General features: G+C 44.7%; 11 protein-coding genes, 1 long non-coding RNA gene, 1 other non-coding gene and 2 pseudogenes across 45 annotated transcripts in view; 10 read left to right on the forward strand and 5 right to left on the reverse strand.

The window, feature by feature from the left end:
* The first annotated feature begins 7268 nt into the window (after positions 1-7268).
* On the forward strand, positions 7269-16440 carry SLC11A1 (solute carrier family 11 member 1). Of its 2 annotated transcripts, XM_004262722.4 has the most exons (15): positions 7276-7540; positions 8053-8186; positions 8969-9091; positions 9386-9505; positions 10438-10544; positions 10988-11058; positions 11398-11465; positions 11646-11801; positions 12400-12558; positions 13949-14038; positions 14166-14285; positions 14705-14854; positions 15297-15370; positions 15784-15937; positions 16078-16440. In XM_004262722.4, exons 1-15 carry the CDS (start codon positions 7534-7536, stop codon positions 16183-16185), a joined length of 1641 nt encoding a protein of 546 aa, XP_004262770.1. In that variant the 5' UTR covers positions 7276-7533; the 3' UTR covers positions 16186-16440. The 2 variants fall into 2 exon arrangements, with proteins under 2 accessions (XP_049568600.1, XP_004262770.1); XM_049712643.1 differs by lacking the exon at positions 15784-15937 and having other exon boundaries at positions 7269-7540.
* Positions 16441-20912: 4472 nt separating this feature from the next.
* CTDSP1 (CTD small phosphatase 1) lies at positions 20913-26710 on the forward strand. Of its 2 annotated transcripts, none has more exons than XM_004262721.4 (7): positions 20913-21170; positions 22571-22719; positions 23206-23307; positions 23423-23479; positions 24109-24201; positions 24329-24514; positions 24990-26710. In XM_004262721.4, the coding sequence occupies exons 1-7, from the start codon at positions 21104-21106 to the stop codon at positions 25116-25118; spliced, it is 783 nt and encodes a 260-aa protein (XP_004262769.1). In that variant the 5' UTR covers positions 20913-21103; the 3' UTR covers positions 25119-26710. The 2 variants fall into 2 exon arrangements, with proteins under 2 accessions (XP_004262769.1, XP_012387748.1); XM_012532294.3 differs by having other exon boundaries at positions 20914-21170; positions 23203-23307.
* Positions 26711-32617: 5907 nt separating this feature from the next.
* Positions 32618-59623, forward strand: VIL1 (villin 1). Its single transcript, XM_004262720.3, has 20 exons — positions 32618-33375; positions 38251-38336; positions 38669-38743; positions 39681-39877; positions 41277-41385; positions 41559-41669; positions 43465-43667; positions 43782-43860; positions 44083-44181; positions 44928-45081; positions 45649-45749; positions 45841-45978; positions 46579-46737; positions 47743-47922; positions 48508-48653; positions 49311-49455; positions 49887-50075; positions 51631-51699; positions 53169-53309; positions 58553-59623. The coding sequence occupies exons 2-20, from the start codon at positions 38262-38264 to the stop codon at positions 58664-58666; spliced, it is 2484 nt and encodes an 827-aa protein (XP_004262768.1). The 5' UTR covers positions 32618-33375; positions 38251-38261; the 3' UTR covers positions 58667-59623.
* USP37 (ubiquitin specific peptidase 37) lies at positions 59587-149859 on the reverse strand. 7 transcript variants are annotated; one of them, XM_049712209.1, is made up of 26 exons: positions 149679-149859; positions 145574-145669; positions 142985-143058; positions 141115-141338; positions 136097-136268; positions 131414-131514; positions 128573-128751; positions 128153-128230; positions 119681-119778; positions 118072-118156; positions 112413-112574; positions 107667-107798; positions 107384-107507; positions 101551-101741; positions 92742-92859; positions 91379-91458; positions 89803-89967; positions 88091-88156; positions 85179-85320; positions 84087-84342; positions 76112-76278; positions 73460-73520; positions 67214-67329; positions 65520-65589; positions 64656-64794; positions 59587-64142 (listed from the first exon to the last, which is right to left on the reverse strand). In XM_049712209.1, the coding sequence occupies exons 4-26, from the start codon at positions 141268-141270 to the stop codon at positions 64055-64057; spliced, it is 2946 nt and encodes a 981-aa protein (XP_049568166.1). In that variant the 5' UTR covers positions 141271-141338; positions 142985-143058; positions 145574-145669; positions 149679-149859; the 3' UTR covers positions 59587-64054. The 7 variants fall into 7 exon arrangements, with proteins under 7 accessions (XP_049568166.1, XP_049568170.1, XP_049568164.1 ...); XM_049712213.1 differs by having other exon boundaries at positions 67214-67302; positions 145529-145669; XM_049712207.1 differs by having other exon boundaries at positions 145529-145669.
* On the forward strand, positions 71678-72529 carry LOC105747827 (ornithine aminotransferase, mitochondrial-like; annotated as a pseudogene).
* On the reverse strand, positions 118626-118698 carry TRNAK-UUU (transfer RNA lysine (anticodon UUU)). The gene has a single exon. It is a non-coding gene; the product is annotated as a tRNA-Lys (tRNA).
* Positions 149860-150075: 216 nt separating the features above from the next.
* CNOT9 (CCR4-NOT transcription complex subunit 9) lies at positions 150076-178405 on the forward strand. The gene is made up of 8 exons (XM_004262719.3): positions 150076-150464; positions 160100-160279; positions 162114-162229; positions 164142-164251; positions 168917-169026; positions 174243-174341; positions 174557-174648; positions 176074-178405. Exons 1-8 carry the CDS (start codon positions 150441-150443, stop codon positions 176240-176242), a joined length of 900 nt encoding a protein of 299 aa, XP_004262767.1. The 5' UTR covers positions 150076-150440; the 3' UTR covers positions 176243-178405.
* Positions 178406-182871: 4466 nt separating this feature from the next.
* PLCD4 (phospholipase C delta 4) lies at positions 182872-205591 on the forward strand. The gene is made up of 15 exons (XM_049712605.1): positions 182872-189855; positions 189993-190151; positions 191360-191588; positions 192718-192853; positions 193435-193666; positions 197201-197402; positions 198354-198498; positions 199131-199283; positions 200976-201149; positions 202626-202782; positions 203116-203232; positions 203465-203637; positions 204189-204324; positions 204658-204807; positions 204888-205591. Exons 1-15 carry the CDS (start codon positions 189834-189836, stop codon positions 204992-204994), a joined length of 2292 nt encoding a protein of 763 aa, XP_049568562.1. The 5' UTR covers positions 182872-189833; the 3' UTR covers positions 204995-205591.
* On the reverse strand, positions 202200-224362 carry ZNF142 (zinc finger protein 142). Of its 8 annotated transcripts, none has more exons than XM_033427584.2 (10): positions 224222-224362; positions 223770-223925; positions 221909-223658; positions 218539-219138; positions 217291-217455; positions 215548-216372; positions 213210-213387; positions 209554-212467; positions 208816-208921; positions 202200-207192 (listed from the first exon to the last, which is right to left on the reverse strand). In XM_033427584.2, exons 3-10 carry the CDS (start codon positions 222186-222188, stop codon positions 206687-206689), a joined length of 5574 nt encoding a protein of 1857 aa, XP_033283475.1. In that variant the 5' UTR covers positions 222189-223658; positions 223770-223925; positions 224222-224362; the 3' UTR covers positions 202200-206686. The 8 variants fall into 8 exon arrangements, with proteins under 8 accessions (XP_033283475.1, XP_033283498.1, XP_033283485.1 ...); XM_033427607.2 differs by having other exon boundaries at positions 223770-223917; positions 224222-224344; XM_033427594.2 differs by having other exon boundaries at positions 223770-223956; positions 224222-224341.
* Positions 219432-220420, reverse strand: LOC125965054 (uncharacterized). Its single transcript, XR_007478534.1, has 2 exons — positions 220243-220420; positions 219432-219935 (listed from the first exon to the last, which is right to left on the reverse strand). It is a non-coding gene; the product is annotated as an uncharacterized LOC125965054 (long non-coding RNA).
* Positions 224316-229063, forward strand: LOC101289848 (mitochondrial chaperone BCS1). 5 transcript variants are annotated; one of them, XM_049712604.1, is made up of 8 exons: positions 224316-224454; positions 226021-226389; positions 226491-226630; positions 227081-227275; positions 227580-227643; positions 227882-228051; positions 228269-228386; positions 228751-229063. In XM_049712604.1, exons 2-8 carry the CDS (start codon positions 226070-226072, stop codon positions 229001-229003), a joined length of 1260 nt encoding a protein of 419 aa, XP_049568561.1. In that variant the 5' UTR covers positions 224316-224454; positions 226021-226069; the 3' UTR covers positions 229004-229063. The 5 variants fall into 5 exon arrangements, with proteins under 5 accessions (XP_049568561.1, XP_004262764.2, XP_033283550.2 ...); XM_004262716.4 differs by having other exon boundaries at positions 224431-224564; XM_033427653.2 differs by lacking the exon at positions 224316-224454 and adding an exon at positions 224585-225022.
* A 674-nt stretch (positions 229064-229737) lies between these two features.
* RNF25 (ring finger protein 25) lies at positions 229738-236455 on the reverse strand. Of its 3 annotated transcripts, none has more exons than XM_004262715.4 (10): positions 236335-236454; positions 233553-233627; positions 233209-233311; positions 233049-233116; positions 232886-232955; positions 231635-231706; positions 231403-231546; positions 230973-231065; positions 230565-230699; positions 229738-230361 (listed from the first exon to the last, which is right to left on the reverse strand). In XM_004262715.4, the coding sequence occupies exons 1-10, from the start codon at positions 236373-236375 to the stop codon at positions 229783-229785; spliced, it is 1380 nt and encodes a 459-aa protein (XP_004262763.1). In that variant the 5' UTR covers positions 236376-236454; the 3' UTR covers positions 229738-229782. The 3 variants fall into 3 exon arrangements, with proteins under 3 accessions (XP_004262763.1, XP_012387931.1, XP_033283465.1); XM_012532477.2 differs by having other exon boundaries at positions 230973-231062; positions 236335-236441; XM_033427574.2 differs by lacking the exon at positions 231403-231546 and having other exon boundaries at positions 236335-236455.
* A 43-nt stretch (positions 236456-236498) lies between these two features.
* STK36 (serine/threonine kinase 36) lies at positions 236499-263995 on the forward strand. 11 transcript variants are annotated; one of them, XM_033427527.2, is made up of 27 exons: positions 236499-236634; positions 237225-237395; positions 238088-238228; positions 238336-238413; positions 243546-243676; positions 244129-244378; positions 245800-245893; positions 246187-246356; positions 246516-246703; positions 247229-247331; positions 248717-248863; positions 252226-252408; positions 253584-253681; positions 254126-254231; positions 255929-256079; positions 256266-256393; positions 256924-257028; positions 257385-257483; positions 257570-257658; positions 257826-257889; positions 258081-258191; positions 259618-259692; positions 260118-260292; positions 260551-260698; positions 260930-261077; positions 261640-262386; positions 263619-263995. In XM_033427527.2, exons 2-27 carry the CDS (start codon positions 237234-237236, stop codon positions 263760-263762), a joined length of 4035 nt encoding a protein of 1344 aa, XP_033283418.1. In that variant the 5' UTR covers positions 236499-236634; positions 237225-237233; the 3' UTR covers positions 263763-263995. The 11 variants fall into 11 exon arrangements, with proteins under 11 accessions (XP_033283418.1, XP_033283417.1, XP_049568553.1 ...); XM_033427526.2 differs by lacking the exon at positions 236499-236634 and adding an exon at positions 236660-236788; XM_049712596.1 differs by lacking the exon at positions 236499-236634 and having other exon boundaries at positions 237041-237395.
* A 7144-nt stretch (positions 263996-271139) lies between these two features.
* Positions 271140-283448, forward strand: part of TTLL4 (tubulin tyrosine ligase like 4) — a 38031-nt gene continuing 25722 nt past the window's right edge. The window contains exon 1 of one of the 2 annotated variants that reach the window (XM_049712599.1): positions 271140-271420. The gene's annotated coding sequence lies outside the window, so the exon portion shown is untranslated. The remainder of the gene's footprint in view (positions 271421-283448) is intronic. The other variant, XM_004262713.4, reaches the window with a different exon arrangement.
* On the forward strand, positions 271443-273781 carry LOC117201103 (UDP-N-acetylglucosamine transferase subunit ALG14 homolog; annotated as a pseudogene).

Raw genomic sequence — 283448 nt, forward strand, 5'->3', positions numbered from 1 at the left:
ATGAATGCCTGCCTGTTTCTGCGCTTTTTCTTCCCACCAGAAGCCATAATACAAGCAAATAAACTAAGAGCAATGCTATAGATCAATGGAGCCCTAAAAAGAGAGTCTTACATTTTGACATTTGACAACAAAATTAAAAAACAGGGCTGATAATGCCCTTGGAAGGTGCAGATTTGACCTTCTGAATCTCTGTCGTGCTCCTCCCTTCTTTTGGTTAAATCTGCTGTTTCCCCAACACCAGCATTCCCGCTAAAACTCATTCTTGGGGGCTTCCCTGGTGGCGCAGTGGTTAAGAATCCTCCTGCCAATGCAGGGGACACGGGTTTGAGCCCTGATCAAGGAAGATCCCACATGCCACGGAGCAACTAAGTCTGTGCGCCACAGCTACTGAGTTTGTGTTCTAGAGCCTGTGAGCCACAACTACTGAGCCCGCGTACCACAACTACTGAAGCCCGCACACCTAGAGCCTGTGCTCCACAACAAGAGAAACCACCGCAATGAGAAGTCTGCACGCCACAACCAAGAGTAGCCCCCGCTCGACACAACTGGAGAAAGCCTGTGCACAGCAACGAAGACCTAACGCCGCCATAAATAAATAAAATAAATAATTTTTTTAAAAAAACCATTCTTGTTTAGTTTGATCATTTCCCCATTTTGTTTTAAGATATATTGCATCAGAATTGTCCTTTGTTATTTTTTTAAATAAATTTATTTATTTTACTTATTTATTTTTGGCTGCATTGAGTCTTCGTTGCTGCATGCGAGCTTTCTCTAGTTGCAGTGAGCCGGGGCTACTCTTCATTGCAGTGGCTTCTCTTGTTGCAAAGCACGGGCTCTAAGCGCATGGGCTTCAGTAGTCGTGGCTCGCGGGCTCTAGAGCACAGGCTCAGTAGTTGTGGTACACAGGCTTTGTTGCTCCATGGCATGTGGGATCTTCCTGGACCAGGGCTTGAACCCGTGTCACCTGCATTGGCAGGCGGATTCTTAACCACTGTGCCACCAGGGAAGCCCTATCCTTTGTTATCTAGTCATCACAAATGCCCCATGTTTGAGCTACACTGCATCCAAAGCCTCTGGTGGATGAGACTGAGAATTAAACCACCATGTGCATCAATGTTTTTAACAGAAAATGTATTTGGAGTTCTGAAGAACTGACAGTGACCAATGACATTTTGGAACCCAATTTACAAAAGCAACTACCTGCGCCGTGCTAGGCGCATTTCTTGGGCCTCACACAAATGTTTCGGGGTATTTTCATCGCCCCTACTTCACAGGTGAGGACACGGAGGGCCTAAGAAACTTGCCCAAGTCATCGAGCTAGTAAGAAAGATTCACACCCAGGCCATTTGATTCCAGAGACTCTGACTCTGGTGGATTTTTTTTTTCTTTTGGCCACGCCACATGGTTTGTGGGATCTTAGTTCCCCGACCAGAGATTGAACCTAGGCCCTCAGCAGTGAAAGCCCTGAGTCCTAACAACTGGACCACCAGGGAATTTCCCTGGTGGATTTTTTTTAAATCAATTTTATTAAAGTATAATATTCATTCAATAAGACTTTTCCTTCACTTTAAAAATTGAGATAATTGCAGATTCACACGTAGTTGTAGGAAATAATTCAGAGAGATCTCATGTACGTTTTACCCACTTTGTCCCATTGGTAACATCTTGAAAAATGTTAATATAATATAATATTACAGGGACTTCCCTGGTGGCACGGTGGATAAGAATCTGCCTGCAAATGCAGGGGACATGGGTTCGATCCCTGGTCCAGGAAGATCCCACATGCCACGGAGCAACTAAGCCCGGGCGCCACAACTACTGAGCTTGTGCTCTAGAGCCTACGAGCCACTACTACTGAGCCCGCATGCCACATCTACTGAAGCCCATGTGCCTAGAGCCCATGCTCTGCAGCAAGAGAAGCCACTACAATGAAGACCCAATGCAGCCAAAAATAAATAGAATTAAATATTTTTTAAAAATTCAATATTAAAACCAGGATTTTTTCCACTTTTTTCGGTGGTAAAATATACATAAAATGTACCCTTTTAACCACAATTCTGCAACATTAAGTACATTCACATTATTGTACAACCAACAACCATCACCACCATCTGTTTCTGGAACATTTTTATCATCCCAGACAAAAACTCTGTACCCATTAAATAATAACTCCCCTTTCCCCCCCTCATCCCCTGGTCCCTGGTAATTATCATTCTACTTTCTGTCTCTATAAATTTGCCTCATATAAGTGGAATCACACAAAATTTGTCCTTTTGTGACTGCTTATTTCAGCTAGCATAATGTTTTCAAGGTTCATCCATATGATAGCAATATATCAGAATTTCATTTCTTTTTAAGGCTGAATAATATTCCATTGTATGGATATACCACATTCATTTATTCATCTGTTGATGGACATTTAAGTGGTTTCCTCCTTTTGGCTATTGTGAAAAGTGTTGGTCTGAACACAGGTGTACAAGTATCTGTTTGAGTCTCCACTTTCAACACAACCAGGATAGAACTTCCCTGGTGGCTCAGTGGTTAAGAATCCACCTGCCAATGCAGGGGACACGGATTCGATCCCCAGACCGGGAAGATCCCACATGCCACAGAGCAACTAAGCCCATGCGTCACAACTACTGAGCCTGTGCTCTAGAACCCATGAGCCACAACTACTGAGCCCACATCCTGTGACTACTGAAGCCCGCACGCCTAGAGCCCGTATTCTGCAACAAGAGAAGCCACCGCAATGAGAAGCCTATGCACCACAACGAAGAGTAGCCCCTGCTCGCCGCAACTAGAGAAAGCCCACACGCAGCAACGAAGACCCAATGCAGCCAAAAATTTAAAAAAATAAAAAAGAATACAGCCAACATATTGACCTTAACAAAATGCACTGCTCTTTTTCAGATATCCCCAGTTTTACTTGTACTCATGTGTGTGTATTAAGTTCTGTACAGTTTGTCATATGTGTAGGTTTGTGTATCCTCCACCAAGGTCAAGGTACAGAACAGTTCCAATACCACAAGGATCCTTCAAGTTATCTTTTCAGAATCACACCTACATCCCTCTCCACCCCCGACCTCACCCATCTCTACTGGCTGCGACTTAGTAGCAAAAGGATAAAAGTAGTAAATCTGACCTTCATTTCCAAAATTTTGTCATTGCAAAAATGTTATATAATGTAATAGTAAAACGTAAACTTTTCAGATTGACTTTTTTCACGTAGCATGATTTCCTGGAGATTCATCCAAGTTACTGTGGTATCAGTAGTTTGTTCCTTTCACTGCTAAGTAGTAATCCGTGGTTTGTACCGCAGTTAGTTTTACCATTGTCCTGTTGAATGACATCTAGACTAATTCTAGTTTTTGGCTATTAGACATAAAGCTGCTATAAACATTCATATACAGGTTTTTGTATGAACACAAGTTTTAATTTCTCTGGGATAAATGTATACCATAGTATATGGTATGAGTACCATAGTATATTCTATGGTATGGATGTCCCGTAGTTTGGTTAACCATTCACCCGTTGAAGGATGGTATGGGGTTGTTTCCAGTTTGAGCTATTATGAATAAAACTGCTCTAAATATTTGTGTACAGATTTTTGTGTGAACATGAGTCATCATTTCTCTGGGGGAAAAAAAAAAGCCCAGGCGTGCAGTTGCTGAATCCTATGGTAGTTGCAGGTTTAATTTTATTTTTTTAAGATTTTTTTGATGTAGACCATTTTTAAAGTCTTTATTGAATTTGTACAATATTGCTTCTGCTTTATGGGGTTTTTTATGTTTGTTTGTTGTTTTGGCCGTGAGGCATGTGAGATCCCAGCTCCCCGACCAGGGATCAAACCCACACCCCCTGCATTGGAAGGCGAAGTCTTAACCACTGGACCGCCAGGGAAGATCCTGCATCTTTAATTTTTAAAGAAATTTCCAAACTATCTCCAGAGTGGCTGTACCATTTTACATTCCCACCAGCAACATATCAGTGATCGACCTAGTTTCTCCACATCCTCACCAACATTTGGTATTGGGACTATTTTTTATCTTAGCTATTCTGCTAGTCGTGTAGTGATATCTCATTATGATTTAATTTGCATTTTCCTAATGGCTAATGACGCTGAACATCTTTTCATATATTTGTTTGCTATCTGTACATCCTGTTTGGTGAAATGTGTGTTCATGACTTTTGCCCATTTCTTTTTTGTTTGGTGTTTTGTTTTGGATTGGTTTTTTTGACCACGCCGCGAGGCTTGTGGGATCTCAGTTCCCCTACCAAGGATTGAACCCAGGCCACAGCAGTGAAAGCACTGAATCCTAACCACTACACCACCAGGGAACTCCCTGCCCATTTCTAATTGGATTGTTTGTGTTTTCACTCTTGAGTTTTAAGAGATTTCCCTATTTCTGGATACTGGCTTAGTTGCTCCATGGCAACTTGAACCCGTGTCACCTGCATTGGCAGGCGGATTCTTAACCACTGTGCCACCAGGGAAGCCCTATCCTTTGTTATCTAATCATCATCGTCAGATATGTGGTTTGCAAATATTTTCTCTGAACCTTTAGCTTGTCTCTTCATTCTCTTAACAGGGTCCTTCACAGAGCAAAAGTTTTTAATTTTGATGAGGACCAATTCATCATTTTTCCCTTTATAAATCATGCTTTTGTAAGTGTCAAGTCTAATGAATCTTTGTCTGGTTCTAGATCCTGAAGATTTTCTCCAATTTTTTTTTTTTTTTTTTTTGGCCTCGCCAAGTGGCTTGCGGACCTTCGTTCCCCAACCAGGAATGGAACCCAAGCCACGGCAGTGAAAGCGCTGAGTCCTAGCCACTGGACCACCAGGGAATTCCCTCTCCTACTTTTTGTCTAAAAGCTTTAGTGTTAAATTTACATTTGAGTCTGTGATCCATTTTGAGCAGATTGGCCTTCATGCAATTTCACTGCACGCATGCAGGGTTTAATATTCAGCAACAATTCCAGATCCGAGGGGACGACTATGCAGATTTCTGGAGCTCTGGCTCATGTAGACACTCTGCCCAGAGACCTCTGCTCTTAACCGTTACACACACTGCCTCCTCTGTAAGGTAGAGGTTGTGGAGGGTATCGATCAGTCATTAATCAGTTATACTCACCGAGTTCCTAACTATAGGGAAGGCCCCACAAAAGATGCAAAGAGGAAGACAGGATGCTGTCTTAGTCAGGTTTCTCCAGAGAAACAGAACCAATGAAAATATAGATGATAGATATAGATAGACAGATAGATGATAGATAGATAGATAATAAGGAATGGGGTCATGTGAGGATAGAGGCCAAGAATCTCTAGATTTGCAAGCTGGAGAGCCAATGGCATATATAATCCCAGTCCGAGTCTGAAGGCCTGAGAAACAGGTGGGCCGGTGGTGTAAGTTCTAGTCCAACCCAAGTCTGAAGACAGGAGAAGACCAGTGTCCCAGTTCAAAAGCAGTCCTCAGGGAGAGAGAATTCTCCCTTACTCAGCCTTTTGTTCTCTTCGGGTCTTCAACTGGTTGGATGATACACCATTAGGGAGGGAAATCAGACTTACTTAGTCTACTAATTAAAAAATATATATGTATATTTTTTTTGCGGTACACGGGCCTCTCACTGTTGTGGCCTCTCCCGCTGCGGAGCACAGGCTCCGGACGCGCAGGCCCAGCGGCCATGGCTCACGGGCCCAGCCGCTCCGCGGCATGTGCGATCTTCCCGGACCGGGGCACAAACCCGTGTCCCCTGCATCGGCAGGCGGACTCTCAACCACTGCGCCACCAGGGAAGCCCTGATTAAAATATTAATCTCCTCCAAAAACACCCTCACAGACATACCCAGAATGTTTGACCAAATTACTGGGCACCCCATGGCCCAGTCAAACTGACACAAAAAACGAAACCATCACAGCATCCTACCCCAGCCCCACCCCACAGCCACCACCACGTGAGTCCAAGATAGCGACTGCAAACCTGTGTAAACCCTAGAGGTCAAGGATGGTGACCATACCTCGAGCAACAGGACTGCACAGCGAGCGACAAACCCCAGTGCAGTTCCCTCCTCTCTGACACGCCATTCACCCCCCTACCCGCACCCACATCTCTCCTGTCCCTCCAGCCTCTTCAATCAACGAGGAGCCAGGAGATTGGCTGCCTCCCCCCATCCTGGTTTCCTAAGCTTTGGCTCAAGTTTTTGACTCAACGTGGGGATACGTCATATCCCAGATCAGGTCTGGATGTGAGAACCTGCCCCAATTTTCTCTGAGTCCTGAAGTTGCAGACTTTGGAGTTGGAAACCCCATGACAATTCAAGGTCTGAATCTTCTTGGCAGAAAAGAAAGGCTGCAGGGCATGGCAGGGAGAAGACTCTGAAGGAGGTAAGTGGGGGGATAAAGGAGCTGGCAGCTGGCAAGGAGAAGAGACTGGGAGCTGGAACGGTCTAGAGGTAATAGATTGGTCACCCTCAAATGGAATCCAGCCCATAGAAATGTATGTTTAGATTACACAATATTTTCAAAAAATTTTAGCCTAGTATTTAAAAAGCATATGTTGCATACATTTTCCAGCATCCTTGACAAGTCAGAGGACATGATGACAGTGGACCCACATTTCCACATGACAGTTGTCTGGAACTCTGTAAGCACTGCCCTCTTCAGACAGAGTTTATGACCTTTGTTTTGCTACAGTCCACCACTCCCTATTACCGTACCCCCACCCCCCACCCCAGCGGAGGCTTGGCATCTTTTGTCATTCAGTCCTGAGCTGGCACTATTTTTCTCATTCCCAACCTGTCTCATAGTTCATCTTACCTGCCTGGCCTCCTTGGACACCTAAACTTTTAACCACTTAGCTAGTCTGAGCCCTTCCTTTAACAGAAGAAACAAGATCAGAGACAGGACATGATCTGGTGACAATGTCAAGTGGATCGCTGGCAGAACAAGGACCAGAATTCCAGTGCCCCTTTCTTCTGAGGATCTCTTTGGCCTGAATCTTCAATGCATGTCCCTGTAGCAGTGCCTGGAAGGTCTTTCCCTCTGAGGCACTCAGTGGGAAACTGAGGTCAAGGTAGGCATCAGAACTCCCTTCCTCCCATTAGGCTAACCACTGGCCATGGGACTCAAGAATGAAAAGGAGAAGGGTCTGATTGTGCAGGGTGAGAGAAGGTGGAGGCAGGGGGCAGTCACGTGATCTAGACATGAATGCCCAAGTGGCAGGAAGTGTCTGAAATCAGAGCTAACTTGGGAGGCACAGAACTCGGGGTGCCTGGAAGGGAGCCAGAGGAGTTGTGGGACTCAGGCCAGGAGGGGAGCAAATGGCCATACCGTGGTCACCCAGACCCTTGCACCAGAGCTGGCCACTTCTGCCCTTGGAAAGTGTTTCACAAGGCTCCGTGCGTGTGAGAACAGCCCAGCTCAGCTGAGGATGGGTAAGAGGGTGTGGACTCACACACTCAGCAGCACCCAGAGAGGAAGCGTAGCCAGAAGGGCTGCCCAGCACATCACTTGTGCAGAGTGCCTGAGTCTGCGGTCCTCATGACAGGTGAGCGGCCCCCTCCGGGGACAGAGTCTGAATGGGGGTGGGGGGGGAGTCAGGGGGGCAAGGACACCGGCCTGAGGCTGGGTTCTTCACATCCCCGAGGGCAGAGTGCCCCCTTGCCTCATCTCTGTGGGTCTGGAACCCCTGGGGCCTCCTTGGCTGCTGGAGGTGGCAGGGATGAGGCCAAGGGGCACACACGGTGGGGCCAGCTTTCCCTCCTCAGAGCCCACGTCCCTCTCCACATCCTCCGTGACGAGAGAGATCTGGGTCTGGGAATCTCTGCACTCACACGGAAGGAGGGTAATCATGAAGGCCCCGCTTCTCACACATCTTCTGTAATGTTTGGTCCGGGGTGGAGGCGGTGGACCCAAGATGGGAGTCAAGGCCTCCTGTTCAGTTGGGCCTTCATTTCTCCACTTTGCCAAGAGGAGGTGTGGGAAGAGGACAGATGGCTTTAATCCTGGGCCACCAGAAAGAGGCGCGTCACTCACCAAGGCTCATGGGGCCGCTTGCAGGTGACACAGGCCCCCCAAAGCTCAGCAGGACCAGATATGGTTCCATCTCTAGCCCACCCAACCCGGGGTTACAGCAAGAACCTCCCGGAGGGACCTACCTGAGCAAGAAGATCCCCATCCCAGATGCAGAACCGGTGAGGATGCTGGAAACTTCCTGGGGTCTTTCGGGATGGACAAGACCACATGGGATCTCACAGGGGACGGGGGTCCCTTCCAGCTCTGAGCAGCCTTGATGGACAATGGCAACCGCTGCCTCCCTGCTTCTGTCCCCAGTGCTTAGCTGGGGCACTTAATATTTGTCTAAAAATTATCAAGTGGCTTTCTAGATGAATCTCAGCTTTCCTAGGAAGGGAAAGGGACCTGGGGTGAATTCCGGTTGGAGCCTCAAGGATTTGTTGTAACATTTAAGGAAAGGACGCAGACAAGGGCATCGGGAGACGTGGAGCCTGCCGGCTGGCTTCTAAGAGACTATCACCCTGCATTCCCAGAATCTTTAGCAGATGCCCAGGCTGCTAGGCCAACCCCCGGAATGGGGGTGGGGAGACCCTAGGCTCAGTGGACTCCAGAGAGGAGGCCCTGTGGTCTGAGAAGGGACTGGGCAGGGAGGCCTGACCCAGGAAAGCTCCCCTCTGGGCTCTGAGGATCTGCTGACTCAGGGCCTGCTCGAGGCAGGCTAGTCAAGTGTAGACCACAGAACCTGACCGATCCAGAAAGCTGATCTGCCGTGACTCAGCAAATCCTGAGTTCCTCTCACCCCCTGTGCTCCACTACCCCCCACCCCAGGGTGGCAGCTCCAGGAATGGGGAATGGAGGCCAGGGCTGGCCAGCCTGCCCAGAGGGGCTCACCTGGGGGCTGGCCATGGCCAGCGGCCCCCAAGCCTGTGTCCAAGACCCCTCACTCCACTTCCCTCCACAGGGCACGTTCAGCCTGCGGAAGTTGTGGGCCTTCACGGGGCCCGGTTTCCTTATGAGCATTGCTTTCCTGGACCCAGGAAACATCGAGTCGGATCTTCAGGCCGGGGCTGTGGCTGGATTCAAAGTGATTGAGTCGGGGCACGGTGGGGAGGGGGTGACCAGGCTAAGTGGGTGGAGACCCCCAGCTTGCCACGTTTCCCCAGAGTGGCCTTCATGGCCAGTGTTCCTGGGAACAGGTGTTAAGTTCAAATGGACCACAAAAGGGTCCCCAAAGCAGCCCTGCGGGAGTGGGGGGTGTCTTCTAGCTCCATCTCCCCAACTCACTCCCCAGAGGGTGTCCTTGGCTAGAGGGTCCCAGCAGCTCAGGGCTTATCAGACTGGTCCCTCTGGCTGACGGCCTCTCCCTGGCTTCTCACAGCTGCTCTGGGTACTGCTGTGGGCCACCGTGTTGGGCTTGCTCTGCCAGCGACTTGCTGCCCGGCTGGGCGTGGTGACAGGCAAGGACTTGGGCGAAGTCTGTCATCTCTACTACCCTAAGGTGAGCTTGGTGCCCCTGGACAGGAAGCACCTGAAGAGGTGACTTGCCCAAGGTGAAAAACAGGTGGGCATTGGCTCGGGATAATCATTGGCTGGGGTGGGCACCGGGGACTTGGCCGTCAGTGTCCACGCAGGCCAACAGAAATCACGCTGCTAGATATTTCAAAGGTATCTAAGGCGGGATGCAGTCACAAAGGTGTTGAAAGAGCTGGAGGAGAAAGGGAAGGAGGTGTTACCCAGAGATCAGAAAGCTGCTGGACAGGAGCCCAGGGGCCATCATTCGCACCCAAGCTTCTAGAGGCCTTGCCGCCACTGCTGACTGGAGCCCATGTTGCCTTGTGCCCTTGCTGGTGCGAGCTCCAGAAGGGGGGGGTAAAAATGATGTCTCCCTGCCTTTCCATTTCCTTTAACTATTTCCTACTGTTGACCTAAAACAAATAGACTGCTAGATACTTCTCCAACAAAGATGGGTTGAGAATCATAACTGGGGAGAGAATCATAACTGGGGAGTCTGAAGCCATGGGGAGCCACGTGCAAGTCTCCGCACAGCAAAGGAAGGAGAACCCTTTTATGGAGGGGAAAGGGAATTTGGGAGGCCGATAGTCAACAAAGAGTCCATGGCTTTTCAGTGGCTGAGTCCTTGCCGGGAATGAAGAGGAGTCTTTCTTCTTCCTGTTGGACTCTGCTATCTTTGCAGGGCGTGGGAGCTTCCCCTTCTCATCTCCTGACTCTATTTAATTGAGGCTTCTGTTGATTAATTTTACACCATGAAAACCTAACTGGAAGCCCGCTGGCAAGGCAGACTTGCAAATGTAGTTTGCAGGCTTCCAGCCCAGGAGTATAGAGCCGGGTACAGAAAGGTCAGTCAGTGTAGGTCTGAGACAACAGACAAATAATTGGTCCAGCCTTAATGACGGGATTACCTCCCCCTAGGTGCCCCGCACCCTTCTCTGGCTGACCATCGAGCTAGCCATCGTGGGCTCAGACATGCAGGAAGTCATTGGCACAGCTATTGCATTCAATCTGCTCTCAGCTGGACGGTACTCTGGAGGGGCCCCAGCTCTTCAGTCCAGGGCTGGGAACAGCGGCTTCTTCCTCCCCAGGCCTTCTATTTCCCTGTGTCCATTTCATCCTCCAGTCACCTCTGACTCAGAGTTATTGCCCAATTTGCCGGATGGGGAAGTGGAGACCCAGATATGTAAAGTGACTTTTCTCAAATCACACAGATGTCGGTCACCATGCAGCCTTCAGGACTGCAGCCCCAAGCTCCCTACCACGCTGGTCCTCCACACAGCTTGGCCCTTCCTGGCGTGTATGTGGCATTTTCCCGTCTCTAGCACACTCCCACTCCCCTCTCCCTTAGCTGTCTGGGGCCATTTGAGTGCCTGCTCCCAGGAAGCCACATTCTACAGTCTCCAGCCCTGAGGAGGGAGTTCCAGACTCCTGGACCGGGCGGGGCTGACGCAGGCCACTCTGGTTTCAGAATCCCACTCTGGGGTGGTGTCCTCATCACCATCGTGGACACATTCTTCTTCCTCTTCCTCGATAACTACGGTGCGTGTGCCTCTCATCCCATAGGGGACTTGGCGAGGGGGGGGACTGGCAATGAATGTAGGAGCTGATGCTCTGCTGAATTGGGAGAAGTGCTCCTAGCAGCCTCACTCTGACTGTATGGCCTTGAGCAAGTTACTTAGACTTCTGTTTCTTCATCTATAACACGTGGATAGTAGCACAGAGGCCACAGGGCTGTGGTGGGGCTTCACTGAGCGCTATATGTTAAGCACTTGGCACAGTGCCTGGAACAAAGTGCTCAAGATACCGGCCGTTAATAATTGTTTATGTTATAATTTTGGTTGTTTGGTTTTTCGGTTCTGCCCCTTTGTTCTCCCCCAGGGTTGCGGAAGCTGGAAGCCTTTTTTGGATTTCTTATTACCATTATGGCCTTGACCTTTGGCTATGAGGTGGGAAGCCGTACCAGTACCACGTCCCCACACCAAGGCCACCCCACTCCGCCCCATGCAGAGCCTGAGGGGAGCGGGGAGCGGACCTTAGCCATGCTCCCTAGTGGCCAGGGTTGGGGTGGAGGGTGAGAATGGCTGCTCAGGGGTGGGGTGGAGCCTGACCAAGGCTCCTCTCCACAGTATGTGGTGGCACGTCCTGCTCAGGGAGCACTTCTTCGGGACCTGTTCCTGCCCTCGTGCCCTGGCTGCGGCCAGCCCGAGCTGCTGCAGGCCGTGGGCATCATTGGCGCCATCATCATGCCCCACAACATCTACCTGCACTCAGCCCTGGTCAAGGTGAGCAGACTGGAGGGGAGGGAGACATGCTCTCTCCCTAAGGGCCACACCGGCTCCGCCCCCAAGGCTGGAGCCCCTCCCCTTTGCCTCCCAACTCTGTGAATTTAGGAGGGAAGTGAATCACTCTTTATTCAATATGTAATAATAGAGGGTCTACTGTGTGCTGGGAGCTGGGGGTCAGTGATGAAGAGACAGATAAGTCCTCTGCCTTCTTAGAGCATGCATTCTAGCAGGAGAGACAGACCATGGGCAAGTAAACAATAAAGGAAAGAAATGGATTGTGAAAGGTGCTCTGAAGGAAACAAAACAGAGAAGTATGATGGAGAATGACTGAGGAGGGGGCTCCTTTAGAAAAGGAGTCAGCAAAGGCCTTTGAAACATGAAGGATGGGAAGGAAAACCAGGGGAGAAGAGATTCTAAGCAGAGGGACTGGCAAGTGCAAAGGCCCTGAGGCAGAAACAAAGGCCTATCCCAGACGGCCATGTAGGGGGCTTTAGAAAGAACTGGGGTTTGGGGGGAACACAGGTAGAGGTGTGAGGGTTGAGAATGTTGGGATGACTCAGGGACTTCGGTGCTTCCCTCCCTTTGACTTTCATAGTCTCGAGAGATAGACCGGACCCGCAGGGCAGACATCCGAGAAGCCAACATGTACTTCCTGATTGAAGCCACCATCGCACTGTCTGTCTCCTTCTTCATCAACCTCTTTGTTGTGGCTGTCTTTGGGCAAGCCTTCTACCAGCAAACCAACCAGGCTGCGGTGAGGCACACCCCATGCCCACATGCCCTTCAGGCTTTGCTGGGGACTCCAAAGAGTGCAGCTAAGCCCTTCGAGTCTCTGTCCTGTACTCCAGGCACTGGTAGGGGAGGGAGTCTGCGACCCTGGCCTCTGGCTGGGAGCCCCTTCCCCACCCCACTGGGGAGACATGCATGTAGGCTTGCACGCGGTCAGCCCCACGCCAGGGGCTACAAGGCACAGACGTCCAGGGGAGGTGACTGGCGGGAGGAGCTGAGTCTTGGAGGATCCAGCATTCCAGCTGCACCTTGAAGGATGGGCAGGATTTGCCCAGCAAACTGCAGGGAGGGCATTCTGGGAGGGGGCTGCCTGCCTAAGCACGAGCGTGGGGTCAGGAATATGCAGGCAGGCAATTTCTTTCCTTGAGTTTCTAGTGATGATCTTCATTATTAGTAGATAAACTGTCATTCATTCAGCAAAGATTTATTGAGCATTTGTTATGTATCAGCCAGTGTCTTAGGCCCTAGGGATACAGCAGCCAATGATAGAGACCTTGCCCTCTTGCAGATGAAATTCGGAGGCAGTGAGCAAACAGGAAACAAATCAACCAATCAGTTGATCGGTTTCAAAGGAAAATATGAACGATGTTGTGAAGGAAATAAAGGGGGTGATGAAACATAATTGGGGGTGTGGTGAGGGAGGGACTACTACATTAGGCCAGGTGGTCAGGAGAGGCCTCTTGGAGGAGGTGACATTTGAGCGGGCTCTGAAGGCGAAGGAGCCGGCCAGCTCCTCCCTGGCTCTCTGGGATCTGGGCCTCTGCCTGTCTCAGTTTTTGAGTGAGTCTCTGTCCCAAGGCTCTAACAACTGCTAGCCAGTGTTGGGCGCTTACTGAACGCTGACGGGGTGGGGTGGGGATGGGACAGACTGGCCAAGCCTCCGGGGACATGGGCACTGCCACTGCCTTGCTGTGTGACCTTGTGAGGTCATAGCCCTCCCTGGGTCTCTGCTCCTTAGCATAAGGAGAGAGGTCTAAATAGGACGGCAAACCATAGTCACACATTGCCTTCGAGACCAGCCGAGTCACAGAGCTGTGGGAAGGGGGTCCCAGGTAAGGGAGAAGGGCCTGTGGGGCAGCCTGAGTCCCCGCCGGCCAATTGTCTCTCTGTGGTAATGCCAGCTCTTACAATCCAAGAGCAGCTGGAAACCAGGGTCTCATGTTAAATCTTCTCAATTGTAAATGTCAACCAATTCACACTAAAGAAAAAAAAAATTTGTTAGTCACACAAAGTATGTCTGGCTGGATTCAGCCCGCGGGCCACTAGTTTTCAATCCTTGGTCAAGGCTTGGAGGTCTGATTTTCCAACATTGAGTGTGCGCTTCACATCTCCTTCCTACTGCCCGGTGCCCGCAGTTCAACGTCTGTGCTAACAGCAGCCTCCACGACTACGCCAAGATCTTCCCCATGAACAACCTTACAGTGGCGGTGGACATTTACCAAGGAGTAAGCGCGAGGCAGGGCGGGTATGGAAGGGCTCGATCCAGCTGGGCTCCTCGTCACGCCCACCTCAGAGGTAGCGTCTGCGCGAGAAGGGGCGGACCCATGGCTCTGACCACACCCCTCCCTCCAGGGCGTGATCCTGGGCTGCCTCTTTGGCCCCGCAGCCCTCTACATCTGGGCGGTGGGTCTGCTGGCCGCCGGGCAGAGCTCCACCATGACCGGCACCTACGCGGGACAGTTTGTGATGGAGGTGGGGCTGCGGCGGGCCGGGGCGGGCAGGGGACTGAGGGCAAGGCACACTACTCGGGGCTCGGACATCAGCTTCCTTGATCCTTAAGGCAGCCCAACGGGTGCCCTTATAAGCCCCATTTTACAGATGAGAAAACTGAGATTCAGCGAGATGAGGCCCGAAACTGCAAACCCAGAACTAATAGAAGCCTTTTCTCCAACACGGTTTAGTCTTCAGCAATCAGCTGTGGGAGGGGAACCCCCCCTAATTTCCCCCCATCTATCCCCTCACCACCAACTATGGACAGAGCTGCCCCCATTTCAAAGATGGAGAAACAGAGTGTTCCTCCAGGCATGAGATGGGCTGAGGGAGGATAGAGGGTCCCTCCCTTGGAACACAGTCCTGCACCCCGCCACCAAGGTGCCCACCCCACCCCCCAGGGCTTCCTGAAGCTGCGGTGGTCACGCTTCGCCCGAGTCCTGCTCACTCGCTCCTGTGCCATCCTGCCCACCGTGCTCGTGGCAGTCTTCAGGGACCTGCGGGACCTGTCAGGCCTCAACGACCTGCTCAACGTGCTGCAGAGCCTGCTGGTAAGCCTGCGGGCCCTATCACCTCCTTCCCGCTGTGGAGCCAAACAGGAACCACAGCAATCCCCCTACAGAGCCTCCCCTGCGTCCCAGGCGCTATTCTAAACACACCTTATCTACAAGCCTCATGTACTCTCCACAGCCACCCCAGGGGGTAGGAACCACCACTATCCCCATTTTGCAGATGGGAAAACTGATGCGTGCAGTTAAGTGACCAGTGGCACAGCTGGGATACAAGCTCAGGCAGCCTGGGGCCAGAGCCCCCAAACACCCCTACAACCTTGGAAGGCAGAGAGGTGGAGAAATTGAGGCCCAGAGTGGTTAGGAGACTTTCCCAAGGGTGCACAGTGAGGCAGAGGGTGACTGGAGCCCCGGCCTGCTCCTCCCCTCCTTACTGTATTCTAAGGGCAGGGTCCCTCAGCCCCCTCCTCCCGCTTCTCCCCAGCTTCCCTTCGCTGTGCTGCCCATCCTCACGTTCACCAGCATGCCCGCCCTGATGCAGGAGTTTACCAATGGCCTGTGAGTACTCCCCAACCCCAGCACTGGACTTACATTACCACACTTGATCCTCACAACCACCAAGAGGTAGGAAGTCCCATTATTCCCACTACCCAGATAAGGTCAGAGAGGTTAAGAAACTTGCCGAAGGTCACACAGCTAGCTAGCAAGTGGAGGAGCCAGGACTGGAATCCTGGGCCAGGGGCTGTTTCTAGAGCTTGAGCTCCTCCCCCTCACCTCAGACTCTGCTTTTGCCAAATCCTGCCAGTGTGGTGCCTGGAGGGCCCAGGAGGCAGAAGTTGGCCAGGGGTCTGCCCCAGGGCCCACAGCCCTGGGAAGCTGGCTTTGTGTATCCACCCCCCACCTTAGCTCCAGGCTGGCTGTGGGCACTGGAGGAGATGCAGCCAATCCTGAGCCTCCCTCTCGTCCCCAAGGGTGAGCAAGGCCTTCACTTCTTCCATCATGGTGCTCATCTGTGCCATTAACCTCTACTTTGTGGTCAGCTACTTGCCCAGCCTACCCCACCCTGCCTACTTCAGCCTTGTGGCACTGCTGGCCGCAGTCTACCTGGGCCTCACCACCTACCTGGTACTGTTGGGTCCGCGGGCGCCTTGGGGATGGGGGAGGCAAGGAGAAGAGACAACAGATGGAGGGCTTAGTGGGGGGATGCACTGGGGCTTCCCCAAAGGTCTTGTCCTCTCCCCTACTCATGGTCACCCCTCCTCCAGACCTGGACCTGTCTCATCACCCATGGAGCCACCCTTCTGGCCCACGGTTCCCACCAACACTTTCTGTATGGGCTTCCTGAAGAGGATCAGGAGAAGACCTCTGGATGAGCTCCCACCCAGGGCATGGCCGAGGGTGTAACGAGTGGGGCAGACTGGCCTGCTGGACCAGTGGGGGTCGGGGGTGGTGTGTGGAGGCAGCAAGATGGAGTTCTGGAAGCAGGCCAACCCTGGTTCCCCTGGTTCCGTAGGGACCTGCTGTCTCCTAGTTTGGACAAGTGATTAACCTCCGGATCTCAGTGTTCTCAACTATAAAATGGGGACACCAACCTTGCAGCGGAGGTAAATAAAGTACTTTAACACAGAGCCTGGCACTTGAGACTTAAAAAAAAAAAATCATTCCTAAAGTATTTATTGAGCACCTATAGGAGTAACCTGACAGACCAACCCAATTGGGGGTGGGACACAGGCTCCAAACTGGTACTTTAAAAATAGAGTCTGAAAACGATAAATAAATGCTAATTCACTTCTTATCCAAAAGAGCAGGGAAATGGAAACAGGAAAGCACAAAATCCCTGAACCATCCAGAATAGTCCCCCTACCCGAAGGTCTGCCTCGCTCCCACTCTCGCTGGAGTGGCCTCAGCCTTTCTGTTCCACCTGAAACCCCTTTTCCAGGCAGGAAAACAGAAGCGCGGTTCTCCCCTCTTAGGGCGCCAAGTCCTAAGGAACCCAAGAGTCGGTGCCTCTCAGGCCCAATTCCTTTGCCATCTCCCCAGGGGACCAGGCGACCGGGACTCCCAAGCCGCGCAGTTAACGCTCCCTGGGCGTTGACTCCCAGCTCCCCCTAGGGACAGGGACGATCCCGAGCGCCGGTACTCCCCGCCTCCAAAGAGGAGGAGGCTGTCACTCGGGCTTCGCGCCCGGGGGCCTCGGAATCCGCCCAGGCGGGAAGGTGGGGTGAGCTTTGTGGGCGGGGAACCCCCTCGGCCGCAGGGAGCGGCCCGGCGCCCTTTCGCCCCTTGAAGGGGCTGCACTTTACAGACGCTCCCTGGGCTGTTTCTAGGCTCCCCCAAGTCCCTCCTGCCTCTTCCCGTCCCTTCGACCCCAGCCCCTGAGCTGTGGCGAGCGTCGGCGATGAGGGGCCGCCAGCCCTTTCCCCTAGATTGAGCTTGGAGTGGGCGCTGTGCCTGGAAGCACCCCCGATTTCCCGGGGATGCGGCGGGGCAGGCAGCTGGGCTCCGCGCTCCGGTTGAGGCGCTTGTTTATGAGAAGAATTTCCTCTTTCTTAAAAGGGCAACGAAACAAGTGGGGCCCTCTAAGAGGGACGGGATGGGACAGGTCTGGCTCACCCGAGCAACGGTGGAGAGGTACCTGGGCTAGAACGCCGCCCAACCTCCTTCTCCCGGCTTGTCCCTGGAGAAGATGGGGCCCCTGCGAACTGAAAGAGAGGATGAATGGGGGCCAGGTAGCGGAGAAACGGGAGACCCCTTTTTTGCTTCCCTGAGGTGCCCCCAGCTGTACCCCCTGCCCACCCCTCTGGTCAATTCTGTAGGCATTAGTTGGGCGCCAGCCCTGTGCTAGACCTGGGGAAGGGAGGCACAGTCTCGAATTAAAGATGTCAGCTCTCTAGGAGCTCACACTGGGTTGGGGGGAACCTAAGTGAATGACAACAGAACACTGACGATCCGAAGTGTGCGTCAGGCACACCTGCAACCGATGAGGCAAGGCCCACAGAAGATAAACTCCGGGACAATATTTTTAAAGCTGAATAGACATAGGGAGAGCAATCAAGGGAGAGATGAGCATGCCGGGAGTTGGGGTGGGGGGGTCAGTGTATGCAAAAGCTAGAGACTTGCAACCTTGTTGGGAGTTCCCCAGAAGAACGGGCGGGCTGGTCATACCAATAGGCAAGTCTGGAGCTTAGAACTTGGGGTAAAGGAAGGTGAGGAGGGGAGGGGACCAAAGGGCCAGCTAAGGGTTGCTCTGGGCCTGGGTAAGGCGTTAGCGATGAAGTCAGGCCAAGGTCAGTCATATCCAGACAGGGACGCCTCCAAAAGGGCTGCTCCCTCCCCAGTAGCTCTGGTCCTCCCAGCCCCCAGGTTCAGATCTAACTAGATGCTTCATCAGCCCCTCAGGCTGGGAGTGGCCTGACACCTTTACTCTCCCCAGAAGCTTCCACCCACAACTCCATCCCCACAGACACCCCAGACCCGGCACTGCACAGGCGTCCTGACTCACTCCGCATCCACCCCGCTCTGTCGGAATGTGCACCACGGTGTGTCTCGGAGCCTGGGAGGAGGGCATCCGGCCTTTCTGCTCGGCATTCCCCCTACCCACTTGCCTGGGTTGGACCCTTACCAACCCTATTTGGCAGAGAAGGAAGCTGAGGTGCTGGATGAACAAGACACTTGTCCATAATTGCCAGACCGACCCCGGCTGAGTCCTAGTGTTTCTCGACTCACAGTCCCCATGACTTTATCCGTCCTGGGGCGCAAACCTATGAAACAGATAAAAATAAACTATGCGGGTACGGCGACCCCCCCACCTGCTGTAGTAGAGAGGGTAGAGGGAGAGCAGCTGGGTGTGGACTCCCCTCCTTCCTGAGGAAACCCAAAGAACCCGCCCCACCTTACTGTCCCCACAGACCCCAGACCCCCGCACTGCACGGGCGTCTGGGCTCACTCCGCATCCACTCCGCCCCGGCGGAAAGTGCACCGCTGAGCGTGAAAAGAGGGCAGGTCTCGCTGGGAGGAGACCCGTACCAGCGAAGGCTCGGAGGAGACGATGGAGGGTGAGGGGGGGTAGGAGTAGGAGGTGAAGGGAATAGCGACGGGAGGGGGGCAGCAGTGCTGCCCAGTGCCCTGTGCCCTATCCCCGCGTTAGCTCCCCTGACCCTCAGTGGCACAGTCGGCCAGGTTCCAGCCTTCACAGAGGGAAAGACGAAGAGAGTGGAAAGCGAGCCGCCCTGCTCAGGCCAGGGGCGAGGCCCGGGGTTCACTCAGCCCTCCGCCGCACATTTCCTTTTGGGGTCGGCGCCAGCTGAGCATCCGGAGAGAATGCCGAGGCCCCGCCCCGGGGCCGTACCGAAGGGGAGGGGCTTCGGCGCGGCGACAGGAATCCAACCTCTGCCCCCGCCGGAGGGCTGGTCGAGTCGCTAGCTCGTCGGGACTCAGTTTCTTTATCTGTAAAATGGGTTAAAAAACGGATTGTTCTGAGAAGTAAATGAGATGAGAGGCGCAGCCAAAGCGGGACCCAGACTAAGCGCTCGCCGCAAGTTGGCGATTATCGTGATTAAATGCAATGATGGCAGCCGGCCGGCGGCGTAGTAAGATGTTACGGAAAAACCCGAACAAACTTTTTGGCTAACCCAATAGCAGAAGGGGGGGTCGTGGAGTCCACAGGATTCACAGCCTCTGACCACCTCCTCCTCGCCCTGCTGCCCAGCCCCGAAGCTGGCGCGCCTTTGGGCGAGCGCCGCTCCCCTCGCTGGGCCTCTCGCTCCCCGGCTCCCCCCTCCGCCCGGCCTGGAGGACGTGCGCCGCGTAAGCACCCAGCGGCCGGACGGGACTGGACGCGCCAGCCCCGCCCCGCCCCGCCCGGCGGGGGAAGGAAATGCTGAGGCGTGTTTGTCAAGGCTTGGCGTTATGAATATTTTTAAAACGTGAACACAAAATAGTAACGGCAAATGGAAGGAACTTAATAAACAGGAAAAAAAAAAAAAACCACCCGCAAACCTCACCGTGCATCACACGGGAGTTTCCCTCGTGAAGAATCTGCGTGGAAACGCGGGCCCCGCGCCCGCCGGTGTGTCTGCACAGACCCGGGTGGAGCGGGTGTTCAAGGTCCTCCAGTTGACGGTGTGGTCCCCACGGTTGGGCATTGAGCCCAAAGGGATGGGGGCCCCACTGTGTGTAGCCGCTGCTTGATTTTCCCCCCTGCCCAACAGTCACATCGTGGCCGGCGTAGGGAGTAGGGGAGGGGCCTAGAAAAGCCTCTTGGAGGGGGTGTCATTTCTTCGAGGTCGGTGGGATTTGGCTGTGAGAAGTCGAAGGAGGCGCATTCCAGGCCGGGAGAACAGCAGGTACAAAGGCCCTGAGGCGTGGAGGCGCTAGGCTTCTGGCGAGAAAGCCAGGTGGCTGGAGTGGACGTGGCCGGGCGCCAGGTGAGGCGGTTGGGAGAGGTCGGCAGGGGGCATCCCGGGGCAGACAGTTGGAATTTCCACGCCCTACAACTCCGGGTTTAGGGGAAGGGGCCCGAGACTGCGGTAGGTGGTGACAGTCTTGGTCCGGTTAAGAGCCTAATTATGTGGATCTGCACAGACGTTTGAAGGTAGCAAAGAGTCTTTGCACGCTCACGACTTCCCTGCGAGATGGCCCCTAGACCGCCGGAGAGACCCATTTTACAGACTAGACGGTGTTACCCTATTTTCCAGATGAGGAAACCGAGAAGCTGCCAGCCCCCGACCCTCGGAATGTGCAGAGGTGGAGCCGCGCCGCCCTCGGGGCACTCCCGGGCGTGGGCGCTCCGGGCGGGCCCTGTCCCCTGGCCGCCCAGCGCCGGAGAATGGTGGGCCGGGTGCCGGCCCTGCCACGCAGCCGCAGAGGCTCGGCCCCGCAGGCGGGCGGGCGGCAGGAAGGGAGGCGACGCCCCCTGGAGTGCGGCAGGAACCCGGCCGGGCCCGCCTCCTAGCCCGCCAAGCCGCGCCGGCCCCAGAAGTGATGAAAGCCCGGGCCAAGTCCAGGTCACGCCGAAACCGTTGCCCTTTTAAGGGGGAGCCTTGAAACGGCGCCCGGGTTCCATGTTTGCATCCGCCTCGCGGGGAGGAAACTCCATGTTGTAACAAAGTTTCCTCCGCGCCCCCTCCCTCCCCCTCCCCCTAAGAACCTGGCTCCCCTCCCCTCCGAAGCTCGCGGGGATCCCTCCCTCCCACCCCTCCCCTCCCCCCCGCGCCCCGATTCCGGCCCGAGCCGGGGGGGAGGCCGGGCGCCCGGGCCAGAGTCCGGCCGGAGCGGAGCGCGCCCGGCCCCATGGACAGCTCGGCCGTCATTACTCAGATCAGCAAGGAGGAAGCGCGGAGCCCGCTACGGAGCAAAGGTATTGGGGCGCGCGGAGGGACCCGCAATCCGGGCGCTGCGGGGAGGAAGAGGGGGCCGCGACCCTCCCCAGGGCAGCCGTCGCTGCCGCCCCAGGCTCCCGACTCGGCGGGGCCCGAAGCTTCCAACCGGAGGGGGAGCTGGTTGAGAGTTTGAACTCGCAGAGGCTCAGAGACGCGGGGCGGGGCCTGCCCCCTTTTGGGCGCTCCTGTCTGCTCGAGGTGGGGAAACTGAGGCAGGGGTAGAGAAGGGGCGCCCTCCGGGTTTCCCGGACTGGCTGTGCGCGATGCCCGGGAGTCGCCCCCTCCCCCCCATTGGCGCCAGTGGGGCTGGGAGATGGGGGGGTTGAAGAGGGCGCCTTCAGGCCACCAGCTGAGACTCCGCCCCCTCTGGGCCGCGGTCTGGTCGGGTCGAGGGAGGGGGCGCAGAGGTGACAGCGGGCTGGGGAGGGTTGGAAGGATCTCCCGCTACCACACAGCCACGTTCTTCACAAACTTTCGCGTCACATGTGGAGGCGCCGAGCCTCTCGGAGACGCAGAGAGGGACAACCACTTTTAAGGATCGCCAGCGCGCCCGCGGGGAGACCCGCGTCGGACCGGGTACTCGGAGCCCCGGCTGCAGGCCGGTGGGCGCCGGGTCTGTGCGCACACGCACCGACTCGAGATGCCGCCGGCCTCGGCCGGGCACCCCGGGGCTTGACGGGTCTGGGCAGGGGGTCTGCCCTTCCTTGTCCCGGTGTTGACTTAAGAGGCTAGGAAGTCCCTCCAGGTCTTCGCACCTGTGGCCCGGGCCTAGCTCTGCCCGGGCCGGGTGGAGGGGATGTTGGAGGGCGGGCCGTCTATCAGCGGGACCTAAGTTGGAGGTCCGGGCGGGGGCGGAGGAGGAGGGGCCAGCAGATGGCGGCAGGACACTGGCCCCAGGCACCCACCCCCTGTCTCTGGGCCCAGCCTCAGGGAGGACTTTGCACCTCTGGAGGCGGAGAGGATGGAAGGAGGGGAAGGAGAGCAGGAGTGGGCCCCAGGGCCCCAGGCCTCAACCCTCTCTGGCAGGGGCCCTACTGAATAGGGGCTGCTCAGGTACAGGGTGTGCCAGGAGGTGCCCCCAGTGGGCTGATCCCCCAGCAGCGATGGAGGCTGTTAGGAAGAGAAAACACCTTCAGTCCCCGCCTCCAGCCAGCCCACTCCCTAATGTGGGTAACTTTGTACCCACACTAGAAGGACTTGTGGGGAGCGGAGGGGTGGCCTGGAGCCAAGACTGTCTGGATGCCACTTTCGTGTGTCTCCCTCAATGAAGGCTCCACGGCCAGAGCCTCTCAGCCCAGGGGTTCGTGCCTGGGCACACGTGCCCACCTCTGCAGGCCAGTCAGCATGCCTTCCCCCACCTTGGGCCTCCCTGCTTCAGGTGACCAGAAGTCTGCGGCTTCTCAGAAGCCCCGGAGTCGGGGCCTCCTCCACTCACTGTTCTGCTGCGTCTGCCGGGATGATGGGGAGGCCCTGCCTGCCCACAGTGGGGCGCCCCTGCTCGTGGAGGAGAACGGTGCTGTCCCCAAGGTGTGTGATGGCCAGGAGGGCGCTGCAGGGGCACCTGGGCTCAGCCCTCAGGGGGTTTAGGGGGAGGGGGCTCTTCATGACCTGCTCGTAGACCCTGGAAGGAGAGTGGAGCCCCCCTGTCCCCCCACCAAGCCCTCCACCCTCCCAGGCCTTCCCAGCCCTGAATGCCCCAAGACTGCCTCCCAGGGGAGGGCCCCCCAACCACGGGAATTCTGAATTTCCCCTTCAGAAGTGGAAGCTTTCCTCTGCCTTGGTTTCCCAGGTCAGGAAGTGAAGCCCAGAGAGCCAGGCGGCCTACCGCAGGCTCCAGAGTTGGCAGGGGCAAAGCTGGGAAGGGGTTGGTCTCTCCCACTGTCCTTGTGGCTCGCCAGGTAGAGGGCTGGGGGAGGGCTACCTTCAAACTAGGGCTCCACATGTCTATGTGGAGGAGAAATGACTGGGGCTTGAGAGAGGTGCCGCAGCCAGCCCCGCCCGTCCCCACAGCAGACCCCAGTCCAGTACCTGCTCCCCGAGGCCAAGGCCCAGGACTCGAACAAGATCTGCGTAGTCATCGACCTGGACGAGACCCTGGTGCACAGCTCCTTCAAGGTGGGCCCTGCCCAGCAGCCCTCAGCCCCGGGTCTCTAAGGGAGTCTGCCCTGGCCTGGGAGGCGGTCTCGGCGGGCCTCGCCCCAGCTCCAGCAGCTCTTTTCCCCCCTCACAGCCAGTGAACAATGCCGACTTCATCATCCCTGTGGAGATTGATGGGGTGGTCCACCAGGTGAGGGGCCGGGTGTGGGGGGAGGTGGTAGGCTTGGCATCTGTCTTCCAGACCCCAGGCTCTTCCCACAAATCCTGAGAGTCCCAGATGGGACTCTGATAGATGTGGAATGTCAGAGGCCCAGAGAGGGTGTGAGACTTGCCTAAGGTCACACGGACCCTCAGGGACTTGGCCCGACTCCAAGGCCTGCAGGGAGTCGGGGTCCTCTTCGGTGCCCCCTCGCCCCACCCTGCCCGGGACCCAGTTCAAGTAATTCAGGATAGGTTGTGTGCTGTCCAGCCTGTTCTCCATTACTTGGCTCGGGGGCCGGTGCTCTGCAGCTCTGGGGTGAGGGGGTTGCCCCCAGGCCCCTACATCTGGCTGAGGCCATGGTGGAGGAAGGGGCTAGGAATTAGTGATGCCCTTTGAGGCAGGGCCCGAAACCAGGAGTTGGAGGTTCATTTTGATACTCTTCTGGATGGGTGGGTGTCTTCCCCAGTGGTGGTTGCACCGGCTGGCTGAGTGGAGCCCGCAGGCCATGGGACCAGCCTCCCTCCTGTGCCTCCTCCACCCACTCCCTCCCAGCCCCCGGCCGCCCCGCCCCACCCAGGCCTCTGGGCCAGCAGTCCCCTCACTGGCCCACCCCCCAGGTCTATGTGCTGAAGCGGCCCCACGTCGACGAGTTCCTGCAGCGGATGGGTGAGCTGTTCGAATGTGTGCTGTTCACCGCCAGCCTTGCCAAGGTGAGCCCTCCACGCTCCGAAGGCCTCCTGGGGCATCTCTGCTTCCTATCTGCCTCCAGCGCACGACCTCTGGGCAGTGACCTCTGGGTCGCTCTTGGCCCTGGATGACCCACCTCCTGCCCCCCAGTACGCAGACCCAGTAGCTGACCTGCTGGACAAGTGGGGGGCCTTCCGGGCGCGGCTGTTTCGTGAGTCATGTGTCTTCCACCGGGGGAACTACGTGAAGGACCTGAGCCGGCTGGGCCGAGACCTTCGGCGGGTGCTCATCCTGGACAACTCACCCGCCTCCTATGTCTTCCATCCAGATAACGCCGTAAGTGCCGGGCAGGGTGGGGATGGGGGCCCCTGCTGGGGTCTGGTGCCCTCCCATTCCTCCCTCTTTCCTCAGTGACCCATGCCTGCTGCCCACCCACCTGGTCCACTCACTGCTGCTCCCTGTTCTGTGTTAGTCACTCAGCCCATTCTGCCTGCAGATACAGGGCACCTGCCATGGGCTCGGGTCCCTGCTGGACACTGGAGCAGTTTCCATTTTTCATACCGCCAGTCGTGAGCTGTTAGTGGAACACAGAAATAATTTAGTGGGTCTTAGTTGGGATTCTTTTAAAAAATGAAATAGAACTGAAAATATCAGAGTGCTTAGCACATGGTAAGGTTAAGTATGGTCCCGTGGAACCTCTGCTCTGACCTGTGTGTAAATGTGACTCACTGGGGCTGCCGTCAGAATGTCTGAGGACTGGGTAAGGGGCTTCCAGGAGGTGGCCCTCACCGCCCTACACCCATCTGCTCAGGTACCGGTGGCCTCGTGGTTTGACAACATGAGTGACACGGAGCTCCACGACCTCCTGCCCTTCTTCGAGCAGCTCAGCCGTGTGGATGACGTGTACTCAGTGCTCAGGCAGCCTCGGCCCGGCAGCTAGTGAGGCGCCACGGGGCCAGGACCTGCCCCCGACCTCACCCTCACCCCTCACACGCGGACTCTTCCTAAAGAAAACTCAGCGCCACGGGGAAGTGGGCGTCTCCCCCGCCAGCCCGGCCAGGCTGTGCAGGGGGCGGCAGGCTGCACCGAGGGCACCGAGTCCCCGGGTCCCTGTGTCAGTGCCTTAGAACCTCCTCCTTCTTGGGGGGACCTGGGGGGCCCTGCGTGCCGCCTCCCTCCTTTCTCTCTCTCTCTCTCTCTCTCTCTCTCTCTCTCTGCATGGCCATGTTTCTTTGCTGCCAAATTGGGTCCCTCGGGCCCTTCCAGTTCTGCCTGGGGGAGGGGCAGAGTTTTGCTGCCCCACGCCTTGGGCCCCCAGCCTGGGAACAGTGGACACCAAGTGCCTTGCATAGAGCCCTCTTCTCGGCCCAATTTTCCCAGGGCCACGATCCGGGTCAGCTCTGCCTGGAACAGCCATCAGGTTGCAGCAATCTAGGCTGGTGGGGGAGGACCCAGTCTCCCCACCTCCTACCTTGGGACTGCTATAGCCTCCACCAATCTCTGCCTAGGAGGGCGGGGAGGATAGAAGATCTGTTACCACTTGTAAAGGGAGCAGGGGTCTGTCCTTCAAGACCCTAGAATCCAGCTTCTCTGGGCTCATCAGCACCTGAGGGCTGCTTCCCACACGGCCCAAGCTGCAACCTCTCACCTTTGCCTTGACCACCCCGAGGCCCTGGGGTTTGGTGCCCCAGCTCCGAGTGTGGAGGCATAGGCAGGATCCCTTTGCGGTGCCGTATAAATATGTATATGTGTATATAGATTTTTAGGGGAAGGGGAGAGGGAAGGGTTGGGGTGGAGACACCCTTCCCTCACCCCTTTCCTGGACCCATAAACTGGGGGGGAGGAGGGAAAGGATTTCTACATTTTTTAAACTGCTATTTTCTGAATGAAACAGGCTGGGCCAAAGGGCCCCAGGCCCTGTCCTTTGTCCCTCACACCCTTTTCAGCTCCGTTTATTCATACATTCAAAACACATTTGTTGACCACCTTCTCTGTGCCCAGCGCTATGCTAGGCCCACCACGGCGTGTGCGTGTGTGGGTCTCTACACCGCCTAAGGGGTGCCTCCCCTACCCACCCCATACTTCACCGGTGCCTTTAGGGGATCTGTAGGAGGTGGGACCCTTCTTGCGGAGTTTGGGGGGCTCCAGGAAGCCTGGCCAAGCTGTCCCCCTCCCCTGTGCCAACCCACCCCTGCAGCCCTCTGCCTCGCACCCTGCTGGCTGGGGGCAGCTCCCAGGACATGCTGCCTTCCAGCTCTGAGTCCTTTGTCTGGAACCCCTCCCCCAAATGCTGGGTCTGGAGGTCAAGGCCTTGGGCTCTCCCCAGGGCCTGTCGGTTAAGGGGACCCACATACCAGTGCCAAGGGGGATGTCAGGTGGAGATGTCGTTACCCTTCCCCCCCACCCCAGAGAGCTGGGGGTGGGAGGGAGGACAAGGTTGGTCTGAATCAGGTGACCTTCCCATCTAAGTGCCTTCTCTGTAACGGAGAGCCCCAAAGTGATGAGAACTAAAGAGAAAGCCAGACCCCCCTATCCTGACTCTGTGGTTATTGCGGGGGGGGCGTTGATGTGCGGGGAGTCCCATGAAGCCACACCTCGCTTCAGCAAACCCTTAGGAGAGACGGCAGTAGTAGTGGAGGGAAGGGCTGCCCTAAGCCCCCTGGGGCTTCAATGAAAGTGCGAAATTTGAATGGATCTGAGTGCATCCGGCTGTGCCATTTAATTCTACCTCTTGGCCTCAGTTATCTAATCTGCAGAATGGAGACAGGCCCTCTACAGAATTGATTAAACGCCTGCACAGGGAGGACTCAATATTATTAGCCCTAAAGCAAGCTGAAATGCGTCCCTAGGAGAGGCCCCTGGAAGGTATTCGGAGACGGGAGGGGTGTGGTCTCCGCTCTGGAGCGGTGGGGAAGGGCTCATGAGGCCCCAGAGTGGGGAGGTGGGGTGCGGGACGAGTTAGAGGGAAGCCAAGTTCAGCTCCAAACGGAAGAACTTAGAACGCGGTTGATCCAGGCCGCGTGCGGGCGGCCGAGGCGTCGCGGGCTGAGCCGCGCCGCCAGACGTGCTGGCAGGCTGAGGCGTCTGGGGCTCTGGGGAGGATGGGTGGGATCGCGGGCTCGGTCTCCTTCACCTCCGCACCCACTCCGACCGCGGCCTCTCACTACCCGCCGGCCGCACCCTCGCACGAGCCTCTGGCCCACTTCCTGCCTCCGCCCCTCCGGCCCTGGCAGCACTTCCTTTGCAAAACTGGGCAGCCCCAGGCCCTGGCAGGAAGTGCCTTCCCGGCCCTCCCTCTCCTGCTTCCCACGGTGGCCGCTAGAGGCCTCTCTCCTCGCGGACGCCCGGGGTCCCCAGCCCCGGGCCTCCGCTGCCCGCCCTCTGGGCGCACACACCCAGCCCTCTCCCCCACCCCGCCCGTGGCTGGAAAGATGAGGGCAGGCTTCATTCCCCCCTCTACCGGGAGTGGGTAGCTTCTGGCTCCATCCCGCCCGCCCGAACAAACCCACTGCGGGGAAGGAAGGTCTGCCCCTCCCAAAGGTTGATCCCTGTTCCCGCAGCTCCACCTCCCCTACCCCTCACACCCCCTCACACCCTTACCTTGTGGATCCAGCCTCAAGGCTGCCTGCTGGTGCCTCAGATGCTGATCTGCCCCCCAAGTCTCTGAGGGGATCTGCAGTGTGATACTGCCCGCTCCCCGCTGCTTTTCCCTGGCAGGAAAGTGTCACGAAGCATCCACCTGGGAAGAGAAGCCGCAGTACCCTCGCTCAGTGCCATCAGCTCCAGTTCCAGTCTGAGCCCCGGAGCCCTTGGCAGGGTGAATACAGAGTCCTCCCTGCCTCTGCCCTGACCCTGCTTGGGGTCCTGCACTATTTCCTGCTCTCCATGCAAACACTAGTCCCTCCAGATTTGCATCCCACCAGAGAGTCGCCACAGCTTCCAACTCTGAACGAGACCACAGCCAGCCTTCCCCCGTCCCGCACCCCACACACTTCACCCACAGAGTTCAACACAGCCGCGTGTATCAGAGCTTACTTTGTAGCAGGCACAGTGCCAGGACCGGGGGACATGCCATCACTAGGCTGTGCCGCCGCTCTCAAGGAACTCACACCTTAGTGTGGAGAAAGACACCTGAACGGCCTGTCCAACCCTGAAAGGCTGCAAATGCAGTGCAAGAGATAACACGGAGGGCAGGGGGCACAGGGGACACCTAGCCCCTCTGCGGCGGCCATGGGGGGGGACTGGAAATCCTTCCCGCGGGAGTGAGGCTCAGAGGATTTGGGAAGGAGAGAGGTTCGGGTGAAGGTGGTCTGTGAGTGGAGGTACACCAGGAAAGGAAGCCAGAGCTTCAGGTGGGCCACAGTAGGGAGAGTGGGAAGTGACAATTTTGGAATTGCACACAGTGGGGGGAAGGATGGGAAATGACGCCGCAGAAAGCGGGAGCGAGGTATCGAAGATCTGTAGGCAGACCGAGGGAGTGGCCTTTGCATTGCGGGCCTTGGGTGCCATTGAGGGACACTGGGGGACACTGAACAAGAGAGGGGCCGACTCAAACCTGGCAGCTGCGCGTTGAAAGCTAAATCAGGGGTATGGGGACAGGAGACTCTCCCTGAGGGGAGACCACAGCCGTGGTTCTGAAGACAGACGATGAAGACCAGAACTGAAGCTGAGGCAGAATGAAGAGAGAAGGACGAAGCGATGGATGTGACACAGGAGATGAACTTGGCAGGAAGCTGTGGCTGGTTGGCTCTGGGAGCATGGGTGGAGGGGAGGGAGGAAGGCAACCTGACTTCTGGCTTTGGAAACTTCAGCTGTGAGAATGTCTCTCACTGAGCCTGATGTGGGGCTCAGTTATTCACTATTTGCTTGTTATGCACACAGAGAACAGAAGGAACAGGCAGCATTTTTTGCACTTTTAGGAATTTATGTGGTAGATAAAATGTATATGCATATAACTTTGTATGCATATGTGTATTAATTTCATCCTTGTTGGTAATAGCAAAGCACTTGAAATAACTTCAGTGTCCAAGAATAAGGGACTAGTTAAATAAATGCCGCTGTATCTATACCAGAGAATACTATATAGTGATGAAAAACAATGAGGTGAAACTATCCAAGCAGATACAGAATGATCGCCAAGGTAAACCAGTCAATGAAACAAAACAAGATTCATAGCAATGGTGATGGTGTTTTCCCACTAAAGAGAAATATAAAAGTAGACACAAATATACGTATATAATTTTGTATACTTCCATAGGGTACACAAGAAATGGGAATTGTGGCTAATTGTGGGGAGCAGAGCTGGGGGACTGGGTGGGAGTCATTTAAGATGAGAGGGACACGTTTTATTATATATCTTTATATTTTGAATTATTTTACCAGGTACATTTATTAGTTTTTAAAAATAAAAATCGATTTAAATTAAAAACAGCTTTCTAAATATATTATCAAAGATAGAAATCACAAATTCCATTTCTTTCCTTCAAACAGTCATTGCATGCCTGCTCTGTACCAGGCACTAGGGTACAGCAGTGAGCAAAACAGACACTGTGGGAAAAACAGACATTAACAAAGTAATTACAAAATAATATTACAAAAGGAGAGGTAGAAAGTGGTAAATAATCTGAAACTTTTGTTCCGCCAGTGCCTGGAGATGACTTCTAATTGCCCCAAGATTACCCTAATATGACCTCTAATTGTAAGGAGGAAATGTGCCTTTAAGGTGGCAATATCTGGCAATTACCACCGTAATCAAGGGATCAGACTTCGCCATCACTCATATGCTGAGACAACTTGACATTATATACCTGCTGATGCCAGACAGTGTGAAGTACACAGCAACACTTTTGACCACGCTGCTCAAAGTGTGGTCCACCGAATGGAACATCAGCACCATCTGGGAGCTTGATAGTAATGCAGAGTCTCAGGCCCCACTCCAGACCTATAGAATCAGAATCTGCACTTCAAATAGATTCCCCAGTGATTCTTAAGATATTACAGTTGGAGAAACACTGTCCTTTTTCACATATTCTTGAAAAACTTGTTTAACCAGGACCTACCAAGCCTTTAGAGGTACTTGCAGTTTGTGGGAAATACAGGAGGAAGAGAAACAAATTTAAAAATACACAAAGAGGGGCTTCCCTGATGGCGCAGCGGTTGAGGATCCGCCTGCCAATGCAGGGGACATGGGTTCGAGCCCTGGTCTGGGAAGATCCCACATGCCACGGAGCAACTAAGCCCGTGCGCCACAACTACTGAGCCCACATGCCACAACTACTGAAGTCTGCGCACCTAGAGCCCATGCTCCGCAACAAGAGAAGCCCGCGCACCGCAATGAAGACCCAACACAGCCAAAAATAAATAAATTAATTAAATAAATTTAAAAAAAATACACAAAGAAAGACAAATCCCGGTGTGAACACTACAAGACACTGCCCTTGACTCAGGTAAGCCCATGTCATAGAAAAAAGTAGCAGGACTCTTCTAGATTAAAAGATACTGAAGAGACATAACAATCAAAGGAAATGCATGATCTTGGTTTGATCAAGAATCAATGAAACCAGGTGTTACAGTCCTCCTGTGGACAACTGGAGAAATCTGATTATGTATTTCACGGAAGATGATATTAGAAATAATTGTTAATGTTCTCAGTTGCAAAAATCGTATTACAGTTATGAAGGAGATTGTTCTACTTCTTAAGAGATGTATGACAAATATTTTGAGCTGAAGTATAATAATATCTGCAACTTCCAAATATATATATATAGCAAATGTTAATTCTTGAGTCCATGGGTGTTTATTATTATACTACCATACTATTATTTTTCCTTTTCTATATGTTTGACATTTATCAAAATTAAGAAATTGGAAATAATTTTTAAAAACATATGTTCTCCTGACTTCCCTTGTGGTCCAGTGGTTGAGATTCCATGCCTGCACTGCAGGGAGTGGAGTTCAATCCCTGGTTCAATCCTTGGTCGGGGAACTAAGATCCCACATGCCAAAAAAAAAAAGTTCTACCCCAAAATTCTAAGGCTAAGTTAAAAGGCAAGCAATAAATTAGAGAAAACTATACCATAAATTGCAAGCAGGTTACCAACCTTAATACATTAAATATATAAACAACTCCAACAAATCAGTTAAAAATTCACAGAAGACATAGCCTGTATTTACATATTTAAGCTGTATCACTCGGCCTGCAGGATCTTAGTTCCCTGACCAGGGATTGAACCCGGCCCCAGCAGTGAAATCACCAAGTCCCAACCACTGGACCGCCGGGGAGTTCCCCAATAAATATATTTTTTAATGGTCTAGCTCACTGGTAATCAAAGAAATATAAATCGACACAAAGACAATTTTCTTTTGGACATTCAAACTGACAGAAATTTTCTTAAAAGCTGGAGTCCAGTACCGGGCAAACAGGCAAATGCCTGTAGTGCTGGTGCGACTATAAATTAATGCGATTTTTCTGGAAGGCAACTGGCCTATTCACATCTTCGACCCAGCAATCCCACTTTTAGGAGTTTATCCTAAATAAATAATAATGGATACAATCTATTGGCAAAGATTTAGCAATAAGAATACTTATCACAGCATTCTTAGTAGTATCAAGTAATTGGATATAATTCGAAAGTCCAATAATGAGCTATTGCTTACATAAGCTATGCTATCTATCTAATGGGTTATCATGAGACAATTAAAATGACACTGCCAATTAGCATGTAACATGTCACAGTAAAAAGGATATATATGAAGACTGATAGATGATAGATATTATATACATATAGTACGCACACAGCATATGTACTGGGCAATAACTTGAAAGAAATACTCCAAAATAAATTACCTAGACTTATCTCTGTAGTGGAATTATAAATGAGTTTTTCCTTTCTTTTTTGCCTGTCTGTATAATTGAGTGAACATATACTTTTTATTCACACAAAAATGTGTTTTGTTTTGTTTTTCTGCGGTACCCGGGCCTCTCACTGTTGTGGCCTCTCCCGTTCCGGAGCACAGGCTCCTCTCTGGACGCGCGGAGCACAGCCTCCGGACGCGCAGGCTCAGCGGTCGTGGCTCACGGGTCCAGCCGCTTCGCGGCTTGTGGGATCTTCCCGGACCGGGGCACGAACCCGTGTCCCCTGCATTGGCAGGTGGACTCTCAACCACTGCGTCACCAGGGAAGCCCTGTTTTTTTAGAAACAAAATAGCACCTGCGGTGTGTTTATTCCTCTTATCAAACTGTGCGTGAGCTCACACACACACCTGCATGCACACGCACACGTGTGCACACAAATGTACATTTGGTCTCTAGAACTCTTGGGAAGGTGTGGTCAGAAGAAGCAGCTGCCCTCACCCAGCCCACTTCCGCGCATGCTCCTAAGGACCACAGTTCAGAGGCGACAGGAGAACTTCTGCAGCAGTGGAGGTCGGAGGCAGCTGCCCAGGGTGCTGAGTCTGTGGCAACGCCGACCTCTGAGTGAGACCTGCTTCCTGAGGGGGCTGCTCTCCTTTCCCCTTCTGAGTGAGAAGCCCCCCAGGATCAGGTTCAGAAATGGAAGTTGTGGCTCCTGGGAGAGAGCAGCAGAGCAGAGTCCAAAGGCAACGGTTTATGGCGGCTCATAAAAACTCCGGGTGGAGCCAGCGCGTCTGAAGAGGGAGGCAAGAAGAGCGCGGTGCCCCTCTGAGTGCGCGACCTCTAGGGGAGCCAGTGTCCCATATGTCCTGGAAGGGCCCTAAGTCTGAACACCTGATCCTGAATCCCTGGGTCCAGGGCTCCCCCACCCCAGGGCCGCTCCCCCAGGGAAGGAGGGAGGACGGCAGTGCCGGCTCCTCTGGGTGGAAGGGAGGAAGTGTCCAGGTGCCCCTATCTTTCCTGACAGATGCTGTCCACCTGCATCCCATCCTGCCTGGGCCCTGGGCAGAAACGCATCCCATCCCTGGGCAACTGCTCGGGAGCCAAGGGTGGGGCACCTTGGCTCTGGGCGTCAGGCGGTCGCTGGGCTCCTGGCTCCCAGGGACCTGGCGGGCACCTGCCTCCCCACCCCCTCACCCATCCTCTCTCTCTCTCTCTGTCTTCCCTTATATGGTGAAGGCAGTTCCTGGGGTGTGGGGGGGGAAGGGACAAAGGTCGCTCTCCTCCAGCCAGCCTGCCACAGCTCCCTGAGATCTCCCAGGTGGCAGCTGCGTCCTCCAGACAGGTAAGGCCACCCTGTGGGGACACACGGGACCACAGCTGGTGGGAGAGGACAGAACGGGGTCCCCTGCTCCTGGCGGGTAGCCTGGGGCCTCCTGCAGCTCCTTGGCGCGGGTGTGAGGGAGAGGCTTCGTTCTCTGCAGAGTCTGGAAAGGGCAGGGAGCCCAGTGTGGCTTCCTGGGCCTCCAAGGGAAGGATTGTGCAGCTTCACCCCAGACAACTGCTCTTTTCGACCCCCACTTGCCTCCAGTCCCCACCCCACCTCAGGTGTCACCCATCCCCGCCCGACTGCCCTGGACTGAGGAGTATCTGGGGACTTCTAGATGTAAAACGCTCCAGTCCTGGGCAAACCGGGACTAGCTGGTCACCCTGACCTCACTCTCCCCCTAACCCCCGCGTCCACTGTCTCTTTGCTCATTTCTTCCTCATCTGAAATGGTTTCTTTCTCTGTGTCCCCATTCCCTTGACACACCTGGGACCTCAGGGCTCTCGTCTCCTGGATACTAGGGTGTGAACAACAGCCCTCAGGGATTGAATGGGCAAAGGCAGAGAGGCGGCAGGGGACTGGGGGCAACAGGACCCTGGGCCCTGGTCCAGGCTCGGCCACCCTCGCATGTACCTCTGCCCCATCTCTCCTCCACCAGGACCCGTCCCCTCAGCCTCACCAGGCACTGTGGCTCCATTCAGCTAAAATGGGGTGGGGGGAGGTGGGAGCCAAGTCCAGGTCAGGATCTTGGGATGTACTGACCACCCGCTTCCCAGGAAGCCTGTTCAGGCTCAGGGCGAGGCAGAGTGAGCAGGCTGGGGGCTGGGATATGTCCACTTCCTCTGCTCTCACGGGCCTAACAAAGCAGGAGGGTGTCCTTTGTTTGGGAACTGCCACATCCCTGTCCCGCTGAGAACTGCATGACTAAGAATGAAGAGCAGTGACAGCACTCTGGGGCTCTCTGGAGCCCCAACTCTGAGGACAACAAGGCAGCAGTTACTAAAGGAAAGATGGGACCTGGGGGCAGCAGGAGCCCTAACTCCCTCCACGGTCCCAAGATGGGCCATCCCTTCTATTCTGCGGTTCAGTCTTTCAGCTTCAAGAGTATTTATTGAGCACCTACTATGTGCTAGGATCTGGGGGCTACAGACAAATGTGTCTAGGTCCTTGACCTTGGGGACCTCAGACTTATAAACGGATCCTCTCATCATCATGTGGTCAGGGGTCCAAGAGAGGCATCCGGCCAAGATGCCTTGGAGTCCCTGAGGAGGGGTCTAGTCTAGCTTGAGGATTCCGGGAAGGTATCTTGGAAGAAATGAGACCTAAATTGAGTCAAGAAGAGCATGTGAGTGTTGGCCAAGTGAAGACAGGTGGCGAGGGCACTGGAAAAGAAAGCTAAAGGAGAAAGGAGGGACATGAGGGGAGGGTGAGAAGCAGCATGGGTGGGTGGGGGGTGGCCAGGGCCAGTGAACAGTGTGGTGTTACTAGAAGCAGAGAGAGGTGGGGGGGTGTTGGGCGCAGACTGGAGAGGCGTTCAGGTGGACAGAAGGGCCAGAGAGGGAGGGGTCCAGGCTGCTGCACCAATGGATGGCTTTGGGGTCTGGGAGTGTTGGTGCCCTTCCTCGAGGTGGGGACAGAGGAGAGAGGGGACCAGGAGTGAGGGGGGAGCCAGTGAATTCAAGCTTAGAGAGAAGACATCACATATCCAAACGCAGGGCTGTGCTGTCGGCATTGGGGCAGCATGGGACCCATATTCCTCCCAGCAGTTCAGGAGAGACTGGAGGCTGGGGAGGACCAGGGGGGCGGGCCAGAGGCATCTGCCCTGACCAGCGTTGACAGGGCAGGAGCAGTTGGCAGGTGCCCTTGAAGCATGAGTCCCCCTCTCGGGGCTGCCCTCCCCAGAATGCCCTTCCTCACCCCTCCCTACCCCTTCCCTGTTCAAGCTGCTGGAGGTCCCCAGTCCTGATTTTTATCTAGGGAGGGAGAGCCCCAGCTTTTTCAAGCCCCTGCTTGCCAGAGTCTCCACTGCTTTGATGGACAAGAAGAGCCTCATCTTGTCTACCCTCTATTCCTCTTGCTGTTTCCTCCTAGACTCAGAGCATGTCTCTGTAGGACTTTAAATATTTATTTAGTTAGTTAGTTAGTTGCACTGGGTCTTGGTTGCAGCAGGCGGGCTCCTTAGTTGTGGCTCCCGGGCTCCTTAGTTGTGGCACGCGAACTCTTACTTGCGGCATGCATGTGGAATCTAGCTCCCTGACTAGGGATCTAACCCAGGTCCCCAGCATTGGGAGCACGGAGTCTTATCCATTGCACCACCAGGGAAGTCTCCCTGGTGGGACTTTAGAGATCACCTAGTTGTCGACCGCCCACCTCATAGATGAAGAAACACAGCCATGTCTGTACAGCTAGTGAGGGTCAGTCTGTTTTGGTGAAAATAGGGATGTTGACGAAGGTGGTGATTGAAATAAAACAGAAAACATTTTCCTCCTTTGTACCCAAATTGGTTCAACTGAACCAGGAGTCCTGGGAGCCCTGGGGTCTCTGTGGGTTGAGAAATACCTCATGGAAGAGGCTCTGGCCGACAGGAACATCAGACAGGACCCAGGCACAAGGGGCTCCTACATATGCAGTGCTGGCTATTGGCAGGTGGCCCTGATCTGCTGGAGGGGGCGCTAATCAAAGGCTGGGCAGGGAGACCTTGCCCCCAGATTCCACAATGCCAGGGAGAGGGGGTCACCCTTCAGGACTCGGAAGAGGGAGTCTACCAGCAGTAAAAGACCAGGTCATTGTTCCAAGGGGTGACTCAGACTCCAGGTGCAAGGAGAGATTAGATAGATTCCAGCTGTCAGTGCACGGAGGTGGGGGCCACATGACCTTTCATTTATATTCACTGATTCAAGAAGCATTCATGGAGGGCAACTCCATGCAGGACTGGGTGGTAGGTTCTGTGGGGAATGGGGTGGCCTCCAGCCTGGGAGGGAGGGGCAGGAAACCAGGGACAAAAATAACCGGGGACAAGTGACTCTCCTCCTTAGCTCATCAGAATCACTGGGGAGTTTTAAAAGCACCTATGCCCCGCCTCCCAAAAGGCAGAAAATAAAGTACCCAAGACTGGGCCCCACCCAGGCCTAATTAAATTAGAATCCCTGGGGATATGGATACATCCTAAGCATGGGAGCATCAGTGTTGTTTAAAATCTCCCTAGGGAGAACGGAGCGAGAAGCGTGCTTCTCAGGGACGAGACTGGCTTACCAGCGCACGGATTCTTCTGAACTAACTAAGATTCGCAATGCAGGGGGCGAACGTCCCGGTGTTTTTTGTTGTTGTTGTTTAGGTTCTAATTCGTCCCCTCTCCGGTCCTGATTACTGTACTCAGTAGATTTAGATGGCATGGACTTGAAATAAAGCACCTTTGTGTTTAAAAAAAAAAAAGCTCCCTAGGTGATTCTGATGAGCAGCTGGAGTGGAGAACACAGCTACAGGTCAAAGGAATAGAGCCACAACAGATACCATCAAAGAAGATTGGGGAGAGATTTCTTGCTGCTCAGTGGGTGGTGGGTGGTTCCCATTGGAAGGATTCACTCATTCATTCATCCATCCATCCACTCAATCACTTTAACCCACACACCCAACCAACCACCCGACTACCCGCCCATTCATCCATCTGCCCACGCACCCACTCGGCAAAGTGTCAGCGGTGCTACATGCTGGTGATACAGTACCGAACAAACAGACACGGTCCCACCCCATTTTGTGTGGGCTACCCGAACAGTAACTGCGGGGTGTCTGGAGCTAGCAAGAAACAGGAAACTGCTGCATACACTTTTCTTTTCTTGTGGTAAAATACACAGAACATAAGATTTACCATTTTAACCACTTTAAAACATACAATTCAGTGACAGTCACGATGCTGCACAACCACTACCACTCTCTAGTTCCGGAATGTTCTCATCATCCCAGATGGAAAGTCCACGCCCACTAGGAGTCGCTCCCCCTTCCTCCCTTCCTCCCAGCCCCTGACAACCACTAATCGCTCGCTGTCTCTATGGACTTCCTGTTCTGGACATTTCATATAAATTCAATCATACGAACCGAACCGGGCCTTTGTGTATGACTTTTTTCACTGGGCCTAAAGTATTCAAGGTTCATCCACGTCGTAGTGTGTATCCTTTTTTTTCAGCTGAATACCATTCCATTGTGTGGCTAGACCACCTTTTGTTGATCTGTTCATATGGACATTTGGATTGTTTCCACCTTTTGGCTATTGTGAATAGAGCAGCTATGAATTTCATGTACAGGTTTTTGTCTGAACACCTGTTTTGTTCCGTTCTTTTGGGTGCGTACTGTTTGGGGATAGATCGAGAAAGAAGGCCTTGATTGCCAGGCTAAGGAGTAGGGCGAGACTTTTTGCAGCAGGTGATGCGGGCAGGTATTTAAACAAGAATGACAAGATCAGAGCTGGGTGAGAAGGCTGGAGGATGGGCCCCTGGCCAGTCAGGGCCCAGAGTGGGGAACCTCCCCCAGGTCCCTGAGCCCTGGCCTCGGGGCACTGTCAGGCTGGGCTGGAAGAGCGGCACTGAAACCGACGCAAGCCCAGGCCTTCTTTTTTTTTTTTTTTTTTAATATTTATTTATTTATTTTTGGCTGCGTTGGATCTTCGTTGCGGTGCGTGGGCTTCTCCTTGTGGTGGCTTCTCTTGTTGCAGAGCATGGGCTCTAAGCACATGGGCTTCAGTAGTTGTGGCTCATGGGCTTAGTTGCTCCGCAGTATGTGGGATCTTCCCAGACCAGAGCTTGAACCCGTGTGCCCAGCATTGGCAGGCGGATTCTTAACCGCTGCGCCACCAGGGAAGCCCCCATGTGCTCTTCTTACTCTGACACCACTTCTCCCCAGGCTCATCCGCCATGACCAAGCTGAGCACCCAGGTCAAAGGCTCCCTCAACGTCACCACGCCCGGGGTACAGATATGGAGGATAGAGGTGAGGACCTGCCTGGGCACAAAGGGCACAAAAGACTGGGATGGACCAAGGGAAGGGAGAGCCCTGGGATTACTGACTGTCCTCCACCCTGCCCTGCTGGCATGCGAGCCCCTGGTGCCTGTCCCCAAGTGCCATCCCCACCCCCTCCTCAGGCATCGGGCACATCCTCTTGCTCCTTTTCCTCCCCACCCTCCTCACATCCATTCACCTTGTCAGTTTCCTCATGCCCTCTTCCTCCTGGCCTTCCTTTCCTAACTCTCCATTTGGTTAAGGGAGGCAGGGAAGCTGGGGGTCCTCGGTGGTTGACCCTCTGACCTCCCTTCTCTCCCTAGGCCATGCAGATGGTGCCTGTTCCTTCCAGCACCTTCGGCAGCTTCTTCGAGGGTGACTGCTACATAGTCCTGGCTGTGAGTGGGGGATGGGCAGGGGAGGGGGCTGAGCAGAGAGCAAAGCTCACAGTAGCAACACAGAGGAAATTTGAGGCTGGGGGCAATGGGAACTGCCGCCTAACTTCACCCCAGGACAGCATTCACTGGGTGTTCCCAGCCTAGAGGTAGCTCTGCAGGGTCAGAGATGTAAGAGGCTCTCCCTGCCCTTGGGCTGTGAGCTCCCAGCTGGGGTGACCATCTGTGGATTTACAGTCTTGGGGGATCTTTTGAACTGGTGGGATGTCACCCTACCTTGAGCCCATGTTCCCAAAATCCGTAGTCAACTTCATTTCCCCTTCTCGGTTTCTTCCACATCCTGTACTGTTAACGCATTTGTACTTTTCTTTATATTGATTCACTTTTAAAATTTAAATCCATTTATTTAAAAACTTAATATCATTATCATGAATGGAACACAGTGTCCCATGTCACAAACAGAAAGTAGCTATAAAATATTTCCATAATCAGGGACTTCCCTGTCGGTCCAGTGGTTAAGACTCCGCGCTTTCACTGCAGGGGGCCTGGGTTCGATCCCTGATCTGGGAACTAAGATCCTGCATGCCCGGTGGTGTGGCCAAAAAAAAAAATTCCATAATCATTTCATTGTATACCACGCAATCACCTCTCAGACCTCTGATGGTCTGTGCACATCACTTTGGGAAATGCTGTAGTCCAACCAAGTTATTTCCAAGGTGAGATGAGGAAGGCCCGGGTCGGGGAAGCCACTTGCCCCATGTCTCAGAGAGCCTGACAGAACTGGGGCCACGATGCAGGGCTGCTGACCACCAGTCCCATGAATTTCCCCCATGCCAAGCTCCGCTGTGGCCCAGGCCCCAAGAGCTTGTGAAGCAGGGAGGCAGGGAGAGGGCTGTGGGAGCCCAGGGCCTCAGGTACACTGGACATGCCCTCTCCCTAGATCCACAAGACAGGCAGCAACCTATCCTATGACATTCATTACTGGATCGGCCGGGACTCGTCCCAGGATGAGCAAGGGGCAGCTGCCATCTACACCACACAGATGGATGACTTTCTGAAGGGCCGGGCTGTCCAGCACCGCGAGGTCCAGGGCAACGAGAGCGAGACCTTCCGAGGCTACTTCAAGCAGGGCATTGTGTACGGAGGGGCGCGATACAGGCTTGAGAATGGAATCAGGGCTGGGGAGGGACACCAAGGCTGGGGGGCAGACCTGGGGCTGGAAAGGGAGACTGAGGCTGTGGGGAGAGCCCATGAAAGAAATTTTTGTTCACCTTCCTAATCTTCCACCCCCATTTCTGCTGCTTCCCTGTCCTTGGTCTTCATCTCTCTGAGTGTGTCGTTGGCTGCCCCAGAGGCCATTCTGAAATTCTGTAACTCTGCATACCATGAATTTTTGTAAATCAACCCCTATTTGAATGTCCTGGAGAGCTCAGCACCAAAGGAGGCCCTCCAGGGCATCATATCAAGTCTCCCCACTGGCCAATGAGCATATGACTGCTCCTTCTTTCTCTAAAGAAACCTTTCACACTAAAATCCAGATTTCCAGCTTTTCTTGAAAAATCTGAAGTTCTGACCTCCCGGCTTTTCCCATGGAAACACACGGTCAGGAGCCAAGTTGCTACTGACCTGTAGGATAGGCCAGGATTTCTCCAGTTAGCCAGTCCCCACCCTTCCCTTTTGTCTTGCTCTCCTTCTTTCTATACTCACAGCAGCAGTCCACTCCTTTGAGCACTTGAAGTGGTACCTCTCCTGGCTTAAGTCTGCTTGGGCTGCCATAGCAAGATACAAAAAATACAAAAACCAAAAACTAGACTGGGTGGCTTAAACAAAAGAAATTAGTTTTCTCACAGTTCTAGAAGTTGGAAAGTCCAAGATGAAGGTGTCAGCTGATTTGATTGCTGGTGAGGGCTCTCTCCCTGGTTTGCAGATGGCCACCCTCTCACTGTGTCCTCACATGATGGAGTGTGAGCAAGCTCTCTAGTGTCACTTCTTATAAGGGCACTAATCCGATCATGAAGTTCCCACCCTTATGACCTCACCTAGACCTCATCAAATCTATTACATCCCAAAGGCTCTGTCTCCAAATACCGTCACATCGAGGGCTAGGGCTTCAACATATGAGTTGGGAGGGGACACAATTCAGTCCATAACATCTCCCCTCTTTCCTTCACTTCAGTCCCCTGTCCTTAGAGTCCTATCTGGTCCTTCCACATTACCACATTACCATGCACCCATCTTCGCAGGGCTCTCAACAGGGCAAAGACTAGGGTGAGGTGAGCGAGGCATCTAGGGTACAAACTCCAAAGAGGCACTCACTGCCAGGGTCATGCAAATTGAGGCAATAGACCGACCTTGCATGACACTGAGAGTGAGTGCCTCCTTGGAGTTTGTGCCCGAGGTGCCTCATGCACCTCCCTAGCCCCAGCCCCAGCCCTCAAATGGCCCCTGTGGCAACCAGGTACCCAAGATCTGGGAGGACGAGGACCTATCACACCTCCCAGCCCACTCCCTTGGGTCAGTGCACCTCTCTTCACAGGATCCGGAAAGGGGGTGTGGCTTCTGGCATGAAACAAGTGGAGACCAACTCCTATGACATCCAGCGGCTGCTACATGTCAAGGGCAAGAGGAATGTGGTGGCCAGAGAGGTGGGCATCAACCAGGTCCCTGGGCGTGGCCTCCTCTCCCCGCTCCCAGCCTGGGTGGAAAGCAGAGGCTGAGGAGGGGTGAGGGGCAGAGAAGGGGTGGGGAAGAGATGATGGGTGATGGGCGTGATGGATGGGGTCTGAGTGGGATCTGCACCTGCCCCATGGCTCTCCAGGTGGAGATGTCCTGGAAGAGTTTCAACCGTGGGGATGTTTTCCTCCTGGACCTCGGGAAGCTTATCATCCAGTGGAACGGGCCAGAGAGTAACCGCATGGAGAGACTCAGGGTAACCCTGCTGGTGCACCACCCCTCCCCACAAATCCCACCCTGCCCCGACCTGCTCCTGCACCCAGCACCCAGCCTCCCTCCCAGTCAAACTTGCCAGACCGCTGCCACACCCCAAGCAGCCCCCATTTCCCCAGGCGTCTCTGCCCTGACTGTCCAGGTTGCTGTGTTTGAAGGTGGATCTGAGTCTTCACGTGTATGGGGAGAGCTATGCATGTTGGAGTTCGCGTGTTTGTCCCCTGGCTGACCCACTCAGGCCTAATGAGTCCCTGCTGTGTGGCAGACCCTGTGCCAAGCATTGGGCATCTGGTGGTGAATGAAATGGGCAGCACCCTGCCCTGGCTCTGGCCTCCAGCTGGCTGTCCAGTGGGGAAGACAGACATGGAGGGCAATATTGGAGAAGTGAGGGGTGGGGAGTGTGGCGCTGGGGGTTCTGAGAGTTCTAAGAAGGCTTCTGGAGGGAGGCAGGAGAGAAGTGGCTGGCAGGGAACCTCCTAGCTCAGCCAGAGCACAAAATGAGGGCTTTGGGGGCTTGGAGCAGAGGGTGGGTGGGTCTCATAGGACATGCTATGTGGTCAGAAGTCTGTGTCAGAGGGTTGAGTTTTGTTCTGAGTGTCCGGGAGGCCGTTGAAGGTCACCCTGACTTTTTATTTTTTTGCGGTACGCGGGCCTCTCACTGTTGCGGCCTCTCCCGTTGCGGAGCACAGGTTCCGGACATGCAGGCTCAGCGGCCATGGCTCACGGGCCCAGCCGCTCCGCGGCATGTGGGATCTTCCCGGACCGGGGCACGAACCCGTGTCCCCTGCATCGGCAGGCAGACTCTCAACCACTGCGCCACCAGGGAAGCCGCACCCTGACTTTTGAGAAGCGAGAGCGGGTGGAGGGTTTGAGGGCACACAGGGAGCCCCTCTGGCTGTCTGGGTGAGGAGCATGGCTGGGAAGGTGGAATCACGGGACTTGCGTATCAGATTGGGGGTGACGAGAGAGGGGCGAGGCAGACGTCAAAGGATGTGCTTTCTGTGGGGATGGATGGAGTCCCACTTCCTGAGATGGGAAGATCAAGAAGCAACAGAGTTGGGGAGAAAATCAAGAGTTCTGTTTGGGACATCTTAAAATGGGGTTATCATGGGAGTTGGAGAAATAAGATGAAAACAGAGGGCTGGGCAGGAGACAGATATGGACCTGAGTGCAGAAGCCTTGGGACTGGGAGAGAGGGCCTGGGGGGGAGTGGAGAGAGAAGGGGACCTGGGTGGAAAGGCCAGTAACTGAGTAGTAGATGTTGGGCAGAGGAGGGTAAGCCAGCCCTGTGTGTGAGTGTGTGTTTGGACATCTGTGTGAGCACGTGAGAGGCTGCTGTGTGTGTGTGTGAGTGTGGATGTTTGGGCGTATGTGTGAGCGCACACATGAGCCTCTGTGTGTGTGTGTGTGTGTGTGTGTGTGTGTGTACATGGCTTTGGGGCAAAGAGACTGGGACTGTGATCTTCAGGGCTCGCCTCTCATGCAAAACTGTGAAGTAAAATCACAAATTTCAAACCATGTCAAAAACGAAGGCCCAGCAGGTCCCCTCCAGACCCTCTCCTGCCCAGGAGGAAACCTGCTGTTCCTGGGTTTTTGCCTGGTTTCCTCACATGCACCTAAAAAGCCTGGTCCCCCATCAAAAGGGAAGGGCCAGGCAGGTGCCTCCCCCTTGGGGCTGCTGTAGGGGGCTGGGCTCTCCAGGTGTGGTTTGGGGTGGCAGACACTGCCCTGTCCCCTGCCCCCCGCCAGCCTTCACGGGTCCCGGGGCCTCCCTGCAGGGCATGACCCTGGCCAAGGAGATCCGAGACCAGGAGCGGGGTGGACGCACCTACGTGGGCATAGTGGACGGGGAGGACGAGAAGGCCTCGCCGCAGTTGATGGAGATCATGAACCACGTGCTGGGCCAGCGGAAGGAGCTGAAGGCCGCCATGCCTGACGCGGTGGTGGAGCCGGCACTCAAGGCCGCCCTCAAGTTGTACCAGTGAGTGCCCGGCTGCCTCTGGGCTCCTCTTGACCCTGGGGGACTTCCTGGGGGAGGATTCCCCAGGCGAGGGCCCGGGACCCCCCTTGTCTATGCTGCACTTTTGTCCTGCAGTGTGTCTGACTCAGGGGGAAACGTGGTGGTCAGAGAAGTCGCCACATGGCCGCTCACACAGGACCTGCTCAGTCACGAGGTGAGAGGGTCTGGAGGCCACCCCCAGACCCAACTCCCATCACCCCCCTGCCTGCCGCCTGCCCACTCTCCCCCAAGTAGGAGCGGCGCCAGGGGCCTGGGGCGGCTGTGGAGGAGTGGGTGGCGTGTGAGGGAAGGTGACCTCGTGTGCCTGACGCTCCCCCAGCCCAGCACCGAGGGCGCCCTCAGGCTCTCACCCTGCGTCCTTCTCTCCCGCCTCCAGGACTGTTACATCTTGGACCAGGGGGGTCTGAAGGTCTACGTGTGGAAGGGGAAGAATGCCAATGCCCAGCAGAAGAGGGAAGCCATGAGCCAGGCACTGGTGGGCCTGGGCGTCAGGGAGGAGAACTTGGAGGAGAAGGCAGAGAAGCCGACTCCAGCAGGGAGAGGGCAGCGGGGTCAGGGCCAGGCACAGCCCCAGGCAGAGGCCAGGGAAGGCTCCGAGCCTGATTTAGCTCCAGGGGGTGTGGGTATCTGCTCTGCAGCCATCTTGGCGGGTCTCTGCACGCTGCATAGCCAACCACCCGGCAACCTGGGGGTCTCTGCAGAATGCGGGCTCCCACCTCCAGCTTGGCTGGGACAAGGGAGGGAGAAATGGAGGCTGGCCTTCCTACAGATGGGGGTTGGGTCAGCATGGGGCTAAGGCCAAGTCAGAGTTTGGGGTCCCTGTAGGAGTTAGAGTCAGTAATTCTAACTGGCTTGGGGTCAGTGTTGGAATGGGGGTGGGGTTCAAGGTTGGAGATGGAGGCTGGGATCAGGTTTGGGTCAGATTTGACCTTGGGGTTGGGGTCAGAAGTGGGTTTTGAGGTTAGTAGTGGATTCAGGGTTGAGGTCAGAGCTAGGTTGGAGGTGGTGTCGAGTTTGGAGTCTGGTCTGGCCTTGGGGTGGGGGTCAGAGCAGGGTTAGGTTTGGGGTCAGCTTGGGACTGTGGTAAGATTCTGGTTTGGGCTTGGGACCAGGGTAGATTAGTGGTTGGGTCTGGGTGGGGTTAGAGCCAGGCTTTGGCTTTCACTAGGGGGTGGGGACTGGGGGAGGGACACAGGCCCAGCCACCCCCTTCTCTTCCCAGAACTTTATCAAGGCGAAGCAGTACCCACCAAGCACGCAGGTGGTGGTGCAGAATGATGGGGCCGAGTCAGCCGTCTTTCAGCAGCTCTTTCAGAAGTGGACAGTGCCCAACCGGGCCTCAGGCCTGGGCAAAACCCATGCCGTGGGCTCCGTGGGTGAGGGTTGGCCCGAGGCAGGGTGGGACCAGAAGCCGGCAGCGGGGCCCAGAGAGCACAGACCTGTCTCCTGCCCTCCTTCCTGAACACGCCTCTTGCATGTGCACTTTCACCCTGGCTCTGGACTCCCCAGGTGGGGTGGGGACACAAAGGGACTTGGAGAAATTCAAGAGTTGTCACAAAAAGGGAGCTGAGAACAGCCTGACTTTCATTTGGAGTGGGGTTGGGTCTCCCTGGAACCCAGAAAACTTTAGTCTCCCGGACAATATTTGCTGAGGGCAAGCTCTATGCCAGGCACCTGGGGGAGGAGAAAAGGGTTGTCCTTCCTCTGGCTGCTCTGGGAGGCCCCAGTGAAGCATGAGCCTTCCTGGAGGGAGATATGGTTCTGTGTTATAACTCTGCCACTCTCTAGCTGCATGACCTTGGGTCAGCTACTGAATCTCTCTAACCTCAGTTTCCTCATCTGTAAAATGGGTCTAAGAATTGTAGCTTCCGCTCAGGGCTGTTGTGAGAACCTGGGGGAACTCAGCTGGTGACACAGGGTATCGTGATTCCCCCTCACTCCAGCTAGGGTGGAACAGGTGAAGTTTGATGCCACGTCCATGCACGTCCAGCCTCAGGTGGCTGCCCAGCAGAAGATGGTCGACGATGGGAGTGGGGAGGTGCAGGTATGGCGAGGGAGGAGGGTGGCCCGGGATGGGTGGGGAGGGGTTGGCCGAGCCTGTCCTGGACCTCACACTAGCCTGGTACCCGCCCCAGGTATGGCGCATTGAGGACCTAGAGCTGGTGCCTGTGGATTCCAAGTGGCTCGGCCACTTCTATGGGGGCGACTGCTACCTGCTGCTCTACACCTACCTCATTGGCGAGAAGAAGCACTACCTGCTCTACATCTGGCAGGTCAAGCCCCACCCCACCCTGTCCAGAGCAGAGCCAGCTCAGCTCCCCCTCCACTATACCCAGGCCAAGTGGCCATTGTGCCTGAATTGAATACCTCTGGTGATGGGGATTTTCACTCCTTTTCTATCTTGGAACTGCTTTGGCTGTGAGATCCCACTGACACTGAGTATCCCCACTCACAACCCTTTCCCCTTTTGATTCTCTGAGTCTCTCTTCCAACTCCCATTCCCTTCATCTGCTCTGATTGTGGGTTTCTATGTCCAGATGTGAGGGAGCAGGGAGATGCTTGGGTGCTGGGGTTGAGTGGTGTGCTAGCCATGGTGTTTCCCTGAGAAAGGCGCAGTAAGCGGGAGAGGAGGTTTGGGGTCAAGGCGGGTCAAGGGTGGACTGAGGCTGGAAAGAGATTAAGTGTGGGGCTGGGATCAGAACTGAGGTCTGGGTCAGGTGGGGATTTGGGCTGTGTCCGGGGTGGGGCTTGGTGGGGAAGACAGTTGGTTTGGGGCTGGGCAGAATTGGGGATGGAGTTGTGGCTAAGGCTGGGGACGGAGTCAGAATAGGAGGCTGTCCTCATCCTACCCTTTCCATCCTGCTCATCCCCAGGGCAGCCAGGCCAGCCAGGATGAAATCACAGCCTCGGCCTATCAAGCGGTCATCCTGGACCAGCAGTACAACAATGAACCAGTCCAGATCCTGGTCCCGATGGGCAAGGAGTCACCTCACCTCATGTCCATCTTCAAAGGACGCATGGTGGTCTACCAGGTGTGGCTGCTGGACCGGGGTGCCTGGCAGTACCGGCAGCTGAGGCGGGGTGGGCCTCCAGGAGATGGGGAAGGGGACGTGGGGTGGGAGCGGGGCTAGGGTGAAGCCCATTCTCCCTAGGAGAGGACTGTTTGAGGCTCCATCATCTATGTCGAATGGTAATAGAAACAGCAATTCAGTATTTTTAAAAATCCGTTTGATAAACACTTAGCACATAACATACAAGTACTGTTTCTCTCTACACCCCTACTCCTTGGGCCCTCTCCATGAAAAAAGAAGTTATTGTGGCTGGATCTGCCTAACGATGGACCCGTCTAAAATGCACTGGCGCCTTCTGACATAATGAAATAGCCGTCTCTTGCATTCCTTTAAGCAATAATTTGGTTATTGAGCACTTACTAAGCATACAGCCCTCTGCAAAGCGCCAAGGGGGAGAAAAATGCCATGCTAATGCTGTTTACCATCTTGCTGGGCAACCAGTGAACCAACAGGCCAAGGCACTGTGTGCTTAAATGCCAGAAATATGTTGCATTCAAAGGGGAGCATGCATACAGTAATCAGGGAATAAGCATAGAGTCCATGATGGAAAGGGGGTTTGGAGGAGGTCTTGACATTGGGGTCAGAGTTGAAGAGCTCAGCAGAGGTAAGACGAGGGCATGCGATGCAGGGGCACAGCCAGGACAAAGGCCCAGAGGAAGGGCGCCGTGGGGAACAGTGAGAAACTGGCCAAGCTACATGGAGGGTTTGGAGAGAGCTGAGAGTGACTCTGGAAAGGAAGTCTCCGCCTTCAACATCAAGGGCCGCGCTGAAAGCTGGGCTCTAGTCTGTAAGCCGGATGAAGGTTTCAGGCAGGGAAGCACCCGTGACCAAAGCAATGTTTTGGAAAGACTATAGTCTGGTGATGGTGTAGAGGACCAGGAGGGGCAGCAGACCCACCCAACCTCTGTCACCCCTCTAATCCTCCATCACCTTTACTAAGTTACTCCTGCCCCTCTCTCCCTGCAGGGAGGCACCTCTCGGGCTAGCAGCGTGGAGCCTGTGCCCTCCACACAGCTGTTCCAGGTCCGGGGGGCCAGCGCCAACAACACCAAGGCCTTTGAGGTCCCAGCCCGGGCCGCCTCTCTCAACTCCAATGACGTCTTCATCCTCAAGACCCAGTCTTGCTGCTACCTGTGGTGTGGGAAGGTGTGTGCAGGGTCCAGCAGCCTCCCCCTCCCCGCGTGCGTCTTGGCGGTCCCCCAGCCTCAGAGCAGTCTCCCCGTGTGGGTCAGGGCAGGGGCCTCTGGCCGGGTAGGTCCCGCTCTCAGGTCTCCCTGATGCCTCTAGCCCTGCCTCGCTCCTTCGCGGCGCTGGGTCTGGCCATCCTGATTCTCTGCCTCTGTGTCCGAGTAGGTCTCTCTCATTCCGTTTGTCTCTGGACACCCATGTCTGTCCCCATGTTGCTCTGTCTTAATGCCTTGGGCCCTCTCACTCTCCCCGCGCCTGTAGCTGCCTCCGCATTTATCTCTGTCAGGAGGACTCAGTCTCTTGGAGACTTCCTCCTGCCCAGTAGGAGTGCAGACTCTCTTGTCTCCTCTGCCATCCTTTGGAGCATCAAGGACAGAGGAGAGGTTGGGAGAACTGCCCCTGCCTGGGCCGTGTGCGTGGGCCCCTGATCCAGGAGAACCTCCCAGACCTGGGAGCTCTGGGCCAGTGAATGTGGTGGAAGGAGGGGGAGGCATGGCACTGGAGATGGGCTCCCCCAGCACAGCCGACCCCCCCTTTTCCCAGGGCTGTAGTGGGGACGAGCGGGAAATGGCCAAGATGGTTGCTGACACCATCTCCCGGACCGAGAAACAAGTGGTGGTGGAAGGGCAGGAGCCGGCCAACTTCTGGATGGCCCTGGGCGGGAAGGCCCCCTATGCCAGCACCAAGAGGTAACTCCCAGGTCCCTCGACCGCCAGCTCACTTTGCAAGGCTGGAGAGCCTCCCGGCATCTCCACCTGCATGGCCCAGAGCCTGCAGCAGGTATGGATTGAGAACTCTGTGTGCCAGGCTCTCAGGGCTGCCAGGTGAGTAAGGGGCAGCCCAGGCCCTTGGAGCCTCTCAGGCACTGGGGCTGTGTCTGTGCTGCTTACCATGGAATGTCGGGGGCCTGGTGGGGGTATTTCCACAGCCATAGGAGGCAGCTCAAAGAGAGGGGCAGGGCTATAGGTGTGCCCTTTGGGAAGAAGATGCCAGGGTCCCAGCAGCTCCTGTCCTTCCATGCTGCCACAGGACCCAGATGCTGAGGAACACAAGCTGTAAACCCTCTTTTTCTAAAGAAGGTCCATGATCCACTATTCCCCAGTTCAAAAGCAAAAGGGCATGTACTACAGTAGCAGCAGGAGGAATAGAGGGAAGATATCAGGAAGAACTTCCTAACAGGACTATAGAAGAGCCACTGAAATGTATGTCCTGGAAGATTGGTGGGAATTTCTCCCTTGGAGAGCTCCTGGACTCTTGGGAGGACGCGGGAACTTTTGTGTGATCAGAAGAAAGAGCCTTTTCCTAGGAGACAGGCTTTCCAACGTGATCTCCTCTCCACCTTGCAGGCTGCAGGAGGAAACCCTGGTGATCACTCCTCGGCTCTTTGAATGTTCCAACCAGACCGGGCGCTTCCTGGCCACAGAGATCCCTGACTTCAATCAGGATGACTTGGAAGAGGATGATGTGTTCCTGCTAGATGTCTGGGACCAGGTAGATTTGAGGCCTGGGGACCTCCCTTCCCACCACCTCAGTCCCCAGAGCCAAGAAATAGTGGCTCTAGGGATGGGTAAGGTTTGACGTTTTCTTGGCTCCCAGATACGTTCTCCCTGGGAGTGGTGTTATGAGCCCAAGAAAGAAGAAGGCAAGTAGAGAGGAACATGCCTGGAGGGACTGCAGGGCAGGATGTATTCTTCTCCCAAAGTCCAGTTCATTTCATGAGGCAGAGGAGTGTTTTTGAGGGTCTTAGGCTCTGGAGAGGCTGGGAGTCACACATCTGCAGAATATCTAAGTAGAGGGCATCTGTCCAACCTCCATTTTCGAGGCCTGATGGGGCCTGCCCAAGGCCAGGGGCCACTTCTGGACATCTGAGCCTGGGGGAGCCGAGGGAGGACAGGAAGGACTGACTCTGGGATGCTCCACAGGTCTTTTTCTGGATTGGAAAGAATGCCAATGAGGCCGAGAAGAAAGCCGCAGCCACCACGGTGCAGGAATACCTCAAGACCCACCCCAGCGGCCGGGACCCGGAGACCCCCATCATTGTGGTGAAGCAAGGACACGAGCCCCCCACATTCACGGGCTGGTTCCTGGCTTGGGATCCCTTCAAGTGGAGTGTAAGTGTCCCCAGCCCACCTGCTCCTTCCAGCCCAGTGCATCCTTCATGGCACACCGAGGGCAGGGTGGACTCCTGGCTTTTCTGTTCATTGTGATGGACGACCTGTGATATATCTGTCAAGGGGTTTGAGGAGACTTAGAATAAACAGTAAGGCTGCAGCAAGACCATTAAGGCCCGTGGTGAGGGAGAAGAAAGGAAATCTATCAAAAACCTAGGCTAATGACAGTGTCTTGCTTATGCACTAGATTTAGCTCAAAGCTCTTGGACATTATTGGTAAGAGCTGTACTGATTATTTAAATGTAAATTAATTAAAATTTGCATTTAAATTGATTAAAGAATTGATTTCTTTAAAATTAAAGAATTGATTTCTCACTAAATTAATGAATTAAAGAAGTAAAATTAAGGAACTGATTTCTCAATAGTCACATGTGGCGGGTGGGTACCATATTGGACAGCACAGAAAAAGAACATTTCCATCATCATTGCAGAAACGTCCAGGGCACAGCATTGGTGGGTCCTCTGAACATGTCAGTTCTAAAGGAAAGTGTCTAAAGACGGATGTCTCCTGGCACTAAATTCTAAGCAAAATGGGTCCTATACGTGGTCCTTACCTGAGGGACAGTGAATCAGATTTCCACAGGATTTTCTAAACTGGTCTCAGATAGAAGCAGAGGGCAGCTCCTCAAAACGGAACCCTAGTGAATGTTCTCTAAAGGACGGAGGAAGGCTAAGGTAGAATGAATGTTGGCCTGGTGGCTTTGGGTACTTGAAATTGACACAACAGATGAGATTAGGGAAACAAAGCTTAGATTAATTTCCTCAAATGTGTTTAAACAAATTCAGTGTTTGATGAGCTAAGTTTAGTCTTGATGATGGATTCAAACAAATCCCAAGGCGGCACACCTAGATGCCAGAACTTCTCAAATCCAGGTCAGTGTCCCAAGTCAACAACGCTGGCAGGTCTTCCCCCACCTCAAGTCTGTGTGGCGTCTCTCTCAGACTCATTCATTCACTCACTCAGTCATTTATTCATTCACTCATTCATTCAGTCAGCAGAACTGGAGCTCATAATGTACCATGCTTGCTGCCAGGCCCTGGGGATGTGGAGATGGGGTTCCCCATGGAGCCGAGGTCCTCTCTACTCCCTTCACTCCTCCACGGTAGGGTCACCTCCAGGCTCTGAGAGGAGCCCCTCCAGGGTTCTCCAGGACCCCTCAGTCCCCCAGAGCCTACACAGTGTGGGCAGGGGTCTCAAGACTGTGTGCAGCTGCTTAGACCCCGAGAGTGGGGAAAAATCGTACTTTCCATCCCCATGTTGGGCCAAGCAGGGCAAATAGCCCCCTGCCCCAGCCTGTTACCTGTCAGCCCTTCGTGCTCATCCTTACCATCCAACCTTCTTTTTCAGGGACGTCCTCCAGCCTCCCCCTGAGCTCCCTCATCTCCTTCTCACCCCCAGGCCCTAGGCCAGTCTTCATTCAAAGCCTGAAGGAAAACGTTCTTCCATCTCCTCTGCTGAGACTGAGGTCTAATTTGTTACTTACTTTACATGCAGAACGCCAAATCCTATGAGGCCCTGAAGGCGGAGCTTGGAAACTCTGGGAACTGGGGCCAGATCACTGCTGTGAGTACGGGGCAGTTGGCGGTGGCCATTGACAATGGTCAGACCCGTGAGAGCTGAGAAAACTCCCCGGAAGATGCCAGGGTCCTCTGCTTCCTTTCCATTGTTCCCTCCCACTTCTCCTAGAAGTTCTTCTTGCTGTTTAACTTCAATGCCTCTAGCTGTTTTGTCTCCTCCATTCCCTAGTGAAATGGTTCCCAAATTTTATCATGCTTAAGAGTCTGGGTGATGGGGAACTAGGGGATGGGGGAAGCTTATTAAAATGCAGATTCCAAGGTCCCACTTCCCGAAATTCTGGTTTGTAGAGTTGGGCTGAGACCCAGTAATATGTGTATTTTTCACAAAGGGCCCAGGTAATTCGAGGCAGTTAGTCCGCAGATCACACTTGGGGAAATAGTGATTTCTCTACTATCATCACCCTGGGGATCTCTTCTCTGGGTAGAATAACCTTTTCCTTCGATGTTTCAGTTAGTTCATGGAAATGTGTTCCGCCTACAGGCCTAGGATGTGGAAATATGAAATCAAAGAAGTTCACAGGCCTGTAGGGGAAACAAGACCAAGTAGACTCTGCAGAAGTGTGTCCAGAGCATGAGAGCAATTTCCCAAGCACGCTGGGTTATCAGCAGATAACACGTGTGGCCCCTCAGCCTCACCCGCAGGCTGGGAACCCTGTGGCACTCAATAAACCCTTCTTGGTTGACGAATGGTGCAGGCGGGAAAGCATAGATAGATAGGTCAAGGCTAAGTGAATTTACGGATGACGGTTTCACAACAGATAAGAGAAAGAGGGTCATAACTGTCCAAGGTAGACCTCGAACATTAGGGTAGCCTTGGAGGAGTTCATAAGTCATAGAACAAAACAGTCATCTTACACCAACTGGCTTTGGCTGAATACAATCCGCCAAGCTTAGCTCATGGGTCCTGTCCAAAGTGCCATGTTTTTATGAGTGTGTGTGTATGTGCGTGTGGACAGTGGGAGGCACAGGTCATGGAAGCCGCCTTCTTCTTTTTTTTTTTTTTTTTGGCCACACCGCAAGGCTTATGGGATCTTAGTTCCCTGACCAGGGATTGAACCCGGGCTCTTGGCAGTGAAAGCACCGAGTCCTAACCATTAGACCACCAGGGAATTCCCATGGAGGGCTTCTTTTTTTTTTTTTTTTTTGCAGTACGCGGGCCTCTCGCTGTTGTGGCCTCTCCCGTTGCGGAGCACAGGCTCCGGACACGCAGGCTCAGCGGCCATGGCTCACGGGCCCAGCCGGTCCGCGGCATGTGGGATCTTCCTGGACTGGGGCACGAAACCGTGTCCCCTGCATTGGCAGGTGGACTCTCAACAACTGCGCCACCAGGGAAGCCCCCATGGAGGGCTTCTTGAAGGAGGTCCCCTAGGGTCAGTGTTGACTTCAGAGAAAAAGGCAGCCTGGGAGGCAGCCACAAACCAGCTGAACTAACAGCGTTCTCCTTTTCTTCCCTAGGAGCTCACAAAACCTAAACTAGAAGTGTTCAACGCTAACATCAATATCAGTTCTGGGCCTCTACCCATCTTTCCCCTGGAGCAGCTGGCGAACAAGCCTGTGGAGGAGCTTCCCGAGGGCGTGGATCCCAGCAGGAGGGAGGTGGGTCAGACTCTGAGTGATTTAGTGAGAGATTTCCTCCTGAAAGGTGAACAGGAATTATTCAGGCAGAGTGGCTTACTCTTGGAGAAGGGAACAGTATACACGAAGCCCAGAAGTAGGAAGGAAACACAGCTCGGGCAAAAGGACGAGGCGGCCAGAGCGGTGGGGTGTGTGGAGCTGGGGAGGGGTGGCTGATAGGGGGGCAGGGGACTGGGCAGTGCCTTCTACTCCAGGCTAGGGGTGGGCGGTGTCCATTCTAAAAGTCGAGGGGAACCATTATGGTGAAGCAGGGGAGTGGCAGTCAGGTTTACGCTTTTCAAAGACCACTCTAGTTGCTCAGTGAAGAATGGACTGGAAGGTGGCCAAAGCAGCGGCCACAAGTCAGGCTGAGAGGTAGACGGGGGCCTGGAATAGACGGTGGCAGGTGGAGATGGGGGTGGGTGGAGGGAAGGAGAAGGTTTAGGGAAATATTTCGGAGGTTAAGTCAACGACACTTGGTAACGACCGGATAAAGGTTGTGAGAGGGGAAAGTTGTGTCATTTTCTGAGATAAAAATCCTGGGTCGGACGCAGCTTAGAAGGGGAGAGTCATGAGTTTAGTGGCAGCCATGTCGTTTGCAGCACCCAGGAGACATCCTGGTTGAAATACATGTTTGGTATTTGGACTGGCAATTCAGAGGAGCACCGGGGAGGAGACTCATTGGCACAGGGTCCATCAGGTAGCTGCAGCTGCTGTCTGTGTGGACCACTTGTGGGAGAGAGTTTGGCAAGAAGGGCTTGTTTAAAAAACACATTTCTGGACTTCCCTGGTGGTCCAGTGGTTAAGACTTTGTGCTTCCACTGCACGGGGCACGAGTTTGATCCCTGGTGAGGGAAGTTCCGCATGCCATGCGGTGAGGCCAAAAAGAAGAAGAAAACAAAACCCACATTTCTAGTGTTCATTCCCACTTCATGAAGTCTAAAATAGACTGCAAATCTAGCCTGAGAGGGTACTGAGAGAAGAGAAAATTTACTCTGTGTGTAATAAACCATAAAGAAGTCTTAGAGATAAATTAATGAATCTACAGAAGTAAGATGACTATTTTCTCCAGGAACATCTGTTATGGGTTTGGGCCTGATATATGCATAAGTGTATTGTTTCCAGAACATTGCATCCTGCCCATCACCTTTAGAACCCTTTTATGCATTCTCTCCCACATCCACCCATGTGTCCTCACTGTAAAATTGGGATGATCCCAATATCATATAATATTATTATTCATAATAATGTTACAAATATTATTATTTGCCCAGCCCCTGGTACATAGGAAGTGCTCTATACTTGTAGGCTGTTATCATCATTGTTTGTTCTGCACCTGAGAAAACTCAGACCCACAGCGGGGAAGTGACTTGCCTAATGTGATGTAAGTAGTCAGTAGCAAAGTCAGAGCAAGAATCAGGTCTTCTGAGTCCCGCTGTTACTGTCATATCATGTAACACAGAAAAAGTATTTCTAAAGGGAAGGGCAGCCAACATTATTGAACTAGGTGATTAAAAGGCGGCTAAATATTGACAATATATTTTGTTGGTAAGGCTGTGGAGAAACATATATTATTCTGTTGGTGTGAGGGCAGAATGTTACAACCCCTGTAGAGGGGAATTGTGCAATATCTAACAAAGTTAAATATGCATTTACCTATTTTAAAACATGGAAGCTAAGTAGATCACTAATTTTGAATGTAACAAACAGAATCAAGACAACCCTGCCATGGTAGAAGCAGTCTAAAAAGTCTTAGATTCTGGGCTTCCCTGGTGGCGCAGTAGTTGAGAGTCCGCCTGCCGATGCAGGGGACACGGGTTTGTGCCCTGGTCTGGGAGGATCCCACATGCCGTGGAGCGGCTGGGCCTGTGAGCCATGGCCACTGAGCCTGCGCGTCCGGAGCCTGTGCTCCGCAACAGGAGAGGCCACAACAGTGAGAGGCCCACGTACCGCAAAAAAAAAAAAAAAAAAAAAAAAGTCTTAGAATCTTTTTAAAAAATCAGTTGCTGCTGATTTCTTTTTTAAATTGTGGGAGTAGTGTGGATTCTTGCAGCAGAGCTGTGGGCTCCATGCCAAGTGGGGAGAGTGGACAAGCTCTCTGGCTGCTCCAGACGTAGAGGCAGTAGCCATGGGGTAATCTGTTTGAGTACCAATGAGTAAACCACAGAGAGGCGGATGTGGGCATGGGTGAGGCCAGTAATCAGCTGGTAGGACGGCAGGGTTCAAGAACAGGACCAGTGGAAAGATACGAGTCCACTGGGATGGGCAGTCCCTGCCCTCTAGCCTGGGGGTCAGAGTCCAAAAGTCTCAACCAAGCTGCAGAGCCAGCTTGGGTGGGACAGAGAGAGGGCACCTAAAGCACTTGCAGACCATCAAGGCCACAGCTGTGAGGGACCTTCTTCCAAAACAAGGTGCTCCACTGCCCTGCCTGGGGGAGTGGGGAGGCCTCCCAGGAGCCTTGAGCCAAAAATGCCCAGAGGTGGGATGACAGGTTAGAAAACTGGGGCTTCAGATACACCTGAGCTTGAAATCCATATACATGTGTTTACCAAGAAGCTGTTCAGTTCAGGGCTCTCTGAGGGAGTCACAAAAGCATTCTCCAGGGCAATCCTACATAGCAGAACAGTCCAGATTGAAAAGAAACCCGTTGCTCTCACCCCGACTCTGTCCCCTTCTGGTGCCTGGGGAGCAGAGATGGAGGTGGGAGATGCTCTTTTCTAACAATTTGAATTTGGGGTTCTTACTTGAGTATGCCTTGAGGATACTGGCCAGCTCCCAGAAGTTTTACTACTGTATCATGTTTGAACTGGGAGCAGAGGTCATTTCAGTCTTATGGCTGAAGAGAACCAAGGTCTAGAAAGGTGACTCCCAGTCATGATTTTCAAACCAAGAGTGAAAAGGTAGAATTTCGCTGTCTAATCTTCTAGATTATCCACAGGATGAGAGAAGCTGGTACATATCATTTACCCAAATATTTTGTTTTCCACTCAATAGCTAGGCAAAATTTGACTCTAAATTTGTTTCGTGGCTTTCCTACCTTCTTTTCTTAGCACCTTTCCCCTCACCTCAGTTGTACCCCTGCTGCTACCTGCCACCATCTCTAAACAAAACCTGTTCCCACAAAATAATGGCTGATGCATTCACAGTGGAATATAGAAGCCTGGTGAGGTTTAACCAGGAACATGTTGCCTTTTAACTCGGAACAAACCTAGAAGCCAAGAGAGATGAAGATAACTATAATGGTAAAATTCAGTCACCTGTGAGCACAGTAGTATTACTTTGCCGGTCTGGGAGGGAACGATGACCTTTACAGGATCCCTGAAATCACTCAGGAAAGGGGGTGAGTGTGGTGCTGTGGAGCATGTATTGGGATCAGATGACCTTAACTTTCTTTTTTCCCCCTTTTTTTAAAATTATGGTGAAATATACATAATATAAAATTTACCATCTTAGCCATTTTTAAGTGTACAGCTCAGTGGCATTAATAAACACATTCACATTGTGCAACCATCAACCCTGCCCATCTCCAGAACTTTTTCATCTTCCCAAACTGAAACTCTGCACCCATTAAACAACTCCCCCATCACCACTCCTCCCCCAGCCCCTGGCACCCACCATTCTGCTTTCTGTCTCTATGGGTTTGGCTCCTCTAGGAACTGCATGTGAGTGGGCTCATACAGCATGTGTCTTTATGTGATGGGCTTATTTCACTCAGCACAGTATCCTCAAGGTTCATCCATGTTGTAGCAGGTGTCAGAATTTCCTTCTTTTTTAAGGTTGAATAATGTTCTGTTGTATTTATATACCACTTTTTGCTTATCTATTCATCTGTCAATGAACATTTGGGTTACCTCCACATTTTAGCCATTGGGAATAATGCTGCTATGAACATGGGTGTACAAATCTCTCTTCAAGATCCTGCTTTCAATTCCTTTGGGTATATACAGAGAAGCAGATTGCTGGGTCATATGGTAATTCTTGAGGCATACCATACCGTTTTCCATAGTGGTTCCCAGCAATGCTCAAGGGTTCCAGTTTCTCTACATTCCTGCCAACACTACCATTTTGTTTTTGTTTCGTAATAGCCATCCTAGTGACCATGAAGTAGTACCTCATTGCAGTTTTGGTTTTTGTTTCCCTAATGATTAGTGATGTTGAGTGTCTTTGCATGTGCTTATTGGCCATCTGTATGTTGTCTTTGGAGAAATGTCTAATTAAGTCCTTGCCCATTAAAAAAAAAATTATTTATTTTTGGCTGCATCATCAGAAAATAGTTGCAAGTCATCAGATATATGACTTGGAGTCACAATCTAAGAAATCACTTCCAAATTCAATGTCATGAAGCTTTTTTTTTTTAAAATAAATTTAGTTACTGGGCTTCCCTGGTGGCGCAGTGGTTCAGAGTCTGCCTGCCGATGCAGGGAACACGGGTTTGTGCCCCGGTCCGGGAAGATCCCACATGCCGCGGAGCGGCTGGGCCCGTGAGCCATGGCTGCTGAGCCTGCGCATCCGGAGCCTGTGCTCCGCAACGGGAGAGGCCACAACAGTGAGAGGCCCGCGTATCGCAAAAACAAAAAAAATTTAGTTATTTATTTTTGGCTGCGTTGGGTCTTCGTTGCTGCATGCAGGCTTTCTCTAGTTGCGGCCAGCGGGGGCTATTCTTCGTTGCGGTGCGCGAGCTTCTCATTGTGGTGGCCTCTCCTGTTGTGGAGCACAGGCTCTAGGCGCGCGGGCTTCAGTAGTTGTGGCTCTCGGGCTCAGTAGTTGTGGCACATGGGCTTAGTTGCTCCACGGCATGTGGTATCTTCCTGGACCAGGGCTCGAACCTGTGTTCCCTGCACTGGCAGGCAGATTCTCAACCACCAGAGAAGCCCTCTCCCATTTTTATAGAGAGGAAAACTAAGACCTAGAAAGAGAAGCAACATTTTAACCAAGCTAAGTCAAATGTGGTAATTCTTATTTCAGGGTTAGTGTGAACTTGACCCTGGTCAAAAGAAAAGGAGCTCTATCTGCCTCATGTTGTTACCGTCCTTTTCCATTATGTTCCAAATTCAGGGATCAAATCTCTTGGACCTCAAAATGCCACCTCCCCGCTTCCCATCCCTTTCCTGGCTCTCACATTGACTGTTATTGCTCATTTGATTTCTGTACACACCTATATGACTCAACAAGTCAAACTCTGGCAAGAATGTGACCTTTGCCCTCTGGTTCCTCTCCTCTTCTAGGAGCACCTGTCTGTTGAGGATTTCACCAAGGCCTTGGGGATGACTCCTGCTGCCTTCTCTGCTCTGCCTCGATGGAAACAACAAAACCTCAAGAAAGAAAAAGGACTATTTTGAGAAGCAAGGGTAGCTGTGGTTTAAAGCAGTACCCTACCCCGTTTGCAGAGCTTCATTTTATTATTACTGGTATTAGTCCTATATTAATGGAAGTGAAAATTTACAGTTGTACCTGTGAGCAGCAGTCTGTGGCAATGCCAATTCTGTTTAGTAATCTACCTATTCCTCCAGAAAGATGACTCCTCCATAAGGAGCCTGTGGTGCCAATTTCAGCTCTGAAGAAGGTGGTTGCATTTTTTTTTTATCCTGGGTGTTGCATTACTTTTAAACCATCCTGTTCTAGAGCTTTCCCTTCTTAGAAGAGCAGCCCAACACTTCATGGAAGAGCCTTCCCTAGGCTTTTATCGTGACTCATTTTTAATTATGGCAGGTGGGCTTAAGCATTTTGCAGTTTTGTATCTTTCCGAGAGCAATGGCTTTTCCTTTTCACATATACTTTTCTTACTGCCTTCCTCAGGTGATGTTAAAGGGGACCCATTCTTTGAAAGAGCTGAATGGCCCAGGTGATGGCCCTATTTAGGAGGTTTCAAAATACTCACTAACCAGTACCCAGCGAGAGCAACATACCCACTAGGCCTAGGCTTGAGGCCTAACAGCAAGTATGAAATGCAAATGCTATTTCACCCCCCTCTCTGGTACTCTTAATAATAAGGCAAAGGAAGAGCACAGTTAAGGCCCATGCTGGATTTAGAACTGTTATCCAGAACCTCTGCAAAGCTTCACAGCTCCTCAGATGAAATCCACCGGAGGCTGGTGCTGACTCAGCCATACCTGGTTTCCCATCTCATTCCCTTTAAGGTGTAACAGTGCGCTTGAAAGTCCAAGTCAGAAGGCCAACAGAAGGTGATTTCCACAACTTCAACAACTGGTTAAGTGTCTGCAAGAATATGTCCTTTTCAGAAATAACAGTTGAACCAACACAACATTAATAAAGGCTTTAATTTCACACACAAAAAACTCTATGCATAATTTAAAAAGGAAACAAAAACCGTACAGGGTACAGAGGAACAGTTCTGCTAAAACACAGATAAAGTGCCGCTCCATACAAAACAACATAAAGAATCAGAATCAAAAGTCACTCTGAACACAAAGAAAGAAAATCACCTCACAAATAATGTGGCCAAAGCTGCCAGCAAACCTAGTAGTGGCTCAACTAGGCAAAGTGTAGGAAGCTTACTTCTGTTCTCCTCTCCATAGCATAAATAAACAACACTGACAATAGGCCAGAGAAGATGGGGATGGAAGGAAAAGAGAGAGAGGGAAACCTAAAGACGAGAGGTGTGTACAACCACTGTGTCTCACTCTTCCACCCATTCTGTTCTTGAAACAGACCACTTCAGATGACTGCTCTTCTGTTTTGGCATTGGACCTAATGAACTCCAGTCCTGATGCAGACCCTCATCCACTCTATTCTGACACCAGTGGACACGTCTCTACTTCAAACCTCTGCACTTTAAGTCCAAATTACTGAAATCAACTGCTTGTATTCATACTGGCACATTTTTTATTAAAAACTTCAAAACCTCAGACACATAGTACACATGGAAAGGAAAACACTAATTGTGTGTAAATATGATACAACAAAAGAGACTGCCTGAAGTTTAGTAATCAAAGCATGCCATAAAGAAGTCAGTGGTCGTGGTGAGACACCGCAAAAGAAACCTGTCACGAAACTCTCAAGGCCTAACAAACCATAGTTTTCCAATAAAATAAATATATATCTTTTTTCAGATGTTAATAAGACATTGATAGAGACAAAATTAGAATTTTGAAGTAATGCACTAGAAAGATGTTAGAGGGCAGAAATCTGTTTAGTTTTTGTACACACTTAAAGAGCATTACTCGGTGTAAAGCAAGATGGGGAGGAGGAAAAAGATGTTTCTGTTCTGGGGGGGGACACTTTTATGTGACTTGCATCTAGTACTGGGTGTTGATTTTTCTAAAAATCTCCAGGTATACACAAGATCCACACGTACTTGGAGATCCAGCTCTGTTTCCCTGATTTGAAACAAAAGGGCAAAAATGGCTGGATGACCAAGAGCATCCACTGTAGTCGATTTAGACAGAGAAGAAAGAGGAAAAAGGGTAATATTTTTATTTGTTTTAATATTATCTCTGTTCAGTAGATCACAAATGAGTTTACAAACTACCTTTTTCTCCTGTATGTTTTCAACGCCCATGCTCTCTCTACACTCAGAATGCTCCACTACATACGAGATACTGCCAAGAATCTCTTTAATTTAGGTGTTTCCGAATAATTTTCATTATACAACTAGCTATACATGTGTAGAGCTATATTTATAGAGTTACATAATGGTAACTGCAATATGGAAGAATAGGTAAATTCATGAATTCACTTGCTGACGTTTTAATTCTTAAAGTTTCTCTTTTAGAAGAATTTTACACTTGATCAAGGAGAGAAATAAAGAAATATCTAGTCTAGTATTTGCCTCCCAGAGTTAATAAACTGATCTTTAAGTATCACTGCATACTTCTTAAAATGTAAACACATTTACATTTGTTATTGAGCCATTAAGTTAGGCCTGAAATTAACAGACCATGGCAAGTAAACAAGTAGCTCTTGGAATCAAAATATAAATAGAAGAATAATTCATGGACTTGCTTCTTATTCTATCCTGCTGAAACAGAACTTCTGAGTCTGTACACATAAATATATTCCCTACAAAACAGAATCTATCTCCTTATAGGCCTAAATTATAGTCAGGGCTTCTAAAGTGATAGCAGCACCTGGCACATGCAACTTTCCAATCCTCTGTAATAATATTAGGTGATAATAATCAACAAGTTTTAGTTTAGCTTTCCCTTCCAAAAAATTCCAATTAAGATCAGTTGTGTGTAGAACTAAGAACTGTCAAGTTCCAATTCAAAGTCATTTAAAGTAACATATTTGGTATTTTCAATAGGAATATTAGTTATTGTGCAAGCTGCCTGGAACTGAAGCTCTCTGTCCCTATCTAACTTGTCCCTTTCAGGCACCAACATGCCAAATGCCCCATTCCCCAATTCTGAGCAAACTGCACAAAAAATATTATCTACTTGTAATTTTTAAATATATACAGTCAGCTGAAAAAAACAACAAACTCCATCAACATGGTCCAGCTGAACTCTCCATGTATAGTCATTAATCCTTCACTGAACCAAAATGAGAAAGTAACTCTGTAGTGAAAGGGGTAATAGTTGAAGGAGTGAAGGGAGAGAGGAAGGCTGACCAGGCCAAAACAATGGACAGACATCAAGGAAATTTCAAGTCCCAAACTTGCAAGTATATGAGCAGTGACATAATTCATCTACTTTTTTCAACTAATAATTCCTGCCTAAGACATGAAGAGCAAATCAAATTAGGTTCAAGCCAAGTGTACTTGTAAACCATACACACACACAAGCTATGAAAAGCAAGTCAAACGAGGGTACTTCATGGGCAACCTAGGTTTATGGCATTACATCTATTTGTTTAAATGCCCTAAATGCACCCACTCATGTCAAATCATCCCAATCATTTTTAACAGCATCTCTCAAAAGCTCTCAAATACAGACACAGAGAAGTAATAAACAGCTAAAGAATTTGATTATCACTTCACTCACATATGAGAAAACCAGTTATTTCCATGAAAAAAATAAAATGGCTCCCCAGTGGAAATAAACAAAAATTTTAAAGCTAGTTTTTTAAACAAGTATTTTCCTCTGCTCTATACTACTCCTGCATATCCTACCACCGTACCACTTTGGAAGGTTCACTACCTTAACAGGTAGGTAAATGGTAGGAGACAAAGCTTTTATCAGTAGTTAAGCAAAAGTGCTAGGGCCATTTACAATTCAAAGATTCAATATTTTAGAATAGGTTACTATGTCAGAACACATCCAAGTTTCAAGAGTAGGGCTGGAGCTCTCTTAAGGCAACCTTCCAGAAAAAATGTTACATCTTCTGTGATGTTGGACTTAAAAATGAAAGAAAATGTTGAAGGTTTCATTTTGCTATACTTAACTCTGTGTGATCCTAATGATTCCAGGGCTCACAAAATTATTTTAGGAACAAAATTCTACTCTCAAACTCATTCTTTATATGGTTTCACAAGCTGCTTAACCAAGCTGGTTATGTCAGCTGAGTGACTAACATAGCACTTAATGTTGAGCCCATTTAACCTCAACTCAAAGCACCTAAAAAGTAATTATGCACCTTTGTTATTTGTTAGTTCTTGGAATTACTTAAACCAATGATATTTTAATTCTCATCCTGTTTTAAGGGCAAAGCCAGACAGCAAATGGTTATATGTTTAAGCTTTATCCTATAGCTCATGTGCTTAATTTCACCCTTGAAGCAGGGCTTTCAGCTTTAGTGGTCCAGAGTTTCAGCTTTAACACAAGAATACTCCTCCTGACCTCACTATGTATGGGAGACAGAGATGCTAGCATTCTTCATATTCTCTAGGTAATCTTGTAGGGGAGTCCCAATTGGGACAACATCACTTTCCTACCTCTTAAAGTTTTGGCTGCAGTCTGTTAGGGTAATGCTTGCTCCATGGAAGAATGACACAGAAGAAAAATAAAAGATTCTATCTTCACCATGGTAATAATATAGATGATATACAATGAAAATACTGTGTGAAGGAATCTCTTTAAAGAAAATACAAAGTGTACAATGAATACCAAATGTGGGAACATAACACATTCCAAAGCACCAACAATCCATTTCTTGGGACTGCATGTAAACAGCAAAAGCATTACGAATCCATGAAATAATTTTTTTAAAAAAGCTCCTCAAGTCAGGTGGCAGAAATGTCCCTCCTTTGTCAGGAGGACAAACTGTCATTAGTGTAACATGGAGAGCTGGCTTTCCAGTGAACTTTACTAATAGGAAACACACATGAAAGATTACAAACGTGAGTGAAACTACTCAAGGAACATAAAAGCTAAATGCCAAATGATATGTATATCTTCACACATTTTTCAGGTGAATGGACTCTTTGACAACTTCATTTAGTTTCCAAACTGCTGTGCTATTAATTCTGAGCAGGCATACTCTGGTGGGCTATCCTAACTCTTTAAGGCTCCATTCATTCCACATATATGTGTGTGTGTGTATGTACATATATATATATTTACAACATGTATTCCTAAGACAAAAGGAAGTGCCACTCTTGTAGGAGAAAAAAAGGATAATAAGCTACAGATGTGAGACCAAAGTTTCCATAAAACAATTAATATGGAGCGTTCTGCAGAATTGCAATTTTCGTCTTTTGGTTTGGCCCTGAGCTGTTTGTTGCTCCCGCATCAAGTAGAGTTCTAAATTCTCCTCGGGCAGAGGAAAGAGAAGTGGGTGGCAGTAAGAGAGAATATGCAGTGCACACTGCCAACCCAGGAGTTTGTTCCTCATGAAGCCTGACGAGTGGTCTTTCCCACTTCCATGCTAAGTGCCTGAGAGGTCTTTTCTGTTTCCAGCAGCTCATCAAAGATCTCCCTTAAAATAAAACAAATAAAAAGTTAAATAGGAAATTCAGTGAACAGCGACAGAGGATAGACAGAAAATAAACATTGATAAAGGCTGCATAATCCCATGATGCCTAAATTTTATTAAATAAGCAGCTCATTCATTTTATTACCATCTTAACCCCATGTGCCGATTCTTAAAAATACTTAGGGGGAATGGCAATAGCTAGCTTTGATAGAAATGCTATGTAGTTCCTATCCATATAACTCAGATCTGCTAGCTGATACAATGAAAGATCAAAAAGTTTTATGACAGGACAGCTTCCATCATAAAAAGATCTTAAGTTCTATACCTAGATTCTACTGTGTGAGTTAAGAGAAAAAATATTTTGGAAATATCAAGACATGAACCCTAAGCAAAGACAATAAAAATCATAAATCTCAACCAATTAACTGATGGGAACATTTTATCCTTAAAGAAAAAAAAAAAAAAGGATTCAAGTGATTTTTAGCCCATGGCTTCAGATCAGGCAAAGTTTCTTACTTGTGCATATAAAAGAAGATGTAACCACTTCGATCTCGATCACTCTGCACAGAAGCCTCTTGGATTTTAGATACCTCTAGGTCATTATAAGTAAACCAAGCCTGCTTCTTAATGTCGTACACATCACTAATGTAATGACCTGAAATAAATAAAATCTTAAAATTAAGGTTATTTATTTTTTTTAAACGTATTGAAGGGGCTTCCCTGGTGGTGCAGTAGTTAAGAATCCTCCTGCCAGTGCAGGGGACACGGGTTCGAGCCCTGGTCCGGGAAGATGCCACATGCTGCAGAGCAACTAAGCCCGTGCACCACAACTACTGAGCCTGTGCTCTACCCGCAAGCCACAACTACTGAGCCCGTGTGCCACAACTACTGAAGCCCGCGCACCTAGAGCCCACACTCCACAACAAGAGAAGCCACTGCAATGAGAAGCCCGCGCACCGCACCGAAGAGTAGCCCCCGCTCGCTGCATTAGAGAAAGCCCGTGCACAGCAACGGAGACCCAACACAACCAAAACTAAATAAATAAAATAATAAATTAAAAAATATATATATTGAATTTTTCGCAGGGACAGGAAGCTTCAGAAAGAGAAACAGCCAACCCCATTTCACCTTACTATACCAGGACAACTTTCTTGATAAATATATTTTGTTTAGGGACATTTGGGTCACAGGTGAATAGAGAAATCAAAACAGTTGTACCTATTAACACAATTCACACTTAGTGTGATCAAAGAAAAGATTTCAAAGTTTTTCTTGATGCGTTTAACTTACACCTCACAAAGCTAGGCTCAGAGCAACCCAATAAGGAGTAAATGCTGGCTAGTCCATTTATAAAATGCTGAAATCTTAATGTCCATTTACCTGAAGAAGAAGTGCTACCAATGTGACTGACAACACTGATGAGCCGATAGGAATGAGGAAGATTTCCTGTCTGGAAAATAGAAGTGGGTATGACTTTCAACTCTTCATCTGAATACAAGCAAAACACTAATTTTAAATTTATTATCAAAGCTGACATGGCAAAGTTTCAATGTGTGGGGGGTTAGACTCAATTAAAAAACCCAGTGGTTGGTATTGTTCATATCCTTTAACCCAAGAATTCTACTCCCCAAGAATTTATCTTAATAATGCAAAAGAAGGAAACAGTATATATGTATATAATTATTCACTGTAGCATTATCCATAATAATGAAAATTTGGAACTAACAATACGCTCAGTAATAGTTAAATGGTTACTGGTATATCAACTCAGTACAGTATCATTCAGTTATTGAAAGAAAAAATATGTGGGTCAGCAACATGTTAACTTGTTTTTCAAACTTACATGAAAACACATAACTATAGCTCTATAAAATAGATATGTTAATGGCTAAGTACTGAAAAACAGAATGGAAAAAATGAAAAGAGTTGCTGTGTTGCTGTAGGGATTATGGATGAACTTTTACATTTTAAATATTTTTTGAAATGCTATTAAAATATTATTAGCAGAAAAGTAAAACAAAACTGAAAAGTGATATTCATGGACTTCAGGCAGCACTATAAGATATAATTTTGGGAAGAAATATAGCTATAGGTAAGCCAGACCATTAAAATGTACAAAAACTTTGATGCTGTAATTTATTTCTGGGAATTTCCTTAAAGAAGAAAATCCTAATATAGAAAACATTACAATCATACACAGTTCAGGCAGCACTATAAGATATAACTTGGGGAAGAAATATAGTTTATAGGTAAGCCAGAAACCATTAAAATGTTCAAAAACTTTGATGCTGTAATTTATTTCTGGGAATTTCCTTAAAGAAGAAAATCCTAATATAGAAAACACTACAATCATATACAGTTCCTCTATATTTATTATAATGAAAAAAAACAACTTAAATGCTCAATGTTAACTAAAAATTAAATAAAATAAATAGCATGTTCATTGATGGAACACAGTATAGCCATTAAAAATAAAATGCTTATAGTCTTTAACAAGTAGGATAAAAACTGTACTTATTCTATGACTTTAAAAGCATACTTGGGGTACTTTGGGGTAGGGATGATAAAAAAATATATCAAATGCTAACAGTAGTTGTGTTAGAATAGTGGGATCCTGGGTAATTAAAATTACAAAAAATTTGGAAAATGGGAAAAAAGCAATTATTTAGGGTAAAAATAGATTTCAAGTGCTCTAGTTAATGTCATCAACAGTTTTTATTGAGTAACAATCAACTATTTTTAGTATTTAACCTTAAAGATAAAATAGTTTTGGTAGAACTGAAGGTGATTTAATATACATATGACTTTGAGAACTATTACTAAGTTATTACCTAACACGCACATAAGGTGATCAGAATGTGTGGGTTTTTTTGTTTTTTTCATTTTGTTTTGAATCTTCTGTGTAAGAAATGAGGAGCAAAGGCCAAGAGAAAGTGAAGACCATTTGATGGCTGCCAAAGGGGCAGAAGGGGACCTGCAATGGACACTGATAGTGGGGCTTTTGAAGATAAGGAACAACAGGAGTAGTACTGACAACTTGACCTACAAAGGGAATATAATATAACATCACCCACCTCAGCATTTCTTTTCAGTTCCTCAGCTTCAGCTTCTGTATACTCCATATCTAAAACATCCTCATTTCCAGAGTCCTCATCAGAGCCCACTGAATCCAGAAAAGAGTTGTTAAACTCTGAAGAACACAAAGACAAAGTCTTGTAAAAGTTCTTGGAATAGACACAAAGAGATACGATTGGGAAGGTACAAAACAGCTTGAAGTACACATTTTATCATTCTAAGAAACATAAAACATATTATTATTAGGATTCCAATTCACCCAGCTTACTCTAGGGAATAAAAATTCAGGCACCAGTTATCTGTAAAAGAAATGTTCCCTTTTGTTTTAAATATATTTATATGAAAGGGGATAATACTCTTTTAAGAAAGGAATAAAAGTGACAAAAAAATTACAGATAATCCAATTTCACTGAATTCTCTATTATATAAACTATATGTTAGATTTGACACACTTGGTGTATATTATAGGTGCCACCAGCAAACATAAATTATCTGACAGAAGAGAGACCATAAGAAGATCAACATCCTTTCATTTTTTTCAACATTAAATCATACTCTGAAATTTAACAAAAATAATGGAAATCCAACCTTAAACTCCTAAGTTTTACCTAGAATACTAAACAAATTCAAGGTCCAATTTTTCTTCTTAATAATGTGTTTCCACTGGAAGAATCCATCTTTACTAATGGCTTCAAATAAAGAATCCCAGGAGCATCTGTGCATAAATGACTCTTTGTTTTATAGAGTTGTTTAAAAGACATGAACACTTAAGAATGGGAAGAACAGGAAGAGACTACAGTATCAAAATTCTGGACTCTGAAATATAGAGGGGTGACTGACTTAGCAGACCTAAGAAAGTCAAACCTAAGCCAGTAATGGAAAAGTTGAGAACCAATCCAATTTATATTACAGAGTCCTCAAAAGATATACAACTTGGAAATAGCAGGTACCTCTAAAACTGGAGGCTAAGAAGAGGATAAAAATAAGGATTAGGTGGGGCTTCCCTGGTGGCACGGTGGTTAAGAATCCACCTGCCAATGCAGGGGATATGGGTTCAATCCCTGGTCTGGGAAGATCCCACATGCTGCGGAGCAGCTAAGCCTGTGCGCCACAACTACTGAGCCTGCGCTCTAGAGCCCGCGAGCCACAGCTACTGAGTCCACGTGCTTAGAGTCCGTGCTCCACAAACAAGAGAAGCCACTACTATGAGAAGCCCGCGCACTGCAACGAAGAGTAGCCCCTGCTCTCTGCGGCTAGAGAAAGCCCTCGCAGAGCAATGAAGACCCAACACAGCCAAAAATAAAAATAAATAAATTAATTCATTAAAAAAATAAGAATTAGGTGAAAGCTGTTTGAGTTACAGACTCCTAGATCCACTTCCCCTTACTTCATGCTCCTGGGCAATGACAGAATTCAGCAGCTTTGCTCTCTGGAGAGTTGGTAAAACAGTCTCTGGATTGGAGGATTCCAGGCACAGGGGAGTACCATACTGAAAACAGGGGAGTAGGTGACAGTGTGCATATTGAAAGATGAATATAACTCCCATCCCCACCCCCAGCCCTATGCCTATACTTGGCTTCTAGAACTCTGGCAGCCACATCTTTTACCTGTAGTCAAGGGCAAGAGACTAGAAAACTTTCTTTAGGAATCTTACCAGCCCAAGGGAAGGCCTAAAATATTAACATCATCCCCCAAACAGTAAATCCCTATAAAACTCAAAGTTGACAAGTCCTAGCTATTCATATACTCAGAGCTTCCAATCATCTTTTTAGTCCCCTACTCTTCTTTTTTTTTTAACATCTTTATTGGAGTATAATTGCTTTACAACGGTGTGTTAGTTTCTGCTAGTCCCCTACTCTTAACCATGAGCCAACAGCCAAGGATTACTAGATAACTGAAAAAAGACTCTAACAAGGAATATAAAGACCATAATAAAATACAGGACAGAGCAATCTGGAGAAAAGAGAATCTATTCAGGGAGATGGAAATGTCAAATAAACAAAAAAATGAACCATATTTAATATCCTCAGAGAGTTGAGATGGTATTACTTCTCTGAAGACCCCCACCCCAAAATGTTATAAAAAAGTAACAATCACAAAAACCACTTCTTGAAAATTAGAAATATGATAGAAATAAAATACTAAAAAAAAGTTTGGAGTTGGTGATAATGTCAGAGAAACTTCCCAGGCAGTACAGCAAAATAACAAAAAAATGGAAAACAGAAGAGATGAGAAAATTAAGAGGATCAGACTAGGACGTCTGAATAATAGGAGTTTCAAAAAGTGAAAAGAGAGGAAGTAGAATGAAGGAAATCAGTGAAAATTTCTTAGAAATGAAGGACAAAAGTTTCTAGATTAAAATAATCCTCTAAGTGCCCAGCAGAAATGGATGAAACAGACACACATCAAGGCACATCACTGTGAAACTTAATCACAATGGAAACAAAGAGAAGATCCTATAAGCTTTCAGAAAAAAAAGATGTCACATCAGAATAAAGAACAGCTTTAGACTTCTCATACAGCAACCCAGCAAACAAGACTTTTGTCATTGCCCAGCAGCATGAAGGTGGGGGGAAACAATGCTTTTACAATGACTGTAAACCCGGAATTCTATATTCAGACCAACTATCAGTCAAATACTGGGGCAGAATGAAACTTTCAAGTCCTCCAAAAAATCTAAGTCACATCCCCTCTTCTTCAAGAAAACTACTGGGGATGTTCTCCATCAAAGCATAAGTACACAAAGGATGAGAAAAGAGTCATACAGGAAATGGGAGATTCAAACAAAAGAGCGAATCAGAGGGAATCCCCCGGAGAATGGTTAGGGAGATCTCAAGATATCTGCGCATGGATGGAGAGGGCAACCAGTCCAGACTGGAACAATATGACTTGAGACAGCCATTCATCACCACCATTATACCATCTTTTAAATGTGAGGACAGAATGCCTAGGTGAGCCTAGCTTGAATTCTTCTTTGTAACTGTCTCAACCATCTGCCAGTGAAACTCTTGCTCTCTCCACCATGCCCTGGTGTCTAGATCAGCCTAGAACACTCATTTTATACCAGCAAAGTGTTTTGCTTTAATCTATTTCTCACAGCCAGAGAAAGACCAGAGTGATCTTAGAAAATACAGTTAGCTCACTTCCCGTGACTACCTGCTCTGGTAGACTTCCAGCACATGGTCCATAAATTAGTTCTGCCAAATGCCCTGACTATGGTGAACCTTATGCTTTTGAATACTCATTCACGACTTTGCTCACTGGCTTCCCCAGAGTGAGCTCTTGTAAATTCACGGGGAAACTGAAGTCACATTGTCTTCTCCTAGCAGTCTTAACAGTGGCAGTATTGCTCTGTCATACAGGTGGATTACAGATAGACTGTCCTTGCTATTTCACTTTTCAAAATTAAAAAAATATATTGTTTAGGGCAGCTGTTCAGTTGATGCCACGTGTCCTGAGCTAGTCTTGGAGGTGCTGCCAGGAGTTAACTGGACCCTGTGAAGACCACTCCTGGATCTTGGGTTAAAAATCTGTATTCTAATCTGAACTGTGGGAAGAAGGGATGGTTGGTGATATTCCTACTTGAAGGACATCATGTTTTCCAGACTAGCACATGTGCAGACTGTTGCTGTCCTTCACCGTGGAATTCATTCTTCAGTGGCTTCTGCTATTGGGTTGGCCAAAAAGTTTGCAAGATGGTACGGAAAAACTCAAATGAACTTTTTGACCAACCCAATACATCTGGTGCAACTAAAAACACAGTCCAAGGCCCTCCATCCTCTTATTACATTTTTGAATGGGAATCTAAATATGGTGCCCACAACTACCACCCTTTACCTGTAGCCCTGGAGAGAGGAAAAGGTATTTACATATGGGATTTAGAAGGCAGAAAATATTTTGACTTTCTGAGTGCTTACAGTGCTATCAACCAAGGGCACTGTCATCCAAAGACTGAATGCTTCGAAAAGTCAGGTGGATAAAGTGACCTTAACGTCTAGAGCTTTCTACAACAACATGCCTGGTGAATACAAAGAGTATGTTACTAGGGCTTCCCTGGTGGCACAGTGGTTGAGAATCCATCTGCCAATGCAGGGGGACATGGGTTTGAGCCCTGTTCCAGAAAGATCCCACATGCCGTGGAGCAACTAAGCTCATGTGCCACAACTACTGAGCCTGCACTCTAGAGCCCGCGAGCCACAACTACTGAAGCCTACGTGCCACAACTCTGAGGCCCGTACACCTAGAGCCTGTGCTCCACAACAAGAGAAGCCACTGCAATGAGAAGCCCACACTCCGCAACAGAGTAGCCCCTGCTCGTTGCAACTAAAGAAAGCCCGAGTCCAGCAACAAAGACCCAACGCAGACAAAAAAAAAAGAGTATGTTACTAAACTTTTGAACTACTACGAAGTTCTTCCTATGATTACAGGAGTGGAGGCTGGAGAGAGTGCTTGCAAACTTACTCGGAGATGGGGATATACTACTGAGAAGGGTATCCCAAAGATTATTTTTTGCAGCCGGAAACTTTTGGGGTAGAACATTGTCAGCAATCTCCAGTTCCACACACCCAACCAGTTACAATGGTTTTGGACCATTTATGTCAGGTTTTGAAATCACTCCATATAATGATCTGCCTGTTCTTGAGCGTGCACTTCAGGATCCAAATGTTGTGGCGTTCATGGTGGAACCAACTCAGGGTGAAGCAGGCATTGTTGTTCTGGATCCAGGCTACATTGTGGGTGTGCAAGAGCTCTAAACCCAGCACCAGGCTCTGTTTATTGCTGATGAAATACAGACAGGATTGGCCAGAACTGGTAGATGGCTGGCTATTGATCACGAAAATGTCAGACCTGATACAGTTCTTCTAGGAAAGGCACTTTCTGGTGGTTTATACCCTGTATCCACAGTGTTGTATAATGATGAAATAATGTTGACCATTAAACCAGGGGAACATGGTTCTATGTACGGTGGCAATCCACTAGGCTGCCGAGTGTCCATCACAGCCCTTGAGGTTTTGGAAGAAGAAAACCTTGCTGAAAAATGCAGACAAATGGGTATCATCTTGAGAAATGAACGCATGAAGCTACCTTCTGATATTGTAACTGCTGTAAGAGGAAAAGGATTATTAAATGCTATTGTTATTAGAGAAACCAAAGACTGTGATGCTTGGAAGGTATGTCTGTGACTTCGAGATAATGGACTTCTGGACAAGCCAACCCATGGTGATATCATCAGGTTTGCACCTCCGCTTGTGATCAAGGAGGAGGAGATTCTGGAGGCCATGGACATCATTAACAAGAACATCTTGCCTTTCTGAGGGTGGTGACAGTTTTCAGTGGCGCCTGGTAGCCAGCTGGAGACAGGCAGTCAGTTGACATCCTGTAAAAAGCTCTGCGTTTCTGTGCTTATTGCAGGTATATTCCACTCCCTTGTGGCAAGGGCTTTTAAAAACTATATGTTTTCAGTTCATACATAATAGAATGACACTTACAAATGTGCAGTGTGCTGTGTAACATGACTAAAAGAATGTCCTGGCATCTTATATTCAATTAAGTGGTTTTGTGTGTGTGTGTGCTTTCTAAGGTGAGATGCCTCTCTCTATATAGAAAGCCTTTTAATCAAGCCCCTCAGCATAATTTATATATGTTTTAATAATTTCCTTGCTGGTATAAATGTTTGTATTTGAAAAAGTTATATGAGGGTATTACACAGAAGACTTGTTTAACCTTATAAAGTTGAATCATAATCACCGAATTTTAGGAAGGATTAATGGTTAAGCTTACATAAAATCTACTAGATTTAAGTAAACTCCATATTGGCCAGCACCAGGATGTACTCTATGAATGTCATTATTTTGAATTAAGCATTAATGTTTAACATTTCCAGATTATGTTTTAAGTGTTTGATATAATTTGTAAAAAGTGTTTATTTTCAGTGTTTCTTTAACTTTAAAATAAAGCTCATATTTAAAATGTCAAAGAAGTATTGTTTAGGAATATGAATATGCATGGTAACATTATTATTATTTTTTAAATGTAAGCTAATGATGAATACAAATTTTAGAACGGTGGTTTCCTTTGGGAGGGAGGGAAGGGAAGGCGTATACAGGTAACTTCTAAGGTTCTATATCTTTACCTGGGAGGTGTTCAAATTTGTTACTGTTATTAAAAATAACAAAAACATTTTATATGCTCTTCTGTGTGTGATACATTTCAGCATATTAGAAGAATGTAATTAATCTCCATACCTTGAAGACTTAACTCCGTAGCTCTTTTGAGGTCATCATCTTCTTTCTGTTCCCAAGCCTCCTAAACGGATAAGAACAAAACTAAGGTATTTAAAGAAGTATTGATTAAACTTATTTAATGAGGATAAAATCCACTGCTCTGAAAGTATTTGCTAATGTTTTCTATAATCTTATGGATGTTTGGAACATGACCTCTTGAGGGATGTGGAGAAGTTCTTTACTTTTTCCAACACTGTCTTCCTAAAACAAAATCCTGGGGGTTAAAAAGCCTTAAATGCTATCTTTTCTAGTTAGTGATGCTTGGCTTGCCAACCAAAAGCCATTCAATGTGACATTATGATGTAATTCCCTTTCCTTCTAACATGTATGAGATACCTGGAACATAGCAGATACTTAGTGAATAGCTCTCTTTTCTTCCCCTGATTTACAGGATTTGCCATGTTCCTTGGTATAAATACTCCTACCATGGCCAATTTTAAGCTACCAATGTGACTATGAATGCAGATTTGGGAAGTATGTATAGTGGGCTCTCCTAAGCTGACAGGGAGCTGGCTCTAGCACAGACCCTATGCCTATGACATCAAGATAAACAATATTGGGCTTCCCTGGTGGCGCAGTGGTTGGGAGTCCGCCTGCCAATGCAGGGGACACGGATTCGTGCCCCAGTCTGGGAAGATCCCGCAAGCCCCGGAGCGGCTGGGCCCGTGAGCCGTGGCCGTTGAGCCTGCGCGTCCAGAGCCTGTGCTCCGCAATGGGAGAGGCCACAACAGTGAGAGGCCCGCGTACCGCAAAAAAAAAAAAAAAAAAAAAAAAAAAAAAGATAAACAATATTTCCGCAACATATTATTCACAGATTTCTATTTTTATTCTTGTTAAAGAAACCATAAACACGTAAAAGAAGCTTGGTAAATACTAAATGAATGCTGCTGACTGTTGCTTTTCTAATACATATGAGGTTTTCTTACAAAAAAATTGTGCCTCTGAAAATGTCTCAACTAGATGACTCATTATAAAAGGAATAGGAAAATGTTTATTACAAAAAAAAATTTCCCTCTCATTTTCAGAGAAAAGATAACTTACAAAGGATGAATGAGTAAAAAAAAAAAATTGTTTTATACTTTTCTCAATTCTAGACTTCTTGTTAAAGTTACTTAAATGTATAAGAAGCTTAGAATGAGCTATTCTGCATTATAGTCCTGGGAGCAATAATACTGTGTTCAAGAAAGTTACAGAGGTGATCTCTAAGAGGAAATATGATTACTTAAATTTATCCAAGTATATAAAGTCTATGCTGAAACAAGGTAAAGGACTCTCTTTTAGTAATTAATAGAATGATGCAGGTATACCAAACTAAAGAAACTTCATCTCATGATCCTATCCTCATATCTGAGAAAAATAAGATAGTTTTAAATGGGTCAGCTGACAAGAAAAATATATGCCTTTTGTCTAAGAAAAGGAGGGTTGCTGAATTTTTTCTTTTTCTGCACTATAAGGAACTATTGTTAAGAAACCAAACCATGGCCTTTTACACTAAGTTTTCTATAACAAATGATTACTATATGTTATTTGTAAGATAGTTTGACATATACACATCTTGATGACAAGGCAACCAGGGAGGTACTTCTTATAAATATCAATAAAAGGATACAGAGCAGGTGGCTCTGAAATAGTTTTAAAGCAGGAGTTCTCAACCTTGGCTGCACATTAGAATCACTGGGGGAAGTTTTTTTTTTTTTTTTTCCTTTAAAAAAAAAACCCTTATTAAAAAAAAAAAGAAATCTAGATGCCAGACCACACTCCAGATCAATTACATCAGAATTTCTGAGGGGCAGAACCACCCAGGCATCAGTATTTTTTTAGAGCTCCCTAGATAATATTAATGTGCAGTTTAAATTAAGGCCCAATATTCTAGTGACATTAGATCTCTTAATCTGATATTTGCAAACACTAAAATTGTGCATTCATTCTAGGGAGTCTTGGCAAATTTTTATTACTAACATGTATTGTATAGGATTAGATAACCATCAAAATATCACCTTTTAGTCAGATACCTCAGCTGACTGCAACAGTGCAAATCAGCCAGCTTTGGCAAATATAAGCATAAAGAACTAAAAATTGAAGAATAGACAACTACATAAAGAAAAGAGCAGATAAATGTTAGTCTATGACTAAAATCTAAAAATTCAGACAATATTCCTGAGAATTTTATGTTCAAATAATTCATAGGAAAGGATTCATATTGTGAGAAAATGACCAAAACAAACATTTTGCCTTAAAATATTAATGATAAAATCATCATGGTATACCGGCTGTTTCAACTGCTTGCAAAATAAAGTTGGACTAGGGATGATCTCTAACAACTCGTCTTGCTTTAGTGTGCAATAAATTATAGTAATAGGAGGTAACCAACAAGACATTTTTTTGCATTTAGGTTTTTTAAAAAAGAAAAAGGACCAATGTTTCTGTTCCAAACCCAAGGCAAAAGCCCCAAACAAGTTTACTTTGTTTTGGTGGCTCAGTGGTTCACCGTATGTAAATCACCTGGAATAATGCCTGACACATAGTGCTTAACAAATGTTTTTTACTATTATTATTGTTCTATTTCTTGGAAAAGATAGGTATGGAGAAAGTAGCAATATAAATATCTCTTACTTGCTCTTGAAGGCTCTGAGCCAATGCCTGCTGAAGCTCTTGTTCCTCCCTTTCACGCTCCATATCATACTGCTGGAGCCAATCAACCTCTCCTTGAGTTCCTTCTGGAGTTTTGTTTTCTTTATTCTCATCACAGTCTTTAGTTATCTCGGTAAAACTGGCAGGATCTGAGGAAGCAGAACATAACATAACTGGGATATCCTCTTATAAACTGAACTCTGCACTAGAGTGACATGCACTGTTCAAAGAGTAATGTATCCTAACCTCAGACATACCTGCTTGGGACACACAATCTCACCTTACTACATATCTAGATCAGGGTTTCTCAATCTCAGCACTACTGACATTTTGGGTGGGATAATTTTTTGTTTGGTGTGGGGAGAAGGGCTGCCCTGTACACTGTATAGTGTTTAGCAATATTCCTGACCCCTACCTACTACATGCCAGTAGCAACCCCACACTCCCCAGTTGTGACAACCAAAAGTGACATTGTCAGATGTCTCCTGGGGGACAAAACTGCCCTTGGTTGAGAAACACTGACCTACAGCAATGGTTCTGAAACTTAAGCAATCATCAGAAACACTATGGTTAAGGATGGAGAAGAATAAATAGCCATATTCAAAGGTCATGTCACATGACCAAGTACTAGGAATAAAGTATTGTTTAGGGTAGATGAAGTAAGAATTAGGATAGAATACTTAAGCTAAGTACTGAGATTTTCCCATTTATTACACTGTATGTCATATGAGCGTTTTTACATTAATTATCAAATGAGCCTTGAACATATTCTAAATCAAAAGAGCTACATAAAATATGTAATAAACATCTCATGTACCATATAAGTATATGACAACATATATATTTAAAACATTCATCCAAGGAGGTAAGAAAAAATATTAACCTTTTATTTCTTTCTGTTCATTCTCAATTTCTAGATTATGGCTAGCTGGAATAATAATAATATTATTATTATTATAAACATTATTATTATTATAAATAATATAGGCATAATTTTGTTCTAGTTATCTGAATTTCATTATTTTTAATATAGGTAAGAGTGGGGAGAAGAGGAAGGAACTTCCTTCCCTCCCTCCCTTCTCAAACACTTTACAAAGCAAAAATTTTCATCTTAGTAAGTTAAGGAAGTTCTCATAAAAAGAATTCAACTGGTTAACAAGAACTACCTTTACAGATTTATTTCACATGGATTGTTTTAAAATTACTAAGTGCTCTTTACCTGCCCCAATACTGCATTGTAACCATTTAGATGGTAGATAATTTTCTATAGCACAGACAACTCTGAAGCTTACAGCATCTTGGTTTTAGACTCTAAGTCAGCAACTAGTCATCATTTTTTAATTGAACTGACTTGCTGACTGAGTATTTATCATTGAAACTAATTCTGAATGTTCATTAAAAGAGGAAAAACTCAGGATATTATTAAGTGCAAAAAGCAGTATGATTCCAATTAAAAAAAAATTATACTCCTCCATTCTTGGAGAATGTAATTTTCCATAGCCTCCAAGGGGCAGCTCTGCGGCGTATAAGATCCCACCTGTCCCTCTGGCCTTAGCTTACTGGACCAGGAATGAATATCTGAAAGAATCAACCAATCAGACCACTTCTGGAAATTTGGAACCATGATATTCAAAGTTAGTTGATGTTGAGCGTTTCAAGTGGAAGAAAGATTGGGGAGTTGAGGCTGGTATTTTAGGGCATAAGATGAGGATTATTACTTTTATTATCAAAACATACTCATAAAAAGAAGGTGACAGAGGCACAATTTTTCTTAACCAATAATTTTCAGCACTCAATGTACCAATGTACCTCACACAATCCTAGTATTACACTAGCAATTAATCCATGTGATAGAAAACAGATGTAAGAAAGTTTACTTTAAGATGCTAAAAATCAATATACATCTGTCTTCAGGACAAGATTATCAGATGGATACAAAAAAACATTTCAGATCTAGGAACAAATATGACCATGAAATAAAAAACACAGAGGGGAACCATGTGTTAAAACTCAAACATTCTTATACTAAATATATCATCTGCCGCTTCTCCCACCCCAAATGAAAGGTGCTCCTTTCCTACATTCTATATTTCAGTCACTGGGATCACTGTCCACCCAGTTTAGTTGTTTTTTTTTTTTTTTTTTTTTGAAGATAGAAACCTGGGAGTCATTTTGACTTGTCATTTATCCCTTCATATTACATAAATCGTTATTTCCTAATTATCTTTCGAATCCATCAACTGTTTTTCTTTCTTTCTTTTTTTAAAAATATTTATTTATTTATTTGGCTGCGCTGGGTCTTAGTTGTGGCACGTGGGATCTTTTTTTTAGTGTGGCATGCGGGCTCCTTTTAATTTATTTTTTAGTTGCGGCATGCAGGATCTCGTTTCCTGACCAGGTATTGAACCTGGGGCCCCTGCACTGGGAATGCAGAGTCTTAACCACTGGACCACCAGGGAAGTCCCAACTGTTTTTCTTTTCAATGCCAAAACCTTGGCTTAGGGCACCATTAACTTTTGGTCTGGACTACTGCAATAACTGCCTAACAGGTCTCACAAGATACTTAGGTTCTTCTCTAATTTATGTGCTACACTGCAGCCAGAAATGATCTTTTTCAAATATAAATCTTTATCAAATACTTTTTCGCTTAAAATTATTCAGTAACTTCCTAATGCTTTTGAAATAAAAGTCCAAACTCCTAAACATGGTTTTAGGCCATGTAAAAACTGGAGACTGCATAACTCTCTAGTCTCAACTTTTTGCTTTTCCCCCTCAACACTATGTTCCAGCCATGCAGATCATTCTGAACTTCTGTAGGTCCACTAACTTACCATGGCCTTTCTCATGTCTGGGCCTTTGCATACACTCTTCCCCTCCCTTTGACTAACAGTAAAACCTTACTTAACCAGTATTCCTTCCCTTCCTCAGCTGATTCATGAGACAACCAATCTGATGAGCCCCAAATATTTATTGAGACTCTACTATATGCCAGACACTGCTAAAGAAGCTGGGGATATAGTGATAATTAAGGCAAGATGGCCCTTGCCCTGAAGGCGCTTAAGTGCAAAGCTTCTGAGATGAAAATGAGCTTAGCATGAGGGACACAGAGAGAATGCTAGTATGGCTAAAACAGAAGAGTGAAAGAGGGGGAAAGTAGAGATAGACCATGGTGAGAAGCTTGGATTAAGTGTAATGGGAAATCACAAGTTTTAAGCAGAAGGGTGACCGTGATTTAAGCTTCAGAAAGATTATGTTGGCTGCTTTGTTCATGAAGGAAGGTCTGTAGTGGGACAAGAGTGACGGAAGAGACATTAGGAATCAACTGTAGTGGACCAGATGAGAGATGGAAGGCTAGAGTTACAGCTATGAAGATGTTGATAAATGATTAAATTCAGGATATATTTCGGAGGTACAGCAGACTAGACTTATTGATGGACTGAATGTAAGGTGTGAAGTAAAAAAATCAAGGGAGACATATTTTTTGGCCTGAGTCAAAAAATGGTGGATGGTAGTACCATTTGCTGATATGGGGCAGGGTTATGGGGGGGGTGGGGGGCAGTTAAAAATTAGACAGCCAAATGGACATTTCAAGTAGGAATTTACATGTGTAAGTTTAAAGCTCAGGGGAGAGATCCGGGCTAGGGATATGAATTTGATATTTCATCAGTATGTGAGGTTATGGTAATGTCTGAGATCACTCAGCGAGAGAACTTTAGGAAAAAAAGACAGCTAAGGACAGTGTCCTGGGAATACTCCAACAGTTAGAGGTCTGATGAGGGAAGCAAAAAACAAAACCATAAACCCTGGAATGAACAGTTGGTTTAGTAGGAATAAAAAACCATGGCAAGAATAGTTTATAGAAAAAAGTTTATAAAGCTTTAAATGTTAAGGAGGGAGTGATGGATTGTATGAAAATTGCTAATGCAAACTTTATGAAGACCATTTCAGTGGAGTGGTGGGGATGAAAGCCCACTTGGAGAGGGTTGACAAGAGAATGGGAGATGGTAAGAAAGTAGAGGGAATGAGTAAAACAACTCTTTCAAAGGATTTTTCTGGGAAGGGAGCAAGGAAAGGGAGCAGTGGCTAGAGGGAAACACAAGGCCATGAGAGTTTTAAAAAGATGGGTGATGTTAAGGCATACCAGGAATAATTTAGAAGAGGGAAGACCTGATGCAGAAGAGAAAGAGTATCATTTCAGGAGGGAAAGTCTTTAGAAGGCACAAGTAGATGAGATCTTGGATATGAATGGAGGGATTGGCCTTAAATAAGAAGAGGGACATTTCCTCCATAACAAAGGTGAAGGCAGAGTTTTCATCTGACTGCATCTATTTTCTTTGAAAGGTATACAGCTAAGTTATGTGCCTAGAGCATGTGTGGAAGGAGAACTACAGATTTGAGAAAGACATGGAGACCAAGAAAAGAAATTTACTAAGAACTATAACAGAACTGACTAGTAGCATGTAGTGCCCATGTAAGAACATGGTCATGATTTTGAGGAAAGTATAGTCAGCACAGTTTGGGGACTTTTCTCCAGCAATCTTCAGCTGCTTGGGTGTAGGCATGGAATAAGAAGCTGGTTGAACTGGGAGATGGGACTTTGTTAGGTGATTGAGAGAAGAAAACAGAGGAAAGAGATAAAAGTACCAAAATACGGCATATAGGCTGGGGAGGGAAGTGGTGACAAGAGGGAGGTGATGAATAGCAAAAAGTAGAAGACAATGGATTGGAAGTCTTAATGAGATCAAGTAATTGTTGAAATAAGAATATGATATTAGGTGAGCTAGGGGGAGAGAAGGGTTAGAGAAGGATATTTGAAATTAAGATTTCAAAGGTGGTACATTTATTGATGATGACAAAGTCTAGAGAAGTGGTTCTCAAACTTCAGCATGCATCAGAATCAACTGGAATCAAAACACAGAATGCTGAGTCCCACATCCAGAGTTTCTCACTCAGCAGGTGTGCAGTGGGGTCAAGAATGGCATTTCCAGCAAGTTCCTACATGATACTGATGGCCAGGAGACACACTTTGAGAGCTACTGGTTTAGGGTATGAGTTTTGGCAGTTATCAAGATGGGGTAGAAGAAAAGTTCTTTGGAAATAAGATTAGGAATTGAGAAACCAGGCTGTTGAAATGGTCACTTATGAGGATGCTGAAAGCCCTAAGAATGCTGATGGGCATGGAGTGACTGGACGGTAAAAGAGAGCTACAGACAGAGATAATAGGTGGCAAAGTCTGAAGTCACGTACCAAAGGAGCTGGGGTTTTTGTAGGATGAAAGAAGACAAGCAGTTGGAAATGGCAATGAGCAACAAGGAAAAAACCATCTCCAGGCTCTGAAGTTTTAGGGTATGGGGAAAAAAACCCAGCTTATACTTAAAAGAATAGTAGGACAATCCATAATGGGAGTCTTTCAAAGAAAAATTGGCCTGACTAGGGACTAAAGGGACCTAACAACCAAATGCAGGGGGTAAGCTTTGGGTTCTAGATTTTTTAAAAAGTGTAAAAAATATTTTGGAGATAATTGGGTAAATGTGTATGTGGGCTATATATTAGAACTACATATAGAATTACTGTTAATATTCTTAGGTATGACAATTGTTATATAGGAAAACTTCCGTGTACTTAGGAGAGTCAGGCTTAAGTATTTTAGGGTGAAGTATTATGATACCTGCAACTTCAAATGGTTCCATTAAGAAAAGAGTGTGTGTGTGTGTGTGTGTGTGTGTACGCACGCACGCACACGCAATCTCTAAAGATGGCCTCCAATGAACCATGCCTACAGGTATTCTAACTCTGTGTGGTCCACCTCACAGTGAATCTGGGCAGGTCCTGTGAGTGCTTTAATGAAATGTGGTGGAATTGATTCTGTCCCAATTTTGAGCCTATACATTAAGGAGGCCTGGCAGCAGCCTCTTTTGTGCTTTTGGGAGCCCTGAGCTATCATGTAAGAAGTTTGGCTACCATGCTGAAGAGGCCATACAGGAAGGGAGAGGCCCTGAGATTACATGAAGAGATGAAAAGCTGAGGAGAAGAGGGGAAGGGAGATGGCCAGGGAGAGGGGACCAGAAGAACAGAGAGGATATCTAGCCAGCTCAGCTGACCCTTCTAACCAACACAACCCATGTGCCAAGGTGAGCCATCTTGGATGTTGTAGCGCAGTTAAACCCCAGCCAACATCACACAGAGCAGAAAAAACTAGCAGCTAAGACCAGTCAATCCACAGTAATGAGATATTAAAATTACTGTTGTTGTAAAGCACTAATTTTGGGGTAACTGCTGCACAACTACACATACACACAGGGGCAGTGTGGAAGGGAGAGAAAAAAATGTGACAAAATGTTAATGAATCTAGGTGAAGGGTATAAAAGTGTATATTGTTTTATTCTTCAATTTCTCTCTGGATTTGAAACTTTCAAAATAAAACCTTATGGAGGGTTTGATCACATTTGATCGTTCCTTAGAATTATTATTGATTTTTAAAGTATGATAATGATATGGAGGACAGGTTTTTGTAAAAAGAGTTCTTATCTTTTAGTGATACTGAAATTCTTACTGATGAAATGATCTACTATCTAGGATTCACTTCCAAGGGCAGTGATTGTAAGTTTAGTAAGAGAAGGGGACTTCATAAGGGTACTTGCATCAAGAGGTAAAAAAAGGTGTAAAGAAAAAAGAAAAAAAAGGAAACATCTATATACAAAAATCATCAGCTTTTTGTTTCCAGTTAAATTGAGGAAATACTCTTATTTTACTTGCACATAAAATAATTCAAAACTGAGGAGGCCCTAACAACCCCAAGAATACAGAAAATAATTTTGTGATATACTACTATTCTCTTCATCTCCAAAATCCTAGGCTTGATATACAGAAACACGTTAGCTAGCTACCTAGATACAGATACTAAAGATATAGATACTAAAGATATCAGGAGAAAATATTAGACTTGGCCCCAGGAAAAGGACGTGAAAATTTTCTACTTAAAAAATCTTAAAATACTCATAGTGCAAGGCAAGGAGGCTCAGCTCTGTTGTTTGAAGTGATAGCTTGAGAAATAACAAAATATGAGTAAAAATTACCACAAAAATAATTTTTATCTGTATAGCGCTTTACATAATATGTATATACTATCTAACATTCTACCCACAACTATCTGAAGTAGGTCTGGTAGATTCCCCATACAGAGGTAAGAAAACTTGAGTATCAAAGAGGTTAAATTACCTATTTAGAAATTTATAACTAGTAGGTGGTATAGCTAAGACTAGACACCCAAGACCCTCTTAGTTCAGTGGTCTTGCCACCATTATGAAGGGATGAACCCAAAGAAGAATGGAGAACTTAAATTATTTATACATTAAAACTTGGTATAAGTTCAGATATACAAAAATGAAGAATTACACAAATTTCTGAGAGCAGTGGTGTGAAAAAAGTGACCAAAAACTGACACAAACATTTTTTTTTTTTTTTGAGGTACGTGGGCCTCTCACTGTTGTGGCCTCTCCCGTTGCGGAGCACAGGCTTCGGACGCGCAGGCTCAGCGGCCATGGCTCACGGGCCCAGCAGCGGCCGTGGCTCACGGGCCCAGCCGCTCCACGGCATGTGGGATCTTCCTGGACCGGGGCACGAACCCGTGTCCCCTGCATCGGCAGGCGGACTCTCAACCACTGCGCCACCAGGGAAGCCCTGACACAAACATTTTTTAAATGCACAAGAATACTAACTTTTCTTTTGATGTACACCTAAAGGGACATGGCATACTTTACCACTAGCCTCTGGATACTAACTCACAATATTTGCTTCTCATTTTTTTAAACTGTTAGAAAAAAAAAAGCACAAAAATATTATTAGCTCTGTTATTCAGATCCATCTCACCTCCCATTATGTAGAAGTCATTTGTTACTATAAAGCTTTGGAACACAGCTGTGCCTGTTTAACAGATGTTTATTTTCATTAAACCTACCGGGCTCTGTGACTGTTTTTGGCTTCTCAGTTTCCACAGGGTCTGGATTTTCAGACATTTCTTGAATATCATCTTCTGCAAATCCGGTATCAGGGCTGCTGGTTGGTTTATCATCATCTTCATGACTGAGAGGTGGTGAAGCTTCTCTTTTACTTATCTCTAAAACAGCTGCTAGAAGCTCTTCTTCACTCATTCCGTCAAATCCTGAGTTTTCCAATTCAGACTTACCAGGTTCTAGTCTGCAAGATTTTGAATCCTGAAGAATAGAGCTGCTTTTAGAAGAAACCAGAATGGCTACAAATATAGCAATCTTGGAGTTTAAAGTGATAGAGACTCCCCTGGTGGCACAGTGGTTAAGAATCCACCTGCCAACGCAGGGGACACGGGTTCGAGCCCTGGTCTGGGGAGATCCCACATGCTGCAGATCAACTAAGCCTGTGCAACACAAGTACTGAGCCTGCGCTCTAGAGCCCATGCGCCACAACTACTGAAGCCCGCGCGCCTAGAGCCCCGTGCTCCGCAACAAGAGAAGCCACCGCAATGAGAAGCCTGCGCACCGCAACAGAGTAGCCCCTCCTGGCTGAAACTAGAGAAAGCCCACGCACAGCAACAAGGAAGGAACGGACGGAGGGAGGGAGGGAGGGAAGGAAGGAAGGAAGGAAGAAAGAAATCTTGCCATTTGTGACATCACTGAAGGACCCTGAGGGAAATAAGTTACACAAAGACAAATAATGTATGATCTCACTTACATGTGGAATCTAAAAAACAAACAAACAAAAAAACTAAGCTCACAGATACAGAGAACACATTGGTTGTTACCAGAGGTGGGGGCTAGGGAGTGAGTGAAATGGGTGAAGGGGCAAAAAGGTATAAACTTCCAGTTATAAAATAAATAAGTCACAGGGATGTAATGTACAGTATGGTGACTACAGTTAATAATATCATACTGCATACTGAAAGGTGCGAAGAGTACATCTGAAAAATCCTCATTCACAAGAAATGATCCATCCTGTGTATTTATTAAGTTTGCTGATGCTGGTTATGAAAGGCATTTGTTTGGACAGTCAGATATTTTGGTGAGAAATTACTTACCTTTTCCAGGTCTTCCTGCTGCTGTTCACTGCCTGACATTTCACAAAGTCTCTGGCTAAGGGCCACAGAGCGTTTAAGCTCATCTTCACTGTCTGAATCAAGGCATAAAGCCAAGGAGTTCTTGGATTTGAAGGTGAAATTCCTGTAATTTAAGAAAAACGAACAAACAAAAAAACCCTATGTAAGTCTGACAAATAAACATTTGTCCTTGTTATTTTTTTGAAGTATAAATATCAATTAAAACAAAAAGCTTTTCCATTATGGAGAATGATTTAACAGACAAAAAAAGATATATGAAAAGAGGTATATTTAAGAATTACCTTTGCCCTACTCCAAAAGAGCCATGCTTTGAAAATCAGACAACTCTTACGCTATTATATATTATCAGTAAACCAATCACTTTGTGCCTTTTTTCTTTTAATGATCAACTCCAAAGAAGTTTGTTACTGGCTTTATAAAGCAAGTACTTTACTGAATGCATGCAGACATAGCAATGAATACATTTTTGACAAGAGAGTGCATGAGGACTAATTTTTGCTCTTTTAAATTATGATCCATGTACTTTGAAATTAACAGTAACATTCCACTTATCCATTTATATGTAGGTCCAACTTCTGGCAACCTCTACCTTCTAGAACACAGGAACTTAAAAGTAAACAAAACAAAACAAAACAAAACAAAAAAAGCGCCTCTGAGGAAGGCAGCAGTTTCAAAGCCCATGAACTTTACTCTTCAGGCAGGGACCCTATTTCCCCAGGAAATAGTGTATAAAATAATGTAGCAAGTTCATCAAGAAATGAGAGCTAAGAAATGAGAGAGAATAACCACAAAAAGGGCAATAAAGAACTATAAAGTAATTTAATGTAAAGGTAAACTGTCTTATAAGAATTAAGAGCCTCTGAGGGCATTATCATATTAAAACACAGTGTAATAACTGATATTTACAATGCCAATTTTAAGTAATTACAATATATTTAAATTATCTGCAGTGTATTTTATTTAATATAAGGAATTCTGTAAGCTTACAGAGATATAACCATCTAAAATGGTTAAAACATTTTAAAGATTAAAATTAAAAAGGCAATGTTTATAAGGACAAGCTTCAGTTTTATAAAAATTCATTTATTTGGAATATCAAATATTATTCTTCAATGATACCAGATAAGTAAGGTGTTACTGTGTTGTCTTCTAAGTGAGCTGAAAATAAACTAAAGGAAAAAGTGGTAAAGGTCAAAAAGCACAAATTTTCTTTGATGAAGGTTAACATAAATTCATATGCTGTACTAAAAAAAAAAATGTAAAATGGAAATTGGAAAATGCAATAATCTAAATGTGAAAACTGTAAATAAACATGTAGAATGATGGCACCAAGAAATAAGAGGCCACAATGGAAATCAGGAGGATCGCGTAGCAACGTAGATCAAAGAAAAGAGGCAAGTGGTCAGTGATAAACCCAACCATAGTCTTTGGCTGAGAGCAGCCAGGATATCACTGCACTTCAGTCTGAACACTTGAATAGCCTCCCAATATGTGTTCAAAAAGGGTTAATATAACTTAGAAATAGCCAATTAGCCATCTTAATTCTTCTTTTCTGATTTCATGCTCACCAAGCAAAACTGAACATATTGATTTATTTATCCATGTAAATACTTTGCTGAAGGAGGGTGACACCTGGCTACTAATATACCAGGGTCAAATGTGACAAAGGACATTATAGAAGAACCAATCGTATTCTGGTTCATAGCTCAGCCTCTTTTAAGTTTGATCGGCATGACAGGTCTTCTAGGGCCTAATCATCCTTTATTGACCAACTCTCAAATTCTCATAGCAGTAAGACCCTGGAGAACAGATTGACCATGCCAAGTATAATGATGCCCAATGAAACCATCTCTTTCTTGAAGCTATAGTGATTTGGTACATAAAGAGTGCATTCCATTAATAGTTACTATATTCACAGAAGGCAGCTTGCCTGTAGTAAGGAAAAATATTCATCCTGTAAATGCATCACTTGCTCACTTTCTAAGCAGCCAAGTGGTATTGCTCATTTGTATCTTGAGAACGGGCAAGAGTATTCATATCGGTACCATTTCAGATTTCTAGTCAGTTAGTCATCTGGTTTTAATTGCACTGAAAAATAATTAACAGGAGGAAAAGAAAATAGCAATTCCCAAATGTCATTTTATGGTTATATAAGCCCCCCAAAAGCCCTTAAACAACAAAAGTGTCTCTTTTCTAAAAGTACTTTGGGACATCAAATTTTTAGAAAAACTAATTTTAAAGACAAATGACAACGAAGTCATTTAGAAATGTCTAATCAGGAACTGTGGTTCTAGTCAAATCACAGAGGAGGTATATTAAAAAAAAAAGTATTTGTTTCCTTCTTGGAGAAACTTTTGGTCTTAAGCAAAAAACATTTGTAGAATAGCTACATTCTAATGTGTATTTGTTTTCCTGTCCCCTTTCAGAATAGCTCCAGCTCAGTGTCTAAGACAAGAAGTCCCACACTGGCTAGCAACAGGTGAAAAGATATTTTGGGATCTCCATGTGTATATTTGAAGAATGGTGCTTTTTATACCAGTAGGGGTTATTTTAACCCTTCAATCCTTAAAATCCCTCATCATTAGTCAATTTCTAGAGTTGTAGGATGAAAATATTACATACAACAGATGATTTAAGAAGTTTTAAAACAAAATTTTGAGAGGACCATCTGAACTTGATTCAGTGTTAAAAACTTGATACTCACTAAATTACAGTTTAAAGCATATTCAGGAAAATTCCAAAGTACAGTAATGCAGAGCAATTATCATGCAAAAAGAGAAACAATAAGAAAAGGGGAGGGGATAATCTTGGAAATCAGGGTAAGCCAAATCCTTAAAAATACAAATTTTGGGTACACAAGAAATATAACTCACTTTGAAGGTGTAGAAGGGCTGGTGATGCAGGAATTCACCATTTGAGAGGCTTTCAATGGTCTAGAACTATCAGAAAATTAGAAAATATATATGTATACAATTACTATTACTAAAAATATATTTAACTTATCAAATGATTATTCTGTATTATAGTCCCTTATATATCCTCTTGAAAAGCAAACAATTATAATACTTTTAAACTAACAATAGAGGCCAAAAGAGAAAACAAAATACTTTCTCTAGGCTCTTCCTTATCTAATGATCTAAATAAACAACATTGAAAACGAAGTCAAATACAATATAAAGAGAACAACTTGGGAAATTCTCTTTGTCTCAGTTCTTTTAAGCAATAAAATAACAATAGCTCTCATTTATTGAGGACTTACTAGATGTCAGGCACTGTAGTAAGAACTCTTGTGTATTACCTCATTTAATGTTCACAACTACCCTGTTATTTTCCCTACAGACAGGTCAAGGAATTTGTTCAAAATCTTAAAGCTATCATATCACCGAGTCAGAGAGCCTGGTTTCAGGCCTGTGATCATTAAACAGCCTTGGCTAATGGTTTGAAAGTACTGCCAGAAAGAATACTAGCTCCACCAGTAGAGGGCAGTTTCCATCAAGCAAAAACATCTATTCTAATGAAAGGCCATAAGAGAAAAATCCAGAAACACTGATTCTCTGGGAACATGTTGTTATTGACTTATTGAGGCCTTTAGTGTAAACGTACATGATGTAGAATATATTTCAATTATTAATCCAAGGGGAATAATTTTTACAAAACTTCATTAATTCATGTTAGCAAATGTTCATTTGCTTTCTGTAATGTCTATTATTCCATGTCAATGAAGAGACCTGGCTCTTCCAGTTACTAACTGTATGAGCTTAAGAAAATCACTTAATTTCCTTGGATCTCCTCTGTAAAATTAAGAAAGACAAAAATCTCTAAAATCCCTTTCACCTCTAAAGCTCTAGAACTTTATGATTATACCAAACTAGTGTTCAAGTATAAAAAAGAACTACAATATATGGCTCCAAAGTAATGCAAGTACGCAGAAGAAAGAGCAACATTTAGAGAAGTCTTAAGGTTTTCCTGGCATTCATGATGACGCAAAATAGAATGTAAAAGTTACTTCTTTTCTCAAGGAAAAATTTCGAGGAGCCATTGAAGTTCTTTGCTCAAACTGGTAATAATACATTTATGAAGACACAATCTATTTTGGGGGTCCCAGCATAATATTTAATGTACTGTTTCTCAAGTTTGCATACTCCAGAGTCAGCAGAGGCATTTGTTAAAAATATTGATTCCCCAGCCCTATATCAGATTTGCTGAAACAGAACTCCTAAGGAACAAACACAGGAATCAGTATTTTCAGTGTTCAAGTGACTCTTACGATCATGCAAATTTGGTTTATATTCCCCAAATGTATCAAACTATCTTCTAGTGATCTAAAAGAGTAAGGAGCACTCCCGGAAAAGGTAATTTATTATGAAAGGCAATTAATATATGTTGAAAGTTTTTGTTTAAGCATTTTATTCAATTACTTAAATCAGGTAAAACTTAGCACAAAGTCCCAAAATAAAGCAAAATAAAAATCTCCTTCTTGGTCTGATTTTACCTGGAGTCATGTTATGTAGTTCAGTCATTCTTTTGATCAGATACTAAAAAAGCCTTTCTACTTCAAAAGGGAAAGAAATTCTCAAGGACTTACATTGCCATTTGTGCACTCCAACCAAGGTTGAAGGGTGGTTTTGTATTTTCAGTGCAATGAGATGAGAGGGTCAGGTATCTTGGAATGATGACTTGCTGCCCAATCTTGTTGTTAAGTGAGAGAGCAACATTGAAGCTATATCGTTTCAAATGAAGAATGAGGATCCTGAAAAACAGGAGATGATAACATTATTAGTTTATACATAATAGAGGTAGCTCTCTTACAGGTAAGAAGAGATCACTGTAACTAACCATGTTAGACAGCTTTTGATTTAAAGACTACATTAGGCTGAACTAAAGATCTGTCAAAGAACATTTACTGAATACTTGCCATGTGCTAGGCATTGTGCTAGGTACTAAGAATAAAAATAAAACACAGGCATTGGGTAGATATTAATTATTAATTGGGAGGTCTCAGTAAAATAATGTTCCTAGAAAAAAAATCAAAACACATCAGACAAGAAAACTAATTTTAGAATATTGGTATTGATAATGGATCAAATCCCTAAATTATTTATTTCAATGTTATATAGTTTACCAAAAAATGGATGTTATATAACGACAAATGGTAATTTAAAGTGTTAAAAAGGACTTCCCTGGTGGCGTAGTAGTGGTTAAGAATCCGCCTGCTAATGCAGGGGACATGGGTTCGAGCCCTGGTCTGGGAATATCCCACATGCCGCGGAGCAACTAAGCCCATGTGCCACAACTAATAAGCCTGTGCTCTAGAGTCCACGAGCCACAACTACTGAAGCCTGCACACCTAGAGCCCGTGCTCCGCAACAAGAGAAGCCACCGCAATGAGAAACCTGCTCACTGCAACTAGAGAAAGCCTGCACACAGCAACGAAGACCCAACACAGTCAAAAATAAATAAATTTATTAAAATAAATAAAGTGTTAAACAGCCCTTATGTTTGATGGTGAAAATTAATTTTTTTAAGATGACTTTTGACAAGAACTATTCTTATTTCAGTAGCACATTCTCTAGAGAAAGGTAAGAGAGAAATAAAAAGTTTTCTCCACTTATAAAAAAGTTCTATATGGGCTTCCCTGGTGGCACAGTGGTTGAGAGTCCGCCTGTCGATGCAGGGGACACGGGTTCGTGCCCTGGTCTGGGAGGATCCCACATGCTGCGGAGCAGCTGTGCCCGTGAGCCATGGCCGCTGAGCCTGCGCGTCCGGAGCCTGTGCTCCGCAACGGGAGAGGCCACAACAGTGAGAGGCCCACGTACCCAAAAAAAAAAGTTCTATAAAATGTACATGCACAACAAATTATAATTGAGTGTTACACATTACTGAATTAAAAATTTTCTAGTAAGTCCCCATCATTATTCCAAAGTCTCATCAGCCTCGTTCTCTTGTTGCCATCTTCTTGGGACTCTCAGGTTCCTTCTCTTCTTCAACTTTCCAAATCTTCTTCCTTTCTTATACAAGAGAATTGTAGCTTTCCATTCTCTACCCTTTTCATATCTCAGCTTTGCTGACCTTCTTTACCAATCCATCTGATAAGCCTCACTTATTCAGTATAATTTGTAAGTACTTTAAAGAAGAAAAATTGAAGAGCCAATTAATTTTACCTGGGTAGCCTGTTAAATTTGTGCCTGACAAGAGCACATTTCCCACCACACTTCTCACAGGAATACTCAAGTTCTTCTGCCTGTAAAAAGACAAGAGGGAAAAATAAAGTATAAAGTTGAATTAGCACTGCCCCATTAAATGCTAATTTCTCTAGTCATACTAGTTCAGTGGAATGACAACTCCGACCAGTTTAAATTTTGTGTCTAGAATCATAAGCCTTACTAAATTAAGACCTAATCCTCAAAATATAGTTATAATATCATGCCCTGTTTCAGAATTCCTAATTTCCTTTTTTTACCAAGGAAACATCTCAATTTATGACAGTAACTAAACTATAGTAGCAGATTCTCAACCTTTTCCCCATGGATACACAAGAACCACTGCCAAGAGTATATCCAGATTTTAACATTTGGCCATAGCAGAGATAAGATCACCTTCAGGTTAGGCGGAGTTCCTGGTCTGTTAGGTGTAACTCTACCCCTTTCTTATAATGGAACTCAATCTTCTGGTGACAGCCCACTAAGAACAACTGCTCTAAAAGGACCAAAGTTTGGGGTGGATATCATTACCTAGAGAAAACTGAAACAAGAAATCCTTAAAAAATGGGGGTAAAGATACACAGGAAAAGCTTCAAATTCTACGATAATAACAGGAATTATAAGGAATGACTAAAACAAAAAGAAAAGCAGAATATTTATCCTTGGGTGGAGCTGAATATTCATCATTTCAAGAACAGAGGTCTTTTTTTTTTTTAAATCTTAGGATGACAACCCTACCCATTTGCTACAACAAAACAAGAACCACTATTATACAGATGGCAAACTGCCATCAATTATAAGGACTGCTACACAACATGTCCAATTATGCCCCAGAAACTTTCTGAGTATCTGTAACAGTATAACACAAATGCAAACATTTATCTATAGCTCTGAATAAACATGACTTGTCCTTTCTGTTTCTAACATGGTACATATAACCTAAGAAGAAGCAAAAAGTATTTTTTTTCATTCCTCAGATCTTAGTATACTAACTTAGAATAGTGTCTCCAATTTTGACTCACATTACCCAATTTTAGCATATGTCACTTCATATTATTTGTTTACAAACAAATGCTTCTAAGGTTGTCTAAAACACTTGCTGTTGAGTTAGATGTATAATCTACTTGAGCAATTAATTTTCATCTACAATCAGTTAACAACCATATTTACCAAGCTCCTAAAAAATACTATTTATAAATATTTCTCATTTGTTTCCCCTGCAACTATTTTGTCAAAACTCTGCCTTAAAGAAACCAACTTCAAATACAATTATCTATGATATATAAAATTTAGTTATGTGGAAATACCAAAAGATATTATTTACCCTAAAGAAAAGATCAAGGGAATCTTGAATTGAACGAGGAGGGAGTGGCTTTTTCCTTCGAGGAAGGTCAATGGAGAGGTCATTAAACTGTTCTCTTTTGGGAATAATCTCTCCACATCTGTAAAAATAAAAGAAGACAAATATAAGAATTTAGAAGCCTAACTGTGCAATACAAAATAAATACAAATATACTTCAGAAACACTGCTCCCCCACTGAACTTATCAGGTACTGAGAGACCATGACTAGGCATGAGAAATAAACATTTAAAACTTTTCTCATGCTTACTTTAACCCTTATTAAATCCATACAGGTAAAACATCAATTGAAAGTGTTTAAGTACTTTCTTAAAATGCTAAATTTAAAATTTTTATACTTTCCAAAAAACCCCCAAACTTTAAAACACTAAAGTATAATATATATATAGAAAAGTGAACCAGTCAAAGTTGTATAGCTTGATGGATTATCAGTTAACACACACATGTAATCACCACTCAACTCAAGAAATAGAACACTATGAACTCCCTATAAGCCCCCTCACATGCCTCTTCCCAATCACTATCCCTTTCTTACTTCCAAAAGATAACTATTATCCTGACTTCCAACACAACAGTTGAGTTTTGGTTTTTTATCCAATCTGCCACTCTATGTCTTTTGATTGGAGCATGTAGTCCATTGACATTTAAGGTAATTGTTGATAGATATGTATATATTGCCATTTTAAGCCTTATTTTCCAGTTGATTCTGTTTCTTCTTTGTTCCTTTCTTTTTCTTTTTGTGGCTTGATAATTTCCTTTTATTTTATGCTTGTGTTTTCTTCTTTTTGATTTTTGTGAATCTATTGTGTTTTTGATTTGTGGTCACCCTGTTTTTTGAGTATGTTAACCCCTTCCTAAATCTACTTGCTTTATTTATTTAATTTATTTATTTTAAAAAATTTTATTTATTTTGGCTGTGCCCAGTCTTAGTTGCAGCACACAGGATCTTCATTGCGGCATGTCAACTCTTAGTTGCAGCATGCATGTGGGATCTAGTTCCCCAACCAGGGATCGAACCTGGGCCCCCTGCACTGGGAGTGCAGAGTCTTACCCACTGGACCACCAGGGAAGTCCCTCTACTTGCTTTAGACTGATAGTCATACAGGCTCAAACACATTCTAAAAAATGGAATTGTCAGCCATAAAAAAAGAACGAAATAATGCTATTTGCAGCAACACGGATGCAACTAAAGATTATCATACTAAGTGAAGTAAGTCAGAAAGAGAAAGACAAATACCATATGATATCACTTACATGTGGAATCTAAAATATGACACAAATGAACCTATCTATGAAACAGAAACAGAATCACGGACATAGATAACAGACTGGTGGTTGCCAAGGGGGAGGGGGTTGGGGGGAAAGATAGTGTGGGAGGTTGGGGTTAGCAGATATAAGCTACTATATATAGAATGGATAAACAAGGTCCCACTGTATACAGCACGGGGGACTACAGTCAATATCCTATGATAAACCATAATGAAAAAGAATATAAAAAAAAGTATATATGTATAACTGAATCACTTTGCTGTACAGCAGAAATTAACACAACACTGTAAAATAACTATACTTCAGTAAAAAAAATATACAAACAGCTCATACAGCTCAATATCAAAAAAACAAACAAACAATCAAAAAATGGGCAGAAGACCTAAACAGACATTTCTCCAAAGAAGACACAAAGATGGCCAAAAGGCACATGAAAAGATGCTCAACATCGCTAATTATCAGAGAAATGCAAATCAAAACTACAATGAGGTATCACCTCACACTGGTCAGAATGGCCATCATCAAAAAGTCTATGAATAATAAATGCTGCAGGGGGTGTGGAGAAACAGGAACCCTCCTACACTATTTGTGGGAATGTAAACTGCTGCAGCCAGTATGCAGAACAGTATGCAGGTTCCTTAAAAAACTAAAAATAGGGCTATCATGTGATCTTGTGATCCCACTCCTGGCCATATATCCAGAGAAAACCATAATTCGAAAAGATACATGTACCCCAATGTTCACTGCAGCACTATTTACAATACCCAAGACATGGAAGCAACCTAAGTGTCCCCTGGCAGATGAATAAATAAAGATGTTAGATATCTATACAATGGAATACTACTCAGCCGTTAAAAAAAGAAATAACGCCATTTGCAGCAATGTGGATGGACCTAGGTTTAATCATACCAAGTGAAGTAAGCCAGACAAAAACAAATATCATATGATATCACTTATATGTGGAATCTAGAAGAACAAAAAAGATACAAATGAATTTATTTCCAAAACAGAAAGACTCACAGACACAAAAAACAAACTTATGGTTACCAAAGGGGAAAGGGGTGTGGGGGGAGGGATAAATTAGGAGGCTAGGATTAACATATACACACTACTATGTATAAAATAGATAACCAACAAGGACCTACTATATAGCACAGGGAACTATACCCAATATTATGTAATAATTTATAAGGAAAAAGAATCTGTAAAAGAATATACACATATAACTGAATCACTATGCTATATACCTGAAAGTTACATGATACTGTAAATAACTATACTTCAATAAAAAATTTTTAAAAAAATAGTCGAGTTTTACCTTTTCTGAACCTTACATAAATGGAACCATACAGAATGTTTTCTTTTAACTAGCTTCTTTTGTTCAACATGATTATAAGATTCAACCATGCTTGTTGCAAATGGCTATAGCCCATTTTTCATTGTTGCCTAGTATTAAGCTGTATGAGCATGCCACAATTTTTCCATATTGATGGACATCTGGACTATTTCCAGTTTTTGACTAAATGAACAATGTGTCAAATTGAAAATACTATGTGTTCTCAGTAAACGTGTAGGCAGCTCTGTTCGGTAGCAGAATTGTTTGGTCATTGGATACATTTTATAGAATTTCAGAAAATGGGCTCAGAGATCAAAACATCATATTCAATTTACCTGGAAGCCAACTGATTTCTTTTACTTAGTTTTAGTTGACTGTTTTTCATTTTGTCTGCATTATCAGCATTTTTAGTAATAGTCATTTTCCTGTCCCAGTTCTCTATTGCAACAGTTGAAGACTAGGGACTGTAAGAATACATCTGTTCTTCATTAAATAAACATTTATTGAGTGCCTCTCTCCTAGGCAGAATTCTAAGATGACCCTTGCCCTTCCTTGTATAATTCTATCCCCTTTGAGTGTGGGAGGACTGTGATTATTATGAGCTATCACTCCCATGATGATGTTACTTTACATGGCAAAAGGGATTTTGCAGATATAATTAATGTTATTAATCTTAACTGTAGAGTTCATCAAAAAGGAGATTATCTGAATGGTTGAGGCCTTATTACATGAACTCTTTAAATCTGGGTCTAGAGGTCTCAAACAGAGGAAGTCACAGATTAGAAGTCAGAGACATGTACTGCTGGCCTGAAGAAAGCAAATAGCACTGTTGTGAACTTCCTATAGAGGCCACATGGCAAGAAACAATAGGCAACCTTTAGGAAATGAGTTGCCCCAGTCAACAGCTAACAAAAAAATGGGGACCTTAGTACTACAACTGAAAGGAACTAAATTCTGCTCACAACCTTAATGAGCTTAGAAGGGGATTCCAGCCAACACCTTGATTTCAACTTTCTGATACCTGAGCAAAGAACTCAGCCATACCCTGCCTAGACTTCTGACCTACAGAACTGAGTTAAGTGGATGTTGTTTTAACCTGCTAAGTTTGGGACAATTTGTTACGCATCACTGAATATGTCTCCTATATGCTGAAACTGTTCTTGGCACTGGGGTTGTAGCAGAGAACAAACCAAGACAAAAATATGTCCCCTCATGAAGCTTTCATTATACTGGAGAAGAGATACAATAAAAATACATACATAAGTAAAATATATAGTATGCTAGGTAAGTGTTAAAGAAGAAAAAGAAAGTATAGAAGAGGGAAGCAAAAGATGAGAGTAGATGGCTGGAATTTTAGATATGGTAGCAAGAAAATGCCTCACTGAGCAAGTGATTTTTACATAAAGATATGGAGAAGGGAGGGCACTAGCTATGTGATAATATGGGGAAAGAGAAACAGTAAGTGAAAAGGCTGTGAGGTACCAGGATCCTGGCATTTTAAAATTTTATTTATTTATTTGTTGTACGTGGGCCTCTCACTGTTGTGGCCTCTCCCATTGCGGAGCACAGGCTCCGGACGCGCAGGCTCAGCGGCCATGGCTCACGGGCCCAGCCGATCCACGGCATGTGGGATCTTCCCGGACCGGGGCACGAACCTGCATCCCCTGCATCGGCAGGCAGACTCTTAACCACTGCGCCACCAGGGAAGCCCTGACATTTTTTTTAAAAAGCAAGAAGGACTTCCCTGGTGGCACTGCTGTTAAGAATCTGTCTGCCAGCACTATTTACAATAGCCAGGACATGGAAGGAACCTAAATGTCCATCGACGGAAGCACAGATAAAGAAGATGTGGCACATATATACAATGGAATATTACTCAGCCATAAAAAAGAATGAAATAATGCCATTTGCAGCAACATGGATGCACCTAGAGACTGTCATATTGAGTGAAATAAGTCAGACAGAAAAAGACAAATATCATATGATATTGCTTATATGTGGAATCTGAAAAATATGGTACAAATGAAGCTATTTACAAAACAGAAATAGAATCACATATGCAGAAAACAAACTTATGGTAACCAAGGGGGAAAAGTGGGGGGGATAAGTTGGAAGACTGGGATTTACATATACACACTACTATATAAAACAGATAACTAGTAAGAACCTACTATATACCACAGGGAACTCTACTCAATACTCTGTAATGACCTATATGGGAATAGAATCAAAAGAGAGTGGATGTATGTATATGTATAACTGATACGCTTTGCTGTATGACAGAAACTAACAGAACACTGTATATCAACTATACTCTAATAAAAGTTAATTTAAAAAAGAAAAAAAAAAGAATCTGTCTGCCAATGCAGAGGACACGGGTTCGACCCCTGGTCTGGGAAGATCCCACATGCCATGAAGCAACTAAGCCCGTGTGCCACAACTACTGAGGCTACGCTCTAGAGCCCACGAGCCACAACTACTGAAGCCCGTGTGCCTAGAGCCTGTACTCCACAACAAGAATCCACCACAATGAGAAGCCCCACACACCACAATGAAGAGTAGCCCCTACTCACCGCAACTAGAGAAAGCCCATGCGCAGCCACGAAGACCCAATGCAGCCATAAATAAATAAATAAACAAATAAATAAATAAAAACAAACAAATAAAGCAAGAAAGCTAGTTTGGTTCGAACAGAATGAGCAAGGGGAAAGAGTGATAAGAGATGAGTAAGAGAGTTAACTGGGAGAGAGGGGTTGCTGAAAGGCAAATCTTATGGAGTTTTGTAGATCATGGCAAGAATTTCAGCTTTTATTTTAAGGGTTATGAGCAGAGGACCGACATGAACTAATGTCCATTTTAAATGGATCACTTTGGCTAATGTGTTTAAAATAGACTACAGAGAGACAAGGGCAGAAACACAGTGATCAGTCAGAAGGTATTCCAACAATCCAGTCAAGAGATGATGGTGGTTTGGACCACAGCGGTGTCAGTGGAGGTAGTAAAAAGAGGTCAGATTCTGGTTGTATTTTTAAGGAAAAGCTCAAAGGATTTGCTGACATATGGGATGTAGGGGTGCAAGAGAAAGAAAAGAAAAGTTAAGAAATACCACACTGCTGTACTGATAAACTCTAAGTACTGAACTGTCATTACTGAGATAGGGAAGACTGCAGAAGGAGGTTTTATGGGGGATTATTAAGTACTTAGTTTTAGATGTTTTAAGTTCTTTAAATGGAGAATTCATACAAATTCTTCATATTCAAGAATATATTACTAATATATTGAAATGGCTTATAATCATCGAAAACCAGTCAATCTAAACTATAACAGTTTAAAAAAATTAAGTACATTTGGCAAACAGGTCAAACTAACTTACAGCCAGATGGGACAGAGGCTAAACATGGAAAATTACAATTCAGGGATAAGGCGTATAGAATCTTCCTTCAGCCAGAAACTATTTTATCTTTAAGGAGTTGTCTTAAAGAAAATGACTAATAAAGCAACTAAGGCAAGGCCTTCGAGGAGGTAGTTGTACTGCTGCTGCAGCCCCGGAGAACCTTGTTACCTCCTGGACTTGCCAACTCTTGGGTCACTGTTCAGTCTGGATGCCTGGCATTCAGCTTCATGCTTACACACTGTGAGCCAGGTCACTTCATGCACTGGTACACACACCTCAACTACACACCCAATATCTGGGTGCTGCATAACTGGAATGGCTGACTGATGCTGTTGGCTCAGTGAAGCAGGCATCACTTTGACATAGTTTTCTTTCTTCCTGTGATGCCTGTGGCCATTTCTACCACAGGCAACAGAAATTTTCCTATCAAAAGAAACTTGGTTGACACCCCACAGTTAAATGAAATATTAACAGTGACAAACTGCTTCTCTCTCTGACTTGAACAAATTTTGTTTGGAAAGTGCATTAGAAGAAACGGAGGGATGGCTATCATACTGTGGGCTCTCTAGCTTTTGCAAGACAATGAACTGTATTTCTAAGACCCAGACCTTTTCTTTAAAAAATAATTTATCGGGCTTCCCTGGTGGCGCAGTGGTTGAGAGTCCACCTGCCGATGCAGGGGATGCAGATTCGTGCTGCGGTCCGGGAAGATCCCACATGCCGCGGAGCGGCTGGGCCTGTGAGCCATGGCCGCTGAGCCTGCACGTCTGGAGCCTGTGCTCCGCAACGGGAGAGACCACAACAGTGAGAGGCCCGCGTACCGCAAAAAAAAAAAAAAAAAATTTATCCACTAGGGGGAAAAAAAACACTGAAGAAACCATGAAGATAAAAAATGTCACAGACTAATGATGCAAAACTACTGTCTTGTAGTGTCCATGTGAATGTTCAAAATTCTAGTAAAAAATACTAGAGTGTTATAGCTGGAAGAGACCTCAGTGAACACTATCATTTTGAGCAGCCTAAGAAAAATAAATAAAGGGGACTTCCCTGGTGGTGCAGTGGTTAAGAATCTGCCTGCCATGCAGGTGACATGGGTTCGATCCCTGGTCCGGGAAGATCCTACATGCCAGGGGCAACTAAGTCCGTGTGCCACAACTACTCAGCCTGTGCTCTAGAGCCCACGAGCCACAACTACTGAGCCCATGTGCCACAACTACTGAAGCCAGCGCACCTAGAGCCCAAGCTCTGCAACAAGAGAAGCCACTGCAATGAGAAGCCCGCACAGTGTAAGGAAGAATAGCTCCTGCTCACTGCAACTAGAGAAAGCCCGTGCACAGCAATGAAGACCCAATGCAGCCAAAAAATAAAGAAAAATTAAAGAAAAAAGAAAAATAAATAAATATGAAAGACAGAGAATGAAGAGCCATCATATGGCTGTTGAGTATTCCTAAAGAAAATTCCAGAACAAATGGAAGAGAAGCAGTGTGTAGAGAATAGTTTTTCTGAGCTGAAAAAAATCCCAAATCTTCAGATGAAAAAGCCCCATCATGTTAAATGCAAAATGCATGAAAAAGGGTCAATAACTAGATGTAAATTAGTGAAACTCTGAATTTCAAAAATTAAGAATATCACAGATTTTCAGGAAGGAAAAGATTATCAACAAAATCAGACTTCTTCTAAGTGTCAGAGTAACAGGATATGATGGGACAGTATATGTAGTATGTTGAGGGGGAAGGCTGTGTCTCACTTAATAATTCTGTATTAAGTCATGTGTGAAAGCCACAGAATTAATTCTCATTTATATGTGGACTCTGAAGAATTCCACTCTCTGAAAAAAAATGTATTCAGAGATGTACTACTGATAACTGGAAGATTAATCAAAATAGAACCTTTTAATGTCAAGTACCTGGTAGAGAGTTCTGATAATGAGTATGGAAATTAATTAAATGTAGAAGGTAAGTCTCAATAGTTAATGTAAACATGGTTAAAAAGCATTGCAAAAATTAAAAATAATTCACATTTTAATGTATCTTGTAAAAAAAAAAACAACCCATTTTTTATAAAAACAATTTGGTTCAACAAAATAAGCGACTAATAGGAGGGAGTCTTTTCAGGGAAAAAAAGATGAGGGCTTCCCTGGTGGTGGAGTAGTTAAGAATTTGCCTGCCAATGCTGGGGACATGGGTTCGAGCCCTGACCCGGGAAGATCCCACACACTGCAGAGCAACTAAGCCCATGCGCCACAACTACTGAGCCTGAGCTCTAGAGCCTGCGAGCCACAACTACTGAATTCCGCACGCCTAGAGCCCGTGCTCCGCAACAAGAGAAGCCACCGCAGTGAGAAACCTGTGCACCACAATGAAGAGCAGTCCCTGCTCGCCGCAACTAGAGAAAGCCTGCGAGCAGCAACAAAGATCCAACTCAACCAAAAATTAATAAATTAATTAATAATAATAAAAAAAAGACGAACAAGTATTCTCGAAGAGCTTGATTTTCCACACAGTGATTAAAAGGAAAAAAACCACACACATAGTAACACACACTCAAAAGGCAGAGCAAAATTAACCATTTAGTCAGCACTAAAGCATTTGACAAACTAAGTTCACTTTAGTTCTCACCCCACCAAGTATTCTTATAGATGATAAAGACACTGAACAAAGATATTTATACTCATGACACAGGAATGAAGATAAGAATTAAAACCTTCTAGAAGAGTTTTAGTCACTTGCTGTAAAGAATTAAAAGGGAAAAGAGTTCTCTTAGAGACTACTTACGCTTTACAGATGATGGAGTGCTGAACTTCAAACTCCAAATTACTAATAACAGGGCAAGTGTATACTCTAGTAGCTGAAATATCTGGTGAATTTTCTTCTCCAGGAACAGGTTCAGTCTTCCAGGTTTTATTTAATTTTTCCATATCCTCTTTCAGCTGGTCTAAGCACTGACTTAAAAATTCATGAGCATCCTAAGAAGGCATAATATCCTTAATAAGGTCAAAACATTTCTTGTCAAAACAATAGCTTATTAACGCTGTGATCTATACGAGTAAAGCACTTGCAAGTCAAAAACACGTGTGGAAAAAGGCCAGATTTACTCTAATGATTTTGCGGTACATATTTTGTGGAAACAAAACAAAACGACAAATGACATATTTTATATTCCTAAGTTAGATTAGCATAACTAATAAATGAATCACTCCTTCATTTGTTTTTTAAAAATAGAGTGATTTTTCTAAAATAGCCTTTGTAGCTAAAATAGTCCAAGGTCCTACAGTGGCAAACCACATCTATATTACTAATATATGATAAAATACACAGAAGGGTCATACTGAACCTTACCAGAAGTCCTCAGGTTTTCCAACCTGTGATGAACACACATACACAAATCTCATTTTAAAATAAAACTGGGTAACACGCTAAAATCATTTCAATTTTCCCTATCTCTAAGGTGTTTAAAATCAATTAGACCAGGCTCTTAGATAGCTTCATCCACCAGAGAACAGACAGCAGAAGCAAGAAGAACTACAATCCTACAGCCTGTGGAACAAAAACCACATTCACAGAAAGATAAAAGGCAGAGAAAGATGAAAAGGCAGAGGGCTATGTACCAGATGAAAGAACAAGATAAAACCCCAGAAAAACAACTAAATGAAGTGGAGATAGGCAACCTTCCAGAAAAAGAATTCAGAATAATGACAGTGAAGATGATCCAGGACCTCAGAAAAAGAATGGAGGCAAAGATTGAGAAGATGCAAGAAATGTTTAACAAAGATCTAGAAGAATTAAAGAACAAACAAACAGATGAACAATACAATAAGTGAAATGAAAAATACCCTAGAAGGGATCAATAGCAGAATAACTGAGGCAGAAGAATGGATAAGTGACCTGGAAGACAGAATGGTAGAATTCACTGCTGTGGAACAGAATCAAGAAAACAGAATGATAAGAAATGAAGACAGCCTAAGAGACCTCTGGGACAACATTAAACGCAACAACATTCACATTATAGGGGTCCAAGAAGGAAAAGAGATAGAGAAAGGATGTGAGAAAATATTTGAAGAGATTATAGTCGAAAACTTCCCTAACATGGGAAAGGAAATAGCCACCCAAGTCCAGGAAGTGTAGACAGTCCCATACAGGATAAACCCAAGGAGAAACACACCGAGACACATAGTAATCAAGTTGGCAAAAATTTAAGACAAAAATTACTGAGAGCAGCAAGGGAAAAATGACAAATAACATACAAGGGAACTCCCATAAGGTTAACAGCTGATTTCTCAGCAGAAACTCTACAAGCTAGAAGGGAGTGGCATGATATACTTAAAGTGATGAAGCGAAAGAAACTACAACCAAGATTACTCTACCCAGCAAGGATCTCATTCAGATTTGATGGAGAAATCAAAAGCTTTACAGACAAGCAAATGCTAAGAGAATTCAGCACCACCAAACGAGCTCTACAACAAATGCTAAAGGAACTTCTCTAAGTGGGAAATACAAGAGAGGAAAAGGACCTACAAAAACAAACCCAAAACAATTAAGAAAATGGTAATAGGAACACACATATCGATAATTACCTTAAACGTGAATGGATTAAATGCTCCAACCAAAAGACACAGGCTTACTGAATGGATACAAAAACAAGACGCACATATATGCTGTCTACACGAGACCCACTTCAGACCTAGGGACACATACAGACTGAAAGTGAGGGGATGGAAAAAGATATTCCATGCAAATGGAAATCAAAAGAAAGCTGGAGTAGCAATACTCATATCAGATAAAATAGACTTTAAAATAAATGTTACAAGAGACAAGGAAGGACACTACGTAATGATCAAGGGATCAATCCAAGAAGAAGATATAACAATTAAAAATATATATGCACCCAACATAGGAGCACCTCAATACATAAGGCAACTGCTAACAGCTATAAAAGAGGAAATCAACAGTAACACAATAATAGTGCGGGAGTTTTAACACCTCACTTACACCAATGGACAGATCATCCAAACAGAAAATTAATAAGGGCCACAAGCTTTAAATGACACAATAGACCAGATAGATTTAATTCATATTTATAGGACATTCCATCCCAAAACAGCAGATTACACTTTCTTCTCAAGTGCTCACAGAACATTCTCCAGGATAGATCACATCTTGGGTCACAAATCAAGCCTCAGTAAATTTAAGAAAACTGAAATCATATCAAGCATCTTTTCTGACCACAACGCTATGAGATTAGAAATCAATTACAGGGAAAAAAACGTAAAAAACACAAACACATGGAGATTAAACAATACATTACTAAATAACCAAGAGATCACTGAAAAAATCAAAGAGGAAATCAAAAAATACCTAGAGACAAATGACAATGAAAACACGACGATCCAAAACCTATGGGATGTGGCAAAAGCAGTTCTAAGAGGGAAGTTTATAGCTATACAAGCCTACCTCAAGAAACAAGAAAAATCTGAAATAAACAATCTAACCTTACACCTAAAGGAACTAGAGAAAGAAGAGCAAACAAAACCCAAAGTTAGCAGAAGGAAAGAAATCATAAAGATCAGAGCAGAAATAAATGAAATAGAAACAAAGAAAACAATAGCAAAGATCAATAAAACTAAAAGCTGGTTCTTTGAGAAGATAAACAAAATTGATAAACCATTAGCCAGACACATCAAGAAAAAGAGGGAGAGGATTCAAATCAATAAAATTAGAAATGAAAAAGGAGAAGTTACAACAGACACCACAGAAATACAAAGCATCCTAAGAGACTACTACAAGCAACTCTATGCCAATAAAATGGACAACCTGGAAGAAATGGACACATTCTTAGAAAGGTATAACCTTCCAAGACTGAACCAGGAAGAAATAGAAAATATGAACAGACCAATCACAAGTAATGAAATTGAAACTGTGATTAAAAATCTTCCAACAAATAAAAGTCCAGGACCAGATGGCTTCACAGGTGAATTCTATCAAACATTTAGAGAAGAGCTAACACCCATCCTTCTCAAACTCTTCCAAAAAATTGCAGAGGAAGGAACACTCCCAAACTCATTCTATGAGCCCACCATCACCCTGATACCAAAACCAGACAAAGATACTCCAAAAAAGAAAATTGCAGACCAGTATCACTGATGAACATAGATGCAAAAATTCTCAACAAAATACTAGCAAACAGAAGCCAACAGCACATTAAAAGGATTATATACCATGATCAAATGGGATTTATCCCAGGGATGCAAGGATTCTTCAATATATGCAAATCAATCAATGTGATACACCATATTAACAAACTGAAGAAGAAAAACCATATGATCATCTCAATAGATGCAGAAAAGCTTGTGACAAAATTTAACACCCATTTATGATAAAAACTCTCCAGAAAGTGGGCATAGAGGGAAACTACCTCAACATAATAAAGGCCATATATGACAAACCCATACCAAACATCATTCTCAATGGTGAAAAACTGAAAGCGTTTCCTCTAAGATCAGGAACAAGACAAGGATGTCCACTCTCGTCACTATTATTCAACATAGTTTTGGAAGTCCTAGCCATGGCAATCAGAGAAGAAAAAGAAATAAAAGGAATACAAATTGGAAAAGGAGAAATAAAACTGTCACTCTTTGCAGATGACATGATACTAGACATAGGGAATCCTAAAGATGCCACCAGAAAACTACTAGAGCTAATCAGTGAATTTGGGAAAGCTGCAGGATACAAAATTAACGCACAGAAATCTCTTGCATTCCTATACACTAATGATGAAAAATCTGAAAGAGAAATTAAGGAAACACTCTCATTTACCATTGCAACAAAAAGAATAAAATACCTAGGAATAAACCTACCTAGGGAGACAAAAGACCTGTATGTAGAAAACTATAAGACACTGATGAAAGAAATTAAAGTTGATACCAACAGTTGGAGAGACATACCATGTTCTTAGGTCAGAAAAATCAATATTGTGAAAATGACTATACTACCCAAAGCCATCTACAGATTCAATGCAATCCCTATCAAATTACCAATGGCATTTTTTACGGAGCTAGAACAAAAAATTTAAAATGTGTATGGAGACAGAAAAGACCCCGAATAGCCAAAGCAGTCTTGAGGGAAAAAAACGGAGCTGGAGGAATCAGACTCCCTGACTTCAGACTATACTACAAAGCTACAGTAATCAAGACAATATAGTACTGGCACAAAAATAGAAATATAGATCAATGGAACAAGATAGAAAGCCCAGAGATAAACCCACACACCTATGGTCAACTAATCTAGGACAAAGGAGGCAAGGATATACAATGGAGAAAAGACAGTCTCTTCAATAAATGGTGCTGGGAAAACTGGACAGCTACATGTAAAAGAATGAAATTAGAACACTCCCTAACACCATACACAAAAGTAAACTCAAAATGGATTAGAGACCTAAATGTAAGACCAGACACTATAAAACTCTTAGAGGAAAACATAGGAAGAACATTCTTTGCCATAAATCACAGCAACATCTTTTTTGATCCACCTCCTAGAGTAATGGAAATAAAAACAAAAATAAACAAATGGGACCTAATGAAACTTCAAAGCTTTTGCACAGCAAAGGAAACTGTAAACAAGACGAAAAGACAACCCTCAGAATGGGAGAAAATATTTGCCAACGAATCAACGGACAAAGGATTAATCTCCAAAATATATAAACAGCTCATGCAGCTCAATATTAAAAAAACAAACAACCCAATCCAAAAATGGGCAGAAGACCTAAATAGACATTTCTCCAAAGAAGAGATAAAGATGGCCAGGAAGCATATGAAAAGCTGCTCAACATCCCTAATTATTAGAGAAATGCAAATCAAAACTACAATGAGGTACCACCTCACACCAGTTAGAATGGGCAGCATCAGAAAATCTACAAACAACAAATGCTGGAGAGGGTGTGGAGAAAAGGTAACCCTCTTGCACTGTTGGTGGGAATGTAAATTGATACAGCCACTATGGAGAACAGTATGGACGTTCTTTAAAAAACTAAAATTAGAATTACCATATGACCCAGCAATCCCACCACTGGGCATATACCCAGAGAAAACCATAATTGAAAAAGACACAAGCACCCCAATGTTCATCACAGCACTATTTACAATAGCCAGGTCATGGAAGCAACCTAAATGCCCTTCGACAGACAAATGGATAAAGAAGATGTGGTACATATATACAATGGAATATTACTCAGCCATAAAAAGGAATGAAATTGGGTCATTTGTAGAGATGTGGATGGACCTACACACTGTCACACAGAGTGAAGTCAGAAAGAGAAAAACAAATATCGTATGTTAACGCATATATGTGGAACCTAGAAAAATGGTACAAATGAACCAGTTTACAGGGCAGAAATTGAGACACAGATGTAGAGAACAAACGTATGGACACCAAGGAGGGAAAGTGGCAGGGGGTGGTGGTGTGCTGAAATGGGAGATTGGGATTGATATGTATACACTGATGTATATAAAATGGATGACTAATAAGAACCTGCTGTATAAAAAAATAAATAAAATTCAAAAATCAAAAAAAAAGAAATGGAAAAAATTAAAAAATAAAAACAATTAGTACTCACATTCTGCATATAACCAGAGAATCTCTCTGCTGTAGCTGAAATGGCATTTTTAACCTTCTTGAGTAAATCTTTTTTCGTCTCTGAATTACAGATATCTTTTTTAACAAGCAAGTGTGCAAAGCGCCTGGTAAAAGAGACAAGTTTAGCAGGTTTTACAAAACACTGGATGGTATTATATTTTAAGGACTGCTAACAATGGCACATAAAATTTTAAGTGTCTAATACTCCATTATTCTATAATAAATAAGGTAAAAATGTTACTCAGTAAGTACATAACAGTTACCTGATGAGTGCGTTGAGTGGAATTTTCTTCCATGGGATACCTTGCTTGAGCAAGTCATTTGCAAATGATTGGAGTGAAAACAGAGACTGTAAAATAGCATTCATATAGCAGGTATTTCCCAAATTGGAGAAGCTGAAAATGAAAGAAATAGTACTTTTGAAGACAACAGTAGTTCCTGAAGTATGTTCATCTGAGCAGGGGTTCTCCACTGTAGCATGCATCAGAATCACCTGGAGGGTTTGTTAAAATACATATTGCTGGGCCCCAACTCCAGAGTTTCTGATTCTGTAGGTCTGGACAGGGAAGGTGCAAAAAATGTGCACTTCTAACAGGATCCCAGTTGATACTGATGCAGTATAACATTAATATAACTTAGTTTCATCTCAAGGAAAATTACATATTTTCAAATGAATGCTAAAAAGGACTGGGGACTTACCCAGAATATATATATGCTTAATGGGTACCGCCAAACATTATTCCAAAGTACATATTTAAAAAAAACTTTTGCTTGGAAATATTCTCAAACTTTCAGAAAAGTTGCACAGAATAATATTCTTTACCTAGATTCACCAATTGTTAACCCTTTTGTACTCTGTGCTTTATCATTTAACACCTCTCTCTATATATTTTTCCTGAACCATCTGAGAACAGGCTGCATAGATCATACCCATTTAGTTCTAAATACTTCAGGGTTTATTTCAAAAGAACGAGAACATTCTCTTATATAACCAGAGTACAGTTACAAGCATTATAAAATTTAGTGCTAACATAATACTCTTATCTAATATACCTTCTTTAATCCAATTTTGTCAATTGACCCCATGTTTCTTCACAGCATTTTTTTCTCCCTAAGCACAAGATTCAGTCCAGGATAACATAATGCATTTAGTTTTCATGTCTCTTTAGTTTTCTTCAATCTGGAATAATTCTTACATTTGGACTCAACTCTGTCATGTTGTTATAATTTTACTTATCTATTTGGTGTGTTTTAGAAATATTTCTTTTGGTTTTAAGAAAGGCTTTTTTAAAAGTGGTTATATCTGTATTTGTACTTTTTTATAGTGCTCATAACCCTTGTTAAGTTTTTTTTTTTACTATCTAGTCTGTCCATTTTAAATAGTACTCTTCCCTGTAACCAGTGCTGCAAACAACCAAGATCCAGACCTATATTCAATATTTAGAAACTTAGTATTTGAATTTCTCTTTCTGAGAGTGATTTTTTTCTGTGCTTCATCTAAGTCTTTTACTCCTATATATTCTTTTTTCATGAAATCTCTTAAGCCTCTTGTCCTTGGCTCTCAGCACCCACAGGCTTAAAGCAGTGGGAAACAGGAACACTGCTAGAATCTGCTTTGCTTCTCTACCTAGAAAGTAGTTTAAAGGTGATGGTATTCTTTGTTTCCTAGAATGCTAAAGGTTATATGTGTTTTTCTTTGAACTCCTCATACTTTTTATGTTTTGTGGGGGATTTGTGAGGAATACTGGAATTAGGTAGCCTCCATTATCCTCTAGACTTGGCAGTTTTCTACTCGGTATTTTTGTTTATTTGTTTGTTTTTTAAGGAGTCCTTAGTCCTGGGTATTTAGCTTACTTGAAATACTGCACTCAAATTCCTGCAAGAAGTCTGAAAAAAGGAAAGTTGGGTACAGGTAGTATACAGAAATTAAAGAAACACTGGAGGTAGAGAGGGAGCCTGGAGCACCAAGAGTAACTCAAGGATATCAAAGGACTCAGAAGGATATGAATGACAGAGACCAAAAGTACACTATAAAATACATAGAAGGAGGCACTAAGAAGATGGGCCAAGTAAGATCAAGGTAGATAGAAATAAGATATGGATGAAAAATGTTCACAAAATAGGACAGACTAATATAAAAACGTTGTCTGGTAAGGAAGCAGCAAGATAATAATTTGAGGCAGAACAATTAGAATGAAGAAGAAAGGAAATTAAGAATTAAACTGGATGGTAAACATTTTAGAAGACAAAGCAAAAAAGAAGAGGCTCAGAGAAGAACAGTAAGTACAGAAGTAAGTGAAATGTTTTCACTACAAGTTTTATGTTTTTTTCTGCTAAAATATGAGGCAAATAAACTACTATGGATAAACCAAACTGGCAGACACCAGTCGTCACTCAAGTAAAAAAGGTAATCCGAAAGCTGGGGAAAAACAGTAATCTGAGTGAGATTAAAAACAAAAAAGCTGGTAGGTTTTGGGAAAGCAATGTGGTAAGAGTAATCAAAAATTTCAAAGTGCCTCTCGTAGTCTTAACAATTCTATTTCCAAGAATTTTTCCTATAGAAAAGTTCTAACAAATATTAAAAACACATGTGTATATAAATGTTTGTTTTAGCCTGGATTATAATTGGAAAAAAGGGGAATCTAAATGCACACTAACATGGTTAAAGGTTATGTACTAGCATAAGAGGATGCCCATAATTAATGTGGGGTAGAAAGAAATCAGGGAACAGAGAAGTAATATAGCATAGTGATTAAGAATGCAAGTGAACATGGTGATCATTTTGAAATGTACAGAAATATTGAATCACTATGTTGTGCATCAGTACTAACATAGTGTTGTAGGTCACTTATACTTCAAAAATAAATAAATAAACAAACAAACTCACAGAAAAGATCAGATCAGTGGTTACTGGATGTGGGGAGTAGGGGAAGGGGGAACTGGATGAATGTGGTGAAAAGGTACAAACTTCCAGTTATCAGATAAATAATTACTAGGAATATAATGTACAACATGATTAATATAATTAACATTGCTATATGTTATACAGGAGAGTTGTTAAGAGAGTAAATCCTAAGAGTTCTCAAGGATTCTTGAGAAAGGAAAAAATATTTTTTCTAGGGAACTCTCCTACACTGTTGGTGGGAATGTAAATTGGTGCAGCCACTGTGAAAAACAGTATGGAGGTTCCTCAGAAAAGTAAAAATAGAATTACCATATGATCCAGCAATCCCAATCCTGGGCATATATCCAGACAAAACTATAATTCAAAAAGATACATAAACCCCTATGTTCATAGCAGCACTATTCACAACAGGCAAGACATGGAAACAACCTAAAATGTCCATCGACAGATAAATGGATAAAGAAGATGTGGTATATATACACAATGGAATATTACTCGGCCATAAAAAAGAATGAAATAATGCCATATGCAGCAACATGGATGCAACTAGGTATTACCATACTAACTGAAGTAAGTCAGAAAGAGAAAGACAAATACCATATGATATCACTTATATGAGGAATCTAAAATATGACACAAATGAACCTATCTATGAAACAGAAACAGAACCACAGACATAGATAAGACTGCTGGTTGCCAAGAGAAAGGGGGCTGGGGGGAGGGAAAGAGTGGGAGATTGGGGTTAGCAGATGTAAGCTATTATATATAGAATGGATAAACAACAAGGTCCTACTGTATAGCACAGATAACTATATTCAAGAGCCTATGATAGTATGATAGGGCTTCCCTGGTGGCACAGTGATTAAGAATCCACCTGCCAATGCAGGGGACATGGGTTCGAGCCCTGGTCTGGGAAGATCCCACATGCCATGGAGCAACTAAGCCCGTGCGCCACAACTACTGAGCCTGAGCTCTAGAGCCTGCAAGCCACAACTACTGAACCCGTGTGCCACAACTACTGAAGTCCGCACGCCTAGAGCCCATGCTCCACATCAAGAAAAGCCACTGCAATGAGAAGCCTGCGCACCTCAACGAAGAGCAGCCCCCCACTCACCACAACTAGAGAAAGCCCACGTGCTGCAACGAAGACCCAACACAGCCAAAAATAAATAAATTAAATAAATTTTAAAAAATAGCCTATGATAAACCATCATGGAGAAGATATTAAAAAAAACAATGTATATATATGTATAACTGAATCACTTTGCTGTATAGCAGAAATTAACACATTATAAATCAACTACACTTCAATTAAAAAAAAATTTTTCTTTTGTTTTATATCTATATAAGATGATGGATATTCACTAAACTTATTGTGGTAATCATTTCATGATGTATGTAAGTCAAATCATTATGCTGTACAATTTAAACTTACACAGTGCTGTACATCAATTATATCTCAATAAAATTGTAAGGAAAAAAATACAAGTGCAGTCCAACTGCCTAGATTTACTACTGCTGTACTACAACACCTCAAGTAAGTTAATTAACTTCTCTAAGGCTCAGTTACGTCATCTATAAAAACAGATTTTTTAATATGTCTAGCTCAGAGAGCTACTGCGAAGATTTAAAGAAAAAAATTCATTTAAATGCTTAGCACAGTCTCTGGCACATAACAAACACTTTAGATAAAGCTGCTATTATTATTATAGTTATTATACCATGGTCTCATTTTTGGGTATTTAATAAGAATATAAGCATGAAGGGGCTGGGAAGGATATAAATAAAATTAATGTTGAAGTATCTCAGGAGATGACGTGTATGGGACTTAAGAATATGCACTTTCTGCTTTATGACAAATGTTTATATATATATATATATATATATATATATATATATATATGCATATATATTTTTTCAAAGTTTGAAAATCAGAGGCCAGATAATGGACTGAATTTTATGGATGTGATAAATCTTTAATAAGTGAGCAAATATTTGAGAACTAAATTAATATGACTGCTTTAATCATTTTTTTATACCAAGTAAAACATACTTCAGTTGAATCACTTTATAAAAAGAAAGCAAAATAAAAGAATTTACCTACCCCTGCAGTTGCTGCTGTTGGTGAGAGGAAAGGGGCACTCTTGGTTTGTTCCAGCCGGTGTAATCCTGGTTACACCTCAGTTTTTTAACAGAAAGAGGAGCTGGCTGAGGAAGAAATCCCAAACTTCTTTTGGCAGAGGGAGTTTGGCTTGTAATATTAGTCCTACAAAAAAGAAAAAATGAAGAAGCATAACAATTTTGAATGTTACTTTTTTCCCCTAGTAGATTCAGAGAAGTCAAGGTCTAGGGGAAAAAAATCCTAAATTTGAGGAAATATCAGTAATAATGATCACCTGGGAGAAAATTTCACAAATGTAAATCAGCAAATCTGTTGATAGGGAGCTGAAGGCATAATACTGTACCTACATAACCTATAATCAAAATAATCCAAGTTAATGGCTTGAGAAAAGCCATAAATAGTTTTACTTCTTTATTCACTTTTATCCACTTAATGACTATCATACATCTCCTTGAGAACTTACTCTGATTTATATGCTTAGCAGTGAAAATGGTAGGAGTATTTTCATTTAAAGTTTTCCTAGATAGTGACTCTTTTCCAAAAAGGCTGTACTAATTTATATTTCCATCAGTAGTGAATTTCCCTTTCTTTACATGGTCTCCATTACATTATTATCACTCTAAAGAGTGAAACATGATCTCACTGTTATTTTGTTTTATATTTTCCTGATTACTACCAAAGTTGAACATATCAACCTTTTCTTTATGGTTTCAATTTCTGTGTCTTGTTTAAGACTCACTCTGTAGGGACGTCCCTGGTGGCGCAGTGGATAAGAATCTGCCTTCCAATGCAGGGGACATGAGTTCGAGCCCTGGTCTGTGAAGATCCCACATGCCGCGGAGCAACTAAGCCCGTGCACCACAACTAGTGAGCCTGCGAGCCACAACTACTGAGCCCACTTGCCACAACTACTGAAGCCCGCATGCCTAAAGCCCATGCTCCGCAACAAGAGAAGCCATCGCAATGAGAAGCCTGCACACCGCAACTAAGAGTAGCCCCCACTCGCCGCAACTAGAGAAAGCCAGCACACAGCAACGAAGACCCATTGCAGCCAAAAATAAATGAATAATTTTTTTAAAAAAAAGAATCATTCTGTAATGTAAGGTCAGAGAAATGTCTTCCTATATTTTCTTTTAAAAGTTTAAAATCTTGTTTTCCCTCCTACTCAGTTCTTCAAGCTGTTTGGACATTTACTTTCTGCATCTTGTAAAGCAGGAATTAGGATTTACTTTTTTATAAGGAAAAACCAATTGTCCCCAAACAACTTATTGTCTGCCTAGGCCATCTGTTAGCCAGTGTCTGTTTTTTTTACTCAAGAAAAAAAAATTGTGAAATAGAATACAGAAAAATATATAAAAATCAAATGTGTAACACTGTGGTACAGGATGTTGATACTGAGGGAAGTTTTGTGTGTGAGGGAGGATGGGGGTATTAGGTACACTTTGCACTTTCTTTTCAATTTTGCTGTGAACCTAAAACTGCTCTAGAAAGAAAAGTTTATTAACTTAAAATCAAATGTGGAGCTTAACAATATTTTTATAAAGCAAACACATATGTAAACAACCATTAATGTCAAAAACCTCCAAGTACCCCTTCCCAGTCACAACCCCGTTCCTCTACCCTAAAAGTTACCATTAGCTTTCTATCAGTTTTATTTCTTACTATGTACTCCTACATATTGTAGTGTAGACAATGAAAGGTATATCTGTTTTCATCCTTTTGCTTTCAACCTTTCTCCATCTTTATACTGTAGTTGTCTTTTAAACAGCACACGGATTATTATTCTTCCTTTAAAATCCAGTCTTTCTCTTTTTAACTGAAATATTTAGTGTATTTATATTTAATGTCATTACTGATTTAGGTTAATAACTCAAAATCTTTGTCTACTAATTCTATCATATGTGTCATTTCTGAGTATTTATTAATTTTTCTCTTCTTATGAGTTATATTTTCCTGTTTGTTTGTAAGCTTAGTAATATTTTCTTGGATGTCAGACATTGTGAATTTTATCTTGTGGGGTGCTGTGTATTTTTTATTTCTATAAACATTCTCAAATTTTGTTCTGGGATGTGCTGAGGTTACCAGGAAACAGTTTGATCTTTTTCGATCTTGCTTTTAAGGTTTGTCATGTGGGAAAAGAGCAGCAATTTGTCTAGGGATAGTTTTTCCTCACTAATGAGGCGAGACCTTTCTTAGGCATTCAAATTGCTGCTATTAGGAACAGGAACTATGCCTGGCTTTATGTATACTCCAAGTATTATTCCCTTACATCCTTTTGGGTGGTTCTTTCCCTGGCCTTGACTAGTTTCCTCACCTGCATATGCTGCTCAGCACTCAAAATGAATACTCAAGGGGACCCTCTGCAATTCCTTCTCTGTGCAGCTTTCCCCTCCGGTACTCTGCTCGGTGAATTCTAGCTGCCCTTGGCCTCCCCGGACTCCTAGCTCCAGTTCTTCAACTCAGGAAGAGCACAGGGCTGGCTCTGCATGGTTCCCCCTCCTTGTGTAGCAACCTGGAAACTTTTGACTAGGAAGCAAGCTGAGGCAGTCATAAGCTTAATTTGTTTCCCATCTCTCAGGGATCCCTGTCCTTCACTGACTCATGTCCAATGTCTCAAGATCCATTGTTTCATACAGTTTGCCCAGGTTCTTAGTTGTTTCATGAAGGAGGGTAATCTGGTCCCTGTTATTCCATCTTGGCCAGAAGTGGAAGTCACCTTTAACTTTTTAATATGTCTATGTTAACTGTGGCCTCCTCTCAAACAAAAAATGAACTTAAAATGTTTTAATTTCCCTGTACTTTTCTCCACTCCTTTATTTCTTCTTATTGTATAATATTTTATTAATTTTTTGTTTTTAATTCTATCATCATCATTTTATAAAAACTATCAAAATGTATTTAGATGCATAGAATAAGCCCGGAAGGATATTAGTAACAGTAGTTGCCTCTTGAAAGAAAATGAACAAGTAAGAGTTAGGAGAGATTTATTTTTCACTGTATGCACGCTGAAACTTTTGAAGTTTCTACCATATGCTCTTATTACTTATACAAAAGAATAAATTTTAAAGGTATTTAATTTTTAAATATGCTTAACATTTTTTTTGCTGATTTTTCTTACTTCTACTCCTTTTGTTCAGTTTTCTTCTTGCTAAATAAATCCTGTCTTTGTATATCTAAAACCAGCAATTTTTTAGAAGTTGTTTTCATCTTTTTTTTTTTTTTGCGGTACACAGGCCTCTCACTGTTGTGGCCTTTCCCGTTGCGGAGCACAGGCTCCGGACGCGCAGGCTCAGGGGCCATGGCTTACAGGCCCAGCCGCTCCGCGGCATGTGGGATCCTCCCGGACCAGGGCACGAATCCGTGTCCCCTGCATCGGCAGGCGGACTCTTAACCACTGCGCCACCAGGGAAGCCCTGTTTTCATCTTTTGAACTTAATAAACATGTCGTTCTTTTTTCTTTTTTTTTTGGCTGCACGGTGCAGCATGCGGAACTTCCCCGACCAGTGATCGAAACTGTGCCCCCTGCATTGGAAGCACGGAGTCTTTTTTTTTTTAATTAATTAATTTACTTATTTTATTTTTGGCTGCCTTGAGTCTTCGTTGCTGCGTGCAGGCTTTTTCTAGTTGTGGCGAGCGGGGGCTACTCTTCGTTGTGGTGCACTGGCTTCTCATTGCGGTGGCTTCTCTTGTTGTGGAGCATGGGCTCTAGGCACGTGGGCTTCAGTTGTTGGAAGCAAGGAGTCTTAACCACTGGACCACCAGGGAAGTTCTGTCTGCATTCTTGAATTAAAATTTAGCTGGATATGGAATTCTTTGATATTATTACTCCAGTGTCTTCTGTTCCTATTGTTGCTAATGTCAGTTTTCCTTTTATAGACAATATTTTTCTTTCTCTTAGCTTTTAAAATTTCTTTACCCATCATCTTCTACAATGTGGATTTTTAAAAAATATATTGGCTGTTTGGCATTTGTTGAGGCATTTCAATGTGAACTTCCATCATTTTCACCCATTCTTTCTTTGACAAATTCCTTGCCTTTTTTCTCCACAGTCCTTTTCATTTTTTTTCCAAAATGCTATTAAGACATGGAGGGTAGACCAAGGAGCCCAACATAATTCTCTTAATTTCATTTACATTTACCATCTCCTCTCTGTGCTACATCCCATGATCATGCATTTTTGATGTGTTTAGTAGCTGTATCAGTCTGGACCTCTAACTTGCATAGGACTTTATATCAGGGGTTCAGAACTCTTGCCCCTATGCAGGTAACACTACAGCAGATGCCAATCATTGCAATTCCCATTTTTGGGTTTGCTCTCTGTTTAGGGAGCATCAGGCAAGCAGCATATTTATGGTTCCAAACTCAGGTAGTTACACAGAAGTGTTGCGCCTTGGTTTACTAGCACAGAGAACAGTTCTAGATACCCAGCTTCACGTAGCTTCATATAAGAAACCAAATTCTAGTCTGGGGTCATGTTCAGTTCCCAATCTCATGCTGGTTTTGAAGACCCAGCCCTAAATACCTGACTCCAGTCTGTGTTTTGTAAGTGCTTTATGGCTTCAGCCTTTACTCAGTATTCGTTTGCTCACCAATCTGGAAATTTTCACCTTATCCTTGAGTGCAGCTTTGCATTAAAAGAAATTTTTATTTCCTCAATCATTCCTAGGTGCAATGAATATTCTCATTCTATTATTTTGAGAAGAAATTTGTATTGTATTTAATAAATCACTTGAAAACCAAATTTAGTTCTTTTTTTTTCAACTTAGATTCCTTTAAGATTCTTCTAATAAGCAGAAATGTCAAGCTTCCTCTGCCTTAAATTCAAAAAACTTAGTTACCACTGCAGTCATAAAGTGCTTGACAGATACCACCCAAGGTTAAATATACCTAAATATACAATATCAAATTCTTTATTTCGCCTTAATCATTTAATACAAATAATCCAGATGTCTTTCCACTTTGAATTAAATTCTAGTAAAAAACAAAATATGACTTAATAGGTCATTACACATCGTATCTATTACACACCATTACCCTCACTTTTTATCATTATCATTGCCCCTCTGTGCAGCATTCCATGATCACACCTCCTTGACAAGTGCTTAGCAGCTGCCTTACACATTCATACCCAATAAACCTCGAAAAATTTAATCTATATCTCTAGAATCAGCAATTAAATTTCTGACTAGCCTTTTCCAGTTAAAGATACCCACTAATGTGAAACTTCTGCTTTTTAAAGAAAATGCCTTAACTTTTGGTAGGTAGCTTAACAAATACACAGGCAACAAAGGCAATTTTAAAATGCCCCAAAGGACAGATCATATGTTCATCACTTGGAACAATGGAAAATACACTGGTCTAGTATCTGATCACACTGCCAGTCATAACCTGTGGCCTCAGTACAAATCTTCCTACACATCAGTTTATTCTTGTGTTGAAAAACATAAAAAATAAGAGTTTGAACTAAAACATTTCTAGAGTAGTTTCTAACTAAAATGTCATGAATCTATAATTCTCATCAATTTTGTTATTTTAAATTAGGGTATTCATTTACAGCACAATGCACAGCCCATCCCATCATTTAATATTCTGAAGAAGAAAGCTCTTCAAGTTCTTCACAAGGCATATAACCAATGCATACCTGTCTAGGTTAGTGCTGCCAGGAGAGTAGTCCTTGGATGCAGCTCTGCTACCATAAAAAGATGATGACTGCAAAGGTAAAAGCCCTAAAAAATGAACAGACACAGGAAACGTTTAATTCCTAAATCAACCATTCAAGTTCATTTAATAATAAAATTATGCATTGGGCCTGTTTATATTTAAACTCTTTTTTTCCCCTTCTTTTCATCAAAATAATACATATATACACATGTTAAAAGATCAAACACTGTGGAAAACATTATAACAGGTCATAAAAGAATACTCTCCAGCCCTAAAGCTCCACAAATTTTGCTTCCAGTTTCTAACCATTTTTTGAAACTTAGTTTTTCTGATTTCCTCCATAACATTAAATAATGTTTCTATAATTTCTTCATTTATTCATTTTTAAACAATATCAGCTGACTCCCTTTTTGAAAAATTAGAAATAATTTCTTATTTACATCACCCCTACTCTTGTTCTCCTCTCTCCAACCAATTACCAGTTGTGTTATTTATTTATTTTTTGGCCGTGCCACGTGGCTTGCAGGATCTTAGTTCCATGACCAGGGATTGAACCTGGGCCCACGGCAGTAAAAGCGCCGAGTCCTAACCACTGGACTGCCAGGGAACTCCCCATCAGTTGTGTTATTTTAGTTCTACTGATTAACTTTGCAACTTTAACACACTTAAACTTTCTACATTTTATTCCATGAACCTTTTTATCACTTGACCGTTTACTTCCTCCTCTCTCTCCTCTTCTACATCAACTTTTGTAAGACGTACCTTGACTTCAACAGTATTAAGGATCATTACATCTTTAAGTATTCTGTTTTCTAACTATAGGTTGATTGCAAAAACTTAAAACCAATAAGTGGAGTTTACATAATGTATTATTATTTCAGAGGTAAGAATTATATTAGAGATACTTCTTTCTGTAGGAGTCCAATGTTACAACTCTGAACCACTAAAAGGAGACCGTTCCTAGAGTCCTGATCAAATGAATTCTCGTAAACTCCTAAATTATCAAAATCATGCCGTATTTTAGCTTGCTTCAATTTAATTTCAAGTTGAACAGTATTCAAATCAATACCAGATACTTGAGTCTTTAAGGAGTTTAGAGGATCAGAGAGATATGTTAAGTATAGGAAACACTAATAAAAATTCAGGGACAGTCTAACTTTTAGTTTTTGTAAAAACAAGGAACAAGTGAACTTAAACAACTGCTTCAGGCAATAATTTCAAGATCTTCTGGAACTTCTAATAAGTAGCAACACTGATGAACTTTAATTTCAACCGCTTTAACTCCCTGGATTCATTCCATGGTTCAGGTACTTTGACAATGAAATAATTTAATTCTAGGTAGTTAAACAGGGGAAAAGGCAAAGCTTAAATTCCTTGCAAGCAAAATTAAAATTCCCTCATAGTTCTAATATTTTAAAAAATATTTTAGCCAAGTACTAGATACAAATTGGTACCTGATAACTAGTACTGAATTACACAGTATTCCTGAATAATGTAGAGAAATATGCCCCAGTTTAGGTTTCTATTTCTAGTCTAATACAATCCATCATACAATAAATGAGTATCTTATAAAAAGACCAAATACTTACCTGATGTCCTATTCTCTTCTGACTGTTTCAAACTCAGCTGCTTCTCTCTACTGCTGGTTAAATACTTTCTTGAGGGATCTGTCATAGCCTTGTTGTTCCTACAGTTAATAATTTAATTCAAATATATATATGTATAAGGATACAATTCTTAATTTTAAATAGTTGTCATTAAAAATCTACATTTCAATTGCCAAATTCATTGATTTGCTTGGAAGTTAGGTTATAAGGTGTCAAAGCCTTAAGCAAATGAGGATCATAAAAATAAGCTTTCATTACCTAGTCAAAAGCCAATTTAATCCATAACCCTGGTAATTAGGCAAAAATGAAGGAGTATTTTCTTTATACAAAAGTCAAACCAGAGACAGCAATATTATATAGGTTTTCTTAGCCGAAAGCAAGGCCAGATGAAATGATTCAGCTACTAAGACCAAAAGAATCAAGAACTAAGCTAAAAAAATTAAAATTAAAAAAAATTTTAAATAAATAAAATTTTTAAAAAAGTAAACTATTCAAGCTTGATACTGAATAGGTTTAAAAAGTAAAACAGGACTTCCCTGGTGGCACAGTGGTTAGGAATCCGCCTGTCAACACAGGGGACATGGGTTCGATCCCTGGTCCAGGAAGATCCCACATGCCACAGAGCAACTAAGCCCGTGTGCCACAACTACTGAAGCCCACGTGCCAAGAGCCCGTGCACGCAAGAAAGAGTAGCCCCCACTCAACGCAACTAATAGAAAGCCTGCGCGCAGCAACGAAGACCCAACGCAGCCAAAACTAAATAAATAAATACATTTTTATATATATATATATATATATATATGAAAAGTAAAACAAAATCTAAAATGTTCTTATAGTTTATGTAATTTGAAATACTATTTACTAAATGTCAACATTTCAATTCATAGTGATTAAACAATTTTAAGTTCGTGAACACAAAATTAAAATTTCTTAAACCCCCTTTCCCCCCTCTATTATTCCCAAATACCTGGACCTATATTAAGTAGAGTGGGTCCATTCAGAAACATGCTCATGCTTTGATTAAAAGTGCTAATTTTAGGAGAACCATCATGAATAAAGCCTGTAAGCAGACAATGTAGATGCTCCACCCAGATTCCCTCTGGCCCCATTTTTGTGTCCTCTCGTCCACACCAATTTAGGTATTTTTTGTTTGTTTTCAATTTTTTTTTATATTGGAGTATAGTTGATTAACAATGGTGCGTTACTTTCAGGTGTACTGCAAAGTGATTCAGTTATACATATACGCATATCTATTCTTTTTCAAGTTCTTCAATTTAGGGTTTTTTTTTTAAATTTTTTGATAGCCTATACCTAGGGTTCTTCTTCAAAGGATTGCCCTCAAGCTACTACAGAGACTTTGCCTGCACTCTCAGAGAGTCACAAGTAAGGTCAGGTGCTAAAGTATAGAAGCCCAGCTCCCCTGCCTTGGATTAGAACAGTTTTAAGGTGAAATTTATATAACAGATTTTTCTCTCTGGGATTAGGATGAATCCTAACCTCTGCATTTTTCTGCTCAGAGATCAGATTTCTGTCTGAGATCACACGCATTCTTTGTTTCTTGCACTTCAATATCTTGCTTCCCCCACTCCCTTCCTGGGTATCCCCTGGGAATAATTCCTAAATAAATCACTTGCACACTACCCTCTATTTCAGGGTTTGTTTCTGGGGAACTTGATCTACAACCGTTAGTGCTAGAAGTGGGTCTAGGAAGCATACTCTCTAAGGACAGGATTCTGGAATTGGATCGATTGTTTGGCAATGGCAACAGAAATTCCATTCCTGGTGGTAAAATTTTTGGTATCCTATAGTGTTACACCACCAAGATTTTTCATATGTAGTGAACAACCTGGATAAAGTAGAAGAGAATATGGCTCATGCAATCTCTCCAGCATTTGAAAAATGTGGTAGAATGCACAATGGATCGTTAGGGTTATAGAAATGTTCTAAAACTGGATTATGCTGATAGTTGCACAACTCAATAAATTTACCAAAAATACAGAATTATACATTTAAGACAGGTGAATTTTATGGTGTGTAAACTGTACCTCAATAAAGCTGTTTAAAAAATGTCCCAAATTATTCCCTTCCTTGTACCCAAGTCCCCTATTAAGAAATGCAATCTATTTCCCCAACCCTTAATGAGGCTGGCCTTGTGATTTCCTTTTCCCAAACGAATGTGACAGACATAACAGCACATAAGTCCTGATGCTAAGGCTAAAGGCACCCTGCAAATTTCCACTCATTCTCTTGGAACCCTACCACTGCTTTGTGAATAATTCCAGGGTAACCTGCCAGGTGACAAAAGAAAACATGGCCAATCTCCCTCATCACCCCAAGCACTAGACAGCCAATGGCCAGTCACACAAGTAATGCCACCTTGGACCAGCCAACCCTTAGCCAACCTACCAACTGACCATGGATGCATGAGAAAATGAGAGAATCCAGCCACAAGTGGCCAAGCCAGACCCAGATAAACAGAACCACTCAAGTGACCACTGACCCGTAAGCGATAATAGTTACTATTTTAAGTATCTTGTTATACAACACTAGATACCTGATACAGTGATATGGGGTAAATAATAATCATAAAGACATGGGTCATCAAGGGACTATGCAACCAGAGCAAGCCATCATGAGCTGGGTGCTATCATATCCACAAAGCTGTAAGATCAGGAAGTTACAGCAGTAATCCATCATAAAATGTGAGTGGTATATCCAAGCAAATAGGAATAGATAATGAGAACAGACCTATGAGCATTCTGGTGACCAGCTGGAAGAAGAGGAAAAAACCTGTGCCTGGTTCATGGATGGATCATCTTGGTACATTGGTACAAGCTGAAAATGAACTGCTGCTGCACTGTAGCCCCACTAAGGGACTGCCCCGGAACACAGGAGTAAGACAAAATCCTACACTGTGCAGAGTTTGAGAAATGCACCTCATTAACCACTTTGCGTGGAGAGAAAAGTGGGTCAATGGACCCCTGGATGGTGGCAAATGGTTTGGATGGATAGTCAGGGGCCTGGAAGGAATAAGACTGGAAGATCAGGGAGAAATGATTTATGGAAGAGGTTTATGGATAGTCATATAGAAGTATGTACAGGGCTTCCCTCGTGGCACAGTGGTTGAGAGTCCGCCTGCCGATGCAGGGGACACGGGTTCGTGCCCTGGTCTGGAAAGACCCCACATGCCACGGAGCGGCTGGGCCCGTGAGCCATGGCCGCTGGGCCTGCGCGTCCGGAGCCTCTGCTCCGCAGCGGGAGAGGCCACAGCAGTGAGAGGCCCGCGTACCGCAAAAAAAAAAAAAAGGAGTATGTACAAAGGGTGAAGATCTGTTTCACATGTTAATGCTCACCAGAGAACTCCACTAAAGACACATTAAGTCTCTTAATGTCTCCACTTAAGAAACAATCATGCAGGGTAACTTGTCCAGTAGATGCCATTCAATCTCTGTACTCAGCCATCCAAGTATTTCCACAAAAGGGCCCATGAATAACAGCCATGGTGGCAGAGATAAAAGCTCTGAATGCACCCTACAATAGGGGCTCCCCTTCAATGAGGCTGGTTTAGCTTCTGATGCTGCTGAATGCCCAACTGGTCAGCAGCAGAGGCTGATCCCCAGCCCGTGATTGAGTACTATCCTTTAAGGAAATCAACCAGTCATTTGGTGATATTACATTAGACACCTTCCATCCCAGAAAGAGTAGCAATTAATTCTGGTTGGGATTGGCATATATTTTAGGTTTGCTTTTGCCTTTCCTGCCCACAGTGCCTTGGCTGCACTGCTATCTGAGGGCTCATAAGAGTATATGATTTATTAACATGAAATCTCACATAACACCATCCTGGAACGAGAAACCCACTTTATACAAAAGAAATGGAGGTACAATAAGGGTATATGACCAAAGGCTCCATTGGTCCTACCACATACCACATTACCTCAAATCTGATGGCCAACAGCCTTTAAAGGTGCAGCTTACAGATGATCTCATTAGGAACTGGGTGCCCTTCAAGACAATATATAGCACAAACCAACAAGCCATTACATTTATAGAGAATACATGGGTCTGGAAACCAAGAAGTAGAAGTAGGAATGCCCCCACTAAATATCACTCTTGATAACGCTCTTGTGCTTCTTGTCCCCTCAATTTAGATTCTGTGGGTCTAGAGGTCCTGGTTTCCAGAGTGGGGACTTTTTCAACGGGGGGACAGGAAGAGTCCCATTTAATCTAAAGCTATGGCTGCTACCTACTCATTTGGGGCTTCTCATGCTGGCAGATCAACAGGCAAAGAAAGGAGTTACCATACCGTAACTGACTTTGATTATTATAAGGGGCAGGGTTGCTGCTATATAATGAGGGCAGGAAGAATATGTTTGGAATAAAGGAAATTCACCAGGGAATCCTTAGTGCTCTCATGCTCAGTTTTAACTCTGAATGGGCAATTACAGCTATCACAGCCTGAGAAGTACACAGTGACCAGGGTCTCAGCCCCCTCAGAGAAGAAGATCTCAGTCATACCACCAGGCAAACCATTAAGACCAGCAGAAGTGTTAGTGGAAAATGCAGTGAATCTAGAATGGATGGTAGAAGTAGATGATAATATCAGTTATAGCCTCAAGGCTATTTGTAGCAATAAGGACAAAAAGAACTGCAGCTCATCCCACTAACCCTCCTTTTTTTAATATTCTCACCCAGAAATTGAAAAGCATCAATGTGAAGAATCTATAATAAGATGGAATGAACTTAATAGTGATGCTCTATCAGAGCCCCCTCAGATCGCTGTTTATACTTCTCACACATCTAGACTATTATGTCTTCGACTGCCAGCACGTGCAGTTCTTCAGAAGACTGCCTTTGGGCTATTTCAAATATTTTACGCATCTAGGCAGAGCCAAGAGCCCCAAGGCAGCTGTTAACCAAAAACAGTGCAGTATGGAAATATGAAAGCCCATCTTCCTTACTTCTAGTTGAAAGAAGCCTAGACCTCCTGCTGGATCAAGATGAGGCCCACTCTCTGTGGGACTTTTATCTAAGGTGACATCCTTAGTTGGCTTCTTCCCCTTCCCAGTCCTGCTTTCCTTACTCTGTTACTGGTCTCGCCTATGAGTACTTCCTTAATAAGGCGCTTGCAGAAGTATGTTCATCTAGAGCCTGCTTCTAGGAAGTCCAAACCTTAAAAAATTTAATTGTGATGGTATAAAAAATATTATTAGCCCAGAACAAGGATTAGAAATTTAGGGTTCATCAGACAACTCAAAGTGGAACAACTGAGACTTCCCCAAAGTGTGGTGAATATGGTGGACTGGCATGCAAAGTCCATTACTACCACCTTTCAGTGTACCTCCCTGTTCTACAGAAGCCAGAAAGCTTAAAAACTACATTTCCAAGTTAGTGTTCAAGATTTAAGGTAAATTACATATACTTGTGCAAGATATGGGAAATGGAAATAGGGAGAGGTCATGTGTTCTGCTACTTCTGGTGGTTAACAACAACGTGGGGGTATCTAGTTTTCCTGTAGAGGATTTCCGCATTTGGCAGTGGCAGCACAGTTCTAGAGATAACAGTTTTCATGTCAGCTTCCAATTCAGCTGTTCACTTCATGACAGCCAGGAGCATCTTTGGTGACCTGATCTGGGGCATGGCTCTCAAAATCATTCCTGAAAGCTTAACCTAGAGTCTACATTTTCAGCTTTCCTAATGATTCTGTAAGCCATTTAATGCTCTCTGTATGGAAATACCTTTGTGTGTAAACTAGCTAGAGTGAATTTTGTTCCCTACAACTGGACTCCAAATACACAAATTTTGTTACTAGAAGTGGGATGCTACCATAACAAACCTATAATATGCAGAACTAGCTCAGCAGGAAGGTAGAGGGTAAGAACACAGATATTACAGACTGGAAAGCTGGTGACTATTGTTATATTTCAGCAAAATATTTACAGAACTGTTGTCTGTAATGTCTTGGGAGGCAGACCTCAAAGGAAAAGGTTGAGACAATTAAGAACACTGGTCTTTCTTACTGCTTTCAGTGAGGTTCTATTCAAGACAGATAAATCTGGGCAAGAACTAGCCAGCTTGCAATCAAGGATGAAAAGGAATACATTTCTCTGTGCCAATGGCCTAGAATTAAAATTGTGTGGTAACTTGAGACCATATGGGACTAAAAAAATCCAACTGCTTCTAATTCTCAAATTGAGGCAATGATAAGAGGTAACTGGAGTAGTTGTTTTGTAAAAAACTGATATTAATATTAGGGAAAACTGCGCGAGGGGTATACGGGTACATTTTATACTATCTTTGCAACTTTCCTGTAAATCTAGAATTATTCCAAAATTTAAAAATTTATTAAAAGAACCAAAATAACAACAAAAATATTGGCCCTAATTCTTTCTCAAGCCTATAAAAGCCTGCTTGTTCTACCTTTAAAGAAACTTCTAGACTTCTAAAGCTTACAGATTTCTAACTTCCAGAACTACACCAGCTTGACTTAGGCTACAAAAGCTGAATGGCTCCAAAGAACATAGTCTTCAAAACCCCCTTCAGCTATGGCCTTGAAAGATAACAGACAAAGGAAATCAATCAAAGGGCAAAGCCAGGAGTCGTATGGAGTAAAATGAGCAAGTGTTTCTCCCAGAGGATAGGACAGAGACTGCTACATGGGCTAATGAAGAACTTATTCCACTGCTTTCACTGTCTTCACAATTTCTGCCTAACAAGATTTTATCTCTGCTATAGACCAATGACTCCTCAGTTTCCTATTCTTATCTTTTCTAAATGGTAACTTTTATTGTGGTTATCCTGTGCCTACTCCAGCAATGTATAATGAATGATATGCGTATGGAGATGGAAGTGAGGAATGCAGATTAACCTGCCTCTTAGTTTTTACGTGTCAGACCATGAGGGGCATGGTCCAAGGCACACCTGGACTTATGGAGAGAACTGCACATAACCCAGAGATCCTGGACTCTGAGCTGGATACAATGACTAAATGAGACATGGAGGTTGTCTCCAGCAGGGTGAAGGTAGGAGTACTCTATATACGGGAAGAATGATAAACAGAGGTAATTCTGTGGCTAGAAGAGTAAATATGGCAGACTGTTAGTTGTCCCCAAATAACCATTGTAGTCTTCTGCCATAATAGTAGAATTTGGGCTAGGCATTTCCCAGACCTTCTCATAACTTGATATAACCACATGGCTAAGTTCCAGCCAATGTGATATGTACAACAGTGGTGTGTACAATTTTCAGCCTACACGAGAGCAGTATGCCCTCCCTTTGCTCCTTTCCTCCTTCCCAATAGGAATACAGACATGACAGTGGAGGCTGAAGCTATCCTGGTTCATAAAATGGAAGCTACTTATTAAGAATGGCAGTTCAAGAAGATAGAAGGAACTTGAGTCCATGGTCATTGTAGTTTAAGATACCACACCAGTCTTATCACCTACCTAGATTTTTGTATCTGTTACAGCAACAGAACCAAGAACCCAATTACTATATAAAGTTTCTTTATCTTTTTCCCAACTCCTTTCTGGTGACCCTTTGATCTTGAACACCAGTTAACTGAAAAGCAACTGATTTCTGTTAAGGTATTACCTGGCAACTGTGTAATAAGTTTTCTCTCCCAAAAGACAGACAGACAAACAAACAAACAAAACCCACAACCCACCCATTATGAGGAAGAGAACTGTGAGCTGGTGACTATCCTATTACAGGTATGCCCTTTTGTTCAACACAAAAAATAGCTCCAAAAGATTGATGCTCCTTGCCTAGAACCTATGCAAGGTTTTATTTTTTTATTTTATTGGAGTATAATTGCTTTACAATGATGTGTTAGTTTCTGTTGTACAATGAAGTGAATCAGCTATATGTATACCTATATCCCCTCCCTCTTGGACTTCCCTCCCAGCCCCCCATCCCACCCATCTAGGTCATCACAGAGCACCAAGCTGAGCTCCCTGTGCTGTACAGCAGGTTCCCATCAGCTATCTATTTTACACATGGTAGTGTATTTATGTCAAACCCAATCTCCCAATTCGTCCCACCCTCCCCTTCCCCCACTGTGTCCACATGTCTACCTAAGCTAACTTTTCACATGAATAAGGTAAAAAAATTTTTTTACAGGTAAAGGGAAGAGGGAAGGAAGGGGGTCCATGCTAAAAGAGCAGCCAACAAGAAACACTTATCTAGAGGTCTTCAGCTCTATCCTTCTTCTAAGTGCTGCAAATAAAAAAAGCTAGGATGGGAGAAGTGCACGGAAATGACCAAAGCAGTACTAATGGCCAGATCCTCTCCCTATTGAGCCCACAACCTACTGTCACCAAAATACTCTAAATCCTGTTCTTCTATCTTTGGGATTCCCATAAACTGAACACCATCCCAATCTTCTCTAGTGGTTGCAATTACCAATATAAGAAACACTGATCTAGTGCCATAAAAGTTCTTAAAGCAACTTACGACGATGAATCATTTTCTTTAGGGTAATCTTCATTCAGCTCTGAGCCAGATGATAGCATTCTTTTCCTCTTTTCAGTCCTATAGAGAATAGAGAAAAAACGTTATTTTTAAAAAGTTGTAATTCATACTATTAAAAAGTATAAACCAACATACTCAAGAACAAGAACCGTGACTACTGCTATCTAATTCTCTACACCACATTTAAATTAATATACTGTGTATCTGCAAGCTCTATACGTGTCACTAACATAAATCACAAGACAAATACTAATTATCTCCAAAAAACACACTTCACACTTTCTTCTTCTAACTGGAAAAATCTCCTTCTTTTTCTCAAATTACTGGTCTTTCTAAAAGGCCTGAAAAACATTTATAAACAGGTAGAGCTAATGACTAAGAAAGAAAAAAAGTCTTTCATACCTATTTTCTAATAACCCTGATCTAAGAGGTGTGGATGTAGATGTCAAAGAGGGAACTGTCCGGGTAGCAGTTACTCCACTTCCTGCTGCGGCCTTAATCGATCCTCTACCTGGATTACCAAGAACTTTTCGAAATGGAATATCATCTTTAGTTTCCAAACTTCCTCTTTTTGAAGAGACCTATAAGAATAAAGTTTAACACAGCCAGTTCTTCAAATTAATTCTTCAAATTAATTGGCATACTTTTAGACCTCATATAGGGAACTTTTAAAAAATACCCACAACTGGAGACCCAACTACAGAGATTCTAGCCTATCTGGTATGGGGGTGAGGCCCATTCATCAGCACTTTTTTTAAAGCACTCTAGGTGATTCTAATTTACGGTCAGTGTCAGAAATTAAGCTTGACGCATATTTTCCTATAGTATTCTTGTAAACTTACAAATTCCACAGCATTCCTGGAAGCAGAAAGGAATTTGCTTCGAATTACTGATTAAAAAAAAAAGGACTCACATACACAAGACAAGGTTCTAGTGACCAGCATGAAAACACATCTTTAGGGAAAAAAATCCAATTTTGATAATTTAAAGTGACATAAATGTGAGAAAAAGGAGCAATAACGACATTTGGTTGCCACAATTTAAATGCCAAGTCATATGTACAGCATATGACTTTTGAGGGGGTTCTAGTTTGGAGAAATGAAACAAATATATATAACAATGGGGAGACTGAAAGTGAAATAGAGCCTACTGGCAGAAGATGAATCAAAGAATCTACCCCCAAAACACATTAAAAACATTCAGAGTTAATGCACACTTTACACATATTAGTTGGGAAACAGTGCTTTTGACCAGCATTCTGCCAGTTAAGTTTTATAACTCTACATTAAGAGCTATGTGATTATCTCTATGGAAAATATTGCCAATTACTTTCTACAGAATTACAATCTTAGAAGAAGAAAGAAAAAATCTCTGAGGTCATCTGGATGAACGATTTAAAAGTTAAATTTATTTTCAAAGGGGTAAATCATTCTCAAGATTCAAAAAAAATAAAAATACTATTATAAAAGCCATATACTGAGAAGTCTCATTATCACCCCAATGCCATTCACCCAGTTCTTCCACTTCCCATCCTCCTACACCTTATAAGTATTCTATTGTTTTTTTATGCAAATGAAAATCAATATTTTATTCTTGTTATACAAACAGTAGCATACTATATGCATACTGTTTTGCATATTTTGCAACCTTTTTTGACCATGACCCCATAGCAAGAAATATTTTACATCACAACATATTACACATACACATAAATAAAACCAGAAGTTTCAGAAACCAATACTTTTCCTTACTATGTATAATACCTTCTCTATTGTTTTCTCCTCTATTCCTTTTTTATTCAATGCTAGTCACAATCCACAAAATTGATTTTATAATCTCACTAATGGGAATCATTATTTGTGAAAGTATATTTGCTTCTGCTAGATATGTTAACACTTATAGTTTAAATATTCTAACACGTTAAATTTCTACCTGTAAATGGATCAATCTCCAAGTAATTATAATGAGTGAAAAACCCAGACAAAAAAAGTTATACACTGATCCCCTTTATATAAAACTCTAGAAAATGCAAAGTAATCTAGAGTGACACAGAGCAATTCACTTGTGGCTTAGGGATAGGGGCCAGACAGGGAGCTAGAGAAAAGGATTACAAAGGGGGATGAAGAAGCTTTTAAGGGTTATAGCTATGTTCACTAGGTTATGGTGATGATTTTGCGGGTATGTACATAAGTCAAAAATGTATCAAATTGCACACTTTAAATATGTGCAATTTACTGCATATCAATCGTATCTCAATTAAAATGTAAAAAAAAACAAAAAAACCCCAACTTGTAAAAGGAAATTAACAAAAACGAAATCTTATTCGTTGATTGCTTAGTCCAGTAAATGGTTTAAGTAATCAATCTATCTGCACAGCCAAACAGAATTCATGCTTTTACTTACAGGGGAGCTTCAAAGTTTCTTTTCACACCTGGTTTACCTTTGTTAAGACAAATTAAAAGAGACACAGGACTGCTAAGCTGCAATAGTGCACAGTAAGTCTCATGGCTGGCTGAATATTTATGAAAGAAAAACTGTTTAAAAACCAAACAGGGGCTTCCCTGGTGGTGCAGTGGTTGAAAGTCCACCTGCCGATGCAGGGGACACAGGTTCGTGCCCTGGTCTGGGAAGATCCCACATGCCGCGGAGCGGCTAGGCCCGTGAGCCATGGCAGCTGAGCCTGCGCGTCCGGAGCCTGTGCTCCGCAACGGGAGAAGCCACAACAGTGAGAGGCCCATGTACCGCAAAAAAAAAAAAAAAGCAAACAGAAGACCCAACAAAACAGTCTGGTATCATATAGTACAGAGGCAAAGTTCATAATGTAGAACAGACCCAAAAAGCATCAAAGAAATAATAGCAGCGAACATTTATGGGGTTATTAGTATATGGTATCACGGGCTAAGCACTTTTACAACATGCATTATCTCATAACAACCCTTAAAATATTATTGCTGTCTTAATTTTACAGATGGGTACTAAGGCTCAGGGTACTTAAGGAACTTCTCCAATGACCTACAGCTAGTAAGTGGCAGCACCAAGTCTCAAACCCACATCTAACTTCAAAGCTATGTTCTTAAAAATTACACTGTGGTAAATTTCAGATATGTGGAAAGTACCCTTGAGATAATGCAAGAATTACTAGACATTACAGTCTAAATTCTACTTCCTGCAACTACTTTATAGAATGTCTATCTAAGATTATCTTTTTTTAAAAAAAAGCTAAAACGATTCAAATAAACATACCTGATTGTCTGAGTAAGAGAGCTGCCTGTTGGTTTCCTTCTGTGAGGTCCTGCTGCCCAGAATAGCTCCAAAACTACCAGAACCCTGAGAAGGTTTCATGGCTGGTGGGGAAAAAAAAAAAATCTCAACTCACTTACTTTAATAAAGAGATTTCTCATTATTATTATTTAATCTTGAGGAAACAGAAACAGGAAAAATAAAAAAAATCAAAGTGCTTATCTGACAGAAAGTAATTCTGATATATACAGTAACTAAAATTTAGAACTAGGATCAAGCAAAAAATTAAATAACAATGCAAAAATCTGGAAACATGTATTGATAATAGAAGGGTAAGTTTTTAAATGCAAAAAGTAAATGCTAGAAATTCTCCTATATAAATATTTGGTAATTAACACTATAGAAAAGTTAGTCACTGTGTATCTATGGCATGAACATGGACACTGGATGCTAAGGACATGTGTCAGAACCAATGACTGATATACTTCCAGTAATGTATACGCCAAAACATTCTCTGTAAGTTCAGCAGACTAAATGGCTTCTATTCTAAAGAAATCAATGCTAGTTTAAAGAACATGCAAAGTAATGTATAAATATGAATTTTTATATACTTTAAAAAGTATTTTGGGCTTCCCTGGTGGCGCAGTGGTTGAGAGTCCGCCTGCTGATGCAGGGGACACGGGTTCGTGCCCTGGTCTGGGAAGATCCCACATGCCGCAGTGCGGCTGGGCCCGTGAGCCATGGCCGCTGGGCCTGCGCGTCCGGAGCCTGTGCTCCGCAACGGGAGAGGTCACAACAGTGAGAGGCCCGCGTATCGCAAAAAAAAAAAAAAAAAAAAAAAGTATTTTAAGGGAATTCCCTGGCAGTCCAGTGGTTAGGACTCTGTGCTTCCACTGCTGGGGGCTGGGGTTCAATCTCTGGTCGGGGAACTAAGATCCCACAAGCTGTGGCGTGGCCCTTCCCCCCCCAAAAAAGTATTTTATATTTTAATTTCATTAATTTCTCACTGATGATCATTTGGAATGTTTTAATTTAAAAACATTGCAAATAATGCCGAACATCCTTTTACATATCTTCTTGCATATCTTCTTTACATATCTTGCGTATCTTCTTTACATATCTTCTTGGAACAACTTTCATAGGATAAAACTCTTTAGAAAAAGAATGTTGGTGTAAAGGATGTACAATTTTAAACTAAATTGATACTATCACTATTCCTCAAAAAAGAAAAATCTCGGGACTTCCCTGGTGGCACTGTGGTTGGGAATCCACCTGCCAATGCGGGTGGAAATGGGCTCGAGCCCTGGTCTGGGAAGATCCCACATACTGCAGAGTAGCTGAGCCCATGTGCCACAACTACTGAGTCTGCGCTCTAGAGCCTACGAGCCACAACTATTGAGCCCGAGTGCCAGAACTGCTGAAGCCTGTGCACCTGGAGCCCATGCTCCGCAACGGGAGAGGCCACCGCAATGAGAAGCCCGCGCGCAGCAACTGAGAGTGGCCCCTGCTCACCGTTACTAGGGGGAGCCTGCGCACAGCAACAAAGACCCAAGGCAGCCAAAAATAAATAAATAAATGTATTAAAAAAAAAAAATCTCTAAGCTCCTACCAAGTATATGAGAGTATCTTGCCTCCCCTCACACTACTGCCAATGTGACAGTAAGAATCTGAATTTAATTACTGGTGAAGTTGAGAATTTTTTCGTGTTTATGGGCCACCTGTTTTTCTTCCTGAATTTCCTATATGTCCACTTCTCTACTGAATTGTCTTTTTTCTTACTGATTTGGAAAGTCAGTATTTATATATTAGCAATATTAACTCTGTCACTGTGGCTAACATTTTCATTTTTTCTTTTTTCCTTGTCACAGAGATCACTTAAATTTTTTACACAGTCCAAGTTATTAATCTTTTCCTTTATTTATTTATTTTAAAATTTTATTTATTTATTTTTATTTTTGGCTGCGTTGGGTCTTCATTGTTGTGTGCGGGCTTCCCTCTAGTGGCAAGCGGGGGCTACTCTTGGTTGCGGTGCACAGGCTTCTCATTGCAGTGGCTTCTCTTGTTGCGGAGCAAGGGTTCTAGGTGCGCGGGCTTGAGTAGTTGTGGCATGTGGGCTCTAGAGCGCAGGCTCAGTAGTTGTGGCGCACGGGCTTAGTTGCTCCGCGGCATATGGGATCTTCCTGGACCAGGGCTCGAACCCGTGTCCCCTGCATTGGCAGGCGGATTCTCAACCACTGCGCCACCAGGGAAGCCCTCTTTTCCTTTATTGATTCTGGTTTTATGTCATACTCAGGAAGGTTTTTTCCATCCATATATTATGTTAAAATCCATTCTACCCTTCTAATAATACTTGTATCACCTTTTTTTTTACATTCAAATCTTTGATCAATGTAAAATCTATTTAGATGAAGGAGTAAGATAAGGATACAGTTTTATTATCTTCTTAAATGGTTAGCTGGTTGTCCTATTTATAGACAACAATGTTCATCTAATACTAGTCTTTTTCCCATTCATTTCAAACACCATATATTATACTTTAAATGTTTCATACATTTCAAAGTATTTTTATATTCATTAGCTTACTCTAGTCTGTAAAGTACATATTATCACTTTTAGGCACCTAAGGCAACTTAAACCTAAAGATTAAAACAACTTGCCTAAGAGTACAGTCCACAGCTAGCCACTCTAAAAGCAGTAATGACTTACTGAATGCCTATCATGTGCCAGTCATGCTTTACATTAATGAGCTCTAATTTTTTATTAAGCACTGAAATTAAGGTGATAAAACATTCATTTTAGAGATGAGGAAACTGAAACTCAGTTATTAAGGGAGCTGCCCAAAACCACACAGGAAATAACAAGTAGAGCTAGGATTCAAACCCAAACCTGTTTAGGTCCAAAGCTCATGTTTTTCCATTATGCCATGTTGTTCAGACTCAAACTTGGGCCCCAGTCTACTGTGCTTTCCACTCTAATGCGTTTATTTATTTATTTATTTTTAAAATTAATTAATTTTTAAATTTTTGGCTACATTGGGTCTTCGTTGCTGTGCACGGGCTTTCTCTAGTTGTGGCGAGCAGGGACTACTCTTCACTGCGGTGCACGGGCTTCTCATCGCAGTGGCTTCTCTTGTTGTGGAGCATGGGCTCTAGGTGCGTGGGCTTCAGTAGTTGTGGCGCGCGGGCTCTAGAGCTCAGGCTCAGTACTTGTGTCGCAAAGGCTTAGTTGCTCCGCGGCATGTAGGATCTTCCTGGACCAGGGATAGATCCTGTGTACCCTGCACTGGCAGGCGGATTAGTAACCACTGCGCCACAAGGGAAGTCCCCTCTAATGCATTTAGAGACATGCTTTCCTTATACACATCAATTCTTAAAACAGTGATTCAATTAATATGATGGAATAAAACAAATATAGAAATACAGACATAATCCCTGATATATTCTAAACTTTCAAACGGTACTCAATTCCCTGATTCTAAAATTCAATATTTAGAAGACTGACATAGTTCAGATTTGGTAACATGAACACATAATGAATAGAAACCAAATGGCAAACAACCATAAAAAATTTTTTAAACAAGAAAATAGTGTATGAAATAGAGGTATTAATTAAATCCAAGCAAGGCAGCATTGCTACATCTTCATTTTTAAAATGTTTTTAATGTGTTATATGTAACTTAAAAAACTCAAAAGTTTGTCAACTATAAAATATCAGTAATAACAAACTACTGATGATGATAGAGCTGGAGACTAACAATAATAGTGGAAAACTCATTTTAAGCAGCAGATTATTCCTCATTTTAAGCAACAGATTATTCCTAAAAATTATTCCAGATTATTCCTAAAAATTATTCCAGATGCCTATAAATATATATTTTTTAAAAATCAAAACATTTTAAATGAAAGGGGTTGGAGGAGGTAGGGGAATCTTATCATACTGTGTGATTTTCTATAGTACCTTCTGTTTTCATAGCAAGAATAAAACCTCAGAATAAGTTTCATATAAAAAAGTAAGTATATAAGATTTATGTAACAAGGTAAGTTTTCCCAATTGTAATTTAAATCCTACTGCTTTTCTAGACACACTCTTTCGTGGAATCTTTAGGGTGTTCTACATATAAGATCATGTCATCTGAGAACAAAGATAAATTTACTTCTTCCTTTCCAATTTTATTTCTTTTTCTTGCCTAAGTGCCCTGGCTAGAACTTCCAGTACTATGTTGAATAGAATGGGTAAGAGAGGGTATCCTTTCCTGTTCCTGATCTCAGCAGAAAACCTTTCAGTTTTCCATCATCAAGCTATCTGCTGTTCATATAAGGCATTTATTATGTTGAGGTAAGGTAGTTTCCTTTAATTCCTACTTTGTTGAGTGTTTCTATCATGAAAGAATGTTAAATTTTATCAAATACTTTTTCTGCATCAAGATGATCGTGTGGTTTTTGTCCTCCATTCTGCTAATTTGAATAATCACATTGATAGATTTTTTTCATATCTTGAACTATTCTTGTATTTCAGAAATAAATCCCGCTTGGTCATGGTGTATAATTCTTTTAATGTGCTGTTGAATTAGGTCTACTAGTATTCTGTTGAAAATTTCTGCATCAATATTCATGAGGAATACTGGTCTACTACCTAGTAATATTTTTATAACTGCTAATGTCAGACCCTGGGAGGATTAGTGCTCACCTGCATTAAGTCTGTTTTGATGAACTGCATCTAGAAACAACCTCATTTCCTCTGCATCCTTACTTGGTACTTTATCAATAGACAAGAAGCTGTTATCTTGTAGAGTTAACATTAGGCGGCTTTGTTTTGCTCCACTGGGTCGAAGCACCACATTTTTAATGTTATGACTTAGCTGATCAACACAAAAGGAAAAGTATCATTAAAAACGAATTATAATGAAGCAGAAAAAGTTGTATAATGAATACTAAACTTTATACTTTCTAAGTTACACATTTCTTACTTTTTCCCATATTAATTTAGTTGTGTTTTTTTTCCCCCCAACCAAAAAGAGTTTCCATTTTTGACACATTTAAATCAAAGATTTCACTTTTAGGAGAGGCAAACACATACTATTAAAATTTTACACAGTAATCCTAACACTCTTGATTTTTTTGGTAGGAAACTGCATATTTTCAAGTATAGTTATAAAGTTATAAAAACTAATAAGTTAATTTACAGAGCCTTGATGGTTATACCATCACCAGTTTAGTAAGCCATATTGGATTAGAGGCTTTTTCTTTCTTTTTTTTTTTTTTTAAACAAAAGCTTATAAAATATCTAGCAAGTGGTTTAAGCAGCTGCAATATAAAAGGATATACTAATCCAAACTGTAATCCTCAAAAGAATTCCACTTCTCAAAACATCAACATAAACCTTTACCAGCATTAGAACATTCTTTTTTTCTTTTTTAACTGTCTAAGCAAGGTTCATTTAACTTTCAATCACAAAGATCTTAAGTACCCTGGAACTCCCTTAGCTTACTTCTACCACTCCCCAGAACTGGTTCAATAACTTGTCTTATACTCTTCCAGACTCTGGATATGTGCTATTAAGTGATAACTTTTGTTTTCTCTTGGTTGAAATTTTTCCAAGACTAAACTAATAAATCTTGCACTTTTTTAATATAAATAATTCCTGCCAACCAGGCATCCTTATTCTCTAACACTCCCCCTCAGCAGGCATATTACAGAGGTTTCTAAAGCTGCCTTTTGCTGAAGAGATAGCCTCTGAACAGCATAAAGAAAGAAGTAATAGCTTTTCACAATTTTTTTTAATTAGGGAGAACTGACCTTTGACAATTTTTAGATAAGAATGAAAAATGAGTATTACCAGCCTTAATTTATTTATTTCAAACTTAAATGACATTTTTTAAGCTTCAAAGTTGGTCTTAAATTCATGTCCTTGAGTAGAAATTCTATCATAAAACACAATAGCTAGTTTCAGATGCTTTAACTCCAAAATATTTAAATCAGCAGTTTACCGTGCAAAAAGGAAAAGAGACTGCATAAAACCATTATTTCAGTCAATATGAGAATAATCTTGAACTTCATCATTTCAACAACTGAAAAATCCTAGCTAGTCATACAATTTTAGTTACTACCCATATGGTGAGGCCTCTCAGCCTTTTCTCTAAGTCTAGATCTCTGCCGGAGCTCCAGTTTTCTTTACCAAATACCTAGTAGATACCACTATCTGAATGCCTGACACCTCAGAAAACTCATCTCTCCCAATCCTCATGCCCCAATTCTTCCTCTGTCCCCTATCAAAGAGAAGATGAAAGGGACTGCCATCCACTCAAACCTAGGAATCTCCCCAGACTCTTTTCTCTCTCACCCCCCAAATCTAATAAATTAAATCTTGAAATCTCTTCAAATCTACCCTTTCCTCCACTTGCTTCTCCCACTGTCTTTTCCTTCGCTCAGGACTTTCATTTCTCATCTAAACTCTCACAATAACCTCTTACACGTCCTTATTCTCCCACTAGCTCTTGAAACAAAGTCATCCGCCTAGCTGTCAAATAAATTTAAACTTAAGATTCTTGGCTCCTTAGTATCTAAGTTCCCGTTAGTATGACAAACAAGATGCTTCAAGATCTGGTTCCTATCTAGCTCTTCAGCCTCTACTTCTGCCATTCACTCCCTACTGTGCATTTATTTTAAAATAATTTTCTGGTTCCCTGAGTGTTGATTCACACTAGCATGTTTGTCCATTATAGAAATCACCTCCACCTTACCTCCACTGTGTCTGGCAAATTCCTACCTATCCTCTAAATCCTCAGAGCACAAAACACTTCCTTCTTTGTGTTACCTCAGTATCTCTGAGATAATTTTACAGCTGAGAATGTATCTGGTTACTCTTAAGCTTGAGAAGAAAAGTGTCTCATTCAGCTCTGTATTCTTAGCCCTTAGCACAGTACCCACCACGGTAATCTGTAGGTGGTTGACAAATGAATGCTGAATGCAAATTCATCTAGAACTGAGATGAAGGTGTAATCACAGGTAGATTCCTCATGCTTCTAAAGATCTATGTTTGTTTAAGTATTTAAATATTTACTCAGTGCTAATTTGGGATGAGGACTGAAAGACTGAACCTCTATTTGAAAAAAATCTTTCTTTAATTGAGATGGGCAATTAGTAGATATATACACTATCGTTTCTATTACCCATGTCACCACCTCCAATCTATTTAAGAATATCTTTGATACATAAAATCATAATCAATGTATTTCCATAGTTTAAAAGCAAAGATAAATAGAAATTTTACTTCAGCTCTGGTTCTCAAGTATAAAGTTTTATAAATTGTTCTTCAAAAGAGTACTTTAGAATGAATATTATACTTTTATATAATCTAATTAACAAATATAGCATTTTTAAGTGCAGAAAAATGTAAGTAAGACATTAAATTCAACTCTTATCAACACAAGTAGTTCTTGGCTGCACAAGACAGAAGTGAAAACAACATAACTATCTTTTGCAGTGAAAAAATAATGAGATCCTTCAAAAGTTAACAGTTAGAAGAAAACAGCTGTAAGGATGACCTTGAATAATCATCCTTGAACGGTCTATACCATAACCTTTGGCAGGATTATTTATGAAGAAGTAATTAAGAAGACACTAATGAGTCTTATTAAAAGCTAACACTAAAAAAAAAACGAAATTGAGTTATTTGTAGTGAGGTGGATGGACCTAGAGTCTGTCATACAGAGTGAAAGTAAGTCAGAAAGAGAAAAACAAATACCGTATGCTAACACATATATATGGAATCTTAAAAAAAAAAAAAATGGTACTGATGAACCTAGCTGCAGGGCAGGAATAAAGACGTAGACATAGTAAATGGACTTGAGGACACAGGGTGGGAGGGCGAAGCTGGGGTGAAGTGAGAGTAAGCATCAACATGTATACACTACCGAATGTAAAATAGTTAGCTGGTGGGAAGCAGCAGCATAGCACAGGGAGATCGGCTCGGTGCTTTGCGATGACCTAGAAGGGTGGGATAGGGAGGATGGGAGGGAGGCTCAAGAGGGAGGGCATATGGGGACATGTGTATGCATATGGCTGATTCGCTTTGTTGTGCAACAGAAACTAACACAGTATTGTGAAGCAATTATACTCCAATAGAGATCTATTTAAAAAAATAAAAATAAACTCAATATTGCAAGGATACAACAGTCAGGGAAATTTTTTCTTGACCCGGCTGGTCCAGAACATAATCATCAGTGAGGCTTTTTGCAGTCAAATACTGTGGTTGTAAATGTGGATTTTTTCCTCACATAAGAATATTATCTAATCCTTTATAAGATGTTATCAAGTGTATTGTCTCACTATTATTTTGTGTTAGTCAGTTACCTGGGTTAATTACATACTACACAAAATTCACTTCTTTATAGCTGCCTTCCATTTTACTACTTAATGGTATACACCATCTCATCTTACAGCAGTATTAGGAATTCATTTGCTAGCTCATTCTCTCTAATCCAACTTCTGCACAGTGGAATGGTGCTTAGGACCCTCACCAGAAGATGTGCAGCAGCAAAGTTGAGTTTTGTTTTTGTTGGTATAGTCAGTTAGCTAGTTTATCAATGTTTATTGAGGGCCCACTATACACCCACCACTGTGCTAGGTTCTGGAACTAACCAGAAAGATAAAACCTAGACCTTCAAGGTATTCATCTTCTAGGCCAGACATGGAACAGAAGTCATACTGAGCCAGGGCTCTCTTAGGTGGCCGACACTTAACTGACTAATCTGTGGTCTCCATTCCCTCTGCAAATGTAAAGACAAGGTCCACAACATGCTACGTGATCACAGCCAGTAGTGGCTACTCTAGCAGGCCTGCACCCTGCCACTCTCACCAGTGGAGTTGTCTGCTCACCAAAAGCCAATCTGTTTGTTCCCAAAGCTGTTTATGCTAGTTCTTCCTATCATTGTAATTACACAATTTAATTAAAGTTACTTAAAGTAAAGAAATATGAGTGCAAAAGAGATAAGTTGTTTCTATAAGATCCAAGTTGAAAGTCTGGGAAAGGCACGTTAGAGGTGAGTTACTAAAAATGTACTGTCAACTTAGGTGTGGGAGACCGAACTGTAAAACATCATTAAATCTGGAAAAATCTGATCGCCTCACAAAATGTCTTTAAGATCTCACTCCACTTTAAAGAAACTGAGACAAAATGACCGTGAAACCCTTGGACGTGTGGTGTGGCTTATATGAGAAGTAGGATGCAAAGCACTAATGGGAGGCCCTAAACTCAAAAGACAGGACTTGGCCCTACATCAAAAACTTGAGGGATGTTTTAAGTTAAAGGCTTAAGGAATGATTCAAAAAAAAAAAAAAAAAAAAAGCTAACACTAAATGGTGATGAATTTATCATATACGTTGAGGGGGGAAAAATAACTGAAGTTATCCTAATGTGGTTTTAAACATAGCTTAGATAGATAGTATCCAAACTCAGTTCCTTTCAGCTTCCTCCCACTAGTTTTCTTTTCAATAATGGTGACTACTTCCTACTCTTTATTATACACCATCAACCATTTTGCTGAATAATTTATAATATATACACCTAATAGTATTAGTGTCCTGGAAATAAGAAGCAAGAAATAGTAATCTAGGAGGGCTACCATGATACTTAGTATGGCACAGAACAGCTATTCACTAAAGGATGTGATTGAAGATCTATTCCAAATCAAAATTTGGTAATACCTGAAATATCCTTGGAATTCCTCCAGTATTGTAGTGAACTACTAGGCTGACTTTATTCTCTTTTTCCACAACTTCAAAGGATCCTTCTTTCCATTTTGTAATCCCAGTCTGCATACTTCGAATTCTGATAGGACCATGTATCTTCAGAGGAGACATACTTTCTTTAAAAATAAATTGCTTCTAGCCAAATTAAAAAATATATATATACCTTCACCTGACAGATTCTAAGGAAGAAAAATACAATAAAATAATAAGTTACAATTTACTAGTGATTAAAACAAGAGTTTGAAAGAGAACATTTAATGAACCATCTTATGTCCTTTTCTCCATTTCAATAAACTACCTCTTACTAAGTATCCTCAAAGGCTTTGGTTAGCTGGATGGCACAGGTAAGAAAAACAAATGAAGCAGTCACTGACATTCAGTGACTGAATTTACCCACCTTTTATTTTTTCTGCACATGTTCTCTCCTTTGCTGTGTACCTGTGTCCATTAGTGCCTAAATTTTGCATTTTGTACCATTAACAGCCATACTACTGCCACTAAAGGCAAGACAATCAGGAATACTAAAGATTCCATTCTCAGTGTGAGTGCCCATGGCAATATGAGCAACTTTTACCTTCCTTCATGATGCTAAAGGATCTTGAATTTCAAATACAAGTAAAAAAATATTTTCAGTCAGCTAACTCCATTTGTCAGAATTGAGTTCCTAGCAAAACATCAAATCATATCACCAAATAATTCTTTTTACCAGTTGGTAGTCTATGCATATCCATATGTGAATAAATAATAAATAACTGTGAGAATAATGAGTAATTAATTGTGAGAATAATCAAATTAGTTTAAATGAATAAATAATTGTGAGAATAATCAAATTAGTTTAACCTAAAGAATTATATTACTTCAGAAAATCATTTATTCTCTAGGGAAAACAGCCTAACCAAAAAAAACCCCTGTTCCTAAGATCCACCTACCATTTATGCTTAATATTACCATCCTTGGAAAGAATATTTACCAATTTTATCTTTGACAAATATTCAAATTTCCCAAGTGAACTTCTGATACTTACAGAAACGATAGAATGTCTAAGACTCTTCAAACCAGCTTACCAGATGTCAGCAAGTAAATACAATTACAGTAACAGCAAAAAATGTTATCAAATAGTGCGTGTGTTACACACATACACACATATATGCAATCATCTAAAATTAAAACAAAACTTATACTGTAGCCTTCAAATCTCTAAAAACATTGCCTTTAATACAGATTCTTGCTTATAATTTAATAAATTAAAAATCATTAAACTTTGCCTCTGCCTAAACAGCTCAACTAGAAAAGCTAAAAGTAGTAGTATAACTACAAAGGAAAAGCTTACTAGATCTAGATATCAAGAGCCAGCTCTGTCACTTACTAATTTGTAACTTACCTTTCCTAACAACTACTTTTCTCAACTGTAAAACAGGAATATGAAAATGCTATAGTGTTGCAATATTAAATGAAATAACACACATTAAGCACTCAACAGGCAGCAGCTTCAATATGAATGGAATTACTGTCCACTTTCTGAATTTATTCCTTGTCTGCAACACCTCTTTATCCAAAGATCCCAGACAAATAACTTGTTAACAAGGGTCACCAACTCACTGCCTATAGAGGCCAGGTAGGTGACACAAATGATTTAGGCAGGCAGAATATGAAAACTGCTACTCAAATCTAGCCGGTTTTGCCATGTAGAAAGTGAACCTAGCATTGCCAGATCATCTAATTCTTCAAGAAAATGACATCCATATTTTCTGTCAACTGCCCATTTTAAATTGTGGGCAATGAATTCAAACTTATTTTTTAAAGCCACAAATCAAACAAAACCCACCTGTAGGTAGAATACAGCCTGGGGAATCCTAGTTCAAGGCCTCTAGGTGCCGTACATCAAACAGCTAAGAATAACTTTAAAGAGAGATATGAAACCACTTTGAATAGTTAAAGGTATTATGCATTGTAAGTCCTCTACTATTACTCACTCATCTCATCAAATTTTTTGAGTGCCTAATTGTGGCCAGATTCAGATAGTATAATTGGCTGGATGTATGAATCCATCAAAGTAATAGAGGCCACTGCTGTTTACAGACCTGTTAATGTGACATTTTGCTCAAACTAGTAACTACAAAATCTGGGCCAGCAATGTGTTTGTAATGCTTTTTTTTACAATTAATAATTTGGTGCTTCATCTTTAGATACAGCCTTGAGATTTTTTCCACTCTGTCTCTCAGCACTGCCAAGAATATGTGGCCCCTCTCCTACTCCAGTTGCCCATGCCAGAAACATGAGTTATCTTTGACTTCTCTCTTGATGATTATTGGTATTGGACTGGAAATGGAAGGTAAGGTTGTCATTTCTACTTCCATATACCTTCCAGACATCTTTATAGTGAACTTCAGGTCAAATCACATCACTCTCTTCAATATCATTCAACAGCTCCCCAATGCCCTCACAATTAAATCTAGACTCATTAACATGGCATAAACACTCTTCATGATCCAGGCCCTGCTTACCTCTCTATCCCCAACAAACCCTCCAAATCCAGCCATCTGAACTACCTACAATTTCCCTAAAAAAGGCATATGTTCTCAAGCCACTGTACCTTTGCACACACTGCGGTCTACCTCTGCAGGATTTTTACCTACTCTCCCCATCCCCCACCACCCCCTTTTTTTCCTTCTCCTGGCTATAAAATCAAAACTCAATTTAGATATTATTTTCTCTAAGAAGGCTTTCTTAGCTATCTTTCACTTTTTCTCTCACCCCATATCCACACTGACAGCATTGAATGCTTTTCTCTTCTGTTGTACCCTGTGCTTACCTCTAGTAGAGCATTTACCATATTGTATTATAAACTGTCTATTTACCTCTTTGTCTCTCTCTAGCTAGACTTTGCTGTTTGAAGACAGGGAATATGTTCTTTAATCTTTGCATCCCCACTGGGACAGTGTCTGGCACACAATAAACAAACTCATTATTCAAGAATAATGAACAAATCAACACTATCAACTTTATTCGATTTACTGTTAAAATATACAGCAGCAGATACCAGAACCATAAATCCCTTTTATATGGCCAATATAGGATTATGTTTACTAAGCTCTCTGCAAGAGTATCACTCTGCACTGTATACCTCATCTTCTGAATACTACATATAGGCTTTTTCTATGTGCATCTGAATTTCTCCTAAATGCAAAGCTGTCCACATATCTTGTTAAGATTCAATGAGAGAAAAATCATTTATGAAAAACAAGAATATGCAGTTACAGAATGCATTATTAAAACAAAAAACATTAGTAAACTTGCCTAAACTGGAATTCATATCATTTATTGTTCAATGAAGAAACTCCACTTAAAGAAAGAGGTTTATCAAATTACCTCATCTTTCCTTATGTCAGGGTGCCAAATTAAAAGCGAATAACATAAAACCCAATTATCTTAAATTACCTTAAAGACCAAAACACAAGTAAAGGACATTGACCTTGAATTCCTCCAACAAAAACATATTTTTAAAAATTGGATTATTTAACAAGATTTGGAGATGAAGATTTGAAAGTTCAATAAAAAAACTTTATTGGTTACTTCTGTTTCCCTCTATATAATTCTCTCTATATGTAATACATGATTTCTCTAGATATAATTCTCAAACATTTTGATGCAGAGTTTTGGTTTGTATAAAATTTTACATCAGATATTGAACATTTTCTTAACCAATTTCTACTAGCAATCTCTCTTTCTTCTATGAGAAAAAAATCTAAAAGGTACAGGACATAAAATTGGCAGAATCAATAAGATTTTTTCTTAATGCCTCAAGCTAGTCCATTATCTGCTCTTGCACTAAATGAATTAACTATATTTACTTTTGTACACTGATCATATTATCAGGGTTTGCCCTACCTGGTTAAGAGAAAGAACACTAAGTTTCCTTTTTGGTATCTAGCATGATCCAGTAACAGTTAAACTTTCTATGAACCTAGGACAAAGACAAGGTTTCACTGAACTCTGTAATGTTAATTCACTATCAAAGCAATATTAGGAAGACAAAGTACAAGGAAAACCAATTATTCTTTAAGTACATCCAAAGAGATTCCCCATTCCCTAAATTTCTTCACTATTGTTAAAATTACTGTTCAATTTTGAGCAGTCTATGAAAGCTCAATCAACCACACTGGCAAAAATGTTTCTATACCCTCTACAGTTATTTAAATGCTCATATTTTAGGTACTTCTTTGAAAACATTCTTATCCAGAGGGTATTCTGTGGTTTAAGAAAGTGTGCTAAAGCACAAAACTATTACTACAAAATAGAAGAAAACTGTCAATTCTTGCCAGTTTGCATACTCTCGGAAACATATAACCAAAATAAAAACATTACTTACTTTTCAGTGACTTTTACTGAAAAACCCTATGTAATAACAATTCACCTTTATTCTGATCCTTGTGCCAAAGGCAATGCGCTCTTCTTGGGGAACTACTCATATTCTGCAGCTATGCCAGTTCTCCGGGAGCCATCAACTCAGCTAAAGAAAATGTAAGTGTGCCTTTTTTTAAAAAAATTCATTTACAGAATTAAAATTTTTATACAATTTTATACAACAAAATTTTGTTACAAAATTTTATACAACAAAAATTAACCCTTTGACTACTTAAAAACCACAAATTACTTTATAGAAAACATTTAATGCTCAAGATACACATATACACACATACGCATAATCAAAACTCTAGGGATATATCTGCTGTGGAAAATGAGGGACTCCAGGAGCACGCACCTTCATCAATTTGTGTCTTGTTTAATTTACTCCTGCTACATTTTGAAACTAAGAAGGCAATGAAAAAAGAATATATCCTTTGTTGACTTTATAAACATTGTTACATAACTGGATGTCTTAAATCTTAAAATACCACTTCCATGATGTGTTGATACAAATTTCAAAAGGTGGGTAAACTTGGCTTTTACTTTTCTTTCAAAACTATCTTCATGGGCTTGTTTCCCAAATTTAGGCCTCTCAAAGCCTCAACTTTCCCTGAAGCTCTACCCAAACATTTCTCACTGCCTTCTTGAATACTATAACGGCAACTTTAAACTCCTTTGTTCACTTGGTAAAAAATCATTTATTGAGCTACTCCAATCTGTTGGCACTGTGTTAGGGATACACATGTGAACATGACACAGTCCACGCCCTCTTTAAGAGACTTCCCAGACTTCCCTACATTTGTCCTTCCACTGTCATTCAGACAAAAAGATCTTAGCATCAGCTTTAACCTCATTCTCATTTATCTAAAACAGTCTTTCCATCACTACTACCCTAATTCAGAAATGCATCACTTTGCCATTCTTCCCACCTAATATTTATTATGCAACATTTACTAAGCACAGTACTAAGCACCATACATGCAATATCTCATAATCGTCACAACAATCCTAAAGGATGGGGATTATTAATATCTCTATTTTACAAATGAGGAAACTGAGGCTTAGAGAGATCAGGTAATTTATGCATGGTTACAGAGTCAGTAAGAGACAAAACTAAGTCTAGCACCAGAAGCCATGTTTTTAACCACTACCTTATCGCATCCCCAATGATTTGTAGCAACCACTTTCCAGTCTCCATTCTCTCAAGATATTTCTATCCAATAAATCCTTTACCCTATAATACCCTTTCTAAAGGACTATTCTTTTTTATCTCTTACCAACTAAACTGTGTCTCCTTAACTTTCTCTCTAAAGGGGGCAGGGGGAGGGTGGAGGGGCCCTGTCTTATTTTCTTTTGTACTCCCAACAAAATAACAGGCACTTAGTAAATGCGAAAATATGTGCTACTGATGCTAATACCCCTCCCAAACATTAAAAATTTTTTTTTTTATTTTACTGTGGTAAGAATACTTAACATGAGATCTACCCTCTTAACAAACGTTTAAGTGTACAATACAGTATTGTTAACTATAGGTACAATGTTGTACAGCTTATCTCTAGAATTTATTCATCTTGCTTAACTGAAACTTTCTCCCAAACATTTTTAACAGCTCATCACTATCTACAAAATAAATCCAAATGCTTCTGTGTTTGGCACTCCTACTTTTACTTTTCAATTTCTCAACATAAATCCCATTCTACACACACAAATTATTAAATTTTAGTATTTTCTTCCATAACTACCACCAACCACTTACTTAAACATGGAATTTTCCTTTATATAAATTTTTGGAAACCTCATCTTCACTGGTCTCATAGTTTAACCTGTTGTTAAAATATATAAACACTGCTCTGATTTCTAAGGGCTTTCTTTCCTAAAAAGGTCCGTAAAACAAATGCACAAAATTAGTGTGGTCACTGAAAGTAAAGAGAGAAGTTGACCTAGATAAAGTTTATCTCCAATTCAAACAGTCTAAAATCTGAATGATTCTATGACATAAGAATGGGTAAAATCATCCAAAGCTGGAAAACCCTTTGGTCTTTTGTGTCCTTTAATTTGTCTGCAGAGTGAAAAAAGATGTTTGTCATCAGATGACAAGAATATCAATAAGCTGGTGTTTCCCAAAGACATGATGCTTCTTATAGCAAGCTCCAATTTATTTATTCATTTAACAAATTCTTGAGAAATAGAAATGAAATAGTTCCTAACCCATATTCTAGTAGAAGACACATTTTAAATAATCACAAAAGTAAATATATAATTAAAAGTTCTGAAAAATGGATAAAGTTCGGGCATGATGAAAGGTTATAATAGGGTACCTGATTTAAGGACCGGGGTGGGTTTTTAAGCAGAGAAATGATGTGTTACTGCTGAATGGAAAAGTGATGTGGTTTGTTTGGGTCTGGGGAAGAGAGTGAAAGGAGCAAGAATGAAAGAAATTAGGACAACCAGACAGGAGAGTATTGAAGTGATTCGGCTTATAACGACAATTACAATAACAATGAATGCTCACTGGCTATTTACTCTACATCAGGTGCTTACCATGGTTATTTAATTTAATCCTCATAGCAATCCAATAAGGTGATTATTATTCCCACTTTACAGATGAGACTATAGGAAACATTAAGTCCAGGTGAGAGAGGACTGTGGCTTGAACTAGAAAAGTGCTAATGAAAATGTACAGAAATATATTCAAGACATACAATGAAAGTAAGAATTAACAGAACCTGAAGAGGGTATAGATACATGGGATGAGGGCTTTCAAGTTTCTACACTATGTAAATGGATAAATGGATATACCACTTAATGAAACAGGATACCAGAAGAGAAAGCATTTGCGTATGGAGAGAATTAAGACTGGTTTCAGACATGTTATATTTGAAATTCCTAAGAAAAAAAATCAAGTTGAGATGTCAAGCAGACAGTTAGCTATTTAGATCTTGAGCTGAAAACAAAGGGAACACGCTGGAAATAAACTTCTCATCAATATACAGGTAGAATTTAAAGCACAGGGTGGAAGGGAAGAGTAAAAGGAGAACCACCTAGGACTGAACACAGATAACCATTTTACTCCATCAAACATCTCTCCCTATGATCATCGATTACTTTGATGTCAACAGGCCTTTCAGTCCTCATTCAACTTTACCTTTCAGCAGAATTCAACATTACTGATAACTTCCTTTACCTTTTCTACAAGACTTGTACTCCTCTATCCGATTACTAAACACCAAGAATCCCTCAGGTGCTCCATCCTAGGTCCCCTTCTTTTCTAGCACTGTACTCTCTTTAGGTAATTTCATCCACATCCATAGCTTCAATTACTATCAACATGACAGATGACATCTATATATTATATACGTTTACCTATATATCCAGCTCAGAGCTCTCCTCTGAGCTCCAACCCAGTATATCCCAACTGCCTACTTGACATCCTCTGATAGCTTTTCCTGTTAGAGACTTGTCAGACACTGCCACCCCAAAAAAGGTATTCACCCAGAGCCTAAATTTTGAAAGGATTACAAAACCACTACAGGTCAACTCTTCAGACAGAATTTTGTGGTCAATTATCATTTCCTTTCACGGATCATGACCTAAAACAGGTAAACCTGACAACCTGATCTGATGGCTATAGATGGGGACCAACCAAAGGCACTAAAAAATACAAATCATGCCTTTTAGTGAGAAATGGTTAGGAAAGAGAAGGTGAAGAACAGCCAAGAGAGTGAAACAGTATCATATCCCAAGGCCTGATGGACGTGCGGCAACGGAAGTCACCTGAAGAGATAGCAGGCCTCTCTAAGGGACGAGTGGCGGACGACAACAGCCCCTAGCAAAGAGGGGTCAGGTTCGGGTCGCGGAGGGAGTGAGTGACGGTAAAGACCAGGTCAAAGGAGAGGAAAAGCCTGGGAAAAGACCTAAGTGGAGTACCTGTGAGGCCAGAGGGGGCGTCGCGAGAATGGGGGCGGGCTGAGCAGCAGCGGGGCGAACTCCATAAGAGTGAACGCCAAGTGGGCGGACCGCACGGGGTGGGTGGGCCGGGGGAGCTAGGGGAGCCAGGGTTGGGGCGCCAGGATAAAAAGGCTCAGTTGAGACGCTCGCCGGGCCCACCTTACCTGTGCCTGCGAGTCCGGAGCCTCGGGCAGGCCTGCCGGAAGCACGGAGTCCTCACGGAGGGGGAGGAGCCGGGGGTTAGGAAGGAAGAGACACCGGGCACGAAAGAGAGGGGCCGCTCGCTCCCCCAGTCAGGGAGAGCGGCTGATGGCGGGAACTGTGACCACACGCAAACACGCACGCACGCACGCACACCCGACGCGACCAGATGAGGCGCGTGCGCGCCAGCCTGAAAACTCCGCCCCTTCTACGCCCTCGCCCCGCCCCAGTGCCGAGCGAAGTCTCGCCCCAGCCCTGACCGTAGTACGCATGCGCACTTCTTACTTCATACACTTTCGCCCTCCCACCGTTTCCCTCCTACTCAGCCCAGTTGGGCATGCGCACTACTTGTCCTCCCGGGACTGCCCGGCTTTTCCCGCCCTTCACTGGCCTCCGGAGAAGGGTCAGAGTTCACGCCCTTCTCTGGAGATACCTGCTCCAAGCCGGGGATGCGGGGACTAGTAGGTGGCGGATGTCCTTCCTGTCCTGAAACTTAAGGGACAAAGGACAAACTCTACAACTGTTAGCTCCAAGAGCTGGGAGGCGGGAAGAGGTTGTGTGGGCGGGGTCAGGGGTGAAAGGTCAGAGGGGCTGCGAAGGGGCGGAGCCAGCCGGAGGCGGATGGCGGCTGTGGCGGCTTATCTGCTTCAGCGGCAGAGGCGCTGAAGCTGGGACGCGGGTCGGGCGTGTCCGGCGGTGGGAGGAGAGCGGCGGCCGCTCCCAACATGCACAGTCTGGCAACGGCTGCGGTAAGTGGCTGGGCCGCCCAGCCTGGGCCCAGAACGCCTCCTCAGCCCGGCGTTTCGGCCTTCTTTCCTCGCTCCCTGTGTCGGGCTGCTCCTCCTGCCCTCAACCCGCGAAGCCCTGGCCCCCTTCCTCGCCGCGCTTGGCTGTGGCGGAGCCGGCCCCCACTTTCCTCGCCGGCCAGCTCCCGCGGCCTCTGACGCCGCGTAGCGCGTTCTTTTCTGGCCCCAGGGCCTGGTCCCGCGGCTGGAGCGCGTCCCTCGCGGCCCGGACGGGCCATTCATTGATTCATTTCGCTGACCAACAGTTTCAGGGCGCCAGTTCCGTGCTTGGCGTTGGCGGGGGCGAGGGGACTTCCGCAGTCCGCCTGACACTGCCCGTGCTCTTGGAGCTCCCTGCTTAGGCACATCGCGGCGGGGAGGAAATGGCTTCTAGCTCAAACCACTTGCTTTACAGATGCAAAATCCGAGACCTGGAGAAGCGAATAGTTACTATGTCCGACTGACGGTTCTCTGCGCTTAAAACCTTTTTTCACACATCTCATTTTACCAGCGTGATCTTTTACCAAGAAAAACAGATAGTGTAAATTAACCTATGTGAAGTAATCCTGTGGTCTCCCATTGCATTGAGAGAAAATCCAGACTCTTTGCCTTGGCCTACAAGGCCCTCTGAACGTTATGTTCCTTACCCAGGTTTTCAGTCTCTTCTGTCACTTGCTCCGCAGGCTCCAGCTACACTGGCCGCCGTTACATCTCTTCTACTTAACACTTTTCCACTCCAGGTTGCATCTCTTACACACACACACACACACACACACCCATGTGGGTGTCCGGCTCCTTTTCCCTCAGGTCTCTGTCTAAATCTCCCTAGAGTTGCCGTCCCTGACCGCCCTATTTAAAGTAGTTCTGTAACCCCCCAACTTTTCTCTGTTAGAGTACCCTTCAAAGAATTGATCCCAATTTGTAATTCTTGTATTAATTTACTTGTTTGTTATTTGTCCCCCTTTTGAGGTCAGGGACAGGGATCATGTGGGTTCTGTTTATATGGTTACTCCAGTGCCAAGTCAGTTCCTGGCACCAAGTAAGGGCTGAAATATTTTGCTGAATGACGCCGTATAGATGAGGGAGGTGACTACTGAGAGCAAATAGCCGTAATGGGCAGACAGGATCTTGTGATTCGAGCATATTCTTCTGAATGCCCATCCAACTTTTTCAGTTTAACCAAGGTGAAGTGACTTAAGGAGAGAGTAATATACTAAAGTTGCATTACCAGGCAAAATAACATAAATCCTAAATAGAGGACAAAAGTTGCCTCAACTTTAAAGTCAGAAAGTGAGCTGAGTGTGACTAGGCTATAGACAGCATTGTCATTTCCAGGGCAAGTGGCATCTCTGCCTCCTGGCACCAAGTTTCTAAAGTGTTTGTAACTTTTCACAGAGAGAGGTACCTTTTATATATCTCTTAACTAGATGACTGCAATTTCCCCAGCTCTTTTGTTTCTTCCAGATTTTACATGTAATATGGGAAGAAGCTAGTCAGAAAATGAGGTTGTTGCTGGTAGGAGGGGGGCAGGTTAAACAAAGGATTCTGCTAAGGTTGGCTCATCCATCTCTCAAAATCTGATTGTCTTCTCTAGGCTTTGATACCAAGCTGCTCTTTCCCCTGTGCCTCCCCAGACTCTACCTATTCAGTTCCTTTTCAGTTGCTCCCTAATACATCTTTTGAACAGATATTAGAGCTGTGTGGTTCATTACTTAAAAACTCAGTACGTGTTTCTTCAAGTAAATTTATAGTGCCTTACCTTTATTTAGAAATTGAGCTTTTGATACTTTTTAACCTGTTATGCTGTTTGGACTACACAAAAGCTCTGACAAGTTCATTTGTACCACTCATTCACTGGAATATTTGGTTAGTGAATCTGAAGCAAAAAAAAGTTGAGCCACCTCTTTCCCAACCCTTAATGCCTTCCATTAGGCTAAACTGCCTGTGTTATTCTGATCTGGGTAAAGGGACACTAATGGTATATATCCCTCACTAGAAATTGAGGAGTTAATAATACATGCAGCAGTGCCTGCAGTAATCTAAACAGCTTGAGAAGATGCTTACTTTTTGTCTAATGATGAAAATTTGTGTGTATCTTTATTTCTTTTTTTTTAAATAACAAGTAAATCACTTCAGGTAGGGAGATAGTACTATCAAAGGAGAATGTGATCACATACGAATGCAGGATGTTATTCACTAGATGGAGGAATTGAGATCATTTGGGATGTGTCTTAAATTTTGACTCTTTCCTTTAGTATTTTATTATGCCAGCAATTTGTAGTATAGTGGACTCTTCTCATTCTTTGCAGAATACATCTTAACATCTTCATTATTGCCATTGCAGAATGTAATTTCTTTCTCACATCTACTAAATAGAAACAGAAATACCCCACAGGATTGTTTTAAATAAGAATAAGAGAGTGCTCAGTGGTTGGCTAGGTTCATTCATTGGTTAAAAGACTTGCTCCCAGACTTCAGCCTTGGGACTCTAATTCCTGCCTCAGCAAAGTAACAAATCACCTGTTATGGACCTTGAAGACTGCTTCAGCTTAATAGTACCACAGATCTTCACATACAATGGGTCTTTTGTAATGAATGTTATACTATGATCTAAAACAGCCAAACGTAAACCTTTAGGAGATGCATTGGGTATGCTTCGTTTTTTGTTTTTTTTCCCCACTAATTTCCAGTGGCAATTCTGACATCCTTAAACCCTTGCTTTTTCCTCACTTTCCATGTAACCAGCAGCTGCATTAGTCATTTTATATCTCTTCGCTGAAGCAGTGCTAGACCCCTCCTCTTTGGCAAGTAGAAAGAACATTAAGCACTCTGAAGGATCTAATTCAGACAGCTGTCTCCTATTGAAGATTTAAGCAAATTAACCAACTTTTCTTTGTTTATTCACTTCCATTTTTAAAAAGTTATTTTGAAGAACATTCTGGCCCATATTTTATAAAGATATGAGGATAGTTAAGCTAATTTAGTGTTTCCCTTTGGCACTATTAAGAAAGGTGTTTTCTTGTTATATCATCATTATGTAGACACCCAAAGCCACGTGTTGAGTCATCTCCAGACCAGAAATAATCTCTATTTCAATCTAATTCCATTTTTTATTCACTATCATGTATTCATCGATAAGAAAACCAACAGCTGTTTTGGTCCTCGAACATGAAATTTTATTGATAGATTTGGCCATTTTCTGTTTAAGAGAGCCATCAACAACAATTTTTTAGTTTACTCAAGAGGGGGGATCATATTTCTTTCCCATTTATGGGTAAATGTGGATCTTTTCTAAGTTCTAAATATCTTCTTTTCACATTCTGTTAAGATTTTTCAGAAGTGGAAGACCAACTATCAGTACCCTGTGTTAGTGACACTTGGAGTTAACCATTGGTGACTCACTTTGATAAATGTCTTAAGCTTCACTGAAAGAAAAATGTTACTTGAAATACATTTTCCACATACAAACCAATAAACAGGAAGGAGGAGAATGAGTCCCTCCTAGTTGATAGTACAGACATTTTTTAACACATCTGTTAAAAGGAAAGGACCACTGACTCTAAGTAGGTTATAGCTAAAAGTATATAGTTACATGTAATTGATCTTGTTTTTGATGTTGGAAGTGTTGAGGGTGATAACTAATAGTTCAAATCAGACTTCTCATAAATGACTTTGCCTCTGGGTATGTTAATTGAACCCACTATTTACTCAAATCCAACTGTAACAGAATATCAAACTTAAACTTCTGTATTGGGTTCTTAAATAATTTCTTCAACTTGGAGGAATATTTGTGATTTCAGTCCTATAGACAAAGTAGGACTCACTGATTCTAGAGAGTAGACTAGAGTTTAAATGTAATTCTGCCATATACTTGCTTGTGTAAACTTCAGTATATTAAACCTCCCTGAACCTGTTTCCTCTTAGAATTTTGAGAATAATTTGAGGTAATCCACAGTGACTGGCACATAGTATTTCAGTAAACATTGCCTCCTATTAAAAGTTCTTAGAAAAAATCAAACTTAGTCTATAGTAGAGGGCTGGGTGTGGGGTTTTCTGAAAGGAGTATAGAGAATTTGGGGGGGATAATGGAATGTCCAGTAATGTATCTTGATTGTGGTGGTGGTTACTTGGGTATATAGGTTTCTCAAAATTCATTGAAATGTACACTTAAATGGGTGCACTTAAAAGTTGTGTTGTATGCAAATTGTACCTCAGTAAAATTGATTTTTTTTTTTTTTTTTGCGGTACGCGTGCCTCTCACTGTTGTGGCCTCTCCCGTTGCGGAGCACAGGCTCCGGACGCGCAGGCTCAGCGGCCATGGCTCACGGGCCCAGCCGCTCCGCGGCATGTGAGATCTTCCCGGACCGGGGCACGAACCCGCGTCCCCTGCATCGGCAGGCAGACTCTCAACCACTGCACCACCAGGGAAGCCCAAACTGATTTTTTTGTAGCCAGTTAGTTTAGTCTCTCACTTGTAACTAAAGAAAGAAATTTTTGAGATTTTAGAGCTGAGACTTTGATAATTAATTTAGTTCCCTCATATAACCAATGATAAAATGGAGGCTTAGAAAAGTAAATGATTTATTCTAGGTCACACAATGGTAAAAATGGCAAAACTGTTTTGAAGCCACTTCTAGCTCCCAATCCAGTGTGCATTCCAGTTATGTACTTGTGTAGTTACTTGCAAATCAAGGTCTTTTTTTTTTTTTTTTTTTTTTTTGGTGGTACGCGGGCCTCTCACCGCTGTGGCCTCTCCCCTTGCGGAGCACAGGCTCCGGACGCGCAGGCTCAACTCAACCACTGCGCCACCAGGGAAGCCCTTTCTTATTATTTTTAATTCTTTTTTGGCTGCACCACACACGGCCTGCAGGATTTTAGTTCCCCGATCCCTGGATCAAACCCGGGCCCCCTGCAGTGGAAGGTCAGAGTCCTAAACACTGGATCACCAGGGAATTCCCAAGGTCTTTCTTATTCTTAAACTTGACAACATGTTCTTAATTCTAGGTCTGTAAAAGGGGTACAGGCAGGATCTGTGAGTTCACTGAAATTATGTATAAATTTTAGGTAAAAATAAATTATGTGCAAAACAGTTTGAAATTGTGTATTTTTCTGAGGAAAAGATCCAGAGATTTCAATTCAAGAAATGCTACCCTCTGCTTTTGTGGTAGTATCCTGCCGTTATTGTTAATGTGTTTAAGTTAGGTAGTTTCCAAAAGGGAAATCAGATAAATTTGCTTCTCTACCACTGGACGGTGTGTGCTGGTAGATTGTATCAGCCACAGCCTCAGAAATGTATTAGTAAATTATAAATTTAAAGAATTATAGCAATTGAACTAGGAATCTTTAGAGGTAATCTTTAAATAGAGAATTGGAGGAGGAGGAAGTCTGCCCACCGTTTACTCATAGTTCCATCAGTTGTAAAATGAGGATTATAACCACGGTGCTGTGATCATTCAATGAAACCATGCTTTTTAAAAGTACAATACAGGGACTCCCCTGGTGGCACAGTGGTTAAGAATCCGCCTGCCAATGCAGAGAACACAGGTTTGATCCCTGGTCTGGGAAGATCCCACATGCCGCGGAGCAACTAAGCCCCTGTGCCACAAGTACTGACCCTGCGCTCTGGAGCCAAGCCCGCGTGCCACAACTGCTGAAGCCCTCGCACCTAGAGCCCGTGCTCCGCAACAAGAGAAGCCACCACAATGAGAAGCCTGCGCACCACAACAAAGAGTAGCCCCGGCTCGCCGCAACTAGAGAAAGCCTGTGTGCAGCAACAAGCACCAAACACAGCCAATAAATAAATTAATTAATTTTAAAAAATAAATAAATAGGGCTTCCCTGGTGGCGCAGTGGTTGAGAGTCCACCTGCTGATGCAGGGGACACGGGTTTGTGCCCCGGTCAGGGAAGATCCCACATGCCGCGGAGCGGCTGGGCCCGTGAGCCATGGCCGCTGAGCCTGCGCGTCTGGAGCCTGTGCTCTGCAACGGGAGAGGCCACAACAGTGAGAGGCCCGCGTACCGCAAAAAAAAAAAAAATAATAATAATAAATAAATAAATAAAAGTACAGTACAGTTCCCTCTTTTTCCTCATCTACCCACCCCCTCTTTTACTTCCCACTCCCTTTTAGGACGGCATCAATTTTCAGATTCTAACATTTTTGTGACAGGTGTGCCTAAACGATCTTTGGGATTCAGAAGGAGAGTCAGATGCATTTGGGGTTTTTATTACCATCAAGATCTAGTAAGATGCTGGAGTTGTGCTTTGGGGCTTTATTCAGGGATGAAGTCCAAAGTATTTTATCAGTCGTCTGGTAATATAAGTTAATATAGAAATCAGTGCGTAATTCAAAATGTAAATATATGGGAATTCCCGGGCGGTCCAGTGGTTAGGACTCGGCGCTTTCACTGCCGGGGCCCGGGTTCCAAGATCCTTCAAGGCAAGCAGCACGGCCAAAAAAAAAAAAAAAGAGCAAAAATACTTCCTTTTTATTCTCCAAAATAACTAACTTTCCTTGTGTGTTATAAAATTACTTGTTAATGTTGGTAGGGAAGGGGTGTGTGTGTGTGTGTGTGTGTTGGTGGTTATCACTAGCTGAATTATGCCCATCTGAGCCATGATTTGACATAGGGAACTATGTCAAACTATTTCACTGACTTTTCCCATTAAAATGATGGTTATTAAGTACCTCATAATCTCAATAAGTAGAGAATTTCTCTTAGTATCAATGATATTGTTCATGGGTGTTGATTGTTTTTCAGATTCTGCTGAACTAACAGCAGTAACATTTTAATTTTTGTCTGAGATTTTTATATATTTCCTATTTCTTTTGTCTAGGTCACAGGAAATAGTTTTTTGGAAAGTTGTGTTTAGATCAGACCTAATCTTTCAGGCAAGTGAGAAGCAGCATTAGCAAGGCAGTTAAGAGTATGGACTCTGCTGCCAGAATACCTGAATTCAAATCCTAGGCTTTGCCACTTAACTTTTAAATAACATCTCAGTTTTCTCATCTATGAAATGAGGGTGGTAATGACAAGTATTTATTTAAGACAGTGCCTGACAGAGTAAGCACTATGTATGTGAGCTCTCACTTTTATTTTAAGAAATAATTGTATTCATCCGATAACAAATAGGTATTCAGTGGGTTTAAACTAACTCCTCCTATTAAATTTGGGGCAAAATTCATCAGGGGTGATGAAAAGGAGGGTCCCTACCTCAGATGTTTCCTGGTACCAAAGTGCCCTAACTGCCTTCTGGTTGTTAGAGTGGCTGCAGAACTCATCTCTAAGCTTATACCTGAGGGCCACATTACCACCTACCTGACGTCCATAGCTCTCTTAGAACTAAAGTCCAATGGAGGCTGCAGAAGTTGGAGTATTACTGGCAGCAGGTTGTCATGGCCTTAGGGACCCAAGTAGGCACCAGATATTGACCCTCCAGAGTGCCAGCACCACTCCAGGGGCACGATCTCCTCTGCTGTAGTCAAGCCAGCTCTGGAAACGTCATATGTGGAGATAGGACCTGGTGTTCAGAAGCCACAATATGCTGACTGGTGTCTACCAGTGCAGCCTGGCGTTGTTCACCTAGGGTTCCCCAGGACAGGATAGGGTACAGGGTGCTGGGTACAAGTCACAAATTGGCTTTAGAGAGGGTGATGGAGTCTACTGATGGTGGTGTCTGGATGACAGGCCTCTAGGAATGAGTAATGACTAATCAGGATAGACACTATATTGCTGGAGCATTGTCTGTGGGGCCCTCTTTAGGATTGTGGGTCATCCAAGAGACTGTGGGCAGGAAACCCAAAGCTAAAATTTTAGCCCTTGTTTCTACTGAGCTTTTAAGGTGATGTAATACTCTAAATGTAAACATATCCTATCTTCTGGTGGGAATTACATTTCCAAAAATAATTTTTAAAGTCAAGGGCCTATCTGTGGCAACATAGAAAAGTCAAGTGCTTGGACCATACTGTTTTTGCTGTTGGGAGCGGAGGGCAGGAAAACTATTCCTTCTGCATCATTTAGGAGCCTATGTTTTCTTGAGGTGCATCACTGATGGGAATTACAAAGCAACTTTTAGCAGATTACTCTGAGGCACTTAAAGAGGACTTAAATTACATGGTATTTTAGTCTGTTTAGCAGAACACCTTGTGGTTCATTCTAGCAAGCAAGAGAAATGATAAACGTTAAACTAAAAGCTTCTAATCAAGCTTCCATTTATAGAAGGCAATTGTTCAGCTTGAGTAAATGTGACTACTACTCAAAGTCCATCTTAGACTTCATTCTGTTCTTCAGCAGACACAGTTTTCCTTTTTGTTCTTTATTTTTATATCTGTGCGATGGGTAGGTCATCATTCTATCACACTAAGGTGTAGTGGGAACATGTGCATAGTGTGAGAAGCTGGTGTAATATGGTTCAAGAAAGATTGGAATATGCAACTTTTGTACTTGGGTGAATTGAGCAAGTTAATTCCTCTGAGCATTAGTAGTTTCATCTGCAAGTGTAGATCCCTTTTTTCTGTCTACCTACCCTATAATTCCTCATGGTTTGGGGGGAAATTAAGTGAGAAAATATTGGGCTAGGGATGGAAATCACCATGAATTTGTTAGGACTTTAGAGCCAGAAATAGCAATGGTTATCATTTTTCTAGTTTCCCATCTTATCTTCCAGATAAGAATAGTTAAGGGACTTAACCAAGGTAACAAGCCTGTTTGACAAATGTGAAGAATTATAGAAGTGCTCAAATTTTTTGGAATATTGAGATTCTTTAGCACAATAAAGAAAGCATGTTCTGTTTATATAGTCCCTACACGAGTAAGGAATGAATGAATCTCTGAGGGGTGGAGGTACAATATGTATAAGAATCATTAGAGGGGGGAGTTTTTCCAAATTACATAGATTTTCTGCTTCATGGAGGGGGATGCTGGAATTACTGGGGAAGGAAGAGCAATGTGGGGGAGGGCTTTTTCTTTCAAAAACCATCATAGGCACATGGTTAAAAAAAAGAGTTTAAACTATATGCAGAAGATTTTATTGTATACAATGACAAGTAGGTCTCCCATATAGATTCCAACCTTAGAGGTAACTACTGTTAACAGTTTCTTATGTGTACTTCTAGAAATGTTGTATATAAATATATAAGAATATATGTGTGTGTTAATGGAAGCATATATGCTGTTCTGCACCCTTTTTGGTTTTTTTTTTTTCTTATTTAGTATCAGCACAGTATAGAGCTAACTCTTTTTTAAGGGGCTATGTAGTATTCCATATAAAAATGTACCCCTGTATATTTAACCAGTTCCTTATTGATAGATGTTGATAGACTTCAAGTTTTCTGCTTTTAAAATAGTGCAGCAGTAAATATTCTGGTATATCTTCAGTACAGCCCAAGTAGACCTGTAGGATAAATTTCTAAACATGGAATTATTAAAGAGTGTGTGCCTTTTAGATTTTGATAGATTTAATTCATTTACATCAAGTATATGTATTTAGAAAAGCTCCCCTAGTATTTACAAAAAATATGTTCCCTCCAAAGGCTACTGCAGAGTAAGACTTGATTTGACTCTAATGAAACTCACGTTTACTTTCTTGTTTTCACTTGAAGCCTGTGCCTACTGCACTGGCTCAGGTGGATAGAGAAAAGATCTATCAGTGGATCAATGAGCTGTCCAGTCCTGAGACAAGGGAAAATGCTTTGCTGGAGTTAAGTAAAAAGAGAGAATCTGTTCCTGACCTTGCACCCATGCTGTGGCATTCATTTGGTACTATTGCAGCACTTTTACAGGTGGGTATATATCCATGAGTTGCATGTCATTCCTGTTTATCACACTTGTATCTCTCTGCCTTTGCCCAAATGATTATGAAAACTTTGGTAGGATGTTTTTTTTCTTTTTATTATTTTTTAAAACTTTATTTATTTTTTTAATATAAATTTATTTATTCATTTATTTTTGGCTGCGTTGGGTCCTCATTGCTGCGCGGGGGCTTTCTCTAGTTGCGGTGAGCGGGAGCTACTCTTCATTGAAGTGCACAGGCTTCTTATTGCGGTGGCTTCTCGTTGCAGAGCACGGGCTCTAGGCGTGCAGGCTTCAGTAGTTGTGGCATGCAGGCTCAGTAGTTGTGGTGCACGGGCTTAGTTGCTCCGTGGCATGTGGGGTCTTACTGGACCAGGGATCGAACCCATGTCCGCTGCACTGGGCAGGCGGATTCTTAACCACTGCGCCATCAGGGAAGTCCTAAATTTTATTTTTTTAATTAGTTTATTTATTTATTTTGACTGCACTGGGTCTTCATTGCAGCACATGGGCTTTTTGTTGTGGCATGCGGGCTTTTCTACTCGCGGTGCGTGGGCTCTAGAGCATGCAGGCTCAGTAGCTGCAGTGCGCGGGCTTAGTTGCAGTATGTGGGATCTTAGTTCCCCGACCAGGGATCGTACCCGGGCCCCCTGCATTGGGAGCACGGAGCCTTAACCAGTAGACCACCAGGGAAGTCCCAGAATGTATATATATTTTTTAATGTTAGCATTTGTAAGAATCTGTTTTAGAAAAGTCTAAGGTACTTGTTAAAGTGCAGGTTCTTGGATCCTACCCAAGAGATTTGATATATTTAGTCTAAGATGAAAAATCTATTTTTAACAGGCAGCTCCCCCACACCCAGGTGATTCCAATGTACATGGTGTAAGAGCTACACTTTGAGAAACACAACTTTAAGAGTGCTACAAAATAATATTTACTACATGGTGGGGGGGATGGAAAGGAAGATATAAGAACTGAAAGGTATATTCTGGGGAAAGAAAATGTTAAGATAAAGGTATAACAGCTGTAGGATTAAAGGTGGGTATTCTTGTACATTGAAGAATAAATAACTGAAATTTGGTTCTGACCAGAACGGTCATTTGTGGGGAATAAATTGATACAGTATAGTCCTAAGAACCAAAATAGAATGATCATCCTTTAAAGTATTGTCCATAATTCCCAATAATTAGATCAATTTTTTTAATCTATTAAGTAAATTCATATTCTGTCCCTACAACACGTACCCAAGAAACTAATCTTTCTTATAGGAACATTTTCTGTGTAAAAGTTTTACAATTAAGATAAATGGAATTGTGTTCAGCAAATCATTGCCTTTCGGCGGAGAATACATATATTCCCTGCTGTTTGTACATATCCCCACACATATACCCATGTTCTTATCTCCCCCTTTTGCGGTTGCTACCTGACCAAGCAGAAACTTTTTTGTGAGTCACTGTGGTTGATTTACTAACACTTTCTGGCTAGCTATCTCATCACTGCAACTAAAAGTAGGGTGTTGACAAAAGGGGGGATTATAAATATGAGTCCCTCAAGTGAAAGCCTCAACAGGTGATGCAGGATATAGGAGGAAGTATGGTTGACCACAGTTGCCTCCATAGAGGTCTTCCTAGAGATATATGTAGAAATGTCTCAGATAGTCTCAGTCAGGTATATTTATGATGAAAGGATAGGAGTATTGTTTATTTCTTCCCCCTCTTTTAATGGTTCGCTTCTTATAGGATACGTGGAATTAAAGTTATTTGCTTTCATACCATGGGAATTAAAGTTGTTCCTTGTTCATCTGGTGCTGATTTCCATTTTTAGGAAATTGTAAATATTTATCCATCTATCAACCCACCCACCTTGACAGCACACCAGTCTAACAGAGTTTGCAACGCTCTGGCATTATTGCAATGTGTAGCATCACACCCAGAAACCAGGTAAATACTTTGAATGAGTGTGTGGGTAGAGGTTTGTGTTGAATGTGGTCCTAACTTCTGAATGATGAGAGGAGGGTCATGCAGTAGGGTGCACGTGTGTGGGTGTGGATCTTTGGGACTCTTCTTTTACTTTTTTTTTCCTCAAGAATTTCTGGTCTCTAATTCACCAGATTTTAGTGTAGTAACAATATGGTATTGTTTAACATGTTCTTATATAATTAATTTTTTGCCTTTTCAAATTATGGTAAAATATAAACAATGTAAAATTTATCATTTGAACCATTTTAAAGTATACAGTTCAGTAGTATTAAATACATTCATAATGTGCCATCATCACCACCATGCATTTCCATAATTCTGTTCATCCTGTAAAACTTAAACTCTATACGCATTAAACAATAACTCCCCATTCCCCTGCCCCCCAGGCCCTGGCAACTACCATTCTACTTTCCGTCTATGATTTTGACTATTCTGAGTACCTCGTTATAAATGGAATCTTATAGTATTTGTCTTTTTGTGATTGGCTTATTTTACTCACCATAATATCCTCAAGGTTCATCCATATTATAGCATATGTCAGAATTTCCTTCCTTTTTAAGTCTGAATAGTATTCCATTGTCTTATTTACTTTTTACCCATTGGTAGCAAGGAACTTTAAAGGATTGGTGGTCACCTCTCAGGAAAGGTCAGGCATACAGCTACTTCTCCCTCCTGAATCCATGGTAGGCATCACTGTGCCACGCATGAGGCACAGTGCATGGCATTTAGTAGGAGTTCAGTTAGTATTTGGAGTCAGCACTTTTTTCTCACATAGTAAGCCAGATTTGGCTTCAGAATCTTTTTTAACACAGGATTTTAGGCAACCTCTGTAATAAATGAGAATTGGCTTTCAAATTGAGACACTTTTGCCTTCCTGCTATATCTGACGAATTAAGAAAGGGGAGATTCTGTTCAGGAATCTGCTTTGTGACTTTTATGGCCTTAAAGCACTTAATAGTCATTTTATTAAAGCCTTTCCTCTCTTTGTCAGGTTTTCCTTATAAAATCTGAGTGCTAGGCTGGCACTGACCTTTCGGAACTTTAGAAACATTGCTAAGAAAATTACTTTTAAGTACTTAAAAATGCAAGAGTACTTTCTTAAAATTTTTGGGTGTTGGCTCTCCTGTAAGTTATAATTATAAATTATATAAAGTAATAGCTGATTCCATATTAGTTGCTGAACATATTAGCTGCAGATTGAAATGTTTTTAGGATACTTAGTGTATCTGAAAGCTCTAACCAAAAAAGAGTATTTAAGCATAACAGATAAACCTTGATAATGGCTGCTTTATTTTGTTGTCTTGGTTTATAAGTTTTTCTCAGCTCCTACCTGTGAATATTACTGTTGACCCATAAACTAGATGAGGGAGGGCATCTAGGAGAATCTCTTGGGCCCTTAAGTGCATTTTATGACCTATTTTTTAAAACTTGCAGTTGGATATTTTATCAGTTTTTAAAGTACTTGGTACTGAATACAGGGAAAATTGTGTGTTCTCTTAACCATTGGTCTAGGCTAGGGTTTGAAGCCTTGACACTATTGACATTTTGGGCTGGATTAAGTCTTTGCGGTGGGAGGAGGGGGATAAGAGGGGACTGTCCTGTGCATTGTAGGATTAGCAGCATCCTGGCCTCTGCCCAGTGGATGTCAATCCCTTCAGTATGACAACCAAAAATATATCCAGACATTGCCCCTGAGGGGGCAAAATCACCCCAACTGAGAACCACTGGTCTAGACTAATGACCAGTAACAGTCTTTCCTAGAGATTCCTTGGTCAAGCAGTGTTATAGGCCTGATAGAATTAACCACCTGGGAATGTTCAGAATCCTTAGAAATTAACTCTGGGCTCTGAATGTGATTATTTTTTTCTTTTAGGTCAGCATTTCTTGCAGCACACATCCCACTTTTTTTGTACCCCTTTTTGCACACTGTCAGCAAAACACGTCCCTTTGAGTATCTTCGGCTAACCAGTCTTGGAGTTATTGGTAAGTTATTAGGATCGTTTCGCAAGCCTGGGATCATCATCATTCATAATAGTGGTCTCAGGTGTTTTGTCTGTTCTTTTGTAGCTTTTGTTCACCAGTTATTCATTTTTGTCTTCGGGGTTGAGTCTAATAAATTAGTTTTTACTAATAAATGAATATCAGAACATTATTGCTCTTACCAAGTACCATTCTGAGTATTGTTAATAAGGCTGTAAGACCCAACATTTGGGATTAAATTCAGTGTGTATGTAGAAATGTTTAATAATTGTAGGGAAAGTAAAGAACAAGAGTGTTAACCAAAAGATTATTATTACAGGAGTAAGAATTTGAGTTTGTTTCTTGGTTTGATTTTTCATCTTTGTCACTTCTGAGCTGTTCTCCCATAATTCCAGGGATTTACTTTCTGTTTTAGCTCGTTGAATTTTTGCATGCTCAAATTAATGTTTCCATGTACATTTATTATGGGAGATGTGTCTAAAACGCTGTATCAGCTATTTCAGATCTTAGACTCCTAGGTAGTAAAATCTTTAGATTTGTGAAATGTAAATACATTCAAGAAGATTTCTTTCCTAAATTGCCCTTCCTTTTTTCAGTGTCTTTTTCTCATAGTTTTTGCTCGACATACTAACCAAATAATAAGAACATTAGTTATACAAACTTTGTTTTGTTTGGTTATTATTTTTATGTTCAACCTGTGTTCACATCCTTATGTTTATAAACCATGAATCAGGAAGTATAATTTAAAAGTTTGGTATTTCTCAGGAACATTTTATTCTACTTTTAAGAAGTAACTGTTATCTCATACTCCAAATGAATGTTATTGTTTTTTACATCTTCTCCCAAGTGGTACTGTAATTAGAAACTTTTTCCCCAATATATTCTTTCCAGCTTGTAAGATATAAAAACGTCTCGTGTAGGATTTAAAACATCAACATGATTCCAGCCAAAAGAAAACACTTGTATTCATTATTCTAATTCAAATCATCCTACTTCTGCTGTTTTTTTTACTACTGTGGTTGGATGATGCACTTATGTGTTGTTAGGGTAAATGTTGACTGTGGTGGTGGGTGGAAACAGTACTTGGACGGTATTAAGCCAGTTGTCTACCCTTGCATGTATTTTTAGAAACTCAGTTTCTCCCAAGTCATTGAGAGTACAAGCAGAAGGTGAATGTTTGGGCCTAGACTTTTTCCTGCAGTTCAAGGGTTATCAGACAAGTTTGAATATAAATGAAGTGATACGTAACATAGATTAGAAAATACTTGAAACTGAGTAAAAGTAAAAATACAACGTATCAAAATTTATAGGATGCAGCTTAAAGTAGGGCTTAGAGGGAAATTAGTAGCATTAAATGCTTATACTAGAAAGAAAGAGAGGTCTTCAATCAGTGAGTTAAGCTTTTCTTTAAGAAACTAGAAAAAGGAGCAAATTAAACCAGAGCAAACGGAAGGAAATAATAAAGACTAGATATCAATGAAAATATGAAAAGAAAATCAATACATAAAATCAGTGAAACCAAAAGCAGTGTTTTTTTGTTTTGTTTTTTGAGATATAATTGACATATAACATTGTATTCGTTTTTGGTATACAACATGATTTGGTATATGTATATATTGCAAAATGATCAGTACAGTAAGTTTAGTTAACATCCATCATCACACCTAGGCAACATTGTTTTTCCTTGTGATGAGAACTTTTTACGATCTCTCTTTTTAGGATTTCTCTTAGAAGCTTTCAAACATACAATACTGTATTGTTACTGTGGTCATCATGCTGTACATTATACCCCTGGGACTTATTTATCTTATAACTGGACGTTTATACCTTTTAACCACCTTCACCCATTTCATCCACCCCAATTTTTTATTGAAAAAAATTCAATAAAATTAATAAACCTCTATCCAGACAGACTGATAAAAAAAAGAGAAGGCACAAGTTACAAATACCATAAATGAAAGGGGGTGCATTATAAAAGACTCTACAGACAATTAAAAAGATAATAAGATAATACTGCTAATAACTCTTTGTCCATAAATTTGACAACCTAGGTGAAATGCACAAATTCTTTGAAAATACGGTCTGGCAGAGTGCACTCAAAAAAAAAAGAGAGATAAGCTGAATAGTTTTTGTAGTTAAAAACCTTCCAACATAGAAAACTCTAGGCCCAGATGGTTTCAACTGGTTAATTCTACCAAAAACTTAAAGAAGAAATAACACAAATTCTATTAAAAACTTTTCCATAACATGGAGAGGAGGCTTCTCAACTCTTGGTGAGGGCAGCATTACTCTGATAATAAAAACAGAAAAAGAAGTAAAAAGACTATAGACCAGTATCCCTCATGAACACAGATGCAGAAATTCTCAACAAAATGGTAACAAATCAAATCCAACAACATGTAAAAAGGATCATAATGACCATGTGGGTTTTATCCCAGGAAATCATTCTGGTTCAACTTTCAAAAATCAGCCATTATGATTGACCGTATCCACAGACTAGAGATGAAAAATCATGTGATCTTCTCTGTAGTTTATACAAACAGCCTTTGACAGAATTCAGTATCCATTCGTGATAAAAACTCCAGCAAAACAGGAATAGAGGGGAACTTTCTCAACCTGATAAAGTACAAAAACAAAAACAAAACCCTTCAGTTAAGATCATAGTTAATGTGAAGAACTGAATGTTGTCCCCCTAAGATTGAAAACAAGGCAAGGATGTTCATTCTCACCAGTCTTATTCATTCTCATCCTGGTTATCCTTACCGGTGCAGTAAGGCAAGAGAAAAAAAATAAAGGACATACAAATTAGAAAGGAAAAAATAAAATATTGGCTACATTTTATATCTATAAATGGAGTATAATCTTTAAAAATTGTGAATCACTATATTGTATACCTGTAACTTGCACAGTATTGTACAGAAACTATACTTCAATAAAAAAATTTTTTAAAAAAAGGAAAAAGAAAACTGTGTTCACATACAACATGATTAACTGCATTGAAAAGTCTTGAAGAATCTACAGAAAAAAGCTACTAGAACTAGTGAATTTAACAAGGTTGTAAGTTATAGAGTTATTATACAAAAATCAATTACATTTTTGTGTGCTTGCACTAAACAGTTAGAGATTGAAATTTCACCAAAACGTGAAAAACTTGGGTGTAAGTCTTACAAAATATGTGCATAGTCTATAGCTAAAAACTATACAACAAGGACAAAAGAAATCAAAACCTAAATAAATGCAGAGATACACCATATTCATCAATTGGTTTATCGTTAAGATGTCGTTAAGATGTCGTTCTCCCCCAGATGATATATAGATTTAGAGCAATTCTAACAAAATCCCAGTAGGATTTTTTTTATAGAAATTGACAAGGTGATCCTAAAATTTTATCTGGAAAGACAAATGAACTAGAATATGCATTTTTTAAAAAGAAGGATAAAGTTGGAAGACATATACTACCTGATTTCCAGACCTACTGGAAAACTACAGAGTCAAGACAGTGTGGTATTGGAGAAAAGATAGACTTGTAGAGCAGAATGGAGAGTACAGAGATAGACCCACACAATTATGGTCAATTGGATTTTTGACAAAGCTGCAAAGAGAATTTAGTGAAGAAAGGATAGTCTTTTTCAGTAAATCGTGCTGGAACAATTGGATATCCATATGTAAAGCAATGAACCATGATCTATACTTGTACTCTATACAAAATTAACAAAATGGACTTTAGACCTACATGTAAAAAATCTAAGTGAGATAATAATCTGCCATCTGCAGCAGGCCATGTTAGTAAATTATGGTATGTGCTGTTTAGAGATGTAGCATTTGTAGATTGTCAGTTCTGGTTAAAGTAAATGATATTACTCTCTCCTGAAGTGATTGACTTTAGTTATTACAGGTCCAGTTAACTAAGGCCTTTCATATAAAAGCTAGTGATGCGTTGGGCAGCTCAAGGAACAGTCATTTGTTTAATGGGACTCTGCCTCCCTATATGCAGAATGGAGAGGATATCAGTGAACTGTGTCTGACACCCGGTCAGTGGTGTAAGTTTAGAAACCAACAGAGTAATAGAATTGGGATGAATTTTAGAAGTCATTGGTCCAACTCTTATTTTATAAAGAAACAGAGGCTTGCAAAGGGAAGGTAACTTTGTCAAACTTAGGTAAACTAGTTGTGGAACCAGAATTGGAATCCAGGTGTGTGTGTTTCTTGTTTAGGTATGCCCTACAGTGTTTGTGCTCTTTGGGAAAAGAGGGCAATTGAATAACCAGGAAGTAATGTTTGTTTATGCCTATTGTAACTTAAGTAGGATTCAGACTGACATCCTTTCTTTGCTACCTGGGAATGTGCTTTAATACTGATGTAGAATTCTTTTCTCTTACCTAAGGTATATGGAGAAGAGATGGTGATATTATTGTATGAATGCCTACCAAGAGTGATAGAAAAATTATTTAGATAGCTAAACAGATGCTAACTATATGGTAGACCAAACTTGGTACCTGATCTTTTAGTGTTGACTGATAACAGTCAACCTGTGCTTTTCTTCCTCTTTTTTTTTTTTTAATAAACCACAGTTTGTGTTGTATGTTAAGTTCCACAACTAGCTGGATGAACAATTTTAGTTGGAAACCCTGACTCTGAAATAATTTTGTTTGTCCATATTTTCTTTAGGGGCCCTGGTGAAAACAGATGAGCAGGAAGTAATCAACTTTTTACTGACAACAGAAATTATCCCTTTGTGTTTGCGCATTATGGAATCTGGAAGTGAACTTTCTAAAACGGTGTGTGTTTTTATCTTAATTAGATTCTATATTGTTGACTCTTGGGCTACTTCTTCATGGTTATCATTTTCTGCCTCTCTTCAGGTTTTTTGAAACTTTCATGAATGTTTTTTCTCTTTTAAATAAAAATTGTTATATAATGATGATTTTAAAACCCAGACCCGTCAGAAGAATATCATGTTAAAACACTAAATTTCTCCCTTTCATCTGAACCCACTTCTCACTACACAGGTGTATTATTCCAGACATTTTTTTATGCATAATCAAGTGTATATATACTTGAGCTTCTCCCTACTTTGCACTTTAACCATGGATGATAATGTGACTGGTATAAATTCTTAACCTCTTATTTTCCCTCTCAGAACTCCATTGCCATAGCCCTGTTGTCTTCCGGTATTGAATGTTGTAGTGAAATCTTGGGTCAGCCTAATATTTTTCTTTCGTTGGTGAACTTGCTTTTTCTGTGTGGTATCTATAAGCTTCTTTTATAATTTTTAAGTTCATTTGATAATTTTTTTTTTCTTTTGGCTGAGCTGGGTCTTCGTTGCTGTGCGCAGGCTTTCTCTAGTTGTGGCGAGCAGGGGCTATTCTTTGTTGCAGTATGTGGGCTTCTCATTGTGGTGGCTTCTCGTTGTGGAGCACGGGCTCTAGGTGTGCGGGCTTCAGTAGTTATGGCACGTGGGCTCAGTAGTTGTGGCTCATGGGCTCTAGAGCACAGGCTCAGTAGTTGTGGCACACAGGCTTAGTTACCCCACAGCATGTGGGATCTTCCCAGACCAGGAATTGAACCTATGTCCCCTGCCTTGGCAGGCGGATTCTTAACCACTGGACCACCAGGGAAGTCCATCATTTGATAATCTTATATCAGATTTTTTTTCTGGAAGAGCCTACTCTTTGTGTCTCTTTTTTGGTTAATTTTATACTTTTCCCTTTGATTTGTTTTGGCCTCTTGCTTCAGCAACATCAGTTATGCTGTATTGTCTATTTTTCAAATATATATTTTTTCCCTCTCTACTTTCTATCTTTAATTTCATATCGTGATTTTTCTCAAGGCTACTTTTCCATGTTGCTGACTATTTTTAGCAATATCTTACTTCTGCTTCCAAAGTGTATCTAGTCACATTGACTAGACTAGTCACTCTAATTTTTAATTTGGTAAATACTTATTGCTGAGTTGGACATAAGTAGATGTAATGATTTAAATTTTTTTTGTTTTGAATTCACAATACAAATAAAGTAAAAATTCAAATGCTACTACAAATGGGTATACAAACAAATGGAAGTCTCCTACCATAGCCTCTCAGTTCTTCTCTCCAGTGGTAACCAGTATTACTACTTTCTTGTAGAATCCTTCCAGAAGTATTCCGTGTATACATGTAGCAGTTTAATTTTGTATTAATTTTTTTCCTCTAGTCTCTGCCTCTCACTTCTCATGTCCTTTCAGCTCTTCTTTGAATTTTTTATGTTCTTTGAATTTTTTAAAATGTTCTTTAAAGTCCACATTCTCTTCAATTTCCTTGAAAATGCAGATAAGTATTACTTGTTACCCCTGTGTAGGGTATGTCTCAATAGAAGTTTCCCTGTGGGCGTCTTTTTATCCAAGATTGCCATTTGTTTAAAAATAATGGATGGAAAGAGAGATGTTATGAGCTGAAGTTGGCAGCTTTTAAGTCAAGTATTTTACCTCTGAATACTTTTCCACCCAGCCTGCCATCTAAGGTTTGTGTGTTAGGGAGGATTTAAACCTCTGTCTTCAATTTTCTACTAACACACAAAGAATAAGTGACATGTGATCTATGTTCATGCTTTTCTTTTTTCTTTGTTTTTTAAATAAATAAATTTATTTATTTATTTATCTATTTATTTATTTATTTATGGCTGCACTGAGTCTTCATTGCTGTGCACAGGCTTTCTCTAGTTGCAGTGAGCAGGGGCTACCCTTCGTTGCAGTGCACGGGCTTCACGTTGCAGTGGCTTCTCTTGCTGTGGAGCACGGGATCTAGGTGCGCAGGCTTCAGTAGTTGTGGCTCATGGGCTCTAGAGCACAGGCTCAGTAGTTGTGTCTCCCGGACTTAGTTGCTCCGCAGCATGTGGGATCTTCCCGGACCAGGGCTCGAACCCATGTCCCCTGCATTGGCAGGCGGATTCTTAACCACTGCGTCACCAGGGAAGTCCCTATTCATGCTTTTCTTCTCTCATTTGTCCCTTAATTTTATTCCTTTTGTTAATTTCAGTGGCTTTCCGGGACCGGATTGGAATGGTTACAACTGTATTCTGTCATTTTTTATTCATAGTTGCCTATGAATAGGGTTTTTTCAAGTTGGCTTCTTATGGCTGGGACAGAAAAAGATTCATTGCTTCTTTAGTGACATTTCTTCCAGGAGCCCCCATCCTAATGATCCCTCCCCTATTTACATTCCTTGCCCATTACTAGAATTAATTCATCCTTGATGTGTAGATGTTCCCATTGACCTTTACTACGCTTCAAGTAGAATACTTTTCCTATCCTACGTTTTATGGTTTATAGTCACTTCCTGGCAAGTCTGTCTTCTTTTGCTCCATGCAAGCAGACACCTCGTTGTGTTCACTTTTTATGTACGATGCTTAGTCAAACGTCTTGCCATAATAGACACCCAGTAGAGCAGAGGTTCTCAGTCAGAGCTGTGTGGCATGATCACCTGTGAAGTGTTTTTGTTTCTTTGGGGTTTTTTTTGGCTGTGTTGGGTCTTAGTTGCGGCACACAGGCTCTTTTGTTGCAGCGAGCGGGCTTCTCTCTAGTTGTGGCACGTGGGCTCAGTAGTGGCAGCACCTGGGGTTAGTTGCCCCGCGGCATGTGGGATCTTAGTTCCCCGACCAGGGATCGAACCCGTATCCCCTGCATTGGAAGGTTGATTCTTAACCACTGGACCACCAGAGAAGTCCCTGTGAAGTGTTTTTAAAACATCAATGTCCAGGTCCCATATCTGACCTACTGAACCGTTCTGCAGGGTGATAAAGTATGGACATTTGTGTTTTTTTTTAAATCCCCCTGGGTGAGTGTATAGTATAAGTTATTTTGGAAAGCTGTTATTTTGGAAAGCTGTTTGGCAGTATCCACTATAAACATAAACCTACCCTATCACCCAAAAATGTATACCCAAGAAAAATGAGCTCTCGGGAATTCCCTGGCGGGCCAGTGGTTACGACTCCACGCTTTCACTGCCAAGGGCCCAGGTTTGATCTCTGGGCAGAGAACTAAGATCCCACAAGCCACACAGCATGGCAAAAAAAAAAAAAGCTCTCATGGGCATCAAAACATATATAGGAGTATTTATAGCATTTTTACTATGCAGGGTAAATTGTAGTATAGTTACAAAATAAACTACACAATAGTTAAGAAGCATGAACTGCTGATACATGCAATGTGGCTGATATTATGTCAAGTGAAAGAAGCCAGATATATATGAGTTCATACCATATGACTCATATATGTATGTGAAATTCAAGAACAGGCAAGAACAGTCAGTGAGGATAAATCAGAATAGTGATTACCTCTCAGGGAAGGATATTGACTGGGAAAAGGCACAAGGGAATCTTCTGGGGTGCTGGAAATGTTCTGTATTTTATTTTATTTAAAATTTTTATTTTATTTCATTTTTATTGAAATATAGTTGATTTACAATGTTGTGTTAGTTTCGGGTATACCGCAAAGTGATTCATATATTTTTTTTCTTTTTTTACATTCTCTTCCATTATAGGTTATTACAAGATATTGAGTATAGTTCCCTGTGCTATACAGTTGGTCCTTGTTGGTTATCTATTTTATATTTAATATTGTGTATGTGTTAATCCCAACCTCCTAATGTTCTGTATTTTAATCTGGTTGTGGTTCACAGATGTGTAGGATGTAAAAATTAAGATACACTTAAGATTAGTGCACTTTACATATTTTACTGTGTATATGTTTGTATTAGTTTCTTATTGCTGCTATAACAGATTGCCCCAAGCTTGGTGGCTTAAAACACCACAAATTTATTCTCTTACAGTTCTGGAAGCCAGCAACCGTACATCAGTTTAACCAAGCTAAAACTAAAGTCAGGGTGCCAGTAAGGGCAACATTCCCTCTGGAAGCTCTAGGAGAGAGTCCCTTTCCTTGACTTTTCCAGCTTTTAGAATTGCATTTCTTGGCTCACTGCCCCCTCTTCCATCTTCAAAGCCAGCAGTGTAGCATGTTCAAATCTCTCTCTGCTTCTGTCACATCACCTTCTCCTCTATTGTCAAATCTCCCTCCACTTTCCTCTTTAAGGACACTTGTGATGATTATATTTAGGGCCCACCTGGATAATCCAAGATGATTAATATTCCCCTAAGATTCTTAACTTAATCACATCTGTAAAGTCCCTTTTGCCATATAAAGTAGCATCCCCAGGGTTTGGTGATTAGGACCTAGATATCTTTGGGGGCCATTATTTAGCCAACCACAATGTTATACCCCAGTAAAATAAAACAATTCCCACAGTTGTTTCTGAAGAGCAGCTGAGGAAGAGAATCATTATAATAATCATTTGACTTGAATTAAACTAGTATTTTTTTAATCCCATCTATGTAAGAGTTAATGAGCTTAAAGTGAGTATATTCTTTATTACTGTTGGAACAATTTTCGAAGGGAGGCTTAAAAGTCTTATTTTCTTTAAGATCTTTTAAGAATAAGAAAAGATTTACCTAACTCATTCGGAAGAGATGAGGCATAGCTGAATTGCTAAAATCATCTTGGCCCATGGAAAAGGGAAGAGGCTCTGTGTTTAACTAGGTTTGATCTCAACTCTGAGTTAGTAGCTTTGTCACTTGGGACCTTAACCTGGCAAGTTATTGATCAACAGTTACACCTGGCACATAGTAGGTGTTCAGTAACAGACAGTCTCTCTGTTTTTAAGACTCTGATAATTACCTACCTTTTATGTAAAATGAGAATAACAATGGTACCTACCTCATAGATTTGTTGTGAAAATAAGATAAGGCATGTTATGGCTTAAGGAGAAATTCCAGCACATAGTAAATGTCCAATATGGTAATATTTATTAATTTTTTTGTACTATGCGTGTCTCGTCAAGTAAGTTATATAGAATGCAAGGGTATTTGCTTAGTTTTCTGCTTATGGTTATTCCTGGGAGAAAAACAGACAGTTGGAAGACAAGTCTGAGCAACGTTTTGGACTCCTTAATTTTGTTTTACTCCAGGTTGCCACATTTATCCTCCAGAAGATCCTCTTAGATGACACTGGTTTGGCTTATATATGTCAGACGTATGAGCGTTTCTCCCATGTTGCCATGATCTTGGTGAGTTCTTTCATTTGCCTTCTTTGAAACTGCTTCTGATCACACAGCTTAGTCGCTTTGCAGTCGATACTGAGCTGCTTCAGTCTCCCAGCTAGAAATAACAACTGTGGAATCTTGTATAACTGTTCTTGCAATATCTGCTCTCTGATATCAACTAGGATTATTTTGTGTTTTGTGTGTTTTTTTCCTATCCCACCTTGTTTTGGGGGAAACAGGGTAAGATGGTCCTGCAGCTATCCAAAGAGCCTTCCGCCCGTTTGCTGAAGCATGTAGTAAGATGTTACCTTCGACTCTCAGATAATCCCAGGTAAACATTTATAGGATTTATAGGACTTAAATACTCTGGTGAGTATTTCAGGGGAAATACTCTAGTGAGCAGTTGCCCCATCTCATGGGGTAGCTCCTATGTCTTTAGGACAGGGAAGGGATAAAACTATATTTAGCTTGTCTGAGACAGACCTTGATTAATTCCTTTTAAAATCTGAAGTACTGAATTTAAAAATCCATCAGAGTTTTATCTCCCCACTGGAACTCTGTACCCTACTCTAAAATTCCAGAGAGTTCAGACAGTGAATCTTATGATACATTACTCCTGTGGTTTGAGCTTTCTGTTGCTACTCCAGGTGGTCAGAAAGAAAAGTATACTTTCAAAGGTCTCTTAAGAAAGGAACAGGCCCAGAGGGCTCTTGAATTATATTTCCAGTTCTCTTCCTGTAAAGTCCTTGAGCTAATTGTTTTATCTCCCTATGTTCGTAATCTTTCTGCCAGAAATCATACATTGTAGATACAATGTGTTTTAGAAATATTTGACCTTTTGCTTTGTAAATCCATAATTCATGCTGAAAGCCACTTGCTCAGATTCTGCTAAACCACATAATGGGTTGATTTCTGTGTTCTTAGGAATGAGGATAACTTGATTTAATGTGAACTCAGCCTCCTGCCACTGAGGTTATTTAAGCCCTAACTATTTCTTTGACCATTTTGTCTTGTTCTTTAGTGGTTCCTGTTTTCACCAAAGTTTGAAAATATGTTTATTTAAAACTCTCCTTGTACAAAGAAACTAGGCTGAGTACAAAAGCTATAACTTTTCTTAAAAAACAGCCTTATAAATAGTTAACATTTACCTTTTTGAGTTTTCAGATTCGACTTTTACTGGTCATATTTTAAAGTAAATGAAACACTTAAAAGTTCATCTGATAATAATGTTACCATAGATTTGTTTTTACTGCTCATCTCTTATTAAGGGTTTTAACTATAAAGCTGAAGCTGTTTTTGGAAAGACACAAATTTATATCAGTTTAAAGTTCATTAATTTATCATACTATGAGTGAGGTCATATCCCCTGTTAATGTACTGATTTTGGAATATTTCATTTACTATATAATCCATATATTTCCAACATGAGTATTATGACAATGTTTACTGTAATAAATCAGAAAGCAGTTTGAATTGAAGTAAATTATTGCACCATTTTATTCCATTTGCTTTGTCACAAAATTCTACATTGGGGCATCATTCTGAAAATGTTTGCAGACAACAGATCCTGGAGCAATCTGAGCCTATGCCTAACATAAGCTTTAAAGAATTTTAATGGCTTCTTAAAGTACCTTGACAGAACCATAGATTCCCAGGATTCTATGTATTTATATCTAAGAAAAGGGCTCTTCCCTGTCCCCCAGATATGGGTTTATTTGTTTGGTCTCCCTGGTTGGTTTGTTTATTTCTGATGTAGGGCACGTGAAGCACTGAGGCAGTGCCTCCCTGACCAGCTGAAGGACACGACCTTCGCCCAGGTGCTAAAAGATGACACCACCACTAAACGCTGGCTTGCACAACTCGTGAAGAACCTGCAAGAGGGCCAGGTCACCGATCCCCGGGGTATCCCCCTGCCCCCTCAGTGATCCTCCCCCGTCCCCTCCCACTACTCCCCCAAGTTGGGGAAGGGAGGGGGAACCTGCGAGGAATACAGCTCAGGTTTTATCGCCGACTGGGAATAGACGACCTCAATGCTGAACTGCACTGGAGAAAAGGGGCACGGTACCCCTGCTGAGGTGTATGAGCTGCCATCAGGCTGCCTTGAGGACCTGGGCTCCTTCTGCTACTCCCAGGAAACGGGCTCCTGACACAGTGTTCTGCCACCACAGCCAAGGAGGGTGTCAACACCAGCAAATGCTGTATTTGCAGCATGCCCAAGATGACCGTTCTCCCTCACCTCTACCCAGCCACTGGCAGGGAGGGGAGACAGTGGTGACAGCAGCAGCACTCTAGGCATGGTGAACACCTGGGACCAAGCCATGTGGCGTTTTCTTATTTTGCCTTCCTGGAAGACTCAAGATATGTCTCTTCATCCTCTCTCTCAGTATTTGTTTACTTTGGTTTTTTGTTTTTAATCTCAGAGAGAGGTGTATTTAGTGGACACAAGCTGTAATATTCAGCAAAACTTTGTCAGTTGGTACTGTTTACAAGTCTGTTAGATGCGTAAGCTCAATAAAATGGTCTGGGCATTACATCCCCTCTAGCAGGCCAGTAGCTGCATGAGCTGTTGGGAGGAATGGGAGGCAGGGGAAGGATATAAAGCCAAAGGACAGCAGGAACCCACCACCTGTTTCCCTTCCCTTTCGCATTCTTTTACCCCTAGCTCTGGATGCCATAAGGACCTTAACCTTGCTTTTGGCTTTAGCTGCTAGCATTTCCAAATCTCCGTGCTTTTCCCTTCTTCACTTCCCTCCTATTAAACTTAAAACAGACGTCTTAATTCATCAGGCTGTCCTGGAAGGGTATTGTATTGGGGGAGGAGAGGAGATGGTGGACGTCACCTTCAGTTCAAGTCCTCAAAGATATTTTCTAGATGACTTTTAAAAGGGAGGTGTCTGTGCTTAAGATGATAGGCTACTTGATCCTATTCTTTGCCCTAGTGTGAATCTACAGTTCCATCTGTCTTCGTGATTGTACTTGAAGCAGTAGTAGCTGAATGAGTTAATTTTATTCAGATTTAAGATAGAGGGCTGGACTCTGCTTCCTCACTTATTCCGTCTTTTTTTTTTTTTTTTTTTTTTGACGCATTCCCCTTTGGTCTATGGGAATTACAGGGTTGCCACTAAAATATTTTACACATTTTCATATTGTGTCAGAGAATCCCCCTTCCTGCTCTGGAGCTTTAGGTGACTCTATTCACAATCCAGAGGCTTGAATCTGCAGTGTAAACTGCCTTGCTTTCCCCCAGTCCTTCCCCCTGCCATCACCTGCTTTCTCTGTCTCTAATCCCCATCTCCAGTCAAAGATGGGATTATTAACCCAACTAGAGAGAGACCAAGTATTTTTGGCCCACATCTCACATGATTGAAGGTGTCTCTGAATACATTTGGGGAGGGTTTATAAGGGGCAGGCTCAGAGAAACCTTTACAGAGGCAGTTTGCCAACCCAAGGGCTCTTTCAAGCCGACTTTCACAAAGGGAGCCGGCTTGTTAGTTGGCTTCTGTCTCTTTAGAGCCAAGAAAGTAGTAATTAAGTAGCCTAGATGTAGAAAGGGTCGGATAAGCACTTATTCCCCTGCTTTCCAAAATGAAGAGGAGAACCAGGCCAGCTCTCACTAATCTCAAGCCTGAAGAGAAGAGGTCTTGGAGAAATCAGAGAACAGCATGGACTGGATAAATGTCTTGACTCCCTTCAGCCCATAGTTTTGATCTGGAAAGTCCAGCTAGGGTAATCCTGATTTTTGCCAACCGCCTTCCTTCTGAGCCAAAGTTTTCTCATTCCCCCTCCTCTGGGGAAGCAGCTGAGGGCCAGGCCTTGCTCCCTGAAAAATTCTCTTCTGCATCTTTCGGTGCATTGGCCATTGTACTGTGCCAATAGTATCTTAATTCTTGTACCATCTATTCTCAGCTGGCCTTGGACCCCATGTAGGAGTTGCGGGGAGGGGTGGAAATGGGTATTGTTCCTTGTAGTTGATCCTGATGTCCTGTGTGTATAAAGAGGACCCCTCCCCCGCCCCGCATTTTCTGTGTTCCATCCTCACTCCCTCAACAGAATTGAAATAAAACATGCTTCTGTTTTTGTAACAATAATTTTTCTTTTAAACTGGAGATTTTATTTTGTCAATATCGAGGTATCTAGGCACTGTGGTCAGATGATCCTCATCAACCTTGCCTCTACCTCTGTTGAACGACACACACACACTGCCAAGAGGGCAGTGATGGTTCCTTTCTAGATAGGTCCTTTGGGAGAAGATTACTGATGTATAAAAGCTGTTTGCAAGGCTGAGATGGTGCCCTTCTTCTGACAAAGTATCTCTTGCTGGGGCAGAACCTCATTCCTGGCTGTAGTAGCCAGAACAGTACTAGTGTGGGAGAGACTTCTATAAATGAAGAGGTAAAGCTTGAAACATTTTATCAAAGACTTTAATATTCATTTCCTTCCAGGGTTCAAGACTTAGAGCACATCTCCAGAGTTGTTTCCATCCCTGTTCCTGGCTCTTAATGGGCGAGAGCCAACCTCTGCTTCCAGCTTCTTTTTTCCAGGGGTTGAGGGCCTTCATTTCAATGATGGAACAGGGCAAGGAGAGGCATTGGTAGCCTTCAGAGCTTCCTTACTAGCTATATGTATGATTCCCTTGCTCACTATTCCTGCTGCTCAAAGGCTGGGAAAGTATGAGGGGGAGAGGGGGAATACACAAAGTTAATTGCTATCAAAAGTCCAAGGAAAACATTTAAAATAGGAAACCATAGAATGAAATGAGATTTTTCTTTCCAGAATGTTGTGGAATTTAAATTTTTTTAATAATACATTTATTTTAAAACCAGATATAATAGGTAAGTTGAACAACACAATCCTAGCTTAACTGACATATATAGAACATTGTCACTGAACCAACAGTATACATATTTTTAATAGCACCAAAAGCTTTTTCCAAAATTGATCATAGCTGGACCATCAAGTAAGCCTCAGGAAATTTCCAGGATAATTGAAAATAATACAGTGTTCTCTGAACACAGTGGGATTAAGCTAGGGAAAAACAACAACAACAACTGGAAAGTCCCTAACTGTTTATAAAACAGGCAGTAGAGTTCTAAATAACCCACTGGTCACAGAAAAAAAAGCACAAAGGAAATTAAAAAAATTAACTGGTAATAAAGATATGCCATATCAAAACCTGTGGTATACAGGTAAAGCACTAAAATATATAACTTTAAACTCACACATTACAAAAGAAAGGCTGAAGTCAGTGATCTAAGTTTTCATGTCAAGAAACTGGGAAAGAATAGCAAATTCAAAAGGTAGAAGGAAGAATGCAGAAAAAAAAAAAGCAATGAAATAGAAAACAGATGTACAATAAGGAAAATCAGTGAAGCCAAAAGTCATTCCCTCAAAAACAGTAAAACTGATAAACCCATAGACTGATCAGGAAAAAAACCTCAACATTAGAAATGAAAAAAGAGGGACTTCCCTGGTGGTCCAGTGGTTAAGAATCTGCCTTCCAATGCAGGGACGCAGGTCGATCCCTGGTTGGGGAACTAAGATCCCTCATGCTACGGGGCAACTAAGCCCGCATGCCACAACTAGAGAGCCCGCGTGCTCTGAAGCCCGTGTGCCACAACTAAGACGTGATGCAGCCAAAAATAAAATATTTTTTTAATGGAAAAAGGGACATCATTCATATCTTAGAGTCACCAGTATCATAAACTTCCAGAAACTATAGAAAAGGGGAACAGATCTCAATTCACTTCTTTAAAATATATATATTTATTTGGCTGCACCAGGTCTTAGTTGTGGCACACGGGATCTTTAGTTGCGGCATGCGGGCTCTTAGTTGTGGCATGCGGGATCTAGTTCTCTGACCAGGGATCAAACCTGGGCCCCCTGCATTGAGAGCATGGAGTCTTAACCACTGGACCACCTGGGAAGTCCCTCAATTCACTTTTGAAGCAGTATAACCCAGCCACCAAAACTATCAAAGATATCACCAGAAAGGAAAACCAGGTGCTAATCTCTCCCGGGAATGTTAATGTAAAACTGCCAGACAAAATAAGCAAGTCAAATCTAGCGCTATATAAAAATGATAATAGGTCATATCTAATTTGGGTTTACTGCAAAAATACAAGATTGATTCAACACTTGAAAACTAATGGATTCAATTCACACAACGTATAAGGAGAAAAATCAATCTAGACAGATGCAGGAAAGAACACTATTCAACAGCTATTCATGATTTTAAAAAACTTTGAAAACGAGAAATAGAAGGGTATATCCTTAATCTCATAAAAATCTTACATATGTATGTAGATAGGTTAAATATAGGTAGGTAGGTTAATTGATTACACAAATATATATATGTGTGTGTGTGTGTAATCACTTTGACCCAAAATAAAATTTAATTATAATTTAAAGAAGTTAAAAGTTTCATATTCATGAAAACAAAAAAAATTTTTTAATAAAATAAAAATCTTAATAAAAACCCTACAGTAAACCTCTCAATGATAAAATATTGAAATCATTCTCCATGAGATGAGGAATAAGATAAGGATGTCCACTATCACAACTCCATATACCATTATACTGGTCCCAGCCAGTGTGATTAGTCAAGAAAATAAAAGAAGGGACCTCCCTGGTGGTCCAGTGGTTAAGACTGTGCTCCCAATGCAGGGGGCCTGGGTTCAACCCCTGGTCAGGGCTCTAGCCCGCATGCTGCAACTAAAGATCCCGCGTGCCATAACTAAAGATCCCTCATGCTGCAACTAAAGATCCCACATTGCTGCAACTAAAGACCCTGCATGCTGCAACTAAAGATCCCGCATGCCGTAACTAAAGATCCCTCATGCTGCAACTAAAGATCCCACATTGCTGCAACTAAAGATCCGCATGCTGCAACTAAGACCCAGCAAGCCAAATAAATATTTCTTTTAAATTAAAAAAAATTTTTAATTAATAAAAGATTTCTAAAAAAGAAAAGATTATAAAGGAACAAAAAAAGTGGTGACAACATAATTGTGTATGTAAATAATCCAAAAGGATCTACAGACTCTTAGGATTAAGAGAATTTAGCAAGGTCACAGAATACAAAGTCAATATACTGCCCCCCAAAAATCAATTATGTGTTTCTAAATTTACAATTTTTTAATTAATAAAGATTTTTAAAAAATAAGATTATAGATACAATAAATAGAAAATGAAATTTCAAAAATATGTTGTTTATAATAGGATAACAAATAGCTAGAAATATCAATAGATTTATCAAAAGATATGCAGAATCTTTACATTGAAAACAATGAAACATTCTTGAAAGAAAGACTGACAGGTGTGTGGTCAAATCATGTATAGTCAATTCACCAAATATTTTTCTTCCTTGTTATAGGTTAGCTTCTGTCTGTTGGAAGCAAAGGGGAAACTTGCCTATGTTCTCAGCTATTTGGAAATCTCACTGTGAAAGTTTCACAATAACTTAGTTTTATTTCTTGAAATTGTATATAAGATAACATTAGATTTGAGAAGCTTTTTTTTTTTTTTTGCGGTACGCGGGCCTCTCACTGTTGTGGCCTCTCCCGCTGCCGAGCACAGGCTCCGGACGCACAGGCCCAGCGGCCATGGCTCACGGGCCCAGCCGCTCCGCGGCATGTGGGATCTTCCCGGACCGAGGCACGAACCCGTGTCCCCTGCATCGGCAGGCGGACTCTCAACCACTGCGCCACCAGGGAAGCCCCTGAGAAGCATTTTTTTTGTTGTTGTTTTGTTTTGTTTTGTTTTGCGGTACGCGGGCCTCTCACTGTTGGGGCCTCTCCCGTTGCGGAGCACAGGCTCCGGACGCGCAGGCTCAGCGGCCATGGCTCACGGGCCCAGCCGCTCCGCGGCATGCGGGATCCTCCCGGACCGGGGCACGAACCCGTGTCCCCTGCATCGGCAGGCGGACTCTCAACCACTGCGCCACCAGGGAAGCCCCTGAGAAGCATTTTTAACCCTGATGAAATTTCAGGGATGACTTTATGATCTGACAATAACATAAATGAATACATTTTGAAAATTAAAAAAATTGAAATGCCTTAAATGTAAAAAAAAAAAAAAAAGACAAAGATGAAGACATATATCGACTCCATGGATTGGAAAATAATATTGTAAGGATGACAGTTCTCTCAAATTGATCTGCTGGTGAAACTCAATTCTAAGTAAAATCCCAACAGGTTTATTTTTGTGAAAATTGACAAGCTGATTCTAAAATTTGCATGGAAATGCAAAGTGCCAAAACAGCCAAGGCAATCTTGAATAAAAATGAAATTGGAGTCCTTCCACACCCAGATATGCTCCTTTAACTTTCAACATTTTAGGGCTTCCCTGGTGGCGCAGTGGTTGAGAGTCCACCTGCCGATGCAGGGGACGCGGGTTCGTGCCCCGGTCTGGGAAGATCCCACATGCCGCGGAGCGGCTGGGCCCGTGACCCATGGCCGCTGAGCCTGCGCGTCCGGAGCCTGTGCTCCGCAGCGGGAGAGGCCACAACAGTGAGAGGCCCGCGTACCGCAAAAAAAAAAAAAAAAAAAAATCAACATTTTAGTACCACCTTTCTGAGATATGGCTTAAAAATAGCATACACTTGTATTTTGTGAATTTTCTGAAAGTTTTACCTCTTACACCCTTTGCATTTTTAGTTCTCACTTCTATCATCTTGTTCTCTGGTTTATTTTATACCTCCTTGTTCCCACTCCCCTTGGTGGTTTTGGTGTTTTTTTGTTTTTGTTTTGGGGTTGTGGTTTTGTTTTTTTTTCTGGAATGGAAGAGTGGCTACATATTCTGTGGTCTTTCGAAGTTATATATCTTGGCTTTTAATTCAGCAGGGGTCTCATATTGATGATTTTTTAGATGGAATTTAATATTTTGAGTTGCCTTTTTGACCAACAAGAAGGGGGCTTTATTTCAGAAGTTTGAGTAGTTTGGTTGGATGGTCTGGGAAAGAGGTCTCTGAAACCCCAACCTGACTCCTGAGAAGCAGAGAAGTTTAGGGCATCTCCCCTGGGTGTCAGGAGGAGAGTTTAGGCTTGCCTACGTAGCAGTAAGAGAGTATACTGTTTAGATCTCCCTCTTTGCCAGCTGCCCCTTCATTTCAATTTAGGGCTTCTAGGCCTTTCCTGGGCATGGTTCCCAGAAAGTCCCTCTGCTGCTGCTACCCTGATCAGGTTTCTGGATCTGTTAATAATAGACAACAGTGGGGGAAGGGCCAGGATCATTATGGAAATAGGAGCAACTAAACCAGATGGACAGTTCCTATGCACAGGGCCCTGTCTGTCTGCTCCTGTCCTGTGTCTGAGGAGCATTCTGCAGTGAACATGTCTTCTAAGCCATTCTTTGGAGCCACATTAACCTTGTGAAGGTCTCCAAGTGCCTTTCCCCAAAATCAGAACACATGATCTGGGGTGCTTATGAGAACACTGAAACAGAATGTTTGAGATTCGAACTCTACCAGAAAACCCTGGAGGGGTGATAATACCCCTCACAGAACACCCAGAAGGGAAGGAGGTTGGGCCGCAATTAGGTGAGGCAAATAGTGACTCAGAGAGGCAAACTCTATGTAATCCTGGAATCCAGAAGGGGAGTGGGGAAGGTGAAGGGCAAGTATGGAAAAATAAGGACATGATGATGTTGGAGAAGTGGAAATGGGAGAGTAAGACGAGCATGTGACACAGGACCACTATTAAGTAAAATATGAAATCAACACAGTTTAAATCTTGATGCCTCCTAATCTTCCTGTTCTCCATGAATGGACTTCCGTCTTCTGCCTGTGCTCCCTGCATACTCCTTTTCCTTTACCAAAACCTGCTCGTAGCACAGTAAACTCAACTTAGGTCACGACTCCTCCCTCCTCCCAAAAGTAACCACTATCCTGACATTTATGGTAATCACTCAGGATTTTATTTTAATGGGACTAACGATTTAGCTATAAATAATCACTGATGGTAGACTATTAGGCAGTTGAGGGATGTTTGGGGGAGCCACAAGAGGCAGCTGGATCTCAGCACACTCAAAAATCACACCACTTCGTACAGTTAGTTCCCTCTGTGCCTATGATTAAGACACACCTCACCAGAAGACGATCCCACAGAACTCCAAGTACAGTGCTGTGCCCTATGCCCTCAGCTCCATACTGTCATCCACTGATCCAGAAAGAACCATACCCCACAGTCTTCCCAAGGCAGAGCAAAAGTAGGTCCCAGCTCACAGTACTTGGGCGAGTGTAAGGGACTGACAGTGTCTGCTGCTGACATGTGAGTCTAGGACATTGCCTAAACTTCCCTGGGCCTTAGTTTCTCACTGTGAAGTATGGGGCCATGATAAAGCCCTTTACAATCCCCTATTCCTCACCTAACTTGGTGCCCTTTCCTCAATCTTGGTTTCTGTTTCCGCTGCCTATTTATACACGCTGTAAGAAGCTCATTACCTTCCTTTTCCAGTTGGGTGTCTTTCCAGCCTTGTGCTCCTCTTTTTGCCCTTGATCCTCAGACACCATGATTCTGCTTCATTTCTACATGTACCATTATAAAAACAGATATACGTCCTTGCATATTAGAGGTGCTGAACAAGTGGTTGTAGAATGAATGAATATATGAAACAAATTGTTTTCTACATTCACGTATGCATTCCTTCAATATTTATCAAGTACCTAATATATACGTAGATACCAACCTATCCCTCTACACAAATCATTCCTCTCCTCCTTTTCTCATCTTCCCCCTTTCCCATTCTATCTTTTTTCCTTTCCCTGAGCCATAGAGTTAGACTGAGTGCCCGGCAAGGCAGGATGCAGAGACACTTCTGCCAGTGGAAACAGACACCATGGAAAGGAGCCAGATGAAATAAGGGCAAAGACAGCTGTACAACACACAGAGAGAAACCAACCAGAATGAAAAGCAGTGATTCATGGAGCACTGCAACTCGGATACTCCTTGGGTTTCACTCTGAGAGCTACTGCAGGACTGAGGTCAGTGAGGGCTGGCATCAAGATGAAGGACAGACAGGCTCCTCCTCCCTGGAGATGTGATGCCCGTCAATCCCTCCCTTTAATCCTCTTCTGCGCACCCCACCCCCACTACTCCCTCACACTGACCAGTGTCCTGGGCCTTTAAGAGTTGGATGGGCTGGACTGAGGAGAGCGCTCACACCTCTCCCCACCCTACTCTTTCTATCTGACTGTAAGTCTGCCAGTGACAGCAGCAAACTGCAGCAGAAGAGGGGAGGAAGCCAGTGAGTGCAAGAGAAGCAAAGGAGAAAAGGAGCCCTCCTGGGTTTCCTCGGCCCACAGCAGAGAGCATCGCAGATCTCAGACACAGGACTTCTCTCCTGCCCACGGTAAGGGCCTGGAGGCTCAGACCAGCCTCTGCTCCAAGCTCTGGCCTGTCTGAGTCCCTAACTCTGCCCTCCACATGCTTACCCACCCTGACCAAATCATACCCTGGACTCTTTTGCCTGAACAGGCCTACAGGGCTCTGACCTCCTGGTTTTCTCTAGCTTAACCTCTTTGACTTATAGTTTTCCTGCTGGTTGTATCAGTCACCTCTTTATATGAGGACCTCTTAGCTACCCAGGCTACCACTCAGAGGTGAGCCCCACCCTAGTAAGGGAAGAGAGAGAATTGGAGCAGCCACGCTTTAGCACAAATTCAATTACAGATTGTTGAGGATTACCAAATGAGGGCTGGCCAAGACCCATGGGGAGTACAGAAACCCCTGGTAATAGGGAGAGTTGTGAGACTTCCTTGGAAAGAGCCAGGGTTTGAGTTCTATGCCTGGTTCTTAGCCTGCTCAATGACCCAGGGCAGTTTGTTGGTGTGCCAGAGTGCTGTGCTGGGAAGAGCACTTGCTTCTAGTCCTGACTCTGACGTTAACTAGCTCTGTGACTTTGGACCACAACTTCCTGATCTATGATCAGAGGGAGTGGAGGCTTCCCCAGATTTGCTTGTGTATCAGGAGTGCTTATTAAAGATAAGTAATCCTGGACCCCATCCTTGGAAATCTGGATCTGGTAGATTTGAGGTGGAGCTAAGGAATCTCTATTTTAAGACACTTTCCAGGAGATATTGATATAGCCAGGAACTGCTGGATTGATGTGTTATAAAAGAGGAGTCTTCAAGCTCTAACATTCTGAGGGCTATGACCCATTCTGTCCTCTTTATGTGAACCAGGTCTGTCATAATCCTGCTCCAAAGCAAGAGAGTAGACAGAATGATTCTCTTCCTTCCTACCCTCAGAGAGACCATAGACACCGTGAATTCCACTATTAGCCATTGGCGCCATTGGCAACTCTGCCAAAGTCCATCTCTAGGTGACATGAAGCCACCTGGCAGTTGAGGACCAAATCTTGCTCGGCAGTCCTTGGCTACTTCCCACTTTATTTTGTGTCTCTATTTTCTCATCTGTGTTATAGAGGTAATTATCCATATCCTCGAGGATCTCCACATATGTGCCTAGGAGTAAACAGTTAAGACCCAATCTCTCTTACTCTCAGTCATTATCCTCTGCTCCTTGCCTTTTGCTCTTGCTCCCACTTCCAAATCCTTTTTCCCTCTTCTCCTAACTGCACCTACATCAGTTGTGACCATCCTTCCCATCCTACCTTCAGGCACCAAAGGAAACACCAAGACCTAGAACACCTGGGTTCTAAGTCTCATTCTCTGGGCGGTTTGTTTAGTCAGTCTCCTAGGATACAGGGGAAAATGAGGCCGAGCAGAGGGATGTGATACTCAGTATCCGAACCCAAGTGTCCCCTTTCCAGGCTCTCAAACTCCTCACAGCGGAAGAGAACCAGAGCTATTGAGAATTAGAAGAGAAACAAAAGAGGAAGGAGTAATGAAGAGAAGGTATAAGGAGAAGGATGAGAAGAGGAGAGCAAAGAGAGGCTGACTTAAGTGAGCAAACAGGGAGGCAGAAAGAGGATGAGAAGAGAAGAGTGAGCTGGGGAGAAAGGAAAAGGAAGGGGTCAAGCAGAGAATGGGGAAAGGAAAGATAGAAAAGAAGGGCTATTAAGTGGAATACGGTGGGAACAGAAAATGATGGGGAGGAGAGACAAAACACTGATGTCCCTCATTCAGTCTTATCTCTGCTTTAATCTGCTTCCTAGAGAAAGCCCTTTCTAAGGGCAGAGTCTCAGTGAGACCTCTGAGGTGGTCATATAGAGACCTCAGTTCTAGTCCCAGCTCTGCCACTTAATTCATTAGGCGACTGGCAGTTCAGCTAGTCCTCTGTCCCCTTCTCTATAAAATGCAGTCCAGCTCTGACATTCTGTGGCTCCCTGAGTTGAAACTGGCCCTCTAATGGCCACATGTCACCTAGATACAGGTTTAAAATAGTGATTCAGGAGTGGGAGCAGGATTGGAAGAGCATGCCGAGCTCTGGGATTGGAAAAGTTTGACGAGAGAGGTTAAAATAATTTTCTAAGGCTGGTTTGAGAGGAGGTAGGGGTGTCCCAGCAAAATAGGGGTGTCCCAGCACTTGGGCTCTGTTCTCAGGCTTCCCATGTTTCAGGACATCATGGTGAGGCTCCCAGACACAGGCATAAGGGAAGGTAATTCTGTCTTCTTCCAGGGCCAAGGCCCACCCATCCCAGAAGTTCAGAGGAGAGATGAGGCAGGATGTTGGCAAGGGGGATTAGGCTTCAGCCCGGGTTACCTCAACCTCCCTTAGAGTCTGAGGACCTAAGACATTTAAGAAAGACCTGTTACTTTTCAGTCTTCATACAGCTTTTGTAAACCTCAGATTCCAAACTGTGCATCCCCACCCAGCAAAGCAGAGATGCTTTTCTGTCTTCTTTTCTTCCTTCTTCAATCAGAGGTTTCTTCTGGTCTCACCCAAGCTTACACATTTGGCATCAGCCAGCAAAACCTTTCCCTGACAGTTGGAACTGTCTCAGGGTTCTTGCTCTCCTGAGAGCTGCCTTGAGATATTTCTTCTGCTTAGGCTCAAACTGATTCCCTGCACATTTCTACTCCTTTGGAAAGCCTTCTCTAGGTCCTGCAGTCAGGAAAGCTGTATTCTCAGTGATCTCCACATTATTCCTGAAGACTTAGTCACCCTGGGTGACTTTATAGTCTCTTCCTACTTAAGGGAGATAGGGCACTAATATGCTGTGTGACCTCAGATAAGTCACATCATATTTCTGGACTTCTGCTTTTTCATTTGTAAAACGTAGGGAGTTGAACTGCATGATGTTTCAATGGAGTACTAACTGAATGATTGGTTTAAGGATTCTTTCAGTTTTTTAGATGTTCACCACTGTCAAAATGTTAAACTTATTAATTAAAAACCACAACATTTTTATTCAAGTGTAGATCCTTTGCTTATACAAGAGCATAGAGCTTTATGTTTCATGGGCTTGGCCAGTTTCAGCATGATTTGGTTAAGAGTCGAGTATATCTCTTCTTGAGGCAGAGCTAGAATCAAAGTGGCCACAAATCAAATCTTCTAGTTCTTTTCAAGGCAAGTTTGTTGTTAGCTATTAGGACAACCTAACCAGTCCTAAATTAGACAGCACATATTTAAAGGTAGGAACTCTTTTTTAGTAGGTAGAGAAAACTTGAAAATGCAGTTCTGAGACTATGTAACTTATCTGGTCCATTAAAACTGTGAGAATTACTTTTATGAAAAGGAGTATAAAATATACTTTATCATGTGAAGGTAGAAGTGGCTTATTTAAGTAGGTGCAGCACCAAGCGTTGTAGAAGAGACAAAAGAAATACTCTGGGGCTTCCCTGGTGGCGCAGTGGTTGAGAGCCCACCTGCCGATGCGGGGGACACGGGTTCGTGCCCCGGTCTGGGAAGATCCCACATGCCGCGGAGCGGCTGGGCCCATGAGCCATGGCCGCTGAGCCTGCAGGTCCGGAGCCTGTGCTCCACAACGCGAGAGGCCACAACAGTGAGAGGCCTGCGTACCGCAAAAAAAAAAAAAGAAATACTCTGGCTTAGCCCTTCTGGAGCTGGATGACCTATGTGGGAGCATGGGGAGGGCTTCCGGAGGAGGGAGCTGGGACGATTCCACTTGGAGAAGGGAAGGCTAGGATGCAGAGAGAGTCTAGTTTCTGAAAGGGGACAGGCAGCAAGTTGGTGATTCCTAATAATGGGGAACTGAGACGTGTGGTCAGCATTACCTCGTGGATAGCAGGATATTGGGAAGGAAGGGGTATTTGGCAGAAAGCCCTGGTGTGGCCCTGTCGGAGATGGCTGCGGGAAACAGCATAGGCTCTGGAATCAGATATATTTGGGTTTAAATTCCGAGTCCCTGTGTGACTGAGGCAAGTTTCTTAGCCTCTCTAAGCCTCAGAATCACCAAACTCAAATCAGAAGTAAAAAGAGCTACAAACTATGTAGATGAAGTAGCTGACATACAGTGTGCAGTCAAGAAACACTAGCTTCCTTCTCTTCCTCCGCTGATCTGTTATTCTAAGACCCCGAGATTAACCTAAAGCCTCTTGCTGCTGCTCCTTGCTCCTTTAGGTGACTCTGGCATCAGCTGGTGAAGCAGTGGGTGATGGCATCCCTGCTGCAAGGCCGTGAGTACCCCTGCAGGAGAAGAGGGCTTGGGGAGACAGCCCAGGGACAGGGAGGAGGCTGGACCCCTGTTCAAGAGCTCCTCCTGGGCCCTCCACCCTCCCCGCCAGCTACCCAGTCCCTGCTTCTCCTGGCTCAGGGCTGCCTGTTAATCAAGACCTGCTGCTGATGCAGAAAGGCACGCTGATGCGCAAGGTGAGGTCCAAAAGCTGGAAGAAGCTAAGATACTTCAGACTTCAGGACGATGGCATGACAGTCTGGCATGCCCGGCAGGCCGGAGGCAGGGCCAAGCCCAGCTGTGAGTGATGTGGATAGCTAGGGGCGGGCACATGGGTGGATAGAACCCTGAGGACCCAGCAGCCTGAGAGCAGGGGGAGGGACCAGTGTCCTATGACGTGCCCTTGTGCTGCCCCTTTTGTGTCTGTGTCTGAGCCTGTAAAATGGAAATTATAACAGTACTTGCCTCTTAAGTGTGTTATGAGGATCAAATTGGTTATCGCATGCAAAGACCTTCGAAGAGTCCTGGCACATAATAAAGCTCAGTAAAGCATAGATTATATATTATTATACTACTATTATTATTATTATTATTAGAGCTTGATCTCAGGCATCAGAATGTTTGGATTAAAGCCCTGGCTCTCCCAATTTCTAGCTGACTGGCTTTGGACAAGTTACTTAACTTAAACTAATATCAGTTTCCTCATCTATAAAATGGGGATTAAACAGTACCTGTCCAGTATGTTACAGAGGCTTAAGAAGTTAATGTATAAATCACCTAGCATGAGGTCTGAAAGCAGGATGCATTTAATAAATGTTAGTCATTATAATGAATACTTCTAAATATCATAAATGTGTCATAATAATGTGCATCCTATTGGCCAAACACTTTATGATCCCTCTAAAAATTTGATCACAGGACACATCTAAGAGAATCTACTTTAGAGACATAACCAAAGCTCATGATCCACACCAGCTCCAGCTGAAGAAGTGGGGGGAAGGATTTCTCTGGCTCCCTCCCAGACATCTGGAAAGAGGAAGCCCTCAAACCTGGAATGGGAGAATTGAATTTGGGCACATCATGCTTTGGTGTAACTGCTTCTACCCTGCAAGTGTGTTTCCACTTGTCAGCCCCGCCAGTCCTCCTGTGATCACCATGTAAACTGGCCATGGAAGGGACCATCCCTTATTTAAGATGAGGGCACTGAGGGGTTATGTCATTTTGGCCCATGTCACGCCGCCAGCTGGTGGCTGGAAGCCAGGTCTTGCCACTCCCAGAACAGGCCCCTTGCCGTGCTGCCTATGAAAACAGCAATGATTCGTGGCATCCTGAATTCCAAGGGTCTGCATCTCCCTGTACTAAGGCTTTGGGGGTTCCAACCTGTGGAGGCTGGGGTCCCTCCTCCTGTGGCTTCAGAGAAAAGAGGGGAGTACTGGTCCTTGACCCTCAGCTGCTGCAATTTGGCGGACCCTCTTCCTCAGTGCCCGCACTTGCCTCTTCTCCGGCAGTCTCAATATCCGACGTGGACACAGTGCGTGAGGGCCACGAGTCTGAGTTGCTGCGAAGCCTGGCAGAGGAGTTCCCCCTGGAGCAGGGCTTCACCATCGTCTTCCATGGCCGCCGCTCCAACTTGGACCTGGTGGCCAACAGTGTCGAGGAGGCCCAGATCTGGATGCAGGGGCTCCAGCTGTTGGTGGACTTTGTCACCAGCATGGACCAACAGGAGCGGCTGGACCAGTATCAGTAGGATGGAGTCAGAGTGGGCTCCACGGGTCACTGAAGGAGCCAGATGCTGCAGGGCTAGGGACCCATGGGAGGGGGCGCAGGGCTAGGTAAGCCCGAGGGTCCAGATGGGGTGGGCAAGGACTGCTCAGCCGAAGTGAGGCTGAGATACTGAGAGAGGAATGGAGGCTTGCGATGGCACAGGCATAGCCAGGCAGAGTTTGGGCAGGAATCAGGGCCCCCAGGATTGGGGGAAGGGACAGTGAGAGGCAAAGGACCAAACTAGGTGCTGATCCTGAGAGTTGAACAGAAGATCCCAGTGACATTAACTACAATAGGGATGGGAAGCAACTCCTTAGAGGGCTTAGTGGGGTCAACTCACTTCAACTTTCCTAGATTGTATTCACCTTCTATGCCAGTTCATTCATTCATTCACCATCTATTAAGCAGAATGTATGAGGCACTATGCCAGGCTTTAGGAATACAAAGATTAATGAGAATCAGATACTGTTTTTGTCGGTAGAGAAAATAGAATTATATAAATAATTTAAGTACCTTAGCAGTGTTATGGTACTCTAGATGATATGTGGGTGTCCAAAGGAAGGAGAAATATTTATTTCTAGCTGAGATGGTTCTGAGAAAGCTTCAGGGAGGAAGTAGCATTTGAGCTGAGCCTTGAAAATGAGTAGAATTTGAACATGAAGAGAGGAGGAGGGAAAGGTACTCCTGCCTGAGGGAACAACATGAGTAAAGGCCCAGAGGTGGGAAACTGAAGAGCAGGAGAGAGAGTGGGACATCAGCGAGCAGGGGAGTTGCTGAGTCTGGCTGAGGTACGGGGAGGTCAGTGATGTGTTGAGAAGATGAGGTTGGGGCCAGATCATGGGGGTGAAGGAGATCTTAACTTCTATGTTAAGGAATTTGGGCTTCTTTCTGCAGGCAACAGGGAGGTCCCCGCAGGCACCTGAGCCATGCAGGGACAAGGTAGATCGGTGCTCTGGGGAGATTATTCCAGAAACTAATGTGGAAAATGAATTGGCATTGGGGAGAGACTGGCGACAAAGACAGGGGCGCAGATGTCAATGGATGAACGTGCACACACATCTGCACACACAAACACACACTCAGTGCTTTTGCCTTGACTCAGACCTGGATGGCTGAGTGATTGGTTCCAGCACGGAGACAAAAACCAGGATGGTCGGATGAGTTTCGGAGAAGTCCAGCGGTTACTGCACCTGATGAATGTGGAAATGGACCAAGACCATGCCTTCCAGCTTTTCCAGGTGAGTCTTCTGGGGAAGGAATAGCAGAAGCTAGCCAAGGCCACATTCTCACTTGGCCGGAAGTCCTCTGACCCTCTCAAGGAACACTCATCTGGTTGAATCTCTCCTATGCACCCTAGCACTATGCCAGGCTCAATGGGAAGTGTGGGCAGGACATGGTTCTTAACCTTCAGTCTTGTTGGAAAGATGACTCATAAACTTATGAAAGGTAAATAACAACATGTTATTACATCAGACCTCAGGGATCTCTCTGCCCTTGGCCAGAATTTCACAAGTGCCTAGTACAGTGGAAAACTCCAACTGGTAGGTGAGTAAATAGGAGGAGGGATCTTCTGATCTTTTAGGGACATGTTGGGGTATTTAACTCTTTCTGGTTGAAAATTATCTCCAGTAGCAAATGGTATGGCTGAAATTTTGCTTTTTACTTACTGAAGTGGCTTCTTCTATGAACACTGAATGTCAGGAATTCTGTGGAAGCACGTTCGGCTCCACCAGTAATATTGCCCTTACAGGGCAAGTCAAAGCCAAAAAATCTGCTGTTAATAGGGTCTGTCCACTCTCCTCTAAACCCTCTTTTGCAGAGAGCAGATGCATCCCAGTCTGGGACTCTGGAGGGAGAAGAATTTGTAGAGTTTTATAAGTCATTGACTCAGCGTCCTGAGGTGCAGGAACTGTTTGAAAAGTTTTCATCTGATGGGCAGAAGCTGACACTGCTGGAATTTGTGGATTTTCTCCAAGAGGAGCAGAAAGAAGGAGAACGGGCTTCTGACCTTGCTCTAGAACTCATCGACTGCTATGAGCCTTCAGATAGCGGTAAGAGGACAAGGGTGGAGAGGCACCAGACGCGGGGGCCGGATGGGGGACTGTGGTTAGAAAGGTGCAGAGACAAGCAGCCTTCTGCTTAACTAAGGGAAGGCTGAGTCCATCCCTATCCAGGCCCCCTGCCCAATCAGCTTCATCTCATTCAACCACTCTTTCGGAAGGAGAGAGCCATTTCCTGCCCACATAAGACAGGAGTCTCCTCTGTAGTGCTGGATTTCTCAGGAGGAAGAACATTCCATAAGTCCCCTTTCCTCCACCACGCTCATGTTTCTCATCCTTCATTTTCAGGAAGTTCTTCCTGATATCAACATTTGTCCTCAGTGGAAATGGAAAATCCTTGGTCCTCTTGCTATTTTTTAAAAAAATAATTTATTTATTTATTGGCTGCGTTGGGTCTTCGTTGCTGTGCACGGACACTCTCTAGTTGTGGTGAGTAGGGGCTACTCTTTGTTGTGGTGCACAGGCTTCTCATTGCGGTGGCTTCTCTTGCTGCGGAGCACAGGCTCTAGGCGCGCGGGCTTCAGTAGTTGTAGCACGCGGGCTCAGTCGTTGTGGCTCGTCGGCTGTAGAGTGCGGGCTCAGTAGTTGTGGCACGCGCACAGGCTTAGTTGCTCCGCGGCATGTGGGATCTCCCTGGACCAGGGCTCGAACCCATGTCCCCTGCATTGGCAGGCGGATTCTTAACCACTGCACCATCAGGGTAGCCCGGTCCTCTTGCTTTTGGCCTCTTCTCTAGTGCATGTGATTCCTTTTCCTCCAGCTCCCTTCACGGTTCCTGTTGGCTGTCTCTTTAAATGCTGGCTCTCTATCCTTTCCTGGGCTTTCTCCAAATTCTCCAAGTGGTTCTTGAGTCCTAAGCCCCTGAGCAGGGAAACTAGTCAGTCCCTGGCTGAGGGGGATGATGAGGTGGCCAATCATTTAGCTCTTTACAAGCACAGCTAAAATATGCCCTGTCTGCCCTCAGACCTTTCTCTTTGCCCCTTTACTAGACACCGTCCTACCCTCCATTCCCTGCAGAAAGTGAAGAATTTACATTACTAATATTAAGTGACTTACAAGGCATTTTACATCTCTTACTTCTTCTAGTCCTCACTATATCCTTGTAAATCAAACCCAATAATCTTTATTGGGCCTTTGCTAAGTATCCCATAATGTGCTAATATCTCTACATGTTTTTCCCTTCAAATCCTTCCAACAACCTGAGGAAGTGGGATCTATTATTGTCAGTTGTACAAAAGAGGAAAACTGAGGTTAAGAAAAGTTAAATGACTTGCTCAGAGTCAACAGCTAATGAAAGGAGGAACTGGGATTCAAACCCAGGTCATCTGACTCTTACCTGGTGCCTCTCTTGAGAACAAGGATTAGAGATGGGAGGAATGTGAGCTGGACAGGTGACCCAGGTTTCCTAGGTCTCAACTCCCACTCCCTTTCATTCATTCATTCACTCACTACTTCAGCAAATGCTCACTGAGTACTTGTAACGTGCCAGGACCTATGGTAGGCACCAGAAATACAGTAGTAGGTCAGACAAGTACAGTGCCCTCATGAAACGCAGAGTCAAACAGAAAGCGTTGGAATCGCTGATTCCAGATTCATGTGGGTGCTCAGAGAAGGAAGGGGCTGTAAAGCAATCATTTCAGGAAACTAAATAGAAGAGGAAGTTGGTGGGCTAAGAAATAGGATCCTCTATTTTCGGTTCAGGATCCGGTATACATCATTACATTTATTCTACCTCCCACCACTTTTGGTGTTCCTTCCCCTTGCACTTGACTATCAGATACTACACTCTGGCTGCAGAATGTGGTATCAGTCAGGAGACGGGGGCTCAAGTCCCCACTATGCTTCTTAGTAACTGAGTAACTCTGGGCAAGAGTCACTTAACCTATTGGAGACTCAGTTTTCTCATTTGTAAAATAATGGGTGATCAAATGAAATAATGTACATGGGGACTTCCCTGGTGGTGCAGTGGCTGGGAATCCGCCTGCCAATGTGGGGGACGAGGGTTCGACCCCTGGTCTGGGAGGATCCCACATGCCGCAGAGCAGCTAGGCCAGTGCGGCACAACTACTGAGCCTGCGCTCTAGAGCCCTGCTCTGTAGCAAGAGAGGCTACCGCAATGAGAGGCCTGCACACCGCAGCGAGGAGTGGCCCCAGCTCACCGCAACTGGAGAAAGCCCATGCGCAGCAACAAAGACCCAACGCAGCCAAAAATAAATAAATTTATAAAAAAAAATAATGTACATGAAAACTACCTAGTAACTATGGACTTACCCTAGCGATTTGAGTTATTACAGTCAAGAATGAAACTTTGTGCCCAACTTCTTGCCGTTTTCCACCATCCTCAGGCCTTGTCAAACCTGGAGTGAGGAAGCTGGGCATGAGAGTCAAGCTGTTCTGTCTCCCCTGCAACAATGTTACCCTCAGTGAGACTGTACAATCCAGTGGTATAGAGCGTGGCTCTGACATCTGGCTGCCTGGGTTCAAATCCCAGCTCCTTCACTTATTAGTTATTAGTTATGTGACCCTGGGATAAGTTACCTAACCTCTCAGGGCAGATCATGTTACATCCACCTGCTCGTGTTGGTGAGAGCATTAAGAGAGATGCTGCATGTAACGTCCTTGGCACAGAGCAAGTGCTCAAGGACTGTTAGCCATCATTGTTGTTATTATATGAAGCCTGTGCTGAGGGGGTGAGGGCTCTGGAAGGAGCAACAGGGCCCTGCCCTCAGAGTGTAGTCCAAGGGGATGTTGGACAAACACTCCTCAAAGCACCATATGGGAACTGACGATAGGAAGAAACCCTCAGGCCATAGTTGGCAGCAGCTACACAGCCCAGGGAATAAAACACAGGTACCTTGGTCTTGTCACTAACAAGTCTTTGACTTTGATCCTCTCTGAGCCTCAGTTTCCCCATTTATGAAATTAGCCCTTTGGACTGAATACTTCGCTGTCCATTATGGTAACCATGAGCTCCATGTGACTTTAATTTGCAGTTGGCCCTCTGTATCCACAGATTCCACATTTGTGGATACAGAGGGTCGACTGCACCATGCCATTTTATGTAAGGCGCTTGAGCATCCACGGATTTTGGTATCTGCTGTGGGGAAGGGGGAGGTCTTGCAGCCAATCCCCTGTGAATACTGAGGGAATGACTGTAACTAAAATCAAAATTTTAACTCAGTTCCTCAGTCGCACAGCTACATTTCAAATACTCGGTAGCTTTATGTATTTAGAGGCTATCGTATCGGGCCGTGCAGAATAGAACATTTCCGTCATCGTAGAAAGTTCTATTGGACAGCACTGGACTAGAATGATCTTAATGATTCCCCTTGTAGATTTAATGTTCTCTGAGGGTGGGGGTGATTGAAATGACAGACACTGGATGGGGCAAGTTTGGGATCTGGAGGCTGGGAGTGGACACCATTGGAAAGGCCAGACCCTGGAGAGGGCTGGGGTGGAGAACCGCCTGTAGGTGTGCTGGGTGCTGTCACCAGAACTTCTCACTCTAGCTACTCCACACCCTAGGCAAACTGCGGCATGTGCTGAGCATGGATGGCTTCCTCAGCTACCTCTACTCAAAGGACGGAGACATCTTCAATCCGACCTGCCTCCCCATCTACCAGGATATGACTCAGCCCCTGAACCAGTACTACATCAGCAGTTCCCACAACACCTACCTAGTGGGAGACCAGCTTTGTGGCCAGAGCAGCGTGGAGGGATACATACGGTGCAGTGGGGCCGAGGGGTGAAAGGGTCCAGCTCATGAGAAAGGAACATCTGTGGGAAGTTGGGGGTTGCTGTCAGGCGATAACAGGGATTGAAAAGTTGTGGGGGGCTTTGGGGCTGAGGATCCCTGGATACCTGAGAGACATGGAGGAGCTACTGAAGACTGGCAGGAGAGTGGTATGGAAACCCTGTGGGTAAATGGAGCTTCTCTCTCTCTCATAGGCTATGAAACTCTCTTGGAACTCAGAGGTCCTTACAGATTTATTGTGAACAAATAAATAAACTAAATGTTAAATGGGAGGCAGTAGAGAAGAGGAGTTAAAAACATAGGTTCTGGAGTCAGACGATTTGAGATCAAATACTAGCTCCCTCACTTGGGACTATAAGGCTAAATATTTAACCTCTCTATGCCTCAGTTTCCCTATCTGAGAAACAGAGATGATTACAATGCCTATTCTGTCTGGGTTGTTGTGAAGATGAAATGAGGTAATCCATGTGTCAATAGCTAATAAATGGTATCTGCTTTTAATCGTGGATTAGAGCAAATAGTCAAGATATCCTTGTAGTGCCAGCAACTGAACTAGTAGCTTCAAGGGATACATGATGAGTGGAACTTCCCCAGGAAGTCTAGTAGAGAAAATAACTGTAAATTTACTGAGAGTTTGAATAACTCGGTGTTGTATAACGATTTACAAGCAGAACACCCCAAGGCAGGATGTGATGGCTCGCTAAGGGAGGATTGTGAGTTGGGCTGGGTGGGGGTGGGTGGAGATCAGTGTGAGCTGCAGCCCTGTCCCAGTAGACAGAGAAGGGTCCGTGGAGATGTAGCTTGGTGGAGTCTTGATGGGTAAGTGCCGGTAAGCACTGTTTTCTTCAGGGTGGGGAGAGAGGGTCCCTAGGTGGAAGATCAGACCTTGACCCCTCCTGTCCCTGGGGGGTGGGGTTCTTGCAGGGCCCTGAAGCGAGGATGCCGCTGCGTGGAGGTGGATATATGGGATGGACCTAGCGGGGAACCTATTGTTTACCACGGACACACACTGACCTCTCGCATCCCGTTCAAAGATGTTGTGGCCGCCATTGGACAGTATGCCTTCCAGGTAGGAGCCTCAGGATGGAAATACTGATGAGGCAAGAGGATCTGAAGGAAGAGGCTCTGGGTCTGGGGAGGGTGGCGGGATGCAGGGGAGGTTACGTCAAATGGCATATGTGTAAAAGAGATTTTAACTGTGAAGCATCAGGCAAATATTAAGGGATTATTATGAATAAGTGTTAGATGTGTTACTAGTAGTCATAGAGCTAATTGCTAGAGATTAGTAATTATTACCTCTAACAACTTCTGTCACCCATCTGGCAGAGGGTGGATGAGGAAACAGAGAAAGTGGTGGGTAGAGCTGGGAGACAATAGCAATCTGGAGATGAAAGCCTGAGAGTGTAACATGAACAAATAACTGGGGAAATGGCCTGGCTTTCCCACTCTGAGCCTGAAAACGCAAAGGTCCCAGAGGGACCTGGGTCAGACCTGGCACAGATCTGAGATTTGGGGTCCCAAGAGTGACTTTTAGATGTGGGGTGCCCAGACCCAGGAAGATCTCCTTGAGACCTGGCATGGGGTTGGAGGACCTTGGCAATCAGGGTACTCAGTTGAGTTAGTAACTAGGGGGGCCTGGAGAAGCAAGGAGGTTATAGGCCTCAGAACTCTGGCTCCAGTGTGCCCTCCCCTCCCCATCAGACATCAGACTATCCAGTCATCTTGTCCCTGGAGAACCACTGTAGCTGGGAACAGCAGGAGATCATAGCACGCCATCTGACAGAGATCCTGGGAAATCAGCTACTGAGCACCACCTTGGATGGGCAGCTTCCCACTCAGCTGCCCTCCCCTGAGGTAGGACCATGCTCCCCCAGCCCAGGCTCTGCCATGGCTTCCCTATTGCCCCACCTTGGCTCCTTCTTCCATGCCCATCTTGTTCCCTTCTTCTCACCCTCAGATGGACCATCTTACTCTTTAATATCCTTGGAGAGAACTTCAATTTTTTAAAAATCTGATTCAGGGAATTCCCTGGTGGCCTAGTGGTTAGGATTTCGGGCTTTCACTGCTGTGGCCCGGGTTTAGTCCCTGGATGGGGAACTGAGATCCTACAAGCCGTGTGGCGCAACCAAAAAAAAAAAAATCTAATTTAACATAGAATTCTAGGTAAAGTTCTCTAAATTTAAAGACATTTATTTACTTTATTTTTTAATGGAAAATCTTTTTTTCTTGATAGTTCATAATTATAGCCTAGCCCCCCCACCATAATCTCAGCCTCTCCCATAACAGCTGCCAAAAGATTTTCTAAATGCTTGTATAGACATGTATGTGTATATGTGGTCACATTTTAAAAAACGTGAATGGGATCATCCTTTCCACCCCTTTTATATCTCACATATAATATCAATATATATCATGAATGTCTTTTCATATATATGTATTTTCTTTTTTTTTTTTTTTTTTTTGCCGTACGCGGGCCTCTCACTGTTGTGGCCTCTCCCGTTGCGGAGCACAGGCTCTGGACGTGCAGGCTCAGCAGCCATGGTTCACGGGCCCAGCCGCTCCGCGGCATGTGGGATCTTCCTGGACCAGGGCACGAACCCGTGTCCCCTGCATCGGCAGGCGGACTCTCAACCACTGTGCCACCAGGGAAGCCCAGGGTTTATAATTTTCATTGATATATAAAAAATTTTTAAATGTTAAAGGTAATGTTTTGGAAATTTTTTTTTTTTTGCAGTCTATTTTCCTTTTCTTTTTTGGCCGCGCTGCACGGCTTGCAGGATCTTAGTTCCCAGACCAGGGAATGAACCCCGGCCACGGCAGTGAAAGTGCGGAGTCCTAACCAATGGACCGCCAGGGAACTGCCCTTGCAGTCTACTTTTTCTTTTTGTCATTATAACATCTTCAGAGATTTTTAATCTTTATGTAGTCAAATCTGCCAATTATTTTTATGTCTTGTGAGTTTTCATCGCATGTTTTTATTTATTTATTTATTTATTTATTTACGGGGGGTACGCGGGCCTCTCACTGTTGTGGCCTCTCCCGTTGCGGAGCACAGGCTCCGGACACGCAGGCTCAGCAGCCACGGCTCACGGGCCCAGCCACTCCGCGGCATGTGGGATCTTCCCGGACCGGGGCACGAACCCGTGTCCCCTGCATCGGCAGGCGGACTCTCAACCACTGCGCCACCAAGGAAGCCCCATCTCATGTTTTTAAAGGCTTTACCACCTTAAGGTTATTCAGAAAGATTCTGTATTTTCTTCTAATACTCTTATGTTCTTTATATTTACATGTAAATCTTTAATCTGTGAGGAATCTTCATGTGTCAAATGTGAGGTAGGGGTCTGCATGTATTTTTTTCCTTATGGATAGAGATGTTACAGGTTCGCTTAATAGGAAATCCCTGTTGTATGTATCAAGAAGCCTTCCTGTGGGAACTTCTGACCACTCACTCACTTCCTGTGCCTTTGAGAGCAGTGGGACCTGCATGATCCCCAGGAGGGTTCCAGACGAGATAGGTAGACAGGCCCCCTCATTTTTGTCCCCTAGGAGCTTCGGAGGAAGATCCTTGTGAAGGGAAAGAAGTTAAAAACGCTTGAGGAGGATCTTGAGGAAGAGGAGGAGGAGCCAGAGTCTGAACTGGAGGAGGCTGAGCTGCAGCTGGAGGCCCAGATGGAGTCTGAGCCCCAGGAGTTGAGCCCTCGCAGTAAGGACAAAAAGAAGGTAGGCCAGGAGAGTGGTCTTTCTGCTCTGGCATTTGATCAGGGGGTACCACTAGCTGAGAGCCCGCATGTGAAGAGACTGGAGCCAGGCAGGGTGGAGGGCCGAGGAGCAAAATGCTCCTTGCCTCCAATGAAAGAGGCATAAGAATGCGTACATAGCATCACTATATAGATTGCCATATATAGGTACATTGCAGTGGCTTTCCAACTTCTTTGGGCCGTGAAATCTTTTTTTTTTAATGAAATCTTATATGGAAGCTCAGTATACAAAATAGATAAATGCAGAGCCCTCCTGGTTGAAGCACCCCTTTGGCTCTCTCCTGGGTCTCCCAGGTGACTTCTGAGACATCTTTGTGCTACTTCCCAGTCTCCTTGAAGGCTAGTTCGAAAACCACTGATGGGTACATGCGTGCATTGCATGCGTGCGTGTGTGTGTTATATTGGGTAAGTAGGGCTTACTAGAGTGACTGCTGTGACCTCAACTAAAGTCGGCTTAGTTAGAGAAAGCTTCTTGGAAAAGGTGAGTCTGAAGAGGGATCAGAAATAGCCAGAGGAGGAGCAGGAAGAGGTGGGGAAGGGGCACCACTGGTGGGACCACCGAGATCCTGCTCTGAAGTCCGCATTTCTCTCTTCTGTGCATTTGCTTGGCTCAGATGACTTCTAGCTTATACTGTTCTCTCTGGAGCTGTGTTGTCTAACCTGCTGCCATGCCCAGGGATGGAAATGGGAATTCAGGAGAAAAATCTATAGATATTACTCTGGGACTCTCACATCCTTCCAGGTGTGATTTCCATGACCATCTGCATACCTTGACGTATCTGTCTGGGCTCATGTGCATTTTTTTTTTTTTTTTTGTGCTACGCGGGCCTCTCACTGTTGTGACCTCTCCCGTTGCGGAGCACAGGCTACGGACGCGCAGGCTCAGCGGCCATGGCTCACGGGCCCAGCCGCTCCGCGGCATGTGGGATCTTCCCAGACTGGGCCACAAACCTGCGTCCCCTGCATCGGCAGGCGGACTCTCAACCACTACGCCACCAGGGAAGCCCTCGTGTGCATTTTGATAAAAAATTATTTATTTGTTTTAAAAGATGAGAGGTAGGGAGTATGACATCTGTTTAATAATAATAATAATAAATTAAAAACCTGTTACTTACAAAGTAATCCTTCAAGCCCAGAGGCTGAAACTGATCCCATCAGTATACATAGACTGCCTTTATTGCCATTCCCATCCTCAGGTTGTGATGTGCCCACTGTTGTGTCCGCCTATGTGTTGTAAGATTATGTCCCAGGCTCCTATTTCCAAGCCTGGGTTGCTTCTCTTTCCAAAGCAGGTGAGGCAGGAGGGAGAATACAGTGGGGAGGCAGTGGGTAGAGCCTTATGTTGGGTGGAGAAGTTCAGATCTTGGCCATTGGCTTCTTCCCTCTCAGATTGCTAATGGTTCAATTCCATCTTCCTCTCTACTTTCTCCTTTTCCAGAAATCCAAGCCCATCTTATGTCCATCCCTCTCTGCCCTGGTTGTCTACTTGAAGGCTGTCACATTCTACAGCTTCACTCATTCGAGGGAGCACTACCGCTTCTATGAAACATCATCTTTCTCTGAAGCCAAGGCCAAGAGCCTCATCAAGGAGGCTGGTCAGGACCAAAAGGGAGGGACACGGAAGGAACTGGGATGGGTTAGTCAGGTCTGATGGGCAGGCAGATGAGTCCCAAGAGGATGAGGGAGCTAAGGAGGGATGGTGGAGCCAAGGAACTCCTCAGACCAGGTACGGGGATGGGAGTATTAACAGTGGGCTCAAGGCTCTAGGAGTAAGACAGGTGTGGGAGATGGTCTGCATGGAAGAGAGATAGGCATAGCCTTAGGAGATGCTGCAAAGAATGAATTGGGTGGGCAGGGTCCTTGAGACCAGGGAAGTGGGAGGATCCACCCCACCCACTACCATCTCCCTACCCACACCCTCTTTGCAGGCAATGAGTTTGTGCTGCACAATACCTGGCAGTTAAGCCGTGTATATCCCAGTGGCCTGAGGACAGATTCATCCAACTACAACCCCCAGGAGTTCTGGAATGCAGGCTGCCAGATGGGTGAGGGGGCAGTAGGGACAGGGAAGAGCGAGTGGAAGAGCTACGGGTGGGAAGTAAGTCCCTGGGTGGCAACGGGGCCAGGGAGTGCTCCGAGAGGAGGGCTAGGCTGAGAAAGATGCTCTCCATCGTGTTCCCTGCAGCCCTTTTACACCCAATATGTCTGTCTAGCTCCATGAAAGATGGGCTGGATGGCCCCCACGGTGAATCTTTCCTTTTCTCCCGGGGCCCTCAGTGGCTCTGAATATGCAGACTGCGGGGCTTGAGATGGACCTGTGTGATGGGCTCTTCCGTCAGAATGCTGGCTCCGGCTACGTGCTGAAGCCAGACTTCCTGCGTGACGCCCAGAGTTCCTTCCACCCTGAGAGGCCCATCAGTCCGTTCAAAGCCCAGACCCTCCTAATCCAGGTATAATGGAAAGAGAAACCATTGGGAAGAAACTGGGATCACTGGGATAGAAGCCAGGGAGGGTGGTGGGTGGAAGGGGTGAGGGGTGGGTGGCTAGGACTGACAGGAGTGTAATGGGGGAAAAGTTCCTCATGAGGCAGCATGGACTTTGGAGCCAGTTGCCTAGGTTCAAACCCATTTACTAGTTGTGTAACGTTAGGCAAACTCCTTAACCTTAGTCTACTCACCTGCAAAATTGGGGTAACAATACTGCCTACCTCTCAGGGCTGTTGTGATTAGTTAATCTGAAGTGCTTATAACAGTGCCTAGGGCATAGTAAGCGCTATAGAAGGGCTGCTGTCATAAAATACCTACTTTCAAACCTTGCTAAATTTCTACTGGGATGCATTTTAAATAGCAGGTGAGGTACTAGAATATATTACCCATGAGAATTAGCTTTGCAAACCCCAAAGCTATAGTGCAAGGTCCTGTGTCTCCCCCGCAAGGGTGTGAGAGCTGGATGGGGGCTGGGCTGAGCAGGAACTAGTGAGGTTCCAGAGCTCTGGTTGCAGGTAATCAGTGGGCAGCAACTCCCCAAAGTGGACAAGACCAAAGAGGAGTCCATTGTGGATCCACTGGTAAGAGTGGAGATCTTTGGCATCCGCCAAGACACAACCCGGCAAGAGACCAGCTACGTGGAGAACAATGGTGAGACTGGGCAGTGCTGGGGGAAAGTGGGCGGAGCATGGCTGTTGTTTTCCTACCATCCAGCCCTCCATTAAGCACAGTCCATCACCCCTCCCGCCACCTTCATGGGAGGCAGTGTGGAACCGGACAAAGAATAAGGACTTGGACATCTTGGGTCTGAAGCCAGGCCTCTCACTTACAAGCTCCAGTGACTAAGCAAACTGCTTACCCACTCAATCTCCTCACTTGTAAAATGCTATGAAAATTAAGCGAGAGAACATGGGGAAAGCAACCCAACATGGTCAACAATGTCTGTTCCTTCATTTCTTCCCTCACTTACCCTCCCCCACTCAGGTTTTAATCCATACTGGGGGCAGACACTGTGCTTCCGGGTCCTGGTACCTGAACTGGCCCTGCTGCGTTTTGTGGTAAAAGACTATGACTGGAAATCCCGAAACGATTTCATTGGTCAGTACACCCTGCCTTGGAACTGCATGCAACAAGGTGAGCCAGTCCTCCCACCCCTGGCCCGCACCCCAGCTCTGGGCTGCCTTCCTAATACCGTCCCCCGCCCCCCTTTCCAGGTTACCGCCATATACACTTGCTCTCCAAGGATGGCATCAGCCTCCACCCAGCCTCCATCTTCGTGCACATCTGCACCCGGGAAGGGGTAGAGGGGGTTGAATTTTAAGGTGGGCACTTCACGGGAAGAGTGGGTACATCGGCTTTAGACGGTAAGAAAAGCCTGGAAGGATGCTCCAGAAAGCAAACAGAGGTGGTGAAAACCAAGCTTTGGACTGTGCATTCCTAGGCACAAAATTACTTCATCCTTCCTGACAAGCAAATCTAGGACCTGATTTTTCACTTTCTTTTCCCTTTCTTCGTTTTCACCAGCCTTTGGTATCATTCCTGTCCTTACCCTCTGCACACTCTACACTGGAATTCCTTCCTTCCTTCCTCTTGCTATAGGTTCAATACCATACCCAGATCTAGGACTACACTTTCACACCAACTCTGGCTCAAAGGCAGATTGCAACTAGAAATCCAGAGAAGGGCTTGGGGCAGACAAACCCTCAGAGGCACTATCTCCTCCACCTCTAACTTCCTCAAAGTCCAGAGCCAAGGGAAGGACAAATCAAGCCCCAAGGCTCCCCAGGCAAAGGCTGGGGAAGGAGATCTGACCCCAAGACTGTATTACGACTGTCAAGAGAACACTACACAGCCCTCAGAGTCTCCACTGGACTGCTGCTCCCTAGCCCCTCTGGTATAAATAGAGCTTCTCTCTCAATTTGGCTTGAGTACAGTCTCTCATTGTTGGGCAAGAAGGGGAGATATGAGGGTTGGGGGACATTTGGGATAGGGAAAAGGTGGAAAAATAGGGTTTCCAGGGCCCCCCCTGCACTTACTGCAAGTATGGCTTCTAAGGGACACGGCAAAACGAGGAGACAAAGAGTTATGTGATCCCAGCCCTCCTAAAGAGTATGCCTGGAATAGTCCGGGTTTATGTCTGGTGTCTCAGCATAATTATTAATAGTATCCTCTTCAATTTTCCCAGTGTGTCCCAGTTTAGATGATTAATTATACAGTCACTGTGAGGCACTGACAGAATCCTGGGTTAGAGATTTACCTTCCCAGTTGTCTGTCTTTCACCCTATCCTTGTGCTTTAACTCTAGTGCAGCAGCTGAGCCAGTCAGGATGGTGCCGAATTAAAGCTGCTTCCACGAGGAGGCTTAGTGGGTGGCAATCCTCCCTCTACAGGTAGACAAAGGGACTCAGAAATAGGGAGCAGGGCAAGGGCTGATTCAGGCTTGAGAACAGAGAGAAGGCAGGCCTGGGCGTTTCAGAATCAATCACTCAGTGAAGATGGAAGGAGACAAAGGAGAGACAGAGGCCTGAGAGGGGACAGGGCAGACTGAGATGACAGCCTGGCAGTGTTAGGTCAGGGACTTGGACGAGTCTATATAAGCTACTAATCATTTAACCATGCTTTATAGAGCAGTGGGCACAACAGCACATGCAGTTAGATACAACTGTTCTGAGGATGCTGAAAGAAAATAGGACTTGACGTAGTAAGAAGGAAAGAGAAGATGAAATGAGTAAACCACGATCTTATAGCCAGGGACTCTGGTGGAGTGATGGTGAAGAGATTAGGAACTCACGGGTTAAAAACACAATGTGCCTCAACAGAAGTCAATCGGTGGTCCAGGTCTTTCTTTTATATCAACTTCCAAGTACTACAGCCAGAGTCCCAGGAGGGTTCCAGCCTCTCTGACACCCTGAAGCCAAGCCTTTCCTCTGGCCCTGAGCTCCTCAGGCTAGCTCTGGGTCCAGTCTGCACACCTGGGCCCACACCCTCTTCTTGTCGGGAGGTGGGGGAGGCCCTCAGCCCTCAGGTCCAGTGGGGGGAGCAGCAGGAGCAGGGGGGCCGGGATCCTCCAACTGCACGTCATGTAGGTGCACCGTGGGCGTGGTGGGGTCCTTGCCCACGCCTTGGTTTGGGTCAGCCTGGTCAGGGTGGTGCCTGCGCACATGCTTGACCACCTGAAATTTCTGCTTGGCCTTGTAGCTGCAGAGACGGCAGAAGAAAGGGTGGCGGTCAGTGTGGGTGAGGGCGTGATGGCGCAGGCCAGCGGCCCAGCGGAAAGCACGGTGGCACACGTTGCACACGTAGGGCTTGGCCTCGCTGTGCTTGCGGAGGTGGGTGCGCAGCAGGAAGCGTGTCTTGAAGGCCTTGCCGCACTGCTCACACATGAAGGCCCGTGCTTCCCGGTGCCGCGTCTCCTGGTGCACGCGCAGTGCGTCGGCCCTGTTCGTGCAGTACTCACACTCGGGACACTGGTATGGCTTCAGTCCTGTAGGACAGGGCAAGGACAGGGAACACATCACCACTGAAGGAGGTGGAACAAGGATCAGTGGACCAGAGGAGTCACTGTGATCCTGGGACATAAGGAACACAAGCAGCAACCTAAGGACCATGTCTTTGGAATGTTCCAATCCTGTCTGACATTGGTGTGTCCTATTCCCAACATAGCCCCTTGTATACAGTGGGTGCTCGATAGATGCCGGTAACTAACTGGACCCCTAAGTAGCCAACTGACAGCAATAAATACTCAAATATGACAGGGTTTCTACATGGGGAACTCCAACCCCTTTTTGGTCATGGAGTACCCATGGAATTGGGAATCCATTGAAATGGATCCCTTGTTCAACACAAGAAGTAAAAGAAAATGCTTAAGAGGGAAGCAGGAGAGGCAAAAGAAGGGGTAGAGGCAGAGGGCCTTGAAATGCATCTGGTTAATTCCTTTACTTGGGGGGGGGCATATGCAACAATCACAGGCACACCATCATTAACCCTTCTCTGAGAACCTGTGGTTCATGGACTTTACCCAGGAGAAAAAAAAAGGACAAGTTAAAACAGGTGAGGGGGGCTTCCCTGGTGGCGCAGTGGTTGAGAATCTCCCTGCTAATGCAGGGGACAGGGGTTCGAGCCCTGGTCTGGGTGGATCCCACATGCCGCAGAGCAACTAGGCCCGTGAGCCACAACTACTGAGCCTGCACATCTGGAACCTGTGCTCCCCAACAAGAGAGGCCGCGATAGTAAGAGGCCCGCGCACCGCAATGAAGAGTGGCCCCCGCTTGCCACAACTAGAGAAAGCCCTTGCACAGAAATGAAGACCCAACACAGCAAAAATAAATTAATTAATTAATAAACTCCTACCCCCAACATCTTCTTAAAAAAAAAAAAAGCCCACAGTCATCTTGATAATACTGTATGGGGCCTCTGATTCTTTCATTCTTTAAAAAAAACAAAACAAAACAAAACAAAACAAAAACAGGTGAGAGACTTCCCTGGTGGCGCAGTGGTTAAAAATCCCCCTGCCAATGCAGGGGACACAGGTTCAAGCCCTGGTCCGGGAAGATCCCACATGCCGTGGAGCAACTAAGCCCATGTGCCACAACTTCTGAGCCCACGCCTAGAGCCCATGCTCCGCAAGACGAGAAGCCACCACAATGAGAAGCCCTCGCACCGCAACGAAGAGTAGCCGCTGCTCGCTGCAACTAGAGAAAGCCTGTGCGCAGCAATAAAGACCCAACTCAGCCAAAATAAATAAATAAATAAATAAATAAACAAATAACAGCTGAACCCTCTACTTTCTCCTCCTCACTCATGATAGTTCCATCCTGTCTCTGTAGGGACCAGGCAGACCCGCTCAGTCACTCATGTTTGAGTTGGAGGTCCTCAACCGGAGGTGGGTGACCTTGTGCCATAATACCCCAGGAAGCTTTCGCAAAGTACACATGTCCAGACTCTCAGGTTCACCTCTCTCCTGATTCTGATAGGCTTTCAGTGGGTTGGGAAGCTATTCTGGCTTTTCAGTCTACCTACTACCCTTGATGTGAAAACAGCTGTGCACCCCAAATCTGAGTAAGGACATACACCACCTCAGGGAGGCTGGGTGTGCTAGGGCACAGGGGAACCCCTCAGGCCTGTCAAAACCATGCAGACTCACCTGTGTGCTTGGTCATGTGGTACTTGAGCTGGTTGACCCACTTGCACTTGTAGCCACAGTCAGGGCACAGATACTTCCGCTCCTCCTTGTGAATCCGCATATGGTACTGGAGGAGGGAAGAGCAAAGAGCACACCCAGAAAATGTGTACCCTTTGGTACTCACTGGATGTGGAAATAGAGCAAGCAGGCAGAGAAACTGTTGGCAGATAATCCTGTTCCCTGCACCAATCCTACCCATTCTCCCCCACTGCCAATCAGGTCTCCAAGGCCAGTCACTCTGACGCAACCCGAACCCATTCGGCCGACCCCAGGTCTGCCCTATCTCACCTCTGCCACTTATCAGCTGTGTCTTTGGGCAACCTTACCCCTAATTCTCAGTTTATTAATCTGGAAAATGGGAAACAGTAAAAGTATATCTCATATTTTTGAAAGGATTAAAATTAGTGTCCCACACAGTGTAAGTACTCAGTAAATGTCAGCTGTTATCTAGCTTATCTACAACCTATTACACGCCTTTATCACATGCCAAGCATGTATTATGGAATTTTATCTCTGTAGCAACCCTATGAAGTATTATCCCCTCTTCACAGATGAGGAATCTGAGGTTTGGAGAAGTTAAGGGACTTGACCAAAGTCACAGAGCTAATTTTCAGAAGAGTCAGGATTAAAGAACCCAGGTAGTTTAACTCCGCAACCTGCATTCCTTCCATTCCCAGACCCCCTAGCCCCTGACCTTACCTTGAGGCGAGAGGGGTCAGCACAGGCATAGGGACAGAGGTGACAGTGGTAGGGCTTTTCCCCAGTGTGGACGCGGCTGTGCCAGGTGATCTTTTGCCGGTTCTTGGTGCTGTAAGCACAGTCAGTGCACTTGTAGAGCCGGGTGCCCCCGTGCCCTTTCACGTGGTGATCTAGCACCAGCTGATGGCGGCACGCAAAGTCACAAAAAGGGCAGCGCAGAGGGGGCTGGCCAGCATCCCCAGCTGAGGATGCCGCTGCTGAAGTCTCCTCGTGCTGTTCCAAGTAGTGCTTCACCAGGCCCACCCGTTCCCGGGCAGCAAAGTCACAGAGCTGGCAGCGGTGGCTGAAATGCTGCTGCCTTCGGTGCTCGTCCAGTGCCGGCCGGCTGGGGAAGGCCTCCTGACAGGCCCCACATTCGAGCCGTGGGTGCTGTTTCCGGGTGTGCCCTCGCAGGCTGGCAGGGCTGGGGCACAGTAGCCCACAGCGGGAGCAGTGCAGGGGGCCCTCAGTGGCCTCTGTGGGAGAGCCAGGGACAGGGGGCGTAGGCTCGGGATGCCGGCGCAGAGCATGCTGTTTGAGTGCTGTCTCGGAGCTGAACTGGGCCTCACACTGGGGGCAGGCAAAGGCTGGGGTGCCCTGGTGGCAACTGTTAACGTGGCGAGTGATGTCATGGCGAAGGTAGCCACTATAGTCACAGAGTGGACAGAAGTGGGTGGGTGTTTTGTCGTGTACCCTCAACCGGTGCAAGCGCAGTTTTGAGTTGGTACCAAATGTCTGGGGACAGGAGCTGCAGGGGATGCGGCCAACACCTGTGTGTCGGGACTGGTGAGCCTCTAACCGGTACCGTCTGGTGGTGGAAAAGTCACAGAAAGGGCACTGATGTGGCTTCACCCCCTCATGCTTCAGCCGCCGGTGCTGCTGTAGGCACCGGCTCTGTTTACAGGTGAAGCCGCAGTCCCCACATTGAAGAGGGGGCCGGGGGCCATGGGCTGCGGCAGGGTGCCTCCGCTTCTGGTGGAGCCTCAGGGCAGCAGCAGCAGGAGCGGTGAATGGGCAGAGGCCACAGCGCAGCTCTCCAGACTGCTCAAGGGGGCAGCCCCGGGCCTGGTGAGTCCTCAGGGCCCGCTCCTGCTGGCAGCTGAAGGGACACGTGGGGCAGGAGAAGCGAGCCCCCTTCTGCTTTGGAACCAGAGCTGCATTCCCATCACCAGGGCTGCGCTCTGCACTCCCACTGCTCAGGGGAGCAGAGTCCCTGCTGCTCAGCAGGGACACAACAGGCTGGGTCTGGGAGGCGCCTCGCTTTCCTCCCCCGCCACGTCCGCCCCGGCAGCCTTCAGCCACGTGAGAGGTAATGGAGGAAAGCCGAGAGCAAAGGAACATGCATGAGTTGCAGTGAAACTTGCCCTGCTCAAAGTGGAACTTCTCAGGGGCCTCTGTGGGCGAGGAGTCTTCTGCAGGAGGGACTGTGGAGCCGGAGAGTGTGGCAACAGGCTCCTCTATGTTTTCTGGCTCCCCAGGAAGCTTGGAAGGAGCATCTTTTGGGAGCATGATCTCTACTTCTAATGGTGCAGGTGGGGGCTTCCCACCTGCTGCATCCTCTGAGGCCGGTGTGCCCGGGGGCCGAGGATGCAGAGGGATGGGTGGATCTGGTCTGGGCAAGCCCTTGTTCTTTCTGAGGAGGACAGGGCACTTCTTCAGCAGATGGGTGCTGAGGCCACGCTGTTGCTTGAAGCTGGTTCCACACTCAGGGCAGAGGAGGGGCTCTCGGTGGCCCTGGCACCCAGTCCTGGAGTGCAGACTCAGGGCCTTCTCCCGGCGGGTGATGAAAGGGCAGTGTGGGCAGCGGAAAGCCCGCCCCTCTCCCTGTATCACTACCATCTGAACCCGCCCCTCCAGCACCAGCGCCTCTGCCTGTTCTTTGTCCTGCCTCCTTAGGGCCTTGAGTAATGACTCTGATTCAGGGAACTGGGGCAGGGGTGCTGTCTCAGTGGGTGGATTTGCCTTGAAGGTTCCCACCCAGCTGTTAGGGGGCTCCTCTGAGGAAGGGGGATTTATAGGGGGCTCAGAGACCGGCTTTTCCAGAATGGACTCTTCAGCACCCAAGCCGGAAGCTCCAGCACCTTCAAAGGTAGACAGCTCTGTCAAAGTTCCATCTGGCCCTTCCAGTCTCAGAGGCCCTGAGGGATCCAGGGCCCTGAACTCCACAGGAGCTGTTTCGGTGATATCCTCAAGGGGCGGGTTGGCCACAGGCTCCAGCTCCACTCCCAGGGCCTCTAGGTGTAGCGTGCAGCCTCCCTCATCTACCTCCGCCGGACTGGGGCTGCCAACTAGGTCATGCCCCTGGGGAACCTCACCGCCGTCCTGTTTCCCAGCACTGTCCTCCTCACTGGTCTCTGGCGGGGCCTGATCCAAGCCGGGGTCTACCACCGTCCCTGGGTCATGGTCCGGCCCCTCAGGCTGGGCAGACAGCTGACTTGAGGGCTCTGAGTCTGGTGGGGGTGTTGGGCACTGCCCGGCTCCCTCTGGCTCCTGGCTGGCATGGCGAAGCTGCCAGACCTGGTCCCCGGGCACGTAGCCGTGGGCTTTGCGCTTGTGGAAGAAGAGGGCGGTGTTGCTGAAGGTGCGATAGTCGCAGAGGGCACAGTGGAACTCTCGGAGGCGGGTGTGCTTGCAGTTCTCATGGCTCAGCAGGGCCTGCTTGTGGCGGCTCTGGTAGCTGCAATAGCGGCAGGGGTAGAGTGGGGCGGCCGTGCCGGGGTGGTGCTGGGAAGCCATGTGCTTCTGCAGCTCGTACTTCCGCTTGCAAGCGAAGGCGCACACCTCGCACATCAGGGACTTGCCCTGGTGCCGCAGCTTGTGGCTGCTCAGCTGATCAGCCCGGTGGCAGCGATAGGAGCACTGGTTGCACTGGTATCTGGTGAGGAGGGAAAAATCACAATCATAAATTAATCACAGCAACTACCAGAAACTGTATAAATACCTACTATGGGCCAAGCTCTACACTCAGTGTTGTACATGTATCATCTAATTTAATCGTCTTAGTGAGGAGACTAAGGTACAGAAGTTAGTAACTTGCCTCGAGTTACAAAGGAAGTGAAGGGCAGACGGTCTAGCTTCAGGGCCTGTGTTCTACCCGCTACTCTACATTGCTTCCTAAAGGGAGGGTATCATGAATCAGTCAACCTCTGTGGACTTCTGAGGAGCTGACATGGCTACAGCCCCACGGGGCAGGTTTCTGTGCCTAGATCCCACTCCCCCACGGAGACGTGAAAGCCACGGAGAAACCCCCTAGCCAGCTGTGCCCACAGGTCAGAGGGGAACTTGCCTGGATTTGGACGTGGCCAGGATTGGAGCCACAGGCGTAGCCCATCTACTTCACCAGGACTGGACTCAGAACTCAAATGACACCTTAGTCTCTGGGCCTCTACTCTGGGTCTACACCCCCTTCCCTGAGCCCAGAGAGCTCACACAGTGCACACTAGGCCACAGGCAGAGGTCAGCTAGAGGCAGCAGAGCCGAGATGACAGGAGCAGAGGGCCGTGCGGAGGAGTCTCTCTGGGGCCAGAAGAGAGATGGGGCCAGAAGCTGACTTTGAGAGGCGGCTAGCTTAGCTCCAGGTCATTGGGTTAGGGAGGGAGGCACGCGTGTGCTCATACCTGAGGTCGCCCGCGTGTTTCCGCATGTGCACGCTGAGGTAGTGCTTCCACTTGGTGACGTAGCCGCATTCGGTGCACATGTAATCCTTGGTGTTAGAGTGGGTCAGCATGTGCTTGGACAGGTAGCTCACGTCTCGACACGTGAAGTCACACAGCTCACACTTGTGCGGCTTCTCGCCTGTGGGGATGGGGGTGAGCGGGGAGAGAACACAAGTCAGACACGGACCGAGGGAGCGACAGACCGTCCTCCCCAGCAGGCTCGCCCTGATGCCCAGCAGGAGTGGAAGCTGAGGTGCTATTCGCAAAAGTCAATGCTGCCTCACAGCCCTCTGGGATGACCACTCTTCCACCCTGACGCCAAGGAAGGTAGGGGGAAAGTGAAGACCTAGCTTTTTAAAAGTAGCTTCAAAGTCCATTCTGGATTTGTTATACAGCTTATTGGCACTAGCGGCCAACTGCTCCACTTAGCCCAATTCGTTCCAGTTTTGTGGAAGAGGAGGAGAAAAAATTAGGCAATACAACACAGTGGTTAACAACTCTGACTCCGGAGTCCAACACAGTAATAAATATATTAATAGCCGACATTTACACTGTGCTCACTACGTGCCAGGCACCTTTCTGAGCACTTTATAAAAATGCCTTCTCTTACTGAATCCTCACAACAGCCCTTTATTATCCCATTTTACAGACGAAGAAGCTGAGGCACAGAGAAACCATAGAGCTATTAGGCAGTGGTTCAAATCCCAGTTTACTACTGTGTGTCCTCGGGCAGGTCACTTAACCCCTCTAAGTCTAAGTTTCCTGGTCTCCAAAAAGGGGGCAACAAAAATACTGACCTCACATGGCTGATATGAAGATTAAAGGGCTCAATGACGACCTGTCCCTGTACGTTGGTCGAGACCTAGCGCTAACAGGTGAGGCTGGGGCCATGTTCTTTCAGGACCATTCCCTGTTACCCCTGCCCACCCACTCAGCCCCTCTCCTTATGGTGAAAGGCAAGCAACGTGGTGTTCTGGCTCTGCTTCTGATACCAGCTGTGTGATCCTGAAACAGGCCATTTAAATGTTCAGCGTTTCTCATCTTTACCTGCCTTTCTTACAAGATCGTTATTATGGATTAAATGAGATAATATATATGAAAAAACTATAAAGCACTACACAAGCATACCTCAGAGAGATGGTGAGTTCAGTTCCAGACCACCACAATAAAGCAAATATCGCAAGAAAGCGAGTCCCACAAATTTTTTGGTTTCCCAGTACATGTAAAAGTTATGTTCACACATTGCACGGTAGTCTATTAAGTGTGCAATAACATTCTAACAAAACAGTGTACATAGCTTAATTTAAAAAATACTTTATTGCTAAAAAATGCTATCACCTGACAATGCAGGGTTGCCACAAACCTTCGATTTAGAAAAAAACACAGTATCTGCTAAGAACGATAAAGTGAAATAAAAAAAAGTATGCCTGTATAGATGTGAGATTTTAAGAAGCCTCAGAAAAATGAGATTTTGTGACTAAAGCCTGTATAGAAATGAACTGTTTAATGGAAACAACAATGGCTTTGCCACAAGCTGCCTAAAAACTGTCCTCGCAAACTAAAGAATCTTTGATGAGATTTTTTAATGTCTTGTCAATCCACCAATGCTTACATAGTGATCACAAATGGGAAGATGCTATAGCAGGAAGCCTGGTTTGGTTTTTACTCAAAGCATCAGTAATGCTGGTAACCAATTAAGAGCCTGAGTTGAAAACCCCGCAACTTTCAGGTCACCAGACGAGATCATGTTTCAGTGTCATGGCTTTCAAGGCTATAATATATATGGATGGCTCAGTTCCCTCACCTACTATCTCTCACAGCACATCACAAAACTTGAACTGCAAAGGAAGATATCTGTCCTGGTCTGGGTTTCTTTGCTTTAACAGGCTGGGTGTTGACCCACCCATGCCCGATTAGGGGTGGGCAGAACCCGACAGGGCTTTAAAGGTGAGGCACGGGACTTCCCTGGTGGTCCAGTAAAGACTCTGCACTCCCTGCAGGGGGCCTGGATTCGATCCCTGGTCGGGAACTAGATCCCGCATCCCGCAACTAAAAGATCTCATATGCCTCAACTAAAAAGATCCCACCTGCCGCAAATCCTAGCCCGACCACTTTACTTGCTGAGTGACACTCAAGGCTTATTTGTAAACTGCAAATACTAGATTTATCTCTAGGAACACTAGGTCAGATGAGTCCTACGCAATGTACGCAAAGCCCTCCGGGTGTCTGGCACACAGCAAACGCTCCCGTTTGCCATCGTCACCACTATTACACGGTGGGAAGGGTGGAGCCATCTCACCGGTATGCAGCAGCATGTGGCGGATAAGCACCCTCTTGTGGGCAGTAGCAAAGCTGCACTCAGGGCACTGATGGATCTTCTCGTGAGCATGCATCTTGCCCACGTGGTCCTGGTAGGCCACCGGGTTGAAGGTGGCAAAGGGGCAGAAGGTGCAGCGCAGCTCTTCACTGCCAGGGTGGCCCTGCTTCTTATGTTTACGGAACAGGTGCTTGTTGGAGCAGGCGAAGTCACAGTGGGGGCAGTGGAAGGCATAGTGGCTTTTGTGGTGGGCCTCCATGGCTTCTGCTGTGGCGAAGAGCATGGGACACGAGTGATGGCGGCACTCCACGGCCCGCACACCGTGGGTCTCCTTCAGATGCTTTACGAAGGCCTTGCGGTCGGGTGCCGTGTAGCTACAGCCCTCCTGAAAGCAGCGAAGGGGCAGTGGCTCAGCCGCAGCTGCTGCGGTGTGGCTCTTGAGGTGCTCCTTAAGGGCCTGGCTGAGGCGGAACTCCTCCCGGCAGACAGGACAGGCATAGGTATCTGAGTAGAAGTTGGAAATATCCTCATGCATGCTGGCCATGTGGCGGTTGAGGGCATTCCTCTCCACTGCACTGTAGTGGCACAGTGGGCAGCGATGGGCCTTTTGGCCCAGCTCCCGCAGCAGGTGGGTCTTGAGCTTGCTCTTACTGGTGAAGAACTTTTGGCAGTTGGGGCACTGGAGACTGGGGTCTGGGAAGTGGAGGTGTAGGTGCTCCACCAGATGGGTCCGCTTCTTGAAGCAGCGCTTGCATTCTGGACACATGTGGGTCTTGAAGAGGGACTCGGTGCCAGAAGCCACAGCTCCTGGGAGAGGGAAAGGCAGGGAGGGTTAAGAGTGAGATTCTTCGATAGGTCAGGGGCTGGCCAGTTAATGGGAGAACCACAATTTGCCCAGACAAATTATGCATGCATGCATGGCCTTGTTCCTTTCTTTCTAAGAAACCAAACAATAGCATCTCAAACTTTGTAGCCTCGAAGAAGAGAGAAGTCATTCAAGTATTTAGAGAAACAAAATCACAAGGACTTCTCTGCCCTTGCTGTGACCTTTAAGAAGTGCTTCACCCCGCCACCCACTATTCTTGAGCTTTTATCTAGAAAGGCTCAAAAGAAGAATCTTGACGGAGCATTCTTGTTCTTCCTGTCCTTGACCCGGAGGGCAGGCGGAAGAATCAGTAGGGTTGGTTGGAAGGAAAAGAACCCCACAGGGAGTGAGCAGAGGGAAGAGAAGGTAAAGTACTCCTACTTCTGAACCCTGGGGGCATAGAGAGCTGATAATAAATATAATCAGATCCTTCCTGGTCACCTGATGGGTAAGTATGCCCCCTGTGGGATGGGTTTCAAATGCTGCTCTCCTCAGACGGTAAACTGGGAAGCAAGGATTCAGAAAAACAACCTTAGGGGGCTCAATGTCAGACAAGACAAGCTGCCAGTCAAAAACCCCTGGCATCTTCATAATATGAATATCATCCTCCCCCTCTTCACAAAAGAGCTTTCTGCCTGGGGAAAACCAGCCCCGAGAGCAAACTCTATTTACTCTTACCCTGTGTCACCAGGGTCTGTGCCCATTTATCACTTTCCCACTAGACATGTCAAAGTGGAATGTTAGGAACGGAAGGATCTGAACTCAAACTCAGGAAACCAAATCCCAGAGCCTCAATACCACGCTCCCCACTGTCCGTTCCTCCCCACCACCAGGAGGTTCAAGCCCCATCACATCATTACCCTCCAACCGCTGAGCCCCCTGGCCTTTCTCCAGGGCTTTCTGGGAGTTCTGGCTGCCACTGTCCTCTTCTTCCTCTATGTCCTCCTCTTCAGCTGACTCCTGCCCAGGCAAGGGTGCTCCTACTTCCTCGGAAGGCTCTCCCTCTCCTGGGGACACTCTGAGAGCTGAAGATGCAAAGAGCTTGATGACTAGAGGAGCCAATGCAGGGCTGAGTGCCTGTACTTCTCACCTCCCACCATTTAGCATAAGGGAATCTGGGGTTCTAAGTATATTAATTTACTCCCACACAAGGCAGGGATAGGAAGACCAGGAGCTAAGCTGTCAGTGATGCTCCAGTCTGAAGTAAATCAAACCTCAGATAACACCAACCTCGGACCCCTTGAAGGCAAGATCTTTGAGGTCACTTCAGTGGGGGGAGGGGGCAGAGAGGTAGAGAATGGGCGGACTAGACTGTACTTCCCTGGCTCAGGTCCCCAGGGTTAACGGCTGGTGGCTCAGTGTGGGCGAACATCCCTGACCTCTAAACTTCTACGGAGAAACCCAACTCAGCAATGCAGGATCACATCCTGTGCTCTCAAATCCATTCCTTCTCTCCCTCAGTTAGAGGCAGCTGCCTCAGTAAGGCAAAGATGTATGACTTTTTCCCAGGAAAGAGGAATCTTCTCTTTGTACCAGAGCACAAATCAGTCTTAGCGAGCCAAATTCTCTCATCAGAACCCTGGCCTCTCCTGGCCTGGCTTCTCTATTTCTTCCTGCTCCTCTGCTCACCCCACACTCTTTTTGAGACCAAGAGGAATAAGAATCATTGAAGCACCACCTCCCTTGAGGGTTTCTTTTTAAAATAACCCCAGCTTCTTCTGCCCAATACCACTTGCTCTAAAAAGGAGTCTACAGGCATTCTACCAATGGCTACAGCCACTGATGGGCAGTTTAGCTTCTGCCCTCAGAAAGTTCTGAAATGGATCAGAAGAGACATTGGTTAAGTAACTTCAAGGCCACAGTGTAGCTTAAGTCAAACTTCATTCATTGTCATGGACAAAGACTTCCTCTTTGTCCCATATTTTCTGCCTGGTCCGGGGTGTCTAGATGCCTTCCCACATCAGCTGATAATCCCGTCCTCCTGAGCCACTACCCCGGATTCTCTTCAATTCAGGCTTACATTCATGGCATTAGTAACAACTGCCTCTGCTACAGACCAATTGCAGCTGCAATCCAGGCAGGATACTGCTGGGTCCTTGGCCTCATACCTGGCAGCAGCTCCTGCGATGGAAGACCCTGAACAGCAGACAGTTCTCCCTGTGTCCCGGCCCCGTGACTCCGCTGATGCTGCCGGAAGAGTTTGATGTTGGAGCCCACGAAGCTGCAGTGGTTGCAGTGGAAAGGGTAATGGCCCTGCCGGTGCAGCTCCATGCCCTGCTGGCTCCCGAAGAGCAGGGGGCAGCCCCGGAAAGAACAGGGCACGGGAAGCGCTCTGTGGGTCTGCCTCAGGTGGTGCTGTAGACCCTTGCGATCTTGAGCAGAGAACACACAGCCAGACTCTGGGCAGGAGAAGGCATCTGGAGTGCCCCGGTGAATCTTGAAGTGGCTCTTCAGGGCCTGGGGCTGGGCAAACTCCTGTCTACACACAGGGCATGGCAGGGGGCTATCTGGTGGGCTCTGGCCCTGCAGAGGGCCAGGGAGAGTGAGGTTGCTGGGGGGCAGCTCTACAGAGCAGGGGGGGCTAGCAAGGCCCTGCACAGGCTGTATAACGGTCTCAGTGCACTGGTGCAGGGACAGCAGAGTGGGCTCTGCGAAGCTCTGCTCACAGCGCTCACAGAAGTACACCTCCACCACCTTTACCAGGACACCTGCAGGCAGAGGACCGACAGAGAAAGGCACAGAATCAGACAGAACAAGACTCAGAGGAGTTAGTTACCAGTAGAAAATGTAGGTGAATTTTTTAACATTCATGGAATGGAGATGGACTTAAGTCTGATTCTACACCTTAAGTCTGATTTTCAAAGCCCCCTAAGGTCAAAGATGGTCTATCTTGCACGTGTGTTTGGATTCCCAGTATCTTGCACAATACTTGGCACAAAGTAGGTACTTCATAAATATTTGTGAAGTGAATGTAACACGTATTAACCAAATCCAGAAAGCATTAAGAAAAGGCGATATGTTTTGCCCAAATAAAAAATAAGAAACTTCCAAAAGAAGAAAATGACAATCTGAGGAAAATATCTGCAATATACATGACAAAGCGTTATTTTATATCCTGTGAAGAGATTTTCAAAGGCACAGTAATTCATAAAATGGAGGACATCCTTTCTGAGATGAGCCAGATCACATTCATAATAATTGCTGCCATTTCTTTTTTTTTTTTTGATAATTTTTATTTTTTAAATCAATTTATTTATTTATTTTTGCCTGCATTGGGTCTTCGTTGCTGCGCTCGGGCTTTCTCTAGTTGCAGCAAGCGGGGTCCACTCTTTGTTGCGGTATGTGGGCTTCTCACTGTGGTGGCTTCTCTTGTTGCGGAACACAGGCTCCAGGCGCGTGGGCCTCAGTAGTTGTGGCTTGCGGGCTCTACAGCACAGGCTCAGGAATTGTGGCACATGGGTCTAGTTGCTCCACTTGCTGCCATTTCTTAAGCAACTGGCAGGACCTTGACAAAGAAAGGCTTAGGAAACTTTTGCTTGGTCCTCCAACTGCCCTATGAGAAGAGGGACCTGGGATGCTGCAAGGTTAAGGCCACCATGCCTGTTAATGGTGGAGCCCAGGTTTGTCCTACATTTATTCTGGTGGTTCTTTTTCTCTTTATTATTTTTTTGTTTAAATAAAAATTCAGTGCAACAACAGAACTATATAAAGAATGACCACCTCCCACCCTCACACACATAATTTGGTCTATATCCTTTCAGACCTTTTGGGGTCATTTTTTGGCAATTTGCTTTCTTTTAAAGTTTATTTACTTATTTATTTTTGGCTTTGGGTCTTCGTTGCTGTGCGTGGGCTTTCTCTAGTTGCAGCGAGCAGGCTTCTTATTGCAGTGGCTTCTCTTGTTGCAGAGCATGGGTTCTAGGTGCACTGGCTTCAGTAGTTGTGGCTCTCGGACTCTAGAGCGCAGGCTCAGTAGTTGTGGCACACGGGCTTAGTTGCTCCGCAGCACATGGGATCTTCCCAGACCAGGGCTCGAACCCGTGTCCCCTGCAATGGCAGGCGGATTCTTAACCACTGTGCTACCAGGGAAGCCCCGGATATTTGCATTTTAAAAAATTATTTTCACTTGCTATATATCAAGGATATTTTTATCTATGAGTAGGACATTTAGATCTACCTAATTTTTTTGGTCCAGTTCATGGTACTTCTGAGCACGGGTAAATCAAAATGAAATTTTGCTCTTACTGATAGATATCTGGGTTGTTTCCAACCATTACAAATAAAGCTGCCCTACACATCCTTATTCCTGCATCCTTGTGCATGTGTGTGACTCTTTCTATAGGACAGATCCCTAGAAGTGGAACTACTAGGTCAGAGTACATGTCTTTTAAAATTTGTTTCATGGATAAATTGACTTTCAAAAACTTATGCTAATTTATACTCTATAAACTATAAGATAGTGTCTGTTTCCCCCATAGCCTCACCAACACTAGTTTTATAAAAATTGCTTAATTTCTGCCAAAATTGAGAAACAATAATGGCATCTTATAGTTAAACTGGAATTTGTGTGTTAGTGAGATTGAATATACTTATGGTTATTAACTATTTTCATTTCTTCTTTAGTAAATTGCACATAGATTTCTTTTCTCCCTTTCTAAAAAAATACTGTTTCTTTTTCTTATTGTGGAGCTCTTTGAATTTTAAAGATATTAACTCTTTCTTATATATTGCAAATGTTTTATATATTGCAAATGTTTTTCCAGGTTCCTTTTTAATTTATTTATTATTTCTTTCACCACATCAAAGTTTAGAAATATTATACAATCAAACTAGCTAATCTTTCCCAGTATTCTTTGTACACTACCAAGGAAAAATGGTACAACTGTAGCTGGAAGACGACAGTTACAAAACAGGGAAGTTACCTAAAAATAAGAAGTTGAGATGTGGGAAGATTAAAGGGAGGACTCTTTCTTCTAACGTAAATATAAATTATTCAACTCCCACTCTTAACGGCATGCCTTGGGTGATGTAAGTATGTTATCCACAAGAAACTAGAGCAGGGAAGTACTGCTAGGAAGCCCTGCCAAGCCCTGGGTGGTGGAGAGAGGCTGGGCCTTTTGCCTAATCCCTGGCTGCAGTTCCTGGGTGGGAGGGTCAACATGGAGAAGAGAATCCTTGAGGACTATAGGAGTAAGGACTGGGCAGAGGTGTCAGAAAGGTCTTCCCTTCTGGATTACCGCCTAGCAGACGTGAAGCCCTCGCAGGGATAGACTGCCAAGAGCTTGGTACAAGTTGTGCACCACCTCGCCAGACTTCAATCAACATTCACCAACTGCAAATCAAATTACAACATCTCTAAGTATAAAAATAGGATGCTACCTTGTGTCTTCATCATATTTATATACAACGATCAAACACAGCACAGACAAAAACTCAGGGTTGCTTGTCTCACTGGCCTGCTAGCAACTGTGTTGGTACCTGGGGTCTCTCCAGGAGCACCTGGGGACAGGTTTCCAGCTACTGCTTCCACAATGATCTCCATGTTCTCTGTGTCCTCTTCAGTTGCTGTGGTTTCTACCAGCAGGCAGCCTGGGTCAGCAGGCAAAGGTGGAGGGCTCCCAGAAGGACAGGGGCTCTGGACAGGCTCTAGGAGTCCACGGTTAGAGAGAGGTCGGGGGATCAGCAATAGCTCAGGGCACAGTCCATCCATCTCCCCAGTGCTGTTGGCTGGCTGTGAGTCCAACACAGGGTCTGTCATCACCACCAACTTGTGTGCTATGTCCTCTTACGTGCTGATAATCCAACCAGAAGAAAAACCAAACAACATATAATTAGATCTCTCACTTTCTTCCCACTTGGTGTGGGTGCACAGCCCAGTGCCTGCCCAATTAGGCATTTCCTTGCATGGCAGCATGCCATATGTAGTTAACCTAGAAATTTTCTTTTTATGACAATGTTTAGAACAAAAAGCATAAACATGTTAATAGGGATCAATATAGGAAAGAGACAAGAAGTTGTAGCCAATATATTAAAGACTGTTTCTTGGAGCTAAGTGATGTTGGTCAAATTACTAAGCAATCTGGGTCTCAGTTCTCTTACCTGCAATAAAATTGGGTGGGACCAAGGGATCTCAGAGGTCCCCTCCCCTCTTAACATTTTATGATCTCACTATTCCTTAGCTCAAAGCCCTTCCTTCATGATCTGGCCCCTGCTGACCTCTCCAGATTCATCTTCCACCTCTCTCCGCAAAAGATCTCTGAACTGATGATTCAACTTGTCATTGATTTGCCATTCCCCAGACTCACCACATTCTCTTCTGCTTCCATAACCTTACACATCCCTCTCTCGGCTTGATGGGCCTTCTCCCCTTTGCCATCTCTCTTGTCTGGCTAACCAACTCCTAACTATCCTTTAAGAATCTCCACAAATGTCACTTCCACTAGGATGGCTTCCGGACACCTTTCATCTAAGTTTCTCTCTCTGAGGTCCTAATGGCACATTGTACATAGCTCTGTCAGAAACTGTGTCACACTGCACTGTCATTTACCTATCAGTCTCCCTCCCTAGACTTGGAGCTTTCTGAGTGGAGTTTATTGATGTTATCACTTCACTGAACCACAACAGTCTATGCAAGTCAGACAAATAAGGGAATTCTAGTGAAGAACTCCAGACACAGAAATGCATCAAAGCAAATTTAGGCTTCTACTAAGATATCAAATCAGTGATGCCTTACAAGTTAACACACCTGGAGAAATTTCTAACAAATTGACTATGGCCTCACATTGAACACTGCAACACAACTGAGAGATGAATATCAAGTAAATTGCATATCTTGTTATACACGGCTAAAATTAGTCTAAGCTAAATAACTAGGAATTAATAAGAATGACAGTAATCATTTCATGAAATTGAGTCATGGAGGTCAAGTAATGGCCTAGGGTTAGGAAATCAGGTTGCAGCTGAGAATTCGGCAACTCAAAGCCTCAGATCACGGAAATTCGGAAGGTGGCAGGGCAGGGCACTTCCGCCCTCAGAGGAGTCTCTGGAAACCACAGCCTCCACTTATCATCGCTGCTCTCGGGAGTCTTCCAGCTCGGGCAGTATACTTGCCTTAGGGGGGAGCCAAGGAGGACGCGGTGTCGTCTAGATTGAGCCGCTGGAAGGCGGAGTGAGGTGGGACATAAGTGGGCACAAGAGAAGAAATGAACTTATCCTCGGGGCACGGGTACTGAGAAAGAGAAAGGACAAATTAAGGCAGAGAGAAGGCCTGGGAAAAGGATGAGATCCAGCCTGGGGACCAAGGCACCCGGTTTCCACTTTCCTGTGGGCTCTGACTCACCGCGTGGCCTTGGACAGATACAGTCCCCTCGCTTCTCGGGGCCTCAGCTTTTCTATCTGTAAAGTGGAGGCGATGACAGACAGCGTCCACATCGTTGGGCGGGAGCGGGAATCACAAGTGCCAGCAAATGAGAAAGCCGTTTTGTAACCTGCAAGGCTTAGGATGGAGCATCGTCATGCTTATGGTCCTAAGGAGAGGCAGCGGGTAACCGGGCGCGGTCTAGGGCAGTGACGCGACCGAGGCACCGGGGCGGCTGATGTGATGCGCCGGGGCCTCGCTCGTCGCCGTGCTCCCTCCAGCACTTATCCCGAGCGCTCCCACCGCCCAGGCCCACCCCTCACCCTGGTGCTCGAGAAACTTTTGCCTCCGGCCTGCTCCACCCGCACTCCCTACTAATTCCCGCCCCGCTGCCGCTCGCTTACCTCCCGGCCCTGCGCGGGCGGGAGCCTCACCTCTATGGTCGACCAGCGGCTGGAGTCGCCTCCCGTGACTCCTTTTGTGCGACCGCCTCCGGCCCAGCCGCCTCTAGCACCCGGGCATTTGGAGGCCGCTCTCTCTTCCTCTGTGAGGCTGGCGGAGTACTCTATGGTTCTGTCGATCGTTCCTCACCCCCACACCCCCTCCTGGCCTTGAGGCCCAAAGAGTACCATCGAGAGTTGTGGAGCAGAGTGGCATAGCCTTCTTGGTGGGTGTGGCGGGAAGTAGATGAAACAACTCGGGGGCCGGGCGAAGCGGCGCTTCACTGAAGAGCGAAGGGGTGAAACCATCGAGAGGGAGGGCCAGAGAGTCATGGCGGTAAGGGGCGGGGGAGTGACCGATTATTCCAAACCCCGCTGCTGGAGGCGCGCGCTGGGGTGTAGAGGGCGTTCGGGAGGGGGCTTCTGGGCGACCGACAAGGACCGGGAGGGGGAAGGGCTCTGTCTGTAACCTTCCACGCATACGAATTTTGGAATTCTGGATCCTCTTCTGAGCTTTAGCGGAGGTCACTGCTGTCAGTTCACCAAACTGCGTGCCAGGCGTAGAGCAAAGTGGCAGGGGGGCGGGTGAGGTGTGCTAGAAAAGATTTGACCTCCTACCTTTCGGGATCTTACAGTCTAGAATCAGGCCCTGTCACATTTTATTGGGGGTGGAATTCGAGGAAATCTCCTTGGAGAAAGTAGCAGATGGGCGGGACTTCAACCGGAGAGAATGGAGGAAATAAATTAAAATGGGCATTCCGAGTCAAGAGAACTGCTTGAGCAAGGAAGAAGGAGGTTTGTATATTTGTTCAACAGAGAGTATTAGGAGCTAAGCCATTAAAGGTAGGTGGGCCCCGTATTGTGGAGGCAGAGGAGTTTTTACCTAATTCAGGGACCTGTTGAGAGCCAGTCATTGGAGGTGTTGGAGTAGGGAAAGTAGTGGGATTCAAGCAGATCCTTATGAAGAAAGATCTGGACCCCTGTGTAGCAGTTTGGTGAAGCAGGACGTGGAGACCCATTAAGATGCCACTTCAAGAACTAAAATTATTATTATTTTTTCTTTTCGGACCACTATTGTGGCCTCTGTCGCCGCGGAGCACAGGCTCCGGACGCGCAGGCTCAGCGGCCATGGCTCATGGGCCCAGCCGCTCCGCGGCATGGGGGATCCTCCCGGACCGGGGCACGAACCCGTGTCCCCTGCATCGGCAGGCGGGCTCTCAACCGCTGCTCCACCAGGGAAGCCCCTAAAATTAATTTTGAAGAGGCAATTTAGGTGGGAGGTAATAAAAAGCTAAACAGGACATTAGCATGTAAAGGAGAGGAGAGGATATTTGAAGTACATGACTCATAATAGCAAGGCATGAGGTTACTGACAGGTTGACAGAAGACAGTAGCTTCTTCATCCCCTCCTAACTCTGGCCAGTGGGCCCCTTTCTAACTCAGCTGGTCCCAGGGACCACAAAAATTCTGTCCATCCATTATCCTGATGTGAAGCCGGTTATATGGTTCTCTCAGGTTTAAGGAATCTCCAGACATAGTCGTCTGGCAAGAAACAGGTATGAACAGGATAATGAAAGGCAAAATGGGGCAACTGGCCCAGAGTCCCATCCCTTGCATTCCAACACCAACCCCACCCCACAAAGGGAGGATATTGAAGCACACAGTAATGCTGACCTGTCCTTCCTGCTCCCAGCTTCTGCAGGGGGGGAGGGGTGTGTTGAGGAGGAATTTCAGAGTCCATTTTCTAAACTAATCTTGTGCTTTGTCCCATCTCCACTGCTCCCCACCCCCAGGTCTTGAAAACGCCTTGGGGCCTGTAAGATTCAGTGTTTTCCTTTCAAGATGCCCCTCTCAGACTTTGTTCTGACCCTGAAGGACAATCCCTACTTTGGGGCTGGATTTGGGCTGGTGGGTGTGGGCACAGCCCTGGCCCTGGCCCGGAAGGGTGCCCAACTGGGTCTGGTGGCATTCCGGCGCCATTACATGATCACACTGGAAGTCCCTGCTCGAGACAGGAGCTATGCCTGGCTGCTTAGCTGGCTCACTCGCCACAGTACCCGAACTCAGCACCTCAGTGTCGAGACTTCGTACCTTCAGCACGAGAGTGGCCGCATCTCCACTAAATTTGAATTTGTCCCCAGCCCTGGAAACCACTTTATCTGGTAAGGTTGGGAACCAGAGAGGGCTCTGAGAGTGGAAAAGGAGAATGAGGGGAGGTGGGTTTGACCCATTCGTTCACCTCATTTTGACCATTCTTATTCAGGTATCAAGGGAAATGGATCCGGGTGCAACGGAGCCGAGAGATGCAGATGATAGACCTGCAGACGGGGACCCCCTGGGAATCTGTCACCTTCACGGCTCTGGGCACTGACCGAAAGGTCTTCTTCAACATCCTGGAGGAAGGTGTGGGATGGCACAGACAGGCTTTATGGGGGCGGGGGTGGTGGTTGCAGGGATGGGGTCTTCGACATCAAAGGAAGAGAAGTTTGGAGAGGAGGAACAGGAGGCTCTGAGACCATGGGAGCACTGGTGGCTAGGGAAACTGTTTTGGTATATTCTTTTTTTTTTTTTTTTTTTTTGCGGTACGCGGGCCTCTCACTGTTGTGGCCTCTCCCATTGCGGAGCACAGGCTCTGGACGCGCAGGCCCAGCGGCCATGGCTCACGGGCCCAGCCGCTCCACGGCATGTGGGATCTTCCCGGACCGGGGCACGAACCCGTGTCCCCTGCATCAGCAGGCGGACTCTCAACCACTGCGCCACCAGGGAAGCCCGAGGGAAACTGTTTTGGCACAGCTCTGCCTAGTAGCATGGCAAAGAGAAATTATTGGCTTTGTCTCATCTCTCCCCTCCCAGCTCGAGAGCTAGCCTTGCAGCAGGAGGAAGGGAAGACAGTGATGTACACAGCCGTGGGCTCTGAATGGCGCCCCTTTGGCTATCCACGCCGCCGCCGGCCACTGACTTCTGTGGTTCTAGAACAGGGTCTGGCTGACCGAATTGTCAGAGACATCCGGGAATTCATCGATAACCCCAAGTGGTACACTGACAGAGGTGAGAAGCAGCTGGGGTCTTCGCTAGGTTGTTTTTGATGTGGTATTAGAACAGGAGGGAACAGGCTGGTCTTTGTGGCCAGATATAAAGCTGTGGGCTAGTGCTTTATATTTGTGGGCAAATATAAAGCTCTAGCCTAATTCCCATAGACGAAGCGGGGAGAAAGGTTGTCTACGGGAATGATTTCTTCCAATGCCAAAGTCATCAGGCCTCCAAGGAGCAGAGTTGGGCATGAATGTGGACATCTGGGGCAGAGTACATGATTCATTTTAGGTCTTGACAATCATCCCGGCTGTATTCTTAGGCATTCCCTACAGACGTGGCTACCTGCTTTATGGGCCCCCTGGTTGTGGAAAGAGCAGTTTTATGTGAGTAGAGTCAAACTTCCCTTAACCCTCAAACTGGAGAGAAACTGGACTGGTGGGGTTGGAAAGGGAAATGAATGTGGGGAACAGGAACCGGGATAAACATGAGACATGTGGAACACTAGCAGGGTATGGTGAAAGGTTTAGGCCTCCGAGACAAAACTAGTACAGTGAGGAACAAGCAGCTGGGCCCAAGGACCAGCTCCCAGGTTGCCCATTACCTGTTATCCCTCCTCCATAGCACAGCCCTGGCTGGGGAACTGCAGCACAGCATCTGCCTGCTGAGTCTCACAGACTCCAGCCTCTCTGATGACCGGCTCAACCACCTGCTGAGCGTGGCACCACAGCAGAGCCTGGTGCTCCTGGAGGATGTGGATGCTGCCTTTCTCAGTCGAGACCTGGCTGCGGAGAGTAAGTGAGGGAAGTTGACGGAAGGGGGAGTGTTTCTAAATGAGGAACAGTGGAAGAAAGGAGAAATCCAGAGAGCTGATGGAGGACACCTGGGTTAGCAATGAGAGGCCACAAGACGCATTGATAAGTAGGGGGACATGGTAAGTAAGGAGTAGAAGGGGATGCTAATTTTAAGTAGGGCTATGATCACTCACGCTTTATCTCTGCCTTCTTCCAGACCCAGTGAAGTACCAAGGTCTAGGTCGTCTCACTTTCAGCGGCCTGCTCAACGCCTTGGATGGCGTGGCTTCCACTGAGGCACGCATCGTGTTCATGACCACCAACCATGTTGACAGGTGAGGAGTGAGGTACTCAAGACTATGAGGCAAGATTCCACCCCCTCACTATCTTAGGAGTATCAGGAGGTTCAGTGGGACCTTTTTTTTTTTTTTTTTGCGGTATGCGGGCCTCTCACTGCTGTGGCCCCTTCCGCTGCGGAGCACAGGCTCCGGACACGCAGGCTCAGCGGCCATGGCTCAAGGGCTCAGCTGCTCCGCAGCATGTGGGATCTTCCCGGACCGGGGCACGAACCCGCGTCCCCTGCATCAGCAGGCGGACTCCCAACCACTGCGCCACCAGGAAAGCCCTAGCGGGACCATTTTTGGGGGTGCTGGTGGCACTGCTGCTAATGACTCTGCTTTTGCTGCCTTCTTCTCTTAGGCTCGACCCTGCCCTGATACGCCCTGGGCGAGTAGACCTGAAGGAGTACGTGGGCCACTGCTCACGCTGGCAGCTGACCCAGATGTTCCAGAGGTTCTATCCAGGGCAAGCAGCTTCCCTGGCCGAGACCTTTGCAGATCATGTCCTTCAAGCTACAACTCAGATCAGCCCTGCCCAGGTGCAGGGCTACTTCATGCTTTATAAAAGTGACCCTGCAGGGGCAATTCACAATGCGGAGTCTCTGAGGAGGTGACAACTGGGCTGTGCCCAGCCCTCTCCTCCTCTAGGAGATCAATAAACACCTGTCATGCTACTGCGTTCTCTGACCTCCCTCCTACCTTCTGATGTTGGCACTTGAGGAAAAAGCAGGGGCTATAAACACAGATGCCTTCAGGGGCCATCAGGTGTCCACATATGCAAATGCTGGGGGCACAGCCTGCCTTAGACAAAGGGGGCAGAAGAGAGACTGTAGTAAACAGGAAAGTACCATCCTCCACCTCAAGATATTCAAGTATAGACAGATAGATAGTGGTTGTATGCACACTGGGTTGTGGGTCCTGCATATTCTTTTTTTTTTTTGTGGTACGTGGGCCTCTCACTGTTGTGGCCTCTCCCGTTGCGGAGCACAGGCTCCAGACCCGCAGGCCCAGCGGCCATGGCTCACGGGCCCAGCCGCTCTGCGGCATGTGGGATCCTCCCAGCCCGGGGCATGAACCTGTGTCCCCTGCATCGGCAGGGGGACTCTCAACCACTGTGCCACCAGGGAAGCCCATGCATATTCTTCTTAAATGTTGGCCTCCACTAGTTTTCCTTGGAATCCACTATACTAGCTGAGATGTCAGACTCCTCTTTATCCAGACCCCGATTTCTTGGGAGAACAGACTTCAGAGCAATATTGTGGCTACTCTGCCATGCTCGTCTTGCTGGGAATTTAGAAAGAGATCTATACTTCACAGGCTAGGCACTACTGAGTAAGGAAAGCCAAACAAGGCCAATCTCTTTATTGTCCCCCCCCCACCCCCCACAGTACTGCTAGGAACCATCCTCCGGTTCGAGGCTCACGGGCTCCCTTCGAGGACCAGGCCGGTAGGCTCCCCGACCCCGAGGCAGGTGGCGGTAGGAAGAAGCCGGTGTCCGACCCTTGGAGCGCTCCCAGCGGGCACAGTCGCGAGTCCTGCGGGGCGGGGGACCCTGCCAGTTGCCATGCCCCTTTTCTTGGGGAGGACCTTCAACCCCTTGGTTACGGGACTCTGGCTTTAGGTCCATAGGCTCCTTGAGGGGCCCCTCAGGAGGTGGCAGTTCCTGGGTGTGACTGGTACCTTTGAGGGCATTGCACTCCCCTCCTTTTAGATGCCTCCGTTCGGCTTGTCTCCAGGGACCTCGACTGGCCCGGGGAGGATCTAGCATAGCTTTCTGGGTCTCGCCCAGCTTTTGCTGATTTGGCCCAGCCCCTGGAATCTTCTCACATGTGTACTGGGAGGCCACAGGCAGAGGAGCTGACAGGGTGGTCTGAGCAGTTGATGAGGTGGACTGTTCTGTGGCAAGGGTACTGGGTGGGTGGGATCCTCCAGAGGCATCTACAGCTGACTCGGGTTCCAAAGGGGCAGGAGGCTAGAAGGAAGTGAGCAGATGCAGTGAAGGGGATGCAGTTCCTCAAAGCGGGGAACCGCAGGCCCCTCACCTAGAATCTGAGCCGACCGCCATCAGCCTATAACCTCCCAGGGTAGAACAAAGCTCACCCGAGGGCCACGGCAGAGGGGTGTTGGTAGGAAGGTTGGTGTCATCAGGGGAGGAGTGGGAAACCCTTCCCTCACCTGCTGGAGGCTGATGAAGTACCGGTTACGCTCAGCCTCAAGGTCAATGATGCCCCCCCTCTCCTGCTGTCTCTGGTAGAGCCTCTTGCGCTCTTCTTGCTGGCGCAAGCTCTCTGCATCGGGCTGGTACAGCTCCTGGAGGGAAAGGAGCAGAGTGGCACGGAGAGAAGAATCAACAGGAGAAGGCAGACTCGAAACCCCGGCTCTTCTAGGACTGCCTCAGGAGATCTGCTCAAGGTTCTTGGTTTTATCCCTCAGATTGGGCTCCCGAACAGAGTTTTGGACTTCTGCTGGGGGCCATGGCTTTACAGAGAGGGCCCAGGCAGCTTGAAGCCAATTCCAGAGACCCCATTCAAAGCAGACAAGATGCCATTATTCTTGGCTCAGATTAGCAGCGAATTGTCTTACCACGGGCTGCTGGGGTTCAGGGGCTGCTTTCAGCGAGGCGAGATCGTACACGAGTGGCTCTCTGCACACCGGGCACTGCACACCAACGGCCTTCTGAAAAGAGAGGTGAAATCGCACCCCTGCTTCCCAGCCTAGGGTGCTTGCCAGCTGCCCAGCCTCATCTGTAGAGGGCTGGGACGGAGGGGCACAGGAATACCTGTTCAGCAGTGACGGGGAGCAAAGCAGGGGCTGCCTAACTAGAGGTCTGGGAACCCTCTGAAACTGTGTGCAATATGCTTACGTGTATGTATAAGGATGCCCCTTTTTCCTGGACAAAGGTGAGCTTTCGTTAATCTCAGAGGTACCTATGACCCTGAAAAGGCTAAGGCAGCCCTGGAGCGGAGGGGTAGAAGAGGGCATGAGGTCAAGCGAGCAGGGCCAGCAGGTCAACCTGTTTGGTTGCGGCGTGCTGCCATTCCCGTTCCTGCTCCCGCCCCTGGGCCTGCAGCTCCTGCTCCATGTGCTGGATGTACCGAGCCAGGCAGTGGCAGTGGAAGTAGTGGTAACAGGTGGTTTTGGTAAAGGCCTCCTTCTCCTGGAGGGTAAGGCACTGTGTCAGAGCTCGCCCCGAGCCCTCCACTGTCTGTCACAGCCGACCCCCAGGTCCCAAGAGAGTAACCCACCTGGAAACCATAGAGGCAGATGACGCACTGGCCATGGGGGATGTTGTTATCTGTGAGAATTTCCTTCCCTTTCTGAGAGGAGAGAAGACACTGTTCAAATAGGGAGGCAGGAGCCAGAACTGTGAGTGAAGCTTGTTGACTACTCCCATGAGTGACTGGCGGGCCGCCTCCCACCGAGCCAGTTTGCCTTCTGTTCATGCATTTCTGTCTTGGTGATGCTCCCTCTGCTTGGAATCAATCCTCCTCCATGCTCACACCCCTCCCCTCCAATCTACCCAGCTTCAAAATCCAATTTAATTGTTTTTCCACTCATTAAGTCACTTTTAACACATCTTGGGGATGAAAATAAAACACCTTCGAGAGAAAAAAATGTTCAATTAAAACTCACATCTTCTGGGAGGCCTTTCCTGGTTATCCCCCTTTGAATATCACTCCCTCAATGAGCCTGTTCTGGAGTCAGCTTTCAGAAAGAAAGTGAAGGCATGGACACCCCAAACGGACAGAGAATTCAAAAGGCATCAGGTTGAGCTATGAAATACGCATCTGCACTGTTGTTTAATAGCTAATACTCTGGAATTCCACAAAGTTCAAAGCTGCATCGTGGAGGCCTGACTTAGAAATGCTACAGTGGTCTATGCCCACTCTGACTCCAGGCCACCCACCTTCATTCTTTTCTGAACATTTTTCTTAAAAACTCAAAAGTAGAGGAAAACAAGACTGTATTTGTGTTTTTGATCTCAAACAACAAAAGTTAGCTGTGTATATTAACTTGTAGCTCTAGGCATAGTTTCATGTGGGTCGTTTCCTTTACTAGGGTAGAAACTCTTTGAGGAAAAGAACCATGACTTTTTCTAGTCAGCTCCAATGACAGACTAGCTTTCAAATGTTCATTTATGGCTAGACCCTCCAGGCAAGATCTCTTGCCATTTTCAGTTGCCAATGCCAAGAGAACTTGGCATTGGCAACTGAAATGCACTGATAATGAAGCACGAAAAATTCAAGTTAAAGAGGAAAAAAATTTTCTGTCACGATGCTGGAATAGGCAACTTGGAGAAGCTATGGAACTGTCTTTGGGGAGATTTTTTGAAACAGAAGAGAGTCTCACCTTTCTGGAGCAGTTTAGGCTTACCTAAACAAGAACTAAATGAATGTCTCCAGACATATTTAAGATTCTAGGCCCATGGCCTCCCTTGAAAGAAACTGCTCTACCTGGAAGGTAAGGACATTTCCCCAGGCTAGCACACCTCTCACCTCGATGAGTTCATAGAGCATGGCAGTACCCAGCCCAGCCTCAGCCATGTGGCTCAGCGCCTGTGAGATCCTGTGGGGAGAGGGCAAAGCAAACATTAGGCCTGCCCCCTTCCCTCACCAGACTGAGCTGTATCCCAAATTTTCCCTGCCCAGCCCGACTTACTTGTGGATCTGTTCATCTGAGAGTCCTCGGGGGTTACGGATAGAGATCTGTGGCACCGCGTGGGGATACTAGAGAGAGAAAATACCACGCTACTGCTAATGCACTCCACCCCAAGGCCTCTCCCCTTCCTCCCTTTGCTGCCATAAAGTAGAGGCCTCACCTGTGCTGGGACCCGAAGCACCAGAGTGAAGCAGACATACTGTGAATCCTGGTCTTCTGCAGTGGCGGGGTGCAGGGTGATGCAGATCTCCCATGATGATGATCTGCAGGTGGATGAAGTGGAGACCTGGGATGTGACTGGGCAGGGACTTGAGAGCTGGGGAGGATGGGGGTGAGAGAGTAAAGCGGGCAGAGGAAGTGAGCATCAGGCTCTTTCTTTGGGGTGATTAAAGGAATAGACTGTCTACATGACAGAAATATTATCTCAAATCAAGGCCCACAGATACCACATGGAATCCTTTTACTACCAAGGGGATTCCTGCCCACCTCTAGTTGAATACGTACCTGCCATTTCCTTTGACCACCTGTAGTTCATCCAGATAGATAGACTCTAACACTTCAACTTCAGAGGGAAGGACCCTAGAGAGACAGGGGAGATTGACTTACCATTACAACTCTCCCTATTAAAGCCTACTAAGGCCAATGAAGGCTGGCTTTGTAGAAAAATGGCAATCTGCATGAGTGCTGGCAATCTGCATGAGTGCATTCTGTTGCTAACCTCCATAAAAATGGGGGAAACATGTTTCCTTAATTTGTCAAGTGGCCAGGTAGAAAGCACAGGAATCAGTTTTACACATCATTTCTGCCAATAGATGAGGAAACAGATTCCCAAGAAGGTGAAAAGACTAGCCCAAATCTCAAGGCTTGAGGCAGGACTGAGATGCAAGCTAGGTTTCCTGACTCCCTGTTTAAGTTTCATTGTACTGTTGGTTGTTCCTTAGTGGCCATCTCTCTGACCCAGAAATATGACATCTATTGATTAGCATTAAGGTTACCAATACCACTCCTGGCTTTCCCTACACCGTTCATGGATCCCAGTGTCTACACACACTGCCAATACCAGTCACTGTAAACCTCCTCAAAGGAGATACCAACCTGAACAGAACAGATCTACATGCTGTAAAGGCTGTGCTGTAGTGGAAGAGCCATCAGCCTTGGAATGAGTAACAGGTACCAATCACTTACCAGCTATGTGATCTGAGTAGTTACTTATATCTGTAAGCCTGAATTACCCTGTCCATCACATATAGATATTACCACCTACTCTCCACAGTTATCGTGAGGATGAAAGGTGATTTGTTTATGTCAAGTGCCTAATAGTATCTTGGCCATAGTAGCTAGTCTGTGTTCTTTTTTTTTTCCTATTTGTATTAACCTTCTCCCTTAAAAGGAAAGAGAGGTTGTAGTTAATATTCAATGTATTTATGATCCCTGCTGTCTGACTGATCTAGATCAACTTGTGCAGATCAGGATCCAGTGGCCCCTCCACCCACCCGCTCCCCAGTCCAGAACTCTCTTAGGAAGAGATATCAGTGTCTCTGCCATCCCTCAGAGGACACACATGTTTAATCACAGAAAGAGCAGTTGTAATGCCACTGAAGATGAGTTATTGGCTTGAGGCCACACCTTTACCCAGATAATACATGTAAAGATACATGCTTGGTTTGCTTTCTTATATTGCCCCTTCTTCACCAAGAGCAGGGCTGCCCTAGTGTGACATACGTGTGTGTGTGTTTGTGTGTGTATACATGTGTATGTGTATATATAGAGAGTGATTCTCAAAAATTTTTAAAGTCTTTTTAAGTCTTAGGCAGACACGTGAAAATATAAAATAGATAACGTAGGTAACAGTTGAGTACTTCTGATTGACATGAGCATTGGAGTCTTAGAGCACTGCAGGCTGGCTGTACAATCATTACGGCCCTCACCAAGGCACAACGTGTCCCCTCAGAATCTTAAATTCCCCTGAATAGGTTGAAAACAGCAAGTCTGCATGGTCTCAAAACAGGCCAGCACTGGCTGGGCTCCCTGAACCAATGAAACACTGAGGTGTAGCCTCCATCAAGAAGCCCTTCAATACTTCACCCACCCGACCTGTGACTTGGGCCCTGGGTGTGAAATATGGAATGGGATGGTGGTAAGATGGTGACAATAAAAACGGGAGGGCTTCCCTGATGGCGCAGTGGTTGAGAGTCCGCCTGCCGATGCAGGGGACACGGGTTCGTGCCCTGGTCTGGGAAGATCCCACATGCCGCGGAGCGGCTGGGCCCGTGAGCCGTGGCCACTGAGCCTGCGCGTCCGGAGCCTGTGCTCCACAACGGGAGAGGCCACAACGGTGAGAGAGGCCCGAGAACCGCAAAAAAAAAAAAGGGGGGAGGTGGAACTGTACAATGTCCTAGAACTAAGAACCTAAGGTTTGGAGTCTGACAACCTGGATTCCTAGTCATAACTATGTACTTTTTGGCAGCTCATTTTACCTCTTCAGGCCTCATTTAGTCTCCTCAGGTGCCTACACCTCAGAGTTATTAATGAAAAGGAGGCTTAGGTATGTTACAAATCCATCTTGATCCTCTCAGATCCTTCTCTGAGGTGGATGTCACACCCACTTTTTTTTTTTTTTTTTTTTTTTTTACAGCTAAGGACACTGACTCATAGAAGCTAGGGGGCCTGGTCAGCATCACACAGCTAATAAAATATGATGTGAACCCACATTTATCTATTTCCAAATCCCACAGTCCTTCCATGTTCTGGTCCCTTGTGACGAATGCTTGAGAGAAGGACTAGGAGCGCTTTCCGTGAGGTGTAAAGCTTTATTCAGACAACAGCCTCATTAGTGCTGTCGGGAAGGGAGAAGGTTGAGGAAAGCCTCAAAGGAAATAGTCTGATCCGAGGGGAAAGGGGGACGGGAATTGGAGGACATTGGTTCTGGGAAGTAAGAGGGACGGGGAGGGGGGCGGAGATCTGATAAACAGGCATCCCCCGGGACCCTGAGCAAATCCACTTCAGAAGGCGAGAATGGGACGGGGTGAAGCCGGAGGATCGAACCGGATAAGGCACGGCCCGAACTAGCCAGGTCGGCGCTGATGCGGTCTCCTCCGGGTCAGACCAGTGCCCCTCCACCCACCCGCTCCCCAGTCCAGAACTCTTAGGAAGAGATGTAAGCGTCTCTGCCATCCCTCATCCCTCGCCCCGCCCCACGCGCCCGCCGTACGGACCGTCCGCGGCTGCCGCTAGTCCCCCGGACCGGATCCAGGCGGTCCTCCAAAGCCCATGACCCCAAAGTTACCAGTCCTCCTCCCCTGCAGCTGCCGACGCAGACGCCGCCATGTCTTCTGCGGCCCGCAACCGGAACCGGAAACAGCCTCCTGGCAGTCGGAGGCGGAAAGTAAAGCAGGGGCGGGAGAGTAGCTCTCGGCCGTTTCTAGGCAACCTCGGACTCCCGGTCCTTACATGGTCCTGAGGGCCAAGGGATGGTTGGGAAATGCCCTAGGAAGTGCCTATGGGCGGCCCACCGTCTCTCCCACACCCCTGAACGCCTATTCCTCCGAACCTCTGACCAGTTCTAGCGAGTAAAATTGGTAACAATGTGAGTCTAAGGAGACCGGCAGTGGGGGTGGGACGATAAGTCCCACGATAAGAACGATAAGTCAGGCAAAATACGAAGGCACCTAGAAGGGGCGGGGCTGAAGGCCAGGGCCGGCGTCCCTCGGCCTGAAGAGCTTGAAGCTCGTAGGCTTGGGGTAAGAGAGGCGCTCCTGTCCGCTAAGCCGGCGGGCCGAGGGTGTGGGCGGGGGTGCTGAGGAGGTTGTCAGTGGCAGGAACTTTGGGGTGGCTGGAAGGGGCGGGGTCGGTGGGCGAGGCTGGATGGAGGGGGGCGGGGTCGGGTGGGTGAGGCTGGGTGGAGAGGGTGGGGTGAGGGGGAGAGGCTGGGTGAAGGGGGCAGTGGTCGGGTGGGCAAGGCTGGGTGGAGGGGGAAGGGGGACACGGGGTCAGGTGGGAACAAGGTTGGGTTGGGAGACAGGAAGAGAAAAGGAGGGAGGATTGCGGAAGGCACTCTGCTCCAAGATCTCATCTTTCCATTCTCTACCCTACCTTATTTATGAGGCCTGGATTGTTACGAAAAAAAAGGAAAAGGCAAGGCGGCTAACGTTAACCTTTCTTTCATGCCCGAACCAGGCCTCCCAGATGTGTGGAACTGTCCCTGGAGCTGTAGCCCTTCACCACCATCTCTATCTCCTTCTGAGGGATCCTGAAATCTCTGTCATGGAAAAGTACCACGTGTTGGAGATGATTGGAGAAGGCTCTTTCGGGAGGGTGTACAAGGGTCGAAGAAAATACAGCGCTCAGGTGGTGAACAAAGAGGGATATCTCTTGGGTGGTATCCCACACCCTCAACTCCAGTGGAGAATGGGGCCAGAATACTGACCTGTATTCGTAGGACACTGATTCCTTCATACTTATGAAATATGAGCTCTGAAATTGGATTACTTGGGTTCAAATCGCAGCTCCACCACTTTCTAGCCTTAGAACTATAGACAAGTTACTCAACCTCTCTATGTCTCAGTTTCCTCATCTATAGAATGAAAATAGAACAGCGTCTTATTGGGGTATGAGGATTAAGTGTGATGTCACACTGAATATCTTAGAGCAGTGCTTGGCACCTAGTAAACAGCAATTATAATTATTTTTAATATTATTATCTATCATACCATGAAGGAAGGGATAAACCACCTGAACTCTATTCTTCCCTCTTCATTTTTTCTTCCTTCCCTTTCCCCTAAATCCCTTAAATATTGAGTTCTTTATCCAGTTCTTTTCCCAGAATACACCAAAGGGATCTATCTGGCAGAGGCTCTTTCCTCCTAGGGTGAGAGCAGGGGAAACCTGGGTAAGACCAGGGTACCATGGGGAAAGTCGAGTGGGAGACTAGCAAGTATAGTGAGAATTGCTCAAACAATCTGAAGTCTGAGTTCTGGAGCTTTGAGGCTAATGTTTAAATAGTGTGGTTAGGCCTTGACTCTTGACCTTACCACTGACAGGTGGTGGCCCTGAAGTTCATTCCAAAATTGGGACGCTCAGAGAAAGAGCTGAGGAATCTGCAACGAGAGATTGAAATCATGCGGGGTCTGCGGCATCCCAATATTGTGCATATGCTTGACAGCTTTGAGACTGACAAAGAGGTGCGCTTTGGTTTTGGGTCACCTCTCGCCGAGAAGGGTCCCAGGAATTTCCCATCCTCAAAATGCATAAATGTGGAGCCATTAGTAGCATTGCCTTCTCCCTGCAGGTGGTGGTGGTGACAGACTATGCTGAGGGAGAGCTTTTTCAAATCCTAGAAGATGATGGAAAACTTCCCGAAGAGCAGGTATTCCTGGCTCAAACTTTTTCTACCCATGACCTCTTCTCAGTTTAAGGACTGAGAGCTGAGGGCATTGAGAGTCTCCAGTTTGAAAACTCCCAAGTAAAATATAAGAGTCTAGGTATATGTAGAGGCAGTGTGGTGTGACAGTAAAGTATGTGAACGCTGGAACCCAAATCTCTGAATACAAAGGTTGGGTCTGCCACTTTGTAGCCTGATCTTCTTGGGCAAGTTACTTTAACTTCTCTTTGTTCGCTTTCCTCATTTTTTTTGGTTTTTGTTTTTATTTCCATTACTCTAGGAGGTGGATCAAAAAAGATCTTGTGGGCTTCCCTGGTGGTGCAGTGGTTGAGAGTCCGCCTGCTGATGCAGGGGACACGGGTTCGTGCCCCGGTCTGGGAGGATCCCCCATGCCACGGAGCGGCTGGGCCCATGAGCCATGGCCGCTGAGCCTGCGTGTCTGGAGCCTGTGCTCCGCAACGGGAGAGGCCACAACAGTGAGAGGCCCGCGTACCGCAAAAAAAAAAAAAAAAAAAAGAGTGTGCTTCCTATGTTTTCCTCTAAGAGTTTTATAGTGTCCAGTCTTACATTTAGTTCTTTTTTTTTTTTTTTTTTTTTTTTTTTTTGTGCTACATGGGCCTCTTACTCTTGTGACCTCTCCCGTTGTGGAGCAACGGGGTCTTTTGTGTCTCCATACAAATTTTAAGATTTTTTGTTCTAGTTCTGTAAAAAAATGCCATTGGTAACTTGATAGGGATTGCATTGAATCTGTAGATTGCTTTGGGTAGTATAGTCATTTTCACAATATTGATTCTTCCAATCCAAGAACATGGTATATCTCTCCATCTGTTGGTATCATCTTTAATTTCTTTCAACAGTGTCTTATAGTTTTCTGCATACAGGTCTTTGGTCTCCCTAGGTAGGTTTATTCCTAGGTATTTTATTCTTTTTGTTGCAGTGGTAAATGGGAGTGTTTCCTTAATTTCTCCTTCAGATTTTTCATCATTAGTGTATAGGAATGAAAGAGATTTCTGTGCATTAATTTTGTATCCTGCAACTTTACCAAATTCATTGATTAGCTCTAGTAGTTTTCTGGTGGCATCTTTAGGATTCTCTATGTATAGTATCATGTCATCTGCAAAGAGTGACAGTTTTACTTCTTTTCCAATTTGTATTCCTTTTATTTCTTTTTCTTCTCTGATTGCCATGGCTAGGACTTCCAAAACTATGTTGAATAATAGTGGTGAGAGTGGACATCCTTGTCTTGTTCCTGATCTTAGAGGAAATGCTTTCAGTTTTTCACCATTGAGAATGATGTTTGCTGTGGGTTTGTCATATTTGGCTTTTATTATGTTGAGGTAGGTTCCCTCTATGCCCACTTTCTGGAGCGTTTTTATCATAAATGGGTGTTAAATTTTGTCATAAGCTTTTCTGCACCTATTGAGCTGATCATATGGTTTTTCTTTTTCAGTTTGTTAATATGGTGTATCACATTGATTTGCGTATATTGAAGAATCCTTGTATCCCTGGGATAAATCCCATTTGATCATGGTATATGATCCTTTTAATGTGCTGTTGGATTCTGTTTGCTAGTATTTTGTTGAGGATTTTTGCATCTGTATTCATCAGTGATATTGGTCTGCAATTTTCTTTTTGGAGTATCTTTGTCTGCTTTTGGTATCAGGGTGATGGTGGGCTCATAGAATGAGTTTGGGAGTGTTCCTTCCTCTGCAATTTTTTGGAAGAGTTTGAGAAGGATGGGTGTTAGCTCTTCTCTAAATGTTTGATCGAATTCACGTGTGAAGCCATCTGGTTCTGGACTTTTATTTGTTGGAAGATTTTTAATCACAGTTTCAATTTCATTACTTGTGATTGGTCTGTTCATATTTTTTTATTTCTTCCTGGTTCAGTCTTGGAAGGTTATACCTTTCTAAGAATGTGTCCATTTCTTCCAGGTTGTCCATTTTATTGGCATAGAGTTGCTTGTTGTAGTCTCTTAGGATGCTTTGTATTTCTGTGGTGTCTGTTGTAACTTCTTTTTCATTTCTAATTTTATTGATTTGAGTCTTCTCCCTCTTTTTCTTGATGAGTCTGGCTAATGGTTTATCAATATTGCTTATCTTCTCAATAACCAGCTTTTAGTTTTATTGATCTGTGCTGTTGTTTTCTTTGTTTCTGTTTCATTTACTTCTGCTCTGATCTTTATGATTTCTTTCCTTCTGCTAACTTTGGGTTTTGTTTGCTCTTCTTTCTCTAGTTCCTTTAGGTGTAAGGTTAGATTGTTTATTTCAGATTTTTCTTGTTTTTGGAGGTAGGCTTGTATTGCTATAAACATCCCGCTTAGAACTGCTTTTGCTGCATCCCATAGGTTTTGGATCGTCCTGTTTTCATTATCATTTGTCTCTAGGTATTTTTTGATTTCCTCTTTGATTTTTTCAGTGATCTCTTGGTTATTTAGTAGCATACTGTTTAGCCTCCATGCGTTTGTGTTTTTTATGGGTTTTTTCCCTGTAATTGATTTCTAATCTCATAGCGTTGTGGTCTTGATATGATTTCAGTTTTCTTAAATTTACTGAGGCTTGATTTGTGACCCAAGATGTGATTTATCCTGGAGAATGTTCCGTGCACACTTGAGAAGAAAGTGTAATCTGCTATTTTTGGATGGAATGTCCTATAAATATCAATTAAATTTATCTGATCTATTGTGTTACTTAAAACTTGTGTTTCCTTATTAATTTTCTGTTTGAATGATCTGTCCATTGGTGTAAGTGAGGTGTTAAAGTCCCCTACTATTATTGTGTTACTGTCGATTTCCTCTTGTATAGCTGTTAGCAGTTGCCTTATGTATTGAGGTGCTCCTATGTTGGGTGCATATATATTTATAATTGTTATATCTTCTTCTTGGATTGATCCCTCGATCATTACATAGTGTCCTTCCTTGTCTCTTGTAACATTCTTTATTTTAAAGTCTATTTTATCTGGTATGAGTATTGCTACTCCTGCTTTCTTTTGATTTCCATTTGCATGGAATATCCTTTTCCATCCCCTCACTTTCAGTCTGTATGTGTCCCTAGGTCTGAAGTGGGTCTCATGTAGACAGCATATATATGCGTCTTGTTTTTGTATCCATTCAGCAAGCCTGTGTCTTTTGGTTGGAGCGTTTATTCCTTTCACGTTTAAAGTAATTATCGATATGTATGTTCCTGTGACCATTTTCTTAATTGTTTTGGGTTTGTTTTTGTAGGTCCTTTTCTTCTCTGTGTTTCCCACTTAGAGAAGTTCCTTTAGCATTTGTTGTAGAGCTGGTTTGGTGGTGCTGAATTCTCTTAGTCTTTGCTTGTCTGTAAAGCTTTTGATTTCTCCATCAAATCTGAATGAGATCCTTGCCGGGTAGAGTAATCTTGGTTGTTGTTCTTCCCTTTCAACACTTTAAGTATATCATGCCACTGCCTTCTGGCTTGTAGAGTTTCTGCTGAGAAATCAACTGTTAACCTTATGGGAGTTCCCTTGTATGTTATTTGTCGTTTTTCCCTTGCTGCCTTCAATAATTTTTCTTTGTCTTTAATGTTTGCCTATTTGATTACTATGTGTCTCGGCGTGTTTCTCCTTGGGTTTATCGTGTATGGGACTCTCTGCACTTCCTGGACTTGGGTGGCTATTTCCTTTTCTTTCCCACGTTAGGGAAGTTTTCAACTATTATCTCTTCAAATATTTTCTCGGGTCCTTTCTCTCTCTCTTCTCCTTCTTGGACCCCTATAATGTGAATGTTGTTGCATTTAATGTTGTCCCAGAGGTTTCTTAGGCTGTCTTCATTTCTTTTCGTTCTTTTTTCTTGATTCTGTTCCGCAGCAGTGAATTCCAGCATTCTGTCTTTCAGGTCACTTATCCGTTCTTCTGCCTCAGTTATTCTGCTATTGATTCCTTCTAGTGTATTTTTCATTTCATTTATTGTGTTGTTCATCTCTTTTGTTTGTTCTTTAATTCTTCTAGATCTTTGTTAAACATTCCTTGCATCTTCTTGATCTTTGCCTCCATTACTTTTCCGAGTTCCTGGATCATCTTCACTATCATTATTCTGAAATCTTTTTCTGAAAAGTTTCCTATCTCCACTTCATTTAGTTGTTTTTCTGGCGTTTTATCTTGTTCCTTCATCTGGTGCATAGCCCTCTGCCTTTTCATCTTGTCTATCTTTCTGTGAATGTGGTTTTTGTTCCACAGGCTACAGGATTGTAGTTCTTCTTGCTTCTGCTGTCTGCCCTCACTTTCCTCATTTTAAAATGGAAATAATAATAATGTCTACCTCATAAGGCTATTGTGAAGATTAATGAGTTAATTCCTGTAAAGTGTTTGAAAGAGTGCCTGACACAAGTGTTCAATATATCTAGCTATTTTTAATGCTGTTGTTATTGTTAGGCACCTCTAGGTAAGAAGGCCCAGTGTGGTGGTACCAGAGAGGCAGGAAGGGATAAGCGTTGTGGTTAAGGCAGGATTCACCACCAAGGCACAGTGGTTAGCCGTAGGATTTGGTTGAAGACATTCTCCAGCCATATTCATTCTAGGGATTTCTCTGTACTCTAGCAAGTAGGCCCCCTTCAGGACTTCCTGTCACAGCATTCTGTTTCCTTCCAAGCATTCATCATTATTTGTAAGCCATCATCTTATTTGTTTTGTCAGTCTTGTTTGTTTGTCTGGCTACTTCTCTTGAGAGAAGGGACTTCGTCTTATTTAATAACAGCTAATATATATTGAATGCTAAGTGCCAGGCACCATTCTGAGCAATACGTTACTTTACATGCTTTAACTCATTTAAATCCTCACAATGATCCTATGAAATAAGTAGTATCATTATTGTCGCCTTATGGGTAGATGATGAATCTGAGAGCCATAAGATAATTTGCATGTGGTCATGCAGTTAGTGAGACTCAATAAATTTTCCTTGAACGAATGAATGAACAAATGAAAGAATGAATGGATAGGGGAGCAAGAACTAAGGAAGGTATCTTGTGAAGCTCTGGAAGAAAGGGAGGGAAGAGAAGATCACATCAGTAGTAGTATTAGGGTGGAGTCTTTGGGCTCATCAGCAGACTCCTTCCGCTGACTTCTCCTTTCTTCCTCTCACCTGACTGTTTGACCCCTAGGTTCAGGCCATTGCTGCCCAGTTGGTGTCAGCCCTGTACTATCTGCATTCCCACCGCATCCTCCACCGAGACATGAAGCCTCAGAACATCCTCCTTGCCAAGGGTGGTGGCATAAAGCTCTGTGACTTTGGGTGAGGTGCCTGACCTTCTGTCTCTGCTTCCAGTTCTGCAAGGAGCCTTAGATCATATGCTTGAGTTCCTTGGGCCTCATTTTAGAACCTGAGCTGGAGACTGGGATTCCTGCTGGGTCTTGGAAGATGGTCTGTTTGTTCAGGTTGGGGATATCTCGCACAGTGATAGGTAGCAGTGACCAGCTCTAGAGTTTATTATTTCTCTATTTCTCTATCTGTCTATCTGTCTATCTCACACAGTGACCAGCTCTAGTGTTTATTATTTATTCATTTATCTATCTAATTTTTGGCCCTACCCACTGCATGCTGGATCTGAGTTCCCTGACCAGGGATCGAACCTGCGCCCCCCTGCAGTGTAAGCACAGCATCTTAACCACTGGACCGCCAGGGAAGTCTCTCTTGTTTTTATTGAATATCTTCTTTTTCCATTTTGATTCCATCATCTACTGCAGATTTGCCCGGGCTATGAGCACCAACACGATGGTGCTGACATCCATTAAAGGCACACCACTCTACATGTCTCCAGAGCTGGTGGAGGAACGACCATACGACCACACCGCGGACCTCTGGTCTGTGGGCTGCATACTGTATGAGCTGGCAGTGGGCACTCCTCCCTTCTATACCACGAGCATCTTTCAGCTGGTCAGCCTCATTCTCAAGGACCCTGTGCGCTGGCCCCCCACCATTAGTCCTTGCTTCAAGGTGATGGATACTGAAAGACTGCTTTTGCATCAGAAACCTGTCTCCCTCTGCCCTGTTCCCTTTTCCACAATTTTTTTCCAGAGCTGGGGCTGCACTTTGCAGTTACTTAATTGATGCAGGAGCTGGGGCAAGCTGCCTTGCTTTTGTACTGCAGAGCCTTATTCTGGGAGGGTGATCTAAGGTGTGCCCAATTTGGGAGTAGCAGCCCCTCCTTGGGTCAGGCTGTCCTTTATCAAAATGGAGAGGTAATTTCAAGACACCAGAAACAGATATTGGTTCCTTTACACACTCTCTATTCTACTAATTTCCTATCAGATGCAATGGCCGAATGATTTCCAGATTTGCCAACACAGCTGTCCTCTTCCTGAAAGAATCTTTAGATATCCAAATGGCCATAGCTGATGGGGCTAGCTCACTGATTAGGGGCAGAGGATAGAGATGGTGCCTGTCTTTTGCAGTTAAATCTCAGCAGGCCGGGGTGGGGGTGGGGGGAGGGAGGAAAAGGAATTGACCTTTTTTATTTTTCATCTAGGGCAAGATTTGAGCCTTCAATAAAATTTAAATGCAGCCTTCTCCCAGGGTAAAACCTCATGATAACTTTCCTTTGTTTTATCTAAGATGAAAAGAGACAAGTTTCTCCCCAACCTGTTTAGCTGGGGGTGGCCCAAATAATTATCAAAAAGAACCTAAACAAAGGAAGCATAATTGGGTGATATCCATAAGATATACATTCTCCCTTAGGGCAGACATGCAGGTATCTCCAGCAAGAGCCAAGGTGTAATGATCACCTTGTTTTAGAACAAGGGTTGTAATCTACTAGTACCTTCTATTCCTATTTCAGGCCCAGTTGAGGATTTCCCCAAGGACACCTTATAACAGATGTACCCTTTTCAGACAGTCTCCCCGCCCCTCCACCATCTGAAGACTTGCTGAAAGATTTGTTTTTGAGTGCTCCCAAACACATCTTTACACAATGACTTATGCGTGTGAGTGTGCTTTTAACTGTAAGTGCATTTGTTCCTACCCAGCACAAACAAACCACAGTCAAAGGGAGGGCAAAGTGAGCAGTTTGGGACCCCCTTGAATGTTTGCTTTCTGAAGATGATTGTGAAGATGACATCCCTCTCTTTCCTTCGTTTTTTTTCACTTCTTCACAAAGCTGTTGACATTGAGATTTCTGGTTTTACTTTTGGGGTTCCAAAATGTCCATGGACTGGGGCTCCCCAGAAGGTGAGGCAGTGAGGTCTGTTCATGATTTCAGCCAGGGAAATGAGGCCTAAGGATAGGATTAGAGAGGGCGTGATTAAGACCAGCCAGTCTGTTGTAAGAATGCACTCAGGAGTCTTGGTTGGCCGATTCTGATGAGTTTGAGAGAGCCTGTGGAGAAGTGAAGACTGATGGGGTATCCGTTCTCTCCACAGAACTTCCTTCAGGGACTGCTCACCAAGGACCCCCGGCAGCGTCTGTCCTGGCCAGACCTGTTACATCATCCCTTTATTGCTGGTCGTGTCACCAGTGAGTCCTTAGGGTTCCCAGGGCTCTTGCACTTCCCTAATACTCTACCCAATGCAACCCCTGACCCCAACGTCTGGATCCAACATATATTCTTTTCCCCACCAGCTTGAATTTTCTCCCTAGCCCTTTGCATGACCCTTGCCACTTCCCTTGTAACCCCAGTCCCTCTTTGTCACTTTGTCAAAAGGGTCTCCTTCCACAGAAGCCTGGAGTTGCTGAAGTTGTCTCTGGCCAAATGGAAACAGTGGCGCAGCTCCAGTGTGATCACCTGTCCCCCTCTTCTCTCCTTGCAGTATTAACCGAGTCAGCAGGCCCAGATTTGGGTACCCCATTCACCAGTCGCTTACCCCCAGAACTTCAGGTCCTAAAGGACCAACAGGCGCATCGTCTGGCCCCCAAGGGCAATCGATCTCGCATCTTGCGGCAAGCCTATAGGCACATGGCTGAGGAGGCCAAGCAGAAGGTGTGTGGGGCAGAAGGGCATGTATGACATAGCCAGGCTAGTGACTGGGGGAGTTGGAGAAGGAGGGTGACTTTCTAGGGTTGGGAAGGGGCCACGAATAGGATTCATAGTGCCTTATGACAACCAAGTAGTTCTGACTCAGTGTCTCATTTCCCGCAGAAACACCAGAACCCAGGACCTGCCCTCGAGCAAGAGGACAGGACCAGCAAGGTGGCTTCTGGCACAGCCTCTCTGACCAGACTAAAGGCCACTCCTCAGGAACCAAGTCTCTTGACTGGGGTCTTAGGCTCAGAAATGAAGAGCAGCTGGGCTGAGTGGAGGGCTGGAGAAGCTCCCCCTGCGCCTTGGTGAGGAGGGTAGAACCAGGGATTTATAGGATGAGGTCGCTTGCAGATCTTTGGCTCCAGTCAAAGCAAATACAGCATGGTCCCTGTCACTCACTACTGCCTAAATGTAGACAGGGCCCTGGGAGTCTTGAGTCCTGGGTGCCTGAACCCTAATTCCAGGTATTGATACTTTCCTGATTCATCAGGAAACGTGGAAACTTTCCTTTCTCTATGTCTCAGTTGTATTGATTCATTAACTGAAAAGGAAAGAATCATCTCCACGCAAAATGGAAGATTATTTGAGTTGAGAGCTACGGGTGAAAACCGCCAAGATAGCTTTGAGAAGAAGATCCAAAGTGGGAGGGCAGTCAAGGATATGCGTGTAGTGGACCTATCCTGTCCTGGCCAGATCCTAGAAGGAGGTCTCCTCTAGCCAATCCTATATGGCTTATTTTTCATTCCTATCCTGGATGTAGAGGGAGGGACAAGTTCATGAACTCTAAGCCTCACAGGTCTGGAACTCATCTTACTCCCTGCTTCCTCTAGCAGGGAAAACTGGATCACCCAGGATTGTGAGCAAGCATTCCCAGAGCTGAGGCCAGAGGTGGTGGGCCAGCAGAGCCTTGATGCAGTTGACCTAGAAAATGAGGTGAGACCTAGGGGCTCCTCCTGGCCTTGTCCCTGCCATGGGATGTTGGGTCTTGGTAGATGTTTTCTAGAACAGTGATTCCCAACCCTCCAAGGAATAGCTCCCTTTGTGTTAAAAATTGCTTTCTTATTATTTATAGATTTTAATTGCATAGTATCTGAACATTTAATTATCAAAAATTGGAGTACATAAGTAAAAAGGAAAGTCCCTCTTGAGCCTTATTTCAGTCCCAGAGGTGTCTGTCTCCTTCCTAACTTTTTGTGCTTTTTCATATATTTATATATATGTCCACATAGAATATATAGTTTGGCTGTTTTTACATTACTGAGTTCATACCATATGTATCGTTTTGCCTCATGCATCTCTTACATGATCTGTTCTAGAGATCTTTCTACATCTACTTCAATCTTTTGTTTTTTTAAGGTTTTAACTTTTTATTTTGAAAACATTTCAAACTTAAATAATAATTGTGAAAATAGAACCAAGAATTCTTATATACCCTTTCACCCAGATTCACCAATTGTTAAAATTCTGCCACATTTGCTTTGTGGTTCTCTTTCTCTATATATGGACACATCATCTTTCTGAACCATTTTAGGGTAAGTGCAGACATGCCCCTTTACTGCCAAATGTACTTTAGTGCGTATTTGTTAGGATCAAGGTGATGCACTTGCACCACCTCAGTGCAATTATAGAAGTCAGGAATTTGACACTGATATGATCCTGTTACTTAATCTACAGTCCATATTTAGATTTTGCCAATTGCTCTGGTAATGTTCTTTATAGCAAAAACATGTTTTTCCCCCAGTCCACAATCCAATCCAGTGTTAAGCATTGCATTTAGTTGTTATGCTTCATTAGTCTCCTTTAATCTGAAACCGTTCCTACTCTTTCTTTGTCTTTCATGCTTGATAGTTTTTAGGTGCACAGGTCAGTTATTTTGTAGAATGTTCCTCAAATTGATACTTTTGCATAATTAGATTCGAGTCATGCATTTTTGGTGGGCACACTACATAAGTGATGCATTGTCAGTACTACAGTCTTTTTAACAACTTCTTAGTATGTCCTAATATGTATGTGCCATGGTTGATTATTCCCTTACTGACTGGCTCTATGATGTTTCCAATTTTTTTTATTATAAACCACGCAGTGGGTATCTTTCTAGGTGTCTTTTTATGCACACCTGCCAGTGTTCTCCGAGAGACTTTTCAAGACCCCTCATTTACTGCCAACTCTACCTTTTTAAACGGGTGGCTGAAAAAAATACATCTGTGCCAAAGGAGTCACTGGCCTTTTGCAGTTACTTCATGATTCCCCAGGTTGGGAGCTACTACCCTTGAACCTGACACACTCCTCCTGACCTCCTTCACTCCCTGATGCCTCAGGAGCCAGGCAACGATGATGCTGAGTGGCGGCACCTGCTAGAGACCACTGAGCCTGTGCCCGTCCAACTGAAGGCCCCTCTCGCCCTGCTGTGCAATCCCGACTTCTGCCAGCGCATCCAGAGTCAGCTGCATGAGGCTGCAGGGCAGGTAACCAGCAGAAGCATACCATGGATGAAACTGGAGACTGTTTTCACAGATGAGGCATTAAAAAACGTTGATTGACATAAGGAGAAAGGAAGTTTGTCCCTTTCCTATTCTCTTTCACTCCGTCTGTTCAATTCAAGGAGATTTGCCAACCTCCTTTAGTAATACAGAAAGAGCAGACCTTGGGTTTTTCTTTCTGAAGGGAAAAGTATTCCTCTAGAGCAGGGATCAGCAAACTTTCTGGTGGAACTTTTTTAGGCACTGTTGTCCAAGAGGAAAAAATGGAGGATATCATGTAACGACTTCTATAATGAGAGAAGACACATTTCCACAAAATTTTTGACAAAATTAAAAATATGTAACAATTTAAGTGTGTAATATTTTCTAATGCAGGTATACTAATGAGAAGAATGAGATTCTTTTTTAGGGGATAACATCTTGCTTAATTGGTGTTCATAATTAGTATTCTCTCCTACAAAGCCTTTCCTTGTGTCTCTGAAATGGTGATCTTCTTTCCTGGGAACTCACCGAAGTATGTTGTGTGCATCTCTCTCTCTTTTCTTTAAAGTTTTTTTTTTTTTAATTTTATTTATTTATTTAGGCTGCGTCAGGTCTTAGTTGTGTCATGTGGGATCTTTCGTTGCGGCCAGCGGGCTTCTCTCTAGTTGTGGCATGTGGGCTCCAGGGCGCGTGAGCTCTGTAGTTTGCAGCACGTGGGCTCTCTCGTTGAGGCGCACAGACTCAGAAGTTGTGGCGCGTGGGCTTAGTTGCCCCGCGGCATGTGGGATCTTTGTTCTCCGACCACGGATCGCACCCGCATCCCCTGCATTGGAAGGCAGATTCTTTACCACTGGAAAGAAGTCCCTTTTCTTTAAAGTTTTAAAAAATAATTTTTAGTAAATTTACCAAGTTGTGAAATCATCACCATAATTCAGTTTTAGAATATTTTCATCACCCCAATAAGATGATTCTTAACTATTTACAGTTAATTATCATTCCCACTCCTAGTAACAGGAGACTACTTTCTGTCTATTATATTTGTGTTTTCTGAACATTTCATATAAATATGATCATACAATGTATAGTCTTTGTGTCTGACTCCTTTCTCTTAGCATAATTTTTTTTTTTTTTTTTTTGCGGTACGCGGGCCTCTCACTGTTGTGGCCTCTCCCATTGCGGGACGCGCAGGCTCAGCGGCCATGGCCACGCGCCCAGTCGCTCCACGGCATGTGGGATCTTCCCAGACTGGGGCATGAGCCCGTGTCCCCTGCATCGGCAGGCGGACTCTCAACCACTGCACCACCAGGGAAACCCTTAGCATAATGTTTTTGAGGTTCATTCATGTTGTAGCGTGTATCAATACTTAATTCCTTTTCATTGCTGATTAATATTCTGCTGTACGGATATATCACATTTTGTTTATCCATTCCACTAATTGATTGAAATTTGGATTGTTTCCAGTTTTTGGCTTTTATGAATAATGCTGCTTTGAACATCCATGAGGAAGCCTTTGTGTGGACATATGTTTTCATTTCTCTTGGGTGTATGCATAGGAGTGGAATTGCTGGGGCATATAGTAAATTTATGTTTAAGATTTTAAGAAACTGCTGGACTATTTATTTTCCAAAGTGGCTGCACCATTTTACATTCTCACCAGCAATGTATGAGGGTCCTCATTTCTCCACCTCCTTGCCAACATGTATTACTGTCTGTCTGTCTGAGTGTAGTCATTTTAGAGAGTGTGAAATAGTATCTCATTGCCATTTTAATTCACATTTTGCTAATGACTAATGTGAGCATCTTCTCATGTGCTTATCAGACATTTGTATTAATATTTCTTCTTTGGTGAAATATCTAATCATTTCTTTGGCTCATTTTTAAGTTGGGTTGTTTTCTACTTGAGTTGTAAGAATTCTCTGTATCTTCTGGATATAAGACCTTTATCAGATGTATGATTTGCAAATATTTTCTCCCAGTCTCTAATATGTCTTTTTATTCTCATAAGAATGTCTTTTGAAGCACAAAGGTTTTAAATTTTGAAGTCCAGTTACCATTTTTTTCCTTTGTGGATTATACTTCTGGTGTTGTATCTGAGAAATCTTTTTTAAACCCAAAGTCTTGAAGATTTTCTCCTATGTTTTTTCTAAAAGCTTTCTAGGGCTTCCCTGGTGGCGCAGTGGTTGAGAGTCTGCCTGCCGATGCAGGGGACACGGGTTTGTGCCCCGGTCTGGGAAGATCCCACATGCCACGGAGCGGCTGGGCCCGTGAGCCATGGCCGCTGCTGAGCCTGCGCATCCGGAGCCTGTGCTCCGCAACGGGAGAGGCCACAACAGTGAGAGGCCCGCGTAAAAAAAAGCTTTCTAGACTTTTAGCTCTGACATTTAGGTCTCTGACCCATTATGAGTTGATTTTTGTATATATTGTGAGGTAGGGATGTAAGTTCATCTTTTCGCATGTGGTTATGTAATCATCCCAGCACCATTTGTTGAAAAGACTCTCCTTTCGCTCTTGAATTACCTTGGCACCCTGCACCTCTCTTTTGGCCCTTATTTGTCCTCCTTGTGTTGAATAATTTTTCAGTGGGGAAAGAGGTTAACAACTCTGCCTCCAGGGTAAAACTTTCTGAGTTAGAATTCCAGCCAAACTACTGTGTGTGATTATTGACTACTTACTTAACCTATCTAGAAGCTTCAGTCTCCTCGTCTATAAAATGGGTAATTGTATTTACTTTACAATCACTAGGGTTATTGTAAAGATTAAGTGAGTAAATAAGTGAACAGATTCAGAACAGTGAGTAGCATATTGTAAAGCGGTTGATGTAAACGTTAGTCTTCTTTTGAAGAATAACTTTTTAAAAAATAACCATTTAAAAATATAATACTGTCCTGTATAAAAATAAGTGGTAGGTAGGATCTGGCCTGCAGGTCATATTTTGTCAACCCCTGATCTAGAGTTGAATAATATTGTTTTGTCTATCTGGAGTTGAGCAACATTGTTTTGTGCCCATTGTTTTTAATTTTCAGAAATGTGTGTGTGTGGTTTCATTTTGTTTTAAGGTGAAGGGCTGGAGAAGGGAGGGAGCAGATAGGAATGTCACTGGGTCTGTCACTGACTGAGGGGAGGTGTTCCCCCCTCCCCCCGGTTTGGTCACCTCTAAGTCAGGTGACCTGGCCATCTATATTCCCCTTTCCTGGTACACTTTCCCTGTTTCTTTGTTCTCCTTTTCTGGGTTTTAGATTCCCAAAGAAAGGAATGAGAACATTTGGTCTGCTTTGTCAACATCTTGGGGACACTTGGTATCTGTGACTCTCCTTCCTTTACCTCTCATAATATCGATTACTGTCTCTTTCCCTTGTGTCACCCAGATCCTGAAAGGCGTGCTGGAGGGCGCTTCCCATATCCTTCCTGTGCTCCGGGTCCTGAGCAGTCTTCTGTCCAGCTGCGGTGGTGACTCTGTTTCCTTGTACTCCTTCTGCCGAGGGGCAGGGCTCCCCTGGCTGCTGCTCAGCCTCCTCCGACACAGCCAGGAGAGCAGCAGTATCCAGCAGGTAAGCGCTGTGCCAGGAGCCTCTCAAGACTTAGCAGAATTTCTTCTCTTTGGATTTCTTTTCTTTGAATTGCCATCTCTATTTGGCCCAACTGCCTTTTCTTTTCTTCTCCTCCTCTCTAGTTAGTAGATCATGAATTGCAAATTCTCATGCCTTCCGAGGCCAGGCAGATAATGTCATCAGTGAAGTAGACTGTGTGTGACTATATGAATCAGTGGGAATGTGAGAAACTGAGATCTCGTGCTCAGTTGGAACGGGGCATCCTCTCCTCAGCGCCAGCTCACTGTTGTTAGGGGGGAATATGGGCTCAGTGGTGCCAGATCCTGCAGTTTTCCAAGAAAAGCTAGGAATCCAGATTTTTATGTGCAATTTCCCAATATTTAAAGCACTGTGTTTTTTTTTGTTTGTTTGTTTGTTTGTTTTTGCGGTATGCGGGCCTCTCACTGTTGTGACCTCTCCCGTTGCGGAGCACAGGCTCCGGACACGCAGGCTCAGCGGCCGTGGCTCACGGGCCCAGCCGCTCCGTGGCATGTGGGATCTTCCTGGACCGGGGCACGAACCCGCGTCCCCTGCATCGGCAGGCAGACTCTCAACCACTGCGCCACCAGGGAAGCCCAGAGCACTGTGTTTTGAAAGGTAAAATCCTAGGCTTTACAGGCCTGATTTTATAGAGCAGGGTACTGAAATTCAGAGATTAACTAACTCACACACGGGCACTGCCTTCTCAGTGGTCATGGAGATGATAAGTGGGAGAGCTAGGAGTGAGTCTCAGTGTCCACGTCCCTGTGCTGTGTCCCGACGCAGCTGAGCTGAAAGGCCGGAATGCAGAAATGTTTAACGTGGCCAAGGCTTGGCGGCTGGAATCTGCACTCTGCCGATGAGTGTTAGTCTTGAGAGTTTTTAAGGAATTTAGAAAAGAATTTGAGCTATTTTGAAAAATAGAACCTCCTAAACTCCAAAATGCTGTTCAGGCCCAAACAAGACACATTTTCTGGCTGTTTACAGCCCGTCGGCCGCCACTTTGTTACCTCTGGATCTCCTCTCTCTGTCCAAACACTCTCTTCCCTCTGTCCCTTTCTGTTTGCTCAGCCTGACTGGATATCTGACACACTTTTCCCTTAGTCTTTGTTTCCATCCCCTACATTGCCCTAACTCTCTGTCCTCTTCCCTGGCAGCAGCGTTGGTATGGGACCTTCTTACGGGACCTGATGGCTGTGATTCAGGCCTACTTTGCCTGCACCTTCAATCTGGAGAGGAGCCAGACAGGTGACAGGTGGGATGAGAGACATTTTGCTCTGTTGGCCAGTTTGGCTTCAGTTTCTACCCCCATTTCTTCCCATCCCCATTAGGAAGAGGCTAAGTAAGGAGAAGCCATGATTTGTGCCAGGTTTAGGGGTCAGCTGAGTGACCTCTTAGAGTCCACCTAGTCCTCTTAAGGACCCCGAGACACCTCCAAGTTTGCGCACGGAACTTCAGGTTCTAAGCGTTAGCAGTCACACTAAATGGAAGGCTCAGGGTGTGAATAAGCTAGAGAAAATGACAAAGAGGCCTGGAGGTATGTATGTGCAACTGTGTGTGTGTGTGAGGGGAGAGGAGAGAGAGCACTCTGATGTGTTCCTTTGCAGAGATTCTCCTACCTGCCCTGAACGGACCCATTCACAACATGTGGGCTTTTAGTAGAGAGATGAGAAGAAACCACGGACTCATTTTTTCCTAGCCTACAGGTATTTCAGGAAGCTGCCAACCTCTTTCTGGAGCTCTTGGGGAAACTACTGGCCCAACCAGATGACTCCGAGCAGACTTTGCGGAGGGACAGCCTTATGGTAATCTGCTCCCCCTTCCAGATTTCTGTCTGTGGTTTTCCCTGTGTTTCTCCCATCCTCTTTCTTATGGCTCTGTAGGGTTAGATCGAGGTAATACAACAAATGTTTGTTGAATGCCAGCTATGTGTCATATGCCATCTGAGTAAGAGAAAGTCCCCATCTTCAAGGGATCAGGGCTAGTCTAATAGGAGAGATGTGATCAAGGACAACAGTGTGAAAAGTACATTAGAACTTCATGTAAAATGTAGAAGCACCGCTGAAGAAGACTAACACTACTTGGAGGGTCATAGAAGAAATCTTTTTTTTTTTTTTGGACCCGCCACGCAGTATGTGGGATCTTAGTTCCCTGACCAGGGATTGAACCCGTGCCCCCTGCAGTGGAAGCACGGAGTCTTAACCACTGGACCGCCAGGGAAATCCCTAAGAGTCATAGAAGAAATCTTGAAGGAGGAAATCATCTCTGCTAGGATTTGAAGAATGAACAGAAGTTTGCCAGGTGGATGAGGCAGGAAAGTAGGGAGGACATTCCGGGTAGAAAGAGCAACCTATATTAAAGCCCAGAGGCATTAAGCAGTGTGGCCTATTTTAGGGAACTACAAATAGCAGTATTTCTTCTTGAATAGACTTACAGATCAGCTAGTATTCCCAACCTTGTTTGTCCTACAGACTAGTAACCTATGTGGGTTCTCTCTCCTGGACTCTGGAGGTGAGGGATGGGAAGGGAGGCTTGAAAGAGAAAATAGTTGAGTTCTGACTGATCAGAGGAGACAGAGAGCAACATGCTCAAGGAGGGAAACAATTGCCTGGTCGTTGTTCAGACTGGAAACTGGGAGCACAGATTTGGGCTACATTCCTACTTCCAGCTAGCAGCTAGCAGTCCATTCAGTCTCTCTCTTTTTTTTTTTTTTAAATTTATTTATTTATTTATTTATTTTTGGCTGCATTGGGTCTTCATTGCTGCGCACGGGCTTTCTCTAGTTGCGGCGAGCGGGGGCTACTCTTCGTTGTGGTGCACGGGCTTCTCATTGCAGTGGCTTCTCTTGTTGTGGAGCACGGGCCCTAGAGCACAGGCTCAGTAGTTGTGGTGCTTGGGCTTAGTTGCTCCCCAGCACGTGGGATCTTCCCGGACCAGGGCTCGAACCCTTGTCCCCTGCATTGGCAGGCAGCTTCTTAACCACTGCGCCACCAGGGAAGCCCAGTCTCTTCTCTTCTGAGAGCCCATTTTAACATCCCTCACCCTTTCCGGTAAGGAAGCTTTTAACATCTAACGTATGTTTTGGCCAGTAGTGACTCACATTATTGGTCAGCACTTCTCATATGTCACTGTGCACTGAGTAGCATGGGGAGTTTGGAATAAATTCCCCACCTCTCGAAATTCTGAATCAATAAGACTGGGTTGGGAAGGACCCATGAATCCCCAGGAATTCTTATACACAGGGTCCACAGATAATACTTTGAGAAACTCATCTAGGGAGCAGCTGATCAGAATAAAAGGATTGACACCTAAAATTCCTGTCCTTGAAATGTGAAGGCAGATATATGGCACTTTCTGTGTGAGGAATCCTTAAGAGTCCATCAGCTGGTCCCCCTGGGTTTCTCTCCTCCTTTCTCAGGTTCTCCGGGCACTCCTGCTCCTTATGCTAAGTCCAGTCAGTTTTCTGATGTGCCTGCTGTTAACCCTGCCTTGTCTCCCTTAGTGCTTTACTGTTCTGTGTGAAGCCATGGATGGGAACAGCTGGACCATCTCCAGAGCTTTCTACTCCAGCCTGATGACCACACAGCGGGCTGTGTTGGATGGGCTCCTTCATGGCTTGACAGTTCCACAGCTCCCTTTCCACAGCCCCCCAGGTAACTGGAATGGGAAGGTAAGGTTCTCTTGACCTACTTGTTGAGTAGGTCCAGCTCTGCTCTTTCTCCTGCCATTACCTAGAATAAGCCTGGCATTTAGTGAGTGTTAAATAACTATGAACTGAGAGAAAGAATGGGGAATCTTAAACAACCAACGCCTTCCTGCGTTCTTTGCCTTTCTCGCAGGAGCCCCCGAGGTGAGCCAGCCGCTTCGGGAGCAGAGTGAGGATCTGCCTGGAGCCCTCTCCTCGGCACTGGCAGCCTTATGCACTGCTCCTGTGGGGCTACCTGGCTGCTGGGAAGCCAAGGCGCAGGTCTGAGCTACAATTTTTTTGTTCCTGTCCTCCCTGTTACCAAAGTAGGGGAGGCTGGCCCAGCTTTTCAGAAAGGCAGAAAAACAAGCTTTTATGCCTCCCTTTACTCAGTACTTCCAGAAACAGATGCTCCCACTAGGTTTGAGCCACTTGTAGAACATGATGTAGCCAAAATCCCAGAGCCCTTGTTCAGCTGATTAGAGAGCTCAGTGACAAACTGCCCGTGTGGTGGGGTAGCTGATCTGAAGCCACCAGTGATGCTTCCTCAAGGGTTCAAGATTCAGATTTCCTGCTCCCTTTTGGCTAGCAACACTTTCCTCTGTACCTGCCGGCAGTGGGACTTAACTAGGCCTTGCCTTTTGGTTCTCCACTGGCCATGAAGACTGGGAATGGAATGGGGGCTGAGGTTCCTGGTGAATCTGGGGAAGAGTGGCTAGCAGGGGGTTGAGAGTCCTGATTAGTTGGAGATATGAGAGGAATGGGATTGGAATAATGGGAATGGGATTGAGTCTTCAGGTATGTCTCTACAGATCTCCCGGCATTTGGCAAACCAGCTCACTGAAGACAGCAACCAACTGAGGTCATCCCTCATCTCTGGCCTGCAGCATCCCATCCTGTGCCTACACCTTCTCAAGGTACTGCCTGCCCATTAACTCTTGGCCTTTCAGACTTCTTTTTCACCCCAAGGACTAAGAGAGAGAGAAAGAGACACTGAGAGAAATGAGAGACTCCCCCCTTGGAGGACCCCCTTCTGCTTTTAAAATTGTTCAGCTGAGATGGCCCTACTGTCAGCCAGTCCTCAGCAGAACCGAGAAGTGTCCACATCTCACAGTCTTTCAGCAAGAGGCACAAGTGGCCTGAATTTCTCTAATATCCCTAGTTGTGGATACTAGATCTGTCGAGAGGCTAGCCTGCTTTCAGCTGAGCCTTTCAATCTAGGAGCCCAGGGGCTGCTCTGCCTCCCTGACAGACTCCTTCCCACTCCCTTTAGGTTCTCTACTCCTGCTGCCACGTCAGTGAGCCCCTGTGCTGTCTTCTAGGGCAAGAGCCCCTGGCCTTGGAGTCACTGTGGAAGTTGGTCCAGGGCAAGGTAGGCCGGCAGCACGAGTGGGCATCTCTTGGGGGCCCCACCATCTCAATCAGAGGAGCCTCTGGTATCTCGGGTTTCCTTTGTAGGTAAAGGTAGTGGATTGGGAAGAGTCTGCTGAAGTGGCACTGTACCTCCTCTCCCTTCTTGTCCTTCACCTCCAAGATCTGCCTTCTGGGTGAGTCATAAAGCAGCGTCTCTCCACTGAAATCTTCCACCCACATAGCTCACCCAGACATGGATTGTGGGGAGTGACACCCTACAGCCTATCCTTAGGAGGGATTGGGACAGAGGGTGTGAGGGTTTCTGTGAGGGCAGCAGCCTTGATGTATCTCTTTATTCCAGAATGGAGAAGCTAGGCAGTGAGGTTGCTACTGTCTTTACCCATTCACACGTCGTCTCTCTTGTGGTGAGTTTTCAACCTTCATCTTCCTCCACTTTTCACCCTATCATCCCACCCTTCTGCAAGCAGGAGAGTCATTTCCTAATTTGCAGCTGTTTGTGAGGCATTCTTCTGGACCAGGACAAAGAAATAAATCCTGCCTGTCCCGAGTACCATTCAGATGCGGACATTCCTCCACCTTGTCTAACTCTCCACAGAGCGCGGCAGCCTGTCTGTTGGGACAGCTTGGTCAGCAAGGGGTGACTTTTGACCTCCAGCCTGTGGAGTGGATTGCAGCTGCCACACATGCCCTGTCCGCCCCTGCGGAGGTGAGCTCTACCAGGGAATGCAGACACGCATTTTCTCTGAGTCAAATAAGATCTGCGTTCAGGGAGAAAGACTGAAATGCCAGCAAGCCTAGAGTAAACTAAGGAGTGTGAGAGAATCAAGGCGTCTTTCCTGTCCTATCCTTCTGCCCTCGGATAATAGATCCCTCTGAGTCCAGACTGTCAGGGCTTTAGGTTTGTTGTTAACTTGCAGGACCTCTGATGGGGGAGGGGGAGGGGGAGGCAGCGTGTGTGTGTGTGTGTGTGTGTGTGTGTGTGTGTGTGTGTGTGTGTGTGTGTGTGTGTGTGTGTGTGTGTCTCTCTCCTCTGATGGGGGAGGGGGAGGGGGAGGCAGCGTGTGTGTGTGTGTGTGTGTGTGTGTGTGTGTGTGTGTGTGTGTGTGTGTGTGTGTGTGTGTGTGTGTGTGTGTGTGTGTGTGTGTGTGTCTCTCTCTCTCTCTCTCTCTCTCTCTCTCTCCCCCCCTCCCTCTGGCACTTGCCTCCTGAAGGATCTCCCCTCCAGCCTCTCTCCTCTCCAGTCCATTTTCTTCACTGCCACCAAAGTGAGCTTTCGTAAAGGAAAACCTGCCCATTTGTTCAACCAGTAATTATTTCACACATAAATATAATAGTGAGTACCAGGCACTATTCTCGGCTTTGAGAATACAGTAGTGAAAGGAGAGACACAAAAATCTCGCCCATGTGGAGCTTGTGTAAGTCCTCAGTGGCTTCCCACGGTTTCTGGGTTAATGCCTAAATTGGTTAGCAGGCTACTCAAAGCTCATCTGTTCCCTCTGGGCTCTCTAATCCTGCTCCACCAAAGAATTAACATTTCCAAAGTTCACTGTGGTCTCTCACGACCTGCCTTTATGGAAGCTTTGACCTCTCCCTTCCTCATCTCCCTTTTATTTTATTTTTTTAAAATTTTATTTATTTATTTAACATCTTTATTGGCATATAATTGCTTTACAATGGTGTGTTAGTTTCTGCTTTATAACAAAGTGAATCAGTTGTACACATATACATATGTCCCCATATTTCTTCCCTCTGGCATCTCCCTCACTCCCTCTCGTCTCCCTTTTAAACTTTTAATTCCATCAGTTTCCTACCTCCAGGAGGCAGAGTTAGCACTCTCAGCTGTGTCCCGTTCCCTCTCCACAGCCCTCACTCACAGCCTCTCGTGTAGCAAAAGCATCTTCCTAAACTCTAATGGTTTGTCTGCCTGCTCACCCTACTGACTGTGTGTCTTTAGGACAGAGTTAGTCATTGAACGAATAGGCAGGAGCCAAGACTCCTAAGTCCAAAAGAACTCTCCCCACTACACCAGGCTGAAGAAGAACTCCTCCTGCCTGACTTGGAGTTGGGAGCACAGGCCTGTGTGGTCACCTCACCCCTCTCAGATCTGCTCTCTTCCCACCTCTCTCCGACAGGTCCGGCTGACTCCACCGGGTGGCTGTGGATTCTATGATGGCCTCCTCATGCTTCTGCTGCAGCTGCTCATCCAGGTACAGCTGCATCCTAGGACGGATGGGAAGTAAGGAGAGCTGCTTTGGGGAGCCACTGGCCAATAGGAAGGAAGAAGCAACACAGTCACCTCTCCTCTCACACCGCCTGTGATGGCCTTAAATGGGACCCATCTGCTGTCAGTACGGACCCTTTGAGGGGAACCATTCAGCTACATCCCTTGGGATTCAGTGGGAAGAAAGTTGTAATTACCTGGTTTCCAGTAGACATACACATGGGTTGAGAGGTCAGGGGTTAAGATGTGATAAGCGAGGGAACTGGGACAACAGGGAAATCCTAGGTGGGAAAACAGAAGGAATTATTTCTGGGACTCCTCTTCCTCATAGGTCAGGGACAAGAGTGAAAAAAGGCGTTTTGACTCCTGTCTTGGACCTCCTCGTTTACCCTCATTCAATTTTGTCTCTAGCAGGGGAAGGGTAATCCAGTAAGGGTCGTGGCTAGCTCAGAAATGTGGACCGTTCTGTGGCACCGCTTCTCCATGGTGCTGAGGCTCCCTGAGGAGGCATCTGTACAGGAAGAGGAGCTGTCACTGTCCAGTCCACAAAGCCCAGAGCCAGACTGGACGCTGATCTCACCCCAAGGTATCTTTCCAACAGCACAGCCCCTCTTGTCGGACCAGTGTGTTGATTCCTCTTCAAGGGGAAACAGCCTAGAACTGGGTTAGCCCATGGAGGTGGCTACTGCTGCTGCCGCCTGGGGAGAGGGTGGCAGAGTCTGTGCTGGAGCTGCTCAAGGACAGGGAAGGGACTGAACAGGGGGTAGCCCTGAGAGCCTTGGGGACGCAGTGGCATCCTGACCTCTTGCCTGCTCCACTGGGTCCCCATTCTTGGTGTTTCCAGGTATGGCAGCCCTGCTGAGCCTGGCCATGGCCACCTTTACCCAGGAACCCCAGTTATGCCTGAGCCACCTGTCTCAGCGTGGAAGTATCCTCATGTCCACCCTGAAGCATCTGCTTTCGCCCAGCTTCCTGCATCACCTGACCCAGGCGTGAGTTGGAGCTAGAGGAGGGAGACCAGAAAATTCAATGTTGGCTGTTGGGGGGAGGAGGAGGGGAAGGCAGGAGAGAAAGAGCTGACAGCTTGAGCTATGAGGCAAGAAATGGGATTACTGAGGTTGGGGAAGGAGAGCTGGACTAGGGAATTTGAGAAGAGTCGGGGGAAGAAAGCTAAAGGGTGGGTGCACCAGACTGAGTATATCCTTCCACTCTCCCCTCCTTAGGCCTCAGGGGCCTGAGTTTCTCCCCGTTGTGGTGCTCTCTGTCTGCCAGCTCCTCTGCTTCCCCTTCGCCCTGGATGTGGACGCTGACCTCCTTGAAGGTGTCTTGGCTGACCTCACAGACTCAGAAGTCACAGCCCACCTGCTGCAGGTACTGGGGAAGCTACCCAGGCAGGAACGTGGGAGAGGAAGGTGGCCCAACCCTGTGTACTCAAATTCACTTCCCGACACCTCCGGGGCTCTCGCAGGCCCCTGTAGGAGTGCAGCACCTGGCTTGGTCTAAGAGTTGAGTGGAGAAAGCATTCGGGCCTGAACAGAGGCATGTGGTTGGAGCTGGGCTGGTGCCTCTTCTCTCCATCAGTCCGATATCTGGATTCACTTGGAACCCAGTGGGGCAGATATCTTAGTCTAGGCCCTGGAGACTCAGCTCCTCAGCTGGGAATCACTTCCTTGGAAATTGTTGGCATTAAGCAGTAAGTGGGTCTCTGGAGCAGAGAGACTAAGTCCTTGCAGAGCAAGGCATGGACTTGGGAAGGACCTGTTCTCCTGGGCGCCACGTTGTGTCTCACGTGCGGTGCTGTGGCTCAGGTCTTCCGACTTTCTGTGGTATTCTCACCAGAGTTTGGCTTTTCTCTCTCCCAGATTGTGGGCTCCGTCTCAGTATCTTGCTGCAGTGTATTCTCCCTCTCCCTGCACCCCTCCCCCTTCTCCAGGTCTGCCGCCACCATCTTCCACTGACACAAGCCGAGCTGCCCATCAGTCTGCTCACACGCCTGGCCCTCTCTGAGCCCCCCTCTCTCAACCAGTTTGTGAGCACAGTAGCCGCCTGCCCTACAACCACCATCTCATTCCTCTCAGCTGCCCTCCTGGGTGACCAGCCGCTGCTGACCTCTGACCTTCTCTCCCTCCTGGCCCACACCGCTCGGGTACTGTCTCCCAGCCATTTGTCCTTTATCCAAGAACTCCTGGCTGGCCCCGATGAATCCTATCGGCCCCTGCGCAGCCTCCTGGGCCACCCAGAGAATTCTGTGCGGGCCCGTACTTACGGGCTTCTGGGACACTTGCTCCAGCACAGCGGAGCCCTGCGTGGGGCCCTGCAGAGCCAGCTAGGACTGCTCAACCTTTTGCTGCTGGGGCTTGGAGACAAAGACCCTGCTGTGCGGCGTGGTGCCAGCTTTGCTGTGGGCAATGCAGCCTACCAAGCTGGTCCCCTGGGGCCTGCCCTGGCAGCTGCGGTGCCCGGTATGACCCAGCTCCTTGGAGATCCTCAGGCTGGTATCCGGCGCAATGCCGCATCAGCTCTGGGCAACTTGGGGCCTGAGGGTTTGGGGGACGAGCTGGTACGGTGCCAAGTACCCCAGCGGCTCCTAGAGGTGGCGTGTGGAGACCCCCAGCCAAATGTGAAGGAGGCCGCCCTCGTTGCCCTCCGGAGCCTCCAACAGGAGCCCTGCATCCATCAGGTACACCTGAGGGGACTTTGGAATCACCATGATGGGGCTGGTTTTCACAACATTTTTCTGAGATAGTCTTTAAGGAATTGGGACATCTAGAAACCCAAGCTGTATCCTTCTCTGGGATCAGGAAACCCAGGGGCCGTGACTTGGTCATGAGTTTTTCATCTAACATTTCACACCTGGAGAAGGGAGGGGACCTGGAAGAAGGCTCCATTGGGCTAGGAGATGCCTGGGATCTCAAGGACCAGCGTTTCTTTCTTCTGGAGGCTGTGCAGGAGGGAGGTGAGGGAAGACTAGACGTTGAGGTATAGAGTGGTTTCATTCTGAGGGCCATGAAGGTGCTAACTATCTTTTTTAGCACTTACCATGTGGAAAGTACCATGCTAAGCATTTTACCTTTATTATCTGGTTTAAGCTTTGCTTCTCATTTTGCAGGCAATGAAACTGAGGCACAAAGAATTTAATAACTTGTCCAAGTTACAAAGCTAATATGTAGGATTGGACTTTTGAACTCAAGAGTCTAAGTCCAGAGCCCATGCTCTTTTTTTTTTCCTTTGGCTGTGCCACAGGGCATGTGGGATCTTAGTTTCCTGACCAGGGATTGAACCTGTGGCCTCTGCAGTGAAAGCATGGAGTCTTAACCATTGGACCACCAGGGAAGTTCCTAGAGCCCATGTTCTTAACCTGCTTTACTCTGTTTTTTTCTTTTTTCTGCTCAATTTTCAGTATATAAACAGCCCAATGGAAAAATCATACGTCTACCTATGATAAAGCTAAACCTCCAAATTATAATAGTTCAATGTGGCAGCATCGGGTGGTCCATGCAGAAGGGAGGTTCTGACAGGATGGTTATGATATATATTAGAGTTTTTTGGCAGTCCGTGTGGGGAAATAATAAAAGGGATTCTTGATGGTAAGGAGGTCCAGACCCACTGGTCTAGATCCACAGCTGGGAGTCTCACCTTTTGGCTTAGTTTTACTGCTGCATTTATTACCTCTTCCTGGGGACAAGTGCATAGGTCCTTTGGTGCCTTGGTTTCATGGTCTATAACCAAAGAGAATGGAAATAGACCTCTGGTCCTGGTGATTCCTGTCCCCAAGGTCTGTCTTCTCCCACACAACCTATTTTGAGTCCCCAAGAGCTCATTTTCCTTTTCTTCCTTTTCTAGAGTGGGAATTGCTGGGCCAAATCACAGTCCTCTGCATGTCATGTTCTGTCATCTCTCTCTATCCCACAGGTGCTGGTGTCCCTGGGTGCCAGTGAGAAGTTAGCCTTGCTCTCTCTGGGGAATCAGTTACTGCCACGTAGCAGTCCCAGGCCGGCCTCTACCAAACACTGCAGGAAGCTCATTCACCTCTTGAGGCCAACCCACAATACATGACCCCAGATTCCTGGGGTCCAGCCTCCAACGTTCATTGCCCTACTGTTGCCAGCCCTTCCTTTTTCTGCTCTACAAGCCGCCAACTCAACCAAGAGCTAAAGAGACTGAAAGAGATAAGCTGCCAATCAACTGATTTGAGAACGAGAACCTAGAAGAGATTTATGTATAAAGCTCCTTCTTTCCCCCAGATTCAGGATGATTTCAGCCAGTAAACTTCATTATTGTTGGTGCCAGAGGAGATTCCTTTCTTCTCTACATCAGGGGGTCTTTTCTCCAATAATGTGCCTTTAAACCCAAGGGACATGCCTCCTGGACCTTAGGGAGACACCTTCTACCTGAGAGGTCTCTTCCTTTCTGGAGCTCCTGAAATCTTCCCAGCAGGTTCTTGTTTTAGATGCAGTGGTCCCAGACAGTGATGAAGACAGAGCCTGCCTCTAGGGGATAGCCTGCTGTGGGGATAAATGCCATCAGTCCCTGTTATGGAGGGCTCCCCAGCCTGTAGCCCCCATTCCCATCCATTGGTGGGGGTGTACCTTTTCTTTCTTCCTTCCTTCCTCCCTCCCTCTTTCCTTCCTTCCTCCCTTCCTTCCCTTCCCTTCCCTCCCTTCCTTCCTTCCCTCCCTCCCTCTCTCCTTCCTTTTTTCTTTTTTTTTTTTTTTTTAACCCTACTTGGAGCTGCCAGGGTAAAGAGTTGAGAGATTCAGCTCTTTTAGCTGATGTGTGATGCTGGAAGCACTGGTTTTCTGTTCACAGAAGATCCTGGTTTGGAAGCTTATTTATATCTTTTCCTGCCTTCCAGCTTCCTCCATCCCAGATGAGCTGCATGTGATCACCTACTTCCAAGCCAGGGCCAGTGGAGCTGAAATAGGAAAGGATAGGATTAAACAGAGGGGTAAATTGGATTGCTTTCTGATCTCAGGCTCAGTGACTAGTTTTAGTATTTGGTGGAGTTTCAATGTATAGGGAAGCCCAGCTGCTTTAGAAGGATGGCTGTTTATGGAGATTGTGCAGTTTACCAGAAAGGGATGTTTGGCAGGCCCGTTGGTTAGAATCATAATCCATACTGGAAAGCTTAAACCTTCACTCACTGGATAGCTTGCAGCCAGCTTCCCAGAGCCCTAATTTCTCCATCTGTAACATAGGGAGACTACTTTTTGTCCTTCCTTAAATTCCACTTGTTTTAGAAATGAAAGATGAGTAAGGTGCCTTTATTTATTTATTTATTTATTTTGCGGTATGCGGGCCTCTCACTGTTGTGGCCTCTCCCGTTGCGGAGCACAGGCTCCGGATGCGCAGGCTCAGCGGCCATGGCTCACGGGCCCAGCCTCTCCGCGGCATGTGGGATCTTCCCGGACCAGGGCACGAACCCATGTCCCCTGCATCGGCAGGCGGACTCTCAACCACTGCGCCACCAGGGAAGCTCAGGTGCCTTTATTTTTATAAAGAATTCATTTAGACCTCATCTTCATTGCCCACTGTCTGTGTTTATATTTTGGCAAAAATAACATTTTTTTCTAGAGACCACCATAATTTCTTCCTATCCAGATTATTTTAGTTCAGTTCAATATATATTTATTTATTTGTTTTTTAAAGTTGTTTATTGAAGTATAGTTGAATTACAATGTGTTAATTACTGCTGTACAGCAGTGACTCAGTTATACATACATATATACATTCTTTTTCATATTCTTTTCTATCATGGTTTGTCACAGGATATTGAATATAGTTTCCTGTGCTATACAGTAGGACCTTGTTGTTTATCCATTCTATATATATCAGTTTGCATCTGCTAATCCCAAATTCCCAATCCAGCCCTCTCCCAGGCCCCTCCCCCTTGACAACCACCAGTCTGTTTTCTATAATGTATATTTATTGAGTCCTTTCTATACGCCAGATACTATTCTAGGCACTGGAGGTAAAGCAATGCCTGTTTGTCATAGAGTTTCCATTCTGGTTGGGGAGACAGTGGGCTTATTAAAATGAGTGAATTGCAGACTCCCCTGGTGGCGCAGCGGTTAAGAATCCACCTGCCAATGCAGGGGACATGGATTCGAGCCCTGGTCAGGGAAGATTCCACATGCCTTGGAGCAACTAAGCCCGTGCGCCACAACTGCTGAAGCCCGCATGCCTAGATTCCGTGCTCCACAACAAGAGAAGCCACCGCACTGAGAAGCCCGTGCACCGCAATGAAGAGTAGCCCCTGCTCGCCGCAACTAGAGAAAGCCTGCGCGCAGCAACGAAGACCCAACCCAACCAAAAATAAATAAATAAAATATTAAATTACTTAAAGAAAACTTAAAAAAATAAATTTTTTAGTATGTAGGAATGTGATAAAAGCTCCAGAGAAATACAAAGCAGGAAGGGGGGGGGGATGAGGAGTGCTGAGTTGGATAGCCAGGGTAGACCTCACTTAGAAGGTGACATTTGAACAAAGCACTGCAGCTCTCTGAGGGAAAAGACTATGCAGGGAGAATGGTCTTCAAAGGCCATTGGAGTATGGCCATATGGAAGTACGCCTGGAGTGCTTGAGGAGCTATGAGGAGGCCAGTTTGGATGGAAAAAGTGAAGAAGGGGGAGAACAGTAGGAAACGAGGACAGGAAGGTAATAGGGACCAGATGTAGGCCTTAAAGACCTTACATTTTACATAGAGTAGGGATCTATTGGAGAGTTGGATCAGAGGAGTTCTGAGATCTACCTTATGTTCTAAAAGATTGCTCTTCATTCTTGTATTGTGATGGACAGTGAGGAATGGGGGAGGATGGGAAGTAGTGTGGGCAATTAGGAGGCTATTGTAATAATCCACATGAGAGATAATGGTGTCCTGGACTGGAGTGGTACCAATGGAGTGGTGAAAAGTAGTCATATTTTGAATGTATTTTGAAGATGGAACAAATAAGTTTTCTTGACTGATTGCATGTGAGAGTGTAACAAAGGAAAGCAGTCAAGGATGACTCCATGGTTTTTGGCCCGAGCAATTGGAAGGATGGAGTTGCCATTAACTGAAATGGGGAAGGCTGTTAGTGGAGTGGTAGTGGGTGGGAAAACTCTAGTTCAGTTTTGAACGTTAAGTCTATTAGCTGGAAATTTTCAAACATACACAAAAGTAGAGAGATTAGTTCAGTGAACCCCATCACCACTTCGACAGCTACCATATATATTCTTTTTTTTTTTTTTTGCGGTACGCGGGCCTCTCACTGTTGTGGCCTCTCCCGTTGCGGAGCACAGGCTCCGGACGCGCAGGCTCAGCGACCATGGCTCACGGGCCCAGCCGCTCTGCGGCATGTGGGATCCTCCCGGAACCGGGGCACGAGCCCGTGTCCCCTGCATCGGCAGGCGGACTCTCAACCACTGCGCCACCACGGAAGCCCTATTCTTTTTTTACTTAAGTATTTTGAAACAAATCCTGGGCAACATATGTTATCCATGAGTACATCGGAATGTATCTCTGACAAATCAGAAATTTTGTTTTTGTTTTTCACAAAACCACAGTACTTCACTAAGACCTGTCTGATTAACACAAATATGTATACAGTATTGTGTATTTAAATCTGGATTTTTTTATCCTAGAAGGTAAACTAGGGGGAATTACCTTGTAAAGGAATTATTTGCTTTTTCCAAATAATTTGTTAAACACTAGCTTGAAATATTTTGCTTATCTGGTATGTAAACAATTTAATGTAGAGAAATTAAATTTACATCCAAACTTTTTAGGCTATTGCATCAAGCAATAATTAATTTTTTTTTTTTTTTCCGGTACGCGGGCCTCTCACTGTTGTGGCCTCTCCTGTTGCGGAGCACAGGCTGCAGACGCACAGGCTCAGTGGCCGTGGCTCACACGCCCAGCCGCTCCGCGGCATGTGGGATCTTCCCGGACCGGGGCACGAACCCGTGTCCCCTGCATCGGCAGGTGGACTCTCAACCACTGCGCCACCAGGGAAGCCCTAAAACCTGTATTTTATTCAGATTGCCTTAATTCTTACCTAATTTCCTTTTTCTGTTCCAAGATCTCATTACACATCATTTAGCTGTCCTTGGGCTCCTCTGGCTCTAACAGTTTCTTAGAAGTTTCTTGTTTTTGATGACCTTGACAATTTTTTTTTAACATCTTTATTGGAGTATAATTGCTTTACAGTGTTGTGTTAGTTTCTGCTGTATAACAAAGTGAATCAGCTATATGCATACATATATCCCCTCCCTCTTGCATCTCCCTCCCACCCTCCCTATCCCACCACTCTAGGTAGTCACAAAGTGCCGAGCTGATCTCCCTGTGCTATGCGGCTGCTTCCCACTAGCTATCTATTTTACGTTTGGTAGTGTATATATGTCCATGCCACTCTCTCACTTTGTCCCAGCTTACCCTTCCTCCTCCCCGTGTCCTCAAGTCCATTCTCTACGTCTGCGTCTTTATTCCTGTCCTGCCCCTAGGTTCATCAGAACCTTTTTTTTTTTTAGATTCCATATATATGTGTTAGCATACGGTATTTGTTTTTCTCTTTCTGACTTCACTCTGTATGACAGACTCTAGGTCCATCCACCTCACTACAGATAACTCAATTTCGTTTCTTTTATGGCTGAGTAATATTCCATTGTATATATGTGCCACATCTTCTTTATCCATTCATCTGTCAATGGACACTTAGGTTGCTTCCATGTCCTGGCTATTGTAAATAGTGCTGCAATGAACATTGTGACCTTGACAATTTTGAGAGGTACTGGTCAGGTATTTTGTAGGATGCTCCTCTACTGGAATTTGCCTGGTGTTTCTCATGCCTAGACTGGAATTATGGGTTTTGGGGAGGAAGATCACAAAAGTAAAATGCCATTTTCATCATATATCAAGGGCATATACTATCTACATGACTTAGGACTTGGTGTTGACCTTGATCACCTGGCAGAAGTGATGTTTGTCAGATTTTTCTACTGTTACTACTTTTGCCCTACTCCGCCTCCTTTTCCATACTGTACTCTTTGGAAAGAAGTCACTCTGCACAGCCCAAACTTAAGGAATGGGGGTTATACTCCCCCTCCTTTAGGGCTGAGTATCTACATAATTTGGGGGGAATTTTTCTGCATAGGAGATTTGTCTTTTTATCACATTTGTGAATATATTGAACCATTTATATCAGGGACTCATGGGTATTTTATACTTTGGGTCATAAACCACTATTTATTTGATTTTATTGCTCAAATTGTTTGAGCTTTGGTCATTGGGAGTTCTTTCAGTTAGCTCCTGTGACATACACCCACCGATCTGTTTTTTGTTTGTTTGTTTGTTTTAGGAACACTTTCTTTCTGGCACTACCAGATGCTTCGGGCTCATTTTGTATATTTCCTGTTCCGGTCTGAGAATCAGCCTTTTCTCTAGGGAGCCCTGGTTCCTTGTAATGTAGTGGTATTAGAAACTAATACCTGGATGCTACCTGTGCTCGTTGCTACTAGGGTGTTTGCTGTAGTATTTTAAAGCAAAACCAACCCCCTAGCACCATGTTGTTTAATACCTCATAGTGTCTGTAAAAAAATAAGGATATCTTCTTAAAAGATGTCAAAATGTCAAAATGTCCTGTGGCTGCCAGAAAAAATTACCACAAATTTAGTGACTTAAAACAACAGAAATTTTCTCACAGTTCTGGAAGCCAGAATTCTGCAATCAGGCTGTCTGAAGAACCCCATTCCCTCAGAATGTTCTAAGGAAGAATCCATTCTTGCCTCTTCTACCTTCTGGTAGCCCCAGGCATTCCTCTTCACTCTGATCTGTACCTCCTTGGTCACACTGCCTCTTCCTTTTTTCTGTGTATTCTCTGTGTCTGTCCCAGCTCCCTCTGCCTCACTAGGGATACTTGTTATTGGGTTTAGGGCCCACCCAGATAATCCAGGAAAATTCCTTAATCCTTTCAAGATCATCCTCTCAAAATCCTCAATCACATATTTTGTCATATAAAGTAATATTTACAGGTTCCTGGAATTAACGCAAGGATATATTGGAGGGGGGTCACCATTCAGTAAACTACAATAAAAATATTAATAATGATTTCTTAACGTTATCTATGTTCTTAATATTCCCCCATCCATGTTCAGATTTCTCTATTGTCTCAAAAGTATCTTTTTTGTTTTGTTTTGTTTTTTGCAGTAGGCGGGCCTCTCAGTATTGTGGCCTTTCCCGTTGTGGAGCACAGGCTCCGGACGCGCAGGCTCAGCGGCCATGGCTCACGGGCCCAGCCGCTCCGCGGCATGTGGGATCTTCCCGGACCGGGGAGCACAAACCCGCGTCCCCTGCATTGGCAGGCGGACTCTCAACCACTGCGCCACCAGGGAAGCCCAAAAGTATCTTTTTTGCAGTTGGCTTATTTGCATCAGGATCTAAACAAGGTCCACTCATTGATGTAATTATGTCTCTTAAGTCTCTTATGATATAGGACACCTCACTCTTTTTTTATACTCTGAAATTGTCGGAGAAATTAGGTCATTCCCCGATACATTGGCCTACATTCTGGATTGGTCAAATGGCTTTTTTGTGACGACGTTTCTCTTTATTTCCTGAAAACTGGAAGTTGGAGCCAAGAGTTTGATTAAGATTCAGATTCAACTGATTTTTAGACAAAAATACACTACTTCCTAAGTATTACTGTGTAGTTCAAATTGCATCATATCATGAGACATAATTTATAGCTGCCCCACATTTCATGATCTAAGAGTGATTAAAATATACAAGTGATAGCAAATGTCCTTTCAGTGTAAAAACCCCCCATCAACCCTCTAATGATTTTACCATTTATCAATGACTGTTGCCTAAATCAAATATTTATTAAGCATCTTTGTTCTGGTCCCGATTATTTTCCTTAGGTTAGTTTCATCTTTTATTGTCCCCTTTATTTCTGTAGCAGACTATTTAGAAAAGTTCTTTTCACCCTCCATCTCTCTTGAGATCTCCAAATCCATTAGGTCTAGGGACATCTGAGACTGAGGGGGTACAATCTGTCTTGCCTGGCGAGATAATTAACTGAGTCAGTGTTTCCTAAAGTTCACACTTGGAGCCCAGGAAGCAGGTGGTTGTAATTGGAGCCTGTTGGGTGGGTGGGGTTAGGGGAAGGTGGGTAGAGGGAAGCATGGCGGATCTGGCGATCTATCCTTTCCTGGGGTCAAACTCAAAGGCTTACTGGAAGGAACTACAAGAAAATCCTTTAATAAAGCCTGAGCTCTTTGATTTTAGAGGAGCGAATTAAGGCACGGCCGAAGAAAGAGTCCATAGGGGTTAGGTAGAATCAAGGTATAGCGGGGTCCTGCAGCGCCAGAGCTTAGCCTTTAACAGATTTAACCTTGAGACTACATCTCCCAAAATTCCACTCGACGAGTCCCACCCCCGTTGAAGCGATTGCGTGTGCGCGAGCCCTGTGACCGCCTGCCCTCCCAAACTCCACAATCCCCGAGATTCCGCGCGCCTGCCTCCCTCCCGCTGGGATCGCCCCTTCAGGCCCTCCGTCCGTCCGCTGGGGGCGCGCGCAGTGCGTGGCTGGTGGCAGCGGCGCCGGCGGCTGATAGCGCGGGCCGTGTGGCCGTGCGTGGTTGCTAGGGGCGCCTGAGGCCGCCCGCTCGCCCGGAAGGCCAAGGGAGGAAGCAGCCCGGAGCCGGCGCCCAGCCGGGGCGAAGCTGAGTCCGCTGGGTGAGTGTGGCCGTGGAGCCAGGAAAATGACCCTCCGCCGCCCCGACTCTCCCGCCCCTCCCTCTGCCCGAGTCCTTTCACGCGGCCCCCAGCCCTCTGGCCGCTCCTGTCCCAGCCCTGCTTCCTGCCCGCCACCTCTCCATCCCCTGGGAGGAGAGGGGGCCGCGTCCTCCCACCCTGCCAGGACTTCGCGCCTCTTCGGAACCCTTCTCCCCCCTCCCCCCTCCGCCCCCTTCCCCGCCACGCCCAGTGAACTTAGTCGCCCCGCCTTTGGGTGCCCCGAACCCTGCAGCATCCTCTCACCCTGGGCCTCCGTGCCTCGTCTTTCCCGCTCCGCTGCAGTTTAAATTCTCCCTGCTTGGGTGTAAGCCCAAGCTCCTCTCAGGCCTCACGGCTGAATTTTACATGGATACCCACTTTTTAACTTCCCCATCTTCACTATCTGTAGAGAAATACTTTCTTAAACTAGAGATTCAAACAGCATCCGAGATGCTGTGGAATTAAATTCTTCATGTATCCATACATCCATTACTTCATTTAATCATTCAACAATTTTTAATAAACATCGACAAATATTTAGTGAACCAGGGCACTGTGGAAGCCCCGGCGGGGGGGCGGATACAGTGGTGAGCAAGGCAGGCGTGTTTTCACAGAGCTTATAGTCTAGGGGAGATTTTAATCAGGTAAACAGCATTTGCCGTATGTGTGGTGTGCGTTCTGATAGAACATTAGAAGGCTATTTAACCCAAATTTACTTGGAAAACTATATTATCCCCATTCCCTGGTCTTCACATTCCCAATCTGGATCTAGGAAATGTTTTAATCCTTCCTTCCTTAGGGAGTTATCCCTGCTCTCTCAGTTACTCCAGATCCCATCTTCCTTAACGTCATTACCTGTTGATTTAGCCAGTCAACGAGTAGCCGGGAGACCCTTTGGGACAGTGTTCTATCCCATCCTTAATTTCTTGCAATAAATACTGAGGCATTGTTTGCATAAAAACCACTCACTTGGTGCCCGTAAAGTTACCAGCTGCTTATTAATTGGGCTGAATGGAGCATTGAAAAATGTATCAAGTGTTTTCTGGGAATAAAGAGGTGAGAGGACATTCCAGATACAAAGTAGCTTTAGTAAAGATACTAAAGTAGCTTTAGTAAAGGCCTGAAAAGAGAACTGGAAACAGTCGGATAGACCTGAGCTGTGTTTGGAGGGAACCAGCCCGGGACAAATAGGAATAGGGAAATTAATAGGGGTTAGATCACAAAGGGCTTTGGATGTTTTGCTGAGGAGTTAGAACTACATCCTCCAGAGCAGTGGTTTTCAAGCAGGATATTCAGGGGCCTGAGACTTCCAAGGGATAGATATGCACATATAGTTTTAGAAGAATCAGTTCCCAGATCCTCAGCTTCCAAATGAACGCTTCTAAAACTGACCTTACAAAAAAGGGGTGGAGAGTGTCATATCTCTCACGCTCTCAAATTTTACTATAGCATATTTTTCTGAGTATAAAAACCTCAGGTTGGCAAACGGAATATTTTGGAAATATTAATTTCAGGGGGGCCTTCTTTGGTGTTTGATTAAGTTACCTCAAAAACCTAGAAGGGCTTCAGCGGCCGGCGCCGGGGGATAGCACGCATGCCTCTTCTCTTTGAATGGGTGGCACCCTTATCCTCGCGGCGGCGGCAGGAGCCGTGGCCGTGCTGCTGGCAGTGCGGCTATGGGTAGTGCTGCGTCCCCGCGCCGCTGTGCTCCGGCGGTCTCTCAGCCTCTTGGTGGTGGCTGGGTCCGGTGGGCATACCACTGAGATCCTGAGGCTGCTCGAGAACTTGTACGATGCCTACTCTCCTAGACGTTATATCATTGCTGACACTGATGAAATGAGTGCCCGTAAAATAAATTCTTTTGAAGTAAATCGAGCTGATAGAAACTCCAGTGCTACGTTTTCCGAATACTATATTCACCGCATTCCCAGAAGCCGGGAGGTCCAGCAGTCCTGGCTGTCTACGGTACTCACCACCTTGTACTCTGTGTGGCTCTCCCTTCCCCCTGACTCACCGAGTGAAGCCAGATTTGGTAAGAAAACTGAGCCATATGGGAAAAAATTGACTTGCCCAAAGTCTGAGGGCCACTAAGTGGATCCAAACCCGGAAAGCCTGAGACTGCAGCATCTATACTCTAATCATTGTACTATTCTACCCTTCTGTTCGGGACATAACTATTGAATTCATGAATAAATTTCCTAATAGGGTCATAGAGATGAGATCACCTAGAAAAAACAAACAAACAAACAAACCCTAGAAGTCTTCCTGTCTTCCCCTGTGTAATACACACTGCTGTTAGAGTGAAGCTTGTTCCTTGTTGGGATATTCTGAATTCAGAAGAACACAACAGTTGGAGACTTCCCTGGTGGTCCAGTGGTTAAGACTCCACCCTCCCAATGCAGGGGGCCCAAGTTCGATCCCTGGTCAGGGAACTAGATCCTGCATGCTGCAACTAAAAGATCCTGCATGCAGCGATGAAGATCCTGCATGCTGCATCCAAGACCCGGTGCAGTGAAATGAATAAATAAATATTAAAAAAAAAAAAAAGAACACAACAGTTAAATGTGTCTAAAATGTTTTTTGGGACCACAGATTTTTCAACCTGTATTGGATAGAAGTTGCATAAATTTTTTTAAGAGAGATTTCTTTTAGTTTAGATGTGTTAATCAGATAGTTAAAACTCATTTTATTAAATCGTCATGAAATGTTTATTTCAGTTACAGTTAATCCTTACCTTAGTTCTTTCTATAAAATATTTAGTATTTTCTACCTCCTCTTAACAAAAGGATAAACTTGTTTAAACTTGTGATGAAAAATTTTAGAGTTCAACTTTAAGATGTGCAAGGAATACATGGGTTTAATTTTTTTTTTTTTTTTGGCTCTACCGCATGGCTTGCAGGATCTCAGTTCCCCAACCAGGGATTGAACCTGGGCCATGGCAGTGAAAGTCTGGAATCCTAACCACTAGGCCACCAGGAACTCCCCACGGAATACATGGTTTTAAAAATTCCTAGGGGAATACATGAGTAAAATCATCGGAAGAGTATATTGCAGGAAGACCACGGAAAGGTAATTAGCAGGAAGGTAACATCAGATTTGTGCTTGAGATTACTACTGTAGTGTCAGTGTGCAGTTTGAATAAGTAAGATTTTAGACTGAAGGCAGGGGGCCAATGAGAAAACTAGAGACCAGACTAGAGAGGATGAGGGCTTTATAGTGGTTGCAGTGAGAGAGAGGGTTTAGAGAGAGATTAACAGTGGTAGAGTGGACAAAACCTGGTGGCAAAGTAGATGTAGGGAGTGGGACAAAGAGCAGTCTGGAATGATCCTTGTTTTCTGACTTCAGTGATTAAGTGGGTGGTGATGCAGGAGGAACTATTAGGAGGAGGGCTTTGAGGAGAAAGATAAAGGAGTTTGGGCATGCTGAATTGAGGTTCCTGCAGCACATCAAGGAAGAAAGCCCTGGGAGGTTGTTCTGACATGTCTGAGTGATGAAAGAAAGTTGAGAATGTAGGAGATGGTTGAGGCCATGGGATAAAAGAGGTTGCTTTGCTTTGGGAGAGTTTGTGTTAATAGTTGCAACTGCCATTTATTGAGTGCTTACTATGTGCCAGGCCAAGTGAGAAGACTGAGCACAGAGGAGCACCAACTTTGAGAGAGTAGGTAGGGGAAAAGGGACGGAAGAAGGGAGACAGAATATTTATAACCAAATCCAAAAATGAATATGTAAATGAAAAATCCCTTGCTGAAAAACTATTTTTTTCTCTGTTTTCTACTATTTTTATTTATTTTAAAATTTTATTCTATTTATTTATTTTTTATACTGCAGGTTCTCAGTAGTTATCCGTTTTGTACATATTAGTATATATATGTCAATCCCAATCTCCCAGTTCATCCCACCACCACCGCCCCACTCCCATACCCTGCTTTTCCCCCCTTGGTGTCCACTTTTGTTCTCTACATCTGTGTTTCTGTTTCTCCCTTGCAGACTGGTTCATCTGTACCATTTTTCCAGATTGCACATATATGCGTTAATATACGATATTTGTTTTTCTCTTTCTGACTTACTTCACTCTGTATGACAGCCTCTAGGTCCATCCACGTTTCTACAAATGACCCAATTTCATTCCTTTTCATGGCTGAGTAATATTCCATCGCATATATGTACCACATCTTCTTTATCCATTCATCTGTCGATGGGCATTTAGGTTGCTTCCATGACCTGGATATTGTAAATAATGCTGCAGTGAACATTGGGGTGCATGTGTCTTTTTGAATTATTGTTTTCTCTGGGTATATGCCCAGTGGTGGGATTGCTGGGTCGTATGGTAATTCTATTTTTAGTTTTTTAAGGAACGTCCATACTGTTCTCCATAGTGGCTGTATCAATTTACATTCCCACCAACAGTGCAAGAGGGTTCCCTTTTCTCCACACCCTCTCCAGCATTTATTGTTTGTAGATTTTCTGATGGTGCCTATTCTAACTGGTGTGAGGTGATACCTCACTGTAGTTTTGATTTGCATTTCTCTAATAATTAGTGATGTTGAGCATCTTTTCATGTGTTTGTTGGCCATCTGTATGTCTTCTTTGGAGAAATGTCTATTTAGATCTTCTGCCCATTTTTGGATTGGGTTGTTTGTTTTCTTGAGATTGAGCTGCATGAGCTGCTTGTAAATTTTGGAGATTAATCCTTTGTCAGTTGCTTCATTTGCAAATATTTTCTCCCATTCTGAGGGTTGTCTTTTCATCTTGTTTACAGTTTCCTTTGCTGTGCAAAATCTTTTGAGTTTCATTAGTTCCCATTTGTTTATTTTTGTTTTTATTTCCATTACTCTAGGAGGTGGATCAAAAAAGATCTTGCTGTGATTTATGTCAAAGAGTGTTCTTCTGATGTTTTCCTCTAAGAGTTTTATAGTGTCTAGTCTTACATTTAGTTCTTTAATCCATTTTGAGTTTATTTTTGTGTGTGGTGTTACGGAGTGTTCTAATTTCTTTCTTTTACATGTAGTTGTCCAGTTTTCCCAGCACCATTTATTGAAGAGACTGTTTTTTCTCCATTGTATATCCTTGCCTCCTTTGTCATAGATTAGTTGACCATAGGCGCGTGGGTTTACCTCTGGGCTTTCTATCCTGTTCTGTTGACCTATATTTCTTTTTTTTGTGCCAGTACCATATTGTCTTGATTACTGTAGCTTTGCAGTATAGTCTGAAGTCAAGGAGTTTGATTCCTCTAGCTCCATTTTTTTAAAATTAATTAATTAATTAATTTTTGGCTGTGTTGGGTCTTCGTTTCTGTGTGAGGGCTTTCTTTAGTTGTGGCAAGTGGGGGCCACTCTTCATCGCGGTGCGTGGGCCCCTCACTATCGCAGCCTCTCTTGTTGCGGAGTACAGGCTCCAGACGCGCAGGCTCAGTAGTTGTGGCTCACAGGCCTAGTTGCTCCGCGGCATGTGGGATCCTCCCAGCCCAGGGCTCGAACCTGTGTCCCGTGCACTAGCAGGCAGATTCTCAACCACTGCGCTACCAGGGAAACCCCCTAGCTTCGTTTTTTTCCCTCAAGATTGCTTTGGCTATTTGGGGTCATTTGTGTCTCCATACAAATTTAAGATTTTTTGTTATAGTTCTGCAAAAAATGCTGTTGGTAATTTGATAGGGATTGCATTGAATCTGTAGATTGCTTTGGGAAGTACAGTCATTTTCACAATATTGACTCTTCTAATCCAAGAACATAGTATTCTCTCCATCTGTTTGTGTCATCTTTGATTTCTTTCATCAGTGTCTTATAGTTTTCTGCGTACAGGTCTTTTATGTCCTTAGGTAGGTTTATTCCTAGGTTTTTATTCTTTTTGTTGCAATGGTGAATGGGATTGTTTCTTTAATTTCTCTTTCTGATCTTTTGTTGTTAGTATATAGGAATGCAAGAGATTTCTGTGCGTTAATTTTGTATCCTGCAACTTTACCAAATTCATTGATTAGCTCTAGTAGTTTTCTAGTGGCATCTTTAGGATTATCTATGTATAGTATGTCATCTGCAAACAGTGGCAGTTTTACTTCTTTTCCAATTTGTATTTCTTTTATTTCTTTTTCCTCTCTGATTGCCAAGGCTAGGACTTGCAAAACTATGTTGAATAATAGTGGTGAGAGTGGACATCCTTGTCTTATTCCTGATCTTAGAGGAAATGCTTTCAGTTTTTCACCATTGAGAATGATGTTTGCTGTGGGTTTGTCATATATGGCCTTTATTATGTTGAGGTAGGTTCCCTCTGTGCCCACTTTCTGGAGTGTTTTTATCATAAATGGGTGTTGAATTTTGTCAAAAGCTTTTTCTGCATCTATTGAGATGATCATATGGTTTTTCTTCTTCAATTTGTTTATATGCTGTATCCCATTGATTGATTTGCGTATATTGAAGAATCCTTGCATCCCTGGGATAAATCCCATTTGATCATGGTGTATGATCCTTTTAATGTGTTGTTGGATTCTGTTTGCTAGTATTTTGTTGAGGATTTTTGTATCTATGTTCATCAGTGATATTGGTCTGTAGTTTTCTCTTTTTGTGACATCTTTGTCTGGTTTTGGTATCAGGGTGATGGTGGCCTCGTAGAATGAGTTTGGGAGTTTTCCTCCCTCTGCTATATTTTGGAAGAGTTTGAGGACAGGTGTTAGCTCTTCTCTAAGTGTTTGATAGCATTAGCCTGTGAAGCCATCTGGTCCTGGGCTTTTGTTGGTTGGAAATTTTTTTTTTTTTTTGGTGGTACGCGGGCCTCTCACTGTTGTGGCCTCTCCCGTTGTGGAGCACAGGCTCTGGATGCACAGGCTCAGTGGTCATGGCTCACGGGCTCAGCCGCTCCACGGCATGCGGGATCTTCCCGGACCGGGGCACGAACCCGTGTCCCCTGCATCAGCAGGTGGACTCCCAACCACTGCGCCACCAGGGAAGGCCCTGTTGGAAAATTTTTAATCACAGTTTCAATTTCAGTGCTTGTGATTGGTCTGTTTATATTTTCTATTTCTTCCTGGTTCAGTCTTGGAAGATTGTGCTTTTCTAAGAATTTGTCCGTTTCTTCCACGTTGTCCATTTTATTTGCATAGAGTTGCTTATAGTAATCTCTCATGATTCTTTGTGTTTCTGCACTCAGTTGTTACTTCTCCTTTTTCATTTCTAATTCTGTTGATTTGAGTCTTCTCCCTTTTTTTCCTCAATGACTCCGGCTAATGGTTTATCAATTTTGTTTATCTTCTCAAAGAACCAGCTTTTAGTTTTATTGATTTTGGCTATTGTTTCCTTCATTTCTTTTTCATTTATTTCTGATCTGATCTTTATGATTTCTTTCCTTCTGCTAACTTTGAGGTTTTTTTTTTTCTTTCTCTAATTGCTTTAGGTGTACGGTTAGGTTGTTTATTTGAGATGTTTCTTGTTTCTTTAGGTAGGATTGTATTGCTATAAAATTCCCTTTTAGAATTGCTTTTGCTGCATCCCATAGGTTTTGGGTCATCATGTTTTCATTGTCATTTGTTCCTAGGTTTTTTTTGATTTCCTCTTTGATATTTTCAGTGATCTCTTGGTTATTTAGTAGTGTATTGCTTAACTTCCACGTGTTTGTATTTTTTACAGATATTTCCCTGTAATTGTTATCTAGTCTCATAGTGTTGTGGTTGGAAAAGATACTTGATACGATTTCAGTTTTCTTAAATTTACCAAGGCTTGATTTGTGACCCAAGATATGATCTGTCTTGGAGAATGTTCCATGAGCACTTGAGAAGAAAGTGTATTCTGTTGGTTTTGGATGCAATGTCATATAAATATCAATTAAGTCCATTTTGTTTATTGTGTCATTTAAAGCTTGTGTTTCCTTATTTATTTTCATTTTGGATGATCTGTCCATTGGTGAAAGTGGTGTGTTAAAGTCCCCACTTGTGTTACTGTCAATTTCCCCTTTTATGGCTGTTAGCATTTGCCTTATGTTTTGAGGTGCTCCATAAATATTTACAATAGTTATGTCTTCTTCTTTGATTGATCCTTTGATCATTATGTAGTGTCCTTCTTTGTCTCTTGTAGTAGTCTTTATTTTAAAGTCTATTTTGTCTGATATGAGAATTGCTACTCCAGCTTTCTTTTGATTTCCATTTGCATGGAGTATCTTTTTCCATCCCCTGACTTTCAGTCTGTATGTGTCCCTAGGCCTGAAGTGGGTCTCTTGTAGACAGCATATATACGGGTCTTGTTTTTGTATCCATTCAGCCAGTCTGTGTCTTTTGGTTGGAGCATTTAATCCATTTACATTTAAGGTATTTATCAATATGTATGCTCCTAATACCATTTTCTTAATTGTTTTGTGTTTGTTATCATAGGTCTTTTCCTTCTCTTGTGTTTCCCGCCTGGAGAAGTTCCTTTAGCATTTGTTGTAAAGGTGGTTTGGTGGTGCTGGATTCTCTTAACTTTTGTTTGTCTGTAAAGGTTTTAATTTCTCCATGGAATCTTAATGAGATCCTTGCTGGGTAGAGTAATCTTGTTTGTAGTTTTTTCCCCTTCATCACTTTAAATATGTCCTGCTACTCCCTTCTAGCTTGCAGTTTCTGCTGAAAGATCAGCTGTTAACCTTATGGGTATTCCCTTGTATGTTATTTGTTGCTTTTCCCTTGCTGCTTTTAATATCTTTTCTTTGTTTTAATTTTTGATAGTTTGATTAATATGTGTCTTGGCATGTTTCTCCTTGGATTTATCCTGTATGGGACTCTCTGCACTTCCTGGACTTGATTGAATATTTCCTTTCCCATGTTAGGGAAGTTTTCAACTATAATCTCTTCAGATATTTTCTCAGAGCCTTTTTTTTTCTCTTCTTCTTCTGGTACCCCCATAATTTGAATGTTGGTGCATTTAATGTTGGCCCAGAGGTCTCTGAGGCTGTCCTCAATTCTTTTCATTCTTTTTTCTTTATTCTGCTCTGTGGTAGTTATTTCCACTTTTTATCTCCAGGTCACTTATCTGTTCTTCTGTCACTAATTTGCCTCAGTTATTCTGCTATTGATTGCTTCTAGAGAATTTTTAATTTCATTTATTGTGTTGTTCATCAGTTTGTTTGCTCTGTAGTTCTGCTAGGCTCTTGTTAAATGTTTCTTGTATTTTCTCCATTTTGTTTTCAAGATTTTGGATCATTTTTACTATCATTACTCTGAATTCTTTTTCAGGTAGACTGCCTATTTCCTCTTCATTTGTTTGGTCTGGTGGGTTTTTTTTTTGTTTGTTTGTTTTGTTTTGTTTCTTTTTGCGGTACACTGGCCTCTCACTGTTGTGGCCTCTCCCGTTGCGGAGCACAGGCTCCGGACGCGCAGGCTCAGCGGCCATGGCTCATGGGCCTAGCCACTCCGCGGCATGTGGGATCTTCCCAGACCGGGGCACGAACCTGTGTCCCCTGCAGCGGCAGGCGGACTCTCAACCACTGCACCATCAGCGAAGGCCGGTCTGGTGGGTTTTTACCTTGCTCCTTCATCAGCTGCATATTTCTCTGTCTTCTCATTTTGCTGAATACACTGTGTTTGGGGTCTCCTTTTTGCAGGCTGCAGGTTTGTAGTTCCCATTGTTTTTGGTATCTGCCCCCAGTGGGTAAGGTTGTTTAGCTGCTTGTGTAGGCTTCCTGGTGGAGGGGACTGGTGCCTGTGTTCTGGTGGGTGGGGCTGGATCTTGTCTTTCTGGTGTGTGGGGCTGCATCCAGTGCTGTGTTTTGGTGTGTCTGTGAACTTAGTATGATTTTAGGCAGCCTCTGCTAATGGGTGGGGTTGTGTTCCTGTCTTGCTAGTTGTTTGGCCTGGAGCATCCAGCACTGGAGCTTGCTGGCCATTGGGTGGAGCTGGGTCTTAGTGTTGAGACAGAGGTCTCTGGGAGAGCTCTCGCTGATTGATATTACGTGCGGCTGGGAGGTCTCTGGTGGTCCAATGTCCTGAACTCGGCTCTCCCACCTCAGAGGCTCAGGCCTGACATCAGGCCAGAGCACCAAGACCCTGTCAGCCACACGGCTCGGGAGGAAAAAAAAGAAAGAAAGAAAAATAAATATAAATAAAAATAAAATAAAAATATTTTAAAAATTATTACAATAGGGCTTCCCTGGTGGCACAGTGGTTGAGAGTCTGCCTGCTGATGCAGGGGACATGGGTTCGTGCCCCGGTCTGGGACGATCCCACATGCCGCGGAGCGGCTGGGCCCGTGAGCCATGGCCGCTGAGCCTGCGTATCCGGAGCCTGTGCTCCACAACAGGAGAGGCCACAACGAGAGGCCCGCGTACCGCAAAAAGAAAAAAAAGAATTATTACAATAAAAACGTAATTTAAAAAAAAAGAGAGAGCAACCAAACCAATAAACAAATCCACTAGTGATACAAGTGCTAAAAACTATACTAAGGTAGACATAAAAATCAGAAACAAGTTGGTGGCAGACGGCAAACCGCAAGTCTCCAGTTGCTCCCAAAGTCCACTGCCTCAATTTTGGGTTGATTCGTTGTCTATTCAGGTATTCCACAGATGCAGGGCACCTCAAGTTGATTGTGAGGATTTAATCCACTGCTCCTGAGGCTGCTGGGAGAAATTTCCCTTTCTCATCTTTGCACAGCTCCTGGGGTTCAGCTTTGGATTTGGCCCCACCTCTGTATGTAGGTCGCCCTCAGGCTTCTGCTCCCACCCAGACAGCACAGAGTTAAAGCAGCAACTGATTAGGGGGCTCTGGCTCACTCATGCTGGGGGGAGGGAGGGGTACGGTAGTTATAATTGGAATGCCGGGTGAGCCTGCAGCGGCAGAGGCCAGCATGATATTGCAGGGGCCTGGCGTGCCGTGTGTTCTCCTGGGAAGTTGTCCCTGGATCACAGGACCCTGGCAGTGGCGGGCTGCACAGTCTCCTGGGGGGTTGGGGGTGTGTGTGGATAGTGACGTGTGCTTGCACACAGGATTCTGGGTGGCTGCAGCAGCAGCATTAGCGTTTCATGCCCATCTCTGGTGTCCGAGCTGATGGTCGTGGCTTGTACCCTTCTCTTGAGCTTGTTTAGGCAGTGCTCTGCCTTCTGTGGGCAGACAGGGAAGGAATCCCCTCTCCTTGTGCACCCTGAAACAATGGTCTCTTGCCTCTTAGGCAGGTCCAGACTTTTTCCCGGACTCCCTCCCGGCTAGCCATGGCGCACTAACCCCCTGCAGGCTGTGTTCATGCAGCCAACCCCAGTCCTCTCCCTGGGGTCTGACCTCCGAAGCCCGAGCCTCAGCTCCCAGGCCTTACCCGCCCCGGCGGGTGAGCAGACAAGCATCTCGGGCTGGTGAGTGCTGGTCGGCACCAGTCCTCTGTGTGGGAATCTCTCCGCTTTGCCCTGTGCACCCCTGTTGCTGCGCTCTCCTCCGTGGCTCCGAAGCTTCCCCCTCCGCCACCCGTAGTCTCCGCCCGCAAAGGGGCTTCCTAGTGTGTGGAAACCTTTCCTCCTTCACAGCTCCCTCCCAGAGGTGCAGGTCCCACCCCTATTCTTTTGTCTCTGTTTTTTCTTTTGCCCTACCCAGGTACATGGGGATTTTCTTGCCTTTTGGGAAGTCTGAGGTCTTCTGCCAGCATTCAGTAGGTGTTCTGTAGGAGTTGTTCCTCATGTAGGTGCATTTTTCATGTATTTGTAGGGATGAAGGTGATCTCCACATCTCACTCCTCCGCCATCTTGAAGGTCCCTCCTAGGTGTTTGTTCTTTAATTCTTCTAGGTCTTTGTTAAACATTTCTTGCATCTTCTCTATCTTAGCCTCCATTCTTTTTCCGAGGTCCTGGATCATCTTCACTATCATTATTCTGAATTCTTTTTCTGGAAGGTTGCCAATCTCAGCTTCATTTAGTTGTTTTTCTGGAGTTTTATCTTGTTCCTTCATCTGGTACATAGTCCTCTGCCTTTTCATTTTGTCTGTCTTTCTGTGAATGTGGTTTTTGTTCCACAGGCTGCAGGATTGTTGTTCTTCCTGCTTCTGCTGTCTGCCCTCTG

This window comes from Orcinus orca, chromosome 7 (genome assembly GCF_937001465.1).
Source record: "Orcinus orca chromosome 7, mOrcOrc1.1, whole genome shotgun sequence".
Classification (NCBI taxonomy): domain Eukaryota; kingdom Metazoa; phylum Chordata; class Mammalia; order Artiodactyla; family Delphinidae; genus Orcinus; species Orcinus orca.

Excerpts from the sequence above, each read along its gene's own strand:
- STK36 (XM_033427527.2), top strand. The coding sequence starts at position 237,234 with ATGTGTGGAACTGTCCCTGGAGCTGTAGCCCTTCACCACCATCTCTAT. Across the intron at positions 244,379-245,799 it reads CCATTAGTCCTTGCTTCAAG|AACTTCCTTCAGGGACTGCT; the intron begins GTGATGGATACT and ends TTCTCTCCACAG. Across the intron at positions 262,387-263,618 it reads AGGAGCCCTGCATCCATCAG|GTGCTGGTGTCCCTGGGTGC; the intron begins GTACACCTGAGG and ends TCTATCCCACAG.
- ZNF142 (XM_033427584.2), bottom strand. The coding sequence starts at position 222,188 with ATGACAGACCCTGTGTTGGACTCACAGCCAGCCAACAGCACTGGGGAG. Across the intron at positions 217,456-218,538 it reads ATCGCAGGAGCTGCTGCCAG|CTCTCAGAGTGTCCCCAGGA; the intron begins GTATGAGGCCAA and ends TTGCATCTTCAG. Across the intron at positions 207,193-208,815 it reads CCACATGACCAAGCACACAG|TGGTGATGTGTTCCCTGTCC; the intron begins GTGAGTCTGCAT and ends CACCTCCTTCAG.
- RNF25 (XM_004262715.4), bottom strand. The coding sequence starts at position 236,375 with ATGGCGGCGTCTGCGTCGGCAGCTGCAGGGGAGGAGGACTG. Across the intron at positions 233,312-233,552 it reads GTGGTCAAAGGAAATGGCAG|ATCATCATCATGGGAGATCT; the intron begins GTACGTATTCAA and ends ATCCACCTGCAG. Across the intron at positions 232,956-233,048 it reads TCAGATGAACAGATCCACAA|GATCTCACAGGCGCTGAGCC; the intron begins GTAAGTCGGGCT and ends CTCTCCCCACAG.
- CNOT9 (XM_004262719.3), top strand. The coding sequence starts at position 150,441 with ATGCACAGTCTGGCAACGGCTGCG. Across the intron at positions 150,465-160,099 it reads ACAGTCTGGCAACGGCTGCG|CCTGTGCCTACTGCACTGGC; the intron begins GTAAGTGGCTGG and ends TTTCACTTGAAG. Across the intron at positions 160,280-162,113 it reads CTATTGCAGCACTTTTACAG|GAAATTGTAAATATTTATCC; the intron begins GTGGGTATATAT and ends TTCCATTTTTAG.
- LOC101289848 (XM_049712604.1), top strand. The coding sequence starts at position 226,070 with ATGCCCCTCTCAGACTTTGTTCTGACCCTGAAGGACAATCCCTACTTT. Across the intron at positions 226,390-226,490 it reads CCTGGAAACCACTTTATCTG|GTATCAAGGGAAATGGATCC; the intron begins GTAAGGTTGGGA and ends ATTCTTATTCAG. Across the intron at positions 228,052-228,268 it reads TCGAGACCTGGCTGCGGAGA|ACCCAGTGAAGTACCAAGGT; the intron begins GTAAGTGAGGGA and ends GCCTTCTTCCAG.
- VIL1 (XM_004262720.3), top strand. The coding sequence starts at position 38,262 with ATGACCAAGCTGAGCACCCAGGTCAAAGGCTCCCTCAACGTCACCACG. Across the intron at positions 44,182-44,927 it reads AAGCCATGAGCCAGGCACTG|AACTTTATCAAGGCGAAGCA; the intron begins GTGGGCCTGGGC and ends TTCTCTTCCCAG. Across the intron at positions 47,923-48,507 it reads GCTACCTGTGGTGTGGGAAG|GGCTGTAGTGGGGACGAGCG; the intron begins GTGTGTGCAGGG and ends CCCTTTTCCCAG.
- SLC11A1 (XM_004262722.4), top strand. Across the intron at positions 11,059-11,397 it reads CCTCTTCCTCGATAACTACG|GGTTGCGGAAGCTGGAAGCC; the intron begins GTGCGTGTGCCT and ends GTTCTCCCCCAG. Across the intron at positions 15,371-15,783 it reads CAGGAGTTTACCAATGGCCT|GGTGAGCAAGGCCTTCACTT; the intron begins GTGAGTACTCCC and ends CTCGTCCCCAAG.
- USP37 (XM_049712210.1), bottom strand. The coding sequence starts at position 141,270 with ATGTCTCCTCTGAAGATACATGGTCCTATCAGAATTCGAAGTATGCAG. Across the intron at positions 128,231-128,572 it reads TCAGGGTTATTAGAAAATAG|GACTGAAAAGAGGAAAAGAA; the intron begins GTATGAAAGACT and ends TATTCTCTATAG. Across the intron at positions 118,157-119,680 it reads AGAAGAGAATAGGACATCAG|GGCTTTTACCTTTGCAGTCA; the intron begins GTAAGTATTTGG and ends TTCATTTTTTAG.
- PLCD4 (XM_049712605.1), top strand. The coding sequence starts at position 189,834 with ATGGCATCCCTGCTGCAAGGCC. Across the intron at positions 191,589-192,717 it reads CAACAGGAGCGGCTGGACCA|ACCTGGATGGCTGAGTGATT; the intron begins GTATCAGTAGGA and ends GCCTTGACTCAG. Across the intron at positions 201,150-202,625 it reads GCAGTAAGGACAAAAAGAAG|AAATCCAAGCCCATCTTATG; the intron begins GTAGGCCAGGAG and ends CTCCTTTTCCAG.
- CTDSP1 (XM_012532294.3), top strand. The coding sequence starts at position 21,104 with ATGGACAGCTCGGCCGTCATTACTCAGATCAGCAAGGAGGAAGCGCGG. Across the intron at positions 23,480-24,108 it reads TTGATGGGGTGGTCCACCAG|GTCTATGTGCTGAAGCGGCC; the intron begins GTGAGGGGCCGG and ends CCCACCCCCCAG. Across the intron at positions 24,515-24,989 it reads TCTTCCATCCAGATAACGCC|GTACCGGTGGCCTCGTGGTT; the intron begins GTAAGTGCCGGG and ends CCATCTGCTCAG.